The following is a 288,358-nucleotide window of genomic DNA, read 5'->3' on the forward strand; positions in this document are numbered from 1 at the left end:
TGAGAGATTACAGAGCTCTCTCAGGATGCAGCCAAATGTGAGATCTTTCATTGCAAAGATATTTGGCTTTTTGTGAACAGTAGAAGAAGACAAAAGAGTAAAAAGGACTTCTGTGCTTGACAACCACAGGATTGGATGATATGAAAGGCAATGTTATGTCTAAAGGAAAGAGTGCAGAAATGGCATGTTATTTTATGGCTTGAAGCTAGAATGAGACTCTTTTGCAGAAGACAGGTACGTATTTCCTCTATCAAGTAAAGCTGCTGTTGGGTACCACTGGCCAGTGGAACAGTTTTAGTGATGACAGCAAGCCATGACTGGGTGCGTCACAAAGAAAGAAATGAGAAATAGAAAATTGTGTTTTTCCACTAAGTGATTTAGTAGAAAGGTAGGTGGAGAAAGAAGTCGAAACACCTTTGTTCTAAGAACTGTAAGAAAATGGGCTGGCTTTGCTTTTATGTGTACTCTGAATTTTCTGTTTCTTTTATCCTAACTAGTGCTGTGTTTGAGAATTAAAGGTCTGTAACAATCAGTTTAGTTTGACACTCCAGCTTAGTGTTGTAGCATGAGAGAGTCATTTATTTAAATGCCCAGAGCAGGTGAGTTTTTTCCTCTTGGAGTTTTGGTATGTATTTAAACTAGTTTTATTTTGTAACTTTATTAAGGGCCCTTAGGGTTTCAATCCGTTCTTTGATCCTGCCAACAGCGCTCTCCGGAAAGACACACAGCTTGATCTGGAAGGAATCATTCTTAATTCTGAAGAGACACTTACTAATGCAACCATGTCCAGAAGACATGAGCACCTCAGCCTCTAAATCAGCCCAAAGGAGTTCCAGATGCTCTGGTTCAAACTGAAGACTAAAATACCTGAATCAATTTTCATGCCTGAAAAGATTTCCCTTCTGTGTGCCAGGGCAGACTATAGGATCAATTCAGAACTGTAGGGAACCTTTTCTCGCTCCCATTTTTCTCTCTGCTCAGTAGCTAGAACAGTAGGTTACACATCATTCAGGGCTAGCAGCATGGATGCTAATGATGGCATGTCATTTTAGAGGAAAAGAATGCTTTGTTGACAATATAACTTTTTGCTTTGTGATTTGCTTATGTTACATGCAGCAAGATGTATTTAGTGATGTCAGCTATGAAGGCATTATGAGAGCTTTACCTAGGTTTGTGACAGCTGCCAAAATTTGTTGTCAGACACATACCCACATTTTATTTTTCCTAAGAGTGGTTCAATCCAGTCTTTTAGAGGTCTTTATATGCATTTTAACACCATATTAATATTTCTCAGCTAGGAATTTTGGAAAATCAAAACGCTTTCCTGTGTTCACACATCTATACATTCAGCAGTTCTTTGTTCCATACAAATGAAGAATATTATGAGACTATTAAGTTTTTGATGGTTTTTTATTTTGGTTGTTAAAAAGACGAATCTGATTTTTCAGTTGATTCTTGGGATTGCTTGGACACCTGTACACCGAATTGCTGTTGGTAAAACAAATCTTATTGAAGATAAATTCTTTGCTGTGTCCTGCAACACCTGTTAGTCATACATAGCCTCACTGAAAAAAAAGCCTGCCAGTGTGAGTCTGATAAGCTTTAGCATCTTCTTTCTGCTTTTCCGGTTGACTACCAACATTAATTCCTCTTGATAGAAGCTGTTCCTCTTCTAATGAGCACAGTTGTTGCAGTCATTCCAGGATTTCCTTCTAGGGAGCTTAATGCCACTGTCTAAGAGTAACAGGGCACTGCAGCACCCATCTCCCATTTCAGAAGTAGCAAACATCATTCATTAAGAAAGAAAAAAGCATTTTACCTTTTCCTAAGGTCCTTCCTAATGACACACACAAATGAAACTCCATAGAGAGGATGGAGAGAATGCGTGTCTTAGCCATTGTATTGAACTTGACATTAATGTTGTCAGTGGAAAGAAGCTTTGAATCTGTAGAAATATTTCCCTTTTTTAGCTTGGCCTCATGGGTTTTTAATTTCCTTGTGTAGATGTTTCTTGACTCGTGGTAGAATATGTTAGGTTTTTTTAAGGTTTAGCGAACTGTTAGCAGCAGTTAACAAATGACTAGAAAGACTAAGCAATGGGGCTAAGCAATTGATCTTTACGGAATGTTACTTTTAATCCATGGTAATTCTGAATTAATAATTTAATTTGAAAATATTAGGTGTCTGTAAAAATTTAGTAACTAATTGGTAACTATTTCCGTCCAGCATTCCCAGATACATTTAAAAAAAATTATTTCTACCTACTAGTCACAGAATTTTGAATGCTTAACTTTCCCTTTCCCCTCATCTCATATGCTTCTGAACTAATAGTGACCTTGGCATTAATGTTAATGGGAAGAACCTTAAGATCTGTAGAAACATTTTCCTATTATGTTGGCCTGTGAAAACCTCTTTCTTGGATGGGTATTAGCAGGGAAAGTGAACCTAGTTGAGGCACTAATCACACATTCTCTTAAATCTCTTGTAAGGACAAAATCAGACCCAGAAATAATTCTGATTTCTTACTAAATGTAATTTCTCCTAAGCAGAACTACTGATTTGCCTGTGTTTTCATTTGTTTTCTGAGCTGCACATCTCCATCCATGATGGCTTTGCATGCTCAAAACATGAGATTTGCCTTGTCTGGTTTGCACTAGCAGTGCAAGATGCTTTAGGAAGACTTGTGTTTTTGAGTTCGTTACCAACTGACTAAGGAACCATCTGTTCCAATGGGGAGGGTTTCTCCCTGGATGACCAATTGTGTGAAAAGACATTGTGAGGTAGCTGGGAAGGAGCATCCTGCTCACTCAGCCGGAACTGAAACATCACCGATGACATCCTTGAAGAGTGCACCCATAGCTGCCATGTGAGCTCTACTCACACTTCTACTGCGTGCAGTGCTCTCGCTGAAACATGAAGTGGTGCTGCTTCTGGGAGGTCAGATTATCAGATCTTCAGTCTTTTTTCTTCCCAGGAACTCTGCCATCTGGTAGGTAAATGCTGGAGTACTGCTTGAAATCAGACAGCGTATAAATCTACATGTTAGAAAAACACTCAGATGTTGGTTAACATGTTACAAAGAAAAAAAGGAAAAGGATGTGTACTGAAGTTTTGTCATGGTGGTGTGTATAATTATATGCTCGCTTTTTAACTCCTACTCCCTTTTATGGGATCACAAACTCTATCCTTAATGAACCATGACTTCAGATAACCTATTGATACTGGTAGGTTTGGAAAGTCCCTGGCTTACAGGATTTGCATCATGTTGCATCCATAATATGGATACACATGTAGTCACTACACATCAAAGAAGAACAAGGGCAGGCAAACACCATATATTTTTAATAGATTTATAACTAGATAACTAGATTTATTCTAAAAGTGCAGAAACTGGAGTTTTCATTTTATAAGAAGTTTCATGTCTTTAAAGTCTGTCTTGTCTCAAAGCAAAAATAAGAATGAAGACTTTGGGGGGAAAGTCTGTGAAATGCCTTCCTAAAACAGTGTTATCATAGAGAAACTAGGCTTATTTTAACTCAAATGTAAATTAAATTTTGTTTTATTTTGAGTAATTGTTTTGAAAACAGAATTGTTTGCAGCATAATCTGCATATTTTTTCCAATTTGACTACTATGGTAAAAAGACGAAATACCTGTGAACAGGCATTATGTAGTGGGGAAAAAAAGAATAAACCCATACAAATCCACATTTGGGAATTTTTGAAAAGGCCTAGTTTTGTCCAAGAGACATTCTCCCTTGTAACTTGTTCTTGGGCTCCAAAAAAGGCTGATTGCAAAATGTCAGTGTGGTACATGAGAAGGCCTGGAATCCCTGGAGCAGCCAGTGGTAAGAACACACAAAATCACATGGCTCTCAGGCTGGAGGGGAAGAGAACTGGTATTCCAGGAATTACAAATGAGAAATATTAGCTAGGTTAAGTAAATGGCGTCCTAGTTTCCTCCTGTCGATATAATGGAGCAGTTGGACACAAAAAGAAAGGTTACTTACAGGAACTGGCCTGCAAGGGAGAATTTTCTAAAGATTTGCATTAATTCATTGCTGCATTCAAGACTCCCAGCTTGGACTTTTTTTTAAGAGACACCTTTTATCTTTTCAAGGTCCTTGAGTCTGTGCAATATTTTATTTTTAACATGAGTTGTTGGCCTTTAACCCTTGAGAGAAATCAGATGGATTTGGTGAGCTGATTAAGAACTTCTGTTCTTGGATGCTTCATTTGCTACCCAGAATTGTAGTCAGAAGCTTTTTTAAATTTTCCTGAACTCTACCTGTGTGTGTTCTAATGTCTCCTCTTACCTGCTTGAATGATTCTCTCTACTGCTGCTTTATGCAAGCCACAGCACAGCCAAAGTCTTCTCAGAGATTGAATGAGTGACAGCATGTATTTTCAAGGTACACTAAATGAGAAATGTGCAATTTAAGCAAAGCATTCACACATTTGAATGAAAGAATGAAACTGTTGGAACTGCAGCTGCTGGCAGGAAATTGATGTACCAGTTGCTATTTACCTAGCAGAAATTAGTTCTCTGTGATCAGTTTTATTAAACTGGATGGAAAAAGTAAGCATTCCCTCAAGAGGGTTAAAAAAATGTGCTCTTCAAAGTTGAGAGAGTTGAACGTGCTACTTCCCCGTGTCATTGCTGTTTTCTTGTCATGTCCCTCGTTGGTTTTTTTTTTTCCTGAAAAAATAGCACTACAAAATAGACTAATAAGCTTTCCTAGCTGGCATTGACTCCATCCAGAGTTTCCTCTTGCACTTTGGAATCAGTGAGTCAGTGACAGAAGCTCCACGAGAGGAGATTCTTCAGTCAGAATGTTCTCCCACGGAGCACAGGCAAATGCACCAGAGCTCCATGTTTCATTTCCTGAGCACACAAGCCAGACACCCTGCAGTATAGACTAAAGTTATGTCTGAACTAGAAGGTGGTTTTCTATTTCTAACAGGTAACTTTTTCATAAATCAGACAAGTCCCTTGGGAATCTTGCTGTCATGGAGAGGTTTGGTTGGTTTCACACTCAAATGCTTCAGGGTTGCTTGATCTATTGGAGCTTTGCCTACTGAAGGGCTGTAAATTATCATTGGTTATTAATATAGCACAGAAGTATGCAAGATGCACAATATTTGTTAACTTTGGCAAGTTAATCTGCATCTCCAAGCATTTGAAGCCTGTTTCTAAAACGGAGAAGGTCTGCATGTGTCAGATACTTAGAGCTAGAAAACATAAAAGAAGCACTTAAATCTAAGGCTGAAATAAAGTTTCTAGGAGAGGGTTTCCTATTGGCACAGATATGGTGTATAGTCCAAAGAGAGGGTAACCATTCCCCTTCCTATTAAGCAATCAAAGACAGGGGGCTGGACCCACAGTTCTGTTTAATGGGAATCCAGTGGTCACAGCTCTTTCTAATTCTGCCCAGGCTGTCATACACATGTGAGAGTAGCTGTGTGGTACTTAAATGATAAAAAGTGCTTCGTATTACTATGAAAGAGCAGAGTGGTTCTATGTTATTTAAAACCAAGATATCTGTTACCTGGGAGATGTTCCAGAGTCTGGTGGCTTTGCAGGGTGAAGGCTCTCCAGTAGTTCACTAAACCAGCCTTATCTTACCTGCCTACTTTTCTAGTAAAATGTAAAGCAGATGGATTGTGGGGTTTGTCTAGCTATAGTGAATCTATCTGGGAACTAACCCTGGAACTAATCACTTGTGTTTTTCAAGTGTGTGTGCCTAAAATTAAACACCTGCATCCACATCAGACACTTCAGGCACTGGAAAGAAAAAATAGGTCTTGTTTTTCAGAGCAGTTAATTCAATGACAGGGCTTGCAAGTACCAAGGTAAGGGTTACTGGCAGATGAAAGTACTCAGCACTTAGAAAATTCAGGATTCCAGGAAATTTTTTTAAACAGGCATGTTTAAATGTTTGGGCCACTGTGTTTCTTTATAATAAAGATTTTCTTTCTTTTCCTCTTTTTAATTCCTCCACACACTTATTTTAGGGATGTTCCCTTCATTTTGGTCTCTTTTTCAGTTTTTATGCATCTATCTTATTGTTAATAAATCACAGGAGAAAGAATAATGGAAATATGGCTGAACGAGATACTGAGAGATTGCCTAGCCCATCCATTCTTCCTGCTGAGGAACACCAACTAAAGCCAAGACAGGTAAGAGAGCAAAGTAAAAGGCTATTCCTGCCTTTCTAGCTTGGGCTGTGTACCCATGACTCTACTGTCAGAGAAAGGCAGTGCTACCAGGAGGTCACAAAGGGACACAGTCTGAAAGAAAACCAAGTTGAAGCAGCAGCGTATCTCCTCCACACCTCAAAGGTAGGAGACCTCAGCATCAACTCTTAACTTTTTTTTCTTGCCCCCACCTTCATAGTCCTATCCCAATTTTGAGGCACTGCTGAGAGAAGGTACCTTCAGGGCTTCAGGAGGACACATGGTCTGCAGGTTGGGCGTGAGGCTGAGGATGCATGAACACCAAAAGAAGGTACACATACTGGAGACACGTGGAGCAGGGGATAAGGAGTGATGAGGCAGGCAGAGTAAACTGGCAAGGAGCTGATGTTGGTTACACTGAAACTTTTCCCAGGAAAGGCTGGAGGTAGTCAGATTTTTTTTCTCTGCTCCATAACAGGTTCAGCTTTATCTGAGTATTCTTGAAAAACATTTGCCTATGGAAGTAGCATGGTAGGGTAGGCATTTGAGAACAGTTTAAGCAACTTATTCCTTACCTTACTATCCTTATTATTCATAGTGTTTTCTCAGATGTGCCTCTCCACAGCCTCTCCCCTGTTAGAGCCCTTGCCTTCTGAAAGAAGTGTTTTATTTCTGTAATGGTAGTCAGAGCACAGCATACTCTCTGTTTGCAATGTTTCGGCATTTCACTCAAGTCATTCTAGTCTTTGACAGTGTCTTTGATGTGTATGGGCATGATTTTAATGGGCCAAGTTGTTTCTGGCATTGTGACAAATGAACCTATGAACCTAATTTTTCAAACTAGTACATTTTCTAAAGCTAGATTACAGGTTTCCAAGAATATCTAGAATCTTGAAAAAAATATGAATATTAATTATTTAAAGCATTAAGCAACCAAAGTGTATTTTTTTATATATATACTTGCTATAAAGCATCACTAAATAGATACATACACAACTCATGGTTATGAGACTTTCAGCAGTGCTTGAAACCCTGTGAAATTAACATAAAAATTTAAGGCATCACTACCACCACAGTTAAGGTAGAAATTGAGAGTGCTGGTTACTTGTTAATGTTACCTCTTGGCCAGCAAAAGTGGCAGGCACTGTCATGAATGTTTTCATGGTGAGTAACATGCTGGTCAGGTAGCTGAATTACTTATGCTCAGCTGCACTGCTAAGCAATGGGTCAAGGTTGGTGGTGTGAATGAGCAAGCGCAAGCTTGTTTCTGAACAGATGTGTAAACAAGTAGTGTCTTGTCTGTTTCCTAAATGGCATTTTTTATTTCCCACCTAGACCAATTACTTCAAAACCTCTTCATTCCATCACTTCAGATAATGGTGAGCATGTTCTTTCTAAACAGCAAAACGTGGTCAAAGCAAATGTGGCAAACCCCGTTTTGGAAAACAGCCGTGAGGTCCACTGTGTGCGCGTATTACTGTTTGGCAAGTGCTGCTCTCTTACTTCTGTTATTGAAGAGAGAAACGGGTATTTTCTTTAAAAAGTAGTGAAATATGCCACGAAAATTTTGAGACGTACATTTTAGGAACATCTTAGTGTGTGATAGTCAGCTGCCTGCAAGTGAAACTGAGGATAGGGCCAATTAGATTAGGGGTGATAAAAAGCACTGCAGGCTTGCTTTCATTCATTCCAGGACACAAAGAATGTGAAACCAAGAATATCTTTTAGTGCACAGCAGCAGAACAAAGGCATCTAGAGAGTACATGAGGCAGACACCCTCCCTAACAGTTTCCTCTGCTTTTTAAAGGATCAGAGATTCAGCCTGAAGAAATCCCGCTTAAAGGTAGTATTCTCACCTATTTAATTTCCCCTGACTACTATTGTGGACAACTACCTTGACTAGGTCTATTGGCAAGGTGGGACTGTATGAAAACAAACAAACAAACAAAAGAAACCCAGCAGCTTTTGAACAGCAGCTACAACCTAACAGACTCCAGGCAAACATAGGCTAGGTGAAAAGCAACAGGTATTGGAGAACAGAGTTGAGCCAGCAGCATGCTTTTAGTTCTTTATGTCTGGGAGGAGTTGTCAGTTCGTATCTTTGATGGACTGCGGAGGAGAGCACTGAATGTAGTCTGGTACCTCAGGATGCTGAGTCCTCCCTCTATGGTTGATAAACAGACCTGAGGCTTAGTGCAGGATTAAAAGAGGAATTGGATGATATAGATATATATATGCCTGTCATGCAGGGTTTGAAAGCAAACCAGATGAATGTAATACTTGTAATTCAAAGGGTGGTAGGGAAGGTCTCAGAGCAGATAGCTGTTGAGAAGCTCCCAAGGACCAGGCAACAGTATTGAGCAGGAAACAGGATTCTCTAAAAAATGAAAACGAGTTGTCTCCCAGAGGGTAACACGCTGCATAAACTATTTCATGTGCATGAATAGGAGCATGGAGACACTTTAGCAAAGGGTGTTTGTAGGCTCCAGATACATAGCTGTTACTTTTGAGGTATTAGTTATGTTCTTTGTTTTGCTGCAAGAACTTTGGGAAGCTCGATTATTTCTGTGTTGGTTTCCCTATCCATAATCCAAAGATTAATAGTATTCTATGCTTTAGAGAAATTTGCAAATACTAGTGAATTAAATTGCTTAACTGTCTGTAGGTTTCATGTGATTTAAAAGTAGAACATTTTGTTCTACAAAGCTTGAGACATTTCTTTCTTGAGAACAAGCTTCTCATCCTGCTGTAATATGTATAGAGTATGAAAAAGGATGTAGTTTGCTTAATAGTACTTCTCTAAAATTTGTCAGTCAGGTGAGACTGTGGAGGAATTGGATTTGACCAATTTTTTAAAAAGTGTTTGAGTGATATGAATTAGATTTGGGAAATTATTAATTCTCATCTAAATTAAGTAAACTTCCTAGTAATGCCAGGAGCCAGGTCATATGTGGTACTCCTCCATCCAATCAGAAGCAGAAAAAATGCTTAAGTACCATTTTCATAAATAACAACAATGGAAGATTAAATTTTCTTGAGTTTTGTTCTTTTGGACTGTAGAGGATACATGTATATCTGTGTTGACTGTGTATCTGAATTGGCAGACAACACATTAGAGCCTGGTTTCCTTGCCAACCACTGCTTGAATGTAATGTTTCCTACAACAAAACAACAGTAAGACTTCATGTTAAAAAAAAAACAACAACAACAACAACAACAAAACAACACAAAAACCTTAAAAACCCTATTTGTACTGAAGGATTGGAGCTTCCCTTAGTATTCTTAATTCTTTGAAAACAAATCTGAAGTTAAGGGCAGAGCTCTTCCCTGCAACAAGGGCTCTTAGACCATTTCCCCAGTATTTTGCTTTGATGACTTTGCAAGACTGAAGTGGCAAAAGGTAGACTTGTAGACCACACATGAACTCACGTTCAGGCTGTTGAGGTTTTCAATTAAAGAGGAAGGGGGAGCATAAGAATAATCACATCCATGTTGTAAAACACTTCTCAAAAGCATTCAGATGACAGATGCTGTAGCAACCCATTGGAATAAGGATTTTTTTTCTGTCGTTTACCGTTTTAATAACTACTTACTTCGTTTTCTGTCTGCATTGGTCTGGTCACAGAAGAAAGCCAAACAAAATGTGTGCACTAACTCAGAGTGGTTGGTTCATGACTGCTGTTTGAGGTCAGGGTTCTTTCCTCATTCCTGTATTTCTGCTCTCTTGTCGAGCTCCTTCTTCCCCAACCGACATAACAAGATAGCTTGGTTCACTCAGCTTCCTTGTCATTTAGCATTTTCACTAAGCTGAGGCACAAATAACATTTTTGCTCCTGTGAGTAAATAAATGCTAAGGCAGTGTCTAGTGATTCCTCTGAAACCTCCAGATGTCTTGGAGCATAACTGATTGATTTGATTAAATGGCACCCATAAGACTGTTGTTGCAGAAGAATGATTAAGCCTAAATTATCTGAAAGACTCTGACTCAGGATATAAACAATGCAGGAGCAATTGAGAGACCCTGAATCATGAACTGTGACATGATATATCCTGGAGTTCAATAAGCTAATGGTGCTATTAATGACTAAGCTAAAGCAAGCAGAGGTTTTGTTTGCTTCTGATTTCGTGTCTTCCACCCTCAGTCTCTGCAGGTGGCTAAACATACAAAAGTACTTCTGAATTGGGGGGGAAAGGAAATAGAGAAGAGAATAAAGTAGGAAAAGAGAAGCAAAGGGATTTATGTCTTTGTTTACATCTGAAAAATTTCCTGATGTCCCTAGGGTAATGATATTCACAGTGAGGGAGAGAGGGAGGGAGGAAAGCCCCCAAGCTCTTGTGGAGGATGGGGACAAAGAATAAGGGGCAGATAAGAAAACAAAAAGCAGAATGTAAAATACAGCCAAGGGAAAGAGGACATGTTTTTTAGGCAAGAGAAGGCAAAAAGAGATGTGGGGTGGGGGGAGGAAAGATGTCCAAATGGTTGTCAGGATTCTTTATTATCTCTTCTAGAAATTCTCTGAGCAGCAATGGCAGTAGTGCACAGAGGTTCCTATAGGGGAAAAATAAGCCAGTCAGTAGGTTGTTTACAAATTTTTGTCCTGAAATTTTCACATTTATTGGCACAAAAGAATTTATTGATCAAAAGTAGGTAATCCTCCTTCCCTCTTAGTATATAATGATGACAGGAGATGCTGAATAGCATGCTCCCTTGGAAAAACAATGTTATTTCATAATAAATAAATGGAAATTTCAGTGACAGACCTGACAGGTTTTTTATCTTATTTTCATCCTATCTGAAATAGAGGGAAAAAAGTGGAGTTAAGTCTCTCTTATTGTTTTCCTTTAATTAAATAAAAGGAGTAGGAAGGGGATGGGAGAGAAGAGCCCACTACTGAATGACAAAGTTATCTTTCTAGTCATTTCTGTGGCAAATGAAAGTGCTTCTCAAGGATAAGTATCATAATGAAACCTTATGCAGTGGTCATAGGGAATTGCTGCCAGAACCAGAGAGAAGTGAGTACAAAGAACTCAATATTAATGAAAAGTGTCATTAGGTATTTCAGCATAACAAGCAGGTTTTTTTCCTGTAGTGACACAGTAGTGACAAAAGGTTCCTCTTAACTCAGTGTCCTTTAAATCATGACAAAACTTAATATTAAGGGGAGAAGGATGCTCGCTCAGCTCTCAATGAAAAATGTTAGTAGCCAGGTCCTTATGTTTGCCTTCAAGTTGGCTATGAATATATAAAAATGTTGGCTGTGCATGAAGAATGAGGAGATATTCATAATGTGTCGCTTTTTATTAGTGTTTAAGTAAAGATAAAACTACCCTGCAGGACCACATGCAGACAAAATGAACAATGAGAGAGAGCAACTTTTAAAATTTTTCCTCACATTGGATTTACCTGATTAGAAGCAGTCCAGGTATCAAAATCAGAAAGCATTCTCTAAAATGAAAATCCCTAATGGCTTCATTAATACTGTGAACTGACATGAAGCTTCAGGCGCAGGACTTTAGTGTACCTTGACATCTAAAGAGAGGCTCTCTGGAGAGCAGAGAAACAGTGAGAGCTGGCTTCAGAAGTGCTGTTGCCACTACAATATTTGGTATTGAGATAGAGCAGGATATTATTGTCTTTACACATTGGAAATATGGGAGTCTGTCCCCCTTGGGTGGTGGAAAGCAGGGCTTTACTTTGCACACCCATTTCAGAGCTGCTGCATGTAAGTGATAGTGACAGCCTAAGCTCATCAACTGCTTTTAGCAGGAGCTATTTGACTGCCATAGAGCTTGTTTGCAGAATCAGTGCTGGAAGCCACATCTTCAATAGAGCCGTCACTCCTGCAGTGAGTGGTGATCGTTTGCTTTTTTAGCTAAGATGTACAAAAACTGGGAGTCTTTTAATCTATCTGTACATGCAGTGGGCTGTGCCTTAATCCAAACTAGCTTGTGAGGAGCTATAACAAAAGCCAGATAAAGTCTGAGTGCTGATAGTGTTATCAGTTGCTGGTCAGAATCACCAACATGCAGGAGTGCTACTCTGGGCATCTCTGCAGGGGAGTATCAAAAGGAAGTTGAGTATTGGAGGTAGTTGGACTAAAATATAGGCATTAAAAAAAAAAAAAAGGCTGCTTTCAAAGTTCAGAGTGCTTCTTAGGAAATTATGTTTTTAATTATGATGTTGATGTTGTGATAGCTACTGGAAAATCAAATTAGTATGCAGGATATTAGCAAATGTTCATGGTTTTTAGAGAAGAGATACAAAATAAAGGAACTCTGCTGGGATGAATCTATGCTGGGTCAGCCAGACTCCAGCAGCCTTGAGGCCCAACCATATCACCTGCCCTGTGGTTTTCCTTTCAAGTGCTTTCAAGTTGGACATCCAGAACTTGATCTGGGGTACCAGCTGCGTCAAGACAGAGGGTGTCAACATGCTTCAAACACAGCACACATGCAGGGTAACAGAATTTGGAAAACAAGAAAAAGGCACACAATCCAAACTGGAATTTGTACTGGCGGATGCCCAAATCTGGTTTCATTTCCTCAGTGTGAGCTGCACTGATTGGACAGTAAGTTCATTGCATGCATTTACTATTAGCAGTGCCCCCTATGAATACCATGTTGCATTTATTAATAGCTAAGTATAACATCCTTTGGTGTCAGATGGGTTGTAGGCATACCTTTCTGTTCTCAGGTGAACAGTGCTCCTTTAGGCCAGTATCCTCATACTGGCCTAAAGGAGTCAGTCCCCTCATGTACTGTAAGCAAATTTAATTGCGTCTCTTGCTGTATTTAATTGTCTAGTATACTACCACTGACAAGTAGGCAGGTTTATATATATATAGTTGTCATTTGACTGAGCACTCTGCACATAGCTTCTGTTTGTGAGTGTGCATTTACAGCAGCTAAGTATGTATAGGCCTCCCAGATCTCTAGATTGCGCCTAGCAACAGAGATTTTTGTGAAAAGAGTTTCTATCCATGGTGGGGAAGGCCAAATTAAGGACTATGTTAAGTAAGGTGGATGTATAAAATCCATCAGATAAGACAGATTGCATCTAAGGATGCTGAAGAAGCCGGCATGTGTCATTATAAAGCTAAATTCTTATCTTGAGAGGTGGCAATCCAGGAGGTTTCTGTTGACTGGAAAGAATGAAATAGTGCACTCATTTAAAAAAAAAGACATTAGGAAGACTAACATCAAGCAAACTACAGGTTGGACAGTCTTATGTCCCCTAAGCCCTGAAAATTTTGACATAGACACTATTTCCAGGCATGTGGAGGATAAAAAGGGGGCTGGAAACAATACAGATTTTGAAGGACAAACTGAAAGTGATCAACATGAATGCCTTCTGTGTTGAAAAGACTGGCTCTGTTAATGAGGGAAGAACAGTGGATTTATTTTAGAAAGGCTTTTAGCACTGTCTTTTGTAGTATCCTCATAGTCAACTTTAGGAAATCTGAATTACAGAATTACAAAATGGGCAAAAAAAATGGCTGAAGTATCAAAATGGCTTAAAATTCCAGCAGTACTCTCATACTTTTGCTGCAGGCTCACTATACCTGGCATTCCTCATGAGTCACTTCTGGGGCTGCCACTGCCTCTCATCTGCAGCAGCAACCAGATCAACAGGACAAGAGGACCTCCCCTCAGGAGCTTCTCAGGTGACACCAACTCAGAGGGAGCTTATGGCTGCTGGAAGGCCCCAGCCCTACAGAGGGACTCCTGGCACTGGTCCCTCCCTGTCACTGCTGGCTGCAGGGGTGACCTGCCAGCATGCCCAGGAAGCTCAAGGCACAGGCTGGGGCTGCAGGCCAGGGGTAGCCCTGCAGGGATGGGGCTGGAGCTCAGCAGGTGAGAGGGACAGCACGAGTCAGGAGCGGATCCTTGTTGTGCTGGAGGCCAACCACATCCTGAGCACGAGTGTGGCTGCCAAGCACAGGGAAGGGGCTGTGCCCTCGGCTCAGTAGCTCGTGAGGCTTCATCTGGAACACCCTGTGTCCAAATTTGGGAGCTCCTGGGACAAGACCAGTCTTGACAGCCAGGAGAAAATCCAGAGCAGGGCCCAAGGGTGGTGCAGCATAGGAAAGAGCAGGCTGAGGGGAGGGAATTTTTCCCTTCAAATGCCTGCCAGGAGCCACAGAGAAGACAGACTCTTCTCAGAGGAAGAGGAAAAGGACAGGAGCCAACAAGTTGGAGCAAGGGCAGAGTTGGCTGGGAATTGGGAAAAAAAAGTTTCCCAGAGAAGATAAGCCTTGAGTCAGGCTGTTGCAACTGAGGCTGCAGAAAGTCCATCTCTGGAGACCCTCAAGACTTCATGGGAAAAGGTCCTGTGCCACTTGATTGAGCAGGGGGCTGAGCAGAGGCTTTCAGGGGTCCCTAGCAATCTGCATTCCTCCTTGACTCTGCACTGGGTTGGTTTGTTTGCCTTTAAGAGGGTGAGCAAATATGGGGGGTGGGGAGTTGACAGGGGAACCTGTGAACCTTTTTGCTCTGAATGAGAGGTGTCTGTGACAGGTGCAGGCACAGGCATGAGCAAATGGATCCACATGTCAGAGGAGGTCTGTGAGCTCTGCCAGCAGTGCACATATCTGTTATGTCCAAGAATCTGGACACCTCTCTTTATCTCTTGCCATTTTCTTAAGGAACTTCCTCCCAAGGCTTCATATGCCATTTGCATAAGGGACTAATTATAACCACAGCGAAGATGTGGGTAAGGGAAAACCTGTTTGATCATCAAAATTGCTCACTTTGGAGAGGAGGAGTTTAGATGATTACACATGCAGATGTGTATGCATATACACAGGGGTTATTTTATTTTGCCTTTTAATATTTACTGTTATCATAAGGTGTATCCACATGTCCTTCTCAAGCTTGTAGATTTGATAAAGTTATTTTTGGAATGGTCCTGTTTTCAAGCATTTGTTAACTTTAAAGCCTTTTCAGTGAAGCATACTTAGATGCAAAGATGTTGCAGTATTTTCTATCCTTTTAATTCCTTGGGCATGAGTCTTTCTGACCCTTTCATTGTGCTCACTCCCATTCTCCTGATTTGTTGTTGAAAAGTTTGCTAAAAGCACTGTTTATTTCTATAACTCATAAGGGAGTTTGCAATTTTGCTTGTGGTTTAGTGATAATAAAAAAACAAAAAAGAGGTTGTATAAATGTAACTCCATTTAAAAAAGAAAAGCAAATGCACCAACATGTTGTAATGAGAGCTATTAAAATAATTAGTCCCTATCCTAGGATGATTGCAAAAGGAAATAAGTAAAGAAAATGAAACATATAACAACTGGATTGTAAAATGAACAACCAGCATAAAAATTAAATGAGTCAAAAGTTTAAACCAGAATGTGACTGAGTTGCAGGGTAATGTAGGAGGAGAAAATGTAATTGTGCTTATTCCATGGCAGTTTACTTGAACTAAATGTCCCTGAAAAATGTCTGAGACATGTGGGTAGAGGTTGTACTTTTCAAAAATATACCACCGTATTTGATTTCAGGACAGTCAGTGGGTCAAACTTTGCCTAAGGCAATCACAGCAGCTTTAACAATCAAGTGCTTAGGGGAATGGAATAAAATGTCTGCATTCTTGCTTTGATTTGATCTCACTCCTTATTTTATTTTTGCCTGCTGGATGGGTCTGTGTTCATTCATTTGTGTCCAGTGCAGCCTCACTCTGAGAGAAGAAAGATGGTACTCCAGGCTCACCCTCAGTGCCAGCAGTTCCTTCAGCCTCATGGGTTCTGCCAACCACTGTCTCACTCTGGTCCTTGCAGTGAGCCTTCTTTTCATTGCATGCTTCTCCTTGTATAATTGTCATACTCTTGCCTTAAAACAGTATCAAACAAAAAAGATACTGTTCTGTTGATGCTGATGGCTCTGTATTACCAGTGTCAGAGATGTCAGGTCCTGGTAGTGTGTTGTCTGATAATTGTCATAGGCTTCAATATGAATATTGCAGTATGAAGCTCTAATCATGGTTTACTTGTGCTCAGAAAACATCCCTTGTATTGCTGTGTGAAGTTACAAAGTATATACTGATCAGATGGATCTCTTGTAATTTGGAACATTAGCTATTTAAATATAAATATTATTACTATTTATAATATCCTATAAAAAATTACTTATTAATAATCACAAGTCTTATTTCATCTGATGCCGCAGAAACCTCTGTTCAAAGGCCATCTTTGCACTGTCGGCCTGTAAAAGGGACTGAGGTGTGCCTGATCTGCATTAGCGGGTCAAAGCAAGCTAGACCAATCCATGGCCCAGATTGTCCATCTGTAACCACATCTCCCAAAAAACCCCTGTATTTTGGACAGTACTGTGTTCGGTATATATCAATAGAAATAAAACAGTCTATTTGGAAAACTCTTTATGTGTGTATTTCCCAGAAAAGATTCTAGGAAAAAGGATCAGGCTGAAAGATATTTCAGGAATGACAAATAAAAATTCCTAAAGAGCTGAGACCCAAACCTAAAAGGAGATTTGTACAGGCTCTTACTTAGTCCAGATTTTTAAAGGAAAAGAGCGCTCATGCTAATTTTAGGGAAGACATGCTATTAAGAACAAAGTTTTCTGTGATTTAAAACAATCTAGCACCACCATATACTATAAATAGTGGTTCTTATATATTTTATTCCTGAAGATAGAAAGATTATATCAATGCAATAATACTTACAGCTGTGTAAACTTGTCCTGCCTATTCAAGGTTGTCTTTGAAGTTTCAGAAAGCGCCAGTGAGGTGCTTCGATAAATTTTTTGTCTTGTTTAGGAAATCCAACCAGTTGTAGCAGATTTAATCAGAACTAAATCTTGTTTGAATTGAATGGGGGCTACAAAACCGAACATGCTGGACAAGTTACAGCAGAGTTAAGGCCTGTTCTTTCAGCTGTTCCAGGGTGTGGTGTCTGGGGAGGGGAAGAGTGTCTATGTACATGCTTACAGAGACTGGATTAAGTATCCCTAGAGTGTAGGAGGCTGGCAGTCATCCTGTTTCTACTTGTCTATGCTCCCAGTGAGATCTGCTTGTGGGGATGCTCTGTTTAGCAAGGTATACCACACACCAAAGGGACAGGCGATGAGAGCTCAGCAGTGGGCTCTTGTTGAGTTGGGTTGCAAATAGTGGGCTGCTAAATAGTACAAAGATTTTCAAGTGTCACAAAAGGCAAATACTCATTGGTCTTCAGGGCTTGTTTCCCAGAAAGCCAGTTAATCTTATTTGGATCATGATTTGTGAGATAAAATAAGTAGCCTTATTCCATTTAAATTGACACATTTCTTTCTAAGTGCTGTACTTTCCCTGTTATTTACATTCAACCTAATCCTGTGGCAAAATCAGCTCTAGGGGAGGTAGCTACAACCACACTGACATTTGCATTTCATTTGCTTATACTGGATCTGAGTTTATGTCTATGAATTTTACCAGTGGCTGCAGAAGATGAGAATAGCTTTAGGAAAGAGTCTGCATGCTGATGGAAGTGTGGGTTATGTGCTTTTCATAACTGTATTCCTGACTCATTATTCACAGCACAAGGAATTCTCTTGTGGCATTCCGCTTCTTATGTGGTTAGTGTACCACTCCCACCTTCCAAAAGTCTCAGCCACCCAAAGGCATAATTTTCTAAAATATAGGCTGTAAAATTAAAGGTTATGTTTCAGTTTCACAAGTGAACCAAGTTACCTGGCAGTTTTAGAAGAATGTACATGTGCGTAATAGTTCAGAAATTAGACACAGAAAAACCCACCTTAAAACCACCTAACAATGAAGTTCATTTTAACCCCACTTAATGGTAGAGCATTCAGAAGCTGATACTCTAATCTGTAATTCCACTTACTGTCCTTCAGCACGTGTTTTACTGTATATAAGATACTGTATGTATAGCCTCCTAAATGGGCTACCCAGCAAGGGGAGTAGAAGCCTGAAGTAAATATAATTAGGCCTATTAAAACTTTGGGTTTCTTGGCCTTGTATTTTACACTTTTTTCAGTGAATGTTTAATTTGTGAGTAGCCAGGGAATGCTAAATCAAAATCTTTTATTTGTCAGAATTTTTGTTTTCATGCAGTCCTCTATAGAATGTTTACTACCCCTGTTACCTTGTAAGTTGGATGCCTTGGAGTTTTGATTTTCACATTCCCATGAGTTAGGGAAACAGCTTTATCCTCATTTTGTGGCTGCAGGTTCTGAAGGTTCAAGATGCTAAGCACAGTCACCTTCTAGGGTAGCCAGCTTTCAGGCTTCAGTGAATTATACTGGAAAAAAAACCTGTAGGCTCAAGGATTCTCAGTTCCCCTGAGAGTTCTTTATTGCTGGTACAAGAAGAGCTCATATTACTCATTTTTCAGTGACATATGTACAGGGGATGTGTGAAAAGATCCTACATCAGGATGGCATCCTTAATTCAGGTCGGTCAAATGTTCTGGTGACACAGCTGTGGTGCCCACAGCACCTCTGCAGAGCGCCTCCCAAAGCACTCTGCTATGGTGGAGCTCTCGTTGAGAGCAGCGTGGCGGAGAGGGCAGCCCTGTCCACAGGGAAAGCTGCATGTCTTGGGAGCTACAAAAGGGAAAGAGCTGATCTGATGATCTGTAAGAAAGAGTTAATTTGGTCTGATCCCATGTGTGGTTTGTGGGATTTGTGAATGTCTGGACACTGTTAAGATTTTTCGAATGGTAGCCTAAGTGCAAAACTGATGGTGCACTATTGATAAAATGTTGGAGGTTATTCATAGACATTAAGATTGAATCTGATGTGTCATTTTAATGGAACTGCTGTAGGTTTTCTCTGGTGTTTTAATAGTTTATCTAAACACATAAATGAAATAATTCAGTAAATGCAACAGAAGTACTTTGAAGAAAAGCTTACGAAATGGAGGAGCTTTGAGATCTGAGTCCAACCAATAAATCAACATGACTACTTTAAAGGTCTCTTCAAAGTGGTGTTTCATGAATTCTGGAATTGGTTCTGTTTTGCTGCAGAGGTGGGGGGACCTTATCAGTGAGGAGTTTGATTGTCTGGAAAAGGGCAAGTACTGGTTTAAGTACTTTAAGGCCATTTGCACATCAAGATTCTTCAGGTGGCTTGTTAGCTGGACCATATTGGATATAAAGTAGAAGTATACAGGATCAAAAAAAAAAAAAAATTGTAGCCATGACCACCATTCTGTTTCCACTTCTATTACGAACTGAAAATGCCCATGAAGATTTTCTCTCACAGCTGTGTTGTGGGCCTTGCCCCTGTGAACACGCATTGTGGTGACTGGGAGAACATGGGCTCTTCTCCCTGGGAGAGGGTACCTGAACAAGGTGTTTGTGAGTAGAGCACAAGGTCAGGTCCAGATTTTAATGGCACCATAACAAGACAGTGGTGTCAGAACTGCTGTGCTGGCATCCCTTTGGAGTGAAGAGAAGAGAGCAGACCCTGCCCTAGGACAGGCACCAGTTCCATGTCAGACTGAAATGCTGTTAACAGCGGTGCAGGCACATGTGCATTGTAGACCATGCATGGTGCACTGGCTGTGAGCTGAATCTTAGGAGTCCCCCTGGCTGTTTGTGTGCTCTCAGAGAGTACTGTAAGCTAATGTTTGCTGGAAGTCTAAAGATGCCTGGACAAAGTAGGCTGCAGGGAAACTGCTAACAAGCACATTATTTAAATCAAATGGAGACATAGCCAACAGATGTTACTGGCAGTTCTTATGATTTCAGGAAGTCTGCTTCAAACTTATTAGAGCTGAGTTCCATGAAGACCATGTGGCCACAATTTAGCTCATAGTCTTTCCTTGTTTACCACTGATTCTCTGAGTGTCACTGCTGCAGCTGACAAGATTAAGTTTCAGTGGTTTCCTTTACTTTTGCTCATTTTTTGGTGAGGAAAAGTTGTTAAGTATCTTTTTGAAGGATAAAAATGCTGTATCAATGAAGAAATAATAAATGTATATACACATGGAAGTTATGTATATAAAAATCTTGATATATCTGTACATATATTTTTGCCTGTAGGCCTTTCTAAAATCCATTTATTTTAATATTAGGGTGAAGTAGGAAATAAGTGATGGTAGAAGCAAAATGTGAATCCACACATTTTTTAAGAGATTGATTTCTGGGCAGTGAATAAACATTTCCAATTTAAGGTGGATTAAATTAAATTATTAGTTATAATTTTCTTCAAAATTATATTCAAAATAGAAGCATCCGTTGATCTTTTATGCACAGAACATGATATGCATCTTATATATACACAATATAGTAAGTGTATTACATGTATCAAGTTGTAGGATGTTTAATCTCTGAAAACAGTTATATTTAACATTAATGGGTACTAGGACAGTTGCCCAGACTTATTTATAATATAGAAGGCAGATAAACTGTTATATATACACATAGTTCCATATTTTAAATGAACTTTATATTCTTGGAAGTGTGTATTGATTCTTACAATTTCATTGCCAATAACAAAAAACAGATTTAGAATGCTTATTTAACACACACATGCACACAAAAAAAGGATAACAAAACCCCAGAGCTCTCATGGTTCTGGGTCCTTGCATTTGGAAGAGTTTTATACAGACAAAAAAGGGAGCTGCTGTAATGTATATTTATGGTCTTCTCTAAGATATATAACCCGTATATGTTGCATTGTTTCCTGATGATGATAATGAACTGGTGCATTTCTGTGGGTAGCCTTCAGTATTAATCTGAGAAAAGGTGTGTATTATGTTCAAGTTGCACAAGAAGAGATGGTTCTGTGAAGGTCTCTAAATGAAGCTCACTGATTCAAGCATTCATTCATTCACCCACTTCCTCCCTTTGATTTCCCCTGATTATTTAGGAAAAAAACCCCTGTAATTTTGGACACTCTAGCCGGGTGTTACTCAGCTGCTTTGGCTTCTGCTTTGGAAGTCAGTTAACAGAAATTTTAGCTAGATTTCTAATTTGGCCATTATAATTTGGTTTGGATGAAGCTGTAAATATGGAACTACACAGGGTGTAGTATAGAGACTGTTGACTAATGTGAATAATCGTAGCTAAAGTCAACAGAACTACACCACCTTGCACTAGCTGAAGAACTGGCCCCTGAAGTAATATTGTAATATTAAAAAGTGCTTTACCTGGCCTTGTACTAATATCGTATAAAAACCTATCAAAATGTGGAAAATGTTGCAGGTTTCTACTCCCATTCCTTTCTATTCGTTTGTCCCTCATAGCCTTTGAGTATTAAATTGCAGAATGAATGTCACAGTGGCCCAATTTAACTTCAGAACAAGGAAATATTTTGAATTCTGGAACTGCTCTTGGTCATGTGAGACAGTTGCAACAAGGAGTATCTCTAACATTTCAGTCAATATCCTCTTCACAGCTGTTGCAAGGTACAGAATACATTGCATCTAGGCTCTGCCACCTGTTGTAGATAATTTGGAGTAGAATAAGTTAATGGAGGTTCAAGAACACATTTTGCCTTCTTTCAGTGATACTATCTGCATTTCATTTAGCAGCCGCTTAAACTTAAGCCACTGAAGTCTTTCCTTCATGTCCCTGTTTTGTGAGGTAAAACCTGTGTTTTTGTAGCAGTGGGACTAGGTTAGTAAATTGAAAAGCTGTAGGTGTTTTTTCTGCAGTCCTCTGTCCCCTTTTCTTTCTTAGTTGCATTAGGCCCAGCCCCAGATGAGCCTCTTTGTTTCTAAAGTAAAACTGAGCTTTGGCAGCATTCAAGCATGCCATCCCTAGTTTCACCTCCACAAGCACTCTCCTCTGAGAAATGGAGGGAAAAGGGCATGGATGATGACTGCTTTCTATTTGGCTCTGCTCAGATAGGTACAAGACAAATAGATCTGTGTCACACAGAGAGATCATGAGAGAATTGCTGACATGTGAGTAGTAATACTCACCTGAAAAAAAATTCTTTTCTTGATATTCTTCCCTTTCTTGAAGGTCTTCTAAGTTCTGGACAGTTTTCGGGGAGTCCAAAATGTCACAGAATCACAGAATATTCTGAGTTGGAAGGGGCCCACAAGGATTATCAAGTCCAACTCTTAAGTGAATGGCCTGTAGAGGGATTGAATCCACAGTCTGGCATTTTTATCACCAGGCTCTAACCAGCTGAGCTTCTGCCTTCTCTGTTGCACCTGTAAGTGTCAAACCCTTTGTAGTACACGCTTTCGTTTAAACCAATTTACATCTTTTTCTTACTTTTTCTGGAATGTTGTGGCTTCTGACTCTTCACAATGCTGCCAGGTGGTTGCTAGAGGTCAGTGACTAAAGCTGTGGCCTGTCGGAGTAAGGCCATTTCAGCTGATGGCTGAGCTTTGCCCTCTCCACCATGGTTAAGTTTTCCCCTGCAAAGTGGTTATAATTCATATTGGCTTGCTGAGTATCAAAGTACAAAAGATATTCAGAGCATTAAATAGAAGCTGTACATTGATGGGCAGATTAGTAGACTGTCCCAGTACCCCTAACCTTTTGTCACTGAAGCTTTTGTAGCCTGCAAATTGCCTCCAGCTCTTCCTTTTTCCTGTCCTTGCTGTCTAGATTGGTTCTGAATTTTAATGTGTCTCCAGACCATTACCATGAGAATCAGGCTTTTTTCATGTTGTTCAGAGAACTGCAACTTTTGTTCAAGTCCTCCTCTTTACTCACCTTGATTAATGAAATACTGTCTTCTCTGACCTCCTTGGCTTTTTTGTCACAGTTGTCTGTACTACAGAAAACACAGCTACTAAAATCATCCTTCCCTCACAGTTGGATGTGATGGCGATGGCAATTAGAAAAAGTTGCTGTTCTCTTACCTATCTGATAGAAATCTGTCTCGTATGTATTGTTCATCATCTCATCCCTTAAGTATTGCAGGAGATGGGGCAGGAAGATCAAGGACACTAAAATTTTTTCCCTCCTCACCCTCTCCAGCTCCCCTTTCATTCTCATTGTATGTTACTCACCTTTGAGTTACAGCTGTGACACTAAGTTCCAGCCTGTAAAAGTCAGTCTGGACTAATAAATTGCTTATAGTTCATGTCAGTGGGTTACTGTTGTGGATGAGGTGCTTGAGCAGGAGCTGGATTAACTGTGTGGTGGAGGCATGCTTACCAATTCCCAAAAAGGAACAGTCCTTCCTTCTTACTAACAGAAGTATTGTGGCCTTTCAGAATCTATGTGGGTTTTTTGTTGCCTGTACATCCTGTCATTTACTGCAAAGGATTGCATGAGTTTGAGGTGAGATTTACTGAACTAATTTAGGGTGACTCCAGATATCCATGAGATGACAACAATTTTAGTATCTACCCAGGTAGTCTGGATTTGAACTTGAAACCTACAAAGAAAAGCTCGCTTGGTTGTATTTTCTCTTTTAAGGACTAATATAATTTCAGGAGTGAGAGGCTTTTTTTTTATTTGAAAGATAAATTTACTCATTCAAAGTTTGACCTTTCTGCAGTTTGTACCATCAACGTCTTTTACATGATGAGCTTAAACAGATTCTAGTTGTTGGGTTTGGTGACTTTTTTCCTCAAAGTTATCATCAGTGTCCTAGCTGATTCTTAAGGGAACAACCTGAATAAAGCAAAATGCTACAACTCTACATGCTAAAAAGACTAAAAATCAATCATTAATTCCAAATCTAAGTCAAAGAATAAATAGCTCTACTTCATAAGAATGCTTCCATAATCATTCATCCTTTTCACACTTCTTTGCGCTCCAGTTGAAGTTGAGCTTCATTCAAATTTTTAATGAAAAATAATTGGTACAGAAAAAGTGACATGGACTTAAAAACCATCTCTCTACATTGGATTATGCGCCCTTTCTTTTTTCTCCCCTACAAAGAGAAAAATCCGTCTGTCCTCATGCTTTTATATCTACTATACAATAGTGTAACTGTTGACGTGTACGTAGCCATATCATTTATGGAGTGTATGTGTGGGAAGTTTTCCGGTAGGATCTGATTTATAAAGGTGGTTTGATATTAATTCCTGTACCTTGGACATCTCTGGCATAACAGGGAGTTTATATGAGCACACTGCACTCGATGTACGTATGCGTAGGTGAGTAGGAATGCAGGATCAGCAGGCAGCATCGGGGCAACTGAATCCTTCCTGTGTTGCTCTGGCAGACAACCATACCACAGATACTAGTTCAGAAACATCCATTAATCATCCTGTAACACTAGATATCATAATTCTCAACGCTTAAGAGAAACTGTAGTGAAAATCTAAAAGCTGCACCTGTACCGTGTCACATGCAGAAAGCAGGAGTGGAGGATATTTCTAGTCTTCCAGGTCTGTGCGCTAGCAAAATATTTATAAAATTAACTTCTGTGTGATCCCAAGAAGCTGATCATGCTCTAAATTACTGTTAGGACAAATAAAACCCCTCTGATCCCTGCTAATCTGACTTGGAGAACAGATGTCCTCCTGATCCTAAGTCGGAAGAATAGCTTAATCCTTTGTGTGTGAGCAGGACACCATTCATCTGAGAATTTTGCATCACTAGAAACACAGCTGTAGTCTGTTTACATCCTGGTTTTTGTGTCATCCAATTTCCAGAAGAAAATGATAGACTAAGGAAGGAAAAGAAAATTCCTCTCTGGTCCACACAAGTTAGAGTCTTGAACCATCTCTAGGTGTGGTGCACACACCCAGAAATCCTGTTGGCTCTCAAAACTCTTTGCATATGCTTGAGGACTGGATTCCCTAGAAACCACACTGCAGAATTAATTTTCTGGGTTTAGGAGTTCTCTTAATTTAATTTACAGTCCTTTCTGTGAGTTGGTCTTGCTCCCCACATTTCTTACTCCCATGATCACATTTACAAGGCTTTTCCAGAATTTATTCTTGAATAAATAAAACTTCCACTTTTTAGTCCAGATTTGTTTATGACCAATTTATTGCAACAGATGAATCTGCCAGAAAAAATGCTGAGAACTTTTGAGCTGAGATGCTAGGAGACCAAAATGGATCTTTTTCCATAAGTACTTCCATCCAACCAAAAATGATTCATTCAAATATGTAAAATTTTACAAATATTAAGGTCACTGTGATATCAAAACACCTGAAATTTTGAGTGGGAAGATTTGGACTGCAAAGCAAAAGAGAGGGCTTGTGGATCCAGCACATCTGTTCTTCCAGCTCCCTCCAAGTGCTGAGTTTCAGTAGTCCCTTTCACCTTGCGGTATTTTCCTCAGTGTCATGTCATGACTATTTTATAAGATGTCCTTAGACAGTATCTGCTGGTAAATGCACTTACATTCTCTTCAACTGTTTTTAACAATTTTTAATGTATTTATTAGTATTTCTCACTGTTGTAATAGCTCCTTTTGACCCTGAAATTGTCCACTCATTTTGATTAAACCCATGAGTCTAGAGAATTTGACAATTTAGTTCTTTTAAATGCAGCCTTATTGCCAAACAGGGTTTCCCTGCAGCCCTCACAGCTGTTGTTTTTAGAGGAAACAGTTTTGGGTCTTGTACTGTAAACTGCATTCAGGTACTTTTCTTTAATGGGCAAAGCATTTAACAGTAATTGAAACAAACTAATTTAAATGACCAGCAAGTGAAAAACAAACATGAACTAAACCAGGTCTAAATAAAAACACATTCTTTGTTGTAATTGGTCTTTCAAAAAAACCCTAATAATTGATCAAAGCCTGCTCTATGAAAAAATATAAACTGTACAGATCTGTACAATCTGTAATTGCCACACTTGAAAAGAGGGTCTTCATAATTTGGAATTTTATTTTCTTTTTCCAGGATAAATATTGTAACTCATGATCCAAATCCTTTATGTTTTCTGTATACTACTTGAAGTGAAACAATGCGTCTTTTACCACTAAAAACAGAATAAATGGGTCCCTGAAGGATTTATTTTAAGTCAGATGCATTTGTCATTCTATATTGATAATCTTTGCACTTCATTATCATATTCAACTCACCATTTATATGCAGATGACACAATCATTTATGGTAATAGATTATACTAGAAGAAAGCTTAATATTATCTTCAAGCTGATTTAAATGAGCTTTAAGATCATCTGGCACAATCTAAATTACTATTAAATATTAATGAAACAAAGATCATATTATTTGGCTCAAAACAGAAGTTGGGTAAACTGAACAACTGGCAATCAATGCGACCTTGGAGACAGTTAACAAATGTCAGTGGCGAGGAATGTGGATACATCATTTTTCATCATATAACTAAACTATTGATTAGAAGCTGTGAAGGTTTGAAAGAAAGCCAAGAACTTTATTTGGGCTCAGAAAATTTGTTGACTTAGGGGAAAATAAAAGATTTGTTTTCTTGCATTTTCAGTTTGTATTATGTACTTTGGGTTTTACTGATTGCTGCATAATGTTGTTAGGAAAGATAAAGCATTTTTAACTTGGTTATCTAGGCAATTTTGCTGTGAATTATACATTTCATAAAAATCACTGTCTGTCATTTTAGCAACAATTGGCAAAAAATAGAAAACTGTCAACATTTCATTGGTATGTTATCCTTCTACTTTCTCCTCCCTCCTGTCCTCTGTCTTCAGATAAGTTACAATCTTCAGTCTTCCACATTTTCTGAAGCAGAAATATTAATAAGAAAACTAGTATCTCTACTTCTTCATCTGGAACCATACAGCTGTGAATTTGATAAAGCAAGTCAGGAGGTTCAGGTAGATGCTTTATTTCTATTTGTTTATTTTTACATAGGTCTGATCTTGTGATGACTTGAGCGTGCTCTAGCAGATGCAGATGAATTCATTGGCAGTTTATGTCAATTCCCAAGATGACAGATAAGCTCTTCCTACTTTCCAGGAGATGTTGTCATTCTTAGAGATTCGAGTTGATAATCCCACAGTAAAAAGTGAAAAAACATGACCCCTGTATTGTTCCATGTATTAAAAATGCAGAGGATTGCCTGCATTTAAGTGCTGGCAATCCACCTCCTTTTTTGTGTAGCAAGATGTGTCGCACTGATACATCCATTGTCCCAGAAATGCCATCTCTTTTGGCATTATAATGAATCCCATGGTAAGAGATATTGTCAGTTGTTAACCTCTTTCTGTGTTGGACATAATCAAGATCAATGTGGGTATGTTTTTCTGTTCAGGGCATCAACTATTTTCCCTCAGTATTTTGCTGGGCTGTGCTGAATCAAGCAGGGCATGGTTTCCTTTGAGCATTTGCATTTAGGATAGGGGTCACACTTTTTTTTGACCCTCATCTGGATCTTCACTACTCTCTTGGTAAAGAGTTTTCACATAGTGTCAGGAGATGGAGACCTACTCTGACATCAATAAAATACCAAGGGAGAGAGGAGAATGCAGACATTTGGTTTATATAGTTGGGAATGAGGCAGCTTTAGAGAGGGGTAAAGCAGCTGGGGAGCTGTAGGCCGGGACATAAAGCTGAGTGGAAAAGGACAGCGAGGGCTAGGATTATTTGATGGGTCGGGGAAAGACATTGTGGGAAAATTGGTGTAAGTAGGAGGCAGAAGAGTCTAGATGACGGTCTAGATGACCCTCTGAAAGCACAGGAATAACGGGCAAAGAGGAAAAACAGAGAAAGAAAGCAGTGAAGTAGAAGATTAGTGTTGGAAAAAATGAGGCGTGCGTAAGATAAGGTTTCTTGATAAGATTACCAGAAATTCAGGTCTAAAGAAAGGATTTATTCAGTGATGGGCTGGGACAGTGAATGCCAAATAGGACAGTCTAATGTCCCGTGCATTATCTTACCTGGTCTGGGCAGGAGCTGCTGAAATTACAGATGAAAGAAAAAAGCAGGAGAGAGGGAAGAGTTTGTATCTTTTCTGCTGCAGACACTTGAGAAAAGTTGCTGGAATCTCTGTCAGAGCAATTGCAGGGAGGAGATTTGTGTTTTATTTATCTATTTAAAGATATTTTCTAATTCAAAGTTAGTATGTCACATGATTCAAGTACAGTATCTTCCCTAGAAGGTAATCAGGCAGACTTCTCTCCAAATAACCCATAAATTGCTTCTAGAATTAGTCTTACAACGAATTTCAAAACTAATTCATCAGGTTCATCATTTGAATTTCTTGATAGGCAACACCATTTTCCTAGTCCATCTAGGTGTGTCCTGGCAAGACACTTGAATCAATTTTCTTGTCCTTTTGTACTGCCAACTCTCTTTGAAACAATGGGAGAATCTCAAGAAGGAGTTATGCTCTGAAAGTCACTAAAAATCTTGTTCCACACTGTAATCACATCAGGAGAAGGCTCTTTTCAGCTCGTGTGTGTTACCTAGTGATAATATGAGGTTCCTAGTGAATACAGATATTCTTCAGTGTGATTAATGTTTCCATTATCCCCTTGCTCTGTAGGTAAGAACCAGCTCCATGTTGCAGTCATGGGTGCTTGGGAGTGCTGCTGTGAGTTTGGTAACAAATGAGCTCTGACTTCTGTTGCTTGGGTTTGCCATCACCATTGCTGCCAGATGGGTATGGTTCTTTCCACAGGAGAGTGATAGCACTGCATTGCAACCCTGGGCTTGTTCTGTATTCCCAGAGATGCCTTTTCCTTCGGCATGTGAACTAAAGGCTCTTCTGTGGGCAGGTTTTCTGTCGTGTCCCTGTCTGAGGACAGAAGAACATTTTTTTTTTCACTGAGGGGACTCTTCCCCTCCTGAGTCTCTGTTTTTAAAGAGATGTTCCCTCCACCTCCCAGTGAAGTTGAGGTCACTTTCAACCTACACTTTTTTCTAGTCTGAGGAACCTTCCTCCATTATAGTCCAGTTAGAAGTCCCTTGGTCTATTAGCCAGTCAGCTGTGCTGTCTTACACCACCTTTACTCCAGTTTCACCTGTACTGGCCTTTCCATTATCTGAACTTCCCTACATCCGTGTATTGCTATCTGTATTCCAAACTGTCCTGCTTTTAATAATATATATATATTTGACTTCCTACTTTCATAATTCTTCCCCAAGTATTGCACTTGATTTCCTCACTGGAAGTACTGCGTCCAAGGTTTATTAAAGCATCTACTTGCTATTTGCCTTGAGGGCTATTGCCTTAACCAGTCCTTGGACCAGAAGAAAGCACCCCTCCCTGCATAGCCCAGCTCCATAAAGAGCAAGGTCCTCCTTGCTGTGTAACTGAGAAGCCCCAGCTGCATCAGAAGGGGCAGCCCAAGTCTGACTAGAAAGAGAGCAAAACCAGCAGTCTGCACCTCGGAACTCAGCCTGGCTCACCACTGTGTACGAGAAGGACACAGTCCCTCCACTGCCAGCCTCCTGACCTTTCTGTTCTGGACTCTTACAGTAAATGTTGAATGATTCACATGAATCTAGAAATCAAAGGAACTTTTGAGGGAGAGGAGAAGATAGAAAAAGAGTGAGTGGGCATCTGGATAGAGTTTTAGTGAGGCTCACTAGTCTACTCAAGCTATAGATTTTGACAGTGCCCTAATGCTGCTTTCAGTCCTTTCTTATGGAGAAAATGGAAACCTTTTCAGACGGAGATGCTTAAAATAGGCTCCTAAATCGATGCTTAGGCATATAAATAGAAGCAGTTTGATATTCAGCAATGCTGAGCGCTCTGGTGATGCCAGTAAGGAAGAAAATACTTTGTGTACAGAAGTGCATTATTAGAAAATGTGGAGGTTGAAGAATTGCTATTTACAGACAATGAGTTACAATCAGAGTAATCTTTTTTTGGGTCAATTGGGCTTGACTCATCTCTGGCCTCCATCTTTCATGTTTTTTATTGATGATACGATTTAAAAGTAGTGTCTGTTGCTATTGGATATTTCTGTCTACTAATTGAATCTAATTTTATCATGGGATTGGAATGAGAAAGTGAAGATCTTTGCAGATTTCTTAGTATCACACTCTCTGTTCTGTGCTTTGTAGAGATGAAACATCTGCTGCTATACCACATGGATCCTGTGGCTGGCTCCAGCTCTCACAGAAGCTGGGATGCACAGGGTTCCTATTTTTTATAATAGAAGAACCTGCAATCCTTTCTAAGGGAATGCAAGAGTGCAACAGAAATATAGGTGAAGTTATTGCAACCTTAGCCTGTGCATACCAATATCTGCATCCAGAAGGACCTTTTGTTTGGTTGTTTTTACTTTTCTCATGTGGATTCTGAGCAAACTTCACAGTAGAGCAGTCTTCCCTGATTTTATTCTATCTCCTCCCTGTCATCTCTATGAAGGCTTTCTGTAGAAATTGCCCTGCTATGAAGTATGGATGCTGCTGTGAGGAACCCTGTATTTTTACAGGTACACTCCATGCAATAACATGGATGGTGAATGGACCAGGATGCCAGATCTAAGCACTGATGAATTCAATGAATGCACCCTCAGGTGTACCTGGTGTTATATGAGTTATTGACATATATGCCTAAGTACAGGTTTTGGCCCCAAAGTTTAATCACTGAAATGGATTTTTGAGGTGTCTGGGAATGCTATAAAATTATTTTTTTTCTTTTTTTTTTTAAGTCAGTGCCACTGGAATTGTATCTATGAAATGCAGTAGAAAAATCAAACCACTCAACAGAGGACTCCTTGGCCTGTCTGTGTGAAAGTCAATATAGTAAAATGGATATATTCCATAACAGCAATTAAAAATATGGTGGTTTTTTTCATTTCCTTTGGAAAATGAAAGCAACTCGAGGTTGGTACTGGCAAGAATAAATCCTAAGTTGTATCTCTCTGAAATTTGTGTTTGGCTCAGATTAATTTCTCTTTTAAGATCATGAAGACTATTTCCACTTGGTTTTAATTTCTTCTTAGAACTGATAATTTCATACTAAAGTCTTCATACTTATATGCAGTTCAATCCATGAGGTTATTTGTATTAGTATGGCCTGACGATTAGGATCTTAAACCAGAATAGAATCAAATTAATTATAGCTTAAAAAATTATGATTTTCATATGCTTAGCACATTCTTTAATAGAAAAAGATTTCATACTTTTCCTGTTAATACAAAACTTCAGTTCGATATTAATCGGGTGACATACTCAGGACCCGAGGTCATTCTCTAGGTAAAGATTCACATCAAATAAAATGTCACAAGAACTTAATTTCTTGATCATATATTTTAAGCTGTAAATATATTCAAATCCATGTAACATTAGAAATAACAGATAACAGTTCTCTCATATTTCCTTCATGGGTTTAAAAATGTTCTTACATGGTAGAATTCTGGCAGTATTTTGTGTTTGGAAGGGTATGGGTTGTTTGTTTCTTAAATGTTTAATGGTAGGTTGAAGATAACTTTTCAGTGTTATAAAATTTGAAAAAGTGACAGGGAAATAACCTTGAAAGTTCACAGGAGGCTATAAAGAAGATATAAAGAATGTAAAATGTTACATTAAGATTTATAGTCATTTGCTGAAAGCATTTAAATATATTGACCCATGTGTTAGTGCAGGCCTTTTATTATTAAGTGAATATGTTCTTAGTTTTAATTGCTTCTTTCCTGTCAGAGGGATTTTATAAACTTGGGCTAATAATTATTAACTTTGAAATCTTACATATCGTGGGCAGTTGTGATTAACTTAAATTTAGGTGAAAGAAAGGTAAAGCATCTGTGATTCAAACACGGACATAAAACAGATGATACTGATTATATCGGTGGGTATAGGACTAAGCCATTTTTTGTGATTGACACCACAGAGATTGCAGGGCAGGATCACGGGGAACCCAAACCAAATATTTACGTCACCGAGCTCAGCAGGAATTGGCCAGCAGACCAATGGCCTCTATAAACAGATTATTTGAAAAACATAAAGAGGACCATTGCAGGAGCAGTCAGATAGAGAAGTCTAGACCCCTGAACTCTGCTCTTGGCTCCTTACATATTATTGAATGTCTCAGTGTTTCTCATTTCCATTTATGAAATGAGACTACTATTTATTTACTTTTCCAAACACTTTGAGATCCAAAAATTGCTTGATATTAATAAATTGTTTGCAAGCCAAGCTCTGGCAAATCCCCTTTGTACTTCTGACACAGGAGTCCCTCTGGCAAGGACGTGAGGCTGGGGTGACCTGATGTATTCTTGCAGTACGGAGGGAGCTCAGGGCTGCTGTACAGCTCAAATGTGTCCACCAGCACAGAGCCTTTAGTGCAGAGCAGCCCTGAGACAACTGTGGGCAACTTCGAAGGCCCGTAACACCCCAGGGGCAGAGTCATCTGTGTGCCCTCACCACAGCTATGGGCACCTCCCCAGGCTAAGGGCTTGGAGAAGATGAAAGGTGAGAAATGGCCATTAAATGAAGGTGAAATGCCAGCGACTGCCCAGGCAGACTCTTTTGGAAAAGGCCATGCTGCATGCAGAGTTTGTTCGTAACAGACTGGGCTGCAGCCGCACTGTGGAAGTCAATGCCCGTCCCCCCACTAGAGCTTCCTGCTCCTTTTGAGAAGCTTTGCATAGCACCCGTGGCCAGAGATGCTGAATGGCTCCCCAAAGTTGGAATTTGCATTTTAAATCTCATGGCTCCTAGGTGATACGTTAAGCTCTTTCTTCTCTCATTGTTTCTTAACCTTTTTTGGGCCCTGTCTAGGCTTCTTCATGCATATCACCCCTTAAAACCCAGTGAGACTCTCGAGGGCCTTACATTTGCTTGTACCTTGAGAAAAAGTGTGCAGAGATCATGACAGCAGGTAGTATTTCTCTTCATGTGGTCCTCTCCCCACCCCCTACTATTTCACACTTCTGTGCTGCTTGGACTATGGCTGCTGTTGAGTTTGAGCTCTCCTTTCCATTTCAATGTTGTAGTGAAGGCAGAGCAACTCAAGGAGTCACGATTGCAGAACCTCTGATAAAAGGCATTATGGAAATGCAAGAGCTGCTACCATTAATGTACTTAGTACTGTTCAAAGTCTCACACTGATTAATTAGTTGATTTGAATTTTTTTTCCTCTTTGCCACAAAAATAGGACCTCTCTGTATAGTAGAAGTATTGATTAAATTGAAAGTTAAATTGCTTCTATTGGATAGCCCCATTTTCTAATACAAATCCTTAAATAGTGACATTAGGATCATTCTACAGTAACAGGCCAATATGATATCAAAGGGAACATTACTTTTCCTAGCTGTTGTTTAGTAGTGAAGAAAAACAGCAAGAACTTGTTTACATGCAAATGTCATCTGTATAAAATGCGGGGAAATGCTCTAAAGAGAAGATATTATTACAAAGGCATAATTTTCCGGAGGCAGAAAAAACAGGAAGCATTTCATAGTCATCAGGAGTCTCTCCATAAATCTGTACCATCAGGCATGCTGTGCGGTTGGCATGTATACTGGTCTAAAAAAAGCCTGAGACCCTCAGCCTGGAGACTAAGAAGAAGGGGAAATGCAAGCAATGTGTCAAAGAATTTGCCGTCTGTGCTGAGCAGAAACCAGATGTTTTTGTTAGTAATTATTATTATGATAATTCATTTAAGTAGGAATAAAATAGGGCATGATTGTTTACTGCAGCATGTTTTCCCCAGACAGTCTGGGAAATGAGAAAAAAAATCTCAGAGGTTTTACTCCTGGTTTAATGAATAATTTTTTCATTTAACCAGGAATAAATATGACAACAAAAATCGTTTTCATACATATTGCCCAGTAGCTGTGAATAGACATCAGACACTTTTTTATTTGACAAAGTCACTAGAGGCTGTTGAGGAATGTTAGGGAAGGTCACTTTGAAATTTTCTTTTTTTTTTTTTTTTTTTACACATTTTACCTCCTACTGAAATGGCAGCTGAACAGTGGAATAACTGAAATACTGGCAAAAGATTAGGTAAGTCTAGGTGGTTCTTTTAGATGAAAATCATCTATTGGGAAGGGATAGTGCAGTGTGAGCCAAGCTTCCGTAGATTTCTGCAGGATAGCCATTGGATTTCGCCCTGGCATCTCTTACAAAAGTTGATTTCATATGTGTACAAAAGCTTAAAATTATTAAGTCCTTCTCAGTTCCTGGTTTGATTAGGAACTCCTAGTAAGCAGGAAGTCATTTTTTTCTTACTGCTCGCTGCCACAGCAAATGAGTAGCTATCAGTAGTTTTTTTAATACAGATTAGAGAATAGTGTCAAACAAGTGCTCAGCAAATATAAATCGTGTTGATGTATTTAGTCTGAGAAGAGAGAGAATAGTTTTCAGCTGCTATCCTTTCTGTAAGCATTAAGTTGGAAGCTTTGAGTGAGTTAAATAAGTCCTATAGAAAAATTAAAATCTAAACAGAGTCTGGAGGAGTTTAATTGAGCAAGTGCATTATTGGGAGTCTCTCTGACGGTGAGGGTTAATTTATCACACCAAATCCAATCACTTGATAAAAAACCAGCGTGGGTTTCATTTACTTTGATGAGGTTTATTGCAAGATTCCAGAAAATCAATTTCACTGTGAGCCATATTAAACCCAGGGGAATAGAAACACTATATGTACTACACATAACTTCTTGTTATTGCTTACTGGATCACTGGGGAAATTATATGTTTACCATGAAGAAGGACTATGGCTACGTTCATTGTCTTGGGTGACTCCCAGCCTGCCCATCACAGTGAAATAAAACAAAATGGTAGAGTTTGGAATCAGCAAGACTTAACTTGTCTTCATGTAGCCTGAGGTATGGAAACACTCAGCAATGGTGATGTGATTTTCCAAAGGACTTCAAATAACTGTTATATTATTTGCTTTTGCAAACAGGTGCTAAATGCAGGCAGTGCAGAGGCTGCTGCTGCTTCACCAACCCCAACTAATTCCTGATCCCAGAACTTCTTGAGGTACAAAGGCAGCACTGACAAGCAGTTACTTGGAAATTGTCGAGTTTGATCTGCTGGTTAGGGACTATGAAGAAAATTTTAAGGAATTTCTATTGTGTATTTACTCTTTCTGTCTGTCATGGGTTAGCATAGCTATGGACGTGATTCTCTTGCAAAGACGTGCTTACAGCTTCCTCTATGACCTAACAGAACCTATCAACTGGCTAGTTTGAATATTGACAACTTTTTAAGCCACTTGAAGAGCTTGACACGCCTCTGTGGTCCACATTTAAGAATGGACAAACCCCGGGAAAGCTCTCTCTTGTTTCTGGCCTTTGGATAGGTAACTGTGGGGGGCCTCTGCGGCCCAGCAGGGCCAGGCCCTGCTTGGCCCAGGCCAGGCCGGGACACAGCCATCCTGGAGCCATGCGGCCCTGTTCCACCAGCGGCCCCCCCACCCCTCCAGCCCTGCTCTGTGCAGGCAGCCCCTGCTGAGGCTGGGGCTCGTCTGAGACCGCTGCCCCGCTGTCCAGCAAAGATCGTGTGACCAACATGACCAACATCATAAGCAAACTCCAGCTGCAAGGCCCGGGTGAGATTAACCCTTTTAGTGCCGTAAGTTTCCTCCAGAACAGATGAAACCTGCAGACATCAATTCTCTCCTGAGTCAATGCCATAAAGACACCAAAGTCAGTGAAGAAGGAAGAACTGAAACCCTGAGGAAGGAGAAAGAGGAGATGCTTCGAGCTTAGAAGTTGGAATTCTATTGTAAAGCTATGGTGGTGATGGACTATGATATATCAGAGTACCCATTGTATTTTCATGAAAGCATGAGAGGCAGAGCGTTCAAACTGTAATTGTGAGCAGAAGTACTTGTGCTGAAATAAGCAAATGACAGTAACTGTAATTTGATGAGGCCCCTTTGCCCCGAGGGGAGGAGGAGAGCCTCTATTCCTAGAGATGAAGATGCTCCCAGAGATGAAGAGAACCTTTGTTTCTGAACAGCTCAACCTTAAAATGGTACCCCAGTAGCTCAAGATTGGACCCTCAAAAGCAGTTGTGGGGAAAGCTGCAAGTTGGGGGAAGGGACTCTCATGCGAGCAGAGAACCAGCCCGGCCAGCTGTCCCACTGTGACATTGAAGCCATGAAGAGAGCTTCTTGTGGAGATGTCTCCATAGCATGAGCAAGAGAGACTCCTCTCCCTAAGTGAACTGAAGAAAGACTAGTATAGAGGTGGTAAACTGAAAATCTCAAGGGCTGTCTTTTTACGTTGTCAGTGGGAGAAGGGAGAAAGGTGGGGGGAGGAGAAGTGTTCTGAAGGTGTGGTCTGATTTTTTTTCCTTCCTTTTAGGTCTGTTAATAAACTTCTTTATATTCTTTTAAGTTTTGTGCCTGCTTTGCTTTCTCCTAATTCTTATCTCACAGAAGGTAAATAAGTAAGTAATGAGTATTTTGGACCAAACTGCTACACTGTCATCCCTTCCTATCTGATTTACATACTTGTTGAATTTTACATGAATTTAAAATGGTAGCAAAGTAATTTTGCATGAAAAGATTATGTTCCCTCTGGCAATAGCAGGTCAGAAGCTCGTTTGGGGTTGCACTCAATAGATGATTTCCTGTTTCACTTTTTTTTACACACCAGTAAAGTCAAAACATGTTTCAATTATTGGTATTTTTTTTTTTCTCCCCATCTGGCCTCACAGATTATGACATACTAGTTATGTTGAAACTGGCATAGTGGACAGAATAGTGTTTTTTACATAAGAAAACTTAGATTGCAAATAAATGTACTGAAGTAATTTCCCATACAAAAAGTCATCAGAATTCAACAAAGTGTCTTTCAAAATCAGATGCATGTTGCCTGTTTCATAAGGATTTTAATCCTTTCTTTTCTCCAGTGTTGGGCTCTGTTGTGCTGTGACAGGGAAGAGCAGCTCTCTGTGGCCTCCGTGGCTAATCAGTGGCTAAAGTGAAAGAGCAGAGCAATACCTCCATCAATCTATGTTTCTATCTGTATTTTTCCATGTGAGTTTCATGAGACCTAGGATGGGACAGCTGACATGGTCTACATGTAGTTAAATGTCCTGTTTGATCTATTTTTTTGGAGTAATGAAGAGCCTAGCTCCATTATTAACTTTTGAGACTTCTTCCTTAAGATGTAATTCATGTTATTGTTTGCAGTTTTATTTCCACATCATATTTGGTAGTGTCCTGATCCAAAGCTCTTGATTAGGCCCAACTCCCAGTGAAATGTGTTTGGAGTAAGAGAGGATAGAAGAGAAATGTAACTGTTATTTAAAAGTATAAAGTCTGTTATGATTTATAGATGGTTGTAAAAGCATTCTAACAATGGAAAATCAATCTCCCAAAATATTTATCGTTAAAGTCCTTCTAACAGTTTTCTATCTAGATATGTTTACTTACAGGTTTCCAAGGTAGTGCACATGTATATGTTGAAATAGCAATTAACAGACTGATTCACAACAATGTTGTCAGTAATCTTTTTGACTCTGTATACGGAAAAAAGTTACACTTTTTAATTAACTATTTCAAATAAGTAATTTTTTAAAAAGCAGAACACAAAAATTCAGTAAAGGAAAATTTAATATGGACTTTCATTAACTTGTTGCCGCTCTTTCCCTTCCCTGTCTGTTCTTTGTTGTATTTTCAAGTGTGAGCTCTGGAAGTGTAGGCCAGTCAGTTTTATTACATGACTGAGTAAAAGTGTGAAAACAAACAAGAGTGCTTAAAGAGGAAGGAGCACCAGCTCTTGTTTTGTGGTGTTCTTTTGAATCTAGTCACTGGGACTTTGGTGCAGAGTCACTGTCAAAAAGAGGGTGTAGATTTGTCATGGGCACTCCTGTATTTGCACTGGATTTTGCAAATCCAGGATAAAGTGTGTGGCTTTGTGTTCTGAATTGCAGAGTTCATTTTGCATTAGATTTATCTCAAAGGGAGATCAGGCTGAAATACCAATACCTTTGAATACCCTATCCACAACATCGCTTGGGTTCTTCATGGTTGTGTTTGTTCTTTGTATACAGAGCATTTGAGCAAGTAAGAAGTAGTCTAGAGCTGGTGAATACATAAGATCCTTTCTGAATCTGGAGTTTGTCTATTCTCAGCTCAGATATATTTCAGAGAGCACAGCCTGTGGCTGAGGGGAAGTCAGTGTCTTCAGTAAATGAACAAAAGCTTGAGAATCTAACACCAAACACATTAAAGGTGTTTTGGTATTGATATCCATACACACTTGTTTATTTGTAATATCTGGAGACTAGTTTGTGTACATGTGAATGTTTTCATACACCCCACACAAGAGAATACAAAAAAATCTTTAGTTTTTGTCAAATATTTTGTTCTTTCTTCCATTCTTTTCTTTGTATCTGTGCACCAAGGAACTAAATCATACTTCGGTAGCTAAACAAATTATGCAAAATTATACACCATGAATATTTTATACTCCAGAACCCTGAAGCAAGGACTTTGAATGGCTTTATGTCTGCAGCAACCTGGGTCATACCCAGATGAATTCCATAACTGATAAGTACCCTTCTTCCTAAAACTTTACTCAGGTCTTTATTTTATTATTTTTCTCTGCATTTGTCAGTAATTATTAATAGGACTGTCTCAAGGGTTTTATAGTATGTAAGAAAATAGAAGTTACTGCCATCAGCCTTCTTTCTGCTACTGCATGAGGCTGGAAAGTTATTCCCCTTATAATTCTGAATTTATTTAAAATTTCATATAGAGCAAGTAATGTGACAAAAACAAGACTAAGTATAAAAAACTAGCTAAACCATGCTTCATCTCATGCTGGACTGCACCTACTCTGATATATCTTTTTAAAAATTTTTTTTGGTACATGAAAGTATATTTCCTTAGAAATATATTTCCTCTTTTTCAGTAAAACTTTAATTACAAAACCATGTAGATGTTTTTTAGGGCAGGACGTAGCTATGGTGCACTGGAAAATTAGAGTGCTTTACAGAAAATATTTTAAATTTTTCATTATTTAACTAGTTTTAATTAGCAATCTTGTCCTGCTTCCATCTAATACTAAAGAGCTGGCATCTTGAGATCACATGTGTTTGCCCCTGAAGTGGATGGCAAAACAGAAATCATGTAATTATAACTTAACAAGGATTCTTTGGCACTGCTTGCTGGTTCCTGGGATGCAGAGCCTGTGAGTTAATGCCGTAATTTTGACTACAAGTGGCACTGAAACAGACAGGGTAGGTACATTTCAGTGTGCTCATTAATTTTCAGTGTGCTCCAATAACTAAATATCATGGGCAAATGATGAGTTGGTTTGTAATTTTGAGGGGTAAAGTGTGCTATTTACTATTCATATAGTACCACTAACTTTTCAGGAGCTATGACTCCTGTAAAGTCTCTACTAATTCATCCAAAGAATGTCCTCTCACTCTTGGAAATAGGTTTGGGGATAGTCTATCTGTTTTCTGTCCATTTCATCCATTCCATGCATTTTCTTTATGCCAACCTTGTTCAAGATAAAGGGAAATTTTTCAGTTAAAATAAAAACATTCACTACCACAGGTAATGCTAACATCATATTAAAACATATTTGGGTTTATGTCATGCCTTCTGCTGAAATATTTTAGTATTGATCTATTTGTCCTCTTACACTGTTTAAATTGAGTGTGCCAATACAGACAAGACAGTTGATGAGAAAGGTGCGTGTTTTGAAAGGTATTTGAGAATTTATTTGATTTAGGTATGTACCAGAACACTTTCTTGAACTGGAGCTGTAAAAAGAAGCTATGTGCTGCAATGTCTGTGACTTACACCTGTTTATGGGAAGTGTTCTCTAATTGACTGGCAGGGATGGTGCCAGTCAGTTAGAGAACACTTCATGGCTGCACTGCTCCTCGACTTGCTCTTCTTATTTTGGCAGAATTTGCAAGGATTTTTGCTCAAGTGAAATTGAGCAAAAGTTATTGTAACTGTCTGCTGGCCATGATGGATAGCACTATTCCAATATTAGTTAGCCAATGTTATTAGGTAAACAGTAAACAATGTATATAAGTGTACCTTACTGCCTGACAGATTGTGTATCTGTATCAGTATAGACTGTAGAAAGGAGGAAGAACATACTTTGTTTTCATCTTACAAAGCTGATCAAAGTTAGCAACAAAGTGTGTTGCTCAACGGTAGTCTCTAAAAATGGTCTTATTTTACATCTTTCTTTGTGCATTGTAGAGATGTTTTGGTTTAGGTTTGACTATTCCATGTTTCAGTGAAACATAAAAATTAGAATTTATATTGTTCATTATTTTTACAGCTCAGTGGAAAGTGCAAATAACTTTCATAAAATATTGATAGTCAGATAACATTGTAAAATATTATTGATGAATTAACCTGAGATCCAGATCAGATGAATGCAATGTTTCCATTTTACTACAGAATGTGAGTATAGGCTGAGAAAGCACCATGCTAATATTACAATTTCCTGATGATTTCATAGTGTTTTACCTTTTAAAAGGGTTTTTACACTGAAGTGCAGAATGGTCACTAATGTTGTAACTGACCCCATATACAGGATACAAGATTAGAGAAATACTACCTCTAGATTCATATAAAATAAAAGTCCTGATAAAGAAAAGTACTATTTAAACAATTGTAGAAATGGGACCTTTTTCAAGAGAGAAATGAAACACAGTGTTTTTAAGAGAGAACCTCCAACCTAGCCTGCATTAAAAAATGTGTAAGTATAGTCCATGTTTTTTATGTAACTGAAAAATATTGAATATTTATTTGCTTCCTTGGAAAGGAAAATTGCAATGCTCTGTCCACACATACTTCCAAATGCATTATTTCTTTTTTATATTAAATAAATCTTTCAGAGGAGGGAAAAATGTACACAACTTTATTCAGAAGTAGTTTACAATAGAAAAGCAAGATTTTAACAACTTTTTATAGAGTAGTGCATATATTGTTTGCTTTTTTTGGTGGACTTTTTTAGTAACATTTAAGTGTGAGCCACTTCATATAGCACACACAGCTGCAGGAAAATAATGCAAATTTTGACATTTGAGGTTCAATAAATTGAAGCTTTGTTAACTTTAAACCAAAACTCTAGTGTTTTGTTGTAAGCAAGCAGTGGAATTAAGACTATGCACTGAGTCCTAAAATGATTCAAGTCAGGAGGTGTTTGGTTTTGCTGAAGCCTGAGCATTTAAGTTAACTGACAACTATTTTAATCTTTAGAGGAGAACCAGTGCTCCTACATTTTTCAAACCCTTTTCTTCCTTCTGTCTTTCCCACACTATGTATTTGGTATATTAGACCTGAGGTATGCTGAGGCACATAAAACAAATGGAAGTCCAACTCCCATTGGAACCCAGTGGAAGTTCAGTATCTTCCTCCTTCAAAAACTCCAGCCTTACATGACCACAGTATCTTTTTTTTTCCCTTTTTTTTTTTTTTCCCCAAATCTTTGGCATTGTTATTGATTACAGCATAAAAACATTAAGAAATACACAATCAGGGAGTGTAACTGAGATGAGGAGGAGTTTGGATATTTGAAGGAGGATGATTAAATGATATGAATTAGGCTGGGAAATACATTCTGGCTGTGGGAGGACAAAATTTGGCAATAACAAGTTGGCAGAACAGAGTAGTCTGAAGCTTGATTCTGACTTCTGTGATTGAACTTCATACCAGTGGGGGGAAAAAACTTGAAAAATGCCTGTGAGGATGAGGGAGGAATGAATACCTGCTCAAGGAAGAGGATTTCAGTTTGTCACTGTCACTCACCTTTTTGACCTCACACGAGAACAGGTGGGAAGACAGAAAGAAAGATTATTATCTAGATGGATTTATTCACAGCTATAATACAGAGGTTCTTAAGAGAGAATCTTGCTAAGATATGCTTCTGCTACAATTCAGCTGTGTATTTTAAGGGACTTGAACATGGAATAAAGTCCTTGTGGATGTAGACCATTAGAACTTGGGTTCAGTAGTAAGTTACTAAGTTCAAACCAAAATCAATGTATTCACTGATATTTATGCATTCATGATAAGTTCTAGAGTACTCAAGTGCTCAAGCAGTTATTCCAAGCCTCTTTCTTATTGTTCTTGATATAGCAGGATGGGTTTATTTTTAGACTATATTCTTCTTATCAATTGAAATTTAAATGGCTTCAGACCATTCTTGCATCAAAATAAAAATTTGTGTATATGCATGTATGAAATGTTAGATCTTTTCTTGTCTTTTGAGGTGCTAATGTTTGGTTCTTGGAAATATTTTCTAGCTCTAGGGACAGCATTTGTGTAAGGAATTTGTTTAACTACTGGTACCACTTAACACTGATCCTGCATTTAAAACTGGCCACCTTCAACATCTCAAGTTTAATATTCTTTTCATATGAGGTTTTTATTTGTAATGAGAAACAAACAAACAAAAAAAATAGTTACAGATGTGGAATGCTGAGAAAGGTTTCCTGTTTTACCTTCTTCTTCAGAAGCTCTAATAAGAGATCATTGTAGAGAGTGAGGAAGCATAGCAGAACTGGAGGCTCCCCTTGGTCAGGCAGACCTCCTATTAGGAAGTTGCTAACCCATATGGTACACTTGGGATAGCTAAGTTCCAGCATCTAAATGTGTGGAATTGTAGGAAGTATCTGATTTCCAGTCTTTAAAGATGGGGCAACTCATAGAAGTCTCTAGAACTGTGACTCCCCTCAGGTCATCCATTCCTCATAGCAGCTTGCTATGGTAGGAAAGGTCTGAGCTAAAATTCCTAGTGAAGAGACCACAGGATAAGGTGCCTTCAGGTCATTTATAAAGCTTTCTGACTCTCCAGCATCCACAGGAATTCAGCTCTGCTACCAGGTTGAATACATAATGGTTTTCAGCGCAGGACAGTCGGCTGGATTGGGGATGGCTGATAAAGCATGTTTCAGAGGGATGAAGCAGTTGTACTCCGGGAATTCTTTTAAATTTGGTATCCAGTAATAAACTTACTATAGTGAGACTTTGCTGTCCCTTACAGGACATGTTGAAGGACAAGGTGTGTCCAGGAAGGTAGAAGCACTTAATTTCATTTCCAAATGTGTACATCTATTTGTAAATGGCAAAAGAATTTTGCCTTTGAGGCACAAAGCTTGTACAGAATGTAAATTAACTTCAAATTGAAATAATTCATGGTTCTGAGCAAAAGTGACATAATGGTTGTTATAACCGTGTTTATGAAATGCTAAACTTTAACACACAGCAATCAGCCAAAGCGATAAGGCGGTGTAAAAGACTGCACACTTAATAATTGTAAATGTTACATGAGTGCGAGTTGCTTGATTAAATTTATTAGAAATGTGTTACGAGCATTTTAAGAAATAAAGCGTTTATCACAAAATGATGATTTCTTCACTTAAGCTCATTAGAAAATCACACATCAATTCATGCATAATTACAGGGGAATTTCTGCCACTCACTACAAATCATTACCACATTAACTAAAGTTGACTTAATTTATCTGTGATTTGGAAAAGGTGGTATCTAAATAGGAAAATTAGCTTACGCAGGGGATAAAACTATCAACATCACTACAAAGGACCTAGCCTTCTCTTACTTGTTAGACAAAGATGCACCTTTTAAGTCTTTTATATGTAAGCCTCGTACTTTTGAATGAGCTCTAAAGCTTTTCTTTCCATGTCAGAATCCCATATTATGGATCCAGTGCCAGGTACTTAATGAATCGTTGATAGTCAAGGCACGTTTACTTGCGCCAGACGTACTCATTGTTTTTAATGATCATTGCAGTTTGAGATTGAATTGAAAGGGTTTGGGGGAGGCTGGGAGATGGGAAAGGAACAAGTTTTGCAGTGCTGGCAAGCTGGTCCCACAGCAGCAGAGCTGCTTTCTCCCAACACCCACAGCATTTATGCTGCACTGTGTTTACACTCCCGCAGTGTTTACAGTGGGCATAGCTCTCCTGTGGCCTGTTGTACCTTCTTTCTTTCCCAGACTTTGCATAACTTTGAGGATGGTTGCAAGTGACAGTGTCCGAGCTCGTCGTGTGGCTGGTCACCGGGTGATCCTTTTACACCTAGTTTGCGTGCTTTCTGTTTGTTAGCTCACGAGAGCACTTGTGAAGGACTGACTTAGGCTCAGAATAATTACGCTGCGTGCTCATCTGTTCAGGAGGCATTTCGAAACGTAGTCTTTGAAACTCAGGACTCTACATTTAGAGAGAAATCGCTCTCTAACTCTGCAGCCTTTCATTACATGATGCATGACTTAGTTTAAGCATTTCCCTATTCTGTATTCAAGTGTTGTATCATTCTTACTATTGAAAAGTATTTGTGTCACAGTTATTGAGTCTAATTAGAAGGGGGTTTTGTCTATTTTAATCTGGGACATTTCAGTCACAGTGGCACCTTGCAGGGAACAATGGGCTGTGTATGGAGAGGTGAAGGAAAGCAGATGAAGACCGGATCAGGGAAGTCAGATACTTTTGGTCTTGGTTTTGTTGTCAGAAATAACGTACCTGGAAATACACGCTCAGTTTTGTAGTGAAGTACTTTGTTTTCAGCAGCCCTCCTGAGGGGTTCTTGTGTGTCCTTTGTTTGGGGTCTTTTGTATAAGCTCGGGATCTGCAAATTGAAAGTTATGCCCCTCCTTCCACATTAGCACCTCACATTTATAGACTGAAGCATTGTTTCCTATTTCTTTCTAAATTTATCACCCTGGCAACATACAAGCCACTTGGGATTCTTTAGCTACTAACTTTTTACTTCTTTTGTGGTCTCAAAGAGAGTTCTAAGAGCTGAGCAAGTTGTAATGTTGAATTGTGCATTTTAAGTTCATTACGTTTAGTGGCTTTAGTGTATTTTCATGTCATTTTTCACAGCCTTTAGTAAGGTAGGATGTGAATGTTGCCTGAGTTGGCTGTGCCAATGAAATGGTTTGCAATTGCCAAAAAGGGTAGTCCTGCTCCCTCCTCCTTTCTGGTTCCTGTCTGACCCTATGTTAAGCTGACTTGGCATACTAAACTGACAGAGAAAGGTTCACTTTTTTCAAAAAAGAAAAAGATTTCTTACCAGTGTTGCTGATAAGAAATCAGGTAAGCTAAAAAGTGTCTTGAGAAGCCCGCTATATCAGTGCCTTTCAATTAATAGATTGGTTCAGGTGTCTTTAAAAACCCGATGTATATAGTCACAATGTCTCTTGAGTCTGTTTTAATTTTTTTTTACTGTTTTTCCTTTTTCTATTATTATAAATAATATTTTCATATAAGAATTATGATTGCCATTGAAATAGATGATTGTTAAAAAAATTAATTTGACAATCTGAGATAAATAATGCCATTTTCAGTTTTAAGAACTGGAAGGTATCCATTTATATCCTAAATTTATAGGGAAATAATATCTCAGTACCTTGTTAATACACACATTGTCTATCCATTTAAGAACAAAATTTAGAGAAGGTCTTAAGTTGTGCAGCTCTTACACTTTTAGAGAATTTTCATTAATCTTGGAATAGTCACTTGTAACCAAATTAGTAATTTGATTGAATGAATTGAGTTCTTAATCTTATTGCGCACAAAATTCATGCTATATACAGATTTCATGTTTTAAGCTTTCATTGCTTCTGAATTTCAAGTTGGTTTTGATGAATCTTGAAGTGGACATTGCGTTTTAGGTAGGAGGCAGTATATTCAGTAAAGAATGCCAATTTTACCAATGGTTGAAGACACTGTAATGATAAAAAAGAAAAGGAAGGGAGAAATCCAAAACAGTGATCTGAGCAGCCCTTCTACTGCGGTGACAGCAGCAGTTTAGTACATTGTATCAAAATGAATGAGCTTTGCATAATTGATTTCAACATACTAGTGGCCTGAGGTCTAAACTGCTCTAACCCAGAACTTATTAGCCATGCTACAAAGAAGGGAGAAAACTGCAGTCTGCTACAGGGGAGGTAGAGAATAGCATTGCTGTTAGAGTAAAAGCATTAAAAGTAGGACAGAGCTACTAGGAGCTACCCCTTTTGTATATGTATTGGGGTTATTCTGTTCATCTCATTCAAATATCGTAAAAAGCTATTTTAGAGTCTTTGTGCAATACCAAATACTGAGACATAGAATCTTACTACTTAGTAGGTTTTATTACCTAATTTGGATGGCATGCCTGCACAAAGTGTAAAAGCTGTGCTATGAGATCTCTTGTAACTGGGAAGCATTTTGAATAAGCTCAGCAAAACTAGAGATGCAAAAACAAGCAAGATGCTCTTTTGGGATCCACTTTACTTGTTTTTTGTTGTGCATTCACACACAAATACTGGGTTTATTTAATAATGTTCTGCTCTGGTGTGAATCAACAAGTGTGTTTCCTGGAGCTTCCTAAAGAGAAGAGGATTATGTGCATTACAGAAGCACATATAACTATACTACAGGATGGGAAAACACTAATAGTTGGATGTAAAATAACTGTTGAACAAATGAGAAAATGTAATTTTAATGTCCTGTTTCCTTACTGCATTGTAAGTATGGTACTGCATGTTGTCTGTTTTGCTTTGCCTCTTCTGGAAAGGTACTTGTGAGTATATGAATAGTCTGGATTCATGTGAGTATATGAACAGTCTGGATTCATGCAACAGACTCCTGAGAGTAGAATGAGTATATATTTGATAGAGGAAAAAAAAAAATTAACTTTTCTGACTAGAATCAAAGGTGGGTAGCTGAGGTGAAGGACTGGAAAACGAGATTTGAATGAACTAATGTGTTCAGTGTCAGGATTCCCAGGCTATTAGACTTCTCCTTTAGAAAACCGTGACAAAGCTCTTCATTAGTGTTCGTTATGCTTCAGCCAGCAATGTGGAATATTGACAGTGACTCCTTTAAACATGGGTATTCTGCATAGATCAGCATCAAGCACCTTAGTTATGCCCTGGCTCATATAAGGAGCTAAATGGTATTAAGAAGAATATTGCACATTTATCAGTAGTGTAGTGTTTATTCTGAGAGGATCCAGAGCTGTGATTGACTGAATGAGGTTCAGTACTCTATAATTAGGAGACTTTATAACCTATTTTTAAAAAGTTTGACTAAGGAAAGTTTGAGTAAAGAGAATTCCATGTTACTGGAAATGTTTTATTCATTTATTTTTTTATTTGCACTACTTTCACAGAATCTTCGTAACCTTCACAGAACTGTAGAGGTTGCTGAAATATCCTATATTGTTTGAACAGAAACTGCCTCAGAAAGATAATGAGGTAAATCTTTGGTAATTTTTGTTTGTTTTTAGGCTATTTAAACTCATGCGATCCTTTACAATAGAAAGTTATGATCAGGTTCTTGTGACCTAATGGATGTATTGATCTATATGACCCATTTTGAAGTACCTTTTCTGTTCTGGTAAAGACATCAACTGGTTTCAGAGGCTGAATCATGACTTTTGAGATTTATTCTGACATTATTGAAGGAGAAGAATACTGGGATGTAACAGCTTTAAAAATATTCCAGTGCTATTCTTGAGAATGTCTGGCACAGTTCATATGCAAAAAATTGTGTGGCAGTTCAGCTTTGCCTTACACCATAGGTTTGACTGATAGTCAGGGGAAATCACCCTTAATAATAATAACAATGATAATATGAAGGTCTTGGAGGACTGGTTGGAAGCACAAGCATGCCTGCTAACCTTTTTTTTGCTTGTTTGGAAAGTAACCTAAGATGGACCTTTTCACATTAAAATAAACACCAATGGGAACTTTGGATTACTGTAACATGCCTTTTCCATCAAAGAAACCTTGTTGGTGAATAACCTCACAATTCTAGTAACTCTTGATGAGAATTCTTGCTCTGTGGAGACCTGGATGACAAAGATATGCATGTGACATACACAGATGACTTCTTAAATTGTTTTTACATCTTTTCTCTGATGTTCATTCCTCAGAAGAGGAGACAGGCAAAATAATCAGGTCCAGTTTTGGAATGGAGAAACCATTTGTGCACTGTTTTAAGCACCATCAAATCATACTAATGTCAGTGGTGAGCCAAGAATCCTCAGAATGAATTGTCACGGGAATGTTGAACAAGAAGGAAACATACCCTTGTTTAGTTTCTTACTGTTTCAAGTTGTTTGCTACATTTGACCACATATAGTTATCTTTACATGCTTTATCTTCTGAATAACCCTTTCAATATTTTGAAGAAAGCTGAGAGAAGAAATACAGAGAATCTTTGATAGGAATCACAGTCTGTGCCTTCTTGAAAAGCTGGTCACTGAATCTGTTTAAATACCTAGTGGGCTGGCCTGTTCCCCCAGCAGGACAAAAGAGTGTTGACATAAACCAATGGCTGAGTTTTCAAGGGTGAGGTTTACAGTAGGTGTAACAGCAAGAAAGTGGAAAAAGCAATTAAAAAGATGAGTGTGTGTGTTCTAATTATGAGTGAAGATAGTGTAATCTGGTGCTTTCCTGTCATGGATTAACCCCAGCCACCAGCTAAGCCCCACACAGCTGCTTGGAGAAAATCAGGAGGGTAAAAGCTAGAAAACTCGTGGGTTGAGATAAAGACAGCTTAACAGGGAAAGCAAAAGCCACTGTGCTGCTCTTCAACTGGGGTGGAGTTAATTTTCTTCACAGTGGCTGCTAGTACAGGGCTTTGTTTTGGATTTGTGCTGAAAACAGAGTTGATAATACAGAGATGTTTTTGTTATTGCTGAACAGGGCTTACACAGAGCCAAGGCCTTCTCTGCTTTCTGTATGGAGACACTGGCAAGGAAGTTGGGGGTGCATAGGAGGCTAGGAGGGGACACAGCCAGGACAGGTGATCCAAACTGACCAAAGGGATATTCCAGCCCATGTCACATCATGCTCAGTATATAAGGTGGGGGAAGGAAGGAGGAAGTGGGGGATGCGTTTGGAGTGATGGCATTTGTCTGCCCAAGTCACCATTATGTGTGATGGGGCCCTGCTCACCTGGAGGTGGCTGAACACCTGCCTGCCCATGGGAAGTAGTGAATTGATTCCTTCTTTTGATTTGCTTGTGTGTGTGAGACCTCATTTTAAATTGTATACACATTTTCAAATTATAAGCATTTGGGATTAATTTCTTCAAGCCAAGCATCTGCCTCAGTTAGGTGGCATTGTGGGAGAGTTTCAAGTTTGTCCATTTCTGAGAACAAGGTTAAGGAGTAAGGATGTTTTGCCTATCTTGAAATTAATGCATACTTGTTTTGCTTTTGAAGCTCTAGCTAGTTTTCAAGCAGAGACTTGAAATTTGTCAGGGCATCCATCCAAGTCTGCATACAGCTATGTTAAGCTCTCCATTTTTGGTCAGTTTGCGAGCCTCTGAAAATCCAAGCTAGCCTGCACAGCAAAGCAGACTTGTCAAAACCTAATGGATGAGTACAAGATTCACAGAGGTGTTCAGTATTCTGACCAGCTTTAGGTTTGGGGGGCAGGGAAGTACATGTTTAAGTAGGAGCTGTAAGCCTCGGTACGTTTGTGCACTTTGCTCTGGGGCTGTAGAGGTTCTGTGTCCGTGCAGCAACCTCTGTTCCCTCAGGTGGTTTTGATGCCTGCTCAACTGAATACACTTAGGACTTTGGGGTCTGAGTTGTTTGCTCTCTGTTTATCATCTCTTCCCGTTCCAGCACTGTGCAGTGCCAGGACTGATTTTCCCTTTGTCTTCGCGGAGCTCGTGCCATTGCAGCCTGAAGGAAAGCTGACATGACTGCATGCAGGGTCGGGGTGGGGGGGATTGGGTGCAGGAACCCCAGGAGAGGCCTGGGGAACTGGGGAGAGCAAGGAAGGAGGGGTAGGAGCTGGAAAGCGTGGTGGAGGGAAAGTTGGTGGAAGAGAAAGTAGGGGAGGGTCTTTGCAGGCGGAAGGGGGACCAACGCTTGGTGCATGGGAGAAGAGTTAGCAGGCAGGATGGGGACAAGAAGTGCTGAGATTGAACCAAGGGTATTAGAGAGCAGGAACAAGCAAGATGGGCGGAATAAAAAAAGGGGCAGGAACTGATATGGGTGGGCATGAATGGAAGTAGAGGGGAACAACAGGAATTGTGCCCTGGGGTACATTTTTTTTCTCAGCAAGTAGAAATTCCAGAATGAAAGAAAACCAAAGCTTGCTTTGGTGACATTTCTCATGTGCAGGTTAAATATTTGGTTTAATGATATATTTGTTAATACATGGTTCTATTAGAATGCAGCATCTTCAGGGCTCTGATTCTGCTTGATTGTGATTGCTAAAATACTGTGTATGCTTTTGGCACACTAATGTTTTTATTCCATGAGAATAAGTACACTCTCATTACCATTTCCTAGTTACACCACAGTATTACTGAATTTCTCTCCTGTTCATTTCTGGTATTTAGGTGTGAGGCTCTTTGTGTAGACCTGCAACAGTGGGTTTTGATGGTTTTTCTTCTACTATCAAAGACATACATATATATGCAGATGAAATCTCTTTCTATTCCATGCTCAGCAACAAACCGTTCCATTAGTAATAAAGCATGCCTCTGCTATGGGGCAGAGCTGAACTCAGAGGCAGGCTCATCCTCCACGCCAGTGCCAGCATTGTTAATTAGATACCTGCCATGGAGGGTTGTTTGGGGAGGGGAGCTTGTGTGAGCAGGAGGAAAAGCCTTCCTGTTTGCTGAATACGAAAGTAGGCCGGGTACCCCCACCAGCTGGGTCTCCAGGATTTTATATATTTTGTTCTGTTATCAATATTTTCCTCTTATCCATAGCTATTTCCTGGTAAATTCACCTTACCTGCAGCTAATAAAGCAAGAGAGAACAAGTGTTGGGCTCTGAGAGTGATCTGATAAGGATTTGTTTAAAAGCTGCGCAACTGGCATTCCCGTCTTCCCTTCCTAGTTTTCCTGGGCTCACTCAGGATTTAATGACATTTCCTTAGGCAGCAAGTGGCCTGGGACATGGAATACTGAATTTACATCTACAGAGGCAAAAGGTGATGGTGCAAATACATCTTGTAGTCTGTATCCCCACTTGGGCAACTCTCCTTGGCTTTCTAATTAGTTTCTTATTGACTCGTCTCATTTCAGAAGGGAAAGAACCAGTCTACTTGAGGAATACCTGTGGCCTTCCGTTGTCTTTGGCATGATACAAATGGAATTATTTTCCCAGAAAATAAAATTACTTGCAACTGATATAAATTAATTTTGCTAAGAATATTGGAGCTGATGTTTCCCTGGATGTTGGATGACTTTATTCTTCAGGATTGTTGTGAATTAAAGAGAGAGATTCCTCATCATGGCCGCTCTCAGCATAACAATGAGTTTGTTAGATGCCATAGACAACTTTTAACTAGAAATTGTTGGTCTGTTTGTGTACGTCTACATATTAATATAAAATACAAAAATTAATGCTTTCAGTATACTGTTCCTTGAGCTGTCTTGCTTTGAGCCACATCTCAGCTTAAGGCATCTCAGATGTGAAGGCAAAGTTGTGATTCTCTGCTCTGAGGATGAAGGCCAGGACAGGAATGCCATTGCTGGTGTAGGGAGAGGAGAAGCACTGATGTAAGCAACCCTTCCTTCCCTCTCCAGGTAACTGCTGCCTACATACTCCAACTCTTTTCTTGCTCAGTGGGGCAGGAGTAGTTGCCAGCATAGCTGTTCTTGCCAGAGGTGAGGTGAAGCAGGAGCTGGACCCCTATCACTACTCCCAGCAATACGGTAACCTATACAGAACAGCTTGCTTTCCCATGGATTGAAACAGCCATCCATAACCAAAACTGCAGTTATTAAGAAAAAAAAAGGAATTTGTTGTAAGGCAGTAGCGAATCAGAATAAGCGACCTGTAATTTTTAGTGCAGTGTTTTGGCTTAGTTTTGCCTAACATCTCTAAAGAATCAATCGGATGGAGTCCTTTAAAGTCCTTGAAGTAATAGTTCAGATCAGCTAGTAATTGGTGAGTGGCAAATTTCTTTTTTCCACCCAAGTCTCCCTACTAAATGTTCGTTTCCACCTGTTGTCTAGATGCTGTTCTAACAAGTAGCAATTGTGGGCTGACTAAACAATCATAGTCTGTTAGGGAGGGTGGTTTCTTTAGAAGCTGAGAAAACCTCCACATGGCTGAACTGATACTTAAGCTTTGCTTCCAAATCTGTGTGCAGGATCCTGATTTTTCCAGGGTTCTGAGCAGATGTTAGTCCCTAACAGTTTTGATACCCAGACCAGCTGTATGCACTCCTAAGTAGGACCTTACTGAACTTTCCTAGTTAATGGTATTACTGGTTAATGGTTGTCTTCAGAGCATACCTTACCTGCATATGTTCTTAACTGTGCCTGTGTTGAGTTTGGGAACTGAAAAAGAAAGTGATTTTATAGTTGCCTCTGGATTATTCTCTTTAGGCATGGAGGTAGAAGAAGAGCATGCAGTCCTGCTTACTTTGCATTTGTTTTTGCCAATTTAAAAGAAGAAAATCTCTGAAGAAGCTGAAGTGAGGTAGGATGAGCCATTTTCTGCATTTTGCATATTCAATTACTGGTAGTTAATTCCTCTGAGAATTTCTTGAATATATACCTACTCGTGAATCTTAAACTCCAGATGCTGGTTGAGACGAGTACTAATTAAACAATGACTAGCCTTCCAAAGTGCCCCCCTTGAGAGATTTCAAACCCAAAACTCCACAAAGAAAGCACCAAGGTGTTAATTTCCTTAACAAAAACGTTGCACAAAGTTACCCTAAATCTCCAGTTCCAACTTCTTTATAAAATGTGGTTTATTTGAAAAAAAATTTTGGATAGGAGACGATACTGAGGATTACATAGTAGTCTGTTACTGATACTACAGAGTAATCTGTGTAAGTTCATAGAGGCTTGCCTTTCCCAGACAATGAGTTAACATCTTGAAATCAAGTTTATATGATCTAGTTTCCCCATATAATGGATGTGGTTTTGGAAAGAGCACTGATAAAAGCTATGCACTGATTGAAATGGAAATTCTAAACCACCTTCAACAGAAGTTTTGGTATAGAATGTAAAACCACCTGGTCCCTCTGGAACTCAGTAGAATTCAAGCCACCAATGCAAGCCACCCATTAAATATTTTAGTTCACCTGTCTCCTGCATGGATTTTGTGACTATTAAAAAAACTATCTTTAGGGCTAAGTGCTAAAGAGACTCCAAATGCTGTTCAATCCTGCATTTTGAATGAGGAGATTATAGGAGGGATAGAGACCATTTATGAAGTACCCTTCCCTTTGCCCTAAAAAATTCTGTACAAATCTTTCTCTAAGTAGGAAAATCATAAAAGAAGTGCTATGCTAAAGTACTAAATTTACGGACAGTGATAGCTATCACATATAAAGAAATTCTTTTATAAGAACAGATAATACTAAAGGGTTATAAATTATTAGCTGCAATTAGCTAGCAATTGACTAAACAAAAATATCTTCTGCTATGGTAGTTAGCTAACTCTGAATTCTCTAGCCTGTTGCTAAATCCTAGTACTTTGGAAGGACTTGCTCCTGACCTGTTCCTGTAGCTGATGGTCTGCATTCAGCAGGAGCTGCTGCTGTCCAGGAGCAAAGATTCCAGACTGCAGCTAAGAATTTCTTGGGGCAGTCGTAGGTAAAACTGAGAGGTTTCTGTTGTTGAAAACTGCAGCAGTGGCTTAAAAATATTGTAATAACTAATTGGAGCCTATAGAAATCATTGTCCTTTGTTTTCCTGAGGACATATGGAAAAAGGTGAATCAGGTAGATGCGTAGATGAATTAATTTCCCTTGCTCAGTAGGGATCCATGTTTCTGATGACCAGTTTTCTTTCTCACACCTGGATAAAAGCAGGTGTTGGGAGGAACAGCTGTATCATCTTCTTCCCTAACAAGATGAGCAGGCCAGCACAGAGAGCCCATGTTTTTGCCTTATTTACTCCTTTATTTTCCCTAGAGTAGAAAGGGAGGTGCCTCATCAAGAAATGCAGCTGAGGGAGTGGCATGCTCCCTCCTTTTCTTGTTCTAACAAGGGGTGGTGGCTGGGAAGGCATGAGGTAAGCTATGAGGAAGGGACTGTTGCTGAAAAGGGAAGTTACAGTGCAGCACCACCTATTCCCCTACCAGCAGTGGTAGCAGCATCTGAATCTCTGGGGTGGCAGCAGAAATCCTACCATTTCTTAGTGTGCTGAGCCAAGAGAAAACATTCTCACAGGCAACAGTGAACATGTCTGATCAGTCAGAAGTATTTCAGACATATTCACAGTGAGTATACCTGTGTTGTATCTGGTGGGATGGTCTTGTGAGCATTGGGCATTCCTGAGTTCTGTATTTGGCACCCACTTTGTCCCTTGAAAGGCAGCAGAAATTTTGGCTTAGTACAGGCAACCTACAAATCCCATCATACGTCAGGAATGTCAGAGAGTCCTTAAGAGAACCCTGAAGACTGTTAGTACCTGTCTGATGGTGTATACAGAATGAGTGGAGCAGTGCAGAGTGACAGTGCCATTTGCACAACATGTGGATGCTCCTATGAACTGGCCAAAGGACAGAATGCACCTGCCACTCTTGGGGGTACCAGAAGTGCTGTCCCAGATTTACCCCCTGAGGTGCTCCCACTGGCAAGATGTGTATAGCTGGGTAACTGTTCTGGCTGCAAGGAAGCCCTCCAGGCTTTTCTACAAGCCCTGCCTCCTTATCTGACTCAGCTGAATAAAAAATTATTTTTGAACCTGTGTGCTAACACTGGCTGCTGCTAAAATGGTCATAAAGGTGCTGAGCAGACAGTCTCATCACCAGCAGTACATTGGGAAAGGACTGGATATGCCTTTCGGTCAAACGTGCTTTTTTTGACATTTTAGCAATGAGTTTTATTAATAAGGCCCTGCAAAAATTCCAGATTAGTGCAGGTGTGTCCTATGTCAGTAACATGCAGAGAACTTTCTTCTGTCCAGAATAGGATGGTGAGGTATCTGCAAGGGTTTTTTCTGTATCAGTTTTCTTCTGGACTGACAAGAATGTAAGACATGAACTTTCATGCTAAGGGAAAACAATTTTATTGCGGTTCTGTATCAAGCTAGTTTAGGACTGGGCCAGTAATTGCAAGTTAGATTTTCCTTATCAATTAACAATTTTTGTGTACTGTGAACATTTTTTTATTAATTCCTATGGGAGATTTCTGGTGATAAATGTTGGTAAGAACTTACCAACTATGCATTGTAGCTATTTCAGGATTGGTTTTGATAACACATAGGCTTACTTAGTGCCAGCATTGTGTCTTATTTGGAAAGCGCTGTCTAGCAAGGGAGCCCGTGGGTAGTCTGGTAGATATTGTGGTAAAAGTAATGTTGCTAATGCAAAAACTGAGGATATTTTTTATGTAGTTGCTATGGACCTACTGAGTCACTACATACAGAGACTGAACTTTTGCTGTCTTGAATGTTTTTTATACCCTGTGAAGATGGTATTCTAACTGCTACCCAATCAGAGTGGAAGCATTTCACACTTGGGTTTGTTCAGGTGTGAAGCAATGCTGGAGGGAGGAGGCTCTGGAGGATACAGCCATCAAATTCAATCATTATCTCTGAGAAGAACAGACGCCGTAGTCTAGAGGCAGGCAGGAGTGTGAACTGATGTGGTGCACGTTCATCACAATATGCTGCTGATACTACTTAAAATCCTGACTTACAGACACGCTACTCCTCGATGCTCCTGAACAGTGCAGTGATGCTCAAACTGTGTGGTGGGGAAATGGCTTCAGGTGTAGGCAAGCATACTCGTACACTCAGGTCTCACACCTGCAGGTTTTTGAGTGTAGCCTCCTACAGAGAAAAAATTAGCCTGTTCACTAATTTCAGCACAAAGTACCAAACATTTCATAGCTATTAAAATCTTTGTAAAGTCTAGCTTTCTGGCTGTGTTCCAGCCTTTCCTGGCAAACACTTCCTTCAAATTAGTTGTCTTTTAATGCGCTTTTGCAAGAACTTGGTGATGCAAAATTTCAGTTTAAAGGAATATACGTTGTTGGATTTTACATTTCTTCACTATGTATATCAAAAATACGTGTAACAGCCTGATTTAACTAGAAAGAATTGGGGGAGTAATCAAACAAAATAAAATGTTTATTCTGATTGCTAAGTACTTTGGGCCAAAAAGGACTGAATTCTCTTAAGTATTTTGTACAAAGTTAGATGCTTGTGCTGTGTTACTGTGTAGGCAACCATTATGTACCCACAACAGCAGCTTCCACAAACAGCCTTGAGGATCGCCACCGTCTTCATTTAGAAGAGGAGAGTTGCAATGTGTTTCATGGTTTTGTCTATAAACCTTGCAGAGATACTCTTGCAAGGGTTTGAATGTCTTGTGAGCAGGGTGGCACTCGTGATAGTCATCAGAGCTTATCTGTAGTGCTGCTTATTTGGAGAAATTAAGCTGAAGATGTGGCGCAGGCTGCCTGTGGCACAACTGACTGCATCTTGATACTGTCTTTCTCACGGAGACCATAGAATCATATGGCACGTTCAAATTGAATCATTAGAGCTATAAAAAAATCATAGAATTTCCTAAGTTGGAATGAACTCACAAGCACCATCAAAGTCCAACTCTTGGCCCTGCACAGGACAATTCCAATAATCACACCATTTTCCTGAGAGCGTTGTCCAAATGTTTCTGGAACAGGTGCCATGACCACTTCCCTGGGGAGCCTGTTCCAGTGCCCAAACACCCTCTGGGTGAAAAACCTTTTCTTAATATCCAACCTAAACTTCCCTGGGCACAGCTTCAGGCCATTCCCTTGGATCCTGTCATTGGTCACAACGGAGAAGAGATCAGTGCCTGCCCTTCTGCTTCCCCTCACGAGGAAGTTGCAGACTGCCATGAGCTCTCCCCTCAAGCCTCCTCCAGGGGTTGATACAGAATATGAGCAAACTAATCATCATAGCAGAATGGGAACATGGGTTCAGCTTCCTGTTTTGCTGTGTTTTTCAAGAGCTTCATTAAATACAGGCTTACGTTTTCAGATGATGCGTATCACCCTTTCTGAAAAATCAAGGCCTTGCAAATTTACCTCAGGTTAGACATCCCAAATGAAGACTTTCAGATACCAATGTTCCTCTTACTTTTCAAGGCTGGGAGAGATTGGATATGGTCTTCCTTTACTTACAACGCTGTAGTCTCTTTGGACCTTTGGATTGGTCAGAGATTTCTCATATATATCAGTCTGTCCTGGACAGGTCACTTGCTTTCCCTAGTCTAAAGAGTCCTTTTTTCCTTCCTCTCACAAGACCCCTTCCTGCCCAGAAACTTCTTTTCAGGGTATAATTCTGGATCCTTTTGATTCTAGGTAAGCATATTGGGGGAAAAAAGTACTAAAGTAATACTGAATTATACAAGTTAGGCAGAAGGTTTTGATTTTGTTGGTCTGTTTTCCTGTTTGGCAGAAGCATGTTCTTGAAGTGAAGTGTATCTCACAACATGGAGTGGTTTGGGGATTGTTATTTGTACTTGGTATAACTAGACACATGTAAAACTGTGCAATGCTAGAACTCTTCTCTACTTAGCCGAGACTAATGTTATTAAAAGAAATGGTGGATAAAATAGGAAATGAACATCCTGTTGCCAGGTCAACCACATTCCTTGTTTGTAACTATCAATGTGTGTATGAGAAGGATAATATGCAGTGAGGACAGACAAGAGCTGAAAGCTCTTCATAGCACCGTGGGAGGGAAGTATTGTAGAAAATAATGCCTTTAGCGACAATGACCTAAACCCTTCATTCTCTTATCACTCTGTGTACATGTCAGTGAGAAAGAGGGAGAATTATTAGAAGGATCAAAAGGCAAAAATCTATTTCTTGATTAACTGTATTTCAGTTTCCTGAGGGGACATACAATGTGTTTCTGTGTGTTTACTCAGATCTCTATGGTGTTGAGAGACAGCGGATCAAAGATGTTGCCTCACTTAAATGGCCCTCAATTTCCTTGTGTTTACAGTAGATGATTTGTTGCCTTTCCAGGTTTTGACTTTAATCCTGTAAATGTTATTTTTAGGGTTTCATTACTAACCTTCTTGTGAAATCTACTTGCTATGCGATTAAAAAAAAAAAGAAAAAGAGATAAAAGAAAGTTCAGGGTTTTTTTCTATTTGTATCATCGAGCAAAAATGTTGTTATGATGAAAAAATGCAGTGATCAGAATCTTTCCTCTTTCTAGGCTGATTGTATGGAAGTCTAAAGAACAGTGGTTCACCTGTGTGAGAAACAGTGATGTTTGAAATAGAAGGTTTAATATAAGTCTGTGACACCACTAAACGTTTAAAGTGCATATTTGGGGAGTGTGCTCTGCATCTTATTGGTACTGATTGCCAGAAAATTAGGTATGATTCTAATTCTGGTCTCTTGTTCTCTGTGTCCACAAGAGCTAGGAATTCTGTGGTGGGGAAAATGTGCTCACACTTGAAACAGGCACTGCCTGTCTCTATTCAGCAGGTATTTTTGCAACCGATAGAAAGTTGTACAGACAGACTCCAAACAGATTCCCTTTCAGTTTAAGTGAAATTATATAAACCAAGATAACTTTTTTAAAAGAGAAGATTAAAAGTTAGTCTTCCAAATAAGTGCAATTTATATTTTTTTTTTTTTTTTATTCTCTCCCTGATGATTACCCAGCCGTTCTTGTTCTAATCTGTAGAGGACTACTAGATGCTCAGCATTTAAGAAAATCAGGGCACTTAAGTATCTGTACATCATGCAGATGTGAGTCGGACAGACACCCAGTTTTGAAAGTCTTGCCTACTGCGTACAGTGTGGGTGGCCAAGAAATTTTAGTTGGGTTCCTTGGGGCTGGGAGATGGAACTGTTGATACAAAACACTGTTTTCTAGCTGGAAATAACTTTATAAAAAATGGCTGTTAATTTTCTACTCTAGTGTGTTTCATTTTCCTTCCCTTGTTTCATAAGACATTCTTCATTTGACTGTGGGGAAATCAAGCCTAAAGTATTCTCATATCATGTGTTACAGCTGCTTCCATATCATTTTCTCTTCTATTTGCATAAGTCAGAACAGAGCTGAAGTACTCTTCTTTCCAGAGAAGATTTCTGTTTTGGTGAGGAGGAAAAGAAACCCAACAACTTGCCTGATAGGCTTAGAAACCTGTAGTTTCATCTTCACAAAAACATGTTACAAAACAAAGGAAAACAGTGGCCTTTGCAGAGATAGCTCAAGAGAGAGAACCTGGGGGAACCCAGGGTATTTTATTATTTCTGAAATGCAGATTGCAGAGAAGAAGGGACATTTTTCTGCACATGAAAGCTCTGTCTTTCTTCCTTTCAGCCAGCTCTGAACGTAGCAATGCAGTATTTGTCTTCGCTTTAGGATAAGCATGTGATTGGCATTAAATGTTTGAGTGTGCGTCTTTCTTTTATCTCATACAAGTACTGTTTCCCTCTTTCTGTTCAGCTAAGTCATGTTGTGTATTTTATGCAACCTAGAAGAGTCTCTGTTCTTAGTCTTGCTATCTGCTTTCTCAGCATTTATTCATTTTTCAATTGCCTATGGAAGTAGAAAGGTTAAGATACAGAAACTGGGCTCTGTGGTGGCAAAATCTTTCCTTGTAAAACTCCTGCTTACATTTTGTCCTCAATTTTGTTCTATACACTTCAGCTTTAGGTTAATCACATACTATGTTACATACACGTCTTCTGTCCTTCCACAGGTGCACACTACATGTTCATGGAAACAAAATTCTGATACATGTAGGCAAGCTACAGCAGATATGATAACCCATAAAATACATGACATAATGTTATTAATTGGAAAATATTACCTGGCATAACTTATTCAACACAGAAGGTGTCATGAAATTATCCATATCCTCTTTACTGCATTTGTTATAGTTGTGTGTGTATACAACAGCATGTTACTGATACATCAAATTCTTTGTTTTGATACCCAGAAGTGTTGTTTGGGCTTTGGTTTGCTTCCCTGTGTTCTGTCACACCCTATTAGAAAGCTTTGGGTAAAGAATGTTCTTGGTAAGGCAAATTAGGTCTGCATACTACATGCTTTTACTAATTATTTTCTGTATTCTCTTTTAGATGGATACTTTTCAGGTTGGTCTTACTCTTATGCAAAATTGTCTTGATAGATGAGTAGCTCAGAGCAGCTTCTGTAATTTATGGATATAGAAAATGCGTGCAGTCTCTCACTGTCTTTACAGATGTGCTTTAGGGCAAGTGAAATGTTCAGATAATGGAAAGGGGGAGTGTTAATAAATCTCAGTCAGGAAGACAATACTTACTTCTTTTCTTTAAAATAAATTCAAAGCTGAATTCCAAATTACTGTTTTAAACATCATTGGTGCTTTTTTTCTTCATACTATTGCTATTGTTAAATTGAATGCTAGATAATGTGCTTGATATGTAATTCAAAAATACAAGTAATTAGATTGGGATATTTGTTTTCCAAAACAGAACTGGTAAATCACTCAGACTCCATAAAAATGTAGACTAGTGCTTTTGATTAGTTGTTGGTGTCATTTAAGTTTCTATCGGTGTTTGTTTCAGAATCAGAGAGTCTATTACCATATATTGGAAAATGACTGCTGCAGCATTAATAACATTATTGCAATCTGTAAGGACTGCGAAGAAAATGAACGGTACAGAAATTGCTGCTGTGGAACAGACCAGTGATCCGTACAGCCTCGTATCTTGTCTCTGACAGTAACCAATATGTGATGATTCAGAGGAAGAAATACACGCAGCCAATTGTGTTATAGTGTACCACAGAGGGAAATTTCTTTCTGGCCCCAGATGGTGCTCAGTTTATGCCTTAAACCATGAGGATTGATAGCCATTGTAAATTTTACCTTAGCTAGTGTAACCAAATTGGATTGCTCCTTGTTGTCCGTAACCTGCCCTTCACCTGGCCTTCATAGAATTACAGTCTTCTCCCTTACTGCTGGATTCATAGCTTTTACATTTGCTGTTTTAAGCAGATGCAGTAATGCAAGTCAAAGACTTGTTCCACCATTTTACATGTCACACACATTGTATTTTTCATCAATAACAGTCTAGTTCAATGCTTTTAGTTAAACTGAAAGTGTTACTTTTCAGTGGGGCAGAACAGATACTACACTCACCCTGTGTTAGTTCTCTGCTATTCTGAACGTGTGAGCCTTGGTCTTGGAAGTAGTTGAAGGGTAGGCGTAGAACTGACGCTCTAACACTTTTGTGTCATGGCAGTGGCCTGAAAGGATCAAAATTGTGTTTGGAGCATTACCACACCCTGCAAATCTTGGCCTCAACAGTCTCTGAAGATTGTTCATAGTGTCCTTTCACTTCCTACATTCCTACACTGGAGTGCAAACTGCTATTAGAGAAATGAATATTGTTCTATTACAGTGCGTATGTGACATTTAGACCAAAACTTATGAAAGTACACTGGGTTCAGCTGTAACAGAAATAGAGACCAAGTTCTTTGTAATAAGCTTTGGTACACTTCATGTGTTGTGCACCCATCTAATAAAACCCCATAGTCTGAGAGGAACTGTCTGGGAGTCTGGTAAAATAGTTGTTGCAGACAAAAGCTGACCTCATTTTAGGCTGTCATTCATGATGCAAAACAGCAGAGGCTTTTGAAACTGCTTGCACTGATGCTGCTGCCCTTCAAGACCTTGGGTACAAGCTAGTTTGATGGATAACAGCACTCCATGTCTTACTGGTTTGTGCTTTGCCTTTTACTAAGTCCCTCCCTGTGTCCAGAGTAAGAAGAATCTGCAATAGTACTTACGCAATTACTGTCCTTCGTGTCTTTGCCTCTGCAGGTGCAGATCAGTCTCTGACATCACAGATAATATTAAAAAAGCAGCAAGCAGTTATCACAGGAAGCAGATTTTGCTCAGCAACTTGGAAACTTGTCATTAAGTCCTGCCTTTCTGCCTTCCAAATGCATGCTCCTCTGTCATTTTGTTCCTTCTTGAGAAATAATTAAACAACTCATGTCTCCTTGCCAAATGACCAAAGTCAGGGAGTCTGGGTATCCTGAATGACAGTGGAGCGCCATAACAATCTTGGGAGGACAAAATTTCCTTTCTCACTGAAGGGAGGAGGTTCAGATTTATTTTATACTCCTTCAGTATTACTGATGATGAATCTTCTGGAGGGATCATCTGGGTTTTAAATCAGCATGAAAAAATAACCCTTTTGTTGGTTGGTAAGTGGCAGTTTTCATGTGGCCAATCTCTGAACCTCAGCTGATGGAATCCAGAAGGAATTGTCCTTGATTTGTCAGGCTGTATGAGCTGGCACATTGCCTCCTCCTTTACAGCAGATTCTAATTGTACCAGCACTGCAGTAGTTGAATACTCACTCAAAGTGATAACATTTTGTATGTTAGTGAGAAAGTCCTTCTTTGTCCTATGAAGGAAGGGGCTTGTGGTGGTGATATGCTGCTGCCTAAACTTTGGAAAAGGCTTCTGTCATCCTGGACTTCCAGTGGCAGGGTTGGTCCTCATGGGCTTGCATGGTCCTGTCCTCTCACCCCATTCCCCATTCTGAGCTGAGAAACAGGATTGTAGCCACTCAAGTGAAATTCCTTCTGAAGAAACCTTTAGGTTTTCTTCTCTAATATGCATCCTTTCTTCCAGCCCATATTGGTTGCACAATGGGGCATCCCACTTGGAGCCATCTGGCTGTGCGTCTGCAAATCTGGATACAGCAGTCTCTGCGCTCAACAACTGCAGAGGAACAGTGTTCATTTGCAGCCATGCTATCTGACAATGGGAAATTAGTAGATTTTTTCAGAAGATAAATGAAGTTTTTTATGCCAGCAGATGAACTGGAAAATTCTGCTGGCCTAATCTCAAATCCCAGATTTCCTTACTCTTGATCTTCCATATAGGTCTACAAAACATTTTAAAATAGTGCATAGGTGGGATTCCAAGGCACTGCAGTCAGTGGACTGCATACTTTGGGGTAAAAAAAAAGTCAGTTTGGTGTGGTTTAAAGATGAGATGCAGAGACAAGGTTTAAAGACAAGAATTATGAGGAAACCAGTTCTGTGGTTATTGATGCAGTAGACTAACATTACATACAAAAAAGCAAAATGCCTTTAAGCCTTCAGTGTTCAAATTGTTCACTAAGTAAATCCAACATTTCTCCAAAGCTCTTGCTCTTCCACTTGCTCTGTGATACACTTTACCTTACTCTTAACTGCCTCACATTCTTCCTCATTTTAATTACCTTATGTTTGTTTACAAGTTGCAAAATTCAGAGATCCCCAGGCCACAGCTTTAAGAAGAAAGCATGTTTTTATATTGAATAATGTAGATAAGCCTGAGTAGGTTAATGGGAATCCAGGACTTTCTTCAAAGTCTCGCTGTTCAGGTTTGTAGTAAGCCTTGGTACACTCTGGCTGGGCTTTTGTAAAATGGCTGAACGACAAAAAGGGTATGTGGGATGGTTGAACTCTCAGGGGGGCATGTCCTGCAGTGGCACTTACACAGCTGGAATAAGACGTTTGCCCCTGCCACCCAGTTGTGCCACATTTCTTTCACTTTGAAGGAGTACCACCCTGGACTGTGGGAGCTTCCAGCAGTGTGTTCAAGGGACTAGGGAAAGTCTTTAAAACTGAGCTCCCCTCAGTAAATCCCGGCCAACTTCAGGCAAATGAAGATGAACAAAAATCTTCCTTGCTGATCCCATGCAGTCTTTTAGACCCTGTTGGCCCCAGCATGGTTGCTTTGACTCAATAGCCCCTCCTTGTGACGGAGGCAAATTCTTGTTTCTGGTGTCTGGAAGTCTCCCTGTTCCTGTTGATGTCAGGGTTCAGCTCTGCCATGGGAGTGAGATGCTGCAAGTCATCTGTGTGATTGCATCTTTCAGCTCCCTGAAACAGCAGCCTCTTGGCCCACCTGTTCAGCAGTGCTGCAGGAGTTCCTGGGCAACAGCAGCTCCCACTGCATTTCAGAAAGGTGTGACTAATGCCTCACATGGCTCTGCTAGCTTCAGAATAAAATGGTGCCACGGCATAATCACACTATTCAGGCAGGGCTTAGAAAGGGGGCCTAGTGCAGGGGTGCTGAATGAGTTAACAAATGCTCATGGAATGGTTTTACAGAATGAGGTGGGGAAATTTTCTGCTGGGTAGGGTAAGAAAGCAGTTGTTTTGCATCATGTGCCAGCCAAAGCTGTGAGAAAGAAAAGAATATTCTTTCTCTCACTGATGTGTTTTAACCTCCCTTTGCAGGGATGGAACTCATGCAGTGACAATGTCTGGATGCTGCAGATTACTCAGGAGAGCATGTATTGTGCAAGCATCAGGTTTCAGCAGTGCTGGATTTTGTTTGGGGTTTTTTTTATGCAGCATAACAGCCATGTTAAATTGATTTGTGTAAGCTGTGGAAGCTGTTCAATGAGAAGAAGGCTAATTGTTCCTTCAGTCTGTTCTTCTCCTGTCCCTGTGTGCATCCAGGGAATCTCAGACCTCCTGATAATCCCAAAAACACACTCACATGGTGTGGTATGATTTGTGTTTGATGCACAAAATAGTGTGCATTGTGATCTTCCCTATAGGTGTACTCAAGAGGCCAAACCTCATTTTTGTTTGGCTTGTCCCTGAGTGCTGTTGAATGGACTTATTGAGCAAAATAAGCATAAGTGCTGATCTCTGGTTTTTCACCTCAGAAATTAATAGTACTTTCTTGAGGCAGACTCCCTCAACTCTCAAGGCTGTAATACTGCTGAGTGTTAGGCCTGGAGTGGGTTTGGGGACCAAGCTGCTGTGCATAGGTGAGATCATGATGTCAGGCCCAGACAAGCTGAACTAAACACACCTTGGAATTTGCTGTCAACGTTGCACATCCTTCCTGGAAAACAGCTGACTTACTTTCTTTTCCTTCAATTTTTCTTCAACTTTTTCTAGTCCTATATGGCAAATTTACATCTGTGTGAGATGCCAGACTAGCATGTATCTGTACCAGCTGCCAGAAATTCCCCTCCAGGAGAAACAAAGCAAACCCACCCATCCCCAGCACAGTCACTGTGTGCTCTTAGAGTCAGCCTAGACTTGATGCCAGTTGATTGTAAGAGGTACTGTATGACTCCTAAGTGTTTCTTGTTAACACTGAGTAGAGGAGGGACAGACATGTTACTGCTAAGATTTAGTATTGAAATATGGACTGCATGAATCGACTTTCCTTAACAAAGTTAACTCATAAAAATATTTAATGTCAATGGCCAAATACACATTATGAATGCAATAATTTAGGATTTTTTTTGCTGTAAAGTTTATAAGCCAGGCATCCTATCTAGGCAGTGTTATGTGTGCTGTGCTGAGTTAGTTGTACTCATAGGGGAAGGTCTGTTACCTCTGTTCTCATTAGTGCCTTGGATTTTTTTAGGATTTAGCACACTTTGAAAAAAAACCAAAAACACTTCAGACATTATACACAGAAGTAATTTGCTTCATTACCCTGGAATTCTAGAGAAGATCTGCATGTCTTTTGATTCACTACTCTGTCTTTATTTATCAGTGTCGTTCCCTAAGACATGCTGTCAGTATTCCTGTGAAAATGTCCTCTAATGCAGTGGGAAGCAATAGCACCCGCTAATCTCTTCTAAATTGCTCTTTACTGCTTTTGATTGCTGAAATGTGATAAAGTAAATAAAATTGTAGGCTTTTCTTGCTTCTCTCGTATTTCATGGATATTGTTATTATTTACTTTATTTCTAAATAAATGCAGACCAGCACATTCACACACATACAATTGAAAGTCAGCTTGGGTCCCTTGCTGTTGCAAGTTATATCAAGCACCACCATTAATAATGTAGTGACTGTTTTCTAATGGATAAGACACTTTGAACACTTTCTTCTTTTGCTTTCTGTCACTGCAGCACTGATTGGCTCTTCTGCAACAAAATTGTCCTAATATCTGAGAAACCACTGCTAATGTTCAGCCCAATGGCCAGTTCATGCTGATTTTTACTGTTTTGTCAGCTTTTTTTCCTTGCAGATGACATCCCAGTTGTCTATCGGTCTAAACATCTCATCTTCTCTGTCCTTCTCTTTTAAGATGTACACTTCTGAATGGTTGTGCCCTGTTCTGGTTTGTGAATCTGTGTCTTAAATGTTGAAGACATTATCACATGCAGTTTTTGAAAGAAAGTCCTTGTACAATGTCATTAATACTTTTCTATCTGCAGAAAATACCATGATTGACGCTTCCTAGCATTACATTTGTCTCTTTCATAGCTGAATCTTACAGACCATTCATTCTCCACCTTAGTAATTTCTTATTGATGACCTCTCAGCTTCTGGCAGCAGTTTTTCCAGTTAGCTCCCAAGTGCAGAATCACAATATTTTTCTGTTCATGTGGGACTCATGTCAAATTTCTATTGTTCTTGTCACCAAAGAAATCCATTTCTTTTGGGGTAGGTATTGCAATCTTCCTCTTATGTTGGCAACAACACCCCACATCAATGACTCTCATTAGCCTGGTTGTTCATGCCATCGTTATTAAAGAAAGTACTAAACTAGATTTATCCTTGAAAAATTCCAGTAGCCAAGCTCCCTGCTGTCTGAAATTCTTCCCCTTAATACTTCTCATTGCTGTTTTTCCTTTGCATAGCTGCCTACCCACTAGCTTTCTAAACTGACATATGGTTTCCACTGGAAATACTTTACTGAAATCTACCTGTACAAGATGGACTGAATTTCTTTTGTCTTTGTCTAAAATATAGAGTCTCTTACCATGTCAATCTGGAGAACTCTTTAAATTTTAGCCCATTTTGCCTTTAGGTCCATGTCACTCATTAGCCATCCTTTCAAAATTTGTTCTAAATTCTCCCATACTCCTGAGGTCTGTATTAATGAGTATTATTTTCCTATTCTTAATGCAGGCATTACGTATACTGTTCTCCAGTCAAATGACATGACTTCTAACTGGATAGCCTATTACAAAAAATACTTGCTACAAGGCTATAGCAGACAATTATTTCTGATGTATCATTATAATGGAGCTGTGAAAATGAAAGGTGTAGTTCTGTCTAGCTTTATTTTCTGAAAGAAACTTCTAATCATGGCAAGGTGAGAGAGAGCTCAGTTTTGTGCAATATGGGTGAGAAATTCTTGTCTGTTTATTTTTACTTAGCCTTTAGTCTTTTTTAATGTATGCATGGGTTTTCATTTCAGTGGCTGTTTACAAAAACAGATCTTCTTGGAATAAGAATGGAAACAAAATGAATAATACAGTGGTTTCCATTAAAAAAAGAAAAAAGTCAAGCACTGTCATTTTATACAAGAAAGGAAAATGACTTTGGTATCTCTCTTCTCACCAGCTGAGTTGGTAATAGCAATTGAGAAGCACTGAAATAATGTTCTTAAAGGGCTGTTCTCATTTTGATAGGGCTGTCTTTTCCTTGCATTTTAACAGTTTTTGAGCATTCATCAACTATCTTGAATGTGACTTGACATGGCAGTGCATGTTATAATAATTTCATTGTATTTTATTAACATAGGGAGTATGATGATAAATTATGCCAGCTGTGTATTCATTCACAAGTTGTGGTCAGCAGAATGTAATCCCTATATCAATCTAATTTAATGACTTTGATGGGAATTTTTTTTTTTGCTCTCTACTTCTTTGCTTCATTATGAACTTAACCTTAGAAAGGCAGAATGCCATCTTCTGAATTGAGATTAGGGCCAGCATTTAGACAAGACCTGTTCTCTTTTTAAGAAAAAGCTGTGAATTCTCTAATAAACCCAATGTTGGGGACCACTGCATTGCATTCATTTTTTCATAGTGCTGGTGCCTTGGTGTCCCATGCTATTTGGTAGGAAATTGCTGTTCAGGAACCAACAAGGAACAGAGGAAGTATAGTTCTGAGTCACTGGGAGTCTATCTGTGAAGATGTCTAGTAATATGCTGACATCAGGGAAGTTACTGCCAGATGGTCCAACCATGGACCAAAGAATATTCTTTGATTTCACTCCATCTTCCATTTAAGTTTTCAGTTTGCTGCATATAGATTTCCTGGATGATGGGGTCTGTTTAAGAGGTAGTCAGACTTCAACTGAATGGTGCACGTGAATATAGTAAGCAAAATTTGGCCCATTTTGTTTCATCTTCTTGTGTCTTGCAGAAGTGTCCTTCAGCCAGAAAATTTCCACATTTAAAAAATGCCCAGAACAGCATTTTCATGTTTTTCCTTTTTCAGAGCTTTGAAAAAGGGTAGAAAAAGGAAACATAAGTATGGTTATCATCCAAATTGCATTGTGTGATTGACTCTGTAATAATAAACATTTCTAAGAGAAGCACATAGACTTCGTATAGAAGTTCAGTGAAAAAAATACGTTTTGTAATAACTTCTCAGACCCCAATTGTGCATTGATGGCAAATAAAAAAATAGTAGAAAAAAGTTGCTTGGCTTTGTTGCACTATGCAGAATTTGTGCACAAACCTTTTTAAATAGAAGGGACAGTTTGATAAATGTGTGGCCCAGTATTGCAATCACACACAGAATGGACAGCTGTACTATCAATTCCCCATCAGTAGTGCAGGGTTTACATTCATATCAGACACTAATGTAAATGTCTTTACATTTTCCCTTTGCTTAGGTATAAAATGATTTAGGTAATGGATTCTTCATTGCACTATGCCTTGTGGCTGTGCAGCTCATTTAATTTGGTACCTTACCTACTGTTTTCTATAGTAGGTAAGAAGATCATATAGTGTAGAAAGCTGTAATTTAATAAATATTTTGAAGGCTTGACAAGGTGTTTTGTCTTCCAGGGATCTCCATCTCAGTTTAAATATTTGCATGGGTTTGCAGCTGCATGTTGACATGGACATGTAGCTTCTCCTCTGTTGTGGTATTGCACCTGAGGAGGAAAAGAATTACAAAAGTATGTAAAATATGTTTTAAGTTCTTTTTGAAAGATTTCTAATCCTCTTAAAGTGGCCCCCAAATATTCATGCTTTTATTGCTCCTCAGAGGTGACCAGCCATTACATGTTTCTTGTCTGGATCTCATACTTCGTTTATGGATAGTCACAAGTTATCTAATAATAAGCAAAAGGGAGATGAATTGTCTGTAGACCTTGAAGCTTTTGTGTAAACCTTTGAAAAGATTTTAATGTACCAGGAAGGGTTACCACTGAGCACCCCAAAAATGTGCTGTACTGTTGCAGTCTGACAAGTACCTAACAGTCCAGATAAGCTTCATAATATGATGTTGGATGTTCCTTGCTTGTCTTGGGACCAAAAAGCTGTCAATAGGTTGCAATTCCTTTTGGTACTATAATAGATTGTTACAGAAATCTGTATATATACTGGTAAGTATAACTGAGCTTTGTTGAATGCAGAGATGAACTTACCCTCCTATACTAATCTTTCTTTGCAGGTGTTTTTTCGTATTAGTTACAGGACGGTCAGGTTTTCTAAATGATCTAAGTGGCATAAGATCATAGATTTCATTCAGAATAAATTTGCAGGTCTCCATTTTTCTTAAAAACAAAAAAACCAAACAAACAAAAAACCCCCCAACCAACCAAAAAAAACCCTCCAAACAAATTCCAGGTGTACTTCCAAAAAACTCAGGAGAGTTGGTTTCATGTCTGCTTAGCCCTTTAAAGGCAGTGCGGTAAGTTGTCATTTTCCCCAAATGTCAGCTTCTTTGGTTCTGCACCTGCTGGTTGGCAGCTGAAACTTTTGCTTTTCTGACTTGTGACACCTCATGAGCCTGAATTCCCAGCTTCTCAGGGCTGCAGTTCCCACACTTCTTAGCTATGGAGTAGTCTAGCAGCATTGATTTACTTGAAAGGAAATCCTGAAAATCCTGTTTGGTTGGAAACACAGATAATTTAAATTTTTATTCCTTTAGGGAACAAATGTTCCCTAGGTATGTTCTAAAGGTTGGTATTGTTTGTGTATGAGAAGCATGAGAATTCCTGCCCAGCTATGCTCTGAAGTCCTTTGGATGTCTCTTGGAAATCCCATGCTGAAATCTCAGTTTGTATAGGTAGATTTCTTTGGCTGCATTCAAAAAGGATCAGAAGCAGGGAGAAGTTATTGCCAAGTTTTCTGTGGCAAGGAGAAAATCATGTATTGATGAGCTAAATTTGAACTTTTGTTTCATTTTACCATTTGTGATCATTATTATTGCCTACACTAGAATAATTCTCAGTTTGTCCTATGCTGCAGCTATTACATCTCATCTGTTGGAGAGATGCAAATATAAACAGGCAGAAAAATACCATCCCAACTCAATCCATGTATTTTGACATCAAGGCAAAAATCACCACTTTTCAGTAAAAGAAACTACTTGGAAAAAATGTTCTCTCTCTCTGCTTATCTTGGGTGATTTCATATCTACTCATAACACATCCATTCAGTGCTTCAGAAGAAGCAGGAGTGGTGGGTGTTGCACTGCAGAGAAGGCCCTCGTGCCTGCTGGTGCATGAACTGTATCAGACAAGCCTCCACTGATTTTACTGATGCAGTGGTGCAAACATTAGAAACTGCCTAAGGCCCTTTCTGTGCCTTTGGAGTAATGGTAACATTTGGTGGAGTACCAGCAGCAGTGGTAATATTGATGCAAGAGCAGAGCAATAGGGGGAAAGTGATAGCCAGATAAGGTAGTAGCTGCTGCTTACTAAGTGAAATAGGGAAAGACAGTAAGTGCCTTGTGTTCTGTTTTTCCAGTTTGGTAACTGCAGTACTTCAAGTGTTGTGGCCATGTGAATAAAGTGGTAGCATCAATTTGAAGGATGGTTTAGATAATGCACCTTCAATGTTCAGCGTAAACGCTGAAGGGACAAGTTCCACATCACTTCACTTCTATGTGCCCCTCCTTTCACTGTCCTTGCTAACAATTTCTCTAATTCCCCTGCCCTCCCTCTTTGAGCAAGGTATCACGCTTTCATTGTTTCTTCTATGCCTTTCTGTGAAGGGTATTGTATTCTCTTCCTATGGCTGTTAGTGATGTGCCTTAAGTCTTCTTTACAATGTTGCTCTGCCTGTTGGAAAGCAAAACAGAGCATTGACTGTGGATATAATGCAGACTTGTTTGAAGTGGTAATTAAATAAGAAGCAGTATGTTGAAAGGCAGAGTTACTGAGTGCCTAAGAAGGGAGTGGAAATTTTAATACTTTCATGGTCTTCTCCAACCTTTCTCTTAGGAAGATAGAAGGCATGAGAAATCTACCGTTGGGAAAGAAGTTCTAAACAAAATGTTGGTTTACAGTGAAGCTCCTGTTTGCAGGCCCTTGCAAAAAGTGAAACCCTCAAAAGCTGCTCTGACTTCAGTTTCCAGTGAAACTCATATTTGATTATTTCTGGTTTCCAGTTTCTTTGACAGCTCATCATCAGTTCCTCCTCCACCTCTCACAATTTTAAGATCCTGTTCAATAAGTAGAACAAGTATAAACATGGTTCTGTGCTCCAGTTATCCTGGCCCAGGGTGGGGGAGGATGGGGAGAGAGGAGGGGAGAAAAAAACATGAAAAGGCAAACCAGCATGTTCAGTGGGGTGTTTTAACAGGACAGATCACTTTTTCCTTTAAGCTTGGAGTGTTGCCCTAACTTTGAAATTCTTTACTCTCTGGTCTCTTCTGGCTAGCCCTAGGTCCTTTTCATTTTTCTCTTCCCAGCCTACGTTCCCCTCCCTCCACAAGCACTGCTGACTCTGCTCCCTCCTGTTTCTCCCTTGCCTACGCTCTCAGAGTATCATTGGCTCCATGCCTCACTCAGCCAGGATAGTGTCATGAATACTGCATACTGTTCAAATGTGCATGTCTGATGTGCAAAGTTCTAAATTAAATGCTTCTGTAGATAGAAACTGTGGGGGGAATATCACAAATCAGAGTCAAGAAAATTGCTGTGTTTTCTAGAGAGAGAAAACACATTGAAAATAGTCATTTGTAAATGACACATATGCCTAGTGAGTGAATCATATGCAGTGTTCTAAAACCTAGGATTTATCATAAAAATCATGTAAAAATAGGGACCTCAAGTTTGTGTTTAATCCCTATCTCCAGGGCAGTTCAGCTGTACCTCAAACATTGCTACTAATGTTTATCTAACCTTTTCAGAGGGATTTCTGTTATGAAAATCAAGTAAGCATATTAAATTTGATGGTGGTTTCTTATATCCCTGAACAGAGAGGATATTTTACTTCTTCCTCTTTGCATCAGCACTTCATATTCATGTATATATATATTAGCTGATTTCTCAGTATCTCTCTTCCTCAGATGGAGCATCTCTCATTCTTTCAGCATTTGCTCAGAGTCTTCTATCCAGACATTGCTCATCCTTGTTTTCTCAACTCTAAATTCTAAGTGGTGTACAGTCAGTGGATTTTTTGAAATGTAGAATACTAAGCTGGACAAACTACTTCAGGGGAGGTTTGTTAGCTCTTAATGCTGTAATGTTTAGGAGGTTTAGTTTCTTCTCCTAACAGTGTGACAGTCTTGATTGATGTTTGATTTCAGAGCCATTCTAACCCCCCAGGTTGTCTTCTGTCTCCTGGCTGGTCATCCAGTATTTGGGCAGTTGATGGTTGTGACCTTCAGCTCACTGACAAGGGAAGTATAGCACTTAGTGTTTGTCTTTACTGAGGCACTCCTATTTATTTCAGACCACTTTCCATTTTCTTATGTTTGTTTCGTATTCTATACCTGATCTCCATCAGTTTTTTCCCTTTTCAACTTTCCTTGTCCGCACACACAGCAAGCGTATCGCATCACCCAAGGCATTAGCGAAATGACTGCTCACTATGAGTTTTAGTAAGACAATGAGCTAGTGATGATCCTTCAAATACAGTTTTTGAACTGGGAATGTGCATGCTTTATGTAACTGACATTCCCTTTGGTTCACAAGGGAAATGTTGCATGACATAGGTCAGGGCACCATTGATAAGTTCTAATAATGTCACAGGAGTTTGGATTGTCGTCATTTGTGTTGACTGCTACTGATCACCTTGCTATCTTCTCCATGCCAGTAGAACAACAAATCTTTTTTGTTCTCTATTCTTGCCAGCAATTACAGTTAGGTGCACTGAAATCTGAATCTCTGTGTTCTCCTTTTCCTACTCCGTGTATCTGCCTTTTCCCAGTCTTTAAGTATCTCTTTGTCTTCCACAATTTCTTGACGACTTTTCTTGGACACTTTTCTCATCTACGAGGTTGTTGTCATTGCTTATATCAGGCTGACACTTTTTACTTATGCTTTCTTGTAATTATTTGCTTGTAGGTGTCAGATATTGTACAAGAAAATGTCAGCTTTTCAATTAATAGATTCTTTTTAATTACTATTACTGCCCCCTCACATTTAGCAAACTCATTCTTTAATAGCTTTTTGAGAAGAGACTGTTGTTCTTTTCAGATATTTGTGATGTGCCTTTTCTATTTTATTCTGGAGATTTGGGGCCAGGTTCAGACCTAACCTCAATGTCTCAGTGTCTTTGGCTGTCAGGAGACGTGATCTTCAGTCCAAATAAGGCAAGGGCATTTAAACTCTCTTAAGGTAAATCATCCTAACTGTGCCCCAGGCCACATTTAGGAGGTGAAGCCATCTTTGCTTTTTGCCCTTCAAGGCAAGCTCAGCAGATATCTGGCTCATCTGGGAAATGAGCTCATTGAGTTTACATGAAATACTTCATTCACTTAACTTTTCTCCCCTTTGAATGTAGTACTTCTTTAAAGTGCCTTTACAAAGTTGTCTTTCTTCCCTTTTACCACACATCACGGGTGAAAACCTTGCCTGACTGAAATCAGTATAAGCTTCAGTTAGGTCAGAAATTTCACCCTTGAATTTAAAATACAATTATGTTGTGAAATCCTTAAGTAATGTGCTCATTTTTCTAAGCTCACTTGTTCTCTCTAATGACTCTTCAGTCAAAACTAAGTAGAGAATAAGGAAAGCAGTGCCTATAATCTTGATTTTTGTATAGAAAAAAACAATATTACAAGCTAATTTTTATGTTTTCAGAACAAGGCCAAGTTCTCTGCAACTATTTCATTGCATGTTAAATAAATCTGGATAAAGAATGGATCTGTGTCTCAGTGAACAATCTCAGGAAATCTGAGTTGAATTGATGATCTTGACATTGGCATTACCTTCTCATGTTTTCACTTTTCCATCTGTAAAATGAGGATAGTGATACTGGTATTTCTTTAAAGCCTCTGGAGATCTTTGGCTGAGAACTTTTGGCTATATTCTGTCAGTGGCACTTCTTTACTTTCCAGAAACCCTTTCAAGCTTCCATTAAAAAAAAAAAAAAAAAAAGAGTTCAGCTTTTTGTACTGGCACTTGCAGACTTCAGTGTTGCTAGACCTGTGAGATTTTTCCAAAAATGAGTCATGAGAAATGGGCTCTTTCTTTTGCAGCCCTTGGTCTTGCAGCTGAGCTAGAGAAGGTTGGTATTTTTGCTTTGCAGCAGAAACACCCACCAATTTTGATGCTTGCTGGGAACAAGCACGACAGTTCTCTTGCCGTTAGAAAGGGAAGCCTGTATTGGACTCTCCTCTTAGAGCGGTTCTTTTGGAGTCCCAGTAGAGAGCTAAGTGTCTTTTAGAATATATTTAAATTAATGAAGGCATTAAAGGATGTTGGTGCTTAAAAATAGCACAGAGCTGTTCTTAATGACATAGAATAGTGGTTCAAAAGGGAACAGCTCTGACTACACCATTACGTAAGAAATAAGGAGAAAAGAAATCAAGTTTGCTCGAAGACCAAAAGTCCTACATTTGTAGGAGAGGAAGATAAAGAAACTGAGAAGTCTTATTACATTGTGGCAGTTTCTGGTAGACCATGAAAGTGAAGACATTCTAATTATCAGGAGGGGAGGGTGTGTGGTTTTTTGTTTTGTTAAACAACTGAGGATTTCAAATGAGCGAAGTAGTTGTTACATAATATTTAGCACAGAAACATCCCAAGGTTTCTGTGCGATTCCCTTGGCATGGAGTCAAGCAGGGATAAAGTACTTATGTTTCTATGTTTCTTAAAATGACTTTTTCAACACGCTGAATGGTTCTGGTATCTCAGGGGAGCAGTCTAGGCCAGACTTGACAGTGGAGTTGCATCATAGGCCGCCGTCCCAATGGAAATGGGAATAAGCAGACAACTTCCATTAGAGCCTACTGTTGAGATTACAGCAGCTTGTTGGAAGTACTGTTTGCATTCCAAAGAGTAATTGCACATCACTAGAACATGTCCCTCTTTGTTGTGTGGTAGAAAAAGTCGATACTGGCTTGGCAAAGAAAGGAAAGAGAATTGTTTACTGCAAGTGGGAAAAGCTTTAGGCCCGTATTTCTATGCCATGGCATATTCTGTCTCCTTCCTTGCGGAAGACTTTAAGAGCTTGTACACTTCTATTCTCAATGATTTACAGCCTTATATGTTTTCCAAGTCTTGAATCTAAGTTGCAATTCTGTTTTTTTTCTTTAATGTACTTTCAAAGCCAAGGTTCTCCAAACTTCAGCTGCTAGCTTGGGCGAAACCGTTCCACTGCCTATTAAATTTTACTGTGAAGCAACTTTTCCCCAATAATCCGATTTTTCTTGATTTCTTCCTGTTAATGCTTAGATACTTCTCTTTATTTTAACCCACAGATTTCCTAGTTTCACATCTTAAAATATTTGTAGATTTTTTGTAAGCTGTTCTTATGTCCTCTTCATTTTAGGTCTGTTGGACTCTTTGGATGTCTGCCCTGTGAATCCTTTTATTTATTTTCCCACATTAAGGTGATTGGCACTGAATGCATAGTCCTAAAATGATCCTTTCCTATGTACATCTTCTGCTTACGCCTCTGCTTGTGCAGCCTAATCTTTCATTTGGTAATTTGTTGCCAAAGCACTTGGCAAATTTGTCTTTCACAAATACCTTTCACAGGTCATTGCTGAAAGTTTTCTGCCCTACTCTAATGCCAAAATGCAAGTTAGCTAATTTAAACTCTTGAAAGACATTAGCACTGAGAAATGATTGAAAAGTTTATTGGGTGGTGGAAAGCTTTCAGGTTAACAGTTTTGCATTCAAAGGTGATTGCAAGGAAAGGAAGGTGGGAAGAGAAGACTATCTGGGTAATCTCTGTACCTGAGGAAAACCTATGGTAGCCTGTGACTGCTGTAATGAGCCTTGGGGCCACTGGCGGCTGGCATCTTTCAGCTCCACTGCCTTGCCCTGGAAGGCTGGACCACCATGAAGCAGCTACAAGATGAGTAGTAGAGTGCAAAAGCTCATTTAAAACTGCAGCTGCCTTTTGCTCCCTGTCTTTGCCAAGTATTTTGTGGTGAGAGCTAATGATCAGCGTTGCTGCCTCCCTGCGTGCTCCCCCTGAGGAGGGCGCAGGCCGCAGCTCGCAGGCGTGCAGCTCACGCACCCTCTGTAGCTGTGTGAGCCCTGCTCGCCTTTACTGCAGCTGATGTTCACTTGGCTGGTTCTGTGCAAGGGTGAGCGATCCTGCACAATACAATATGTCCCTTTTCTTAATATCTATCTCATACATTTGCTGATGGTTTTCAAGTTGTATCCTCTTTGTATCTGTAGCTGAGACTGCTGCCTTCCTAAGTCCTGGTGTGGGATTTGCTTTACTCTAAGGCGTTTGGGTTATTTTACCAGTCTGCATTTCCTTAGCCTATTCCTCAAAGCATTTTTCAGTAAGAACAGTAGTCAGATAAAATATAAAGGGGACTTACAAGAAAGACTGAGAGAGATTTTTTACCAAGGCTTGTAGTGACAAGACAAGGAGTAATGGTTTTAAACTTAAAGAGAGTAGAATTGGATTTGACATAAAGAAGAAATTTTTTTATGATGAGAGTGGTCGGACACAGAAAAAGGTTGCCCGGTGAAGTTGTGGATGTAGCTTTGTTGGAAATGTTCAAAGTCAGGTTGGGCTTTGAGCAACCTGATCTAGTGAGTGATGTCCCTGCCTATCACGGGGGGATTGGACTAGATGAAATTTAAAGGTCCTCTCCAACCCAAACCATTTTATGATTCAGTCCTGAAAATAATTTGGCCTATTTGACAGGTATCTGGATGTTGAAAGTTGTGTCTGTTCTTTGTTCAGTGGTGTAGTTTTTAATGTCCTATCAAGTTATCTGTGTTCAGTTCTTCTTTTCTCAGCCCAACAAAGCCAGGGATAAAACTGTTTTCTTTCTGGGTACTAATGCTTGATTCAGCTGTACAGGTTCTCACTGCCTCTTTTGTCAGCCTAGGAGAATGCATATGGGAAGTGCTTGTTGCACCTTGGGTTTTTGTCATATGCTTCTGTTCAAATGAATGCTTTGTTCTGTGTTTGCTTAGCTAGAAGAAGAAAGCAATTCAATTTCAAGCCATTGTAAAGACCGTGTTCTGCAAACCAAACTTCTTTTTACCTTCCTGCTTTCTCTCCTTTATGGCATATTGATTTACCTTACTCAGTTAAGTTGGGCCAGGCCCAGCTTTCTGCCCAATTATGTGTCTCAGTGTCTTGCAATTTCACATCTTAAGCAGAGCTCAGGCTTGTTCCTCCATGCTGGGATCAAGCTCTGTAACTGCAGGTTCTTGCTGTGCATTTCCTTTGGGCTCATAATGGGCAGACAACGTGCAGCTACACCTGGAGGTGAAACAAGTGGGGTCCACTGCAGACATTGAACAACTTCCATGCAGAGCGTGGGGTTTCTGCTCCTCCTGCTTTCCCATGTGGCACCATCATGGAAATGAGCAGGACTGGGCACAGAGATGGATTTGAGAATTTACTTTATGGGTGTTTGAGTTATCTCTGCAGAAGGTGGTGTTGAGGGTGCACAGCCTATTGTGTCTTGAGCACAGGTGCATTTCCTCCAGAAGTGTTCTTTCTTTCCCTACCAGCAGCACATAGATTGGTGTTCAGTGTGGGCTAATTGCCTGGACATGGAAAACTAAATTGGGGCAAAACTTCTGATCACTTCTCTAAGGAAAGAAGCCTAGTCTGATCCTGTGTTATATCCCAGATGTTTGCTGGGATGGTTAAGCTGGCCAGAGGACGTGGCTCCTAAGCTGACCTGACTGATTACTGTTGCCAGAGGGGTTTAAGCATCTGAATGGAGTCTGGGTGTCAGGTGAGTATGGGGGTAAATGAGACAGGAGATGTGGGAATGGCAGGAGTTTAGATGAGTGCGGCACTTCTGCTTTCCCTGACACCTTTTGAGACATTCACCTAACTCGGTGTCTCCTGAGGTTTTAGCATCTCATCAGGATGCTGGGAGAGGCAGACCTGCTTTGCTGCTGGCCACTTGCTTCCCCTGTGCTGGCAGCTAACTGACCCCCTTGAGCCAGCTCAGCTCACTAAACCTCCAGAAAATTGACTGTTTCTAAAAATGTGAGTTCTCCAGCTGTCTCAGCAGATCAACTCACCACTAGAGCCAGTTCCACAGGGCAGCAGGGAATCTCTCTTAGGAGCAAGGCTCACACTGACCGCTGTTCTGTGAAACAACCACCTGTCCTAGCTCCTTCCCCTAGGCTGAGGGTTGGTGCTTCCCCAATGCCTTTAGACTGCCTCTAAACATAAGAAAACAGTAATTCACTGACTTAGCTGCACCTGGTGTAGAGAAAGATCCAGTGGAGTATTACAAAAGCTGCTTTGACATACCTGCTATGTTTTTGAAAGAATAGTACTGTATTTTTAAGAAGCGTCTTAGCATGCACATGGCTGTATAATTTACAAATTGCATATATCTAGCCCAGAACACTAAAGTTTTTTATTCAGACACTGTGATCCATTTTTGTACTACTTTGTTAGAGCATGAATTTTCAGTCTGAAAAATAATGTTGTTGTCTCAATTTCTGTTGCCGGAGGTTGGTCATACAGGACTGTCCTCAGCAGAAGACAGCACTGTAGTTCATACCAGCAATTCAGCTTTTATGCAGTAATAATTAAAAGAAAAAAAATTGTGTTTATTTACTGGCCAATTATCCAATTTTTTAAGATTGGTCTTCACTGAAAGTTAAAATGAAGAGAAATGCAAAAGGAAAATTAGGTCATTAATGTACTCTTTGCTTCTAGTTTTCACTTCATTTGATTGTAAATTGTTTGCAGTAAAATTGCAAATTAGTAGCTTGGATAAAGCACTATGAATTCCTTCAATATCAGATTTAAATGAGGAAGAACTGGGCCTCTAACCTTCATGGAGTAAACTGTAGCTGGATGCATTCCTAGGGGCTTATTATCCATTCCTCCATATTATTTGCTTGAACTCTCAATTGCTCACTGTTCAGTGCACATTGGGTGGATGCTGGAAAATGCCTAAGAAGAGGTGAGGTGGAAACTTAGGCAGTGGGATGCTCTTACTGCCAAACAGACGTCAGAGGATGTGCCACATCCCACAGCAGGCATCCGAATGGGAATGGCTCTCAGAAAACCCTGTTGCTTTCCAAGCCTAGTGCGAAATTTACATCCTGAGCTGGCGGAGAGACAAGGGTTACACTGAAAATAGCTTTTCCACATTTTGTAAGAAGAGCAGGTTGAAATAGCCATCCCTCCTGGAAAGGAAAAACACTGCATGAAGTGTCAGTTCATGAAGTCAGTTGTCTCCATACCTCTTACCAAGTACAGGAGAAGTGTCCTAAAATGTTGGCAAGGTAAAGTTTGGTTTAGCATGAGATATTGCTACTGCCACTTCATTTATTTTATGACTAGGATAATTTCTTCCTGTTTATCACACAGCTATTCATTGCCTGTGGAGCAGTGTCTTTTGTTTCACCTTTATTGCTTTTACCAAAAGCCAACCTGACAGGAAGAAGGCTCTTTATGGGCAATATCCTGAATTTTGAGAGAATAGCCATGGAGAGATCGAGATTGAGATCCTTTTATAGAGGGTCTGTTGGGTGTGGGGTGGCTGTGGCCAGCCTGGACGGAAGGGTTGGTGGCTGGAGGGACATCTGTGTATGCTCTTGCTAGACAGGTGTTTGGGAATAGGGTGCTCCTGTGATAGAGAAAATTTAAGCTCTGGTTTGTATGCATAAATAACTGGATCCAGGTACTAATTAGAGATAATTTGTCTGGAAAGTAGAAGATTAAAGGAACTCTTTTCTTCCTGTCAGAACAATTTTGTCTGCATTGTGCTGTCTGATAAATCAGATTGCTTAATAGGGGTGTTGTGTGGATTTTTTGGATTTTCCAAGAGCAAATCAGAATATGTCGATATTAGACCCAAGGCTTCTTTCTTCTCTGGTGCACTCCTTATGTCTATGGAAGAGCTTCTGCCCCCTTTCCTGTTGGGTTTAGCTCCCTTTGTCTGCTATGTGGTGGCTCCTGATAGCTGTGCAAGGTACTCGTCTGGTTGTCAGTGGGAAAGGCTTCTTCACCTCAGGCATTCAAGATACAGTGCTTGTCACATGTCCTGCTTTTTGAACTTTGAACCTCTGTCTAATTCTAACTTATTTTTTCTGATCCAGTGATCCTTCAGCCTGGAAAGGATGAGCAGGAACATTCATCTGTTGTCAGCCTTGTTCAAGCCGTGGGGAAGTACAGTAGTTGCTGTTCTGCTCTGGCTGTAAAACAGCAAATAAGAGCAAAACGTTTGGATAGGACAAGCAAAAAAAAAAAAGGTGTAGGAAATCCTATTTATCTTTCTCACTGAGTAAGCACAGCCATACACTCTGTGAGTATGGCATACACAGTTTGGGCTGTGTATTGATGGGAATACAGGGAGAGGAGGTTACCTGCAATTGTTAACAGTGCCATTAAGATGAAATGAAACAAGGAGATAAAAGATATGGGAATTTGGGTTTGAGTTTTATTGGTTTGGCGTGTTTTTCTGTGGGTTTTGGTTGGTTGGTTTGGCTGCTTTTTGTTCTGCAAAGACGAGGATGTCTTATCCGTGACTTTGTTGCTCTGGACACTGTGTCCTTCTTAATAGTTGCTTCTCCTTTTGAGTAATGTTGGTTTAACACAATGCAGAAGCCAAGGCTCAGATAAGTGCTGGATGTCTGGGGCTTTTTCCAGTGGCATATATTGTGTCACTAGAACAGTAAAATCTCAGCAGCACCAGGATAGTGTACCTGGTCCACAGTCACAGCCTACGCTGGCTCGGGAGCTTTTATTGCTTGCGCTGTCAGTGCACATTAAGAGTTAGTGAGCAACGTGCACTAGATTGTTTTAGACATGGGCTGTATATTATTCCTAACATCCCCTGACAGACCATGCTATCCCAGCTGTGCTGTGTTGGTAGCACCGGAAGGAATATCAGCCACCGTTATTGAGTTTGGAATATAGGTTCATTTACAGCCTCAAATTCTTATTTGTTATACAGAGCTTTATAAAATGGGCATCTGTGGTGATGACCAGTTTTTGTCCAGAAGTGAATCTTCTAAAAGTTTGTTAACAAAAGTAACTTCCAAATACTGCACAGATTTAGAAAATCATGTGTTACCTATGTTTCCTAATGAGGAATGTTTTCAAGATTGCCTTTACACACTAGATTTCCTTAGGAGTAATAAAACATAATTTTAAAATAAAATACTATATTTTGTCAGAAAGCAGAAGAGAGAATGCTTGATGAGTATTGAATTAGTATTAGCATTAGAGCAATGCTTCTTGCTCAGTTGTTTGTGAAATTTGTGGTAGACTAGTCTGTGCTTAAGAGGGCATGGTCCTATTGCTGTTGGACCATTTGAGTTATTTGTGGACCATGGATAGACAAACATTAGATGCAGACAAATAAATTAATTTTTCTGAGTGGTCTATATTTGCTTCTCATCTGGCTTATGTATCTGCTGTATATCTTGTATATACAGAGGGGTGTGAAAAAGACTCCAGCTTGCCAACTCAGATCTTGGAATGAGGGAAGAGAGGAGAGCTGGCTCTGACTGTTCAAAACAGAGATGTTCATGAACGGAGAATGATGAGGAAGATAAAAAATCTGGAAAATAGGGACATGAATGGTAAAACATGAAAAGAAAAACAGAGGGAACAGGACAAAGGAGGAAAGGAAACATAAGGAAATTGAAGTGAGATTGTCAAAGAAAAGGGAAAATAAGAGGAGTAAAATAGAGGAAAACAGAAAAATTATCTAGTTGTCAAGTCTTTTTTTAAATATGTAAAACTCTAAGTATTCCAAGAAGAGAATGCGTATGTATAGAAATGAATATGTAGTTTGAGCTTTTTTAAATTTAGGCTGTAGTCCTGAATTTTTCAAATCAAACTGGAGACCTGTGGGCTTAGTGGAGCCATATCCCATTTAATTGTAGTACAAGATGAACACATTAGTGGTATCTCACACAGGGCATTCCTCCTTCTTATTGCTCCTCTGCCCTGGGTTGTCCCTATTGTGCCATGTGGCCAACAGTGATAAATAGTGAGTTCTCAAGAGCTGATTCTGCTCAGAAATGGCTGCCTGTAAGCAGGTGAATCCACACATACCAGTTTCTGGGTTTGAAATCTGAAAGTGTGTGTGAGACTGAAGAGTGGACACAAGGAACATCATGTTACTGTGTTGTTTTGCATTACATTGGAGTATTTGAATTGTTGCAGTAGTCAGCAGAATGGTAAAGAGCATCCAGTGCATGCCTAAAGTGTGTGCTGAGTGGGCAGTAGAAACACAAAGAGAAAAATGTTTCTGTAAAACTTGTTTATTTGGGAAAATGTGTATGATTGTTAATTGAAACGCTCACTTCTGTCTACTACAGGAGGAACACCAAAGCAGACAAAGAGCAGCAAACAGGCACATTTTTGGAGCCCTATCTAGTCTACAGCTTTTGAATTCTTCCTTTTTCCAAAGTTTAATGTGAACATTTAAAATCGGCTCTGAAATGTATCAGGAAACTTCAAAGAAAAGGGCAGTTTGAAAAGAGAGGGGAATGTAGTACTCAGATCTGTATATCAGGGTAAAGGAAACATGATTTATGCTCTTTCTGTATCTGTAAAGCTGTGGTATTTCTAGAAATTCATTTCAAACTGAGGAGCTCAAAATAGAACTCCAGTTTAGGGAGAGCGGTACTGCTCAGTTTACTGCACTGATATTTACAGCCATAATCTGAATCTTTCTGTCCCTTAGAAACCATCAATCCTCTCGAAGGTGTGAGCATCTTCTCACTCTGTCAGATTTGAATATTTAATCTAGAGAATGAACTTGAGTTTAAATGCGACTCCTTTGGCAATGCAAACTGCCTTTGAAGTTTTTGGATCTTCTATATTCCACATTTCCTGTTTTAAATTAAAAGAACAAAGCACTCTCAAATAATGCACTGTAAGCACCCTGCATCTCAGACATGAGGAACCAGACAGAAGGAGGAAGTCTGGGGGCATTTCATTCATCTTCCCATCAAACAATCTGCCCCAGGTAAGAGCAGTTCAGGTGAGTCAGAGCTAGCAGGGTTGGTTGTATCCTCAATTACAGGGCAGCCCAACTAACGGCTCCATTAAAAATCTTACTCTTGTGCTGTGTTGTAGACAATGATGAAATACGCCACAGTAGCCATGGTAGGATGTAAAATTATGATCTCTTGGAAAGCCTCCCCTCCCCACCCCACCCTGCCCCCCAAAAGCCCCAAATTGTTGTCATCTGCCCTTCTCTGAATTCCATAGGTCACTTCTGATCCAGCTTACATAGACCTTCCAAGGTTTTTCACTGTCCTTAGACCATGACTTCTCCCAGCTTCCCGGAGACAACACTTAGGATCCTGCTTAAACTGTGGAACTTCTTAGGATGTGCCTATTTTTCAGGAGTTGAGATCAACTTGAAATTTACCTAATTGCACCAGGTCTAGAACATTTTTTTCAGTCTAGACTCAGGCTGGGGATGATTCATGAGGTTCATGATGGATCTCTCACTCTGGCATGAAGGATGTCTTCTCATCTTCATGTACTACACCCTGGAGCATTCGGTCTTAGACTCGAGGTTGTGCTGTCCCTGTGCATTAAGTGGCAAAATGTACAGGGTAGATTCCAGCAGCATAGAGGACAGAAAGCTCAGCTTATCTTTCACCAACACCATTGCTACCACGTTAAGGCTGGACAAGATCAGCTTGTCTGTAGGGATCAGGGAGTTGAAGCTGTATCTAAGCAAGGCAGAGGTGAGGACAAAGGAGAGCTGAAGGATGCCTTTGGCCAAGTCTCAGTTGTCTCGTACAGTCTGTAATTTAGAACCACTGCTGAATTGGCAACCACTGTGATTAATGATTTCTGCCATCTCTACTTCTTGGGGAGATTCTGTCCTAGCTTAGTTAAAGATTTTATAAGACTCTCCTGTCCCAGCTGGGCTAGAGCAGCGCACTGCACATGGGCATAAAGCCATTGGTTCTTAGGCAACTGCAGTCTCACAGAGTGCTGCAGCATTTCCCCTGGCAGCTCGTGCTCCTGGTAGCACAATGCACCACTTCTTTGCCCTGAAGTACCACTGCAGCTGCTGGGCCAGTGGGCAACTTGAACAGGAAGCAAGAGCTTGGACTGCTGACTTTTTGGTGATCTGGTTTGTAAGACTCTCTCTCAGAAGGAACCTGGAACAGCTTTTATGTTAAGACATCTGTTGTATTTATAAACCTGCACTGATGCTTGAAGAGTTGTTTGAAAAATTGTATATGCCATTTTTAGATGAAGTTTGAGAATCCTGGTGGACATCATATAGATCAGACACTTCATGTATAATCATAAACATCGTGTATCATCATAAAATGCTAAACATCATTCCACGGGTATGGGTATCTTTGCACAGTGACAGGAATCAAGGTTATAGACAGAATGGCAGGAAATGGAAAGAAAATAGTATTCCCACTGTTATTAAAGATTCAGTGGTCAGTACAGCTTGGATATTACCCTTTAAGTAATAAAGAGTTTGTCAGAATGACAGAAGTAATTACTGGCAAGTTTTTCTTTATTATTACTACTGTTATTATTATTTGGCTCTTCTGTTCAATTGCACAACTTCATTGTTTCTTTTTCTGAATGATCAGGTGTTCACTTACTGGTAGAAAATTTTGACCAGACTGATTGTAAGAGATTAGCATTTCTTTTTAACCGGATTCCACAAGCTGATCAGAAGGACCTCTCCATAGGAATGCTGGAAGAATTGAAGGCAGCTGAGCTTTTTGCTTTGGCAAAATCTTGTAAGTGGTATCAGGTGGATTCTGTTGGGATGGGAGCTGGTTGCTGATTACAAGTGAGGAGCCAGGGGTGCTGTGGGAGAGGATCTGTTGATGGTTATGTCCACATCACTAATTAGTGCTGTGCAGTAGGAGCAGAAATATAATGCTAATTACAAAATTCTGGTCCTGAAAACCTCATGTCCACATGAATGTATTTTTGAGGTGTTGGACTAGTTCTGGTTTGGTTCCACATGCTCCTCCAGTGGCTTGAGTGCCTGGAGTGTGCTCCTGGAGAGCTGCTCCAGATTTAGTTACACCCTGAAGGAATCCTGTTAGGGGTCTCCAAGGCAGCACTGTGTTCTATTGGGAAAGCTGCTGATCTGAACTACAAACTGGTGTAGACATAGCTGTTAAATGTCTGGTCCTATCTCCTGAGTAAGCAAATTGAGACCACAGGAACAGGCTCTTGGAAGAAGTGGCAATACTAGTTCTGAGTTACTGTTGGCTAAAATCAAGGTCCACTGAGAATTATTATGTTACAAAAAAAATCTTAATATTGTTGACTTGGTTTCATATACAGGAGAAAATAAGGAAGCTCTTTCTAGGGCTAAAACTAAAATGGGAATCAGCATGAAAAGAAGAGAGTAGAAGTGCCAGGAACACCACTGCAGTTATGTCTCTAGGATAGCTGCAGTATTTTGACATAGCCTACGATGACTAAGCCACTGGATTTAAAAAGAGCCTGTGTACTGAGAGCATAAAGATGTTATAGTCTTATACAAGTATTCTTAAATGTTTTTATTTAAAAAAAACCCCAAACACTCCACCCCCCTTAAAATCAAAGTCTAATTACACAGAATGAAGATGTCTCCTAAGCAGTCTCACTTGGAGCATGTGCTGCCAAATAAGAAGAATTCATATGAAGTGAGCTATATTACGGTAAGTCAGCAAAAGGGGGGGTGATAAGGGGGGTGTAAAGAGAAACTGCTCAGTTTCCTACATGTAACATGTTTACTAAAGGCCCATCTTTGAAATCCTGTCACTTTAATCACAAAATTTCTGCTTATTGAGCTGTGTTGTTCAGATGCCTCATAAGCAACTCCTACAAACCTGAACAGATTTCACAAAATTCGAAGTCTTTAAAGTCCTAACACAATTAACTTTGTAAAGTTTTTTTACTGAATGGGAAAGCTTTCTTAAAAGTATTTTTAAGTACTGTGTTGGTTTTTGTATTTAATGTGACAGTCAATCATATCTTGACTTTGCAGCCAATAGTTTATTTGAACCTAAATCTGTGATGAAGAAATCTGAAAATATGGTTTGCTTAACAAGTTCAAGTTAGTCTGCATTAATTTGAACGTTTTGATACTGCTGGAACTGCACCATCAACAGGAGAGCCTCTCAATTCTGGTTAAGCACATTTTCCTCCTGGTCTATTGGCTGCCTAAAATGTACTTGAACTGACTGTACACCTTGAACCGATTTGGATTTGTTAGTTTCCTTCTTCTGTCGTTTCCTTCTTCCATCCAGATTTATACTCCTGCCCTCCAGCACAACATTACTCAGATACCTCTCATCCTCCCGCACCATCAGGCCAGCGCCTTCGCTCTTTGAAAACATGTAGTTGCAATTTCTACAAGTCATGGAAGAAAATTACATAATCTTAAAAGCTATTGCTCTGCTCACTGCATTAAATATTCATATTTCTACCCTTCTATTTCCATCTCCTCTCACAAGTACTTCAGCCCACACGGGTGCACCTTCTGCAATTGGGGAGCTCAGTCCTGGCCTGCACTCTCAGCAGAACCCAGCAAAGTCCTGGCAATCTTTCACTGCCATTTTAGGAAAGGATTGACTTTTTAACTGTTTTTACATAAATAAGACACAATCATACCTTTTATATTGTCAGTGCTTGCTGCAAGCTTTTTTTCTTAAGCACCAACCCAAGGAACAGATTTTTACAATTTGGAGTTGCTCAGTCACTTCGGATGGCTTTTTAATCTCGAGAGGCCAGATGGAAGCATGATCCTTCACCATTGCATGTTTTGCATAATGCAGGGATTGGAATTAAATTTTGTTTGCACATAGTCATAGATGTGTAAGTATATAAATGTTTTTCTTCCATCTATGCATTTTCTCTTCTAGTGTTTTGGTTTGTTTTTTTTTTTTTTTAAAAGACAGCTTTCTACAGGGGAAAACTGTCACAAACAAGCAAATGCTATGCCCTGACAGAAAAGCTTACGCAGAAGAAAACAATGATTTTGGTCAAGGAGATTTGAGACAGAACCTGACACTCAAGTGCTAAGTTTCTGAGAGAGATGATGACTTACCTTGGTTTCAGGGCAATGATAAAACTGCTGTTGGACTGATGTGGAATGATGGGGGTTTTTAAACCATTTCTTCTGAAGCTTTATTTCAAGCTCTCCTACAATCCTAACTTTGATTTTAGTTGTATTTATGGATTTATTCTTTGCTGTCAACTGCAATCAACTGATTGAAATCCATAAATAATAAACATCAGGTTTCAATTTAAGATGCAGTAACGAGATGCTATTGGAAGAAGTTTTACGCACTTTAGCAGCTTTTTATAGCTGACTTCCCCCAGAGCAAGGTCCTGACACATTCCTCTTGAGAGGGAGCGAATGTCTTTCCTGCATGTTTGTCCAGACCCATGTGACAAATCCTACCTGGCAACTGAAAGAGAGGACACTCACGCACCTGCTTACATAAAATGTCCCAAGCCATATTTTAGCATCTTACCAGTAAGATGAGCAACTCAACCTGCTTTACCCCTCATAGGATACCTAATATTAAATTAACAGCTAGAAAATAAAAAATTAAAAAAGAAAGACATACTAACATGAAAAAACACATTTTATTGCACTTAAGTTATAAGAAAATAAAATTTCTAAGTGAATCAAACCATAGACACAATCCCTTTAAAGGTTGTTTTCCTCCATCATGTCAGGTTGTTACATAACTAAAATTAACCAACTGGAATCTGATTGTTTTAAATCAGACTATAAATAAAACAAAAACAAAAACAAAAAAAGGAGGAAAAAAGATCGCCTAGGATACAGTGTTAAACCACTTTCACAGTTCAGCTTGAGTTGTGGCTCTTGGAGAATGAGGCAAACCATTTGACTCTTTCGTTTCTCATTTTGTTTGCATGTGACATCTTTACAAAAACGTAAGTTTTTGCTCTGTCAGTTCCTCCCAGCAATAACTGTAACAGTTGTTTTTTTCTCAAATACTGTAAAACACTAAGACTGACCAGCAACTTTATTTTAATTTTTGTATTTTATAATATTTTTTAAAAATTTTGTCAGTTTTTTTTTTTTAATGTATGTTCATTCCATTCACCACAGCCCTCACAAAGAAAAATTTCCCCACAGAACAGGCTGCAATAGCTTTGTTCCAAGGAATGTGTTTTAATTTTTGCCCAGAAAAAAGAAAATAAGCTTTGCACACACACTCAATTCTTTATTTGCAGGCAAACTTCACTCTTAATTGTCTGAAACTCTTCCACTCTCAGCCTCTTAGAGGCACAGTTGGCTCAAGTTTCAGTGGCAAAAAGTCTTTTTCTGTAACCAAACTAGAGCAAATTTGGAATTCAGTCTGGGACTAAAACGTCACAGCAGAAAAAAAAATAAAAAAAAATAATTTGCTTTTCTTTCTTTCATTTAGCAGCATAAATAAGTTTGGCCACTGGGAATACAGTACAGGGGTGGGACAACAATCCCGTAATTGAAGACCTACTTCTAGCACCAGCATTGCGAATTAAATCCATCAGAGGACTCTCAAAACCCAGGACAACTTGCCACCTCAGAGCAACTTATGCATTGAAGAGTGTAGATGGAAGCAACAGTAAATAGATTAAACAGAGGCTAATACTGTGATTGACATTGGCAATGATTGGCAAAAAAAAAAAAAAGAGGAATAAAGAAAAAAAAGAAAAAGCTCTGATAAAACTGTACAAAACAATTCACAGTAATATTTTAGCTTTTCCACACCAGGAATGGACTCTTTGTTTTTGTTTTTGTTGTTTTTCTCATTGCAGATGCTCTCTAGTTTTTGAAAGTCAACCAGTGACTGCTCGTGGAGGTTGGAAGGGACCTTGGAGGGAGTCCGGTCCAACCGCCTGCTTGGAGCGGGGCTAAAGGACAGCGCGTTGCTCGGAGGGGCTGCCGGGACCCAGGGTGACCCAGGGGTGCACAAGCAGGCTCGCCTGTGCAGCTTATTTCAAGATCTTTGTGGTAAAATAACTTGTTAACAAGAACTGTAACATTTTTTTTTTCACTCCAAATTGCTCAAGGAGCTTTTAGAGGAAAGTAAAGAAATTAATTGCACCTGGTTTCATTTCAAAAGTTGGATTTTTGCAAAGCTGCCCCGGTCAAAAGTGTAGCCTTTTTATGTGACGAGACAGCAAAAGCCTCTCTTGTCAGTTATAGTTTGTCATCTTTGTCTTCTCCTTCGTAGTCTGTAGGTCTTTAGGATCTGTTGCCCCAAGGCAACATCCTGCACCACCAAGGACAAGGGATTTTTTTCCTTTTTCTTTTTTTTCTTTTTTCTTTTTTTTCAGGGGGGAGGGAAAGGAGAACATCGTCTACACGTTTGGACAAATTCATCTTTCTGCCCTTCACTTCATATCGACGTCAAAGTCCAACACCAGCAGCTTTGTTTCCTCAGTCCCGTTGCGGCTCCCAACTGCACACACCAGCTTTGTGTTAGAAGCTCTGATTCGCCACACAACGCCTCCACTTCCCCCACTCTCCAATGTGACTAGATTTCGGATTAAATATCACCCGTTTTCAAGTCCCAAAGTTTTACAGTCCCATCGTCTGAGCTGGTAATTACAAAGTTCTTGTTGAACTGTAAACAGGTCACAGCACTCTGATGCTTGTTGGGACCTGTAAGAGTAAACAAAAACATTTCTATTTGTAATTAATTAGAAAGCAATGTCAGACAGTGCTGCATCTACAATAAATACCTTGCTATTTGCATACAGTTCTTTCCATCTACTAGAACTATTAGAGAACTATCTGTTTTAACTCCTGGGTTTGTACATTAAAAGGTACAGAAGCCTTGCCATGCTTTCAAAAAGTGAAGGCAGGTATAAAAAAATTCCCCACTATTTTCTTTGTCTCAGTGATCTTGTTGTGCTGTGTATCAGCAGAAAGGCAAACATACACTTGGGCATCCATGAAAATTAATTTAACCATCCACAATGAGGCGACCGCTGTAAGAATTTGTCTCCAAGTCCCTTTGAAGTGTTATTATGAGATTACTCCATCAGTAAATATTGACAGTTATATGCTGACATATAAATATATATGTTAAAGCAGCAGTCTGCTTTACAGGCAAATTTAATTTTCTGCTCCAGCCAGCACTGCTGCATATGATATATGAGAATGATATAAGACCTTTTTTGTGGGGAGAAACACAACCATGTGTTTGTGTGCATGATGCCTGAGTGGCAGCTGTCAACATGAAGGAAAAAAAAAATTTTTTACCAAAATAAAGACAACATCTTCCACTTGCATCTCTTGATTTATTGCAACAGACAGTGTACTTTGCCTCCTGATCCAATTAATCTGTAGGCTTTGAAACATTCAGTGACCCTAAATAAATACATTGACTGTCTATTTTGAGATGTAATTTCCTACATATTTCTGTGGCTTATTAGGCTAATATACCCATAGCAAATTGCCATCAGTCCAGACCATCTGCCTTTCATAATAGGCAAGTGATTTGAATAGATTAGATTAAATACATTTTGTTCTTCTAGTTCAGAAAAAGATCATACAGCTGTTATCAGAAAAATATTTAAGTTGTAAGTGGTCGGCACTTGTTTCTTTGTATGTATTTATTTTTTTTAATGCAGAACCTGCAGCACAGATCACTGTAGGCTGCTTGATTTACATGAAGGTAGTTTAAGCTTACCTTGCAATGTCTGTAAACATTGTCCTGTTTTAATGTCCCAGATTTTGACTGTAGAATCAGCATTCCCAGACACAAGTATATTGTCCTTGAGTTCCATTCCACTTGTGAGTGACTGGTGGCCTGTTAGAGTGTGAATGCAGTTGCCTGTCTCCACATCCCAAACTCGGATGGAAGTGTCAAGAGATCCGCTCACCACATGGATACCATCAAACTACAAGAAAGGTACATCTATTACAAACAGTTATATTAGCATCTTACAAAGAAGGCTATTAAGCATTTAATTGACTAAATGCAAGGTTAGATACTATATATATTCAGAATCTGCAGTTCAAAGTAAGAACTCAGTAGAGATGGCCACGTTTGATACCAGAGCAGGTGATTCATGGTCAGTGCAATTCTCTGTTGTAGACACGGGCTCTTGAGGGACATGGTTTGAAAAGAGACTCTGAGCCCCTGGTCTTTGAAATGTAATACATCTCCTTTAAACACAGCAGATCCTGACTATCCTGCAGCATGCAACAATAAGATACTCTTCCTGAAAAAGATGTTAACAAGCCAACCTTGCTTTTTACAAGTCAGAGGGACTTTAAGCAGGAGAATGACAACAATGTTATTCCAGAATCATCTACACGAAGTCACAACATAGGGAAATGGAAGGAAATGTAATTGAAAAATGTGGGGTTTAGCTATTTTGTTACCCTAATTGTGTACAGTAAGGAAGTGTAACTTTCCAGTCATTTTAGGGAAAGCATACAGGCTAAGATATGAGATTCTTTTGACCATGTAGAGAACAGAAAGGTGGAAAATAACTTGAGCTATAGTGACAATGACATAAGAGTCCAGAATTCTCAAAAAAGGAAAAAAGCAGTGGAATAAAACCAGTGGGCTTCAAGAAGGAATACTTAAAAAACCCGAGACTTCCTTCCCATGAGGATTTTATGTATCTGTTCTCTGAGGGGAAGAAGAGTTCAGGACAGTTGGCACTTTCTTAAAGACACAAACTATCCTGTGTGAAAGAAAGATGGGAAGTATTGTAAATTACTGAGACCCACTTGGCTAAACCACAAGGAATTGTACAAAAAGTAGAAACTAGATCAATAGATGTGTATAAAAGAGCACACTGGGACAAAACCAGAAAGGCAGGGCAAAACACAAGATAAAACTAGCAAGAGCCATTTCACTATTGTGTAAAAAAGTCCCAACCAAAAACAAAACAAAAGAACCACACCAAGAGGAAGGCCAAAAAAACCTCATTTATCCTCGGTGGGAAGGAAACACTGACTGAGGCCAGCTATTTAACTTTTTTGTTTCAGTCCTCAGCCATCCAAGTGTAGGCTCACAGCACTAACGCCAATGACAAATGAGTACAAGCTTTTGCTAGAATGGGGGAACAAAATCACATAAGGCAAGTTGTTTTAAGACAATCTCAGAGACATCTGCTACTATCTTTGAGAACCCATGGAAGACAGACAAGTTTCAGATGGCAAATACAGTTCCTTCCTTTATTGAAGGTGATCAAGGCATCAAAGGAGATGACAGGATAGGGGAATTATGGATCAACCAGTCTAACTTCAGTTTCCACAAGGACCTTTTAAGCCCTGAGTAATGTGGTAAGTAGCAGCAAGCACAGATTTGTGGGAAAATTATCTTAACCAATATGATTTTTTTTTCCTGTAATGGAGTAAAAAGCCATGTGAAACACCAAATGTCTTGGTTGTATTTTTACAAAGAGGGAGACAAACTTGTGGTGGGGACACTATTAATATTCAGAACTTTGTTCACAGTACTATTAGAGATACCAGAAAGTTTCAAAGAGGTCTGGCATTCACTATTTTCATTAGGTTTTGAGTGACATTTGAAACAGTAGAACTGACCAAAGGCAAAGAGTGTAGAAGTGAAAAGTGTGGAGATCTGAACTTGGCAGGGAATGAATGAAGGTACAGCTGCAGCCTGGGAGAAGGAAGGCTGGGCAGGAATCTTGGTTATATTTAAGGCAATCTGACACTCCTTGTCCATGTGGACTAACTGGTACCTGATAAGGCAAGGAACAAACCCAGTTAAGGGAACTCCACTATCTGGAGCCGCTGCTTTTTATAAGACCCGCAGAAAATTAGTATCTGAGATCTCTGCAGTCAGACATGGTTGAGCATGGCACCTAGATTCAAAAGAATGGAGAGTGACTGGCACACAGACTGCTTATCTACTGCATGCACTGCATTCCTGGTGAAAATACACTAAAAAAAACCCTCTGGTATCTGAATGGAAGGCATAAAAAACAACTTTTCACTTCTAGCAAGCATTGATAAGACTTTGACTGGACCTGGTTTGGGTCCCCTGCTTTCAAAAGAGGATGGGAAATAATCTGTCTTCAGATAAACAGACAAGGAATGCCAAGTAGCCCAAAAGACTTGGGAACACTAGAGAATATTTTTCTATCCTAAAAAGAACTAAACCTGACTGATGTGACAAATTTTGAATTCCTTTCCCCCTTTCCCACAAACTAATCGTATTCCATGTTCATACAGTATTCAGAAAGAGAGCTTTAAGGCTGGGCATCAAGACAAATTGACGGTGCTGCAGTGAAACAGACAATGATTTGGATCAGTGAGTTATCCATGAACCTTGAGAATCTGTGGATTACTTCAAAGGCAGGTAAGAGAGTAAGAAAACGCAACAAGTTCAGTGGTCTTCAACTGCTGCACATAAGGATCTCTGGAAAATATTAGGTCTACACATGGGGAATCATTATGATATAACAGAACCTGCCATGGAGCAGGGATAGGGAGGACTGGCTTATTTCATCTCATTCTTCTATTTGTGGAAGTTCGGCTGTTTGGGGCTACTTCAGGCTGAAGGGCAGGAGACACCATGCAATTTTAAAGAATCTTTCTGTTCCAAACCTGTAAACACCTGTAGCCTCTAGCTTGCCCTCCCTGATCCCCTTCCCATTTGTTTCAGAACATATCAATGTGTAACATAACCCAATTCTTTGATCCATTATTACTACAGTATCAGAGCAAGACATAAATATTCGTACGCCAAAACAAGAGCCACTGGTGAAGATAAGGTAGAATAACTTAAACTGCCCCATGTGAAATACAATCCTCCGAATATTTTTGAGAGAGCAGTAGGTAGTACACCATTTTTAACTTACTTGCTGCTTGTCTAGAGAACACTCCTCAGCATATGAATGTAAGAGAAGGGCTGGAGTTTTTGATAAATTTTGCTACATATTTTTCGGAAAGGAAACCAATTAGAAACTTTGTTCATATTTAATATATTATGGTGACATATGAAATACTTTACGAAAAATGTCTCTAGCACTGAGCCACAAACCAGAGCAGTTACATGCTGAATGCCATTTCCCAATTTTGAACTGTCTTTGTTGATTTCTTTTTCCAAGTCCTGCCAGATTGTGGGTGTGAACAGGCACAAGCATGAAATTAATTTCTTTCGCTTTTCAATGCCTGGAAGTGATGCTTTGACTCTATGAATGAACAAGATGATGTTTTGGGTTAGTAAAGGTAAGAAGACCCAAGACATGAGGTCTGTGTGTATCTTCACCAGCTTTGTGGGTGACTGGTGGGCAATAGAGAGATGCCACACAGTAGCACCATAATAACCTGCACCTACATTAACATGTTGCTGTTGAAAAAGCCTCACAGTTGTATATCTGGCCTGTACTCAGAGAAGAGGAAGTAAAAAGCTAGAGATTTACATAGGAATCATTAAAATTTAGATTCAGCCTTACTGTGAATTATAGTTTGGAATTGGAAGATGGGACTAGAAAATGAGGATAAACAGATCTCCATAAATCAGAACATCAATCAATAGGGTTTTTGGCACATTGTCAATTGCTATATTCTCTGATTTATTTAAAACAGTAAGTTTGGAATTCTTGGGGAATGCAAAAACATAGCTCCAAAATACATGCAAGATTAAAAAAAAAAGAAAATTCTGAACCAAACAACCCATTAATCCACAAACAATGTAACTTGATAGTGTAGAGATTTTGGCTTTATTGTACTGGGTCCTTTATAAAAATGCTACTCAAAAAAAATTTCAGTTTCTAACTTAAGACAACATATACCTAGTGTAACAAAATGAAAAAGGGGTTTATCACAGATGCCTCTGTATTCCTGTGGTCTGTATAATTCTGTACTAGGTACCCACAACTTAATAAACAAGGTGAAATAAACTGACTTTAAATGTTACTTAAGGAAACTAAAGCAGCAGATAAAAATCACATACCTGTAACGAGTAGACTCTGTTAGTATGCCCTTGCAGTGTGTGCAGACAGGTCTCTGTCTCTGGATCCCACACTTTGACCATAAAATCATATGCACCACTTACAACCCTTCTGCCATCATATTGGAACGCACCGAACTGCAGCGACGTGGCCCATCAGAAACGTGTAAACACTGGCCCGTCTCTATGTCCCACACTCTCAGCGTAGCGTCTCGAGACCCACTGACCACTCTGCAGGAACGAGAAAACCCCTCTTGTACTTAGCAATGGACGTAAAAATACTACAACAATTTGGCTAAACTTGGCTACGAGTGGGTTCTGAGTTTTAATTTGGGACGTTAGATGGCATTGGTGTGCCAGCCGCCAAAGTGCTGGCTTGGTGTGATGTTTGATTAGGGTCTCAAATGACTGGGGTGCTCTTCTTCCTTGCTCTACTCACCTCCTCAGGATCTATTTGATACAATTAGCAATCAGTATTTTAAAAGCCACTTCATTCCTGACCAGCAAAACAATGCCATAAGAAATTCTGTGGACTGTTGTATCTACCTATGAAAGCTTAGGAACATGGTGAGCTCCAGCCAGTGCTATGGGCTTTCTGTTTTAATAACTGAGCTAACTAATTGTAACAAATAAACAAAGATCTTTAGAAATTTCACTTTTCGTAAAGTAACAGTTGTTCTGCTTGATTTTTTTTTTTTTCCAGTTTATACTTCTATAAGCTTTTTTGGGCAATAACAGAAATGAAATGGAGTGAACAATAATGGAATTTATATAGAAAAACCTCATCATTCTTCAAAAAAGAAGAAATGCAACCAACAGTCTCTGTCAACAGCTCCATACCACAGCCAAGTAACAGAGCTCTGCCAATGTTTGTTGAATCAAGACATGATTTACTGTTGCAAAAATTATGTTATAATCAGTTAAAATTTAAATAAAATACCGCAGTGACAATACTTAAAAGGTTATTTAGTAAAATGAGTAAAAGTTTGTAGCACTGACAAAAGAAGAAATTATTCAGTGTGGGAGACTGGATCACGATGTAACAAAGAATTAGCTTTGCAATAACGCAGACTGTGACTTTTTGAAGTACATGACTCAAGTTTCAGTTCTTCATTTAGTATTCTCATGCTTCTGCTTCTATTAATCATCTCCTCCCTTATGTTGGTTTATGTTTTGCCTGGTTTGTGTTTCACTCAGTGCTGGATGAGGTCCCCAGGTTTCAGGAGCACTTTCTGTGAGCACAAGAGTGTAAAAGAAGGCCAGGCTGTGGCTGTAGCTCTGTGCAAAGCCTCACCTTTTCTCATGGAGATGCATGCAGCGCACGGTGGAGGTGTGTCCATACAAGGTGTGGATGCATTCCCCGGTCTCAGCATTCCAGACTTTCAACGTTCTGTCTGTAGAGCCACTGATGATGATATTGTCCCTCATCTGTGATGACCACACTCCGCCTGTATGTCCAACCAGTGTTCTCAAACACTGAAAAGGAACATTTTCCTTAGTTACCCTTTTGACAGAGGGGAATGGAAACTTTAAGATAAAGCAGTCTTGGAGGTAACAGCCGGCTCTCATAGCAAGAGCCAGAGGACCCCTGGAGACTTCTTCCTGATTGAACAAAAAAACTCCCCTTTTTAAAAGATACTCATCAAATTTCTCTCAATTGTTGGTACTTCAACTATAAAGAATTTTTCTTGTAATCTTCCCCTTTACAAACTAAGCTGTCTTTCCAAATTTCTCAATACAAGGACATGTTTTGCAGCCTTGAGTCATTTCCCTGGCATTTCCCCGAGTCACTGCAGGATTTCCAATAGCTTTTTGAAGTGTACTAGAAGTGGAAAGAGCACACACTTGGTAGTTTTATCACCAATCTATAACCATATATTCTTGTTGTATTTTTCTGTTTGTTTATCCAAGAAACACTGCACTCTGTAAGCCACAGCTACAGCATCACTCCTGAAAAATCATGTTTCAGACCTTCTTCAGACTTTACTGTTGCCCAGGAGAGAATCCCACACTACGTAAGCACAGCCTCCCTTCTTTGATCCCAAACGTACAACATGATTTCTCACCATGTACAGACAGTGTTTGCTCACACCCTTCTTCTATAAAACCCCTGTCGGCACAGAAACAATGGCTTGTCTCTGTCTCTGAGCCTGTTTTCCTTACAAGTAATGACTATATATTCTTTCCCACCAGGCAGCAATAAATGCTAATTAGCACAGACAAGGAAAGATCCTTGCAAGACTCCTCTAGAAACATACTCCATGAAGATTCTGCATTTACTTTAACAACATGATCTCTATAATTACCCATTTTCTAACCCATTTAAATATGTGCCATGTTGATTTTTGCATTGTTCTATTTTCTTCAGTCCTGTCGTGGGGATACAGTCTTTCAGTGCACACAGCCATCTACTTCTGCACTATTATTTTTATCAGTCAAACCTGTAACTGCACGAGAAAAGAGGTCAAGGCAGTTTGAGGATGTCTTTTGCTGTAATCTAATGCTAAGTGGCATTAATTGCTGTGGCCTTCCTTTAACTGTTAGTTGACTCCTCTTGACGCAGTCCAATATTTTTTATCTGAGATAATGTATCCTAAATACCCAGTCTTTCATTGATGCATTTTAGCTAACTGTCCTGTCCTGGCTCTTCTCCTTGTGATCATACCTTTTGAAAATGCACTAATTTTAAGCCAAAGGTTACTTTAGAAAAAAAACTAAAAAACAAAAACCATCAAATACAGATTATCTGGATCAACTCTAATAAGAAAAACCATAACTTTGGTAGTTGTTAACATGTGAGTTTCTGCTGAAATGTTTTATTATCACTGCATGCTGTATTTTTATCACATGAATTTTCTTCCGAAGTATTTTTTCTGCATCAGTGACAGTATAGTAATTCCTGTTGTTAATATCCTGCTCTTCCTAGCATCCTTGAAAATGGCTTGCTTTTTTGTTGTACATAGATTTTCTGTTCTTTAACAATTTTTAAACCAATCTTCTGCAATTACTGGCTCCTAGCTTAATTCACTGCTATCAAATCCATCTTTTTCAGTTCAAGGCCAATGTTCACTTCTACAGTTCTCTTTTTTCTTATTTCATTCAATGTGCTCATATTTTAAGAAATCATCGTGTTAAAGCAGTAAGAACACAGAATCCTTATTTTGGGCTTTACATCTGTCAAGGGAATTACTTAATCATGTTCATTTGCACAAACCAACCTTTAGGGTTTCTTTATTTTATTAATTCTTCAGCATCAATAAGCATGAGGGCTGATACAGCATGCTTCCATCTTTCAGACACAATTTCTGGTTCTCTTAAAGGTTTGGGGTAAATGGTCACACTAGGTTTTGTAATTACTTCCAAAAAATTACTGAGCAGTAATTGTTAAGTCATGCCACTGTGCTCAATTTTATATATTTAAGGGAACGTTTGCTTTTGGGAGTGTGGTATGTACAAAGGAAGTATTTTTCATTTGTGTTTAGGTTGCCCTTTTCAATTAAAATAGATGTAAATTTCATTATGGGATCCTTCATTAGACAGTTTGTTGTAGAGAAGCCAACAGCAGCAGGGTGAGGGTGCCTATGGCTCTTAATTTTATTCTTACCCACAGTAGGATTAACAATCCCTTCAAGGATGTTCTGGGCATGCAGTGACAAATGCTGAATACATCCAGCTTCAACATTATGAAGCAGATACGTTTTACATCTTAAACATGCTATCCTCAGCAGCTGTCCTGTTGTTTTCTATACCATTAAAACCAAGCTAAGTGCACACAATACCAGTTTAAAAGGAAAAAGTACTGTTTCCTCAAGGCCTTTTCGACATCCTTGGTCAGCCAGTCATCTCAAAAAAAAACCTGTGGGCTGAGTAGCTGTGATGTTCTAACATGACTGAAATGTTCAGTACTGTCTTTTTGATTGCACATACTGTTTTGCTTCTCTAAGCCAGAATTAAATTATTGAAGCTTATTAAATTCCTGCCTGAGCTGGATCTAATTTAATAGGAAATATTTAAACCTAAAGCAACTTAATTTTTTTTTTTTTTTGTGGCTCAGCAATATAGTAGCTTGGAAAGAAAAACAAACTCTGTACTTGAAATCTGAGCCAGTAAAATGAACACTCCATTTCAAAAACTTGAAAACAATAGAAAGAATGCTAGAAGACAAGTGAGAAAGGGAGATCCAGAGGGGTAAAAGCAGCCTAAGTTAAGCTTTAAGGAAGATAAAGTAATGTTTCTGTCCAAAATCTTTAAAATCCATGTCACAAATGACTCCACAAGAATAGCAGAATTGCCAAGAGAACAAGGATATATGCCAGTGGTAACATGAGCAGCATTGCAATTTCACATCAAGGTGACTTTTTTGAACTGGAGGAATTTCTGTGTGGGAAAAGGCAACCCACATGTTTATCTGGTACATCTTCCAAGTCCTGCCCCAGAGGCCCTAAAGGGCACCCTGCAGCACGGTCTGATGGCACAGCAGCATTTTTGCTGTGCCAGTGCTCTCTGCCTGTGGCTCATTTCCCAAGGAATCAAGCGGAGCAGCCACCTCACCTTGCCTGTCACCGCTGACCACACTTTGAGCGTGTTGTCGTCGGAGCCGCTCACGATGCGGTTCCCACAGAACTGCAGGCACGTGATCACGTGGTCATCGTGGCCCTTGAGCACCTGGCAACCAAGAACACAAAGCAACAGTCACAATTTAATGCAGGAGATTAGAGAGAAGCAGGAGAAACAAAGTGCTCTTCTGATTCATAAATTACAAAGTGCTAGAGTTGCTTCAGTAATAATAAGGCCCCTTAATCCCTTGTGTCAAGTCCAATTTACCACCAGCTGGGACCAAAGAAGGTGTTTTCCTCCTTCCATGGAGTGATGCTGCATTGCTTAGCAGGCACACTACAGTTACTGCAAGCCTCCTAACAGCACCAGGAAAAATCACTAACAAAAGTGGGCTGAATTAGTAACTGGACGTTGCTCAATTCCTCTGCAGTTACTCCATCTCCTTATTTTTCAGTTGAGTTACTGCTACCTTTTGGTTCAATCTTGAATAAAAAGGATGGGCTGATTGTTTGCTGAGTATTTGTATTTCAGTGGTCAATGCTGACTACATCTATTTTTTTTCCCTTACCAGCCAAGCATTGTACTGTGTTAAATGCCAGGCAGCACCAAAGTCAAAAACTAGAAAACCATTAACTCAATTAAATACAAACAAAAGCACCAATTTCATGTGCTGGGAATGTGGACTGGAATGTTGCTTTATAGAGGTGGGATTGTCAATGCTTGATTTTGGAAAAACTGTAATTCTGTATACAGCAAAAAAAAAATCCTTAGCAGAATACATAGGATGAAGAATTTTTTATTTAGGATATCCGAACACTTTCCAAGATGTTCATTGAAATGAAATGGCATTTGGATAATGCCAGAGGCTGTAATTTTAATAATAATTCCAAGGTAACTTGATGTGGCATATCAAGGCAAGAAATACAGAACCATTGCCAGAGATGTACATAAGTCACGGCCAAATAAACAGCAGGATACAGCCATAGGTTTTCCATGGGTATTCTTTTGTTCTTATTTTATTTTGTTGTTTTTAATTAAGAAAGCAGGTAAATCGCCTTAAAACCTTAAAAAGCCATGAGTATGGGTTTTCTTCACATTTCTGGCTGCTTGTTCATTATCAGGTTTGATTAGAGAGTTGCTATTTTTATTTACAAAAGGTTTGAAATATTGCTTCATATCTTCATATTGGAAAGGATGTAGTGATAAATATAAACGTCATTAAAATAATTTTAACATTCAGAAAACCCCCCCAAAATCCTAACACAGAATGAAGTTATTGTCTTGTGCTGCTCAATTTAGAAGAATACATTTAAAAATAAAGCATGAATTGATCACAGAACAGTTGTGGAGTATTTTTATGTTGCAACATGACCCAGCTCTACCAATACATACATATACACTTATAGATATACAATATATGTGTCTGTATGTTTAAATATAAGCATTTCCAATCAAGTCTCTGCAATTATCTGTCTCAAAGAGACTGGCATATTTATAAGAATTCATTAAATTGTACAGAAATTATTAGAAGAGCAGTGAAAGAATTCTGCAGTATGGATCATAACACATTCCCAATATGGGGGTCAGATTATAATTTAAAGCGAAAATACAAATTATTTTTCTGGAGCAATTCACTGCTTTTTGTGCATGGATAGACTTGTTTGTCCAAAGGAAAGAACCCAAGCCACGAGCTGATCCTGCTTTGTTCACGGCCCCGTGCACAGAGCTCAGAACCTCACCTTGGGCGATTTCAGCTCTCCTCGCCGCCAGTTGGTATCAATCCTGTGCTGTCTGATGTAGGCGCTTTTCCACGGACTGTGTATAAAGCCTGGTTTTATTACTTTCCTCCTTTTGATATGTAATGGTTCATCAATCCCTAAAATGGAATTTTAAAAATGGGGGGGAGGGGAAGAGATGAGGCCACCCCACAAAAAACACTTTCCCTCCCAAACCTTTACTGTGACCCCTGACATTAAAATACGGCAGAAATGTAACAACCGCCTGCATGCCAACATTTGTGTGTCAGTGACAGCACCCTGCTCCTCCGAGATTTATACTCTGTCTGTCCTTGTCAGTTCAGCATAATCATTACCATAATCATGACTGAGAATGCTCTAGTTCATTTTGCCTTGCTGGCAACCTCCTAGCTTGAGTTTGGATCCCCCTTTCTGAGGCAATGCAGCAGAATATTGCCTTTTACAAATGGGTATTGTCCAAAAACCTCCTTAACCACTCCTATACTTATTCAGGAACAGTTCAGGAAGTCAACCTTTCTGTCAGTGGTTCTCCACTCTGGTCACCCATCTTTAAGTTCACTGTGACTCCTGGTATTAGTGAGCTTTTAGTTACCTTCTTGATCTGAAAGGCTCAGTGCTTTTGGTATTGTCCTCTCTTGGCTGGAATTTAAGTATAGCTATGCCCTTTCTGACTTGACACTTAAGCAGCAGTGCTTTGTTTTAGCCTTGCTACTACAGATACAGCTTTTTATACAATTCTCTCACCCTGCTCTCTTTTCTATGCAGCTCCTCTCTCCACTGCATTTCATTACTGGCAGGAGTCTTGTCTCTTACCAGTATGTGGATTTCACTCTTCTGACTTTAGCCCCATCTCTGCCTTCAAGTCTTGAATTAAGGGCTCCTTCATGTTACTGAGCAGCTCAATGAGGCTAAGCAGGCTGCAATACTGGTCTGCTTGCCTGTGCTCTCCTGCCTGGATGTATTTATTCTTACTTGTAAACTCACAAACGTAAGCTCATTCCCCTCTCAACCTTCTCCTTTTTTCTCACTCTGTCCTTTTAATGCATTTTCACTGAAATTTTTAAGAGGAGAATCTTTAGAGAAGATCCAGGAGGTTAGACACCTGCTTTCCATCACAAAAGAAAACAAATTAGTTTAGGTGCCCTTACAAATAGCCAGCTACAATTGACATTGTCATGTTTTTTGAAGCCTTTGCATCAACCTCTCACAAGTCTTTGTCTCCATACTCCAAGGCAGTCTGGACAGGGTCCTGTGTCCAAGACAATACTGCTCTGGGATCACATGTATGTGGTCTTACCCCCCCAAAGAGACTCCTTGTTCCTATAATTCTCCTTAAAAATAAAAGCTTACGCTCTTCATGTGCACAAATACTTTCATGGGAGCCTTTTTTTGCCTATTCATATCAGTGCTGGACCACCATATCTTCTTGAATTGGCATGAGCAGGATAATATCCATGTGGCTAACGGACTGTGTGTCCCTCTCCAAGCAATCCTTTTAGCTCCTTCTCCCACTACCGCATGCCATCTCTGTGTTAATTATCCTACAAGTGATGTGAAATTACAGCAGTCCTTCTACCAACCACTGAAACAGTTTTCCTCCATGTTACAAACTGCCAGACTATACTCCTATCATTTTTACATCTCAGCTGTTATTTCTTTTGGTTGCATTTTGAATAAACATAATCCTCAAAAAGCAAACCCAACTGTATTCTAAAACCATGCAACTGGTATACTTTATAAATAAGATACTCAAGCCTAAACTCTAGCACTCCATGGATTATTTCTATTTCCTGCTTTCAACAGAGATACATACCATGTAGCCCAAAGCATAACTAGCACTAAATCTAAAGTCACATGAATTGCCTTCGTAAAACTTTACGCTTATTATGTAAATGAACTGCACTTTTTATGACAGCAACACTTCGACCATTACATCCATCATTTTGCTCAGCCTTACCCTCCTCTTTGCATTTCTCTCTCCAGAGAAGATTATCTTCAGCCAGAATTCTCCAGTAACGGCATGTCTGGGCTGCCTGCAGAAGGTCCCTGGGTTCCAGGAATGACAGCACATACAGTGCCAGCTGTAAAAAATAAGAAGAAAGTGTATTTTCTGCACTGCTTTTGAAGAGAAAAGTGAAACAACTCCATTTACTATCACACATCAGGGGCTGAAATACAGAAAATTGGAACGATAAATTATTAAACAATCTCTGAAACTTAAGAGACTCCAGTTTATTCCTGTGGGCATGTGGAAATGTAACAATCATCTTAAGTAACTAAATCCTTACAGATCGTATCACAAAACGATTCTTGCATTTGCAAGAAAATAGATGTCAGCTGAAATACTTATTACATTTTTTAAAAATGTAATCCACATTACTTTGAATCATTAGAATTATTACCAAAGTAATTATGTCTATGTTCTTTTAGCTAACAATTACACCAAAAGTCATTTTGAGAGTTGAACTAAGAAGTACAGTGCTCGCCATGTGAGCAAATAGGGATGTGCATTGTGATGGGTAACATCACTCAGAAAGCCCAAATATAGAAAAGTAAATGCTACATTCACCAGGGCTCAGAAACACTCTGCAGCCGTAGGGAAGGCAGTACAGGTATCGCTCATTTTCTGTTCAGAATGCAAACACACTCCTGGGTGGAGTTACAAGGAGCTTTATAGATTGGGATGCAGTAGGATCAAGATATGTAACTTGAGTACAGTGTGCTATCAAAACCACATAGCAAATCCTAATGAGCCTCAGAAAGTAAATACGAGATGAGCTTTCCATGTGACAAACTAAAGTTGGGAAAATTCAGACCTTGTCTGACTGAGCTAAGCCATATAGCTTAGCCCCACAATAAAGCCCCCAAAATCTCCACCTATATCTTCAGATGTACTGAAGGCTTAAATAGAGACATGTAAAACACAATCCAAAACACAAGGACAGCTATCATTAAGGGCTTCTACTTGACAGCAACAATGCAACTCCCTAGGCATGGAAAATAAGTGCAAGATGCAGGGAAGTCACAGGAAATGCACAGAGTCCCAAAAAACTCTGCAGAAAGAACAGTATTGATAAACAGTGATGCAGAGAACTACTAACGTGCTCACACACTGGGGTCTTTGTCAGTAACTAACAGGATGCAGAAGCTGTCAAGGAAATCAGATCATCCACTTTTACTTCTGCTTGCCATGTATTTTGTTTAGGACTTTCAATTTAATTTTTAGCTGAAGTTATGAGATAGGTAGATAGATAGACATAAACAGAATCTGCCCTTCAAAGCAGCAAAGACTGAAATTTACTGAGGAAGTCATAACTGCAGGCTGTTGGCCTCAGGAGATTTTTGACCTTATTTTGTGAGAAATATTTACTTATTTATTGTTTTTTATTAATCTAGACAAGCCAGTGACTGAGCAGGAAATAAATAATCAGCATGTCACGACTGTTTGCATTTTGGTGGCACACACACCTTGTTTTCAAGTCATCACCTGCAGCTCACAGGGAGCACACAGGACTCCACATTTGAGGGACCTGTGCCTTAAATGATGTGTTAGATCCCGTAGGCACCCCAGGCCACAAATCTGAAGAATTTTCTTCTGTCCTCACTCAGGCAGTCAGCATTTGGGATCTGTTGTAAGGCTCTCTATTACAGGAGCAACAAGTCCTTTTAGACTTTCTGTCTTAATTCCTGGCACGTGAAATTACTGAAGAAGTGTTGTTTCCTAGCACACATCACATAGACCTGCATGTGGCAAAACTCAAACATGACACAGATTCTTTCCATTTTTGCTGAATGTTCCTCAGTTGATAGCAGTTTGTTTAAATATTACTTGTCCTATATATACAGACACAGACATTTGCTAAGCTGGTGTTAATTAAACCTATGAGCGAAATGATTCTAAACAGGTTAAATATGGATAACATTTATTTTAGATACATTTATCTAAATAGTCATCAATGGTCAACACAGCCTGCAGCTGACTTTAAGATTAGTATTGTATAAAAGATGGACATCCTTTGTCTCAGCTCATGGATCTAGTTATAAGAAAATTCCAGGTAGCAAAGATCTGACCTTTGCCTGAACTGGATTTAGGACTACTCTCTTGCAGTGTTAATAGCACCCAATAGTAAGTGGTCTCTTGCCTTTTTCTTCATTTACACACACAGAACCAACAAAATTTCTATGGCTGATTTCAGCAAAACTCTTCATCTATTGGTTTCTTGACCTCATTTTCATAAATAATTCAAATAATTATTTCTAAAGTCCCAGCAAGGAAACAGGAGTATTTATTTCATATTAATTGTTTGACTGCATGTTTTCTCGGGAGGAAAGCAAACATTTCTTTGGTTATTTGGCTATTAAATTACTATCTTTGCCTATCAGAAAATGGTTTTGAAGCAAAGCCCTCCTGTCCACATCATCTTCTTGTTCTGGTTTGGTAATAAAATCAGTGCACTGCATCCAACAGCACTGGAGATAAGTACAGATGTTAACGTGGAGTGACAACCCAAGGGAGCGTGTTTTCACAGGATGCTGGCTCCTCTAGGGAAGCCTCTTCACGGAATTACTGACCCCGACAACTCACTCGTGCCCCCACAGCTCAGTGCGTCACCCCCCGTGCAGCCAGCACTCAGCAGCTGGGGACAGCACTGCTGGGGACATCTGGGTGAGGGAAGAGCAGAGGAGATGGTGGAGTCAGCTCAGTGGCTTTTTTTAACTCGGGTAATTTTGGTGACAGTGACTCGGGGTTAGGAAGCAAAAATTATTCAAGCCAACTCCACTGGTGAAGTCAGCCTGTCATGAAGCTAAGCATTGCAATATTCTGGTTCAAGAGGCAGGAAACCCACTAGAAATAAACAAATTAAACATCAGTAGTTTACAATGGAGTCAAGAAATCTAAGTGAGGAAGTTTTACTGCTAAGTACTGTATCTTTTCTGAGAAGAAATTGTGAAAACTGAAATTATAGCATGATCTTTAGTTACAGTAAGTAACTAGATCACTGGTTGTACTTGAATGAGTATTGCCACAAAACCATGCAAAGAGAAATTGTCTTTGAGTTCCTGTTATCAATTCTCTATTAAATTTCCAGACTGAATAGATGCAGAAGTGGCAAAGTATCTTCTGTCTCTTCCAAATATAAAGTCTTTGTTGCCTTCCTCTGCCTCTGATGCTTTGGGCAGCTTCTCTAGAAACAGGGCAACCATGCAGAGGTGCTGCTGAACTCTTCTCCTCCCCCAGTGTCCTTTCCACTCCCTGAGAAGGTTGCTGCAGAAAGTGCTTCCCTAAATACTAATCTCATGTCTTGTGTACTAAGTTAATACTTGCTGCATAAATTGATTCCAACCCTTATAAATGCCAGCCAGCAAGGGAAGGCTGGGACACTTCCAGACTTGTGAAGATATGACAGTGTATTAAAGGAAAGAAGGGTTTTGTACAACTAAGTATTCGAAAATAGGATATATGCCAGAAAAGATGTCAAAGAACAGAGACATGAAACAGTCTTCAGGTAATAAAACCATGTCAAAGATAGCAACCAAATACAAACACCAGAATAACTTAAGAGAACTTGCTTTGCAAAGTGTTAGGAACTGAGACTTACCTCCCTAAAATCAATCAAGATGAGAACTACTATTTATAAGCCAACTAAAATACATTTATTCAATAACTGCAGCAAACTGGCTTTATAACCCTGGATATCCACCCTCACATTCAGGTTGTGATGACATCACAAATTACTCTTGTGTGGACCGAAATCTAAATCTCAGTTTCTCTTTAACTGGATACAACATGATCTGATTTTCAGTGAAGGATTTCCTGTAAGGTGTCTGCTTAATTACAGTTTGGGTTTATCCTTAATAAGAAGTGCTTTTCTGGGTTTACTTTTGGTTTATTTGGTGGAGATTTTAGGGTTTCGTTTGTCTAAAATAAATTCAAAAATAACATTAACAAAACACTCACCATGCAGAGCATTAAAAATAATGCTTACACTAACAGAATAATGTGCAGAGAGGTCTTACATCCAGAGGAAATTTTTGTGTGTGTGTGCCCTAACAGAATTAGCTCTCAAAAAAAAAAAGCACAATTGGCCAAATTAAGATACAGAGATATTTTTAGAGCTATTGGGATTTTGTTTAAAGGGGCCATCTGTATTTCCAAGTACCTCAATGCTATCAAGAGATAGAGGTATGTCAATCTGAAATTACAGTAGCCATGTTATGGCAGTGTTCCAAACGGTGAACCTCTAACACGAGCTTACATCACTACAAAATTAGCACAGAAGTTTTCTAAAGATGGCAGCCAATGCACTGCAGGATCCAGTATTATCCCATAATTCTCACCTCTTTTGGGAGCAAGGAAATGAAGTCTCTTTGAAACTGGGGCTCTATCACTTGCATCATGTGTTTTACTTGGGTTGGTTCACAACTATCGATGAGCTCATCTAAAGCAAGTAACTTCTCTGGTCCGCTCCAGCTCTGCAAGGGAAGAAGAAGAAAGAAACAGTGAGCTTAGTTTAACAAACTGGTTTGGTTTATATCAGTAAGTGCCATTGCTGTGCCAATAAGGCAAATGAAGTTTCCTCACTGAACTATATACAAGCATATAAAACGGCAGGAGATAAATGCTCATGCTAATGACACAAAAACGAGGAGTTAATCAACACAAAATATTCAAAATTACTACACTAATTCATAAGCTAAGAAAGGATTTGTTATACGCACACATTCAGATTGGCAATTAAATAGATAATAATATTTAGTAATAATAATTAAATTAATTAAGCTTCTTTTGAAGTTGATGAAATCTACACACATGTTACAGACAACGGAGGGGTTGCAATAGAATGAACTCCCTTTCCCTATTGTGCATTCAAGTGAGATGATAGCTTTTAACCTTCATGTTTCATCTGGTAGACCAAAATATTGAAATGAGAGGAAAGGAAAGTAAAAAACTTTCTCCAAAAGTACATTAGCTTACTGTCTGCTTATTACTACAGTATGTCCCTAAGTGACAATGTTGTAATTTCAGAATCCTGGCTATAAACCAATGCAGATTTTGTAAGTATCAATTTACACTTGAATAAACAGGGAATTTTGATTGGTAATTTTCTTACTCCACATTTTTACTAACGGGCACTATAAAATTTGAAGATTTTAATATGGCACTCAATTGGGAGCATAGCAGATTAGGAGCATCATTTGTAGAAAAAAAATAATAACTTAATATACTGCAGATCCAAAAATCATGTCTTAAACTCATCTGTGCTCATCAAAGAGCTTTGATTTGTTATGTGAAAACAATTTAAAAAAAAAATTACAGGAAAAAACAACAGCCACTGCTAGCTGATTTAGCAACAGAATTAGAGCACAAATAAAGCCTTAGAGAGAAAATGACACATCACAGTTTTTGAGAGCAGATTCACGTTCCTATTCTCAAATGTCTTCTAGAGTAACATTTACAAGTAAATTAGCATATACAAATGATATTACAGTTGCGGCAAGAGGCTAACTGAAATAAAAAAAAAAAGGCAAGATACATGGCAGATTAATATAGAAATCTTAATTGTAAGGTAGCTCAGGACCTTTACTAATGCTCTAAATTTCAGTTCCCTGGATTTGACTCTGACAATTCACTCCAGTCTCCACAATACTACAATGTTTGCGTACTGTGCAGTTTCTGCAGAACAATGAGGCAAGTGAAGAAGAAGGTGGAATTTCTGAAAGTGAATGCAAAGCCAGATAAACACCCAGCTTTACTCAAGGTAGAAAGATCACTGTGTTGCATCATTTCTCCCTAATTAAAACATTAAAATAACCAAATGTCAGTAGAAGTATCATTTACCCAAACAATGGCCCAGGAGACTTTCAGGTGACCCGAGTCCCTCAGGGCAGTGGAGGCAGCTCCGAGCTGAGTGAGCACCCTCCCATGGGACTGCTGTGGGAGCAGCCATGCACAGCAGCTGCCTCACCCCACTGCCACACTTTCACCCTGCAGCAAATGTGCACCAGGTACTGGACAGCCTGCCCTAATGGAGGAGGAAGTTCCTGACCTGAGCCTTTCCGCACACCGTGTGGTAAAATTGGTAAATGGTTTAAGCTGGCAAGAAAACATTCCCCATCCACCTGTGTGCACATAGAGTGTCACACAGGAGATGAGGGTTTCCATGTCTCATACCCAATACCTTAGAATATCAAAAAGAAACAAGAATGTCTCAGCCAAAGTTGCAGCAGTGCTGTTGTAAACGGCATTTATTATAAATTTCTTTCAATAGAAACATTTGCATCACAGAGCAGTTCTTCATAAATCATGCACTGAAGAACTGTTTATCTCACCAACTTTCCAACTGCTGTTTGTTTCATTAACCCACAGCTTAGCTGGTGTTAGGTACAAACGTGTGCAGTCTTTAATCTCATCTGTCAGCCGTGTTTGAATTTAGGAGAATTAAAAAGAGGGAAAGTAATACCTGTGCTACTTCCTCATAATATAAACTTCCAAGGTCAGTCTATTCTCAATTTATAAGCAGCTACATTTACTAGAACAACTCTACCTGATGAGCACGGTTTGCTGTTGTGGCAAATGTTGCTAGCAGTTACCAAAATGTTATTGATTAATAATGTCACTGTATGCTATCTTAATCTGTAACTCTCTTACACTTAGTTGGGCTTTAAAACTTAATACAGATCTGGACAGAAAAGGGAAAAGATTCAAGAATGGGAAAGAGTTGTTAATGACTAAAAGCAGCACCCTCTTTGATCTGTCCATCATCATTAGGGGATGGATACAGGCAGCTTCCTACGGATCTTTTTAAGCAATCAACTGCTACAAAATGTTGTCTCTAGGACATTGTCCCCTCAGTTTTTCACTTAAGCAAACAAACCTCCAGCTACAGTTGGTAAGAGGTCTCTGAGGGAAATGTCTGGCATGGAAAATTGGGAGGAAGCTTTGCCAGATGAACACAACTGTTTGCATTAACGAAGACAAGACTAGCAAATTCTGTTTCTGGGCCCTGTAGCTTGATCCATTTGCAAGAAAACTGCATGTAGCTCATTAGGCAGAAAGGATAAGGAGTAATTTGGTGGCTTTGATGAGAAACAACAGTGAGCAAATGTTGCAGAAGAGAAAGAGAAAGTAACCAGTTTGCAAAGTTTCAAACCTTGCAGATAACCAGAGACTTTTGAGACAGGTGGCATTGTGACCAGACACCTTGGATTTCTACCACCCAATTACCTTTCAAATTGAAGAACCTTGGAAATAAGATACTTTATCTTTAAAATGTTTTTGTTTAATTGTCTTCCTGTGCTCTCTTTGTCTTCAAAACTGAAATTTAATTTTAATGTAAAATTAAACGAAAGCTTTTATTATGGGCAGAGGTTCCCCTAGAAAAGGTAACTCCAGGATTCATTCGCATTGGGAAGCCAGCAGAGCTGACTGACACTGCTCTTTTAATGACTTCAGAATCCTAAAGAAACATACACACTCTTTCCTCCCATTCCTCAGGGAGGTGTTGATTTGTCAGTCAAGGTCTTTTGGCTTTTCATACCATTTCCTCATCCAGTAAAGCAGCTGCTGCAACGATGGCACTTCCTACCTGAGAACTATCCCTTCTTTTCCCCCTTCACTACTGTGTGCAAATGTCATTCCTTTCTTACAATCAATATAAACATCTTTGCTGCTTCTACAACTTCCACCTCATACCTTCTGTCTAACCTGCCACCTGTTTTTTTATCATCTGTTTCTGCACCTCTCCTCTTCCATGACCTGCACTTTTCTATTGCTCAGCTATCATCTGCTACCTTCAATTTGTACAATTACAGCTTGTAGCAATTATATCCTTTTGCGATAATAGCTATATTAAGGACAATCTATTTTAAAGGGTTTAACTTCAAGGTACTGTTCTCCATTACTAAGTTCTGTTAATGGAGGTCTGTCATTACTGAGACCTGCAGAAGGGCTCTTCTTGGAGCCTGCTTCTGTCCAGCCCTTGGATCAGTTATCAAAAATGCTGCCATCCCCCACCTCGAGGGTATCTCAGTCTGGACAAAAATAGCACATAAGCACTGAAAGAAACACCATCTACATCAGCAAGTAGCTTGTCACATCAGGAGGGATTCAGGAGCAGCTGGTGCTAAGTCCCCTCATTAACCCATATCAGAGTCCCAGTTCCCAGTGTGGTCCTCTGAACATTTGCAGCACATGTGATAGACCTTGTCTAGAGGAGCTGTGACTGGTTCAGACCCTACATCCCTGCTAGAGGTTGGATAACATAGCTTCTCCTGAAACCAGCTGAATTTGTATGTAACAAATCTGCCACGAGAGCCAAACCAGTGGGAAATAAGCAGGGAAGGGCAGGAGACCTGCTGCAAGTCTGCACTCCTCCTCTGAAACAAACCAGTAATGGTGACACAGCCAAGAGGGGGCATGAAGCTGGAGTGCAGATCTCTCCAAAGCTGCATGTAGTGGTTGCACAGAAACGCCAGCCCCTGACCTAGTCCCACCACAAGACACAGAGCAGAAAATGCTGCAATGCTGGTTATGATAAAATCTTTACTGCCTGCTTCACATAAGAGTTGGACTACCCAGTACATGTATTCATTCCTGAGCATCTCTGGAAAAATAAGAAATGGAGAATGGTAAGTAATTTGAATTTAGGTGGCTAAGCCAATTATTTATGTAAAAAAAAGGAACAGTGCTCTCGCCAGCCAGATATGGCAAAAGCATTTTGGACACTATCTAAACTGCTGTGAAAAAAATGCTTCCAATTTTAGGTAAAATGATAGCATTCACTAGTTATTCAAAGTGATTGCCTATATTAGTGTGTATGGAACAACTTTTCAAAATCAGTTTTCCATGAAAATTCCATTTCTTAACAAATTATTTAAATGAAAAAAACCAACACCCTACATATATGAAGTAGGAAGAATGGAGAGCTTAGTAATTTATAAAGCAAATACCAGCTCTGACTGAACTTAGCATCCAGCTGACTTTTTTTTTTCCTTACGGCAAGCAATTTGGTGACTTAAAACTTCTTGTAAAGGAAGAAATTTTGTAAAGATACACTGGGGCACTGGGTTTTAAAAACTCTAAGAGTGGAATTTAAAAAGACCTGAAGTCAAGAGCCACTGCAAAGCAGATAAAACAAACAGGCCTTTAAGAAATTAACTGGTTTGAATCTAATAAAATGCCTTTCTACTCTTTTTTCCAGACTTCACTGAAATCCATATACAACTTTATTTTTAAAGGGAAAGTGGAACTACACAACTGTTTCTCCCTCCTGCATTATTTTGTTACTTTCAAAATAATAGGCTTAGATCAACTATAAAACATAACAACAGGAAGTTCACATAAAAAGTAAAGTTAAAAAAACCCTTATAGATGTTCTTAAGTTTTCTTAATGTTTGCAGAGTGGTCTTGATTTTATCTGAAAAGATAACACAGGAGAAGGACTGAAGGCCAACATACAGGTGAGAGTCCTCTAAACAACTCAGTATCACTGGTCACTGCCAGCTTCTGTGCCAAAGAACGGTTTTACCTGAAACAGTACATATGTCCCCCTAACATGCCTTTAGAGATTTAGCTTTAAAATTAATTGGAAGTATATTTTTATATAAGATAAGAGTGCTATTAAGCTGGCCTAGCAAGTGCACAGTACAAGAAGAAAGCTCTCTCATTCCTATTTCTCTACAGGAAAAACTTTGTATTGCAAGAATGATGCTGCATGTGCCATTTAATCCTGCCCTTTGGGCAGAGCTACCTCCCCTATGAATGTGCTTTTATCATTTGGCTGTTTAGGACTTGCCCCTTTCATGAAACTCATGTGAAAAATAAGCACATAGAAAACGAGGAGGCAAGCAGATGTAACACTGGGATAGAACCACATGACTCTGAAAGCTTTTCATTCTAAAGTAAGGGACTCCCTTTTGTGAATACAATAAAAACTACTAGTGACAGATGTGATCAATAAGTGCTGCTCAATGATCTCCAGTTAGGAGAGAGAGGCCTCCCTCTCTCTCCCAATAGTATAGATCAACATTCAGGCATTTAGTGCTGCAACTAAGTATTTTGACAAGTTGAAAGTATCTAAACATATAAGTATTAAAACACGTTCTCTGCATTACACACTGCACACATTTGTCTACATAGGCAAAATTTTCATGGGCTTGCAGACTACTATCCTAACCAAACAGCTGATAGCATTGCTCTTCCTGTCATGTATGTCTGCACCACTGTCTCAAACACTTCAGACTTCCATAATCTTTTTAAAAAATATGTAACTATTGCTAACTATCAATCTTATGTAAAAATACGTTACACATTGTCAGTAACAAAATAGCTGTTGTTAGTAGAAATATTTTAACATTACAAAATGTTAAAATACAATGCAGTATTACATTGCCATATGTATATGTAGTACCATTCAAATATGATTCTTAGGGGTTAAAAAGACATATTTCTATGAACAGTCTCAAAAAAGATACACCACAGTAATTAAATGTGAATATTTTTAAGAAATTGAATGATGTGTACAAGAATCTTAATTTCAAGCTTCCACTGGTTTAAGCAGATCATAAATGTGTAAAAATAAGGAGGAAAGACGTTCTACATTATTATTTTAACGTTCAGAACTGACAGTGATTGAGATCAATGGTATTATGTGGCAGCATGAATCAAGCCACTTCTGCCTGCAAAATTGTATGCTAGCTACCTGTATCTACAACATTGCTCTTCTATCTTTGCCTGTTACAGTAACTGAAACAATGCCTGTATTTGTTAGTTGCTCCCTTTGAAAATGCTTTTAGAAGAAATGGTTTATTAATCAAGACAGGAAGACATAATATTTCCATTTTTCAAATCAATGACTAAGACTCATCTGCTTCTTAAATTACAGAACAAAATGTACAGTTAAGATCCCCATGGTACAGGTTGTGGACCAGAAGCAGAGGCCTGCCCCAAGCTGTGCTTGTATTAACATACACAAAATTGGCTCAGGTGCTCCCTGACTGGTGTCCAGGCAGATTTCAGTTTCAACCTGTGCAAGTGGTCCATAGCACTGTCCTTCACATCTTTTCTTTTGTCTACTTAAGTTATTTATAGGCGTTGCTGAAGGGATTTTAAAAGATACGAAAAGCCTCTTCTCTCCTTCCCTCCCTTCAACTCTGTACACATGTGCTGGCTGACATGTTCAGTACACAGAGATCAGTAAAAATACACATTGAGTTTCCTTTTAACCTATTTTTGATAAACTTTTCTTTCTATTCTTAGAAGACACCAGACTTGTGACAAATCTAGTGCGATAACTGCACTGAAGAAAACCATGCACCAGTTTACTAGTCTCAAGTGGAAACGGCTTGAGGCCATGGAGGAAGCCATTACACATTGGACAGACTTTGCAGAAAATGTGAAAGCATTAAACAGGAAGGGCTATATTATTAAGAAAAAAGTGAAAGCTGTTATTTTTTATCAGTCTCTGCAGTAACTTGCTGAAACAGGGAACAAGTATTCCTTAAAGTTGATGCCCATTTGTTATTGCAAGAGAGCAAAAACTCAATGGCAGAGACATTCTGGGATGTATAAGGAGGACCAACTCTCCTGAAGCACTCCCTTACATAAACCATGGAGGCAGAGCTGCTCCAGGTATTTATTTCTGCAAGTATGGTTACCTGGAACATTTTCAGCCATTCCTGAAGGCCCGATGGCGGCTGCACGGATGTGATGCGGCGCCGCTGCTGTCCCTGGCCATTGGCTGCCCGCAGGTCCCCAAACGTCGTAGGTGTGGCGGAACATGGCACCAGCCCCGTGGTACTGCCATACAAACAAAAAGTGACAGCCATAGGTAAAACATCAAGGAAAATTCACGAGTCTGTTGCAGAACAAAAAATCTAGTACATAATTTGCAACTGTTACCTTAACTCTTTAGCTTCATGTAAAAGCATTAATGTGAAGAATTTTTCTGCTGGTCACTCAAGAGATCGGTCCCTCACTTGGATAAACCTGCCTGCTTCTACCACTGCAGTGATAGCCCCCCAGCAAGGGGAGAAATAGGGATCACATTTCAAGGCTGAAAAATTATCACTCTGATAACTGGCCAGCAAGCTGCGTGTAAAGATGCAGGCTTACATATTCCCTTCCTTGTCAGAGTATTTCCTTTCCTTCTGGGCCACACTGGTGCCTTCTGACTGGGGATGTAGGAAGCCACATCTCAGAGTTCCACCTGTATGTGAAATGTGCTAGTACTGCTTCATCTCCAAACAGAAAGGAAAAAAGTATCTATTTTTAGGTTTTAATATATTTTGTTGACAAAGAGCTAGTAATATCAAGCAGTTCTGGTGGCTTAGTGGTCTGGAACTGGGCTTTGAAATACTCTATACAGTCTTTTAAAGTTTGTGTGTTGATGGAGCGACACAGGAATTAAGGGGGAGAGTGTGAAGTGAAAAGGGAAAAGGAGCCAAAGGTGCTCTCTGAATCACAGTTTGATTTTTTCACTCTGACATGTTAAAAACCAGCTCATTCATATGGAATGGAGCTTTTAAAAGAGCTGGGATTAAGCTACTATTGTGGGAGTCTAAAGAAATACAGCTGACTGTGTTTTCTGGTTTGGGTTTTTTTTGTTTGGTTGGTTGGTTGTTTTTTCGTTTTTGAGTTTTGCGGTTTTTTACATAATGTAAAGTACTTCGTTCACAGAATATCAAAGCCGTATTCCCTAGCAGGAAATATGGAACCCCAGTAGTATTTGCACAAGCATGAACACTTTAAATACAGTGTGAGACTCCAAAAAACCCTCTGCTCTTTTGTAGGATAAACCCAGCTTTTTAGTAGGCATGAGCTTAGTGGGTTTACTGATTTTTCAGTGGCTACAGGAATAGCTTTAAATGATGCAAGGCAAGTTCATTTTAATATTTACCTCATTATGCTCTACAAACATTTCACTCTACTCTTCCTTGTTCTGAAGGACAATCATAGCATGTCCTAACATTTACCCAAAGTGGTCAAGAAAAGTAAAGATTGGTTTGAGCACACCTACTTTTAACTGTTTATTTTGCTGAGTAATAACAGAAACTGGTATAAAAATACTGTTTCAGAGATGAAGGATCCTCTTAACGGCATTTGTTTACTGGCTTTACCTGTTCTATGCAAACAGGTCAGTCAGCTGGTCAATTTTAGAGTGCCTGATCCTAGGGAAAATGGAAACAGGCACAAGAACTGCATCATTTGCTTACATATTATTTAGATAAAACCAAATCAAAGAGTTTAAGAGAGGAGGATCAGATGTTTTTTTAAGGATTTTTTATGACAATAACTATTCAAAATCCAAGTAATGCCAGTTAAAGGTATTGTTAAAACAAAATGTGATTTTACAGCTTACTCATTCTAATCACCTGCACAGAGATCCAGCACAAGGCCTATCGTTCAAGGTCCAAAATAAGGCACTTGAAATTAGCTTTCATTGGTTCTGAGCAGCATGTAGCCTTGACCTTGCCCCAGTAGAACAGTTATACTTTACTTTCTTCAGCTGTAAACTGGCTCTCAGTCAAAAACAAGTTATTCAAAACAGGATCTAAAAGCTTCTTTCCTTTGACTTGAGATTAAACCACAAGATACTTGTTTGTGCTTCATTTTTCCTCTATGTTTTCACTCCCCTGAAACAATGAGTCAGGTCTCTGTGGAAGCTGGACAAGTCCACCAGTTCCTCTGAATCTGACAGTTACACTTGACAAAAAAAGTGTACTTTCTTTGTTGCTGAACCGCTTGCTCTTCTGGGAGTGCAGAGAACAGCGTGTCACCTGAAGAACTGGTGGCCAACAAGAGAGTCCTTCCATTAGAGTGACTCAGAAATCAGAAGATACCCCCTTGAGGCTTGGGGGGATGTGGAAGCTGCAACAAGTTCCTCTCAGCAACAACACATTGCCTCCTTTACTCTGCTGCAGCATTTACACATCTGAAAAGCAACCCTAAGACCTGTTGCCTAACTTTTCACTCATCACCTGATAACCTCTAAAGGAGGAGAAATAAAATATAAACTACTTTTGAAGAGCCATCAGTGACTGAACAGTACTGTAGCATGTTCAAAAGAAGCACCAGAGAGCCTGGGGAGGCAAATGCAGTGCTTATGGGAGGGACGATGCTTATAGTGGGGGAAAAAACGTAAAATAGTGTAAATTCAAACAGGATGGGAAGCAGTGTGACATCCAAGCACAATTGTTATGGCAACTACATAGTAAGAATGCAGTTGTAAGGTGTGCATCCACAGCCCTGCTCCACTACTGCTGCTCGTGGTTAGGAGTGCTTTACCCCCACACAGCACCTGACAGGAACAGCAGCAGATATTTGTGCTTCCTGGTACCATACAGGAGTAGCAAGGAAGGGGACCAGAACCCATAATACTTTCAGGTTGTAGATAGCAAGTACGTATGCGTTCCCGTTAAGATCAGATGGTCTGCTCTGCCTACATGAATTTCCATTCTCTCATTCCTGTTACCATAGCAAAGTGATACATTTGATCACAATTTTAATAGTCTTAGGGTTTATGGTTATGTCCCTTTTTAAAATCTGATTGATTTTATTCCCAAGAATGCTCCAGCCCTCAAAAAGTCTCTTAAGTAAATGGGCATGCTATATTTAGAATGAAACACAAACCTCAACCAAAGAAATGCAAGTCTGGCTACTTCATTAAAACACATCTACAGTTCACATAATTTAAATTAGCAAAGCAGTATACAAATGCTGATACCACCTCTTCTTTGCTTTACAGTGCTTTAACACTAAGAGGAGCTTAATTAATCAGGCTCGGCAATTGGAAAGACAGGATATACGCAGGAATCAGAATCCAGTGATCTGTCATTGCATTTAATTACCTTGTGTATTCTGAGACTTTGCAGGGTTTCTTTCCCAGAGAGAAAGAACGGACCTCGGAGCCATGGTCCAACTTTCTCTTCATCTGTAAGGTGAGGGAAAAAGAGTAATAACATGGATTTAGTTACACGACCAACCTTACTTATGTGTACTTCTATAAAATCAACACATTTTTACCTTCTACTTTTATACCAAATTTCAAAAAGCTGACACTCACAAAATGATTTAAAGCAACATTTTATTTTCTAAATTCGACAATATTTGATACATGTTTTATAGGGTGCATGTACATATTATTGCTCTTTTAGGGCCCAAAATCTATTGGAATTACATTCTTTTAATTCCCAGATTTCAAATGTGAAAAAGTGTGCAGAACTGTGTTAGTTTATTTACTAGTTTAGTTCCTTCCCTCCTGGGAGAGGAGGGAAGGAACTAAACCAAAGCCCTTGATTTTTTTGTGTTCAGGTTAATTGCTAAGTCTCTCATTGAAATGGTTAAATTTTAGGTAGCCTGTCTGCATTATAAACTATATTTATCTTAGGGCCTAAAAAAAAAAAAAAAAAAAAAAAAATCAACTGTATCTTTTCCTTTGTCTATACTTTTATTTTAAAATTGTACATTGAAAACATTTATAAAACTGCAATAAAACTGACTGACGGATTAACCAGTATTTTTTCAAGAACAGTAAGGATGAAAAATGCTACACCCCAGTCTTGAATGTCACCCCCAATTAGATATGATCAAAACCAAATAACAAGCAGGGCAGCTGCTAAAAGGGGAAGCCAGACTGCAAAAATTACCAAAGAGATGGAAACCAATGAAAGCCATATTTATCCAGGCAGACAAATAGAGATTACTTTCTACATATTTGGGTAATCTTTAACCACAGACTTTTGGGCTAAATGAGACATACATGTGCCAAATGCAACTTCTGAGTTTTTGTTGGTTTTCCTTTTTTTTTTGAGATGTGATACACCACAACAGTTTAGCCAGCTGAAGAATGTTTACTGCTGTTTACAACTGTGAGCTGCAAAATACATAAACTACTGGTATTACCCTTCAGACTTTAGTAGAGCCATTTGCTTCCTTTTTCCAAAATTTTGCATTTAAGACATAGTCTAAAAGTTGGCATCTTTCTTACACAACTGATTTGATCTTTTTTAATGTAATATTATAATATAGTTATTTAACCATTTATTGTATCAGCCTGCCTACCTACCTAAAACAAAACACCCCAAGCCCAACAGCATTCTCTAAAGCTTATAGTCCATATACTTGTGTTGTAATTGTGGTTTTTATACTTTTAAAATACCCTCATGGCTTTACCTAAAAACAGCCACTGAAGATCTTGTGTTCTGCTTCATCAGTGGTTACACATGAAAGCTAAGGCTCCTTTTTACGGGAACAGCTACAACACAATCAGAAGAGCTTGCCTTGTAGCTGTGTTTTCTTGCCCGTGCCTCACATGGGACACTCCACAGCATTTCACCAGACAAGCACTGAGCCAGAACCGCCCTGAATGCTGCCGAATCACCAGCCTCACCCTCGCAGCTTCCCCACGCCCCAGGAGGAGCAGCCCCCCGTGTTTCCCCCAAGAAAACCAGGTGCAAGGATCACTGAAAAATAATGGATACCATCTTTTATTGCTGTGCTACATGGGTGAGCCATTAAAATTACCGGAAGCATAAGTAAGATGTTTGAGAACACATTTCAGGATTTGATGATAGACTTTTCAGAAAGGATTTTTCTTGTTCAAGGAAAATTTTTATTTCCAGCTTGCCTTTCTGAGAGGTTATCATCATCATATTCCTCTTCTGCTTCTCATAAGAGGGAGATGCAGTTTTGCAAAAGCACACCTTAAAAATAAAAAGTAGGAAGCCTACAGTAGAATAACCAGCTCTGGTAATTTATTCTTTTGCCTTAGCGAAGAAACCAATATGCATTATGTTGCCCAAAAATTATTTCACCTGTTTCTTTTGGCTGGGGGTTTTTCAGGTATTTTAGGCAACTTTCACATGGGATCCACCACGCAGACTGACTTTCAGTATCTCAGAAGGTGCTAAGTAAATACACGGTCAAAAATGCCGTTTATCATATGAAGAAGATAAAACTTTCTCTAAAGCAGAGAGGTCTAGTGACAAGATTCAGACATCAGTAAGGTCCCTGTGTAACCAAAAAACAGAAACCGTCGAGCAAACATCCCTCTAAACATTTCATTTGTCGCTAGGAAAACACAACTCCTTCAGACAACGTTTATTTATCAAAATGACCGAAACTGCAGTAAATCAAAAAATTTTTTTAAAAAAATTTAAAAAATGAAAAGAAGGGGCAGCAAACTGCATTCCGCATCACCGCCCGCCACCAAGCGCTGGCAGCGCTCCCCGGCAGCGCACTGACTGCAGCTACGGCCGGGCGGCAGCCCCCCGCCGCCGGCACGTCTCCGCCCGCGGACCGCCGGCGCGGAGGACGCGCGGCCCCCGCCCGCCCCTCCCTGTCCCCCCGTCCTCCGCGGCCGCGTACCCGCGGGGGGGGTGTGGGGGGGGGCAGCCACTCACTTTGTAGAAGATCATCTTGAGGGTGCCGTAGAAGCCCATGGTGTCGGCGCGCTTCCCCTTGCGCGACGGCGGCGGCGCCCCGCGGGCCCGGCGGCCGGGCAGGCGCTGGCAGTACAGCCCCTTCTCCGGCAGGTAGGTCACCGCCTCCCGCGCCGACATGCTCGGGCACGGCAGGCGGCGGCGGCGGCGGCGCTGCTCGGCCCGGCTGGCCCGGCCCTGCCCTGCCCTGCCCTGCCTGCGCGGAGCGCGGCTCCCCCTGCCCGCCCTGCCCGCCGCCTGCCTCCGCCCGCCCCCCGCGCCCGCCCCGTCCCTCCCTCCCCGCCCGCCTCCGCAGCGGCGGCGCGGCACTGCGGGATGCGCGGCCGGGAGGGACCCGCGGGCCCCGCCGGCGGGAAACCGCCCCCACCCCGCGCAAAGGGGGAAAAATTAAAAAAATCACCAGCGCTGCGGGGCTTTGGGGCTATTTCCCCCTTTCACTCTTTCCCCCCTCTCCTTCTCCCGCACCGCCTCCGAGGCAGGGGCTGCCCCCAGCCCTCGCTCTGTTCCCTCAGTGCCACACTCTCCACGGTTTTCCAAGCGGGTGCAAAACAAGCTCATTTCCACAAATTATAATTATACGATCGCCCTCGGCGGGCCTGGCTGGACTCGTCCATGACTGCATTCCGTAGACAGACGCAAATTAGTCCTTCAAAAGTGCGGGTAATTTTAGAATAATTTGAAATGCACTACAGTTTTGCCAGGGAAAAAGATGCTGAAATACCCTCTATTGGCTAAACAATAGAATAAACGGTTTTTGAAGATTTAGGAAAGACCCGAATCCAGCAATTATGTAATATACATTAAAATACTAATCCAGCGCAGAGCCGCGGCGGAGCTGTCTGAGGCAGGAGCGGGGTTTCCCCAGCAGGGAGGCAGGCAGCCTTCCCCGCGCACCTGGAACCGCCTGGACGCACACACGCTCCCCTCTCCCGTACAAAGCAGCTCTTGGGCGGCACCAAGCCATCTTAGCTCGGGCTTCAAATCCTACGCAGGATTCTCACCTGTATTTAAGCGAAAGCACAAGGAAAGCCCTTGGTAATTACTTGATAAAGAACGCTCCTTTTTTGGTCATTGTTCACATCAACAAATCTGTCCAGTTCACCCTTACGGTTCGATTCAAGGGCACTGAAGTTCCTGACATATGGCTGGGCTCTCAGACAGACACCTGGAACCCACACAGCAGCTAGGCAGCTTGATTTTTTTAGTTTCTATAAAGACAACTCAAGAGACCTCAGAATTTTTTCTTTTCTCCCTCCTGCAAAGTTTTCTGCCCAAGTTCAGAACAGAGCATACCCTGAACATGACCTGAAGCTGCAACATTCCCCTGTAATTTTCCCCAGGTGCAGTGGAAACTGGAGATGCTCAGCAGCCCTCCGGACCGATGCAGAAGGAAACTGAAGGAAGCACAGTCCATTCCTGCTGACCTGAGGGGAAACCATCTTCTTCTTTATCGCCCTAAGCAGTACGAACAAGGTTCTACCTTTACAGAACATACATCTAAATGAATGGAAATACTTTCTGTAAAACCCATTACCTTCCTCATTAGTACTTTAAAAAAACTCCTATGTATTATTACTTAGCAATAGCTAAGTGTGGTGGGTGTTAGCACACCCAGATAAGGGGAAATCACTACCCCCACAGCACACAAGATTCTGCCTCTATGTGGTTTTATGTATCTCCCATCCAGCACTGAGTCCTCACAGTCTTTTTCATCTCCCAGTGAAAATGGTTCTGCCCATCACATCTTGGCATTTATGCCATTATCCATTAAACTGCAGTGCTGTATATTTTATGAGAACAAAATGGTCTTGAGTTGACTTCATACCTCAGATATGAACAGAGCTGTACATATCCCGGGAGACTATTACTGCTTTCCTTTGCTAGCGCATCACATGCAAAGGGGAAGGAAAAAAAGCCACAGGCTGCCTATACACACTAAATAATCACAGGAAGCAAATTAATACTCAAATCATCAGAGTAAGAATGAATTTGAACATTATCGCTGTGAGGACTTAGAAGTACTTTATACGTGTGCTTGCCTAATGCCCTGTGATGCTTGCAGCTACCTCTGCCCCTTCTCCCACCAGTGAATGCACTTGATGCAGAGGGGGGATGATGGCTACTCTTGCCCCAGCATAGCAGCAGAACAGGCAGGAAATCCCCAGGGATTAGCCTCTCCCCCAGCCCAAAGGCAAGTGTAATCTGACAGCATGGCTAGATTTATCTTTTGAACAAAATGTGCTTTGGAATTAAGCAGTCAATGAGTTGAATAATAATTAGAAATTACTATTTTCCTCTCTTTTGGAGTACTACTATTGCAGATTACTTCTCTTTTGATCATGATTGGCAGATATTCTCTCATGGTAAAAAAACCCACTGACTTAACTGCTAATCACTTTGCTACAGTCAGGACCCATGTAATAACCCCAACAATCCTTTGCTAACGGTAGAAAACTTGGTATGTCAGGTATTTAGTCTGCACAAAAGGTTTGGATTTTTTCCTAATTTTAGATACAGATATCACAGACAGATTTGACATTTGAACAGTGACCATCTTCCATCTTGCAGTCCGCCTTTCTCAGAGCAGAAAACAAATATTGCACATGGTTATGGCTCTGGCTCTGACTTTTTTAGTATTTTTCTCTATAGTGGTCCCACTTTTGATTATCCACAAATAAAGAAACACTACCTCTATATCAAATTACGTTTGAAAGTCTCTGGGAAGTTGCAAGATTACTCAAGTTGGGTGTCTGCTCTTCCCCCAAAACACCTGACCACAGCCTGGGTTCTCCCTAGTTACTGGAGAATAACATGCTCCACCAAAGGCTGAGGGCACCTACTGTCAGACTCCCACTCTAAATTCCTGTCTAGAAAGGACTTTCTACCTTGACTTTGAGAACTATCCTGTCCTCAGAAGAATTTAGTGTAATGAATGCACCACACTCTCCCTTGTAGGAAATTAATTAAGGTTTTGCAAAAGTAATGTGGAACTGCCTAACCTGGGAAGACTCAGGTCACACAGCTTCACTTTGTGCCTTGTGGGAAAATACAAGGGCGGAGGAATAAGACCCCAACCCTGCAGATGCTTTTAAGAACCTGACAGCAAGTAGCAAAGATGATGCATTAGTTTACATCTCTACCAACATTTGAAATAATATTTGCTACAGTAACTTAATGCCCCAAGAATACTTAATGGTATAAAGTAAACATTCATCACAAATTAAGGTACACTGAAGAAGACTACAGTTTAAAGCAATGTTAAGAGAAAAATCAGAAGTTGCCACGTTTCTTTCCCTATTTGGTATATATTTAATTTCAAAGGTTGGTCTTATTTTGTTTAAGCCGGAGATAATTTTTCAAGTTCTTAAAACCACAAACAACATACAATTCTTGACATTTAGAAAAATGTCTACACCAAAATTACATCGTTTTCAGTGGACACAAGTCCAATCTTATTTCCCGTCAGTACTGCCAACTCTTAATTAAAAAAAATTCACAGCATCCAATTCTTTTCCTGTTGGCAACATTTCTAGCACCTTTACCAGTTTGTCATGTGGCATGCTGTAATTAAGACCGTCTATTACTTCTAATGAAAGACTAGAACGAATTACAGAAATCACCCGCAGAGCTATATAATCCCCAGAAGAACGGAGATTACAGTGCAACAGACCAAAGAAACAACATTTTTTGTTGTTTTTCTTTTAGTTGGAGAAACATTTTTGAGTGAGGAGACCACAGGATGGTCTGGCTTGGTAATGACCAGTCAGCATTTTGAAAAAACACTGGTGCTTAAACCAGGGAATGCAAAAACCATAATTGGCATTTCACATACACACATATGTGTGTCGGGAGCATAATGTGTGCAGGAGGAACTGCAGAGCAATATGGTTTGGTATCTCCATTAATATTGGTAAATGCATCATTCAAGACAGTGCCAGAAGGGATTCTGTGTACTCTGCACATTTAGCAGACGCTTAGCAGACTGACTCCTTTAGAAACATTTCAGAGGGATTTTTGTGTGTTGTCTAATAGGATTGCGGGGTTTTTCTATCCAGGAAACCAAACATCCTAATTGGGAGGGGCCAAATCCTTAGCTGCGCAAGATTTACCCTGGACACAGTGAAGATGACCCGGGAAGAACGGTCATGCTTAGTTGATTTTCCCTTTCTCAAATTTGGATCCACTTAGGCTTTACACACTCCCCTTCTGCTTGGTAATCTAGTTTGGGCAGCTGCAGCAGCCAGCACTTTGTCTTCTATATTCGACCTATTCATCCAACTACATACTTCATTTAATTTGCCAAATGCTCCCATTCAGGCAAGAATCTGGCCCCACAGAGAGGTACTTCTGCCATCTGCTTTAGACATTTAACTACAGCTTAGTTCAGGACACCTACATTTAAAAGCCTAAGTTCCCATTCAGTCAATGAGAAAGGCACATGCTACAGTCCAACATGGATAAGGTCTCAGAAAAGGAGAAAAATATTTAATATGATAGCAAGTGTTTAACGTATTCCAAAGTAGTTCAGGGTGGGCCTTTCCACTACAAAAAGGCACTGCTATTATTGTCAGATCTTCTTCCTTTTGAACTATTATGAAATTAAACAAGTGACCCACGGGGATCATAGAAGTCCCATGTTCTCACGGTTTCTCCTAGTTCAGTTTCGGCTAGGCAGCAGCCTTACAGGCTATATAGATTTGAGATTTATTAGCGTCCTAGGTGCTGAGCTGGAATTATTTTATGGGTAAATTCCAGATCTATGGGGTGAGACAAAGGTTTAGCACACTCCCCAGTTAAGGAAAACTGGTATTTGGCTAACAAAGTTCAAGGGTACAGTGTATGATGCACCTATCACACAGGTGTAACTGTGTAGAATATATGATTAGTATCAATGCAGCAGAAAAGACTTGAAGAAATGAATTTAGTTGCACCAGTTTGTGACCAACAGCTGCTGCATTCCAACTATGAGGGAAGAACAAAGGCAACTTGGCTCCCTGGAAGCAGTTCAGACAGAGGAATTTCTGCTCAATTTATTTATAATGCCTGCAGCAAGCTTCGAAAGGTTCACTCCTGCATGTTTGCCTCAACACAGTTACAGGAATAAATTTAAACGTATGATCTTGTGCTGTTCAAGTGAAGTACAAGCAATTCTGGACACTGCAATGTGCACTGATCAGCAGCTTAATGATAAATGACATCTTTTTGTAGTATTGATGAACTTAAGGTTTGGGAGGAAGAAGTGAAGCAAGAGTAACTCTGTTATGGGAAGAAGGACACAGAGAGGCATTACATTAAGTTGCATGAAGCCTTCCAAAGCCTACTTAAGTGGAGTGGAGAATATGTATTATGAAGTATGATAGGTAATACCGAAACTGTTTTCACTAACTGTATAATGTTTCTTGGCAAAGCATTTTGAAGACTGCTTTCAAAATGAAATTCCCCACACACGATTATCTATGATTTCCATGCAAAGGTACTGTAGTCAAACAAAATTGTAAAGAGACTTTAAGCTATGTTTCTGCAGTGAAGGAAACGGCATCAGTAGCAACTGAAAAAATCAATTAATATTTATTTATAAATCCTGATCCTGTTAGAATAGTATGAACTTTGATTGCAAATACCATTTCAAAGGTATATATCTGTAGCAGAGATTTCCTATAAACCACTTTCTTCAAACACTTGCCTTTAAAAAAATAGAGTTCTAAATACATTGTGATAGAATTCAAAAGGTGTGCTAGTTAATGGCTGTAAAAAATTGCTTTGAAAAGGGTTTAAACATGAAGTGTATATAACAGACTTCAGCATTGGATACTTCTAATAAATTTCATATTATGTTTTAAGAGCAGGGAGATTTCACAGACAGGCTTAATGTAATACAGCATCACTGTGTCTCCAGCAGAGCAGAACTCCCCTCTGAAGGTCATACATCCTGTCCTCTTTGCTGGTTCCCTGTAGTTGGGCACAGAACTTGCAACATATGCTTCGATGCTTAGGTTATTTTAAAGGAGTACAGCCAAAGCTGTCATACGCCCGTTAATGAAGGGAACAGATCCATGCACTCTTTCTTGATGATAACACCAGCTTAAAGACGTCCCAATCTCACCTGCTCATTCCCGTCCCTGAATGGCTCTTGCCCTTATTTCTGCAGGAACAAATCTGTAGAAACACCCTGAGAACCAGATTCATTAACTGATGCAGGGTAAAGAGAGATGGATTAAAGTTTTTACCCTTGGGGTTTTCTTTTTTCTTTCTTTTAGAACTAGTCAACTAGTTTAAATTTCCACCATGCCCTCACAAACAACTGAGCCAGCAGAAGCAAATGAGCAATTCACAGGCAGGGCACAAACTCCTTGAGCCAGCTACACCACTGAGAAAAAGGTACGAGGAACTATGACTCGAGTGTCCCATGCAGAGAGGATAAGCCTATTATTTACACCTAGAGCCATCACTCCCTCAGCTATAGTTTCATGTGCATTTAAGCCAGCACAGCCACTGGGAATAAGAAAAAAACCAAACAGTTCCTGCACTTGTGGCTGCCCTTGGCCATTCATTTCTATGCTTGCATCGCCTTTTAAGGTGCCACCACAGCCTTCGTTGTATGGCTCTGTGGTCAACTATGGTGGCAACAGACCTTGGGTCATCTTTTTGCTAGGCTATTTTCCAGCCAGGTCAGATTCCTCATCTCCCTCACTGACCAGCCACACACACGTCTGTGCCTGCACAGCAGGACGTACAGCCCGCTCTCTCCTTTTTAACCTCCCCAAGCCCCCAGAAGAGCTACCTTACCTTGAACTCTCGCAGAACTACAAAGGCAAGGAACTGGGGGGTTTGGGCTTTGTCCTCCCAACCCAGAGGACTGTGTTATTACCAGAACAACTTATCCACATTGAAAAAAAAAATTCAGTCTGTGATAAATGGAAATGGACACTCAAAGATTTACCACAAAACAAGCACAACAAGGTGAACCAGAGGCAGGGGGTATAATGCCAACCTTCTTTAAACATGTCATGTTGTAACTCCAGAAAGCTTGTCTCATTAGAACTCTGTATTATTTCACTGAATAAAACCAATGAAAACAGAACATTTTTCTTCCCAAAGCATTTTTCTTCTTGTTAAAGAAAAAGATAAATTAAAACAAAATATCAGTGCAGCTAAGCTTCCTGTTGCTTTTAATTCCCTGTGACAATAACCACATGCAAGTTTCCTACACAGAAATATACAGTTTGTTTTAAAACTAGCAATATTATAATCTAATAAACATTTTTTTTCATAGTGCATATTCATAAGGAGCAGAGTTAATATTGATAATGCAACCTGCACTTTCACATCCTTCACTGCTTTCTGTGCAACAGGAACATTATGAGTTGCTTTTTTGAGTTTTGTTTTTACACAGTGTTGTAAGATTATTCATTTTTCAAAGGAAGAAGAAGGTATTGCACATAATACACCTTGCAAAACATTCACTAATGGCAGCAGACCTTCATAAGAACTGCGTCTCCATTCATTGTGCTCCTATTAAAGTTAACTGTAATCTATTTATTATATCATTAAACTTAATATATTGTAAGATGAATTCTATTTATAGATGCAGTAATAGCTGCACTAATCACTCAAGTTCACATTGAACCAGGCTGTGCTTCTGAGCCACAGGAGCGGTTGCTTCAGAGACCAAAGGACGTTCCTAAACTTCCTGAAGAGATGACCTTGCTTATTACACACTGGACAAGCCCGAGTGGCCCCGCAGAGCAGTCCCTACAAGCTGCTGGCTCCCACAATTGCACTGTGGAGGAAGCTAGCACCATGCATCCCATCCACTTTCCTGCCTTGGCCCACTCTTCTCCCAGATATCCTTACACACCACACCAGCAGCCAGAGACCACCTGGGCACAGGGTGTTCAGCTGGCACAATATGAACACAGCAGTACCTGCCTGGGCTCCTTGTTAAATAATTTTACCTTATATTCCTATTATAGTAATTTCACAGATTCTGCATGTGACAATAGTCCATCAAGTTAGAAAACTATGCACTAGAGACTGTTCTTAGGCACATAAAGCAGAAGCCCTTCTTGCTGATCAACAGATGACAAACACAATACAAAAAAAAATTAATAGGGATCAGTTCCTTTTTTCAATATTTCAACAAGAGAGCTGAGTTGTTTTGTTTATATTGACAAGAATGTTTCCAAATTGGAGAAGTGTGCATTTCTGCCTTTTGAACGCCAATGTTCAAACTGTTTTCACTCAAATATAAGCAGGTTGACAAATCACCTTTGTACAGAAAAAGAAACGTGTGTTTGGACTTGGAAGGCTTACCAAAAATGTCTGTCCTTTGCACTGAATACAAATAGAGGACTGGTATCTACTGATGTTTTCTGTTAAGTTTTCCTTTTGTTTTTTTAGAGATAGCTTAATTTTAATTGCCAAGAGAAGTGCTTGTTTATCTGGCATAATCTATACAAATTTATTTACAAAATAGTTTCTGTCATCATTTGTGGTACATGAGAATGATAAGGGGTTAGTGGTGAGTCTTTAGGCTACAGACAGAAGAATTCCTGGAATTACAGATTAAACCAGAAGGATTTAGGAAGAATGCAAAGAAAAAACTATTAAAAATGTCAAATCTTTTTTCCTACTTGTTTTACCTAAAGGGGGTATAAAGGTTACAAAGCCAAGCATTCAAAAGAATTTGAAACTACAGGAATAAGATGCTTCTACTCAAAAAAAGCTGCTTACCAAGACAGCCCTGTGCATGGTACATACCAAATAAGACACAGATTCTGTGGAAACAAACAACGTCTGAGGCTGTGATTTATTATACATTGTTATCCACCTGTACATGTGCATCAGGTTTGCACAGGCAAACATTCCGAAGTTTTAGGCATGGCATCCTGGCATCCCTTTTATAGCATGAAGGGAATTCACCCCATCATCTGGCAACGCATTGACTCCCTGTCCAGTGAGCCAGTGGTATGAACAGCCTGAGCCCCCAAGTGATGCCCCACCACTGTGGGTAGCCAGCAGTGAGGAATACAGCAGGATGCAAAAGCACTAGAGGAAGATGAAACACGATGTGCCAGGGCAGTTTGCTGGTAACAGAAGTGCAGGATCCTTGAGTCTCAGCTTTGGAGAGGAGATTGTTCTGTTGAATGTGCATGGATTTCCTGGGCTGTCTCCATCTTTTCCTCCTCCTTGTTTCTCCGTAAGCACCATCCTCAAGGTCCTCCATTCCCTTGCCCTGTGCTTTCCGTATCAATCTTCTGGCCCAGTAGTTTCCTCCTTCCTGCCCTCTCCACAGCATCACAGTCTAACCAGACTTATTGTCCCAACTTACAACTCCTTTCCTTACCCATCCTCGACCATGTTTTCTCCCTCCCTGGAATTCAGGACAAGCATTTTTCCATACAATGTTCAAGCATCTACAAGGCAGGGGACGTCTGGAATGCAGGACACAGAGTCACAGAATCGTATCAGCCTGGGTTGGAAGGGACCTTCAAGATCACTTCGTTCCAACCTCCCCCACCATGGGCTTCAATGCCACCCACTAGATCAGGTTGCTCAGGGCCTCATCCAACCTGGCCTTGAGTAATTCCAGGGATGGGGCATCCATAACCTCTCTGAGTAACCTACTCCGGTGCCTCCGTACCCCCTGGGTAAAGAACTTCTTCCAAACATCTAACCTAAAATCTCTCCTCTTTCAGTTTAAAACTGTTTCCCGTTGTCCTGTCACTATCTGCTCGTATAAAAAGTGACTCTCCCTCTATTTTATAAGCTTTCTTGAGGAATTGAAAGGCCACAGTGAAGTCTCCCTGGAGCCTTCTCATGTCCAGGCTGAACAACCCCAGCTCTCAAAGCCTGTCTTCACAGGAGAAGTGCTTCAGCCCCCTTCAGCAGTATGACCTGGTAGAACACACACTCCTTGCAGCTCAGAGTGTCTCTGGAAATGGTCATTTTTCCATGACACACACTCTGCACCCTACCATTAAGAGGCAGTGGTGGCTATAAAAGGGAAAATTGCACATTATACCTGCTTGATCCAGCTTCCTTTTCTCACCCAACCCATGCCTATGGTAGAGCACAGAGAAGGGGATTTATTCCTCTTCCATGAACCCTCATGATTTATTGCCATGACAACTCTCCCCTGTCCAGAGGCCTGGGAGAGCCATGTGAGCTGGTTTCTCCTGAGTACATTCTTCCTGCAGTGGAAGATGGATGCCAAACCTTTGCAGAGCAGAAAGGAATGCCAGGCATGCCGGGGTCACACCAGATGCTTTGAAGGCTTGCTAACCCATTGTCATTAACCTTATGCTGTGCAATTGCCTGTCAAAATGGGCTACAGGCAGAGGAAGCAGGCCAGCAAACCTGCCCCATCTAAAAACACTCTTCCCCAAACAGGTGCTTCCAGTCTAGAAACCATACAGTATGCTTGCCTGCCTCTACAAGAAACACAGCACTGCATAATTTAGGGTAACTAGTCCCTCATCCAGATGAGAGGTATGACAATTGCTAATAATTGGTTTTTTACACGGAATCTAGCTTTACCAGCACAGCTCTCTGTAATAGATGTTTCATAGAATGTGAGAAGTACGAAACAGGTGGCACATTTCACAGTGTTTCAGAGATATTTTCAAACAGTGCTACCTGTACAAAACCTAAGAACTACATAATAAAAAAAGAAAATGACCATACCTGTCCACTGTTATGTCTAAGCTTCTTTTGGGAAAGCATTTTGTTCAATAAAAGCTTATGGTCCCTTTATAAAGCTATAATATTTCTACTTGAATTAAAAAAAACTACTAGTCAAAACCCCTGGTTTCTACCCTCAAGGAAAACTGCATGTTGCAACCTTTACATAACCTCAGACATCACATATTTAAAAACTTCTGTCAACTTGCCAGATCAGTGTAATGGAACTGATGTACTCCCTAAACCAATCCATTCACTGTGGATTAAATAGCAAGACAGTTAGCTAAACTCCTGGGTTTTGAAGCTTACAATTTCTTTATTTATAGACAGGATGGAGTAAATTAAAGATTTCAAAGTTTTTTGGTTTGCTGTTCCATCCACTTGCAACCACAAAATTAGATGGCAACCGTGGTTTTAAAGTTTGTAACTTTTGGAGATTCAGTATTGCACAAATCCAATTATTTAAGGAAATGTAGTCCATCTAAAGTTACTGATTTACCAAAGAAATGCTACAAAGTAAAATGTCTAGGAATAGTCCAAGTCACTGATGTGGTTGGTTGTACAGGGAAGTATCTTAAAACTATTATAAAGTTAAGAGGGAAAAAATGCAAAATATTGAAAACTATTATTTGAAATAAGTGCACGAGAAGAAGGATTTAAGATTCTGTAATAAAGCCTGTGCAAATATATGTCTTAGTTCCTATTCCTTTTATTTTGCTGAAAGCAACTACTAAAGCTTGTTATTAGCTGTAACATTGCTTAAGCAATGCCAGCAATGTTCTGACAAATCTCTACGGATTTTTTTACCCACTTTCTTTTTATTATCATACTCCATCTCTAATATTCAATCAGTGCCAAACCGGTTTATGTATGCCAATCTTTCTCACAGAAATGGAAAAATACCCTGCTGTATGTCATAGGCCTGCTGATGTGACAGGGAGAGACTGAATGGAAGTGGGAAAGGGAAGCGGGAGGGAGGAGGATGAGAGCACCAGCCTGCAGTCTGGTATTTAGTGAAGTCTTCATTTTTTGATCAGAAAGTTGGCAGAAAAATCAAAGTGCAGACTAGAGTTAGTTAGGTCCCTTGTAATTTAACCTTCAACACAAGCTTCGCAGATTGTGTGGACTCCTCTCTTTAGTCTAATTTCATACGCAGAACAAACCTGTGCCTTGAAAACTGGCCAGATCTTATATCCCATTTTACTACCTACCTTCAACAAAACATGCCACGAGCCACTGACCAGATCATTCACTGATGAACCTAAACTTCAATTTCTATGCAGTTATTTAAACACAGCCCAGCTGTTAGCTGAATTTCCCCACTTAGACAAGATTGTAAAATGTTCACTTTGTCCCTGGTAAAATCATAGACAATGTTTAGGAATATTTGATTAAAAAGAAAATTCTGGGAAGAACTCATTTGCTGCTTGTGTAAATATAGTTTCCTCATTAAAATTTGATAACAACAGTCTTAATGGAATACTACAACCTCATTCATGCTTTTGAATAAAGTGATTTAAATTGGCATGAACACGTTTAAATACACTTTCTTCCCAGCTAACTGTTGGCAGCTTTTTAACGGCCTGCAGGGACAGGTATGACTCATGCCTGCTCTTCAAAAACTTTTTTAAAATGCAGATTTTTTTCCACTGGTCTATTGTGCTTTACAAGTAAACTGAAAGAGACTAAAATTAGAAGGCAGACCACTATCACCAGAGGGATTAGGAACTCCTAGGCTATGCTGATTCCAAATGCTGAATTGGTTGACCCATACTAGGGACTCTTTTATTCTGGTTCCTGCTAGATTTCTGGCAAACTTCATCCAAAGTCTCTCCTGGTTACAAATTATTTTAATTCCCTGTGTTTAGGAACAGTGGGTGGTCTCTGGATTCGCATGCAACATCGCTCCGAGCAACCATCATTCTCTGGTATGCAAGACTGAAAAAAATGAAGGTGTTCACCCTAAGTCAGTCAGCATGAGAACACTATGTGGTCACAAGTCATATGGCAAAGCTCTGGAGTTTTTAAAACAACCGCAGAAACAGCCTTTTCATGTGCCTTACATAAGGTATGCTAACACTTACTAATTCTGATTAATACAAAGACGGTTTGGTGGACAGCTAGTTTAGAAGGGAATCCAACAGGCCTCAAGTTAGCCTGAGCAATCAACCTGTCACGGAAAAGACGCAGAAGATACTAACCTTCCCTGTAATTCAGGCATTTTAGGTAGTGACGACTAAAAGCTAAAACAATAAGGTACATTTCAACTTAAGATAGGGATGTCAGCCTCCTTATCAGCACAGTCCTTCAAAGAGCCCTCCGAAATTCTCTTCCTTTGAGACAGACAAGCCTCATATCCATGGCAAGATGTGTGGGCTACTCAGTCCTGAAGAGCACAATAGGTGCTCTCAGGGTAGTATCCCTGAGAAAACCTGCATAAGCTTTGTGTTTCTGTATGCAAAATACCAAGGGAAAAAACGTTACGTACTTAATTTGCCATATGACATAGGAAAGTTAAATGTGACTCAGCAGGTGTACATACTGAGAAGCAAGAACATTAACACTAACTGGGATTTGTTCACTTTCCCGTTCATGATAGCTGGTTATGTTACCATATTATGTGCATCTAGTTTAGGAACGGTGGGTTTTTGCTTTTACAGCAGGTAGACAGCTGGCAGCTTTGTGTGGCTCTCTGAAAGCAGCTACAGAAACGTGACTAGTATGCTGGGTTCGCTGTTCAGCACTACAGGATAAACATGGAAAAGAAAAAAGAGGAAGACTCAGCCAGAGCCTGCATTGATCTAAAGCATGGGTCAACAGTTCCAAGACACAGAAAATCCAATTCATTTCCCATTTCCAATTTCCAGGGGACATCTATTACAATCTAAAAGGCAACTGTTTTGAAGAGCTGTGATACTAACACTATTTTCTAAGCAGAGGCAGTGTACACTGAGGTTAAAGAGACGGCTGTACCAAAAGAAATCTCATCTCAGAATTAAAAAAAAAGGTTTGAAAAACAATCATAATGCCCCCTTCACCTCCACAAAAACTATACTTTTTTTGTTGCAACAGAAAGTGGAACTCTTAACTTTGAAAGTTTAGCAGATGCCCAAGTACAAGAATGGGGATACCAGGCTAAGGAGCAGTCATAAAGGCTGTGAGAACAACCAGCATACCAAATCCAACCTTCTCAATCATCTGGAAGGGTATTTTCTATATCTGCAACTGGCAGTTAATATTTGTCTGGTTTTATAGCTACCTAAATATACAAATAAGCAATCGAAAGTGTCTTCAGCTTCTTGGGGAGAATTTGTGCTCAAGGGTATGTGACATCTAGAAAGATCCCAAGGAGTGGTTCATATACCCTGCATCTTTTCTCACTACTGAGGTACTGACTCAGCCCCTGAAACAGAATGTGTAACTGGTCTCCAAACAAGACTCCACCATGCAACCAGCCAGCTGACGGTGTCAAGAAGTGAGTCAAAGGCTGCTGCAGTTTCATCCAGCTGGGCCACTATCACTTACACTCTCCAGCTTACACTCTCTAACAGAAGTCTGAGCAATAACATCTACATCTGAATAAATCTGATCCTGCCCAACCAAAACCTCAGTCTAAAAGAAATTATCAACTAATTTCTTCCAGACAACACAAGAATTTCAGAATGCAAATGAATCATTTTATGTCCCTGACAGGTCTTTCTAAACCTTCTAGCAGTTCCTCCAACTTTCATTTCCCCGAAACAAAACCACAGTTTCTCAGAAATATTCTGGAAGAACTGACAACTAAGAAAAAATTCCCAGTGCTCGATGTTTAAGCCTCCCTCCCTGCAGCATTACTGTCTTTAAAATGTTTTTAAATGAAAAGGGAAAAGAGGAGTAGCTTGCATTAGTTTCCAAATAATGCAGTTATACTACCTTTTATCTGTATGGATGCCAGCATGGAATTGCACTATTCCTTTAGGGGCCTTTGGGAATGAGGTGAGAATATTATCTTGATCTGCATTAAACCAGTAACTGAATTGAGTATATTTGCTTCTTCATGCTAAGCTAATTTCAAGAAGCTCTTAATTTGTTAGCACTTTTCGGAGCGATCTTGCAGCTGGAAAGGAAGAGAACAGACAGCTCAATGTGTGTAACAAAGGTTTGTCAAATAACATCAATATTCCTCATAATATGATTGCCCTTTCAAAGTAAGAACTACTCAGAGTTATGGTAAAGACCCCAGCTCAAAGGGACCAAATGCAGCAAGGGGCTCACAAGCTGAGGGCTTAACCTAGAGGTGAAACAGGCTAAAAACTTGGCTAGAAATCAATAGTCCTTCTGTATGTTGCCATTCCCACCTTTTGGTTGTAAACAAACTCTGGGGCTATGGCTGGGAACACCAAGTCTGCAAGCCCACATTCTCCACACCAATGCATCTATACAGAGCAGAGAGGATGACTTTAGATAACATCAGTAGAAAACCACAGTTGACAAGGAAATAAATCTTTCAGAAGAGAGGGATACTGTGCCTTTACCAGTTCAAATCCCATCTTCAAATCTATGTGAAGAAGAGCACTGAGAACCAAACATGCTTTACATCAAGAACAATTCTAGATCAGAGGCCCATCTGCTCCAGAAGCAAATGCCCACACCTCTCCACAGACAGTCTTCACTGTAAGACAGCATACCCTTCATAAGCTTTTCTGAAACAAACTTGTCAAAATCAGCTCTTGAAATGGCAAGCCATGGGCATATTCTCTGCTGGATATAGCTATACCAGAAGAGATTACTCTCCCCCTCCTTAACAGATTTCAGTCAGTGAGCTAAATTGGCTTATACAACTATATATAGTAGTAGATCTTTGGCAATAAATGCACGTTTTTCCCCTTAAACAGGCTAAGAAGTGATGACATGAGCAGCTTAAGTGGCAGATTTGAAACAGCAGAAGTCTGCTGGCAGGATGCATGACAAATACCTGCAAGTAGCCCAAAGCATGGCAGCTTATCCAGCCAACTTAGCTGAGCTGGAAGATGACATGTTCACAGTACCAAATGGTCAGAATCACAGAAGCCAAATTACATCAGATTCCCTATCGGTAGGATAAGTGATCTGAATTCACTGGGGCCTCACGGTACTGCCTTGATTTGGCCCAACACTTCATAATCCCATATTACTGCTGCTTTAACCATTAAAACCTCCTAAATCCAATACCTGCGAGGAGTGGCATACCTGACTTCAAGAGCAGCTTTCTTTGAGAAATTCTAGAGGCAATTGACTTACTCCAACATCAAGATATCTGTCATGAAATTCAGTTGTGTTTGCTATCCACTGTTGCAGTTACGGGAGCTTCTCCTGTACAGGCAGTCCCAGCTCATTCACACATATACACACTAAAATCCCCTATTGTGAGATGGGACATGCCAAGTCATCTGTTCCATATGTGTTTTCAATAGACAGATACACAAACAGCATTGCTAAAACACATTTTCATTATTCAGTTCAAAAGACAAGTTAGTTGAATAAATAATCCTTAATTTATCTTTTTCTTTTTTTAAAAGGTATCATGAGTTCTGTTTCTAGTGTTGCTACATGTGACTTAGTGCAACATCTTAGCCCTGTGAAGGGAAAACTGTAGTAACCTAACTAGAGGATAGATATGCCGGAGGTCTAAGTACTGCTAAGAATTACATGTTAGTAAATATACATGGCGTCAGCTTGCACACAGCTAACAGCAGCTGGTCGAAGTGAAGGCTTGGATTCATGGCCCCTTGCTTTCTCAGTGTATGAGACAGGTTGGAGAAGCAGCGAGAAACGGCAGCAAGAGGTTTAATACTACTAGCAGATAAAGCATAAACTTTTCAGAAACCCTTGATTACATGCTCTGAAGCCCACTCCACAATGATTCTCTTACTATCAGTCAGGACAACTAAGTGAAACTGCACTTTTATTCTGCAGGCATAAAATGATAGACCAGAGAAACAAACTCCAGTAAATTTTATTGATGTATTTTGGAGGTGGTTTTGGTTTCACCAAATGGATAGTCTCCCAGTGAAATCATTCTGCTCAGACATTATTCATAACATGCATTTGTACTCACATAAGTTTCAACTTCAAAACCAACTGACTTTTATTAGTGAGGGTGTGTTCTCCAAACCCACTGATGAAATATCTACAATACATTCAAATCACACTTTTTTTTTCACTACTTTCCACAGACCTCACACTGCCACACCAATTCACAAGACAATTTTATAACAGAGCCCTTGCTCCTGCTGTACTGATGACAACAGAGCCTCCCTAGGACTGTGACTACCCTCCAGGCTGACACTTAGTTCTGCTGCACCAGTGCAAGCAGTGCCCACCGTGCCCCAGGGGGTAACAGGCTTTGCCTGTCGTCTGTCACTCTTCCTTTCCTCTGCAGCCCCCTGCACCCACCTGCAAATCACCTCTTATACAAACAGCCCAACCTAATCCACTCCAATCAAACAAGTCAGGCTGGCAGAGCCTTACTATTTAAAATATTTCATTTAGACAAACAACACTGCCATCAGATTTGAGAGGGCATTTCCCTTAAACAGAGGGGATGTTTACCTGAGCTTACCTAGGCAAACAATCTGTAAGAATTCAACACGTGTTTATCAGTGACTGCAGTGGTGTAAACTAAACTCCTGGATTTTGCAGCTATGTGGTTGTGGATCGCTAGCATATTCCTTCTACCAGTTGTGCCATGGGAGCAAAGTACCCAGAAACAGCAGGATAAAATAGTACCTTAAGTTGCTACAGCTTCTTGCTAAGACTGAACTCTTTGCCAACAAAAGTGCTCCTTGCCCACCTGAGCTGTAACCAAGTGAAGGGTTTGGTTAGCAGAGAGATAGCAGGTAAAATTAGAATTTTCCAAGCCATAGGACTTTATGGTTACATGTTGGGGTCCCTCCCCTGCCGTGTAGCCCTGGCAGAGGGGCCCTGAGGGCACAGACACGGGGCTTCCCTGTCCCTGCTCAGCCTCGTTCCCATTGGTTGGTTTGTGTTCCCTGCGCGGGCAGAAGGACCCTTGGTCCCGTGACTGGAACAGTTCCTCGGCAGAGCTCCGGCCATGCGGCTGGAGAAATAAACATCTCTGAAACATCTGTCAAGAATCTGTCTGTCCATATATATTTCCTTTCCACGGGACTCCTGGTTTGATATATGCGTGTTGCAGGATCCCCACTGCAACAAATGGTGGAGAATTGAGAGCAGAACGATCCCCGATCCCTAAGCGACTGATTTGTGTGAGTAAACTCTGGAAACTTTGGATTCCTCTTCTTGGTTTTGCTTTGCTATTCCATATCTAAACTATGGAGGAACCGTGGGAAGACTCTTGGCTCTCAGAGCCGCATATGGACATTTATCTTAAACTTAAAATGATTCTTGAACAACGATTTGTAAATTTTAGCTTGATTCAAGCTCAAAAGGAACTGAAACACTTCCTGGCATGGTTGTTTAAGAACTTTTTCTATGTTTCTTGGGATTTAATTCTTACCAAGGGCTTTTGGAAAACCGTTTGGACACAGTTAATACTGGAGTCAAAATATATGCCGATGGAAGAATATTTTCGTGAATATTATTTAGTTACCGAGACTGCTGAGCAATGTCAGCTGTGTCCTGGCGAAGGGAAGCCTGGCGCAGGGACAGTGCGGCCCAGGCCACGTGCACCGAGCGCTCTCCGAGCAGCAGCGAGGCAGTTCCCGCGCGCGGGCGGAGCCACGCGAGCCGCAGTGTCGGTGGTGGAGCGAGGCGCGGCGGGACCCGGCGGTGCCCGCCCGGTCCTGTGCAGCGTGTGGTGGAGCGAGCCCCGGGAATGCCCGACCGAGACGGAGCCGCGCCGAACCGAAACGCGCGCTGGAGCAGGGCGCGGGGGAGTCGTCGCCCGGGGGCCCGGCCGAGACGTGGGTGCAGCACCCGGCATCGGCAGCGAAGCTGCGACCAGAGGACGCGACGCACGGAGAACTGAGCGGCGCGGCCCGGCCCGGCCCGCGCAGCCCCGAACGCGACCCCGGGAAGAGTGCGCAGGCACCAGCAGCCCCGACAATTCCAACACGGGAGCGACCGAAGGAGAGAGCAAAGACGCAGCGAGACAAAAAACAGCAGCCACTCGGAAAAAGATCATAGTGACTAAGATCTTAGGGATAGTAAAATGGTATAATGTTAAGCAAAATTATGGTTTTATAACAAGGTGTGACAACCAGCAAGACATATTCGTGCATAGAACTGCTATTAAAAAGAATAACCCTGAAAAATGCATCCCAAGCTTGGGAGATGGAGAGGTGGTAGAATTCAAAATTATACGAGGTAGAAAAGGGTTACAAGCATCGCAGGTCACTGGGCCTGATGGTGTTTCTGTGAAAGGCAGTATATATGCAAAAAATCGTAGTCATGTTAGACAATATCTCCATTGTAAGCCCCCCCTACAGTTTCCCTTTCCTAATCCCACCTTTCCCTTTTACCCTATGTCCTATTACCCCCAGTGTATTCCCAATCCGTTTTTTCATCCATGGTTTCCCTCACAAAACCATGCTTTTGCCAATTGTTTCCCCAAAAATCCCTTTCCAATGCCGAGTGGGGGATGAAAAGGGGGAGGGAAGAAGTTAAACCCTCTCCTGCCTCAGTTTCCCCACAAAGCATGCTCAGAGTTCTGTCTCCCTTCTGTCAGCCCTAAGATGTTCCACAGAATCTGTTTGGACATTTAAAGACTCAGGAGGGTGGCTTGTTTTGTTTTGAAACTGTTCTTGTTATGTTTATCCAGTTGTTTTCATTCTCCTTTTATTAAAATAAAATGGGTGAGGTGTTGGGGTCCCTCCCCTGCCGTGTAGCCCTGGCAGAGGGGCCCTGAGGGCACAGACACGGGGCTTCCCTGTCCCTGCTCAGCCTCGTTCCCATGGGTTGGTTTGTGTTCCCTGCGCGGGCAGAAGGACCCTTGGTCCCGTGATTGAACAGTTGCTCGGCAGAGCTCCGGCCATGCGGCTGGAGAAATAAACATCTCTGAAACATCTAGCAAGAATCTGTCTGTCCATATATATTTCCTTTCCACGGGACTCCTGGTTTGATATATGCGTGTTGCAGGATCCCCACTGCAACAGTTACATCAGCAAAGTTACTACACAAGAGATCATCACTTCTGTGAAAAGTACTCCGGCAGAAGCAACCATGCTCGCTTTTTTGTCTAACCAGAAGACCTCTGTGTGCTATCATGAAAGCATAGTCACCATCCATGTACCTACCATGTGATTTGCCTGAAAGAGTACAAGCTGTCACAGAAGACAATACCCCCCCCCCCCCCCCCCAAAAAAAAAAGGCCCTCAAAAACCAAAAAAATTCAACAAAACCTAATCTGTTTACAGAAGTTGAGACCATCTGCTAACTGACCTGGAGGACACCTTTAAAGGCTGTATCTGCAAGGCGTTTAAGAAATCCAGTCATGCACAGAAACCTGCAATATGAAAAAATCCTGGAAGGGAAAGTTCAAATATGCAAAAAAGTACAAAGTCAAAGATGGTACAAAGAGTTTACAAGCTTCTCTCTTTCTCTGTGTCTCTTTTTTTAAACTTCAGTTTGAATACCTGTTTTCTTTTTCCTTTTTTCTGCTCACTGGTAAAGAAACAGACCAGGCAATTTCTTTCCCACCTATTTATTTTATCAGTCATAATACTAAACTATTTTTTTGTTTGTTGCAGCAGTTGCAAGAGGTGAAAAGTTATTACTTACCTGAACCTATTGGATTTATTTAATAATTCTTTTATCAGTAAAAACATGTTTTCCTTTAAACATGGTAGACTTCTCTTGAAAGTTTCTCTCTCCCCATAAACAATTTTCTTTCCATTTTAGCTCAGTTTCTCGTGCTAAGATGTTTGAAAAAGGCAACTTACACAAATATTAATATGCAAAATCCTCATGATAGTAATTACAAAAGTAAGTTTACAAAAGAAAGTGACTTTGTTTATAATCAGAGTCCAGAATTTGATGCTAATATTTAAAAAATATATAGGAACTTTACCACAGGAAAATACAACACAACATCTACCTCAACTGTCAGAGTTAACTTTTCTTGTATGTTTGGAAAAGAAATCAAAAGAAAACAGTAGGAAAATATATCAGCTTTGCTTTTGAGAGTTGAGAGTAAAGAACTTCCATATTTTTGTTAACCCATGTCATATTGGAATTCAGCCATTATAATTTATATCCTTTTAGAGTTCCAAAAATGAACAGGAACCTTACTCTCAGAACACCAGAAGCCATAAAGACAACACAACAAAGAACAGAGAATGTGATGGAACAAGTAATGAGAGCGTAAATCTGAAGTTCGGTGCTTCTCTCCATTATCAGTGCATGGTAATTTTATGCTATTTTCTGCTGAGGCTCCTTTGAACAGAACACTGAAGAGTGATTACATGTCCAAACTTTAATAAAATGTCAAAATCCACTGCTTCATCGTATCTGCAATTGTGATGGATTCCTCCTACACATGGGATAAGAAAGGATAGAATTTTGTATTCACGGTGCTCTAAGTACTATGTTTTAAGTTGGGGCTTGATGTAAATCAGTTATTTGCCAACCAGAAAGTCATTATTATAACCTCACTTTTTAATTAAAAAGGCATTTTTCTTTTAAAATACAGCTTCAGATCTTGAATACACTTCTAGAGAATGAAGATTTTTAAAAATTTAGTGGCTCTCATCACAAAACAAATCCGTGGCCAACATCATGCGTCACCACTACAAGAGGGACAGAAGACAGCAGACTGGGTTCTCCTGTGTAGTTGCAACTCTGCTTAAACTCAAACAGGGGAAAACAAGCTGCAAAATCTCTGTTTTGGTCTCAAAGCTTCTCCCCTTTACAGGCCAAAGCTCATGCCTCCAAACTCTGAGGTCTGTCCAATATCGATGTTAAAAACAGCAGAGCCGACTGGGGTGGTCCTGCTTCCACCTTCCTACCTAAGGGGGTGCTATCAATGCCAGATGGAAGATGGAAACTACAGGCAAACCAGAGCCAGCATCAAAGACGCATTTGTCCTGCTCTCTGGAACTCCCACCATGTGACCATTTCTGCAGTCAAGGTTAACTATATCCTAACCTGCAGGCTAAAATTCCCCCACTTATTTTTCATAGCACTGATAACATCTTCAGACAAAGCAGAACCAAACTTTTAATATTGATTTCTCAATGTATTTTGGATGGACCCTCTTTTTACAATAAGACCACATCTGGAAACTTGTTACTCAAATTCCTTTTTTTACTCATCCTACTGTCTACAGATGGTGACAATAGTAGTTCTTCCCACTTATTATAGAAAAAAAGAATCACTCTCTGAGCTTCAGTAACCAAAAGCATCATAAAGATTGTATACAAGCTATGCAGTTCCCCTTGTAGAGGGAACAGATCAAAGAGAAAAAGTCTGTCAAGAATGCACAGCTAAATGTTACAGCCAATCCAATGGTATTTAGTCAGCTTTTGCACACTGGCTGTTGCAGAGCTGAATAGCAAATCTTACCACAACTTTCTTGCCAGAAGATTTAGCTCTCCTATGAGCTGGGCTTTGATGCGTCAGAGAGGAAAGGATAATTCTTGTATTTTCTTTGGAAACAATGCAATAGTGATTGCAAGACATACTTGTCTGAATTAGATGTGTAATACCAAGTCTCATAAGAGATGCTCTGAACTTTTAAAGCTTGCCTGGCTGTGATAGGAGCTATTAAGGGGTCTGCTTTAATGGATAAGAAACAGGACAACTCCCACAGAGAATCAACTGGTGTTGTGCTGGAACAACTGAAAATGCAGTCCTACTGTTGCACTGGTCCTCACAGAGGGAGAAAGGAAAACAGGTCACGTTAAGATCTCCAAAAGTGTCCATCCTGATTTTTGCTGAGAAATACATGAGTGAAGAACTTTGACTTCTTACATCCCTTCTGAAAGAACTTACTGCAATTAAACTGAGCATTCTTTTGTGTTCCCCAAGTGTAGGCAAAAGAACATTGGCATGTCCAAATGTTAATCACCATTTTGAATCTGATGGCACTGAAAAGAACCTTGAAATAACAGATCTGACTGGTGAGGCAGAAAAATGAAGCTAGTTCACCACCATCTTCATCAGCCTGAATAGCAGTTGTCTGTGTTAGTCCTGCTCTGAAAAATGACATATTGCACCTAGATTATTGCCAGCTTTGTGAGACAGCTCTCATCATCATCATCATCATCATCTTATTGCTGCCCCTTGCCCATTCCCCAGATGTAAAAAGGTCAACCAACAGCCTATGGAGTGAATTACCAGGGAGGATGGGTACCCACAGCCCAGGTGTCACCCCAAAATTCAATTTCTGCCTGGTAAACCATGCTGTCTGATGCACATTTCTCATCTGATTTAGAGCACACTCTGCAATAGGAAATTTCTGTCACCAAGAGGAAGGTGACTATCCTCCTGCCTTGGAAATAGCTGAACCCATGACGGTTATTACTTACAAATCCCTCATCAGATGATGTTTTCAGCTGACCAGAATAAATCTATTAGCCATAGTTTCAAGACCTCAGTGTCTCCCTGCATTGTAGCCAATGGAGGCTGTACTCTCACTTGTCCTGGTACACACTGCCTAAACTCACATGGACCAGAATAAGTGCTTTCCATTATTCACAGCTGACATCTGTCATAATAATTTGTCTGTCTGTTTCACAAATGGGGGATATCTTTGTATTTCTCATATTGTCTTCAGATGGCATAGGGTATTTGTTTCTTTGCAATTCCTATCTTGAATTAAGGCCATTTTCAATTCTTTTATCAACATTATTCTCAGAGAATAACTCACTCCCTGTGGTTTTCTTTTTCAATGGAGGCCTCCAGGCTGACTTCTTTGACACTGTATATCCACCCCACTTACTGGAAACCATGATAGGCTGAAAAAATGCATCCATTTGATTCAGTTTTCCACTCATACATGTACAAAACTAATGTGAATTAGGACGTCCTTCCCTCCCAAAACCAAATGTAGGATGCAGCAATAGAAGTTACTTTAACGGTCACTAATCATACACACCATAAGAGAACAAGAGACGGGTTGGGATTACGCTAAAAGACTTCCTGAAGAGACTTTATAGCAACATGCTCTATAATTCCATTCTGAATTTTTACATAAGATCCTTTGTAACCTGAACATACTCCCAGGGATAACTCAAGACTGGAAGAAAATAAAAATATAGCACCTGTGACTTCTGCACTGCTTTAACATCCAAGAACTTTATTTAAACAAACTTATGGACAGCTGCTTGGTGACTCAATGAGTAAAATTGAAGAGTGGCACCAATGTAAAACTAGAGAAGGGCACATGTCAGCAAAGTGGATTACTGCAAGGTTGGTGAATAAAGCTATCAACCATCTTCCTGCAGGACTTTTACGCTGTTGCAGGTGTATCTTGCCTTATGGTATTTCCACCTGCCATACACCTCATTATGCTTGTGTTTCATCAACACACACAAAGGGCCAACACCACAATAATTTCCTAATTATTTTAATTTGCCCCATTTTTTGGAGAAGGTTTCCTAATTAATATTAAGCGTCAAAAACTATTCCTCTTGAAGTTTCACTGAGCTCTTGAGTTTAAAGTGCAGCTGTTAAAACAGGTTCCAGGGATACAGGAGTGATTTTTTTTAAACTGGATAACTTCACTGGTTTGGATCATTTGTCCAAATCCCTGATGAGCTTTGAAGGCTGATGAGCACTGAAGGCTAATCAGCAGAGCTCTCCAAGGCAGAAATACTCCCAACAGAAAAATTGAGCTAAAAGTCTGTCTTTTACTAGGGAAGCAGAAAATCTTTTCACAAAAGCAAAAAACTTCAAGAGGACATTCTCTGCTGTCAGCAACTGACAATTAGGTTTTGTCCACAGATTGCAAACACAATGAAGCAACCAGTACAGGAGATCCAGGACCTCATCATGATGAAGACAGAACCACAATGTCTCTAAACACTGCAAAGTTTCAGTAATTTTCACCCTTTCTCTGAAAACTGTCTTTGATGTGTTCTCATTGCCAGTCAGTTGCTTCAGATGTTGATTGCTCATTACATTGATTTCTCCACTGTTTTCAGTTCACTGAAGGTTTTATTATGAACTTTTTTGAAACAAATCAGTATAAAATATCTTTAGTGGGATGAGGTTTTGGATGAAGCTTAATTCTATTTCATCCACAGTGGTGTCCGCTCTCCGTTTGCTTAATAGGAAAATTTCTTGTAGCTTTTAAAGCATCTATTACCTTATGGGCACTTTAGATCCTGCCACAAATTTTATCACAAAACTCATGTGTAGACAGTGTAACAGGCAAAGATAGATAGCTGGAGATCTCTGAGTCCATTCAAACCTGTACATCTGTTCTGAGCACCAAATGCTTATTAGCCATTAGGTAAACATTAGTCGTTGCATGCTTTATTTTTTAAATAATGTGGAAAGTACAAACAATACACCTATAAAAATTACAATGCAAAGGAATTCTGTACATTTTTCAAAATATTTAAGGTAGGAACATACAAAAGGTTTTCAGAGGCAATTCTCAGACTTTAAAGATGTAACTTGCTTTTCACAAATCTCAGTCATTTGAGATTCCCTACTACAAATACAAAGATGACATCATAGATCTGGAAGATTCTAACTTGTACCACAAATTTAATAATTTTGTATTTAGTATGAAAAACTTACCTATGCACTGACTTCTTTTACAGCAAAAGCTTAAGTTATTTACCATCCAAACACTCCCACTGAATTAGTTTTACACAACTTAATTCAAATTAACATCGAAGTTACATGATGCTTAAAAACATCCAGACTTGGATGATAAGTTCCCCGTTACCACCTATCCACAGCCTGAAAAGTGTCTAGTACTTTCTGCTATGGAAGAACAAACTGGCACAATAATTCACAGTTGTCCTTAATTTAGCTAAAAGGACTTCTGAAATATACTCACAGAGCCTTTTGTTCATCTCTACTCATCAAGCCACCTCCTAGGAAACCTAAAAAGGTTGGGCACAGTGCTGAGTAGGGTCCTTACTCAAGGAGCTGCCAACTTGTCACATGTGGACACCACGCAGCCTTTGTACCATGGCTCCCCTATGTTTAACTGTGACAACAGAAGATGCTACTGTCCCCACTGCAGAACCAAAGGAACAATAAATCCACTTTATGTGAAATTAGCTGGGTTAGTGCAAATCACCCATTTAAATTGGCTAAGCTTTTCTGGCTGACTGCTACACAGCCAGTGTGGGAGCTCTGCTGGCTCCAGTGAGGCCATAATTACCACCAAAGGGGCAATAGGAACTTGCTTGGGGGAGATGAAGGTTTCCAGTGGCATGGATTTTAGCCAAGCGAACTTCTGTCTACAACCTCCAGCATGTGATTTTTAATCAAAGTAGTGATACTAGCACAGGCAGTTGCAGGAGGGCCTTTACAGTGACAGCAGCTCTTACATCTGCTCTTCATGCACCACAGACACATGTTCACCTGGCCAGTTAAAGATGTTTAACCCCTGGGTATTCTACCACCTTTCTGCAAGAGGTTACTGACCTTAGAGCTCTGCTGCTCTTTGATCTTCTTGATGCAAAACATTTTCCAGGTAGCTTAAATCACTTTTGACAGCCTTTTAAACTTAACTAACTTTGCCTAAAGCAAGTTAGATCATTTATAGGATCCATTTGCCAGCAAAGCTGAAGGAAGGAAGTAACTTCTGGCATACTAGGCAGTACTGTAAAAAGAGGGAGAAAGCAGGAAGGTGGGCTGGAGGCAGAGGTGTGCAAATAAAGCCTCCAGGCAGCACAGCTGGATTCAGAAGACAACAGCTGTTCATAACCTCTTCTTGTACTTTCGTGTAACTGCATTTGGAGGCAGATGTGTGAAAGCCAAGTGCTAGAGTTTATAAAGTCAGGGGGTGGAGGGGACCTATCCCTGCTGCAGCAGCTATCACAACAGGCTCTTACTTTGGCCATTACTTTTTTTGCTGTACTTCAGTGCACATCAAAAATTCTAATAAATTACATTTGATTTAAAGAGCTTGAAGAAGTTGCAGTTAGTGAATTCCCCACTTCACTCTTGACAAACACAGAGTGAACGTGCTTCAGATGTGGAAGCTAACCAGTGAACAGCATTTAACTTGCAACTCAAAACATATATAAAACTGTGCTTAAATCTTCGATGTTCTCAATGTAATTTAGAATGTGATCACTAACTCATTCAAAGCAGAACTCCTCACATCACATTTTCCAAGTGTTAGCTCACACTATAGATAAGTAATGGTATTTTGCAGCTGAACAGTGCTTTTCTTCAAAATCTCTTAATGTTTTGTAACTCTTCTTGAAATAAAACCCTGCTCAACAGTTAAGTAGGTAAAAAGGATCTCGATTTCTTCTCTCAAGAACACAAAAATCTGGCCTAAATTGTACATACATCTGGTAACTGGTCTGGAATAAGAGGTTGTCTTCTCACTGCCAGGCACTGGCTTTACACACTACAACCGTTTGCTGTGCTGCAGGACCAACATCTGCAAATGAACCACGCCTCCTTATTATCAGTAAAGGAAGGTTTACGGGTAGTGGCAGTATCTTTCACTACCCCAAATAATACAGCTGGGATGGGGGAAAGGGAGGAGACCAAAATGTTGAGCTGATAAGGTTCCAGGTATATGTGGAGTGGTATACATCTGAGACTTTCTGGTTCCCACCGAGCAGAAAGGGCCGTGTTAGTAATGAAGGAGGAGTTTGTCTCCAATGGGAAAGAAAGAGGTAACAAGGGGAAAGAACCCCAAGATTATAGCATCCAGTGAAATCAATAGCTCTATTGACTCTATGGTTTTATTGTCCCTGGCTCAATGCTTTGGAAAGCATTCCGTAGCTCTTCCTGGAGGATTAGGACTGAGAGGGTCAGAGACTGTGTGGGTACTCTGAGAAATGTTAACCCACCAGTGTTTCCATCCTTCATCAGCTGTCAGAGCACTCCATCTGTGCGAGGCGACTGCTTAGTCACCCCTGGGTGTCCCAAGGGGCTCAGAGCACTGCCGAAATGCACCAAATTCCAGAAGGAAGCCAGGAATTTGATGATCCTGTTACAAGGGCCGTGCACTAGACTCACATAGAGCTGTGCTAGCACATACCAATTACCTTGTATTTCAGACAGTGAATGATTAACTTATATGTCTAAATGCAGAACACCTGTTCTCAGCTTGCACTTAGCCTCATAATTTCCTGCTTCCATTGCAGGCCTGGAAGAGCAGTCCCAAAGCCTAAAGCTTGTTTCCCCTTCTCAGCTATGGCAATAGAGCCAGAAGATGTACTGGCTCTAGACACAAACTTTGTTCAATTATCTCTTCAGATCACCTCCACCAGTGCACTGCTACCCATTCTGCTAGCAAGAGAATGGATTTCCACGTATATGTAAAGGGTTGGCTTCTGGCAAAGGTTTATATAATTGTACATAATGCAGTTCTCAGTCACAACATCAAAGGGAAAATTATTTTTCCTTTCATGAGATCTGGGATTTTACTGTTTGTTCATTCGTTTTGGCAACAGCCCTGATCACGAACACAGTATATACAATCCTGTGGGTTTTTTTTAAAAAACCCACAAACCAAATCAGGAAGGAAATGAACCGTAAAGTAGGGGCAGCAGGATAGTATCTAACATTTTTGCAAACAATCCATTTGTCACTTTCATGGACCTGGGTTAATTAATATTCTATAAAGGTCCTCCAAAAGCTGAATACCTCTCAAGTTCTGAATTCACGGGGCTGACCTTAGACTTTCTCAGAATGATTTTTAATGCAGTCTGTTATCAGCAAAACCCGTTTAAACACATGCCCCATCTGCCAGTACCCCATTTGCAAAAGAGCTTCTTATACTTGCAGACAGTAAAGCTTCTGCCTGCTTCCCTCTCTCCTCTAAATACCAGCTGTATGGTAATGAGCACAAACAGCTGAAAAATACTGCACAGTAACAAAGCTGGTACGAAGCGGGCAGAACAACGCATCCACTCAATGAGGCAGTTGTAGCATGAATTTAGCAGATTAGCTATTGAACAGGGGTGGGGGGAGGTTTGGAAAAAATGTAAAGGGTCTACACAGATAGCAAGAAAATGAAAAGAGACCAAAGGGGTGCAGGCTACCAAAGAAAAGCCCAATTTCTAAAGTACTTTTGTTGGAACTGCATGAACCAATTCTTCAAATTTTCTAAGGCTTACTCGTCCTGTACTAATGATATGCCAAATGGTATTCTGATCATTTGCAAGTTCAGTTAGTTTTTGAAGGAGGCAACTTGTTAATGAAAGTTTTCCATTCATTAACAAATCCCTTCATTGGCCAGGGGTGGGGGAAGCCCTTAAGAACAGGAACACGCTCTCCCACTTCAGTCTCTGGTACTTTCAGCATGTGTGACCAACAAGCACCATATTATCTATTAACTTTTTGCAGAATAGCCCTCTCAGTCTATCCATTTCTTTGAGGACATTTTTTTAAATGCTGACAACATTCGCACTACCCTCCAGACGCTGACAAGCTTTTTACATAGTGAGCATAAAAGACACTTGCTTTTAAGAAAATTTGTGCGTAACAGCATTCAGCTGACACGCATACAAGGCATGCAGTTGAGTATTTGTTTATACAAGTAGCTAATTTGATAGACACTGTTTGCATAAAGTCTAAAAATGGCACATGCACTTTTGCACTTGAAATTGCACACATCTGTCTACTGGCAGATGTGAAAGATGCATGCAGTTTTGATACATAAAGCTGATGTGAAAATACAGGACTTCTTTCTTATTTGCAATATCCCAACAGCATCTAGAGTGTTACTGCTGCTTTTGAAGAACTGGAGTCTAACACTTTCGAAGAAAAACATGGGAAAAGACAGTGTATTGACACTGCCCAGTGCTCTGTCAAAAGTTTGATACATAGAGTTTGGGGGTTTTAAATTCTTAATTAAAAAGCCTTACTGTTACAATCCCTCAGCATCCTAACATTTGTCTTATGTGACAAGTAAATCTAGTTAAGATGTTTTGCAAAGATTCATCCACTAAGACATACTGCAATAAAAATACTATATTGTTTCTAAAAGTAATGAAGAATGAATACTTCTATCTGGGGGAAAAAAGTATATTTACTTCTAAGGTCATAACAATGAATCTCTTAAGAAAGCAAACAATCTTCTAACCTTTATACATTGCACTTAGAGAGTTAAACAGAACAAATCATCTATGTTACTGGCTTCTTTTCACTGGTGATCACAGAATAAACAAAAACAAAAAAGAGAAAGCCATTTTCTCAGGGCATGAAAGAACTTGTCATGCAGTTATACAATAGTATTCACAGATGATATTTTTATTGCTCATGTCTATCATAACCTGCTAATAAATAGAAGAAAAACCTCCACTATTGACATTCACTGGAAGTCTCTACCTAATTTCAAATTTTAATGTAAGTCAAATCTACTGAATTTAGGTTAAAGAACATGTACTTTGATCTTTCCCGGAGAATTCCAGCACACATTAAAAATATTTTTCATCTTTTAAGCACCTTAAAGAACTAATAAAAATTTTATCAAAAGAAAAAATGGGTAACAGACATATTCAACATAGATGCACAAAATATTAGTTAATGATTAATTAATCATAAATGACTTACTGGCTAAAAAAGTGTTAATATTCAGTCTATATTCTTATTATTAGTCATTATAATTATCAGTGATTCCCATAATTTTCTGTACTTAAAACTTAGCACAAATATCACTCAGTTCTTATTTTAATTCTGTTCTCTGAATTGTTTAATATGTACCAGGACGAAAGCTGTCAGCTTAAAAATGCTAAGCAAATTAAAGTGGTTTATTGTGAGAAAAGGTACAATACTTGAATCGATGCAAAACTTAACTGCCAGAATTACTTTTGTTCTTTCCAGAAACATGTATTTCTTCAGCTCATCAGCACTCCAGGAGGAAGGAATATGATACTACAGAGGGGCTGTTTGCTGTGCCACTAACCCAGGTATGCCTTGACATCTTCAAAAGAGCCTGAGCTGCTCAGTATCATTATTTAGCTTTTCAGACTATGGTCCTGGGGTGCTAAAGCAGCACCAATGAACAAGGAAAGCCCCACTTATTCTAGAAGATTTAAACTCGAATGGTGAAAGACTTTTTTGTATGTTCCGTATCAAATATTCTAAGACTCTGTATTTTATGACTTAGAAACAAAATTAAACATTCACAGAAACAAACCCAAAGTTGTCTATGAAAAAAACACAACATAAAATATTCAAAAATATGCAAGAAAATGTTTGTCACTGAAACTGGCAGAGCTACACTCAGTCATTTTTAAAGCTTAACCTCAAAATCTTCATTACACTAGCATTTGGACTGAACACCAACTACAGCAACCAAAAACATTGTTGTAAGAGAAGACTGGAGTGAATATTAGCTCTGTTGAGAAAACAGTGACATGAGAAATAATCACAGAATCATAGCATGGTTTGAGGTGGAAGGGACTTCACAGACCATCTAGCTCCAATATGCTTGCCATAGACAGGGATGCCACCCACTAAATCAGATTGCTCAAAGCCCCATCCAGATTGGCCAGGAACACTTCTCAGGATGGTGCATTCAAAACTCCTTTGGAAAACCTCCTCACCCTCACAGTGAAGAATTTCTTCTTTTTATCTTTTCTTCCTTACATCTGAGGATTATTCCTGTACTCATTGTTTCAGAGAATACATCCCAAGACGATGACCCTTCTGTTTGCAATGGTGGTTTCAGGAGACATTGACAGAATGCCCCCTTTGGATACCAACTTATGCTACTGGATAAAAATATATCAGGCATCCTCAATATTTCAGTTCTGCAGGATGTCAATTAATTCATATAGAATGGTTGCCATTCGCAAGGAGTAAGTACTTCAAATGTACTTTAATACTCAAAGTGAAAAAAACAACCAAAACCAACCAAAAACCGCGTCAAAGTTGCTTTGTTGATACCCTTTTATATTTCAAGTCTAGCTGTACTTTGCCAGCATCTGTCCATAATCTTCATGTGCTTTTAGCATGTGGAAGCCTTTAAACTAACAGTCTTAAAAAACCCACTGAATAATATCTATATTCATGAGTATAAACAGTATCAAGGAGAAAACAGTGACTCATTTTAAATAACAATCATCTTAACTATTGATATTTCTAGAATATTTTTTTAACTTTAAAGAACTATCATACTTTCTTACAAGTAATGCACATATACACAACTGATAAAATAATCACATTTTAAACATGACATTCCACAAAAGATTGAAAAGATGAACACAGAGGAAGATTTATCAACAGCACTACACTGCCCCTTCACGTCCACTAAAGAAACAACACCACAAGCTGCATAATGTAAAAAAAAAAATCACTGAATATTAACATAGCAACTACATTAAACTGCAAATTTCCTAAATTTTTCTATAGGACAGCTCCTTGCTCCCCCAATAAAACATACATACAATGGAGGAAAAGCAGAATAAAATCAAACCCTCACTTTAGTGGGAAAACCACCTCTTTTCCCCTTGATAGGCATGCTTAGACCTTTCCTTTTAAAAAAGGTATAAATTTTCCACCTTGATTACACAGTGGGTTAGAATTGATGAATAAAACCAATTCAGATAACATTTCTCTGGAAAGAAAAATAATTCTAAAATGGATATACTTAGCCATGACACAAAGTTTTATCTATAACAATAAAGCTTCTATGAGAATCAACTCTTAATGGCATGAGAAATTATTTATGAGTGTCTAAGCTATTTCATACCTCTTACAAATTTCCTCAACTTTTTAAATAATACAGTTTTTACCCCAAGCATCCTGTTTCTTCTAATTTAAAATTCAATTGCTATTTTGCTTGTCATTTAATGCTAAATGTGTTGTTCTGATAGATATATATGGGTTTTTATTTTTGGTAGCATTAAGTAGAATGTCAGTCAGGAACTTCTGATTGACTAAAAAAGGTGTCCCATATCTCCATGAGGCAAATCTCTTGGTGTATCATTAGCACACTGTAGTGGTTTGGTCCAAAATACTCATTGCTAACCCATGACACACACGCATTCTGAAACCTCTCTCAAGCCAAGACAAGAACTTGCAGTTCCTCCTACCCCTTCCTACAGTATGACAAATTACCATAACTGAAGTACAAGATGACAAGGACCTTCCTCAACACCATTGTGATCCAAAATTATACTTTTCACTATTAAAGAAAAAGGGTACACAATAAGACCATGAAAAAACCATTACATTTCAGAGGCCAAATACATTTTTTAAAAGAAGTAGAATGGTAAAATTGGCAATTTTTAAAAATTAGGCTCAAATTAGTTTTTGTGTGCTCCAAATATTCATATGGTGCATATGGTCAGCATAGTCTTAAGTAGAAAATGTGCCTTAGAAACCTCTTTTGCTTATAAAATATCCTAAATGTATTCTGTCCATTACGTTGGTATGATAACTCTAAATAAATGATACATCAGAGTTCTTACTTCTAGGTGCTCTTTATTAAATCCATGGGACATTTTAGACATGCTATAATTCACAAGAACATCACAAATATTTCTCTGGGTGAGGCTAAAAAACCCACCTAGATTGACAGAGTCTGATGACAATTTAATTTCCTCATGGACTAAACCCATGTCTACCAGGCTATTCAAGTCACCTGAATACAAGTACAACCTTTTCAAGGAGGAAGAGAAAAATTAGGTTGGCCTATCAACAGTTATGAAAAAGGGTGCAAAGCATCTCTCTGAATTATGTGTTTTGGAAATTTATGCAGAGAAACTTCAAACTTCAGTGCAATTTGCATGCTTCACAATAATGGTAAAAAGGATGCTTAAAGACTTTCCTGTTTTTTGAACTTACAGCATTCCTCATCAGATTTTACTACATTATTATTACTGTGTCTTTGTGAGTTTACACATACACTATGTATTTCAGAATGCAGCTTTACAAGGACTTCTTACACAGCTTCTTAACCAAGGTCAGGGCAGGGGATCCCCTTCCTAACAAACTGCTACAAGAAGCAGTTTCTAATAAAAAAAAGATGATAAATAATGGCATGCTAGGTATAGCAAAAAACCACATTTTCCCACAACCATAAAGATAATATCCCAAGAATTCTCTACTAACAACAGGAAGACAAAATTCAAGCTTTCTCTTCTGACTACATGCAAATAGAAACAGAGACTTAAAAGACAAGTTTGAAGTTGTTTCATAATAAATCTTGAAAAGTAGTTATTACAGTTAGTGACAGTATCTGAGCCATTTTATTTTCTCCTCTGGCTACAATTTTTTTTACACAAAGTGTCTATCAACCCACTACCTTTCCCTTAAAACACATTCTGAGCTATGAAGTAAAGCTGGAACTCAAAGGAACCACCATGACCTCTTCAGGGGTTTCTCCTCTATGAAAGAGGCTGTGACAAACAATTTCAGTACTGGGTTAATTGAAAGGTTTTTGATTAAGAATAGGAGTTGTATTTCTATCCTACTAAAGGCACCTAGAGGTCAGATCTCTACAACTGCAAATAATCCAGCTTTGACTCTGCAAGCAAGGCATAAAACAAGATTAAAAAAAGGCACTATGGCATAGTTTGCCTGTCCAACACTTGGTGTCATGTCTTCTTTTTAAGAAATTAATGGATTCTCAGGTCATGATATATTCTTTCTCAAGAATATATTCTTGTTTGAGAGATGTCACTGTATAATGTACAGTGTCACTTTTAAGAATGATGTAAAGCTCTTGTCAACTGGGACTATCACCCTGGGAGTACTAAAAAATACCTCAATACCTTCTACCACTATGAAGATATTCTATTTTGCTGACATGCATATACACAAACAGCCACATTTTCAGCAGTACAGCTCTGGGTGCTTGGGACTATAGCAACTCATTTTTCTGTTCCACCTTCTGTCAGTCTCACTTTCTGTATATCTCATGTCATTTGCAGCCAACAAAGCAATGCTGCATCTATGACACAAGCCTGACTAGTGTGGCACTGCATGGCTTCCTCTACCCTGTGATAACTATAATATTGCTAAACAGCCTCTGAAATCTACCAGAGAAGCAGAAAATGCCATTTCCTTCAAGCAACCAGTGTAAAGAAACTAAACCACTGCATTAAGACCACAGAAGTGCAGCTCAGGTTGCATCTGCAGAAGATGAATCTCCCCAGTTTTTATTTAGAGTAATCTATCAAATGCTCCTGATCACTTTCAATTTTACTTTCAGGTGAGAATCAGATTCAAAGATATTTGTATTTTTATGAAAATAAACATGGCTGTAAATTGGAGCACAAACATTCTCATTCATAAATGAAGAAAGAAAACACATTTTTCAATTCAAATGTAGTGGCGATTTCTCATCTGCTTTTGTCTTCATGCTAGATATATTCTGGACCAGGGACTAGTCTGAACATCCCACATGTCCAGCTCTTGAAACATTCTGTATTATCTCAGAGACCTCCAACTTCTAACTTGCTGCAATCAGACGTGCAGTCAGCATTCAACACAAGTATTTTTTTCCATTTCAGTTTAATGGAAAAAAACCACTCCTGTTTTCCAAGTCAAACAAGGAAAGACAAGGTTTCTTAGCAGCAGCTGTTTCCAAGTTTGGGGACTATGACAGCAGCCGTCCAAAAGGTGAAAGAAACAGAGAAAGGAAGGACATAAGGCAAGATTACCTTAGTTTTCAGATTTGTTTATAAAGCTACTGCTTACAACTATATCTTGGTTCTTGTCTCCCCTCTTGTGTGTACAGAACAGCAAATGCATATAGAAGATAAGCTGGGATTTTTTATTTCATTATTTTTTTTCCAAGATGTGAGGAGCAAAGGACTGAAGAAGGAAAATCAAGCTTCCTTATTTATAATACATTATAAGACAACATGCAAGGTTTTTCCCATTTCATATTTTTCCTATTAAAAATGGGCTCTTGTTTATACAGAAAAAATACCTGATTACTTTAAAGTCAGACTATAAGATAATATACATGGAAAGAAAAAACAATTTTAAAAAAATCTTAGGTTTTTTTCTGCTGGATGAAAGTAGCAAATTTACCAATTTGCCTATTTGTGAAAACCATTAATGAAGGCACACCTAAAAGAGGCCAGATAAAACCTTTGTGTTTGATACGGGTTTTGATATGTCTGTGATAGATACACACAATCTAGGACAAAGTCTTATGAAGCAGCACTGATGCTACCTATTGGCAAGAAGCTAGAAGGAAATCTTAAAACTCTCCCTGAAAGAAGAGCATCTGTATCTGTGTATGTATTCTGAGGACTATTATTAAGTAGTATTAGATAACGAGATACTACAACTCCCCAATTCTGAATGGAAGAAGAAAGGAAACAATTGCCTACCAGCTATAATATTGTGTAATACAGAATGAAAATTATATATTGTATTTTGTATTTTAAAAATAGACCATGAAGTTCACAAGCACTGTCAGAGGAATTCAGAAGTTCAGAAAGGTTTTTAGCATATTTCTTAGTATCAACTGACATTCTTTCAGAAATACAAAGATGGTTGCATATATTAGATTTTCAATAGGGCAACATCTTTGTGATCTATGTCATTACATGCTTTGGAATGCCATATCCCATATCTGGCACATTGATTCTTCAAAGACAACATACGTTTTATGTCATCTCTACTGGAATGCTCTCCTAGTAAGCTTAAAAAAAAAATATAGAAAAAAAAAAAGGCAATTCTTCAAGTTTTCAACAGTGTAGTCTCAAGACTCCAAATTCATCTCCCATACATTCACATACCACCAAAACATGAACTATTTCTCAAAATTCTGTACAGAATTTATAACTCCTAGTAAAGAGAGAAATCAAAAGATGGACCAAAAAAAAAAAAAAAGCATGTGTCCCACGTTGCCTCACAGCGAGGAATTTCTTGCATGAAAATGCACGAGTAGGTGTCCTGACTATACGGTTCTGAAGGATAAGCAAAAAAGAAGAAAAACTCTAATATACAGGCAATCTCAAAGTAAAATTGAAGTGGAAAATAGTTTAAATGACATTCAAAACTACTACATAATATACTTCTTTATTTTTCAGTAATTATCATATGTTTCACCCCAGTGAAGTTTAATTTGTGTCAATGTAAGTACCTTTGTAAAAAGGATTCTCTTTACCTTCTTCCAAATACATTAATATACAAATACTGTACATTATGCACACAGTTGTTACACTATGTAAAAAAAAAAAAAAAACCCAGACATTTTTGTATTTATATCATGAAGATTAGTTACTTCAGAGAGAAGACAGTTCAATTTAAAGGCTTTTTGCTCACTAACATTGTTCATGCTTAAGTAGTGCAAATTTGAATTACAAATCTTAAAATCACCGAGAAAACACAAGGCCTTAGGGCCAATTATTAAATAACATGTTTCAATTTTTCTACCAACATACATACACAAAAGACAGAATATGCTGAGAGCAAAGAAACACAGATGTCTCTTGAAAGATTAGTTTTATTAGACTTGCAGCACCTATTATGACTAGGTAGATATGTATAACCTCAGGGGGGCAAAAATTGTCTACTGAAGCCCAAAGAATAAGCTGAAAATTTTCAGCAATTATGAATTCATATGGTCTGTGTGTCCACTGCAAGGGGCTGCCAATGCTACTTGTTTCTATAAATTAGATCCCACAAGTCAGTAAGACTCTTTCAGAGGTGCAAATTATGGGTTTTAATACTTTTACGTTTCAATAACTAGTGAGAATTTTTACTGCAGGTTTCCCTTCGTATCAGGAAGAGAGAAAAACTGGGGCAGGGGGCATGAAGGTTTGCATACCCACCTCTCCTCATTGCCATGTTTTCAGGAATTAATTAATTCCCTGAGGATGCCTTGGATGTCTTGAAGCGTTTACTTTCTCCACACACCAGAAAGAACAGGTTACTTCTGATATGAGCTCTTCCTAAATCAAGAAAAGTAAGGCTGGACCTGCTACACATGGCCATAAACGGACAAATATGCAGTATTTCTGGAAATTTAAAACATTCACTTGTGTGCTCAAATTAAAATGGGCCAGTACTTCAGAACAGGAAACTATTTCCTCTTCACCCACTCAGAAGTTTGGATGCCTTCCCAGAAATCTCAAGACTGGTGAAGGGCTTAGTGCTGTGCCGGCAAGACAGCTGCATCTGGATACAACCCTTCATGGGAATGCACAAGACAAACCAAGGAAGACAGGTTGAACAGATGTAATTAACGGAGGTGGTGCCAGAAAGTGATCTGTGTTAACCAGATGCTCCAAAGAAATTCCTCTCAGTAAGGCAGCACAAGATGCGGGCCATTTGGAAAGCTACTTGAGCCGTGCCAACAGATCTCATGGACACCCACAATCACTCACACAGCTTGGAACCAAGCAGTTCAAGCTGCCTCCTCTTCTTCTTCTGGGAGGGAATGGCTACAACTCACTGAAGTTTTTTCCCCCACCATGACCAGGTCTTTATGCAACAAGAAAAGAGGAATGGACAAGAAGCTAAAGGAAATTTACATACAGCAAATTAATCTGACAATTAAATTGAATAATTCCAACAAAATTGTAACAAATGTTCTCTAACCCATGGGGGAGGGACATGGAGTGTCTTCAAAAAACATAAAGAAACACACCCCCAAAAAGAATCTACTTTTGCAATTTTAATCCATGTAATATTCATACTAATTAGGCACTGACCAAATTAGCTATTGCTATTCTAATCCATTTTCTTTCCAAAGTGAAGAAGCACTGCTATGTATGTGTCCTTAATAAATCTGGATATTAATTGCAATTAGTGTCAAATTTTCATAGTGCAAAGTGACCTCAACGCATAATGACATTTCAAACATGATGAGAAAACTAACCATTTCTATGAGAAGCAATTTGATACCATTAAAAAAATCCCAGTCAGAAATAGCACAGACACCATAGATCCTGCCATAGGTTAAATGGATGATGCAGTCTCGTTTCTATAATTTGTATTATTAGGGGTTTTTGTCTGTTAGATAACATTACCTATTTCTTGCATCACTGTGAATGGAAACTGCAAATAAGTAGCAAATATACATGTCTAATACTTTAAATGAACAGAAGCTTATTATTGTTTAAAACAAAAACATCCCTCCCAAAAGAGAAAGGTGCACAAGCATCTGTTCTGAATGCTGTTCAATAGAAGAGAATTAGTACCCACTATGAGAGTTTATCTTCTGCCTGGAGATAATAAAGCAAGGGTAGGAAGTGAAAATTGATTGACAGGTAGTATTTTAATACTGAATTTATTACACTTAAAGCTAAATACATGTATTTTGAAAATCAAGTGATACATGTTGTAGAAGTTGTAATTTTTGTTTAGCATGATAGCTTATCTGGTTCTCTTAGGAAATACAGCCAGTTACAGACAAATCTTTATTTCTTTAAAGGTGGTGTGTGGGCAGAAAGGATTTCCCAGAACTGTTTGCAGGATAAGCAGAGAGACAAAGGACAGGAACCCTGTGGGTGTAAAAAGACAGGAAAGAAAAGAGAGATGCTGTATAAAAACTGTGTGGACAGAATTGGCACTATACAGTAGAGGACCTGTTCAACAGCTCGGTATGTAGACAGGATTTGGAGAAGGGAAGTAAAAGAAGCGAAGACTGTGAGGCCATGAAGAAATTAATAGTAAGATTTCGGTCTGAAATTTCACTAACAACGTACCATAGGAGAAATGCAAGATGGAATGTAGCAGTGCTGTAAATATGTTAAAATTGCAAGCATTCTTGCCAGCTGCTGCTGTTATCATGAGAAGTAATCTTGTGTTAGGGTTTATTAATAGCAGCATGCTTTGGAAGAGACTGCCTTTTGTACTTACAGAACACTGCACCACGCAGATTGTCCTAGAGCAACAAAATCTTAACTGTTTAAATATAGTAGTGAGTACCCAAACACAGGACAAGCAGCAAAAAATATGGCACTAAAAGTATACCAAAAATACCTTTGTAGCACTTTCTCTGCTGTTCTTTTTCAATTTTCAAAAAGTTAAATGCTGTTGGGAGCATATCCTTAGAAAGAGACCAGTATGGTGTCACCTACAGGTTCCTGGCCAATGAGCCAAAGGAACAGTTTTCTGTTCGCAGCAGCTAACAACACATCATGTTTCTATTCCCATTTTGTCTTCTGTCTTTCCTCTCTCCAAGGAGTAAAGTCTCTGTGCAGGGACAATTTTGCATACAGCATATCAGACTTCTTATATTTTTATATATATATATATATATATAATACTAATAATAATGTTTGCAAATAAAACCGTGCTTTTTAAACCCATGCCTCCGTACATAATGGGGGCATCTAAATCATGGGGAAAGATCCCACATGATACCATCTAGGATCAGTACGCTGCAACTGCTTGCCTTCATTGTATGCTAGCTACATTATAAACTTAAAAATGCAATTTTAGAAATTCCACAGGAAGTTATGAATATTAAAATACCTGGTCTCAAATTTCCTTGTGCTTACTTATTACAGATTCCTAAAATAATTTTTTTACCTACCTGCATCTTCTACACACAAGTTGCCTCTTTTTCACAATTTACAAATAAAATTCTATTTACTACCTTGCATATGCAAAGCCTTACACCACATACAAACTTAATAAACTATCTAAAATAATGAGTCATCTGAAACAGACAGGAGAGAAAGAAGCACATTTCACCAAATACAACACAAAATTTTACTATCTTTGCTACATTATTATACTATTTCCTGAAAAAAAAAGAAGTTTCCCTAGCTCATAAAGAAGTTGAACACATTAGCATTTACCACGTCTTAGGAGTGCCTTTGATACTACATATAAACTAAGTTGGGTTAAGGAAGCACTGCTAAACATAGATAATTCATAAGGGAAGAACATATACAGAAGAATGTATTTAGACTTCTAGCATCATTTATGTATTTTAACTTATTCTTCTTCTCGCTTTATCCATTAGTTTAGGGTCAACAGAATTTTGGTTGTCCTTCAATATATTAGAATATGATCTACAAAACAAGTGAAAAACTACCACAAACAAATCTTACTTGCCTACTACTTCCAACTGTAGCAGCAGAATTATTAAAAACAATTTTACAGTATTCCCTTCTTGCACAGCATCAATGTTTTCATGACATATATAACCAGCACTTCCCTTTCACAAGCATTTATATTCGCAGTGTATCAAAAATGCAGTACAGCTTGTAACTATCATCTGATTTTTAAAGAAAAATCATTACCCTACTCCACAGACTGTATATTTTAGTATTAAAATCATGTCCATGTGAGGAGCAAGTAACTAGAGATGTTTTTCTGAAATGTAATCAAACTACACATGATCACACAAATGATCTGCAACCATCTCAAACCTCTTACCAAGAAACCTTGCAATCAAACTGGTTACTCAAAACATATGTTAAGGACCAGAACAAATTAGAAGTACAGGCTCCCTTGACTAAAAATATATAAAGACAGGGAAAAGTCATGTCAATCCCAGTGCTTTTTTCTTGCCTTTTCAGAAAAATGACAAACATTATAAAATACCTGAGCAGCATGAAAAGACGCTGCTGTTGTTCCTATGCAAAACTGTATTTTCAAACAGTATTATAATGAAACATGGTAAATAAGTTCTCCAGAAAAGCGGCCCACTTTTAATAGAAGATGAATATCACTGAGAAGGTGTAGGGAGAAAGCAGAATTACCAGTCCAAAACTAGGTGAAGGGAGAGTGAGATAGAGTAGACCAGAGCCTGAGACAGAGTTTGAAAGAAAAACACAGGCCAAGCAGTGAGTCTAGGAATGAGATGGGATTGCTGCTCTGAGGAGTGGAGCTATTCAAACTGGCAAAATCATCATTTGCTGACAGAAAGGGTTCATCACATAAGGAACAACAGGCAATCAAGGAACAACAACAGGTTGTGGTAAGCAGCAGAGATCCAAGAGCAAGATGCTAATGCTACGACCCTGTTTATGACTTGTCTGAGTGTCATTCTAGTTCAGTTTGACTTCCACTCAAAAGCTGGGGAACATCAGAACAAAAATCGTCAGTTAAAATTAATTTGCCCTCTTTCTGTTTCTGAACTAAGGATAGTCATGGCACAGCAGAGCAATATTTTCCTCACAAAGGATTCTTCCCCCATACCTGAAAAAGATCTGTTCAGGAAATTAAAGTGCCTTCATTTCTTGCAGAAGGACCAAAAGTGTTTACCTAGCGATAGAAGGGACTGCAAAAAGAGGAAAGGGAGACTCATAGTTCAAGCAATTGGGTTTCAAAGCAACACATTAAGTATTTAATTACACATTTCATGAGTTCCCCTCTGGCATGATCAATCAGCAAAGAGGCAGCTGGGTCAGTTTATGGCATCGTTGTTGTCTCCCATTCCCTCTTCTGCTGGATGCTATAACCTCCACAGTTTGAGACAACAAAACAGATGGACTTTAAGCAGGTAAAGACCTTTCACAAAGTCAGTCCAGCATGTTTGAATAGCTCAAAGTGCATGACAATAAAGGCTTCTAAAGACATCTAAACAACTGGGCACAAAGGAGTAAAATCGCCCAGGAAACCTTTATTCTGATACCTCCTGAAGGGAAGTGACTGACTGCATCATAACATGCTTTTAACATCTGCATTCCTGCAGTCCGTAACAGACAGCAGTGCTCATTGCAAGAGGAAATGGAAGTTTTAAATGCATCAAAACCACAAACACTTTAGCTAGTGTTAAATATAAATGAGTTTCTGATTGCTGCTTTTATCTCGGCCAGAAATAGGTAGAACAATTTAAATAACAGTGTTTCTCAAAGAGTCAGTATGGTGACAGAGGATCCCTGAATATTCCGAAAAAGCAGTCTTTGGGAGTACTATGATGGGTTGCAGTGCAGGTTTGAAAACAAACAAACACAAACATACACGCATCCCCCAAACAAACAACAACATAAAGTCAAGCAAGTTGTCCAACTATTTTTGATCCAGTACAGCAGGCTGGACTAGATATGCACAGTTTAGCTACCAATTTTATCTTTTCCAGGGGATACAGGGAACAGCTGTTTGAACAGCAAACTGAGTGCTTCCTCCTACAAATGGCTATCTTAAGCCCAGAGATTTTCTAACACCCCAGAGAAGGGGAGGGGTAGAGAGAAGCCTATTTCTGCCCGTATCTCACTCTACAAAGCCAAACACTGGCTACATCTGACTGTATCCACAGTTTAAAAGATGGATTTCAGTAAGGCTTGGCAGAATTCTTGTGAGCATTGCCTGGGAGACCATGGGACACTTCAGCTGAGCCAGGCTGAACCACCCCACCTTGAACTGACCAGAAAATTGAGGATCTGTACACTTCTTTCCACTTCTGTGAAACCTATATTATTTCCTCTCAAGTACAGTACAGAATAAGTTTGTTTGCAAGTAAAATGAAACAGAGAATTGCATAAAGAAAACAGGGTGTAGAAGATAATTTTTAGACTTTCTCTGTTCCATATTGAGAAAATAAGTAGCATCTTGCTTTTTCTTCAAGGCTACCACTTCACACAGGAAAAACATTTATTTCCCTTGTGCAAGTAGATGAAAGGCATGGGAAGAGCAAATTCAGAGTGGAGACACTACATATATGTAAAAAAGAAGACAAAAAAAGAAGACTAAGTTCATTATCCAAGACTATTTATCTTCTAAAGGCATGACCCTCTAGGCAGAATGTTACAGAAGACTTAGCCTTGCTCATTTCTGTAACTATTCACTATTCCTTTCCTTCCACTCAAAACCATCTGCCTTTGCAGTTAACTTCCTTCTGCTGAACTTTTGAAGTACTTCTGTTTCCTTCCAAAGATTTTCCAAAACTGAAACACTAAAAAAATAAACACAAGAAGAAAAACCCCACTATAAATTATGAATTCAACAATTAAAATAGCTAGACTATATTTATTGTGAATATTTGGAAATCCAGTGCAATGGACACACCCCTTTATGAAAAATAAACATAGGGCAAGAACAAACTTCCTTTCCTGTAAAGTATCAACTGATCAGTCTATGACCTGTACTTCTCTGACAAATTTTCTAACAGAATCAAGGGAAATTGAAGTAAAGGCTAAACCAATAGCTAAAGAAAGCTATTTCTGACAGCCACTCAAAGAGATATCTTAACACCAGTGGCCATAATGCAAGTTCCCGCCACAAAGCCCAGAAACAAAAATTCTCTTGTAGAAGACGCAAGCATTTGGGAGTGCTCTGAAGCATTTGGGAGACAGACTCTGAAGACTACCTTTAGTTTTACATTAGAAAACGGTACACATATACATATTTATACATATACACATGCACATTTTCCACATACTTTTTCCTCTTCTGTCTGTCTCTTCTAACCAAATGCTTAGAAATTCCAAGGGAAATTACTTATTTTTCGTTTAAGGGGCAAATAGATTAGTGCTTTTTTACATTATTCAGAACCTGATCCAAACTCAGCTGCAAAACAGGGAAGTGTAAAACAGGAAGATATATCATTTCAGAGAAAGCTAAATAGTTTTTTGTCCATTAACTAACTTCTTACTGTCATCCATGAAATAAAGTGCTGTACTCAAGCAAGAAATATGATTTATTACAGAAAAATTCAGGACTACATTTCCCTGAAAAACTGAATGGACAGACTACTTGGCTGAACTGCTGGTGCAAACATTTACATAGATTTGACTGACAATGAAAAGAGTGCTTTGGTTGTTTTAACACAGAAATTAAGGGATAAAGAAACAAGTCCAAGTAAGTGGAGCTGTTCATGTCACATCAGTATTTTAAATACTGGAGTCACGTCAGTATTTTAAATACACTATTAGCATACCTGTCAACCAGAGGAAGGAAAAGGAGCTGGGGTCTCATTCCAAGCGCTCTAGTTTAGTAACAAATGTGCAAGACCAATGGATGCTCTTATATATGACAAACGCAGGCTGGTTAAAAGTAATGCTTCAAATGCTTTATCTTGTGTTCACTTAACATACAAATACATCCTACAGATCGAAGAATTTCATTGATGAACCAAGCTGATGAATTGCCAAAATTTGGTTGGATGCATTTTAAGGGTGAAACATACACACATACAAAAAACTATTCTCAAAAAATGGAAGAGTGTAACAGAATCCTTGGTGTTTCTGAGATTACAAGCACTGGAAATGGATACATTTATTACCTTCATTTTTCCAGCTTGGAATACCACAGGGTGCACACTGAAACCCCTGCTTTGTAACAATTCAGTGCTACTTTAAATCACTTGAAATGAAGGAACACTGCAAGTGAACAAGTGACTCTCACAAATTCTCCAGCTTATTAGCACGTCTTAAAAAGTTATATTCAATGTGATAAAATAGCTATACAGCAAACTTCAAGAGGCTATTCCAAGAAAATTCAAGAGAAATTTAAAGGGGAAAATATCTTGTAAAACTAAAGAGGGAATAACTCTATTTGGTAAACATAGCTTTTCAAATAGTTGAGAATATAAGAGTTCAGAAGGAAGAATACTTCTGTTAGTGGTTTAAGAGCATTATAAAGGAAAAAACACATAGTTATTAAAGAGACCAATTTTTTGTCAATTGACAGTATTTACCATGGCAAACCAAATGCAGCCCTTCATTTTGGAACACGCGTGACATACGTGACCATCCTGTAAGTATGTTCAATGATCAGCTGCAGTTACATCGCACTGAAGAGCTAAATGATATCTGATATTTGAAGTGTGTACCAGCTAAAAGGTATTCATTGCTTCTTCACTTTATACTGCAAAATCGACTCCAGTGCCTATGAAAGATATTTCAAAGGCTAAAGAGGACCATGGCTTTGTCTACGTTTGATGATAGTGCATCAATGTTTTCCTTGACAGCTTTGAAGGAATACATACATTTACTGTGTAAGTAGAGTAGTTTTACAGCTATGCACTTAAGTATTCTCAAGTGCGACACAAAGAATGCTAAGTAATACTATTTTTAACTGGATTCAGATTAGTGGTATTGCAGACAAGTGTTTTAACTACTTGAGCAAACTGACAAAATGCATAAGGGCAAACTGCTAAGTCCTGTGACCATTTATAGTGCACTTCTTGCTAGAAGCCCAGTATAACCAATGCAGAGGATGCAGAAGCTATGAACTGTCAGCTCTCATAACGGAAGTATTTTTGCTCTCAAGGATCACAGTACACATTTTAAAGATGTTTTGTTAGGTCTAATGTACAATTAAGGAGGGGAAGAAATGAGTTCAAACAAGGAGAAGGTCAGTATTACAGTCAGGTCAATGTCTGAATGGCCCAATCATACACTCTTCTCAAAAAAAGTTGGCATTGATATATTGCCAAGTCAATAACCTGGAAGAAAATGGTAGGTCATGTTCCAAGGCACATCAAACTTAGCTCTGAACATAAAATACTAAATAATTCAATGCATTACTTACTAAATGAAAAGTAGAATTTTTTAAAACTAAAACTTGCATATTGGTGAAGACTTTGTGTCAAAAGTCCTATTTTGCATAAAAAGACTTTTTTGGCTGTTGTTATGTTTAACAAAAGAATAAATCTAGAAAACACAAGTATTGATTCTCTCATCTGTTGATATGAGAAATTAGGTTGGGTTCTACTATGGGATTTTTTTTACATGCAGATCTTGTATGCAACCTCTGTGCGTTAGCATGGAAGGAACCCAATATGGTAATCGCTGGGAGTTACATGCAGGCTTTGAGTGCTGCAAGGCATGGGACTAAAGGTGGAGCTCCCATATTTTCCATTATTAGCAGCCATCATACTGAGAATTGTTAGTTTCAGAATACAAGATAAATTGATGATAGCTTAGCTGGTAAAACATACATTTACAGCACTTCTAAATTTTCTCCTTAGTCCTAATGCTAAAAGAAAAGTAGATGCTGAACAGCTTTCCAAACCCTCCTAGAAATAAAACATTAAACTGACTGACTGAACGGGGTGTAGGACAGGACAAAATGAGATAATTCTGGTCATTTTGGAACAGTGCAAAATCTTAAGAAGACTGCTTTAGATTTTGGTGGGGTTTGGTTGTTCTGGTTTTTTTCGTATATGTGATAAGTTAATGTCTGATCATATTTCTCATTACAGAAAATACACACATAAGACATCAGCATCAAAGTTCCAACAGTACACCATGTTAATATAGCCATAAAAAGACTTGTGAAGTATATCTACTAAATTTATCTTCTACACTGTATTCTATGCTTTATCCAAGACAAAGGAACTAAAACTATCCAAACATATTCCAAATGTTTATTTTCAAGTAAACAGTTTCCAAATCACATTAAAAAAATTTAAATCACTCTATTAAAATACAGAAACTTACTTTATCACTTTCAATATTATGAAATGTTCCTATTCCATGTTCAGCAAACACATATGCATAATATCTAATTTCAGAAAAATATTTTTCTGAAATGCACATGATGAAATATTAAACAGTCACGTGTGTATATATATATATATATATTCTAAATTTTGCATTGTTGCAGACTGACATTATGTTCCTGGCTTTCACTGCATGCCATGTACCTTTTACATATAAGAAACATTCTAGTACGAAAAAATCAAACCTTACAAGGTGATCTTATCCAATTTAAATTTTGTCTGGAACGTAACTAAGTTTGCTAAAAAGTAGTAAGTTGACATTCAAAGAAAGCCAGCATATTTACAAAAAGTGAGCTAGATTTAAAAACTTGCATCAATAAACAGAAACAGCAGTTATTCAGCAGCAAGAGAAAACTCATAAAATGTATTTTAAGAGCCACTTAATTCATATGGTTCCTGAAGCTGTAGTATAAGACCCGTGATAGTTTGTCAGACTAGGATTGTCTATATATAAACTATATCGCAACCTCCACATAGTAACATGCTATTTTTATTTTATGTAACAGCGAAAAATGCTATCTCCCTTACTGAGTTACAAAAGTATTAAAATCATATTTCAAGAATTCGTACTAAAAATGTTTAAATATTAATTAGTTTAACATTTTAAAATTCTCTAATATCCAACAAGTTGCATATGCCAGTACAATTCAGAACTGAGTTCAATGAATTATACACCAAACTACCTTCATGACCTAAAAGACTGAATAGCAGCAAAATACACATTTATGAGTGCACCTATTTTGTACAGCATTTGTTTTCACCTACATGGTTACAGCTATAAAAGAATCCCTGGCGTGTTCCTTTAAATGAGTAATAGCTAAGACGACATGTACAGATTTTAATTAAATTAAAGCACAAGAATTAATGAATTACCAAAAAGCTCCTGTATGGCACTCTGAGTGAATAGATAATAACGGACATAAGTACTTCCTCATGGAATGAATGCACCATGACAAAGCACTGAGCTACAAGCCAAGTGATGAAAATCCAAGTTTTAAAGACTTTTACACTTACCCGCCTACGGCAGAAGGGCAAGCCCTGTGCAATGATGCTGATGCTAAATATCTTCATCACGGTTTGGTGTGGTAGAGGTTCTTTGGCACTTTTAAGATCAACAGGAACCAAGCCATGGCTGATGGCAGTTTTCCCAGGTTTGGACATTTTATCGTTCTTACTTTGTCGAGTCAGTTACTAACACTGCAAGAACATTGCTAAAAACTTTGCTTTAAAGTTGCATGTTTTGGGGTTTTTTTTAAAGTTTCAGACTGGTGAATCAGCTCCCCACAGCCTGCTGCCTCTGTCTCTCAACGTTCTCCTGCCAAGTGTCCTGACCTGTCTGCTGCTCAGTGAAGTGCAAGCTATCCTAGTATAGACAGGAATTAAACCACCAAGGGGCAGGCAGACTGCTCGTGTCAGTCAAACAGCTGGTGGACCTCCCCTGCAATGTCAGAAGAGCCCTTCTCCAAAAAGGGATCTGCAGATTGAAAAAGAAGAAAATAATGACTGCCTGGAGTTTTAATAGACACAGCCACTTATACCTGCACTTTAAAGGAAGAATTTTCTTTTAATTTTGTTTTGGTTTTTGTTGGTTTTTGGTTTTTTTTTTAACAAGTTGGTATTATGCTTTCAGAAGGGGAATCCAAGGAGATTGCAAGGAGATTCAGAGGGTAACAGTGTTGCTGCAGTATCAACTCTATCACTTCCCCAAGCAGATTTCTTCTGGACTGCCAATAAAATTAAATGAAAACCTGATCTGGACTTTGCTCTTCGTCAACCACAGTCTCTAAAAACACAATATATTGTCCAAAAGTTAAAAAAGAAAATAAAAATGGGTTTTTAAAACTTGAAAAAAAATTAAGAGTCTCCTAAAAATTGGTACAAAACTTGCTAGTGTAATAGAAGTAGATGCTATCACTGTATTTTCACCTACATTATGATTTTTAGTTCCTTCCTCCTGGCCTTCTTTACTCATGTGCAGGTACTCCAGTCTGCACCTCCTCCTCTCTCCCTGCCACCGTAGGGGGAGCAACATCCGGGCAGCTTTGGCTCTAAGGATGCAATGGTACAGTCGCTTTCCCTCTTCTGGCCAACTCATTTCCCACAAGTTTGGGTACCAGTTTGCTCAGGCCTATTCATCACACTAAAGGTAAAGGAAGAGGGCTCTTCCTCCAAGCATCTCTTGAAGGATGTGGGGAGAGGTCTGCCTGCCCTTAGCAACAAACCTGAGGGCCATTTTTCAGGAAAAATGTTCTTACTCCACTGAACAAAGCTAGAACAGCAATGTCTATTACTCAGATTTTCCACAATTAGTTTACTTCCATTTTGAATAACCTCTTGATTAAATTAGCTTTCCTACAATCTCTCTATGTTCCCAAAATCCCTTTCCGGCGCCTATACTTGGACATGTTTCTCAAAACCATATTCATATTTTGAAAACATTTTGAGCAAAACTAAGTAGCAAGAAACAGAAGGCTGTGAAGATGTCATATGAAACTGCTGAGAAGAGATGCAGAAAACCATCAAAGTCCTTGTACAAACTGAGTCATACAGTCCAAAACACAGTGAATAAATGACCATTAAGAAATCTTACAAGTCTCTTTCTGCACAAAACAGCAAAGATAATTAACCGTATAATTATGTGAGGGCAAAAGAGGGAGTGCAGAAATGCTTTAATGCTTGGAGCACAACAATGTAACTTGACAAAAGACAGCATTAAAATATGACTGTATTAGCATTTCCACTTAGCCCTTTGTTTCCCCTTCAAAAAGTCAAGCTGTAAGCATGTTTCATTTGCATATAGAGGGCCTCCCTGACCAAACATTTGCATGTGGAAAGCTTTTTATTAAAAAAAAAAAAAAAGAAAAAAAGAAAAAAAGAAAAAAATCCCTAACATTTCACTGAGAGTATATATACATTCCAGTAAGCACCTACTTATAACACAGTGTTTTTCTCAGACAAACAAGACAATCCTTATTTCTTTACAGATGTTGCATACAGAAAAGCTGGGTGGCACAGTATTTTCATGCACAGATGGCTGGTTTTCTTTTCTACCATCCCATTCAGATGTTATTCTAAAGCACATTTAGACATACATTTTCTTCTAAAAGACTCTTTACATTTCTTACTTTATACTTCCTCCTATAAACTCCAAGCAGCAGTTTACCATTAGCCTGTACACAACAGTAATGGCATTACATTAAAACTTCATTCTGAATTATTTCATATTTTATACAAATACTAGGCTTTCATTTGACTGAAAATGCTTCAGAATAACTGTCTCGGAATCTTGGTTTTATTCAAATACGAAAATTTCACTTTAATCCAAAGAGCGAAAAGAGCAGCCTTTTGTTTCTACTTTGAATCACTAAAGTGAAGAACAGAACCAACAGCTCAAAAGAGATCAACTCACATACCCTACTGATGTATCATTCAAAAAGAAGCAACAGATCAGTTTTCTATTTTTGATGAACTGGTCACCATCTCGATTGTTCCAACGAAGTGTGAAGTTTACCAAAGTGTAATATATAATACATAATGTAATTATATAAACATGATTACAGATCAGATCAGGATCAGATACAATATTCTGTACAAAGCAAGCCTTACTTTCTCCTTCAATAAATACTCAATATTTCATTTCATTGCATACAGAACTGTCTGTGTGCACTAAGAGAAACTGCTGGAATAAACTCAGTTTTAAGAGTCATTGCACAGGTGCTTCAAAGAATTTGAGAGTGTGGCAGATCACCAGCTGTTATTAGTTGATACAAGAACCTAGCATCTTACTACCTTAGAGGCTTCCTCCCCTCCTTTTTTAAAAAAATATTAGCTCATAACATACGTGCAAAACAGGAACATAACTTGGCCCATTTACAGATTTACATAAAACTGGGGAGTAAACAAGACTCAAGTATTGCATTCTCCAAGCACTGCTCACCACTCAACTTTCGAGTCACACGTTATTCTCACACCTCTGAAAACACAAAACTCAGTATTGTCAGCCCTTCTTCTTTGTGGTTTGAGATAAAGTCCCAGTGGTACATTGTTTTTTCGCCAGGAACTTCCAAACTATTCTAGAGTTATTCCACAGGGACGCACTTCTAGCTGAAAAAAAGGATCATGTTCACAAATAGAGTAGTCCCCTTTCTATGCACATAAAGCCATGGCAAAATAAGGCCCTTTCTTTTGTCCAGTGTGAAATTGCAAAGCTAAATTTCATAGTTTACCACAGCAATAAAGAAAACCTTTAGTTCTTACCTGTGTCTATTTTACCCTGCTTTTTTATCATTGTCTCCCAGGAAAAAGACTCACATTAGCAGATGAGATCCTGTCCCAATTTTACTTCCACGTACCATCACTCTAGTTATTAGTCTTGTATTTGCTACACATTACTGACTGTAGATATCACTGTCTTACAGTAATGTTTAAAGGTCACACGCTAATGCTGAACAGTTATAAACTTCTAATAAGTGAAAGTCCCTAGTCAGAAAATAAAAGACAGTCTAATTTAAGCAGTAAGAGAGAAGACAAAAATAGTGAAGGCTATCTCAGAAGTGTCAGAAATACATTGCATATAGCAGATATCACTTACTTTTGCATTTGTACAGTACATACATATTATAAATATAATTCTAATTTAAGCTTCAAATGTAAAGTTGAAGCAGCCACTCTGTTGCTTTTATCTTTAAAAGTGTGTATTTTTGCATTATATGGGGTGAGAACATGTAATAACATGACAAATGTGAAATTACAAAAATTTGAGCTTTAGTGCTTTGTAACACATTTTTGTAACATCCTGTTTCTAAATACATTTGGGTTGATTTCCAGTGGTGCTCTTTTTAAATGCCTGTCTGTCCTTTTAATCAGAAGATCACATTTGAAATGAGATGGCATAAAGTGCCTGAAAATATAGTATTTTTAAGCTCAAGTTAAGTCTGTCATGGACTTTCAACTGTAAACATAATAATCCAGAAGACTCCTGTTTCTTTTTGGCCAGTCCAGTGAAGAGAGGTGTCTGTAAAATGAAAGCATGTATAAAGCATCAATAATCTTTACACCTTCCAGTCCGAGTTAGTTCAAAGTCAGCTTTTTAGGAGCTGCTTACCAGGAAGCAAATGTTACAAAATTAACTAGCTCTCGGTATACTGAACTCAGGAAGGCCATAGTTTTAAGACGTGGATCTAAGAAATTATTCCAACACCAAAAACCAGTTCATGCAAACTTTACAGAGTTTTCTTCTAGAGTTGTTTTGCATATTAACATTACTGGAAAAAAACCCAAACAAAATCATGACATTTTAATATGGTGATGGAACAGTACAAGAACTAGAAAGACCTAAATGAAGTATTTGCAAGTACAGAAAAACTAAAATGCAGACAGCAAAACCCCACAGGTTCTCCACAGTCCTTAACATTGGTGAACAGCTGCCCTCAAATGGATAAAGCGGGGCACTGCAACATTTCAAAAGTCACCGTCTCAAATTAATCATAGTAACATAATACTCCTTTGAATATATTTGATAATTTATTTCCTAAAAAAATCTGTAGTAAGCTCTGCATAACCGTAGCATTGAGAATGTGCTTTAATTTACATTATACACAAGTGTTACTATTGACTTTATATTCATTTTGGTTCCTGACCATGCCTAGAAGGACTGAGAACCACTTTGTCAGCAAAGCACGGCAGCCTATACTACACCATTAACTACTTATCCAGTGACTGCGGTCCCAAGTTTATGTGAGGGATTTCTAATATCAATATATAACTAGTTTTCAAATTGCACATTGCACATTAGCCTGCTTTCTACAGGCAAATGAATAAGCTGTATAGATAAAAGGCACTGCTGTACAAGAGTTAACTGCAACTGTATTAGTGGTGCTGGAGAGATAAAACCCCATTGCTCTAAAATGCTTCTGTTGTATCCAAGTTTACCCAATACAAAAATCTGCACTTACAAGAAAACATAACAACCCAGACTTCTGAAGAAGGTATAAAAGAAATCAATGGAAAGGATAATTTTGATCTTATGAGATCCAAATGTCCTTAAAAGTGTACACTTGAATAGTATGCAAAAAGGGGCAAAACTACTAGCAGAACATGCAAACTGATGGCCTTTTCCATAGTCCATGAAAAAAACTCAAGTGTAAACCTGTTGTAACACAAGCCACAGAAAGAACGAAGCCTGGCTCCAGGTTAGATTATCATGCCATCTCAATTGCACTTGTGTTACACTACCATTTTTCCAAGGCCTGTGGTCCCATAGTGTCAGCAGACCTACATGGAAGCATCACTCTGAACAGTCCAGCCACAGCAAAGCTTTATTTCAGGCTTATGGGTAACTGTGAGTGTTGACTGATAAATGGCTTCTATGGTGCAAAGGAAGGGACAAATGTTGACTGAACCTGTCTACATGATCACAGCAAAACCCAATTCCACAAGGATTCAATGATGCCTAAAGAGGTGATAGTCACCTTGTACACCTCCTCCTCAGCAGTCTCACCCTTTCCCACCTACCCTCTATTCATCTTGCAAACTTGTGTAATCTTAATCTCTCTTTGCCAAATGGTGTGAAAATTAGCCAAGAGATATATACAGTCTGGAAAGGATGACAGACAACGACATATAAAAGTTTCAACTGCACAAGCCTTGTTTTCTTTGGCAACAAGGCTTAAGAACACAGTGAAGAATAATCCAGATTTTCTGAACTTGGATTAACTCAAATGATATTTCCTGGTTATAATTCAGGCTCTGAAATCATATCAAGGCATGGTCATTAAAAACTACTGTGATGAAAAAGGATTCTATCTAATACAAAAGAGCTACCTTACAGTTTTTGCCGTGGAAGAGCAAGAAGGAGCTACGCCTTTTGTAACTGCTGGTGGAAGACAGTACAACTTGTATAACACTCCTATATTGAAAAAAAATTCTAAATGTCCGAAAAAATATAGATAAGAACGATGGTAAAGCTGGTGTCTGGCAAAACACTTCACATTATGCAAGATAGCATTCTCCGAAGTCCACTTGTCAAGGCCAGGAAAGATGAAATATCAAGTATATCAGCAAAGGGAGATCATCAGATAAACACACCTATTACATATTTTTCATGCCTATATGCATGCTCATATATGTTTAAGCATCCTGGCATTTGAATGTGAGTGCACAGAGAAATAAAATGAGACTCAGATTTGACCTACTGGATTTAAATACTTGTGTATTTAATACCAGCAGCAAGTCACACTAACCAATAGCAAGGGTTCACTACTTTTAGTTTCTAATTGCAACCACCAATTCAAGTGAGTTTGAATGTCACTCTGTAACAAAACAAGAGCTCTACTAGATCTGTTCAATCCCACAGCTGATTGTCTTTACAGCTGAAAGGAAACAAAAATGTCCAATAGAGACTCTAGCAGCAAAAAGAAGAAAACTTCTCCCTTCTAGCTTTGGCCAGTTTTTCCAGCTCTTCCATAAACTGGCAGTAAAATTTGTCAGGCTTGTGAGGTCTGAAAGAACTCCAGTAAGTAGGATACCTGAAAATCCTCAAGTTTTGTTGTTGCTAAGTCACTTATCCACTAGATTAGCAACTGTATATACAGCTCACAAAGGGGCCAGATGCACGAAGAGACAGTTTAGAAATGGAGAGCAGTCAAAACCGCCACCTTTGGGCAAAACGAGCTATTAGATCACCTCTCTTTGTCCATGGATCCCTTAGCATGTAATGCTGGTCCCAAAAAGATGTCAGTGATGACAGCTTCCTAGGCTTCTCAACAAGTGCAGAATTCCATCTCAAAAGCAAGGGAGGGGAACTTGCAGGTACATGCAGCTATAAGCATACGATCTGCCCTCAGTCATGACAGTACTACCACAATAGAGCACATCTGCATTTGCACAAGATAATGGGTTGTAAGGTCTCATGAAGTGTTTATGAAAGCAACATAGACTGGCTAGTAAAGTACATATTGGCGAGACTATATAATACCACTACTAATGATGCTATCATAACATTAAAAAAATACTTAACCATGAGCATCTAAAAAAAGAGAATTCCTACCTTACGTAACCATTTGAAACCAGAGGCCTCTATCATCTGGCTTTTCTGTACAAGTCCCCTAACTTTACAAGTCCCCTAACTTTATTCCTGTATTTACTGAACTATGGGGTCTTGTTGTCATTGTCACTTTTTTTTAAACTATCTTTAAAGCACGTGTCTTCATTTCGCCGTTAAATATTTCAGAAAACATTCCAGGTATGCGACAGAAAACCAGCTGCATCATCTTGCATTTTACAAATATTCCAGAAATGTCTGCCCAGTTCTCATTGGCTATAACACGACTTGTTGGACAAGCAAGTTTAACTCCTTAGCCAGTGTTGCAACAGCTGTTAAAAAGAATTTCTACAGCTGCTCTGCAGGAATTTATTTGCTGACCACTTATTTATGCTGGTTTTGCACCTTTAAATAAAGCTGAGACAAGAATTAAGAACTACAACAGGTAGAGAAGTCATGCAATATTTAACACTGGATTAAAATGCAAGCCAAATTCCCAGCTGAGAATAAGCTGGGGGAAGGGGAAAGCAGGTGGTTTTCAGCAAGGAGGCCGCTGTTATGAAAAGGGAAGATAGGAAACTGAAAAATTAGTTTTCCATACTGCAAAATTCAGCTTTTCTTATCGCTATATCACCCTTCCATGTAAAATGCAAGACTTTTAATAAGAAATTCTCTACTTATATACCTACACACACAAAAATACACAAGGCAATACTAAAATACTTAAAACATGTTTATCAGTTTCTAAATAATGTACAAAAAGCACTGTCAAAAATGAGGTTTGGACTTAGACCTTTCTTTCTACATATTAAATGGAAACAAGAAAAAGCCCCAAAACATCAAAAAGGTATTAAAAATATTTCTGCCACCTTACACACCTAAACAATTTTTTTTCTTCCGTAGCGGAATTCTGTCCAGACAGTGTTTATTCAGCATCAAAAAAAAATTAAAACCCTGACAACACTCTTCAGATTAGCTACATTGACTACTACCAAGTTAAAAGGCCAAACAATGCAAAGTATTACCGTTTGTATGCTTGAAACAAAATGGTTTTCAAGGTTTTCTTTTGATATGAGACTATTTTTCTTACCAGCACTGTAAAATACATAAATACACATAAATCTAACAAATGCAACAACTGATTGTTACAATGGCATTCATTTGATAGTGCCAAATTAAGCTATATAATCCTTTTCAGCTGGTAAAAGCATACTGCAAAGGGGTGTGAGGCTATTTATAAACCTCAAGATATGTGAAGTAAAGAATGCTTAGAGCACAGAAAAAAGCAGGTAGGATGTGGAAGGGCTGGCATTCTTGACTGGTATGGTGATTGCCACCTGACCTTTGTTTTTCCTTTTTTCACCTTTTTCTTTGTTTTCCAGAGGAAAGGGCAGTGTGTTTTTATTTAACAAACACTGGTTTTCTCTGATTTGTTCAAATATCACTTTTATTATTTAAAATGCTCGTACATATTGAATAGAATTTACATTTAGTATATGGTCAACTAAATCCAGCTTTACATTTAGGGGCATTCTGATACTAAACCCTGCCAAGAAAGACATGCAGTGTACCAGCACCAAATTCTGCCTGGCACAGTGTGGGAAGAGTCAGAGTCTGTCAACAGCCTGTCCTCCAAAACAAATATACGGGAATACCTGAACACACAGTGCGCAGCACACTTGCTCTAGGGCATGGAATACTAGTGCTAATACTAGTGCTAATACTAATATACCAAAGCCAAAAATTGTGCAGAAGGGTAAATGCCTCTGAGTACCAACTGAAAGTGTCCTTCTTTTGGATGAAATCCAGCTTAAAAGTCAAGGGACAACATTATTACATTTGGCACGAATAAGTGATCCATACTGAATGATTTTTGGTCTGATTTCTTCTATTTAGCTGTGTCGCTTCGTCTTTCTTTATTTTATTTTTACGCATTCATTTTAATTAAGTCACTTATTTTCTGTGTATTTTAGAAAATCTGACCAAGGGATCACAACTGAAGGAATTATGACATTGGCAAAAAGTGTGTTTATTATTTGTTGTCTTTTAATTATTTTTAGTACTCAATATATTTGGATCAATAATGATCATGGTAGCTGCCATCCTTAAGGGACACTCCATAATTTAAATGAGAAGAACAAAGGGTCTCCTGCCCACTTTGAAACATCGACTGAGTAAGAATGTGATTTGCACTTACAGGAAATGTTGCTAATACTTTACTTGAAAGTAGTAATGACTTCTGGTGATGAATAAGGTGGAATTTATCCCTGCTGGCAATCTGTGGTGGCGATAAGTACATTTTCCACTTCACAGAGGCGCCAGGGATTGAAAAAATGTATTAAAATTTTATTAGCATTAACTGAGTAATATGTCATGACACAGCTGGAAAGTATAGCCATTGTCTTCCAAGACTGAATTACACTGAGTATTACTAAAATTCACAATTTGCTCCTTTCATACTATGCAATATGTGGTCTGGTAGTGAAGTCAGTAGAAAACATCACCTTTCAGTAAGAACAAGCATTAAAAGAAGCAAGGTTTTATGAAGAAATAGTTGGGACCATCTTGACTTGGGATAGAAATCTCTGCACTTCTTTAGTAATTGTGTCCTTCTCAGGTCCTCTCCCTCTTTCCAATTCCTCTTGTTACAAACTAAAGAAACAAAATTTAAAATTAGCAAGAGTAGAAAGGAGAAATAAGACAGAAGAACAAAAAAGATGCCCAACAGCAATGCTTTTTACTGGTTATTATCAAGATACCTATCTATGCACAAGAACTCGTGATTTTCTCCTTTAAAATCTCAGTAACACTTAACTATATGTAATATTACATCAAAAGTTATACCATACAGAGTCAAGGCACATAAAGTTTTGTTAACACAAAACACATTTTACAATGATTTGGTGAATTCCTGAACTTGTTTGGCCAGAAGAGAATGGGCAGAAGTCTCAAAAATTTTGCATGAAGTTTAGACAGCATCTTCATTAACCACACTATGGAAAAAAAGGGAGAAGATGCCTGTGACAAAAAGAATCATTTCTAGAAATACCTGTTCTAGGTTTTACAGGGATTTTTATAATAGAAATTTCACCAATAAACCAAACTGTAAAACATTCACATAAACAAAACATAACAGCTCATCAATAAGTCTACACAAAATGCACTATATCATTACTACACAAGCACAGCTGCATGCACAGATCAGACACCATGTACTCGCAAAGAACAATTCATGTGTCAAAAATCATCCTTTGATGATGAACATTAGATGCTGTCTGTTCAAACATGAGCTGAGACAGCTTGGAAATTTTGGTTTTAAACATTCTGCCCGTTCAGAAATTATTAAACTAGCAGAGAAATTGACATTGTCTAGTTTTTCTCCTTATACTCATGAATTTATAAAGGTATGAAAATACCTTCAGTGTGCACATTTTGCTGAATAGCCACATGTTCTGCAGATAATGAAAACTCTCCTACAGAAATAAAGGACATACTGTAATCTGCAAAATAGCTCTGAGTGAGAAACTTATCAGGAAAAAAATGTTAGTCCTGCAGCAGGTGTTAAACTTAGTTTTGGTCTTCAGATCAGTTTCTATTCCTCCAGCCCCCTAAGCTAATTTCAGATCTCATGATTTTATAAGCACAAACATCAGCAAACGCAAGAAATTTACTGTTCATAACTTGTATTTTTTAAGCATACACTTCAAATTCATAGCTACAAGAATATTTAACAACCGTTTGGGAAAGGAGGTGTCAACAAAACCAAAAACTAACTCCCCCGCAAAAGTTTTACTTGCTCTACACTTTGATTCATCATTTGCATTAAGTTTTATAACTAGTAATACCAACTTCAGTTAAGCTTCAAACGGAGAAGCAGCTTAATACCGACACTCGGAGCAATGGCATCCACTGATAAATGCTTGAGTAAATACAGCTGTATCACTACAGACTGGAAATATTTGGGCTAACGATCACATCAGGCAATAGCATGTGCCACATAGTCAAGAACAACAAAAGGAACAAATGGCATATTTAAGAGGGGCAGAGCTCTCAAATGTATTTGTTAGACAAGTCACATATCCCAACAGAGTAAGCATACTGAAAGGATTCTGAAGCATGTTTGCATGATTTCTACTTCATAATGTTGTTGTCACACAATCGGTGAGTTGAAATAGTACTACTGCACATTTTTTTCTTTCTTTTCTTTGAAAAAAAAAGCTCATTTTCATTTTGACAACAAAGATGCAGACCAAAAACCACGTGGGCGCTGAACCGACACTGACTTCTAAGTCTACAAAAAAATTCGCAACAACAAGACACTGCTTCTGGTAGTTATCCTGAAGGCATCAACTTAATTTATTCTACATAAAGTAAACTGATATGGAAGTTTGAGTAACATACATAAGTAACTCCCCAATAATTACCTTTAGGGAGCAATGCATAAGCCAAGCAACCAAAGGACAATTCAAGTACTTTACCCTGTTTCTGCACACCCCTGCCCAAGGTGGCTGGCAACTTTCCTACTTTAGGAAACTGAACAACCAACCAACATAGCTACAAAAGAATTACACATATGTTTAGGAGAACATACGAGACATGTCTGGTAAGAACCACCAGGAAATGGAAGGTGTATGCTCTGATGTAGGCTTCACTGCAAAGAAAGGGCAATTGTATATTGTCAGATGCCTCAACAGAGACGACTGGCATGATCCAAAGCTCTGTACATTTATTTTCCAGCATGGCTAGTTGAGGTAAATCCCTTGACTGGAGTTTAAAGACTGACCTCAATTATTGGCACAGAAGTAGAAAATTGCTTGTGTCTTACTCAGCTAGGACTTCAGTCTAGTAAGCAATCTCTGTAATGAGAAACTAAATCAGCACTACCTCTTTCTACATTTAAAAAAAAAAAAAAAAGGCAACTTTCTGCAAAGAAGGGAAAAGAGAAAATCAATTAAAATCTACTTATTAAATAGAACTTTGTAGTACAAACTATGACCTAAACTGTCAGAATCAATGTTTTCTCTTAAACTACCTGTCTTCCTTCCTAGGCACTAAGATTCTTGATTGTACTCTCTATACAGAATTACTTCACAAATTATATATTAGCACTGTCCTTTAATTGTTGTAGTATTTGTAAAAATCATACTGAAAAGTGGTAAGACACCCTACATAAAGAAAAAAACACAGAATTTATTATAAATTCCCTTAATTTGACTGTGACACTTTACAGTCAAACTTAATGACTAAGTATTTCAAGAACTTTGCATGAGAAAGCTGAACTAGATAGCAAAGTTCTTAGGTAAGCCACAAACTCTATCAATAATAACCACATTACTACACACATAGGCCACATAGCTATTGGCAAACTTCAAGATCCACTTACAGAGTAGGAAAAATTAGCAGAACGGCAATTATTTAACACATCAGTTTTATGTACAAGTGAAAGTGTAGGAACAATTCTATTTAGAAAATGCAGAAGCACAGCTGACAAATCATCATAATAATTAATTATAATTAATTTATGTTAATAATAAATTAATATAGCCAAGTAAAAGCACAGCAAGTAAGAAGCACTTTTCAAACAAAACACTGGTGTTTGTAGTAAAGCATGCTGCAGGTTAGTAAAATTGGGGAAGTACCTTGCAATCTACAGAGAAACAAAGAATCTGCATTCCTTCCATGGATGCTTTAATATTTAACAAACTACATCTAATGACAGTTGTGTAACCTTGCCAAGTGATCCTGCATGCTTGGAATGATTAGCACTAAACTGTGGGGTATATAAATGAGAAAGAAATCAAAGGTTAGAAGTGTTGATTTATATTAATCTCCAAGTATGAATATTTCTAAAGTTATTACTGCCCAATACAAAAACAAGGCTCTGTATCAGAAATGTAAAAAGAAAATGTATTTTAAAACAACAAAACTTGCTTGAAAATAACTAAACTGTCATGGTAATGCAAAACTAATTCCAACTGGCAGTTATGAATCACAGAATCGTTGGAAGGGACCTTTGGACATCCTCCAGTCCAGTTCTCTGCTACAGCAGGTTCACCTGGAGCAGGTTGCACAGGATCATGTGCAGGCAAGTTTTGAGTATTTCCATAGAAGGAGACTCCACAGGCTCTTTGAGCAGGCTGTTCCAGTGCTGTCACCCTCAAAGGAAAGTTTTTCTTCATATTCAGATGGAACTTCCTGTGTTTCAGTTTGTGCTCATCACCCCTTATCCTGTCCCTGGGCACCAATGAAGAGTCTGACCCCAATCTCTGAATACCTACCCTTAAAGTATTTGCATGCCTTGTTAAGATCCCCTCTTCAATTATCTCTTCTCAAGGATGAACAGGCTCAGCTCTCTCAGCCTTTCCTCATAAGAGACATGCTCCAGTGTCTTCATCATTTCATTAGCCTTCCACTGGACTCATTCCAGGAGCTCCGTGTACTCTTGTACTGAGGAGCCCAGAACCGGACACAGCACTCCAGATGTGCCTCACCAGGGCTGAGTAAAGGGGCAGGATCACCTCTCTTCCCCTGCTGGCAATGCTCTTCCTAATGCTCTCTGCGACACCATTAGCCTTCCTGGCCACAAGAGCACTGCTGGTTCAGGGACCCCAGGACCTTCTCTGCAGAGCTGCTTTCCAGCAGGTCAGCCCCCAACCTGCACTGGTGCCTGGGGTTATTCTTCCGCAGGGGCAGGACCTGCACTTCCTTTTGTTGAACTTTGTCAGATTCCTCTCCACCCAACTCTCCGGCCTGCCCAGGTCCTTCTGAATGGCAGCACAGCCTGCCGGTGTATCTGTCAAATCTAGTTTTGTACCATCAGCAAACTGCTGAGGGTGCACTCTCTCCCTTCATCCAGGTCACTGATGAATAAGTTGAACAAGACTAAATAAATGTAAAGACCATTTATTCACTTACTTGACTAATTGCACTTTAGTGGTGTAGTTCAGAATAACCAAGGGAGGAAAAATTTGCCAGTTCCTAAGCTTTTAAAGAGTGATGAGAAAGAAGTTTCAATTAGAAAGGAGAATCATAGGAAGGAATAAGAGAAAAAAAAATTGTCAATGCTTTTTTGTTGCCTTTTTTCAACAATCGGAGCAATTTTTATGTGTAGCTTTTCTGACACAGCTTTAAGCAATTACTTAGTTAAAAACCCTTTAAAGCATTAACTGAAAGGCATGAAGAATCTACATACCTTGCTTGTGATCCTTGCAAAAAAACAGGTAAAAATAACAATCTCTTTTTGTAGTGTGAAATTTTTTCTCTTTCTCCTGTGTACTCAGAGCAGAGAACTATACATTGCCTTCTCATCACGCAAGCCCTCTGAAAATAAGTTTAATACTGGTTCTTTAAAAGGAAATATTCCTACGTCATTTTCTATACTGGAAACATATTTCTTGACAAATAAAAAATACTGAGTCCTTCTGTTCCAGTTACATTTATTCCCTACACTTAAAAAACATGCTTCAGGCTTTTAGCTGCAGGAGCAAGGAAAACCTTTGCAAAGGAAATCCGCACAAGTCTGCATGGGGCTGCAGCAAAGCAATAGCAGCCCCCTCTGCTGCTCAGAGAAGGAGAAAAATATTAACACACACTTACAAACCACCCTCCACCTACACACACCTCAACTTTTGCCTAATGGCATGTACTGCCTGTACACAAAAAGTAAATCCGCTTCCAAGGATCAGCATTTCTGTAATCATCTTTGATTCCCCCTTATCCCCCTATCCTGCTTTTAGTGTATCAATAATTCTGACAATAAGTGCAGACTTTCACACAGGAGTCCTTTTCACTTCACATATGCACAAAGTACCCAGCGTAATCTGAGGTTTCCTCAGTTTAAAAAATTAATGCTATCTTTCCACACAAAGCCAAAACCCCCTGAAAAAATAAATCCTTCTCATCTCTGTGGCTCTATATACAAGCTTAGACCAGTCACCTTGCAGCAAAAAACTCTGTCCCAGCCTGCACTACTTAAGAATGAAAGCTCTGTATGTGAGCACGGCTTTAGATTTGTTTCAGAACTGAAAAGATGGGTATTTAAGCTCCAAGGGACAAGTTTTCCTGTGGTACAGCCTCTTCCAGCCCACCCAAAGTCAATCCAGCTAATCTCTTGTCTTCCCTCCCTCCACTCTCCCATGTCAATAAACAACAAAGAAAAGGCACTCTTGAACAGCACCATTACTTACACACACGCTCTTGTGACTTACAGCCAAATGGACAGTATGGTACATAGTATGGCAGAGGATGCTGCAGTCAAAGTACACTGGTTTTACATGAAAATTAAACTGCTTCTCAGCCTTTACCATTGTTGTCTGTAATATATGTTATGTATTAAATCTATCCATTAAAAAAATCATCTTATTACCTTTAGTAATGAAGCAAAGCTAAAATATGACAACTGATGAAAGGGTATAAAAGTGTTTTTTGTGGTTGTAGATGCAACTATACACGAATTTTTAATCTTCATTTTAGCTAATCTGTTTTCTGTTTCCTTGGAAGCTCTGGTAACCAACAAAACAAGCACAACTCACAATCCTGCAACAAGCAAACCTGCATCTGAAGAGGAGACTAATTAGTGAAGTAATTGGACGGTTCTGCACGCACGAATGCCTGACCCGTTATGAGAAGTCACCATCACAATCCAAACAGTTAACACAGAAGTAATGTTTCACATCCATATAACCTAATTTGCTAAGTTTTATGACAGCCTCAATAGAAGAAAAAGAAATAAATGCTAAAGTAATAGAGGGTTGTTGCAAAGACTCTTGTTGAACAGTGCCTGTTGTCCAGAAGGATACAGCATCTCACATAAATGGGCTCCACCACTCCTTCAGAAATCCCTCCAGTCAAGCAGAGCAGACAAAAGTGTCTTCTGAAACACCGAACAAGAAAAATGGCTACGCACCAGCTAACAATCTTCTTCCTCTACCTGCTCACTTGGATTTTAAAATTCAGGTCCTTACATTTCACTCCTGTTAGTCAGATATCAAGTAGCTATTTTCCCTAACCATAGAAATCTGTGACAATATTTGCTGGAAATAATGGAGCTAATGCTTTTCATGAATTCATGTGTTTAATTGTTTTTTTAAAGCGATTATTTCCTAACTGAGGTGGGACATTAGAGACATTTAATATTAAAAACATGTAATGTTGAATTTTAGATTAAGAACACCTAATTGAACAAAGTTAGATTTGTAGGAGCTTGCATACAAGTGATCATGACTTTTTTCCCCACAAAACACGTCAAACCCAAACCAGAGATGAATGAACCTGTAAATTACTGTAACAGTTCAGAAACAATTTCTAAGATAACCCAGAAGCCAATGCTCCTCTCAATATGAAAGGCTTGCAGCAGTTCAAGAAACACAACTCATCTTAATGGGAGCCAAAAATGTCAATTAAAACCAAAACATTTAAGTACACTGAAGTCATTAATATTTAAAAACTATGAAACTGGGAGTTACAGGAACAGTTATGCAAACAAAGACAAAAAAAACTGGAACAAGTTAAAGATTATATGTATTATGATCAAAAATATTTTTTAGGAATTAGAACAACCAAAATATTTCAGAAATATCAAATAAACCTAATGATTTACAGAAAAAACACTTGTAAAAGTAAACAAAGTACAACCTGGATAACCCTATGCTGAAACCCAGGTGTCAGTACAAGAGAAAATAATGCACTGGCTGACATAAAATAGGATTAACAGGATTGATGAAATTTTCTTCCACAAAATCATGCCAGTACCGCCTCTGCCATAAACACCACTTTTGATAAACACAAAATATTGCTGGCATGATATATCTGCTAGTACTACAATTTCAAGAGTATGAGCACAGGTAGGCAAACAATTTAAATCTCATGTAAGCAAGAATGTTAATTTACATGAGCTATTTCACAGTGGCAGCAACTACCAGTAATACATTCTTGTCCTTGCATTGCAACAGAATCCCACATGTACAGAGGGATAAAAGGATTTAAGTGCAGTTGCTAAGAAACATGGGATGTAAGTGCATTTGTTTGCTTATGTGGTGGTTAATTGTTACCCAGCAGAATTCAATTAATACAAAATCATCACGGAGCACTGGAAATGGAAATGCCACAAATACAATGCAATCAGTGAAGAATCAGCATCAATAACATGTTTTTGTCTGACTACTATACATATTTACTTAGCTCTCTTGTGCTATTTAGTATTTTTAAAACAGATATGACAACATTTGATAAGACACAGATCAACTGGAGTAAAAACTAACAAACAGTAAAGTATTTAACGTGAGAAATCTCTGGTCACTTTAATACAACTGAGCATCAATTCTCTAGGTACAAAGGACACAGGCCAACCTTATAGAACAGAAAGCTCTCTGAAAAAGGCTTGCATCATATTAGGCAAATCAGTCAAACATGAAATCCCAATGCATGGAATTATTTGGTATATAAATAGGTAAATACATTGCATAAGCAAATTTTAACTGTCCTTGGCACAGTTGCTACTGAGTTTTAATCGCAGTTCTGATATCATAGAATCATTTAGGTTGGAAAAGATCTGAGATCATTAAGTCCAACCATTAATCTAACACTACTACAAGTCAAACACTAAACCATGTCCCTAAGTGCTACATCTACATGTCTTTTAATACCTCCAAGGACAGTAACTCAACCACCTCCCTGGGGAGCCTGTTCCGGCATTTGACAAACCTTTCCCTGAAGGAATGTATCCTAATATCCAATCTAAACCTGGTGCAACTTCAGGCCAATTTCTCTTGTCCTATCACTTGTTACCTGGGAGAAGAGGCTGACCCTCACCTGGCTACGCCCTTCTTTCAGGTATTTGTAGAGAGTGATAAGGTCAATCCTGAGCCTCCTTTTCTCCAGGCTAAACAACTCCAGCTCTCTCAGCTGCTCCTCACAGGACTTGTGCTCCAGAACCTTCACCAACCTCACTGCCCTTCTCTGGACATGCTCCAGCCCCTCAATGTCTGTCTTGTAGTGAGGGGCCCAGAACTGAACACAGCACTTGAGGTGTGGCCTCACCAGTGCCGAGTACAGAGGGACAGTCACTGCCCTGGTGCTGCTGGCCACTCTAGTGCTGATACAAGCCAGGATGCCATTGGCCTTCTTGGCCACCTGGGCACACACTGGCTTATGTTCAGCTGCTCTTTACCAGCACTCCCAGGTCCTTTTCTGCTGGGCAGCTTTCCAGCCACTTTGCCTATGCCTGTAGCACTGAATGTGGCAGATGTGAGCCAAGAGCAGGATCCGGCACTTGGCCTTGTCGAACCTCACACAATTGGCCTTGGCCCATCTATCCAGCCTGTCCAGACCCCTCTGTGGAGCCTTCCTGCCCTCCAGCAGATCAACACTCCCACCCAACTTGATGTCACCTGCAAACTGACTGAGGGTGCACTTGATCCCCTCATTCAGATTGTTGATCAAGATACAAAGATATCTGCAATTCAGGACAAATGCTCCCATATCAAAGTGCTCAGGGAAGTTTTGTTCGCAACAAGAACAAAAAACAGAAAAGTATGCCCAATGGATATATTTGCCTTATTATTTACTTTTAAGAGATCTTCCAGGGAAGAACTTGATTTCTTAACATATGCGGATAAAAAACCAAATTTGTTAAACAGCTCTTCAATACAACATGAAAATAAAACGAAATTGTAATGGTCAAAAAAAGTCAGATGACAGGAAGAAGGCAGAGCAGAGTAAAGGTGAAGAAGTTTAAACACTGATGATAACTAACAAACTATTAAACTAGGCTTGAGGGACTTGCCTTGCTGCACAGTTTCCTGTTTGCAAACAGTGACATTTTTCTAAAAATAAGCTTTAGCTTGCACTGAAGTCAATACAGAGCAGCCTAATATTTTATGCAGGAAATCATGAAGGTAACCACAAGGATCTTTCTGGATTCCCTTGTGGTGTTGGTGAATGCAACGAAGTCTCTCCTGAACCACTGTCCTTCTCATTTCAAGTGCCCATGCCCATTAGTCATAACATTTTCACAATATTATGGCAGCAATTAAATCAGTTATTTGCACAGAACAGTAGTGTGAGGCAAGTATTTTACGTATTTTTATATATTTATGTATGTATTATATAAACATTATATAAAACGTAAGTATCTATAAAAATTCTTTTTATATAAATACAATGGGATTTATGCTTCTGATGAAATTTATCAGGTAGAACACAGCGAGCTTGCTGCTACTAAGGTGACAGGCAGCAAACCCAAGCAGGGTGCACTGTAGTGTTATGTGGGAAATATGATATTTCCTCCCTTAGCCACACACAAGTCTGCAGGTCAACAAGCAAAAACAAAGTCCAATTAAAGAGAAACTTTATTTAGTTTATGAGGAAAAGAAGACAAAGTAGAAGGACAAAGAACAGAGATATTAAAAAGCTAAGATGAGTTGCACAACAGCACCTGCAGAAGTAGCAGTTGGTATTTTGTCCAATCTCACTATTATCTCTTGGTATTTGATAGTGGTGAAAGTGTGCTGCCCATATGTAGAAGCAGAGCAAACTGTGTTGCATCAGGAATGCATGCCTTTGAGGAGACAGGTTTACATCTGACACACAAACATGAAGTAGGGCATTCAGCCATCACTCCCTATAATGGTGCCACAAAGCAAGTTTCACAGAGTACAGCACACAGCAAGGTAATTCAGCGAGAGTTATGAGAACTGTACTCGACTACTAATGCTGAGAAACACGTCTGAAAAGCTAAAAATAAGTTCACCAGGTTCAAGTTCCTAGGATGAGTCTATCTTCAACAGGTAGAAGCAGAAATTACATGTAAATACAGCTGACAAATGTGCTAACACTCCTTTTTTTATCAAAAGCAGCATATTAATTAGTCATGCTTATTTTTGCTCTGGTAATTCACTCATGCTCACACAGATGTATTTCCACAACACTTTGTAACATAGAATGTTCTCCTGTGGTTAAATGTTGGTTTATTAATGAATTGGTAACATTAATGTTGCATGTTGTCAGTTTTTATGTGTAGCCATTGTGCTGAGCAGTGCCAGCTCAAGCAGCTTTCTAACCTGTGCTGATACTTCAGGTACACAGTTGAAACTTACTAAAACAGACCTGCACTATGAAAAAATTCCCAGATATGGTTTGCTACCTGAGTCCCCAACAATTCTTGCAGAGGCACAGCCTGAGGACAGAGCACAGACAAAAATGGCCAGCCCTGCATTGAATATGCAGAGCAACTATCAGACCACACAGAAATTTTGCATCTGTACAAAGATATTTCAGACAGCTTCCTTCAGGCTAAAATGGCTTGTTTCAGTTCATGTCAAATACATCTCAACAAAAGAAAGAAAAAGCTACATTCATTATTGAAGTCAATAAAAAAAACTTCAGAACTGACCACTGAAAATTACGCTCCGCTCTGCCTCTACATAATTTGAGTATAGTTACTTACAAAGCACTTCAACAAGTTTCCAACTCAGAGACTTAAAAACACATTTTTGAGCATAAAAATTTCCTCCATTAAATATTGTCCATACTGGATGCAAGTTATTATATGATACTAAGTAAGTCACACTAATCCAGGAAAACTAATGCATTGAAATAAAACCAAGAATTTCAGTTGTAAAATCCAATTCAATTATATGAAATATGACAGTATTTCACTCCAAATTAGAAAGAACATACTTCAGTACCTTGAAGACTAGAACTATAAATATAAAATTATATAAAAAACTCATGTGAAAAATTACAACTTTTCAAAAAGCAAAGATTTTAGCTGAGATACTTTAAGCATGGGAGTGAATTGCATACTGTTGTTACTAACAAAAACATCATTGCAGATTCCAAAAGCAAATGTTCATCCTATATACCTGTTCAGGTGCATCTTCAAGACTGATTATCCATCTCTATAAATTTATGTTCATACTCAACCTGTTAACTTATGTTAAATGACTGGTTTTTGTGGTTTTGTTTTACATCAGGTTTTAATTACATTTTTAAGTAAAATTTAAAAGGTTTTGTTTTTTGAAAGGTGAGGGGAGGCTAGGTGTTCTATTAACAATTAATGAGTAAGAAAAAGAAATTAGTATATAGGCTTAGGAACAACATTCTTCCAGAAGAAGGCCTGCTTCTCTTTCTTACTAGTCAATAACACTGCTTTCATTGTTTTTCTGCTCCTAAGAGTTAACAGAATTCCTCCTTCCCAAAGAATTCGGAAAATACAGTGAAGTATGAATGCGCACTGCAGGCAATAACCCAATAACTTTCTTTAATCTAAAACATTAGGTGATATAAGTAGAAATAAAGATGAAGATTAATTTCCATATTCTTACTGCAAATCTGAAGCAATGACCAGCACACGGGTTCAAGGTCCTCACAAGCAGGATAACATAAGACATTATGTAACGATTTTCTAACTGAATGACTGGCTATCACACTTTCTTTAACCAGTATTTTGTCAAGGAACCCAGCAGGCCAGCAGGAAGACCTTCATGTTTCTATAATATTCCACCCTACTTTTTCATGACAATGTTTTAACCGAGATGAAATCAGATCTTGTCTAAGATCTTTTCAGATCTCGTCTGAGAACATAACACATGTACAATTGCTTACCTTTCCTTCTTGCCCACTTGGAGAAGGAAAATATCATAAATAATGCCAGGAAGGTCTTAAGTAAAAATATTTATAAAGAAACATCTTGGTATTTTGACTGTAGTCATCAGAACACTATTCCTTAAAATATACAGTAGTATTTGCTCATGTCAAATGCATGCAAATATTTTGAATATTAACAGCTAAAATAGCATAGTTTTTGTGGAGTGCATAAATTCTTCATCGTAAACTCTTTAGGAAATAAAATCTTTGCTTCATTGTAAAACTTTAGTTTATGCTAAATATGCCATTTTATTTCCAAAATCCGAAGTTAATGAGGATTAAGAGCACAAAAAAATGTAGCTTCTCACCTTTGTCTTCATGTAGAATGGTGATGACTGGTGAATGGGCAAGTCCATGAGGCTATTGGAATTTGTGACACTATTACTGTTAGCATGTTCATCTTCTCTACTGCTGTCATCAGACTGATCAAAATCATCACTGTCCTGGTCCATTTCCTCCTCCTCTTCCACCTCCTCCTCTTGATCACCAGCATGTTCATCATCATCTTCTTCTTGGTTACAAGTAGAATCTTCATCCACTGTAATAAGTCTATTATTATTTTCTTCTAACTGTTCCTGCTGAGACTCATGCCTGCCATCAAATCCAGGTTCTTCTCCTCCTATCTCCCCATTCCTCCCAATGTGCTGCTCCTCTTGTTGTCGTCTTTGCTGCTGCTCCTCCTCTTCTACGACCCGATTCATCTGCTCCTCATCTACTTGGCTTGAGGAAGCATTACCTCGAAGAGATCCACCAGTTCGCCGCCTCTTGCTGCCCACAGAGAGCAGTTCCTGATTCATTTCCAAAAGCCAGCTTGCTACTTCTTGGACCTTGGCTAGGCTATCTGAAGATGCAAATGCCTTCACATTCTAAGGAGATAAAGAAAAAGCAGAAAATTACAAAAGTTATATTTTTTTATTAGATAAAGCAGTAAGACCCTATTTCACTGTATTATTCCTAGCAACTAAAAACTTCCAGGAAACAAGGAATAATTTCTACTCGACACACAACTAGAAAAACCCAAATAAACTGCAGGCAACTTTCTAGCAAGAGCATTATTTGTTCTGTCAAACTGTCTGATCATGGTCTCTTTAAGCACCAGATTCTGCAAAATTCAGAAGAACTAGTTGCCCTCCTAGAGAATCCACAAGAACCATTAACATTCATGCTAACAGAAGATACAAGTATGCAATACTACTTGCAAAAAATTGGACATGGATCATTTCAAACAGCATTTATTTTCCCTCTCATTTGATTACAGACTTTGTATATTATTCACAAACTGCTATTGGTCTTATGCCTTAAGAGAAGCATATTATCAGATATAATTGAAAGCTTCATTTCTTGTTATTCTAATTTCCTTTTAGATTAATAAAGGAGAGAACACCCATTAAAGAATACAGCTTTATCACTGCCAAGTCTTAAGTTGGCCAGAGAGATGCCCAGTGGTCAAAAGCAGACATCACTAGGCAGCCTGTACGGCCCAGAAATGGCATATACCTCACCAGGAAAAAAAATCACTGTTAGCAGTAAAGTTCTCCAAAGTCTAAGAAGCTACAATAATTGTTAAATGAGTCTCTGAGATGTTAAAAAAGGCCAAAATTAGGTGCATAGTAATAAAAACTGAAAAATACTAACGTAATTTCCAAATTATTCATGCATTCAACTACCCACGTGCATCCAAGCAATATATAAGTACAGACGGCTAGAACACAGACTAATTCATTATTAAATTTGGTATCAGATTTCCAGCTATACAGCCTTTGAGGCTGGCACATCCAGACTCTGGTTTCCCTAGATTCCAGCAATGTTTTCAGTAGGTCAAGTCAGACACAACTCAGCAAGTAGTCAGATCCACAGGCTATGAAAGCAGTACATGAGAACATGTGCAGAGAGAAATTAGCTTAGAGCCACTGTCCTCGGGGGGCCCACAGCCCACACACACCACACACTCAGCAGGCTACACTGTGAGAGAGAGATTTGGAAAGCACAACACCACAAATGCTGGAAGGGAGCACAACTTCTGAGTATCCTTGGAGTAGGAGCAGTAAAGGACATTTCCATGAGCACAGGACAATAATCTCTGAACCTCGACCACCACCAGCATCACCCCCTCCTTTCTCTTAAGTCATCTATCTCTTACAGTTTAATTTTTTTTTTTTCAAAACACAAAACCTAGGGCCTCGGATGATGGAACAGATAAACCCCAACTTTTTTCCATTCACCTTATTGGTGACGAGGGAAAAAAGTACCAGAAACCATAGCTCTACTGTAATTTTCAGTGTGCTGTACTATAAAAGCCACAGAAACACATTTACAGATGTTTTTCAGCTCCTTCTCTGAGGAGGATTCGTAGCTGAGATTTTGCACTTCTCTGCACCCATCTTCCTCAGGGAAACACTACTTACATCCCAAAGACAGGGTTCTCAAGTTTCCACGTATCTACCCAGGTGAAGATTCCCCCAAATAAAACCTTATAAGATCAATCACTGAAATATGTGTTCAAAGAAAGTATCCATTAAGTTCCAGTCAGTGAATGAGAAGCTAACACTAAAAGACAGTTAAGCTCCACACATTCAATGGAAGGAAACAGACTCTGTGCTGACGCTTGATTTTTCCATGGATAAAAAGCTTTAGGACACTTGGGTGCACATGACCCAAAACAGAAGCTAACGTCTCTGTTTTTATATTCAAGTGGTATCAAAAACAAATGTGTGTATTTTTCTATGTACAGTAAGGAGCACTTGAGAAAGATGCCATGAAGAGTACGCTTTCAGAGAAATGTTTTCACTTAACAGTTTTCCCCAAAGCTCAGAAACCTTAGCATGTGGGAGTGATGTTTAATAACATTTCATCAAAAGACAAGTTTGGTTGCACACATAATCTGATGTTATTAGAACTTATGTATCAGGCTTGCTACACACATTGGGTGTTATGAACAAAACAATACTACATCTTATTTTCTCAACTTGGAAATTTGAAGCACTAAGTAATGTAAAAATCTGTAGTAAAAAAAAAGCAAAAAAAAAGCTGAAGATGTTTACGTCTTCACAATCTAGCAATTCCAGTTTCCACTACAAATGTTTCTCTAAGTAGCCATGAGTGCAGCTTAGAAGTTTAATTGCATTTTTTCAGTATCAGCAGCATTATATATGCAATTATTGGTTTAGTATGTACTTGATAAAACTGCAAATGCTGCATTTGTTTCAATAATTTAATACATACTTTCAATTTGTATCTGTAAGCAATGAACATAAAAGGTCAGCTTTGAAACATTAATCAAATGCGAGAATCCGCTAAATGTTTAAGTGACAAAAATATCAGTGTTGTTACTGTTATTATACCCAAATAAAATTCCAGCCAATTAAAAATGTACACTAGTAGTATCATATATTTTTAATTATTCCTACATTTTTGAGTGACCATCAGTTCATGAAATTAGCTTTAGTCATTAGTGGTTTCCATTTTACTCTGCATCTGCACGAATAAACTCAACTTGTTTTTTCAAGAAGCCTGTAAAATACATTATCAAAATTTAATTACAAGCAGTGCTACATCAGAAATCATCAGTATGCAGAGAGGTGATGCATTTGCTAAAGAACAGATGGATGTACATTATCTGAGAGATTTGAAACATTGAAGCTGCCTTCTGTCATGTAAGTGCTTTCAGAATTAACTACTGTCAGCTAATACACAAGACACAATAATTTCCATATATAAGGTAGATAAGGAATAAGAAAGGATTATTATTTTGCTGGACAAAGTGTATTTACAAATCAGCTTCCAGAGAACTGAAATGATGTGTTTTCAGCTGATACAGTGTCTCCTTCATTTATACAGTCAGAGACTAAAATGACTCAAACCAGCAAAAATTCAGAAGAACCCCTGAGGAAAACCACTGTTTTTCCTACCTGCCTCAGATCACATAGATTTTTTTTTCAGACAGACACCAAAACATTGCAGTGCAAGACTTTGCATAAACATGAAAAACTCATTAAACTTGGTCAATGAATCTAAGTTGGCAATTCCCAGGTAAGTTTCTTAACACTTGCATTGCATGGGAAAACAAAATGCAAGAGACCCCTATGGAAAATGGAAGTCTCCAGACTCACCCAACAGTAAACTCAGAGCTGATGAAGGCATCCCACACTTCTATTGAAGACTGCATGCAGCCCCCACCTCTATTGAATATTAAATGCTGTTTAAGCATAATTCTTCAGCTTCATCCATTATATTTTCACAGAAGGTAGATTATAAAAATAAATATGAACAACAGTTGCTCAAAACAAGAAATGTCAAGCAATACTAGAAGACTATAGGGAAAACTACTCAGGGTTATCTGCCACAACAGGTTGCATTCTGTACTGAGAGGATGACCACTTCACTTCCTGCTTTACTGCTGAAACATCTCTATCCTGCTAATACAGATACAAAAGTCGTTAAATATTTTTAACCTACAAACCCACTAACTATGGGAAAATGAAATTTCTATCAGTACTGCTTGTTTTTATTACTCCTTTTTTATCACTTGAAACTGCAAGGAATAAAGGAAATAAGGTGGATGTAGAGAGGTGGAGGTTGGGGAGTGGTGGGATTTGTTTTTTAACAAAATATAACAAATTGTGAAAAGGTTTTAAAGAATTAACTTGGAAATTAATATATCAGACTAACTTGGATATTAACCTAAGTATCATGACAGCATTTCGTGAAAAGACAGAATAGCTACAGACACAACATGGTTTATGCACAGTGAATGCTGCTAGAACAAATCTTTTGAGATTACAGATTTAGTGGACAAAGACAATTGCACTAACACATAAACTTCTGTAGATATTTGACTAAATCGTAGCACTGTAGTGTATCTGAGCTTTTTATTGTGTTATTTAACTGTGCAATACTGAATTGACGTAAAAGCAAAAAAGGAACATCCCACCCAAGCTAAGGATCTCCTCAGGTTTCATTTCAACATCCAAATCTACCTTCTGAAAAGAAGTATGAGACCCCTACAAGCACACTCTGCCCAAGACCGACACTGGTGCATTGGTCCTCACGAGCAATCAGCACAGTGCTGTAGGGGCAGATGTGCAAAGCTGAGACACAGCACCCACAGGATACCGGCTCTGGGAAGGGGAAATGACTTATTCCCAGAGCTGCTTGGACATCCCAAGCCTAAAATGACCCTCACAGTTGGAGCACACCTTCTGCTTTAGTTTCACCCAGAAGGTGCTTTGGGACAGCTGTGCTTCAACTCATTCTACTGGAGAGCAGGTGTGGACAATCAGGAACCAGACTTTAAAAAGTGCACTTGATCCAAACCCAAACTACCACACAAAGTGCAAATACATCTCACAAGCCAGGCTATCTAAGGCCTGCTAAGCCCGTTTGAAAAACCCCTTGCATACAAAGGGGATTTACATGCAGCATCAAGCAAGCACAAATAAGTAACACAGTTAATACTGAGACTGTGAACCGTGTTTTACTAAAGAAAAATATATATTTGAGTATGGCCATGCTAGCTAATGTTGCAAAACACTATGAGCAAGACACGTACATGATGTATTAAAGAAAACAGTTAATTTATTGGTCTGATTACTGGCTACACAGTTTTATATATGGGAAAGATTTTGAACAATAGCAAAGTAACAAACCTGTGTTGGATACATTGCACAGATGAAGAAAATAAAAAACCTTCTGTATTTCATCAGCACATACGTTGATTAGAGCAAGACTGAAACACTAATTTTCAGTAGCTTTTCTTCAAAATAAAATACATCATTAACAATGTATCTCATTCTACAAGCATGCATGCTTCTTCTAAGAATGATAAATTACTTCTTCCAAACATATACATACCTCAAATCTCTCAGTCAACTCCATTATTCACAGCTCCAAGCTCCAGAACAAAATAGCAGCTAAAATGATTCCCTGCTACTACCTTACTATTAACCTCCAAGCAAAGCTCTGCCAACACTTAATAGAATAGCATGTGCAATGTTTCTGTTGTATTAGAAATTATCCTGCTCCTTTTTCACTATCTCAATATACTTTAACAATCAATAGTTTATTCAGTGCAAAGTGGCCAATGCAACAAACACTAAATGAAAGTGCTCCTCTAATTACTTACTTATGTCAAACATAAATCTGACAGCACACAAAAGAATAGATTTAGTATTCATTAAATTTAAAAAATACCACAATTAACATTTCCTGCTTAAATTTAATTAAGTCCAGCTGTATTTAATCTTCTTTTGCAGCCAGTTTTAATTATCTCCCTCTCCACTGAAATTCAGGCCCAACTTTCCATATACCTGCTGAAGCTTTTCATCAAGTCCTGGCGTCCTGACCTCTCCTCCTGAATGTTTCTGAACAAAGACACTTCCAGGTTTCCCACCACATATGGTCTACTGTAAGATGTCTCTGCCTCCTGTTCACCTGCTTCTATTTAACCTCACAATCCTATTTCAACAGACTTTACCCCTTCTCTCCCTATTTCACCATCCAACTTAGTTTTTTCCTCCCAGGACTGCCTCTGAAAATGGCTCCCTCTCTAATCCCAGGCCTCAATTTCCCAATCCCCTTTAGCCTCCAGTGCTACTTTACAGTCTCAGACACTTTGCTTCATTCCGATCCGTTCCCCACAGAAAACAAAGAGATTTAAAAGAGAGACAATATCTGATAATACATTTGACAGAGCCACATCCCTGGCTATCAGAGGACAACTACACAGAAACCATTAAAAACAACATTTTGCTTTAACTCTGGGCATGAAAGACCTATCACGTAATCCTACCCTCTTCTGGCACAAATACATTAAGTATTTAACATGGGATAAAATATGAAATAGTACACAAAACCCACTAGAGAATAAGAATACAAAAAGCAGTTTAGAAAACAAGTAAATGCTACAAGAATTTACATATATTTAGCAGTATTTAGGCTAAGTGGCTCAGTAAGGAAATACCAGAGGTAGAAGAGAGATGAATAGACCTTTCTTGAGCAAGAGTTTAGAAGAAACAGTCTGAGCTACAAGCAGTCACATTCTTTAGATTATGATAGAGTGTGTATGATCATACAACCGCATACAAGGTTCAGGCACACACAAACACAGAACCTGGATGTGTTAGAGCTCATAAGGATTCCACAGATTCTCTTTGCAATAGCAAGAGAAGCATCAAATCTTAACGCTTTAAACCAAAGGCCTTTTCTTCCCTCTTTGTGCATTCTCAAAACAAGGGCTGCTCTGGCTAAAAGAGGGGATAATCTGAGTTGAAGTTGTAGCAGTTTTTAATGCTCTAGCACAAAGAACCACACTATAAAATGTACTAATAGAGGCTTGATGTCCAAATTAAAGCAATCAACATATAAGAGGAAGAGAGAAACTAGGGGATTTTTTTTTCTGCCAACACTTGTTTGTAAGTAACTCATGACCTTAATTCTTGTATTTGAAGTGTTTCCGAACCTCCTTGCATTTTCCTTGCTTCAAAAAGAAGAATACCATAGCAAATAATCAGTGAATAATGTCTTACAGAAGTTATGATTTTACCTTAAAATTTGACACATGAGAAAATGAGAATTACTGTGTAATGCTGTGGCAAGGATGGGGTGGAGGTAAGAGGGAAATGTGAAAGTGACCCATGAAGAAATTGTTGAAAGCCTCCATCACACAGTAATAAGAAAACTGCACTTAAAAAAACCCCAACAAAATTCTAAGTCCCTTTCCTCAAAGCCATATCCCAACTGAGAAGTTATTAATACACCAGTACAGTGTTATTGTAGAAGTCGGGAGCTCAAGTCACTCTATCAAGAACACTGTTCACACTTCTTAGCTCCCTGAAAGTCAAGACAAACAATAAAAGTCCAAAAGTTACTCTTTAATTTAAATTCTGTGTTGCTATGTTCTTATCAAGAACATTGAATGGATATAATCTAGAATAAAATCACTTGCATTCCTTAAAAGATATAATGGGAGGCAACAATCCACAGTAGGAGGAGACCTGTATTATGACTAATCTTACTGTGTTCATATAAACAATTATGTTATTTTCAGTATTTATATTAGTAATGACTGTTATGAAGAAGACGACTGGTTTGTCTTTTCACTAACAACTCTTAAAAGAAGAAGGATTAAGCTGCAAAATCTGACAAGTTAACTATCATGTGGAACTAATGAAAGGCTTCTCTCCCCTTTTCCTCAGAAAAGGAAAAGCTGAAAAAAAGCCTTGAATTATTTAAAGGGTGCCAAGTTTTCCAGCAACTACTAAAAACAAAACAGGCAAGTCCTCCATATAATCCTGCATGCTGCCACTCAATATCAAGCAGTGATTATTTTTCCATTGAAAGGACCTCTGAGGTATAAAAGCTAAGCACACAATTTTCAATTGTCTTAACCTTTCCACTTTGACAACTGTACCATTATTTGGGTTCTTATATTAAAATTTTTATCTCTCCAAATGAAAAATTCTTACCTCGAATACTAATGAATACCTGCTTATTGTTTTGCCCATGAATTAGATTACTACAAGAAGCCTGCACTACTACTGCTAAAGATCCAGCACAAGCATCCTTGTTTGCTCAATTTAGAACAGAAAGTTAATATTTCAGCCTCGTGTAAACTATGGTTTCTGTGCATACTAACAAGGCAGAGTTTCTTGCCAAAAGCAAACATTAGATCATACTTATAACAACATAAACAGAGTATCTTTAGCTACATTACTTGAGAAGCAAGTGGGCTGAAGAATTCTCAGTTTAGAAAACCAGGCAGGCAGTTTCTCATACGCCTTTCAAATTTGAAGATGCTGTTGTATAGCTACTTACCAAAGGCCAGAAGTGTACCAACAGAATCATCCCAACTCTTCATGATAGATACACATGTAACAAAGAATTTCTCTACAAAAAAGGATCACAAATCCTCTTACAGTACAAAAGGAGACTAAGTACTCCTTAAAACTTAACAGGTTTGGATAATTTTAGGTTTGAATTCAACCTTCTTTTCAAAAAGTAAGTAAACGAAGTTTGTGGCAGCTGTGAGGGCTTTCCAAGCTGGCCCAACATCTCCACAGTACTATGCATTCTGTTCTACTTTCATATGCCTTTCTGCCCCCAGACCAGACCACCTATATTCCCTGTGAGTCAGTTTTACAGCATCATCAACACCACTGCATACAAGGACCTTCCCAGCTGCCCACACCAACAACTGCTTATGATAGTTTTATACTGCTCACGGCCTTTCATCCATAGGAAATTAGTCTGAGGAGCAATGAGGATGACTCTGCTAGTATAGCTTTCTAGTAGAGAACTTCAGTTAAGCTGTGCTGGAGTGTTACTGTGTTGTGGAAAAGCTCTTCTGAATTAACACACATTAAGCCATAGGTACCAGCACATGGAACCAGAAACCTCAATGATGAAGTCCATTCTATGTGAACAGGTAATGTGATTACTATGCAGAAACAACTCCATTCTTCCCAACTGCCTAGGTGAACATGGATTTGATCCAATAGACAAGAAGCAAGATCCAATCACTAAGTGTTGAAATGAGAAAAATACAAATGGAATTAACTATGAGGATAATTACTCACTGTAATAGTTCACTAGGAAGACAGTAAATTCATCACCGCTTTAAGTCTTAAATTAGAAATATACTCCATCTTAGTTTAACACATACATTCAACAACTGCAGAACATGCAGCACAAGTGCAGCTACCAGAGCATGGTGAGCTGCCTGCCTCTCCCTGAGCATATACACAAATGAGAGCTGTTGTCACCTCCTCTCTGCTGCCACACTGACACAGAGGCAAAACGTATTACCAAACTGCTGATTAAACCCTGCCTGGTTTCAGTGCAGACTTATTTCCCAACTACTAGGCTTAACACAAAGGCTAGTGTCGTATGGCCAATACAGCCTTAACATAAATTTTTCTTCAGCATCCATAACATTGCTGAATGTGGCCCTAGGGCTGGGATGCATTTCCAGTGAGAAAACCTTAGCAGTACAGTATGCTGAACCACTTTACATATCCATTCACACAGACTATTACCCCTCCTGGTGCTTCTTTGCGAAGCTGCATCGTAAGAGCGATACATGAATAACTTCCAAGCAGAGCTGCTCATTATTAATGCAAACTATTCGGAAGGCAAAAGCAAAACAGCATTTGGCAGCAAGACCACTGCCATTAAGACATTTGCCTGCAAACCTCAAAGTGATTTCTGAAGTACCCAACTGACTTCTCTGTCTCGGTTTCTTTCCTGTCCACTAATCATAAAAGTAATTTTGGGTGCATTTCCTGAAATTATAGGTTTTGCTAATAGTGAGTTGCAATTTTACCAGATGGCTGGCGTCCACTTCTAGCAAAATGGTAGCATGATTTCTTGCACTAAAACTACAATTCAAATGCTGCTGAAATGCAGCACAAACAAGCAGACACACAGAAGAGCAGAGACATCAAAAAACCAAAAAAAGTCATTTAGAACACAGGGCACAAAAGATGGACCAAAAAAGGTCATCTTTAACTGAAGTGGGCTAACAGACCTTGAGAACAAATAGCAGCTAAATTTAGTTGAATTTAAAATTAATTTAGTTACATGGAAACAGGAGGAAGGGCAGGAAATTAACACCAAGTACCAAATTGTCCCCTACCTCAGAGCTGTTTGAGAAAAGAGTTCTCTAATGTGGAACAACATACAAACAGATGGGAACATATATACCCTTCAGACTGAAAAGCATTCCAGTGGTTAAAAAAGATGATGATAGCAGGATTAAAGCTGAGAAAAGTGAGAATCAAGAACTGTGACTACTATTAAAGAACGTTTTTCTTTGAGTGATTAAAACCAGTTGAAGTAAATATTCCTTCTTCAAGCAGCTCTTATACCACCTCTAATAAGCAAGAATAATCAACTCCCTTTACACCCAAGAAGCTTCAATGCACAGAACAGCATTTTCAAGCCTGTTATAGTAATGACTAACGAAGTAAAGGAGAAGCAATGCAGGTTATGCCATGAGAAGTCCAATCTCACTATTCTGTTCAGTTGCAGGCTTCTGCGTCAGACTAACTTCCTAAAAATTATTATAAGGTTATGGTAAAAATTAAGAATATTCTATCAAGACTAAATAGCCACCCCTCAATTTGAACTCTACAATTTTTTACATTATTCTAAGCATACAAGATGATGAGAAACAAGAGAAGAAGAATTAAACCCCCAAGTCTTTCCAAGTTATCAACAACAAATTTTACCTCAAGATCCACAATGGACAATGCTTATTCCAGGCTACTGCCCAATTTTTTTATTTTAATTTCCTGTTTTCAATTGCCCATTCTTTAAAAAAAGTCTGAAGGACAAGGCCAACAATATCCTGGGTGCATTAGGAAGAGCATTGCCAGCAGGGGAAGGGAGGTGATCCTGCCCCTCTACTCAGCCCTGGTGAGGCCACCTGCAGTGTTGTGTCCAGTTCTGGACAAGAGACATGGAGCTCCTGGAATGAATCCAGTGGAGGGGAACAAAGATGGTGAAGGGACTGGAGCATCTCTGAGGAAAGGCTGAGGGAGCTGGGCCTGATCAGCCTTGAGATGAGATGATTGAGATGTCTGTCAGTATCTGAAGGGAGCGTGTCAGAGGATGGAGCCAGGCTCTTCTCAGTGGTGCTGAGCAATATGACACAAGCCAATGGGCAGAACCTGATGCACAGGAAGTTCCACCTGACCATGAGGAAGAACTTCTTTACTGTGCAGGTGACCATGCACTGGAATGGATGGTCCAGAAAGGTTGTGGAGTCTCCCTCACCGGAGATATTCAAGAACCCTCTGGACACAATCCTGTGCCATGTGCTCTAGGATGACCCTGCTTGAGCAGGGAGGTTGGACCAGATGACCCATTGTGGTCCCTTCCAACCTGACCCATTCTCTGATTCAGCTTTCATGTAGTCCTATATGCTAGGAAAAAAAAAAAGTAGTTCTATCAGTATTGTTAAAGCAGATTGGAGCAAAAGGCTGTAATACAATATAGACAAAACCATTTCTTATTTGTGTTTTATTCACCAGTTATAAATCAAATCTCTGACATAAGAAAAGGTAGCTGGGGTCAGATTGGGGTAGAAAACATGCCTCATGCAAGCAACACAAGATACAAACACTGGTGTATTTTACCATTTTGGTGGGGAAAACTATGGCTCAGCCTTATTCCTGTGAAGTTGCTCTAAAAGAACAAGGAACAATATATATATATTTATGAAGAAAGTCCATCTGTTGGCAGTCCCAATTCATATCTTATAAAATACTCAGCCATGAACGCTAAATCAGATTTTTGCAGTATCTGCTGATCAATACTGTTTCCATCCTGAATGCCGTACTTTCAAAGATGAACTCCAAATTATGTACTTTCTTCCAGAAGGTCAATGAACGTGTTAAATGCCTTTGCATCAATATCTGATACAGAAGAGCTTGTGATCTGCACTTCTTTACTTTTAATAAAAGCAAGAAATACAAAGAGAAACATAAAGGCAGCATTTACCAGACTTGCTGAAATACACTGGTTTGTCTGCATTTTCAGCACCTTCATCAGTAGAAAGACATAAGTAAAACAAGGTCACATACTACCAGAACACAGCAGAACACATTCCTTTTTCTGGTGTCTAATTTAAAAGAAAAAGTTCCAAACCAATTACAGTCTCCACATGGTATTAAAAAAACAGTAAATGCCTTCTCATTAACCTCATATCTCCAGAACACTGCCTAGCATGCATTGGTTCCTAAGTGTTATGTTCTCTGTGTCACAGAGAATCTTTATGGCACTAGATTTAAAATCTGACCTTGCAGAACAAGGCACTTGCTGACAAACAGCATGAGTGAGTGCCAGGTTTGAAGGAAGATGATATCCCAGCCTAGCTAAAAGAATCTGGCCCTGGTCCAAACAGACTCTTAGCAGGCTCCACTGGAGAAATGGAAATGGTTGCAATTATTGTTATTGATTTAATGCCCTTAAAATGGCTCTCTGAGAATCTTATTTCAGTAACTGATTAAGCAGTATGATTCAGCAGCAGGGCATCTGCTAACAACCTACAGAAACATAGATTTCTTTGCTCAAGCTATTTCTGGGACCAGGAAAGTAAGTTTTTGTATTTGCATGTCCAGAGGTAGATAAGAATGTAAGGTGGCCTACAATATTTATGTCAGGCAGGCATTCAAACTTTCTTTCCAATTCTACAAAACCATCAACTCTATATCCCCTGTTTCTGCTCTGCAACACTTTCCTAGCAGGAAAGATGATGTGACTGCAAGCAGCAAAGAGAGCCATGCTCAGAGCAGAAAAGCACTGACCACATATACAGTTAACAAATAATTTACCTGAACTACCAAATAAAAGATACTGACGCAGACAAATATAAACAAATTTAAAATTAGAAACTGGGATCACAATTTGAATTGATGAAAAACATATAGAGATTCTTTTCAGTGACTAACGTCATTTAAGATGACATTAACATGTTACTGTTATCCTGTCACAGGATATTTCCAGTGGAGCTTCACCAAATCAATTGAATCTCCCATACCTATTCCAGAAAAAAATACTCAAATCAATTTAATCTCACCAGTTTCCTCTAACATATATTGTGTTGCTGGCACTGGGTTAAGAAGGACAGATATTAATTGTTTTAAGGACAGCAGATCTTACACCTTCCATCAGAGATGGGTAATGACTAGGGACCAATTAACATCTCACACCACAGCAAAATAAACACCTACTAATAAACTTGAAGCTGTACTCTTCAGTAAAAGCAAAGCATGCTCTACTGCTAGCATTATGGGTATAAACTTGACTACTGTCAGGAGTCTCACCAACCCACCAGTCTGCCACAGTTGGCATCATTTCTCATGCTTATGTGGAAAGAGGCATGCAGGGCTAGGAGAGTTTCTTCCCAACAATGGCAGCTGCTAAGAGGAACAGCCCCCCATGTCACCACCTTGGTCCACCTTTACTGTAGGCTAATCTACGTTCCTGACTTTTCAAGACCCCTGTAGGTGAAGAGCAGTCTCTATCTTTCCAAGACAGTGCTAGCAGAGTCAGCTGCTACATCAGGTGTATTGTGTTTCACAAAGGTCAGCTGCCGTGGCACACACCTGCCTTATGGATATTGGAGACCAGCATATTTTGGAAGCAAGCAGATGAAGCTGCTCAGGTCCTAGTGAAGTACTGATATTCAGAAGGAGAAATTTGCTAGATTGCTGGTAACAGGTGGAAATACAAAGCAGATGAGATCTACAATCTGTGAGACAAAATGGTTTGTCTCCTAAGTGCCACAAGAACCCACAACACAATAGGCAAGAGAAAAGTCAAACCTTGTTGACATGAAAGAACAGAGCTCTGGATGCACTGAACACACAAAGCACATTGTTGGGTTGGCTGTTAATTTTCTAACCTAGAAAAGCTGTTAAAAAACAGAATTAATAAAATAACTGATTTAATGCAAATTTTGAGGCCATTATCAAGCTAAGTCAGAATGTTGTTTTATCACTACTATGTAAGAGTGATGTGTGGAACAGTCCAGCTGCAAACAGTTGCATTTCACTCCAACTGTTTCTACTGATAGAATGCAAGATTGGATGACTTTCTGAATAATACATTGGTTGTTGATAGCAACAGCACCATCGAAAAGAGGGCATTTATATTTGTTCTTACTGGAAAACCTGGCTGATTAGGTTATGTCCTATGACATAGCTTGAAGCCTGCAAAATGGACCTTACACTAACTTTCTCACTGCAGCAGCCCAAAAAGGCTTTTAGCAACTGAAAGGCTCTCTCACTAAATAGCTCCATGTTTCAAAAGGTCCAATCCTCCACTGAGGAAAAGAGAATATAGTACAGGCAATATGAAGCTCAAGTCATCTCTCACAGCCTTCATGTCTGTGTCTATTTTAATTTTTCTTATAATCTACACATGGGCCTCCATGTTCTCAGACGCATGGATGATTAACAAATGGTACCAATCTGTCTGAAGTTTGAAGTCACTTTTTAGTCACCAAGATATAGGAGTCAGCTATTTGCTCAACTGAAGTAATGAAGTATAAAACGGTACAGAAAATATGTCTGAACTTTTTAAAGTATTTACATTTCCATTCTAATCATCTTGACACCTGGGAAATATATAGCACACCAATTTTCTTTCTTTCTTTCTTCAGTAAGAATCCTGGAAAGAAATTAGGCTCTAAGAAATCCTTTTATTTCCTGGTGACTTTTATCAAACCCAAGCAAGAACGTATTTTCTACTGGTAATAGTGCAGAGTTTATCTACTGAAATCCATTCTGACAGAGCTCATAGCCATTCTCAAAGACATTGCAGTTAACATGGGGTAACAGCACCAATGGGATGTACAGATCAGCAGTGAGTAGATCAAGTATGTGTTTCCAAGATATCTCATCTTCATGGGTGGGCACTGACCTGAAACCCCCAAGCTCTTTTAGGCACTTCTGGTACATTTTTTCAATATGTTAAACAACTACTTTGACGCTGAAGGTACCATCTGATACAGGAACATGGCTGTTCTCAGCAGCAGCTCCTGCACTCAGTGTTCACTTCTCTGCTAAAGAACTGACCATTTTAAAAACACTGATCAGTGTAAATTTACTGTGGTTCTTCTTGGAACTTCTGGCCCAAAGCCACTTCTCACAGACGGACCAATTAGTCTTGCATTCCTTGATTTTTGAGTCTCAGGAGTGCAGGGAGAGAGTGAAGAAAGCCTGCTGCACATCTGGCTTGGAGTTGAAACTGACACAGAGAGCAACATCTGCCACTCTCAGCTCTAAGGCTCACCAGAAAAAACAATCTGAACCATATCTGAACAGATATGGACCTGTTTTAAAGGACTTGTTACAAGTGGACAGGAGGTGGAAACCTAAAAGTCTGATCCAAAGTCTCTCCAGTCCCAGGTGATAAATTCACAAAACATTGAAACATTCCAGACACTTTTTCTGATGAGTCCTAACATCTGGAAAATGTCACAGTAGCAGGACAGCAGGCTGGGCATTACCAGGTCTTTCTGTCACTGGTGAAGGAATAGACACTGGATGATGAGTGCTCCGTCATCTATACCCCAGCATGGATCTATACCAAGCAACTCAGATGCAGGCACCATCCATCAGTGACAAATGGTTGACTTTGTAGAGATCACATTACCAACCTCAAAAAAGCATGAGATTTCTATGAGCTTGCACAGAAATTCTCTTAGTCATGCAACAGAGAAAAGCAGAAGAAATCTTCAGCAGATTTTCTAGCAGGACTTTTTTAAAATATAAAAAATCAACTTCAGAAGTGTGTCAGCAGTTTTTTAGCAGACGCTTTTGAAAAACCATTTAGTTGGTCTTTTTCCTTTGTAGTTGTGTGCATACAGTTCCAGTGGAAACTGAAATATTAGTTGAACTTTTTATACTTTTTATTTTATATAGAGATATACAAGAACTAAAACAAGCATCATAGGGAAACCCTAGATCATTGAATTAGATAAAATTGCAACAAAGCAGTCATATATTAAGTTTAAAATAGGTAAGGACTAGCAGCTAATAGAAAACAAGTGCTCAGCAAGCACCCCAGCATGCTTATTCTGCACAAGATTTATTTTGCTTTCAAAGCACACTTCCTGACACATTAAAATAAGCTATTTAAAGGTACTTCTGGAAAGAATAGGAGTGCAGACATACATGCATACATTCTTCCTGAGGCATAAGCTCAGCCTCCCACACCCAACCTGCTTATCCCTGCATCCAACCAGATCTCCTGGCGTATCTGCGCACATAAGCATCACTAATCCGCCTCAGTCAGAACGAGCCAGGTTAGCTTACAAGTTTAAAGGCTCAGCTAAGCAGATTTGTTTTGCCTGAAATAGATTAGGAAGCACTCACACAAGCAGTTCCACACACAAATTAGAGGTGAATAATCTCCCTCAGGGGCACAGGGCAGGCAGCATGCAGCCACAACATGCAGTTGGCAGAGAACTCAATGCCCACTATGGCCCAGTCACATTCACCTGGGAAAGCAGTAAGAGCTCACTTCAGATTCATGCTTTGTTCTGTTCCACAGTTTCCCCATGTTGATAAGACCCACCAAAAGTCAGCCAAGGATCTCAACCATTGTCTTAGGAAGTAGGTGGCATCTACAGCCTACAAAGTTTTATGCGTAACACACATCTCAGAAATGGTAAGTACCATAGAGGTGATATGTAGAAATGAACTGCTTCCACTTCCCTTATTTAATCAGAGAACAAGCTGTAAATGCAATTAAAATGCAAAATATTTTCCAAGTGATAAAATTTTTTTGTTGTTATTTTCTTTGTGATAAACATACGAGGAAAAGAGTACTGGTCAATTGGAATTGCCAGAAAGATCCTATCTCACTATTCTAATTCATGGGCTTCCTGCTTCTTTAGCAGTCACTTATAAAAGTGAATATCCTGAGAAAGCTCATGAGGAGAGATAATTTCAAGGGAGAAGAAAAAAAAAAGTTCATGCCTATATGCAGATGGCAAATTTACCACAGAATTTACTACTTGGACAGAGTGCTTTGCTCCCAACTTTACTCTCAATTCTAAAAAGGGGTTTTTTTTAAACTTCCTTAAGTTGTTCCAATAATCTCACAAATTTAACAAAATATAAGACAAGTCTGCAAATACACTGAAAGCATAAGCAAAGGTATCAACAATCCCATCATCAGTGGGTTCAAGGAGATGTGCTGTGCAAGGGCATATGTATTCCACAACCAGAACTATAAAAAAGGGTCTTTCTAAATGTAAATGTTTTAGTGGTTTTTCTACCACTATATTGCATTCACATGTACCTGCTTCTGTTCTGCTACCACTTCTTGTTACTCATGCCTCCAAGAAGGTCTGAGAGAAAAATTTTTGCTCTAGCATTTTTTTATTTACAAGAAGAAAGCAAAGCAATCAGGGAGAGCCTTGGATGCAGACATGTGGGCAGGACTCCTACACTGTTCAGGTTGATGACAGAACTTAGAGCACGCCTCAGGGAATGGAACATCATCAAGAACGTTCCTACCTTTTTCGTTTGTTTGGGTTTTTTGGTGTTTGACTTTTCATTTGTTTTCATGGAGTGGTTTGGGTTTTGTTCTTTTTTAGCAGATCATAGATGCATGGAAGAGATTAGAAGGTAGAAGAATTAGGAATTTTTATCTACAAAATGCAGTAATATTGTCCAGGAATACATGCTGCTCTTACCAAATCCCCATCAACAAGCAGCAAAAGATCACAGCTGAAACAGCTGAACGTAGAAACAGCTACAGACTTCTAATACTCACAGAAGTGGTAATAAAGTAGAAGAAATAAAATGCCAACTGAATCTTTTCTGTTCTGGTAGCAGCAGTGCCATACACTGTTTCAAGAGTGACCTGGAATCATCCAGCCATTAACACAAAACCCTCAAAAATCAACACTTGCAGACAATGTGTTAATTTTATAAAATACTTACTAAAGTTTAGAAGATGCAATGAGAGTCAAAAATACCTGGAGAGAAGTTTCTTTGTTTTGAAAAGCATCTGCAGCTGGATTTGAGCATTCAATTATTTGCTTCTGTAGTGACCACACACTCGGTGACCATATGCTTCAGTAGTAATGAACAACAGCAGGGATAGTGAAAGATGGTAACAAAGTAGTCTGTAAAAGTTCCACCTAAACTCTTAAAAGAAAATCCAAAGAAAGAAGGACATATCTTTCCAAGTGCTAACATATCCTAAAAAAGGCTGTAGGAAATGATTCTATTCCTGCTTGTTGACTTACTACCTCTATCCTCTTCACTATACTTTCCCCATGACTGAAATGCTCCGTGCTGCTCCTGCCTCAGTGCATTTCTGAAAGTCTACTGAAGTCTTTTGGATCTGCAGAAGTAAAACAACCCCAGATTTTGTTTTTCAATATGCACATTATCGCCTCCCAATTAGTTACCAGTAGCCTTCATGCCCAGTACATAAACATGAAATCCAAAAGCAGCTGCTTTTATTTGTCCTTCACAGGGAAAGTCCCTTCTCCAAGTACAGGTTTGACAAATATCAACCAGGATCTCTCACTATCAGTACATGCATTCCTTTCCAGAAGGAATAAGCCAAGTGGCTCTCATACAGTGGAGTCCATCATTTATACTGTCTAAAGAACAGAATTTGCTCAACAGAATTCACAAATCTCAGACCAAGGAGAGAAGATATACATTTAGCTGCTTGCAATGGGATTGATACGCTGCTTATGAGTTCACCCACTACTGTTCAAGAAAATTAGAAGCAGCAACACAGGAAAGAGGTGACTGAAAAATTGTGTTTTGAAAAGAAATCGCAAGGTGAAGTTAGAAGCTGCGTATCATAACAGATGTACATTCCAAGTACATGTGGCAGTGTAAAACTAGAAGTGAACTAAGCATAAGGGGATAGCAAGGGGAAAAAATGTGAAGTGCAGAATAAATTACACAGTCTTAGAGGAATTATAGATAATTCATTACTAGATACAGAGTAAACAGGATCAGATCTGTTCAGCGCCTGTAGGCAAGAAAGTGCATTATTGATTTACTGTATTATGCAAGGCTTGGAGAAAGACGACGACTCAGGAGTAAGTGTTCCAGCATATCAATTTTTATATTTAGTAACAGCTGAAACAAGCAGAAATGGACACTTCATAACATTAGTACTAGGTTGTTTATTTTATGCTTCAAGATAAATTGGCTTTGTGCACCAAGAAGAGGAAAACTGTCATAAAGGCCAAGAACTCAATTCCTTAATTTAATAATATTTAAAGCTTCTCTAACAATGGAGATGAGTCCAACCAGCATTGTCCTTGCAGCATACTATCAATATTATTAGGACAAGAATTACATAAAGGAAACTAACAAGTAAGATGTTAAACCAGTCAGCCAGTGAAATTCACTAACCAGACTAACTAATGTCTAAAGTAGCTGAAGTGCTTATAAGGAAGTATTTTCAAAGAGTGTTCATCTCTCTTAACTCCTTTTAACTGACATACCCAACACAGGCTGGTGTAAATCTGTATATGATCCTGAAATGTACAGGTTGCTAAAACCCAACTCAAGTTTCACATCATGTGAAAGTTGCAGAAGTCTATTTACCTTTGCATAGGACTCTTTGCCAAGTCCTTTGGTGCTGATACGACAGATCAACAACGGGATCCAAGGAGAGTTATTGATGAAATAAATGAGCAAAAGCAAATTCAAAGTAGAAGATTACAAACAACAGGCACTCTCATTGTGACTAGTAGAGACAAAAAACATTACCATGGGACAGCAATCAATTTTATAGAATTAAAACACAGAAAATACCAAAATAATGTCTTTTTTTTTATTCTAATGAGAAAATGCAAAGACTGTACTACAATCCTTGCACAAAAATTAAATAAAATGTCCTATTTGTGACAGTTTTTGCCTGATACCAGAAGCTGTTTGTCAGTCATCAATACAATTGCTAATATAAACCAAATAAAGAGACAAATGTCTTCCCATATTAACAGTACCTGCCTATATTTATAGCCATAGAAAGTTTTAAATGTGGAAAATAATGGACTCATAGTTGCAGGAATATCAATCCTGCCATTGTGATAGACAGCCTGTCAAGATACAATAACCACTGTATACTTACACATTTAAAAAGCAGTCTGAATTTATACAGCAGTGTACCTGCCTTCCTCAGCATCAAGGCTATCTTAACTGGCCTCTGAGAACTTGCTTTTTAAAACTAAAAGTGTAGTTGCATTCAAATGGCATGAGTAAATGCACAAAATCTGAGGGTTTGTGAATAGAGGTGGCTAAATAAAGTGCAAAAATAGCAGTGTGTCCTTACTGTTCCCTCCTCAAAAAACTATGCCAACTACAAGTGCAAGTGAAGTTTGACACCATCTGTCACCTAATTACACCTTATATAATATATGTCATCAGGACATTTGCCATAGCCATCCCACTGCAAGTGATGGCACAAGGTTTCAATTGTCAGCTACCTACATTTTCCTGCTCATGGAACCAGTCACAATCATGTGTAAAGGCTACATGTACCGACACAAGACCTTTTCAGACTATGGCTAAAATAAATTCGTAACAGACAGCCAAGGAATTGCCATCACTTCTTTATTTCTCAGCTCTTCCCATAAGCAGGTACTGCTACTGTGCATTATTTTCCGTAATTCCTACACTTAGAATTTTAATTCTGAGAATCAAACGTCAGCTACACACACTGGAATAGCATCGGTTTCACTGAGTAAGTGGAAATCTAGCACACATGAGAAATTTTGAAAGTGTGATTTTCTACATGAGCAGACAAGAGAGGACAATTAAGAGTTTGTTCCTTAAGTTACAAGAATCTGATGGATTCTTGACTGGGTTTTAGCATTTCTGCAACTCACTATTTCACAAACAGCCACTCTGTGCACTAGCTGTGATGCAACAACTAAGGTCCAAGATTTGTCTTCCTGTGCTTACAGCAATCAAACCTCCTGCCATAAAATGAGCTAATACCTCTAATATATTAATACACATTTTACATCTTTGCTCTCTCAGAACAGGGTTCACGGCTGGTTTTCCTTTGGTGGTAGTGAGGAAATTGTTTGGGGATTGTTTTAGATGCCATGGGATCATAAAGGATCTGAAACATTCCATAACGCAAGTGATTTTTGCTACCTTTGTGGGGTCATTGAGTCAATGTAACAGCTCAGAACAATTAACTACAGTTTCCAACAAAAATCACTATACTTCTTTGCCTACATTTTTTCACAGATGGAAGGCTGCTATTTTACTTTATTTACAAAATTAAAGGTCCACAAGAAACTTGAAAGTGGACTACTACTGGGAGGAAAAAATAATTAATGTAACCATACCAGCAATACAGAATAGTGATAAGATTAATGTTATGTGTTGCATAAAAAAGGTTTGAGGAAGACTTTGACACTGAAACACATAAAAATTCATTATGTTCTTCATAAAGAAGGATGCCTCTTCTGTAAGTTTGTCCCCAGTGGAAGGTACAGTCAACAAATGGCCAGACTCTTCTCAGTTTGGAAAAGATTACCTCTGCATTTCTAGTAAGAATCAACCTGGAAGGTAGTTTATTTTTTTCTCCTCAGGCTAACAAATATCCTTATGTGCAGCTTTATTATTTTCTCTTGGAATTCAATGCATTTAGAAACTCCACAAAGATAGAGTACAGCAAATACATGTTAACTACTCCTTCTTCTGAAGGAAAAAGTGCCAAATGTGCAAAATGTTAACCAAGATATACAAAGTACTTAAAAATCAACCTGTGTACAGGTTTCAGTGCACCCATTTGATCCTAAGAAATTTTTAATGAGAAATTTAAAAGGCAGTGTGTATGTACACATAAGCAAGATAAAAAAATCTTGGTTACAACAATGGAACAAAGAACTTCTCTGACCAATAAAACTTGCAAAATTTAATCAGTTTGTAACTGCCAGCTGTTGCTGCTTTCTTGAGCTCCCAAACAAAAATTGACACCAAATCAACTGCAAGTAAATATATAGACACATACAGATATTTAAAATAAATAAATAAATAAAATTGAGCCTCAAACATGCATAAGCAGCAGGTAGAATCTTTCCATACAGTTCACTTGATAGAGGCTAAGTGGTTTGCCAGTTCATGTTTTGTTTCAAATTCAGCTGGCTCATCACACTAACTGTGATGCTCTGCACTAACTTAGCAATGTGCATGATTTGCACATTTTAACATCTTGAATTGCCCATGATATGCAAGGGATCTTTCCAAGTAGAAAAAATAATTAGTGACCAATCTTCCATCAGTAAACTACCACTCAAAATTAGGGGTTGTTATACCTTTAAGATAAATAAATTACAGAATTCCTTTCCCAGCTCCTGCACTTATCCTTCAGTCCACGTTGTCTAGCTGTTTCCTTTCTTCTTCAATTTAAGCCACTTAACCAAAACCTGCTCAAGAAAAATATTTTGTTGTCACTACAGATACTGTGAGAAATAGCTGTAGCTGTGGGTGGAAAGCAGATGGAAAATGCTTTGGTATACATTAGTTATGACATGTTCAGGAAGTCTCTTCTACACTCCATCCTGAATTGTGAGTATGGGCATAAGCATTTAGAGGAAGGAAAGGTGTAATCTGCATCCTCTGGGGAGACTGGGGGCAGGGAGAGGCACAAACTGACTATTACTGACAACTATGCATCTGGGAGGCAGCACAGTAGGAAATGGAAAGCAAACAATGGAAGTGACCAGGCAAGCAGATGGAGCCAAAAAGCTTGGGGGAAAAAAAAATAATCAAGTGACAGCTGCATTAGTTGGCACACAGTTCCCAACCGTTGGCAAAGACACTGCACACGTACTTGTGAAGATGTGGCACAAAAGAAACTGAAGCAGTAAGGTCCAAGAGGCTACAGAGACCATTTTGTTAAATGTGTTAAAAAGGTAGGGAACGGTTCTGATTTTTATCCCAAGTCCAGATGAGAGAATTTCCGCAAGTCACTATCTTCCTTGTGCCTTATTTCTCCAGTTACATGACATGGGGATCACGTTTTTAAGGTACTTGGAATACCCCTACAAATGTTTTGCCATCTTGCAGTCACTTGAGACTTTTCTCTGTGCTTTTCTCACAAAGAAAATACTATGTGGAGAAAATGTGACCTAGTGGGAAAACTGCTGAATACACTCTGAGGAGATTTTGTTTCCATGCTCAGATTTGCCAGGGGCCTGAAGAAAAACCTTCATCCTTTTCACTTTCAGAGTCTGCTTCCCCATTTATAAAGTGATGTTTATTACATATACTTCCCTGAAAAAGAGCTTTGAAAAAGTGAAAGGTAAATAAAGAATCAAAAATGTCATTACTTTGTGAACCCAACTTCTTCCCGCATTACAAGTCTCACACTCCAATTTCTGCCCTCAGGGTCCATCAACATGCCCACAGAATGTAAACAAGGTGTATTTATACATGTTTTCTAGACTGCTCGATGCAATGGTATGCATGTACATTTCATAGTGAACTCCTTTATCTTAGCAACAAACAGGTGAAAGAGTGATTCTGTCAGAGGCCTGCCCAGCAAAGTCAGCTATGCTGAACTTAACTGTGATAGCAAGTTCCTGTGAAATCCAGACTTGTATCTGTAGCAATGTAGCGTAGCTGTGCTTTGAACTCTGACAACTCTGACTCTTTAAATTTAGGTTTTTTGAGCATTACATCTCTTCCTTCTTCTTTTCACTTTTTGTTCTCATTGACAGTTGAGTGTACTGGTTATATGTTTTTTTTTCCTCTAGCATTTTCCCATCCCAGGAGGACCTGATGACCAGGATGACACCTACCCACAAACCACAAACAAAGGAAAAAAAATCAAAACATCATAAGGTCTGTATGTCAGGATCAGTTAGAGGAGAAATGAAAAAAGACACATCTGCATTATCAGAGCAAAATCTGATGAGGGAGATTTAAAGCAGCATTTCTTTCTCCTCACTACAGCATTCTAAGACATCAGGACAGAACAACATAAGCGATGATGATTCTAGGATATCAGCTCCTAGGTGTAGTCCTGCTTTTTCCATATAGTTGTTAAATTTTTGGGAGAGACATGGAAATAATGCGGGGAGCAGACCCTGGTGCTCGGGCATCTCTTCCCCAAACTCAGGGGAAAGTATATTAAGCCTGCAAAATCATATTCCTTCTGCCTTTCTCTCCTTATCCTTAATCACACAGTGGCCTACACACCACAACAGAGATGGAAGATGCCCCCACTCGAACAATTTCTCAGCGCTCTTCTAGAAAAGGGAGAGATGAGCACTTACACCCTTGCAGGTACAAGCAGGAACTGAACCCAGCCCCGAGTGCTCAAGCCATTCCCTTTCCCACAAAGGGTAGGGACTCTCACTACCACCATTAGAGAAAAACCAAATCAATCCTGTTCATTTAGGCTCCCATGATTAGCTCTGTGCTCTGGGCTGTGAGCCAGCATACCACAGCTGGCTGTGTGTCTGTAGTATGAGACACATTCTTTTACAGTAGCTGCTTTACATTTCTAAAATAAGGAGAAAATACCCCTCTGCAAACACTTCTTTCTCACGTGGGATCAAACATTTGGTAAGTACAAAAACACAACACCAGTGAGACAGCCATCCTTCATTCCTGCTAGGTCCTTCAGTCAGAGTAACTGCAGGCTTGGGAGAAGGGGAAGAGGAGGCAGGGCGAAACCAAGACAAAGAGGCAGGCAGGTTCAAGAACTGCTGTAGGTCCCTTAGAGAGTCCCAGAGGAAGAGAGCATTGAAATCCGCTGCTTTTTAGATGCTGAACGGCAGTACCTCAAGTAAGGAAAAAAGCCTTAAAAAATAATTTTAAAACAGTAGTTGTAAGCACACATAGTGAGTCTGTGTGTAAAAGAGGTTATAACCTTTCATTAAGTCAGATTTATCTGAATAGTTTTTAATATAGTGAACTCTTACTGACTCACCCTGAAGGCTAAGATCTTGCTATGCTTTTCCTCAAAGCATTATTGTCAGCATTAAGTCGCTGATAAAAATGAGAGATTTCATATGTAAGTGCTGACACAACCCTAACTACAGAGTTCTGTGCAGCATACGGCACAGCTGTAATTAAAAAGACAGCCTACATCAAGTAAAAAGCTTTACCACAAATCTTTTTAGTGGATCAATACAATATCATCAGTGACATCTCAACAGGGATGATAAAGGAAAAAGAGGCTTCCTACGGAATTAAGAAAACTTATATGTATTTATTAAAAAAAAAAAACTCTTGAACTCTGTGGAGAAGAAGTTGTTAAATCGACACTCTAATTCTAATATTAAATACAAAGAGCATAACATGTCAATATGTGAGATGTTTGTTTCTCTGTCTTGCACTACAGTGCAACTGCAAAGGTATTTAAGGTAACACACAAAACAGCACGAAAACTGAAATAAAAACAGTACTGAGGAAACAATTGTTTAAAAGCTTCAGAACAGAAGTTTAACAAAATCTACAAGAAGCAAAGTCTTCACAATTACTTTACCAAAACAATGAGCAGACCATAGCATTTGGCTTACAAGGGTGCAAGATATTTTCAGAAAAGTGTTGCAAGAATGACCAGAACAGTTCACACCACGTGTTTTATTCTTTATGTGTCCCTGAACACCATCTCCCAAGGTTGAATGTCAACAAGTTCTAAGTCACAGCACAAAGTCACGACAAGTAAAGTCTACTACTTAGAAAAACAAATATTCATAGGAACTAGTAGGTAAGAAGTTTCTTGGAGGGCCTTTCAAACCAGCCAAGCCAAGCACACAAACTCAATTTTGCTCCAGTGATATTACTGCTCAAGAACCTGAAGCTCTCTGTTGCTGTGATGACATTTCCCTCTCCATGGCTCATTGCTGCCTTGTGAAATTCAATGAGTAAAATGCAACCTTGGAGAAGGAGGGAACAGGGGGGAGAGTTACTAAGATTTTATATGGAAAGTTGATCAAAATTGACAACACTTAATTTGAACCCCAGAATCTCATAGTCTTTAATACTATTAACAGGACTGTGTGTGGTGTAGCACTTGTAATAGCATTTCTAAGAAAGCAATTGTACTCAAATCAAAATTTGCAATGTCAGCCTGTTGGGATGAAGAAAAAGTGTACCATTCTGGTAAACCATCCCAATTATGACTTTTAGGAAATCTCATTTATTTCTGAAATTGATTTTTTCTAAATTCTGCTTTGAGCAGGAGGACAGTGCAATGGTTTTGCTGTCTCTTACACTGCTGTTCCTCTGATAATGACAATATTGATGCCAGTAATAACATTTTACCACAAAATGTTACTGTTTGCTAGGTTGTCATCATTTTTCCTGTTTTGCCAACAGGAAAAAAATTATGTACTGAAGGAAAAGACAGAAATTACTTTAGCTTGATAAAGACCCAGGAAAATCAAAATACTACTATAGGATCTTTAGAGTTAATAGATGACAATGCAACAAGTGCTAGATTAGGGCTTTGTGGGGAGAACAGTCTGAATCAAAAGAATGAGCAGTACGATTTAGCTCTGAATGCTGAATACTGTTACTGAACCTCCATCTTGGGGTTACAGCATGGGTACAACCCTGTGCTGTGCTATGCAGATGGTCGGAGTAGATAACCACAATATTTCCTCTAACCTTAAAAATCTGTATGTCCTTTTTCCCCTGGCTCAGTTCCTCGGCATAGTCTGTCATCTCCCACACACAGAAGGCTTCCTCCCTCTTGGTTTTATGTTCTTACCACCATCTCCACATTCAAATACCACCAAGAAATGTTCTTTGCCCAATTATTCAGAAGTCTGTTGCTATTTAAACTTATTCTTCGGAGTATTCACAGGCCATTTTACCATGTCTACCCTTCTGATTACAGTAGGACTCCTTTTCTGAACATGTAACACCATGCACCTCCAGTCTATCCCCGTTAGGCCTGCAAGACTCCTTCACTGTTAAGCTGCTGGCAGAGAGAACAGCCCACCTGTGCTGAGAAGGACCAGTTTAAAATGAACAAAAAACCACCCCATAAATCATCATTCATTCATAAAAATCATAGGCCATCATACTTCAAAATTTAGCAAAGTCTTCTCTCTCCAGTTGTAATTACACTAACCTCTTAACACACAAAGTGGCCGTAAGATGGCACAACCAAATAAGCTGCAAAAAACCATATCTGCTTGGCTAGCTGAAATACTTCATGACTTGTTCCTTGCTTTTGCTGTACCATACACAAAACAGGGAAAGTAGGTATCTCCATAAGAAACAGAAGTTTCAGTCTTCAGCATCTGTACAATACAGCATTTAAAGATGAAAATCTATTTACAAGAAGAATTAACTTTAAATTTACTAAAGGTTTTGACCTAAAAAGACCTAATTGTTCTCTTTTTTACATTGGGTATATCTAGATGGATATTTTCATTTCATTCTACGAAAAGAATACTTTAATTTTTATTTGGGGGGGGGGGCGGTTTAAACATTATTCTTAGCAGAACTAAATTTAGCCATGTGGGAGTTACCAGATTCCCTTTAGACACATCTGAACTCCTATCTAAAATGCAGAATTATGATCACAAATTTTATTTCTTAGAGGATGAAGCCTGACATTCAGATTCCATAATAAATTTCTAATGATACCAATTTGGAGGGCAGCATGAAACAAACAAGAAAACACAAATCCCAACTATAACACTTGTCCATGTGTATAAATGCATACACACTGCATGTTATCTGCAAAAGTAAAACAGAATCTGTGATTGGCAGCTGGGCAAGATTCATACATATATAGATAATAAAAAAGTGGCTTACAGCAACGTTTTCCACCTTCAAATAAAACACCTGCCTGTTTCTAGTTCCTTATAACTTACTGCTTCTCCCCTTAATATCCAATCTTTAGCGTTCTCAAGTCTTCGTTCAACTTCACATAGTACTCCTTTTTTTTCATATTCCTTCTCCACTATTGGTACTTTTCCAGTTTAAGATGAGGGCTTTAAATGCAAGAATACAGACAACTACACTCTTATAAAATAAGCATGTCTGACAAATTTTGAAGAGCAAGATATGTCATGCATCCATTTCCATGGTCCCATTATTTTATTCTGGACTTAAGTCAAGTTAGGTTTAGGTGAGACCCTAAAACAATCTGCAATTGCCAGCAACCTAGTATTTATCTGTTCCTACTGAAATCACCTGGAGTGGAAGGGGAAGCTATTAATCAATCTGGTCAATTCCTCATTAAGTAATCAGATGCAGAAACCCTCAACTGATCTGGAAGGTCAGGCAGAGCGAGAAAACCAGTTTAGAAGATCATTATCTTCTGTCTGTAGCTACACAGGCGTTCAAAAATAGCAATGCTTTTCCACTGTATTTTTGGAAGGAGATCAGTAAACAAAAGTATGGGGTTTCTCCTATTGTGAATGCTTGTTACCAATCAGTAACAGTTCTGGGTTCCACAGAAGCTGGTATGGTTATGCAAAACAGCACATACACACAAAAACCTAGTACTATGATATTTCAGGAAAATCAAATTAAACTTGACAGCTGAAAAAGCTTCCAGAAGACATCATTTTGTCAAGTATTTCTCTGCGAAACACTTCCACAGGTTCTGTTAAAACAGGTAAAAAGTAAGCAGAAGCACCAATTTTTATAAAATGGATATAATTATCTTGAACTTTTTTTTTTTTTTTTTTGGTTGGTTGGTTGGTTGGTTTTGTGTTTTTTTTTTAATAAAGGCATCAAATTTGTTAGAAGATTCCTTTTGCTGACACTTTGGGAGACACTTTAAACATACAATATTTTAAGTCTACAAAATTGTCTTACTAGATGGTGTGCACAATTAAACCAATTTTGCAAATGTTGAAGCCTAATGACCAAGGTTAATTTTCAACAGTGAATGTACCATTTAAGACAAAGCCAGTTTCTTTGTGATTTTAAGATACCATTTTACTATAATGTTTACCTCGATGATTCATATGCTCAAAGTCTCATTCTCATGACAATTTCTTTAGAAAACAAATCCTATTCAGGGCTATTGTAGTGATTACCACTACAAATATCTTCTGGCTGAACAGTAAGACAGAAACACTCGTTTTAAATCTGGCAAAGTGCAGGCTTTTGTTATTTAAGCACCAGAGCACCAGGAGGTGCCAGGACCTAAAATAAAAGTGCTGCTGCACATAAGGACCAGCTGTCCAATCCACCCGGATGTGACTGTGGGGCGGGAGCTGGGAGGTGACACAGGGGACACAGTGGGTGGCCATGGGCAGGGGCACCTTGGACTGTGTTACCCAAGGGTCACCAACACACGCCAGAGGCATTTTGGTGAGTCTCCAGTTGAACTTTTAGACTGCTAAATACAACTTCAACACTACTGATACTACTATTCAATTAGCTCTATTACTCCTTCTGCTCCCCTAATGCAACAGTACCTGCAGCACATATTTATTCAGTGCCATTTCAGAAACATTTCACTCTCCATAGAATAACTCTTTTCTCTTCCCTGCCCTAGTTACAGTTTCACACAGTTGTATGTTTTCAAGTGCAAGTTTGCACACAAAACACCATTTTACAAAAGAGCTTATTATCTGCCTTCTCTGGAAAATGTAATTCTTTTCAACTACTTTTGTCACTGACTTACACAGATTTTTCTCTTGAACTTCAGAACTTAATCCCCTAGCTCTTTATCATCATGTTTAGAATTCAAAACACAGCAGATCACATCAACTTTCTTGCAAATACTTTTATGATATACATTATGGTAGCAAAATTTCCATGTAGTAAAAACTAACCTTGAAAAAGATGTATAAAAATAAAAGCAAAGTAAAAGCAATCTATTTAAGCTTATTTTTCTCATCACGTTAACTTCTTTAAATGGAAGTGATTTTTAATTATTCTCTCTCTTAAGCTAATAGCTGTGTTTCCTACTGCCCGTTAAGGCAATTTAAAATAAATAGCTGAAACACTGTGAGATTGTTGGCTTCACATGCACCTTTTTAAAAGTCAAATCACTAAACTCAATAATCACTAAGTTAATCCTGCAACTGGAGCTCAGTGAAGTGCTATCCCCTAACACCATCAACACCTTTGAATACTACTCCACTTCAGGTTCAAAAAACACTCTTGGGCTCATTCTGCTACTCCAACACAATGACCAGTTCTTCCAGACTGAAAAAACATATTGTACACTGGAGAAATAGGAATCTGGGTGTGTAAGGATAGGAATTATATGTGAAAGCTGGTGAGATAGAAACCTATTTCTGCAAAGGGACTCATGCTCATTTCACAATGTCAAAAAAACCAAACCAAAACAAACACAAAAAAATGTAAATACAAACCCAAATCAAACAGCCAATAAGAATACGAATGTCAAGCCATACACAACAGGAGCAAGCGTGGCAATAGTATATTCTCTTTATAAATAAATAGATGTAATAAAATAAATGAGTGACAATTTTCTTTTAGTTACCTTCACTGAGGTATAAATGGAAAACAAAACTAAAATCAATTGGTTTAAATCATATGTTTCCTGCTCACTGTTTTTTATCAAGAATTGGCTGAAGGAGTTTTCCAGTTTAGTTTAATAATAATCAGGTTCAACCATTTTTAATCCAGCCACCTTGATTTACTTCAGGCCACTGAAATCACTGTACATACGATCAGTTGAGAAATTGTTACGTGTTTGATCCTAGCTATTAGTTATTCAATCTCCTACTGTACACTGCATACTGATGTCCTCCAGCCAAAGCAAGTGTCATCCTCTAAACTTCAGCCTAATGAAGTTATGTTTTGACTGTTTCTTACTTCAAGGTCCCTGTGAGACATTTCTACTTCCTGATGTAATATTTTCCCTATTAGTTTTCACTCCAAAATAGGCACAACAGCAATGAAAATCCATTTAATACCTCAATGGTGTTTTTTTGTATTTAAGTTTTCATTATTATATGATTATGGCACGTAATGGTGATCTCAAAAGGGCATGTTCATTCTTTCACAATAATGGATAAAGACTTATGACTTTTCTGAAAGTAAAAAGAACTAGATACAAGCTATTAATACTCACTGTAACACACTTTGTACTTATACTACTCTCCAGTTAAACTGCAGATGCATGGTGTACCATGTATCTTGAATGCTCTTGGAGTTTAACAACATGTTTCATCAGCCTAAAACAAATTGATTCAAAAAGTAGACCCAATTAAGCTCCCCAATTTAATTCACTGGATCACAGCTCCTAATGGCTTTTTCTACAGTAAAATCCATATTCTGATATGGAATGGTTTTTGTTTACTTCAGTTTGGTTTGTTTTCTAATTAGAGCCAGATTTCTACTTCCAAAGTATAACATATTAACAGAAAAAAATCCCCAGCATTTAATAGCAACCCATAAAGAACTGTTCTGTACTCTCCTCTAGGCACAAACTTGGACTATGTTTAGCATGGACCAAATTCTCGGGGAATGCATAAAGCATACGTGTTAACGTATTCTAAGTGGCCATCAGGAAAGGGAACAGGCTGGCAAACGAGATGTTACATCTTTGAGCATCTAGCAGTTTCAGAGCAACTCGAGGCTGCAATCAAAACATCCATTAGAGTGCTCCACGTTTCAGAACAAGCAAGCAAGTGGTTGTCAGTGCATCCAGTAAATCACCTGATCCTATTACAAAATCAATTACTGCAGCACACTTCTATTGCTACACAACCTGATAATGGCAAAATGATATTGGATAGCTACTCAAGGTCAAGAAAACTGCCAAAAATATCTGAAATTTTTCTTTTTATCATGTAAATCCAAATTATACAGCATCCTTTTAATGGTATAGTTAAAATTAAAAATATAATTACCTTCTTCGGCTGATTGAGACATTCAATGGATAGTCTCTGCAACTGCTCTGATGTATGACTGCAAGATAGAAGATTGGAGCAGCAGGTCGAACAGCCCAGCCTCTTCATTAAAGAAGAAATAATGCTGCAGCCACAGCCACACATTGACTTGCTCATCAGACGAGTTTATTCTTAAAGAAATTGGGACCAGTACTGTCCCATAAACACTCAAAATTGGCCAGCTGCCTCATTCTGCAGCTTCCTGGCTGAAATTAAGACTGCTAAACAGAGAGGGAAGAAAAAAAAAGAAAGAAAGAAAAAAAAAAGAATGTTTCTCAAAAAAAAGTCAGCCAGTCTCATCAGCAAGTAATACCTCGCATATAAAAAAGGGGTACATTTTTTCCTCTGCTCCTCTTTGCAAAGTAAGCTGCTTTGTAAAGACAGACAGCTGTCTAAGAGAGGAGCAAATTCAGGGATGGCAATCTCTCCAAACTGCTTGCTGACTACTCCTTCGCTGGCTCTTGTCACTTCCAGTCTGTTTTGCCCTCCCCAGCAGCGCAGCCTATCCAGCCTGGGCCGTGGCCAGAGGAGGCTGTGCCAGCCCAGAGCCGCCCGCCCCACCCCGCACAGCCCCACGCGCTCGCCCACGGACCCGCCACGCCACAGCGCAGAGCAGGTGCCTGCCTGCCTGCACACCTTGGGGGCTGCCAACCTGCTGAAACGCCTCTGCTGGAAAAGGACCTTCCAATTACACACGGGGGTGACAACGTCTGACTGCTACACTCCCAGACTGACTACTTGGAGCATCTGGGAAACGGGGGAGAAGTCTTCTTGGAAAGTCAGAATGCATGAGAAAAATGCTATCCAGGTCTACCAGATCCTGAAATAAGAATGGCTGCTACAAAGCTATGGGAGTGAGAACAACATCAGGAAGAGCCAACACAGATTTAAACCCAGGAAGAAAGAAGCATGAAAGTATTCGTAGTAGAATGTCCAAAGGTACTGCAACCAAATCTCAAAGCAAGTTAGAGGCAGATTGTGTAAGCAGCTTTAATAAAGTCTTCAAGGAGCTCTTTGCTCTGAGAAAAACAAAAATTGCAAAACTAATTCAAATGAGCAGTGAGACATAAACAGGTCTCCTAACCTTTAAAAAGAAGTATACTCAGCTCAAAATACAACACTTGATACCCCCCCAATTTAATACACAAAAAATAACTTACTGCTGGAAAAATTTTCTTGTTTGCAAGAGATAATGATGCAGTAACTGTATACTTTTTGCCTTTTCATGGGGAAAAAAATGCAAATAATATTGTAAAAAGCTCATTTTAATTGGTTTAAGATGGTATGGTATGCAATACTATTCTTGAAAGTAGAAGGTCTCACATTAACACAATTGCTTAACCTGATTACGAGATAATCTGACTTGAAATAATTGTCACTTGCATTTATAGAGCTATCAGTGCTTGTTCAATAGCATCCTTTTTAGCAAAAGGTTAAGAAAAATACAAGTGATGTGAAAGCAGCTGAAAAGAACTTCTTGCTTTCACAATGTATTGAAAGCTTAATTTCTCTCTTGCTCTCTCCCCTCCCCTTTATTCCCTCTCTCTTCCCCCCTCCCTTTCCTTGGTTTAAAGCTGAACTGAGCCTCTCCCTTCACCTTGCTCTGCCCTTTTTATATTTATGTTCCTATTAAATCGATTTCCAGTAGTACCTATATACAAGCATGCACAACAAATTGAACGGTAAAAAAAAAACCTTCCATAGATAAAGACTACAGATGCAAACAAGCAAAATAATGCAGTAACCTTTTACTCGCCTGCTGGAGGTACTGTCTGCTGCATAGAATTTTAAATCCTCATCTGCAGATGCAATTGAGCTGGCATTGCCAAGGACTTTGCTCTTCCCGTGCTGATTCTACATGGCTATTCATTGAAAGAGCACGTTATATTGAACATTTAAAATAATTGAAATTACTTAAATGTCTTGAAAGGAACCAACTTCCAAAAAAGCAGCTATAGCTCTGACCAGCCACATTTCAGAGATATCTCAGACACATTACTGAAGAAAGTCTTATTGCTGATGCATGCTTGCCAGCAATGTGCAGGATGTGGAAGCAGAGAGAGCTAATGAAAAAAATTAATACACAGATTTAAAGTGCAAGGATCATGCTCCAATGCTCAACACTTCACATATCCTGCACACCACAAAAATCTCTTTACAGAAGAATCTACTGTTTATAGAGCTAAGAAAATGCTGAAAGCAGCCCCAAAATCCCCTTGCTTCAAATCCTGGTCTCTCAGTAGACTACAGATGAGTTCTTACACAAGTGTTCTTACTGTACCTGTATTTCTAATATAGAGACTAGCCTTTTCCTCGGGAAGCATGTAGTTAAGGATTACACAGACATACTTCTTAACAAGAAATAGACTAAACGAAAGCATCAATATTTGGGATAATGGTTTCAAGCCTAATAGGGTTAGGAAGTACAAGGGTACTTCACTAGAATTTGTATTACTCTGGGTAGAGATGAAGTGCCAGCAGTGCAGCCTGCTATTTATTATTTATGAATCCTTCTCCTCCTCAAGTCAGCTTCCTTAATGTACTATTGATCCCCTGGTGCATGCAGATAGAGCCAGTGACTGACAGCCACAGTTTCATAGAAGAAGTACCTGCAACACAAATTAATATCTTTAAGAATATTAAAGTAATTTTACTGGGGGGGTTTCTATCTATGGACAGCAGAATTGAAGTCCTACTCATAGTGACACAGTTAAGAGAAGAACAAACTTTTTTCTCCTCACCAAAAGCATCCTATGGTGCCACCTAAAACATGAAGACAGATTTGCTTAAATTTTACACGAGTGGTACCACTATATTTTGTTTATTTTATTTTTCTTGTTTCTGATCAGTAAAACTTTAAATTAAACTTTATTCCCCATGTTTCACCTGAAATTAAAATTTCTTGCTATGAATCTTTTTCTTGTCTCTGTTTCTAACTAAAGTATTAAATGTATCATGTTCTCCGTAATACTCATTGACAGGACAGTCATGAACACAACATCCTCAGAACTGTGGTTACCTTTCAGAATACCAGCAATTTTGATCATTATCTTAGCTCTCATAACTTCCACAAACTTGGTCAAATCCAAACTTTAAAACAGAGCAGGGTTGTTTATGGTTTTAAAGAAATATTTATCATGCTAACAAAGCTTTCTTGCAATATTCTTCATCACAAGCCACAGACTGTTTCTTTTAAAAAAAAAATGTAAAGGAGACATGATTTTATGCTAAGGCCATGCTTTCCTGCATGCAAAATCTCAATAGGCAAGCAGCCAGACGCTCTTAAGCGCCGATGAAATATCACTTGGACACAGAGGGGAAAAGACAGTAGACTATGAAAAGTGTAAGTAAAAAGGTGCAGCTTAGATATACATACAGAAACAATATATAAATTATGAAATATAGTTACTGAACAAGTAATCAAATACAACTTTGAACCTGTGGAAAGTAGCCTGTGATTAGTAATGCACAATTAGGACAAAATCACTGTATTATATAAAAGACATTGTAAAGTTTAAATGTCTAAACTTATTGCAGAGTTCTAAACATACAACACAGCTGATACACAGTAAGATGCTAAAACTGAAAAAAGTCAACTGGTTTATTTGTTACATGTTTGGAAAAAAGCAAGAGAATGCAAGAGAAGCTATAACTTCAATGGGTTTAGAAGGATGGAAGATACCTCTCACAACAGTTAAATGAGTTTAAAGGCAACTCTCCCAAAAGACAGTTGGAAGCACCAGAGACCCTGGAGCTTGCCACAGGATATGGCCAACTCCCCTGCTCTGTCTGCAGCCACTTCCACTGCCTTAGAAAATAAATCCAATATGCACAGCAACCCCCTTCTCAATAACTGGCCAAGAAAAGAGTTGGCTGCATGCTTCCTTCAAATGAATGGATCTTCTCAAAGTTATGCTCAAATTGTTGCTTAAAAAAAAACCAAGCTGTTTTCAATACATACCTAACTTTATTACTAGAGTCAAAATATATTTGTTTGTGCAGAGCAAAAAATCACCACAAGATCAGAATGTAGGCTTCTTGAAAGGGAGATGACAGCAATCTGAATGAAGTTTCACAAACCTAATTAAGATAATAGAGGAACTTGTAGTGCTATAAACTCAACCTAAGCTATGTTTTTCTTCAAAATCCAAAAGCTGCTTCATATGGGTGCACATAAAAGAACTAGGACTCCTTTCATACGCGAGTACAATAGGTATACAGGTAACAGATAGCTTCTAATTGAAGATTTGCTACTGGTAATAAAAACTTTGAAATCCTACATTGGGAGAAGCAGCAAACTGCTTTAAAAATTGCATCATCTGCTGAGCTCTCAAGATTGCAACTTAAAGATCTGAAAATGGTCTTTGGGTATTTGAGTTCTCATGTCAGAGATAATAAAACAAAACAGAAATTTAAAAAACACCATCACAACAGATGAGTACACTGCCCCTCTACAGACAGATTTCAAAGCAGTTAAAAGAAGGATATATGAGGGCATATCCAATTTCACTCAAGACACAATGTAACAGAAGTGGTGGTTTTCAGCTTCATCAGCTTTTCTCAAGGCCCCCTCCATCTCTTTGGGGTGGGGAGAGATGAATGGGTAATCAACCTCAGGCTCATTCTTCCCCCGCTTGCACAAGAGGAATCACAAAAAAAAAAAAAGGCATTGAAAAAGAGAACTCGTTGTTCCAAAACCGCAATTTGTACAAGCTTGTGCAGGATAAACACTGGCTGCACCTCCTCAGGTCCCCATCTCGCACCTGACTCCCTTTGTTGAGGACAAGTTTTCTAACAAAGTCTTTCTCACTCCATGTGTTCAGTTGCCTTTATTGCAGGCGAGCAAGAAAACAAGCAAGAGAAAAACCCAAAACCAAAACAAACCCTGCAACATCACCAACATTTCTTTGACTGTGACTGAGTGATTCCTCCAGCCCCTGGTTCCGCCCCTCTAGCTAACTTCCCTCTACATTGCTCTCCAGAGGAATTATATTTATCTTCTCATCTGGTCTGACTACCTAAGTAAAAAAATCACACCTCTTTAACAATTCCCAGCACCTGCTAAAACAGGAGAACGTTCTTTCTACCATCTTCCAGCTATGTGAGACAATAAAAGGTTTAGTTCACACAGTGAGTACAGTCAAATGAGGGCAATCAGCGTGAGGCTTGTGAGGACGTCTCCTGAGAGAGCAGGAGATGATCCAGTGGCAGATTTCTGAATGCCTTTTCTAGTGGGCTTAAGAACAACAGAATTCATAATTTGGCTTGGGAGCTAAAATCACTTAGCTTGAGTGGTGCTGTTGATAGACATGTGGTTGCTGGCATTAGACAGGAAGCCTACACTTGAGTCATGAACACAGGCAGCAGCAACCACTCGCACCCAATTAGGTATGGAGCTGTTACAGCTAAATACAGGGACATCTGCACAGGAGCCCTTCCTCTCCTCCAGGAACGGACTTACAGCTTTAGTAGTCTCCACTTTTCCTTCTCTTCTTGCCGCTTCCATAAAAACTACATGTAAAAGACAGTTTTCTGCACAGCACCAGAAACAGCTGAAGATTATAAACTAACTGAATACAAAAACTCAGCAATCATTCAAGTAAAGAATAAATTCATACTACTATATATTACCAATGCATTTTCAGTATACTGAAAATATTACATCGAAAGTATTAAAAGTTGTTGAACATACGGACATGTGCCTTTTTTTAACTGATGGTGGTTTTCCTCCTTTAGAGTTTTGGGGAGGAGCTTAGGATAAGCATTTAGCTGACTCCCAGATTACAACCCAGTGTTGAAATAGTTAATATTTTCCTCAGAGGTAACTCTCAGGGCAAGCACCAAAATGTTTCTTTCCTTCAGAGCTCTTGTTTCAGGCTAGCTGCTTATTAAAGAAGGAAACACTATCAATTTATGCTTGGTACTTCTTTTTTAAGGTGACTTACTTATGAGAGGTACTCCTTTTCAAATAATGGCAGTGAAACAAAATCCCACAATACTGTGAAAGAAAACTGACATCTTATGGAAAGAGGGATGTTGCTACAACACCTTAGCCTGCAACAAATACCAAGAGGAAGCAAGTAGCTTGCCATCTACTGCAAATTTCAGAGCCACCCATTTCCATTACTACTGACGGAGACAAGAATGAGGACAACCAGCTTCTCACAACAGACACACCATCACCTCTGTCAGGATGGTGAGTTTTCCCCAAGCAGCACAGGATAACAACCAGGGAATTCCTGCTACACCCTTGGAAGAGAATGCTGCTGGCCTGGTAAGGCACAAATATGAGTCTTAAATGGTTGTTTTCAAACCCTTCATGTAGCATTGCCAGAAGTAACATTGCCAAGACTTTGTATGTGACCCCTGGTGCCTTTGTTTCCCTGGGGCATATGGGGAGGGATGAGAAGTAACAGGGACATAATCTTACATTTATGTGTCACGAAAGCCTAATGTTTACAGAATATCAGCAGACTGACACTACTGCCTCTTCACAGGTGGGTCCTGCTAAGTGACAAGGAAGGTGTGACTCCACTCCTTCCCTGTTACTGGAAAAAATACCACATCATCCAGCAAGGTGTATTTCTGGGAAGAATGGGCAAAACACAAGAAGTTATCAGTGGCAAAACAGTCAACCATTCGATAAAGAAAATATCATGTCAAATCACACCATAAAGCAAGACCTGCAATTCTTTTTGTTTGCTGTAATTTCAAGCAATATTCAGAATTAACACTCTTCTCACAATGCAACTTACTCTCATTCATAATCTAGGTGTTCACAGAGCTGCAGATAGAGGTTAGATTAATGAAACTCAGTTTTTCAGCAACATTTTTTGAAAATGCAAAAACAAGCAAAAAATAACACACCAAAAGCAAGAGAGACAGAAATTATCCATGTCTGAGTGTGAAAGACAGCAGACCTTCACTTTCTGGTTAAACCAGTAGGAATATTTCAAATAGGAAACCTTACAAGCCCATTTCAAAGTTCAGGACAGAAGGACAAGAGCCTTATAAAGATCAGTATTTCCACTATATCTCATGTTAAATCAAGAACCACAACAACAATGGAGCTATTCTAATCCTCTATGCTCTTCAGGCTGCGTGAAACTAGTGGATTGGCCTTTATTATGCTTGAGACATAAAAAACTCAGAGAACACTGGCTACTTCAAATAAAAGCTAACAACATTAACATAACCATTATCAAAAAACAGATATTCTTTCCCTGTTTCTCAACTCTAGCCCCACCTGCAGGCTTTCAGTAAGGCAAAATATTTACTATAAATATTACCTTTTGCAATACTCTGTCTGAAGTCCTTATTCACTGCCAAGTGCATTTTCATTAACCCTTTGGAAGCCACGGTCCAGATCTTTCTGCACAGCATTAGCCATAGCTACAGTTAATACAATCTGTATGAGTGAATCACATGGGAAAATGCTAGCTTAACACCAGTAGGTTATGAAAGTTTAAAAAACTATTTTTATTTTAGATTCAAGTTCATCACAACACAATTATGTTCTATGGTCCTGTTAGCTTTCTCAATAGGAGAAGCTGGCTGCATGTAACAGCAGAAAACATTAACAGATGTTGACGCAAGAGGGAAAAAAGCACTTTGCCTGTTCACTTTTTTCATATGAGATCATCAATCTGGTAATCCTAGAAGGGAAAATGTGTCCTCCAGCTAAAAAAAAAAGTTAAGGTAATCCAAAGCTGTAAGTCAGAGAAAGTGGGCATTTTGCAACCTGTACTTCCTAGAGGATACTCCACATTTCCTTAACAAAATGAACTTCATCTCTAAAAGTGAAATAGATAAAAATACAAAATACAATCTAAGTCAAGGTAAACAGAAATTACACTCTTTCATCAGCCTCCCCCGAACAAACAAATCTGCATATATTTAGATGCAGTGCAGAATTTTTTCACAAAAATACGTAGCATACCCATTCTTAAGCTGAGGTTGAGGGGCAAGGAACAACCTATGAGGACATTCCATTATTATGACTGCTGTATACAGAATCTCTTAATATACTTTCTACTACTTTCATCTATGCCAAAATCAGAGAGTGATACAAAAAAGATCTGAAGCAATGGTTAATCTTTCCTAAACTATCAAATGTATTTATCAATTTATTTGCAGGACAGAAGAAAAAGGGCAATTAGCTTCTCCCTACCTCTGCATGGCATGCCATCCATTTTCTACACAGAAAAATCAAGGTATTATCATGCATGAGCTATACCGAGACAAGCAACAACACAAGCAACAACAGCAGTACAGATGCTTTAGTACAAGCCTGAAGTGTGTGCCAGAACTCAAAACCAGAGGCAAGCTCCATCCCTAATGACAGTAGCTAAACACACACCAGCACAGGGCTATTAACTCCCACTACGGTCACATCTTGAATTTTACTGAACTAGAGCAGCCCAGTGTCAGTACTCAAAGCAGGGAAGTTCACCTGAGGCTGCTGCAGGCTGACAGGCAATGGCAGCAATACCACTTACACTGGCTTCAAAAACATACTTCATTCCCCTCTCAAGTGTTTCCACCCCCATGACACCCTTGGCCTTGTGCTGGCACAAGAACCTGTGTAGATTGCACAAGCATTTTAGATGTTATTGAGATAATTAGTTTTATCCTGCAACAATTCTGAGATCTAGATCACTGCACAGATGCTCCAAAATTTCTAGAACTCATGAGTCAGAAGCTGATCAGCAGAATTTATTTCAGTAACACTGCCTACTTTAAAGTGCTCAGAAACTGTAGCCTAACACTAGTTTCAATCATAGCAGTTTTGTTGCTTATGTCAGGTTACACAGCCAACGATTCCTTGTTTCAAACTACTCTCCCTCCCATACAGAGGGGAATACAGAGGTATAATTGTTCATTTAGTTGGACAGGGAAAAATAAGAATATTGATTTGGATAAAAAACACAGGAAAAACAAAAAAAGAAGGCCACGCTTCATAAGATGGCCAATCTAGACAACTCTGCTATGCTGCACATGACTTTATCACACAATACAGAGGGAGACGGTGACATGGAGGCTAGAATACAGCCAGGGAGGAGATTGGGGACATTGCTGTTTGAGACAGCAGGTTTACCATAGGAAATCAAGCACAACCAAATCCATGGATGTCATATAGCACACCGATGAAATAATTTGTTGCTATGTTCCTCACTTCCTTGTCAATAAAACTGGACTAATGCTTACTATGCTTAGGGCACTTGGGTAAAGTAAGAAAGTTAAAGACTAAGTTATTTACTTACTGTATTATTAATGAGCAGATAGAAAAGGAAGGATACAATTCTTCCTGAAGGCAGGACAAGAAGACGACAGCTAATGGGAGAAATAAGTAGCTTTTGTTTCTTTTCCTGGGACCAAAGTTTAGGAGAAATAGTTGTTAAGGGGTTTGACATGCTGCAGACAGCTTGCCAGGGAGAAGAAAACTCAAAAACTGTGAAGTCGTAGCAATAAACATTTCAAACCCTGCTCAGAGGAGGCTTGAGCTGGATGTGATCTGATGTGCTGCTTAAAGCACTCCAGGCATTTAATTGTCCACAGTTGCCATTGCATTAGTGCAGCAACTGGATCCACCATCACAGGGGAAGAAGAGAAGAGCTGACTGAGAACAAGCACCCTAGTGATACAGAATGATCAGCCATCAATGTAACATCCTAAATAGACTTCATTCTGTATTACCAAAACAAGGTTTTACTTCTGAATTACTACTGATTCTTCTGTTTTAAGGTTCGTTATTTTCTTGTATGTTAACAACATTTAATTAAGATGTGAAAGACCAATTAAGCAGTCAGGTCACCTGTGCACATACTGGGAGCCAGGTTTTACATATAGGCATCCCTGCAACCACTTCACAGTAAGCAGCTAGAGCAAGCCATACAAAGTCATGAAAGGTTTAATAACTTAAAATTATTAACTGAAAGTGGACATACAAGAATCTTGCAAAATTCGCATCTGATTACATGCCTTTTAACAGTTTGTATTTTTATAATTAAGACAAAGTATTCAATTTCTCTACAGTTCTGAAAGTCTTTGGTCCCAGAACATCCAATTTACAAGTCATCTTTAGAATATATGGCTTACTTGTTTTCAAACTTCAGGAACTACTTTCTCCCTAAAGCAAGATCAAGATATGGTGCATAGTACAGTGCATCCCAGGCAATCCATTCCCAGTTTAGTTTCCTAAAGGTGATACTGAAAAACATAAAACAGGATAGCACTGGATCTTGTTAGACCAGCTGATGTTTTATTGTTTGGCTTATTTTTCATTGTTTGGGGATTCATCTTTTTCCTCTTTCAGTTAGTTGGCAGTGGGTGAGAAGGCGACAATGACACCAAGACCTTTTAGAGCATAAAAAGGGTCAATCGTCATTCATTTGTGTAGTTGCCATTCAAAACAAACCTTATTTCATTTCATTTGTTGTAGCACTGTAAATAGAGTGCTTAGGGACACAGTCAAGGTGAAGTCACAGTTAGCTCATGCTTTTTTTTTGTCTGCCATAACCTAACTAAATCAACTTCAAGTAAATTAAATGCTTTAGTTAGTTAATCAGTGTAAGCAATTTAGCAATTTCCATTTACCCCTAAGAATTCACACACTAGAAAATTCCACTCCCTCCTTTTTTGTTAGCTGGTCTAATAAGGGATATTTCTCTTCTTTCCTCTCCTGCCCCTCACTGCACAACAAGCCTGGTTTTACTCACTCTTCTATCCCATCACAGCTGCAATGCTGTTACGATTTGCTGCATTCACTCCTCAGGATGGCTAGTACACCCTGTGTCTCATGCATTCCACAACAGAAAAATTTCCAGTAATTCCAAAACTCTTAGGCACTAAGGTTTTGAACTGGCATGAGAAAAATTAGATACAATCTGGACACAAATATTGAATTTCTCAGTGACTAAAACTGAAATCAACAAGACACGAGGGAAAGTTCTCTCACATGTTTTCTTGGAGATCTTAACTGATGTATCTCAGGCCTTCTAATTGATATATCTTCAGTGTTTCAGTTTTACATAAACAATAAACTTCTGTATTTCATTAGCTAGGAGTGACTTGTCAAAACATGCAAATACTATTGTCTGCCGATGTTTCATATGGACACCAGTGGTACAGCCAGAAGCATGTGAGGAGTACAAAGGATTATAGAGCCCTGAGAGTGACAATAAGGAACTCTGGAGCACAGGTAGATTTTTATTATCAATCCTTCCAGTCAAATGGATTTGAAAGGGCCAGTGGAATCTGGAAAATCACCAAATGGTTCCAGGACTGGCACCCCTGCCAGGGGCTACCTAGACCATGGGACTTGCTTTGAGAAACCTGGATCTCTCAGGGGCTGATGCACTCCATCTGTCAGAGAAGGGGAAGCCTATCTTCAGCCATAGCCTCACCAAGCCAGTGAAGAGGGCTTTACTAACAGTGTCGGGGGTGGGGAACTTCAATTCATCCCACTCATACCAGTTTGATGCCAGTGCCAGCAAGAGATGCCCAGAGCCTGGAGCAGGATCACAGGTCAGTCAGAGAGCATCACAAGGCAATTCCAGCCACTTCGGCCAGTAAGTTGGCTTCATCATGGGCCCAGATGAAATGCCTCTATGCAAGCACAGGCAGCATGGGGAATAAACAAAAAGAGTTAGCTGTGATCTTCTTGGCACCATGCAGATGTTGTGGAATGGCTCCTATGACTGGACTGTTGGAATGGAAGGATACAGGCTCTTTAGGAAGGACAGGCAGGGCAGACAAGGAGGGGTATTGCCCTCTACATTAGTGGCCAGCTGGAGTGCATGGAGTTCTGCCTGTGGATGGATGAGGAGCTGATCAGGAGCTTATGTGGGTCAGGATTAAAAGGAGGGCAGGGACAGGTGACATTATAGTGGGGGGCTTCTACAGGCTGCCTGGTCAGGAAGAGTGAGTGGATCAGGTCCTCTACAGACAGATAGGACATGATTCATGTTCACAGGCCCTAGTCCTCATGAGGGAATTCAACCACCCCACTATCTGCTGGAGGCACAACACAGCAGGACATAAGCAATCCAGGAGGTTTCTGGAATGTGTGGGTGATAACTTCCATCTCCAAGTGACAGAGAAGCTGTGCTGGACCTTGCTCTCAACCAACAAGGAGGGGCTGGTGAGGACTGTGAAGCTTAAGGGCAGCCTGGACTGCAGTGAAATGGTGGAGTTTGAGATCCTTACGGCAGCAAGTAGGGCGCACAGCAAGCTCACTGCCCTGAACTTCAGGAAAGCAGACTCCGGCCTCATCAGGGATCTGGTAGAATACCATAGCATAAAGCCTGAGGGAAGAAGGACCCAAGAAAGCTGGCTTATATTCAAGAACTGACTCCTCCAAACTCAGGAGAGATCCATCCTAAGGATGAGGAAATCAGGCAGAAACTGAAAGCCTGCATGGATAAACAATTATGTCCCAGACAAACTCAAACACAAAAAGGGAGGCTACAGAAGGTAGCAGCAAGGACAGCCTGGGAGAACAGCAAGGTAGCCTGGGAGGAATACAGAGAAGTTGTCTGAGCAGAAAGGCATAACCTTAAGAAAGCTAAAGCTCCTACAGAATTAAATCTGGCCAGAGGCAACTATGAAGACAGAAAAAGCTTCAGTAGATATATCAGTGATAAAAGGAAGACTAGGGAAAATGTGGACCCCCTCCAGAAGGAAATGGGAGACCTGGTTGTCCAGGACATGAAGAAGGCCGAGGTACTCAACAACATTTCTGCCTCAGTCTTCACCAGCACATTCTCTGTTGCACCACCTGAGTCACAGAAGGCAAAGGCAGGGACTGGGAAAATGAGGGACTACTTGCTGTAGGAAAAGATTAAGTTTCAGACCATCTAAGGAACATGAAGGTGTGTGTCCATGGGACATGATGAGATACATCTATGGGTCCAGAGGGAACTGGCAAATAAAGTGACTAAGCCTCTATCCATCATATTTGAGAAGTTGTGGCAGTCTAAAAAAGTACCCACTGACTGGGAATGGGGAAGCATAACCCCATTTTTAAAAAAGGGAAACAGGGAAGACCCAGAGAATTACAGGCATGTCAGTCTCACCTTCATGCTCAGGAAAATCATGGAGCAGATCCTCCTGGAAACTATGCTAAGGCACATGGAAAATAAAGAGGTCACTGGTGACAGCCAACATGGCTTCACTAAGACCAAATCATGCCTGACAATTATGGTGGCTTTCCACAGTGGAGTTACAACTGTGGTGGATGAGGGAATAGTGTCTGAAGTAATCTACCTAGACTCGTGCAAAGCACAACAACCTTGTCTCAAAACTGGAAAAACATTTATTTGACAGGTGGACTGCTCAGTGGATAAGGAATTGTCTGGATGGCGACACTCAAAGAGTTGTGGTCAACAGCTCAACGTCTAAGCGCAGACCAGTGATGAGTGGTGTACTTCAGGGGCTGGTATTGGGACCAGCGCTGTTTAACAGCTTTTTTGGTGACCTGGACAGTGGGACTGAGTGCTCCCTCATCAAGTTCACTGACAACACCAACCTGTGTGGTGTGTTCAACACACTGCCACTCCAAAGGGACCTGGACAGGCTTGAGAGGTGGGGCCATCTGAACCTTGTGAAGTTCAACAACGCCAAGTGCAAGGTCCTGCACCTGCCTGAAGGCAACCCCAAGCACCAATACAGGCTGGGCAGAGAATGGACTGAGAGCAACCCTGAGAAGAAAGACTTGGGGGTGTTGGTCAAGGAGAAGCTCAACATCACCTGTCAACAGGCACTTGGCAGCCCAGAAAACCAACTGTATTCTGGGCTGCATCAAAAGCAGCATGGGCTGCAGGGCAAGGGAGGGGATTCTGCACCTCTGCTCTTGTGAGAATCACCTGGAGTGCTGCATCCAGCTCTGGGGTCTCCAACTTAATAGGTCCATGATTCTTTTAGAACAGAATCAGAGGAGATCCAGAAAGATGATCAGGGGGCTGAAGCACCTCTCCTATCAGGACAGGCTGAGAGAGCTGAGGTTGTTCAGCCTGGAAAAAATGAGGGCTCTGAGGAGGCCTTAGTGCAGCCTTCCAGCACCTAAAGGGGGCCAACAAGAAAGCTGGGCAGGGATTTTTTAAAAGGGCATGTGGAGATAAGACAAAGAAGACTGGTTCTAAACTGAAAAAGAATACATTAAGATTAGATACTAGGAAGAATTCTTTACTGTGAGGATGATGAGGCACTGGAACAGGCTGCCCAGAGAAGTTGCAGCTGCCCCATCCCTGGAAGTGAAGGTGAGGCTGAATGGGGCTTTGAACAACCTGGCCTAGTGGAAGGTTCCCTGCCCATGGCAGGGGGAGTCAGAACTAGATGATTTTAAGGTCCCTTCCAACCCAAACTATTCCAGGATTCTGTGATGAAAGACACTGAGTATTAGTCTCCCCAGCTAAGCAGACGTATCTCTGGAGCATGTCAGATATGCTGAAGATTTTTAGGAACCTTCCATGTTACCTTCAGGAATCTGAAAGTCATACTTTCTCAGCTTTCCACTGAGTTTATATTCCTAGCCACTAGTTTTTCTACTCACATTTTTAATGCAAAGTTTTCAATTTGTGTGCAATGTAAATCAGTCACATATTGAACCCATTAGCCAAAATATTGTGGCACTGAGAAGCAGAAAAAATTGTATAATCAATTCTAGGTACAAATGATGCCTGTAACTACGTCAAACCATTCTCTTCACAGTTTTTAATTCCAAGATTTTATTTTTATTTTAGCATTTCATAAAGTTCAAAAGTTCGCACAAATTTAAAGAAGCATTTCCCTTAAATTTTTCCCATAAGAATCATTTTCTATTGAAGTTTATATTAAGCTAAATATTTCATCATCCTCCAGTAGCGGGCAAATCAGCATATACTTCACAACTTCAGTTAAAGAGACAACTGCAAGTATGTTATTAAATATTCATCTATTTTGTGCAACTGAATTACAGAAGTGGCTTCCTGACCCAAACTAAATTGGTGCTTGTTTACCTTAAAAATGCCTTGCTGTAAGCTGCAGCAGTTGAGGAACTGCTTCATAAGCAGCTCAGTCCACAACATAGACAGAGATGCTCCGTTTTATCATCAGCTCTCTCAATTAAGACCATTCCAGCAGGCAGTCTCAGGACGAGCTTAATCCATGAACTATGCTGCAAAAGCTCTCCTTTTGCCACCCTGCAAGCAGACAGCAGTGGCCACCATCAAAACAGCCAGGTTGTTGTGTGTTGGGGCAATGACAGATGCTCTTCAGCTTTATCTCACTGGAGGCAAGTCACTCTCCCAAAGGCCATTCAAGGAAAAAGACTACAAGCAGCAGCACTTTCTTCACAAGCATCAAAAATTAAGGGCTGGCTATCATATTAAATCACTAGCTGCAGTGTTCTCATACAAAAAGACTTTGACAGCTGAAGAATATTTTGCATTATGTTTAGCTCTGGAACAAAGTGGAGTAATATGCATGAAGAAGCCCCCTGGAAATGTACTTGTGGATTCCCAAAGAAAAAAGGAAAAAGGTACATGAAGTTACTAATTTGTGTTGTTTGAAGTGCCAAGTTAAAGAACAGAATTATAAACTCAATTTGCAATTGGTATCTAATTAAGTTGCTAGAAAACACTCAAGATCGTTCTCTGCATAATAGTTTATGAAAGTACAGTTTCATTTAATTATTCAAAATGCACCTAGCTTAAGTTTTTAACAACAGAAAACATTACACAAAAAGATAAAAAGATTTTTAAAATGAAGTTCCAAAGAGGATGAAAAAAGAAACAACAACAAACCCCAAACACAACACTGATTAATCAGCACTTACTACAACCACTTAATCATCAACACAAAAGCTGACTGTCCCAGAAAATTCTATTAAAAAAAAAAACCAAAACCAAAACCCATTACTTTTTCACTGAGAATACTGAGTGAAGAAAAAATTGGGGTGTTAAATTTGTAGAAGAAAGCCACTTGTCAAGTTAAACCAGAGACAACTGGCAACTTGCTGGGCAACTTTCCTTTTGCACCTTTTTAATTAAATATGTCAAATCATCAAAAATTGATTTTTATGAAAACTCTTTTGGAAATAATTAAAGCACTGTTTTAAGTTACCTTCCTTTTATTGCAAAGCATTATTGATGACAAAGTTAACAATGAACACAATTCACAAACCAAATAACACAAGCAACAAAAGGTCCTAACAAGGATCAGTCTTGATGGACAGATGAAAACATGGAGGCTGCAAGAAGGGGATGGTATTCCGAAAGTGAGTGTGACCCTTGGCCAAACCCATCAAGAGCACCTCCCTTTAAAAAGCTCATTCATTAACTTCCAAGGGCTAACAATTCCAGTGTCTTCCAGGAAGGCAGCTAAGAGCTTTGCCAGTCTAGTCACCGCTGGCTGGCAGTTGAAGGAAAGGATGGGAGGTGTCGGTGCTCCCTCCCACAGCTTAGATCTCCTGTGGGACCAAAATTCCAAGTTTTGGAGTTCAACCTGCTTCATATTAGCTAGCACAGACCAAATAAGAATCTTCCATAGATTCTAAAATATGAAGGATTAGTTTTAGCACTGGACAGAACAAAGAGTATTGACTCATAATTACACCCTACTCCACCCATGGCTTCACTGAAGGCAAACTTCTCTCCATATATCAAAAATTCTGACTAAGTTTACCTTTGAAAGCTATAACTCCTGTGAAGACAAGCATCTTCCTACACTTATTTATACCAGACAGAGCTGCTTATACTGTACCAGTGCTCAAATTTATATGCTTCTACAGAAGGCCAAATGTATTAATTTTCATGTCTTAAAATGAATAGACTAGAAATATTTTCAGGTACTTTCATACGTTATGGGCCTTTTACTGTCATAGAGAAGTAACAAAGATATTTTTACTGTGCATAACTGACAATGTACCCTGCAGAGAGCCTCTCTGGCAGACTCTTCTTGGAGACAGATAGTGATAGGACGAAGGCTACAGACACAAGTTGCAAGAACAAATATTCTGACTATATGTTCTGAAAAAAGTCTTACATCACAGCCAAATACTGAAACAGGTTTTCTAGAGAAGCTGTGGAATACCTGTCCTTGGAGATATTAAAAACTTACCCTGGATAGCAACGCTGAGCAACTTTATCTAAGCTGGTCCTGCTTTGAGGGGGGGTCTGGACTAGATGACCTCCAAAGTGCCTTCTAATCTAAATCATCTTACAGTACCATGAAAAAAAATCGCCTTATGACTCCATGAAACTGAAAGGAGGATTGGGGGGGGAGGGGTGATGGTGCTGGTGGTGTCAACTGTACTGCACTGTAGAGCTATACATTAACATACATATACCAGCATACAGAAAGCTGTCTGATTTTTGCCTGTAAAAAGAAAAGGGTTGCAGGAACCCTTCTTAATTTTTTTTTAGACAGTTCACTGTCTCCCCAGTGTTCTTCTGGTTTAGTTCCTTGTAATCAAAATTGAGCCTTTCCAATGACAATAGTCAATATCACCTAATTAGCAAAAATTTCAATCTCAACTTTTTTATAAGAAAGTCACCACTTGCTTTTACAACAGAAGACTGACAGGCCTTTTTAAAATCTTACCAAATGAATTGTACTCAATATTTTAATGATTTAGAGTTGATTGCCAAAAGAGGGAAAAGCCATAAAAATTCATAAAAAGTATAAGCAGTATTTTTTGGATGCAATGGAAGCGAAGATGGGCAACCATACAGACATGAGGCCAGTAGCTACACACTCAGGACCAGGAAGCTTTTCGTTCTGCCGCCATGCATGTGAACTGAAGCAGACCCCAGCACTCCACCCAAAGTAGAGAGACAGGGAAACACAGGATACTTCTGATATATTGGTTTGGTGCTCCATTACATTGATAGGAGTCAATAGAAGCTCATTTGCTGCTCTTTGACTCTCCATTGGGTTAGTCCTTCAGCACTGAAGCTCTGGCCCCTACTACTGACTAGGGAGCCAGATTTTCAATCTCCCCAGGAAAAGAAAAAAGATTAGACTAGTTTAGACTTAAGGGATTCTCAGGAGGTCTCTAATCCAACCTTCTATTTAAATGATGGTTCAATACTGAATTCAGATCAAGTTGCTGAGGGTTTTGACTAGTCAAGTCTTGAAAACCTCCAAGGACCTGGTGGAAAGTTTGCATGTTGCAGTGCAAGTCTGTCGATGTATATAAAAGCTTACCAATTAAGGATATAAGAGAAAGGAAATACTGTAAGCAGAACTGAAACAGAATTCAATAAATGTAAATGCCTGTGCAATTAGAAATGCAAAGGAGTCTAGTGAGCAACTGATTTTCAAAAATCCTGTCCAGTTTTTAACAATAAAGTGTTATATATTCACACTGTGTGAACACACGGAGGTTTTATATTTACAAAAACAGCACAGAAAAGATTTCAATATGGACTGGCATAGAGCCAAACACAGTTGGCACCAACAGTCATGGTATCTCCTCCGCCGCCTCCTGGAAGCATTGCCCAAACACTTTTGAAATGGCTTGTTGTACAAGAATAAAATTCAGCATGCAGCAGTAGTCTGAGATGATACAGCGAGAGCAAAACTGCATTTGTAAAGGCCTGATAAAAGGACACTGCAGCAATCACGATGCCAGATGATGAGAGTTTAACTATGTGCACAGAATATGAATCTCATGTTTTCTGCAGGAAAAATGAAGGTGATTTCATGTGTGAAACAACAGCAGCAGTTTTGTCCTTTGTGGAGGCACACTGTCTCTAAAACCTCTATTGAGACAGCATGAAGTGATGCTGCATGGGAGACCACATCTGTGTTTCTGGCGGTTTTTCTGTCCAGCAGGCTGCTATAAATACTCAGCCCATTGCTTATTACTGATCCTACCAGTCACACATAAAAGGACCCCTTCCCACTCCTGTAAAAATGCTGTGGGGTGGCGTTTCTCAGAACATCGCTTGGTCTGGCATAGCCACACCAGCAAGCAGAAGCAGAGAAGGAAGGACCTGCCACTGGGAGGAGCTGTAGCCATACACGATTTTAAATCCTTGCCCTCCACTCGGGACTGAGAACCTGCCAGGAGTTACCATTCCTGCAAGCCAGGTTCTGCCAGGAAACCAGAGGCTGCCTGCTGCAATACTCCAAACTGACTGAACAAGCACAGAGAAGTAATTCTGCGTTCTACAAAACAGAAGTCAGACTTCTGCACATTAAAACAGTCGATCGTTTGTGTTCTTCTCTAGGTTAGTCCACAGTTTTGTCTGAAGCTACACTGTCTGAACAAGTGTAGAGAAACAAGTAATCCAAATACAAAAAAGGTACCAGCTTCCCTGAATCCACAAGTGTGAAAATCAGTTTCTCCATAATGCTGCTTTCAACAATAGATGAAGTATTGCAAACTAAAAAAAAAAATTTAAATCCTATTGATGTTTCTCCCTTTGACCACACCTTCACTAATCAGACAACAGAAACACTTCAGTATTCACCACATTATCCATGAATATAGGGAACAACAATGGCCAGACCCTTGGAATGGCAGCTTACAACAAAAGACTGAAAAAGATGGAGCTTAGTTAGAAGGAGAGCTTTTTTTTTTTTTTTTTTTTTTTTTTTGGCGACTGCCATGTAGCACAGCATAGGAAAACCAGCAAGGTTCAGCAGGACTCCTTTCACAGCACCCTCTCAGGACACAGCCAACTGCCCCCCCTGCTGCTTTCACCTCCTCAGCCTTGATAGCAGGAGTGCTCCAAATCCCTACAGCATGGATAAGGACAGGCCTCAGCCATGCACAGCCCTGCTGGCATCATGGTCTCTCCTTGGCAAGATGCAAGTTACCCTCGGAGCATTGTATCGCCAGGCAGAGCCATTCACTGCCACTGGTAACGACTTTAGATGCAGCTGTCTCACCACTGGATGCTCGCATCCACCGCCACTGGCAATACTACAGAGCCACTCTGGCTCCAACGACAAGAGTGAGGAAAGGAAAACACCACTCTTTTAAAAGCAAAAAGCATGTGTGTATGGAGGAAAAAACCTAATTGCTATTTGTTCTGACTACAGTAAACACAGAGGAAAAAAATGAAACAGTTTAAAGAAAGGTGACACTGAGAAGGGGGCAAAAAGATAGGGCAGGTCTACAGATCACAAAGTGGCAGAAGAAACTGGCTATGAAAAACATGGACTTTCCTTCACTGGCAACTTAAAAAGAGTTCAAAACATTCCATTGGGTCACAACAGTCCCAAGCCACACTACCGGCTGGGTAAGAGTGGCTGGAAAGCTGCCCAGTGGAAAGGGACCTGGGTGTGCTGCATACCAGCAGCTGAACATGAGCCAGCTGTGCCCAGGTAGCCAAAAAGGCCAATGGCATCCTGGCTTGTACCAGAAACAGTGTGGCCAGCAGGACTAGGGCAGCAATTGTCCCCCTGTACTCAGCACTGGTGAGGCCACACCTCAAATCCTGTGTTCAGTTCTAGACCCCTTGCTAAAAGGGCATTCAAGTGCTGGAGCGTGTCCAGAGAAGAGCAATAAAGCCAGGGAAGAGTTTGGAGCACAAGTCCTCTGAGAAGTGGCTGAGGGAGCTGGGAGTGTTTAACCAGGAGAAAAGGAGGCTCAGTAGGGAACTCATTGCTTTCTACAAGTACCTGAAAGGAGGTTGTAGCAAAGTGGGGGTCAGTCTCTTCTGCCAAGTAACAAGCAATAGGACAAGAGAAATTGGCCTAAAGTTGCACCATGGGAGGTTTCAATTGAGTATTAGGAAAAACTTCCCTGAAAGGGTGGTCAGGCATTGGAATGGGCTACCCAGGGAAGTGGTGGAATCGCCATCTGTGGAAATGTTCAAAAGGTGCATGGATGTGGCACTTGGGGACATGGTTTAGTGGTGAATATGGCAGTGTTCAATTAATAGTTGGACTTGATCTTGGAGGTCTTTTCCAACCTTAGTGATTCTATGAGTCTAAGAGATGCTGGTCTATATACAGTAGAATTTTGTCTTGAAGAAGTCCAAAGTCCCTTCTGCCCCTAATTTCTCTTAATGAGCACATGTGGTAAGATAACAGGAAGTCAATACAATTTCTAGTGACATTTTATCCAGGACTGACTGCCACCTCACAATTAGCATTTCAGTAAATACATGAGAACTTAGCAGAACAGCTGGTAGTGCTCTCTAGTGGAGATAAAGGAGGAAATGCTGCAGACTTCATAGCCATTGCGGCTTCCTGAAACAGAAAATAAACTCATTTCACCGTATTTTAATCACAATTCTCTGTAAACATTAAAAATGCCATTCCAAGCTGAAGAGGCAAAAGCAGAGTGAGTCCCATCAGAACACAAATTTCCTAAATATCTACAAAAGATAAAGGTGGGTTTTCCCTTCATCAGTTCAGCACATTGCTTCTTATCAACTTACTTCACTACAGGCATATGACAGAAGAAAGACCAGAGAACATCATTATGCAGTATTTAAAGTGTGCTTTATTTTCCACATCCAAAAGCAATATATACTACAGGTAACTACTGCAAAGCTTAAGGTAGATGGATGATAAAACAGAACACGGATGAAGTGGAGCCCCTCTAGTGTACTCCTCTATAACTAACATCACAGTTGACACAGAAAATTTTGCAATAAAAAACTTGACTATCGGGAGTCAAGGAAGCTAAAAATCTTGCAAAGAACTCTGACCAAGACCCGCATTTTTGAGTGCAACACTTTGTGGACAAAACAAAAGAGTATCCTTACCACACTGACACAGGCACAGGATCTCAGCTGCATATTTCTGAGATCTTCTGGCTCCCAATCCATACACAATGCAAAATCTTCATGGTATGCCAAAATTACTTTCTCAACAGTACAGTTACACATCCAAAGCGGAAGCAAACACACTGTTTCTGTCAAGATGACCTTGGATTCAGAGCTAAATCTTTAAGTTTCTGGTGCTGCCTCTTCCTTTTTATTTTGAAGGAGGAAATGAGACTAGTGAATACCTCCTGTGTGATGAGTGAAATTTTGGATCAAAGTGGATGCTAATTGTCAGAGCTGGTAACACAGAACAGAGTAGGAATGTAGATACGATCTTTTCTGATTTTAAATACCGTAATAGAAATTCTAAATCCCAATTAAGTCCTCAGTTTTATCTGTGCAGCCTTTAAGCTTTCAAATCAAAACTTAAAAGGACATTTTCAGTGCAATCTGAATTTATTCTTCATGGTTATGTAAGTTCAGTTCCACTGAACAAAACTGAACAAAAGTCAGCAACTGCTGGACAAGGAGGAAATTATTTCAGCAATTTAGCAGTAACATGAAGAAAATAAATGGGTGCCACAGCATACATATGAAGCTACAGTGAGAAAAATTTCAAGTTTACAAAGGCACAAAAATTTAAGCTATGGTCACTGTGAAAGATTAAAAGTTATTTGTGCATTTTCATCACCATCTGTCTGCACAGGCAATCATAAAGTGGTAAGGTAATGAATTAAACTTGTCCTGTGTGAAAGATGGAGACGGTTTAACAGATCTATGAATGCCAGTGGATGTGATTAGGATGGCTTTGGTGGAAACACTAAGCAACAAAACAGCCTGCACACTAATTCATGTGTTCTCTCAGTTTTCTTTAAGAAAGCTTCAACAGCACCCCTGAGGTGCCTCTTTAATCAGTTAACTGAGGGAGAAGGAAGAAGAAATTTTATACAACCTCACACCAAGAAATACAAAACATTACTAGGCCATTAATGAAGTATTTAACGTTGATCTTTTGGTCCCATCAAGGGCTCATTCTCCCAGAATCTGTCTGAAACTACCCCAGTGATACCTTGTTTGTAAAGGATTTTTCTTTTAATTTTTTATAAACATTGGAATACCCAACTTTTCAGGACGCAACAGTTCCCATGAGTAATTCACAATAATCCCAAATGGTTCCAACACAATGACCCAAGCTACTCACACAATAATTCTGTTTTGCAATTGGAAGAGAGAGTAAACACAAACAGTGAGGCATTTTTTCAATGATGCTTTCAGAGACACAGGCTCACCTCTCTTGGTAGGGGTAATCAATGTAACATTATCTTCTCTCAGACTAAAGAAAAACTACTGCATAGGGAAATTATTACTTCTGACCTTGTATATCAGTCCTTTAATGGCTTACAAGCTATTAAATTAACATAAAGTTAGACAAACTTATCTCTGTTATTGTTCTATCTCTGTTATTGTACTCTCCATGCCTGTCTTCAGACCAGGATTTACAAAGAAAACTCACAGAGCAACACAGATGCCGATATATGCAGAAAGGCTGCTAAATTTACAGCAATGGGAATCTGCAAAACCAAAAGAGGTAAGGTGCCAAGTGTTCTATGAAACAGCTGAAGAACATAGCAATCAGTCTCTGATAGTAAGGAGGGTTTGCAATTTTATTTTCTGCTTAGTTTAGTTTGCATAAGATTAAAGAGCAGTGCGTCAAAGCAACTCCTAACAGTCCCGAAGGTCTTTCAAATTCTTTCAACAATCTAATTTTAGGGCCAGGTATGGAAAATTTGCAATTCTGTTTATTTACCTTGTACCAGCAGCCAGAATAAATTTTGACAGAATGATTTTCACTTTCTGGCAAGTATAACATCACTGAAGCAGACAAACATCAAGAAATTCCTCAATATGGTCTCAGATAGAGTTTCTACCAAAGGTATCTAACATTTTTTCTATATTCATATAGATGTGTGAGATGAAAAAATTATGAGAGACACAAGTAGAGTAACCACTCTGGTCTACAAGCACCATACTTGTCATTCTATTGTACACCCAGAATCCAGTGGACTCCTTTGAAGCAGTTGGTCCATTCATATATATATGAAAATATATATATATGGAATTTCTCACTTATGTAAATTCAGCTGATCCAGGCCTTACCACAGTGAATTACCACAAGGTACAGGATAGACAGGCAGCTGTTGAGACAATCTTGAAACTATTCTCAGTGAAAACATGTCTCAGGTTCTTGGTAACCTGCATACAGCCACCCAGCATTGCGTATCATACTCTAGTAAATGGAGCTACTCAGATTAACAGTTAAGTCTGTGTCTGTTTCCAGATTCATATGCAGTACTGTTAAGCCGTCCTCCAAGATCTTTCAGTTCTGTGGCTATCTAAATATTTTCATGATATTAGTATTTAAACAGGAAAATAAATATTGTATTTATTACATGTATCATCCTATCTTAACTGGTTGCAACTCGATTCTTTATAGTCCATGCCAACAACTAACAATAGTTCAAGGTGAGATATTATCAGTAAAATACTAAACTCCAATCTCACAAAAAACCTAAACCAATAATAACTTAAAAAAAAAAAAGAAAGCATTACTCTCAGTGTTAGCAAAGCCAGTAAGTCTAAACTTAAAAAAAGACAACTCTAAAGAAGACATCAGGCACCTTTTAAAATAAGAATTTTATCAGTAACTTTATCCATTTCCCACAACCAAGACCGTATTATCATTTCTAGCTTAGCTATCAACTCAAGTTTGGCCCATGACATAACATTCTAACTACTAAGAAAGAATAATGGAAGCATTTATGAGAAAAGGAAGGGCTGCTTGCTTTATACTTCCCACTTGTTTGCTAACAAAACATTCTGCCTGACTTTATAAAATAGCAGCAGTCAGAATGAACAAACAGAAAAGAATTAAAACTTAAATGGGATACAGTACTCTCCCCCAGTAAGCACCATTTCAATAACAAAGCATAAAAAGGGTAAAACTGAAACTGACTTTAAATTGACCAATCCTGTTAAAAAAAAAAAAAAAAAACAAAAAAAACAACAACAACAAGAAAACCACCAGAAGACTGTCTTTGCTAAAAGAATTCTATTTTAAAAATCTAAGGAATATTTCCTTCCAAAAATCTGGATGTGCTTCATACCAATTCCCAAAACCGAAATAAAGGAAAAAAGCCAATCCTGTCTAATGGCATACTGCATGCTAGACCCTCCTTCTGCCTGCTGTTTAAATTGCTCCAGACACCAGTGTCCACCAAGACAAGGTTCCTGCAGCTCTGCTTCTGCTCATGTTCAGGGACTGTAATTCTACCCACACAAAGCAGAAGGATCCCATTCCTTCATGCAGTGGTAACAGGAGCATCTGTAACATGTACTATTTTTAGAAGCAACTAGTCCACGGCCAGCTGAGAGGAACGAGGAGCTGGAGACCAGGACACTGATCTGCCGGCTGGCTGCTGCTGTATCTGACTCAGAGCGATGTGCCAAGCTCTCCCTGCCCTTCACTAACACCTACATCATGGACTCTACTGAGAAAAACTTGCTAGAGCCATTTTTTCACATCTCTTCAACTTGCTTCAAGATCTCCTGGACACTCCCGACAATTTTTGCACATTTCCAGTCCCAGGCAGACAATGCTTTGTGGGTTACACTCTGGTGATGTCTGCATGCTTCTCTTTGCAGCTCGCAGGCTTGAGTATTTTGTAGACAGCTCAAGGCTTTGGTTGCATCACATGATGGCAGGTGCCAAAACCAAAATTCAGCTCTCTAATTCATACACATACTCTTAATCCCGTTCAAAACGTCTAAACTTTCTTACAATTATTTTGACTCACAGGAAGATATGTGTATCTGAGCACCAAATGATTTCCAGGCTTTTATATCTTGTAAGAGCTCAAAATCATTATTCTTATCTAAACTGTACACTGGCAATTGGAGTAAAGCACTAGTTCAGTAAACGATAATTCTAGCACAAGAAATTTTCAAGCATTAAAAAATCAGAACATCTTCTTGGCTGTTCTGCGAAATTCATTTCAGACACAGGGATTGAGCACCATTTTAAAATAAAGCATGAATGGGCCATCCTACAGATCTAGATAAGGCACATCCCATATTCAAAAGAAGAGAGGAAAGTCTTAACATCTCCTCTCAGAAAATCAAGCATTTTGGTAAAGTTTTTACAGAGTACCATGAAACTTTAATGTGTATGTCTCAAACACTGAGAAAGTCAAACACAGAGCCATTCAAGAGCCCCATTTATTTTTAGCTTAACTGTTGCCCATAGGGCACTATAGAGACTTTTTTTTTCTTCTCTCTGCCTTCAACCCCTCAAATAAATCCCCTTTATTGGATTATGGATTAATGCAGCAACTATAGCAGTAAGCTGTTTCCATGAGCATGAGAAAACATAAGATGTGTACCATTAAGCAGAGTAACATCTCACTTGGAACTTGTGGGTCTGTCTTGAATATTACATTCATTACATGATGACAATATATATGTTTCATTAAATATATTTTGAACAACATCAATAGCATAGAAATTTAGCACCTGCTAAAACACTCCCACAAACACTTTATTCATATAACTACCTATTTCCTTAAAGCATCTAATGTCCAGTAAATCTACTAGCAATTCATTTTAAGTCACTGCTCCCATTAAACAATTAATAGCTATATGTATGTTGAAGAACACACTAATTTAAGATTATTATGTAAATTACAGGCTGCCCTTTTAATGCAGAATGGTGAACTACTGATGCTGCTTCATTATCACAAAGAAATTAAACTGTATTATTATATTGGCATCACAAACTTTGATCCCCTGAAACAAACACTCAGAACAGCACTTACCCAAAGACCTCAAAACATCTGACAGATGTGTACTCTCATTTTATAGAGTATCATGCATAAAATGGAACAGTATGCTCTTGAATAAGAGAATTTCAGACAAAGTCAGTGGCAGAAGCTAGGAATAGAAACCCCAGTTCTTCCAACTATCACACCACTGCTCTGTCTGCATTTCCACCTCCAAAAGACTGATGAAAAAGGCAGCTACATGAGTTAAAAATAACTTCTGATTAGCAAGGCAAAAGCTCTACGAAAACCAAACAAGCCAGAGCCTCACTCAAGGCTGAACTAGAACCAAAACTGGGGAAACAAAATGTTGTACATCCAGGTTAATGTTTTGCTCAAATTAAGTGAAACTGAGTTTTCTAAGACAACAATTTTTGTCCAGTAAAGCATTAGAAGCTCTCACCTATAAAGCTTCTTCTATTAGTCAAACTGATGTAGCTGAACAGACTAGGCACAGAAAACCTTCAGATTTTAAAAGGACAGAGAACAGCCTTCAGAACAACTTCAAGTTGAGAATATGAGTTCTGATTTCATCTGGGCTATGTAAATTAATATGAGGAGGCTGAAAACTTGTGAAACGGAGATTTTTCTAGGAAGATGGCAGAAGTTTAAAAAGCCTTTGTCTTTTGAGAAGGGCAGAATAGACAACTACTATTTACATTCTGCTATTCACTAATTACTGAAGATTTTAAGGAGTGGGAACATTTAAGCAGTTTCATGAAACCCCTTTTTTGAGGCCATGATAGTCTACACAATCCCATACTTAAAGACACAAATTTGTCTTCTGAATGTTCCTTTAGGCCCACCTTGGTTAAACTCCAGCTACCCATTTTCTCTTGATACCTTGCTTACCTAAAAGAATAGAGTGGTTAGGTCTCTTCCATTTGTAGATGTGTGCTCACTTGGGTGCTGAGCAGTTATTTACTTTTCCTCCCTTTACTCCCATAACAACATTTGGTGGCCTGTATTGAATATATTTCATTCTGGTGTGTGAACATATAAGACCCACAGATTTTGTTGATTTTAGTGGGGAGGAGAACAAGTATTTACCACAGGATGGTGAAGATTCATTGGCAAGCTTCGCATTTGCTGCTCTGCAAGGCCTGGTACTATTTGATGCAAATTCACCTAAAGAAGTTTGGCTCGGATCATGATCTTGATAGTAGGGGATTATTAGGAAGCTAGGGAAAAGTGTTGAAATTTCTTCCATACACCATTTCCCACTATAGCTGGTAATGTTCAATCATTTTCTGTATAGATTCCAAGCCACAATGCTAAGCCACCACAGGGATTTTTCTTGTTGTATTGCAGCCGATTCATGCTTGACAGTCAAAACTTTTACTGTTTCTCTTGAGGAATAGTGTTCTGAGGTACATGCTTTGAAAGATGAATATCAAATGCACTCTCCTTACTGCAGATGCAGTGATAACTAAGAGCTATACAGAACATATTTAACTGTATATTGCAGATGGCTGCTGGTTTTAAAACAAACAGATGTTCATAGTATCTTCTTTCTTCAATATATGCAGTTTGTGGGCTGCCAGTCAATATTGAGATTGATGTTTAGGAAGTTGATACTGATGAAGAAATGTATAATGAAAAAGCTAACTGCAGCACAGTTCTAGACAGCTAAAATTCTCCAATTTGTTTTATTACTTTACCTTTACTTAAGCTATCTTTCCAATGAAAACTGCATCAGAATTGCCAGTTTTCTCTTACATGTACAGTTGGCATCAATTGCTATCACGTACTCCAGTTACAGATGGGTGTGCAGTCATAACATCAACACAGCTTCAAAACCAGTTCCCCAACAGTGGGCTCTTAAAACACAAGTTTCCATATAGTAGTATGAAGGGTTAAAATGTTTCATTTGAAGCCCCACAACCTCTTCAATTCCAACACTCATAAGGATACTTTGAACATAAAGAATTTATATGAGTTGTGTTTAGTCAACTGCTGCCATGCTGACTATTCTTACAGTACTTTTATAGTAACTGCTATACTGTCAAAATCCTTGGGTACCTTAATTGAGTCTAAACAATATTGAGGACATAACCTTCAAAATTTGCACATTGGGAAACTGAGGTACAGACACATCAGCAAGTACAGAATTGCTGAGGAACATCTTTGAGTATCTGTCAGATAGGGGTGCTAACATGACCTGTGGAAGGGGCCATTCCTTTAAAAATCCAGGCTGACTCAACTAATTTTTAAGCTCACAAAGGAAAAAAAAATATTTTGGAGAGGTATAAAACTACAACAACATTAAAATGTAAAACAAGGGTGGGAGGGCAGAACTGGACAAGCAAAGGGGTAGAGGAAAAGAACTGCAGCCAAAACGAGACACAGAGGAACGACCAAGACTGTGATAGAGAGCAAAACAAACCTCTGAGCATATGCCGAAAGGCCAGAGAGAAAGAGGAAAAGCAGGGAAGGCAGTAACCAGAAGAGCCAGGCAAGAGGAAACAGCGTACTGTGCAATCAACTATCCTACCCAGCTCCTCAAAGGAAGGGGAAATGAAAAAATGTGCTTTTTTTCTGCTCTTAAGTTTCCTCCATGAAAATTCTACATTAATGACATTTTGATGCTATAGGATTAAGAAGAAAACTAAAGAAAGTTCAAAGCTACTTCCTCTTAATAGCACTGTTGAGCTATAGCTGTTAACCAGAGCATGATGGCAACTCAGGTCCACTCCGAACAGGATTAGCAATGCACAATCTGAACACATGCTCAGTGTGGCTGCTTCTCCTCAATATGTTCTTATGAAAGCTCACCCCATCTCATTCCTAATCTCAGAAACAAGTTTATAGCAACAGGTGTCTCAAAAATGAAATCTTGATGAATTTATGCATGGACAGTTTCACTGCTTGTCACAGTTTCTCCCAAACTGTTGCAGGGAAAACTTGCTTTTCCTGAGGAATTAGGAGCATATCAGGGTACAAAACTGCTCCATGACAAAAATAGTAATTCAAAGACTTTATTTGTATTACAAATAGAGTTACTACTATAAACTAGACCCAACAACCATAACCACCAAGCATACAACACAATACCTTGTAACAAAATTCAGAGTGTAACTAAAGTGCAAAGTATATTCCAGCAGCTGCTCCCACCAAATGACAAGTGCAAATCTGCAAATCAGAAATCAGCCAGCTACAGAACATCCATGCTGCACTGTATTGCCCCATCCTTAATATAGAAGTATTTGCAGAGAAGGATAAATTGGTTTCATACAGTGCTTTCATTAGGGAGAAAGTCTCTAATCCTTTTAATCATGATTATAACTTCATGTGTTATATAATGTAAATAGATCTGGCAAATCTATCTGAATCTGGCACTTCAACTGCAACACTATAATTCTAGTTACAGGAAGATGCTCATCTTTAACAAGCAATATGATAGGTTTTTAAAGCAAGCTGATAATTACAAAAATGACTGCTATGTCATCCCACCTGATTTAACAACCTTTCATTACAAAGACATCAACTTTGAGAGCTAATTATTATCGTTAACAAAAGTCTACAGCATCTAACAAATTTCTTCTGTGTCTTAAGCATACAGCCAGGAGAAAAAAAAGCCATTTGCTCATTTAAATAAACTATTAGGAAGTAATTCAAGAAATAAAATAAGGTCACTTAATTAAGCCACAGGCTATGGTTAAGTCATGTGTGTTAATCACTTAATAAAACAAGTCAGACAATCAACAGTAAAAAAAATTTTTTTTGAAGACTAATACTAATACACTTTCAATTCAGAACTAAATGAGTACCTACTTAATATGCTTCCTTACAGTTACAACATAAATACCTTCTTTCTTTACATACAGGTTCCATGAAAAACAGCCTTCAGAAAGTCAGTCCTGCCTTTTCTTGTTTCAGGTGGTTCACTATACTGAGCCACCTAGCAAGAAAAGCAACAGAGAGGTACATGGTCCCTTGATTTTTACGTTGCTGAACTCAAGACACAGCACTGCATTGCTCTTTTCCCTGCACACTTTCCTTCTTCACAAAAAACTTTTTATTGTGCTTTAACAGAAGGTCAATGGCTATCACTTCTCTACTCCAGCACAATGGTGAATTGAAACAAGAACCCATAGCTGTTTAGACCAACAAAGCAACCAGTATGTCTAAGCCAATAAAGCGATTTGTTCATTAAAGCTACTAATAAAGCAACCTTTTGTTAGTCTATGAAACATCAGAAACCTCATAGAATGCATTTAACTATGCTTTCTTAAAAATCACCAACTCAAAAGTTCTTAAATCTTTTAACTTCTCCACTTCCTTGAACTGATAGTAAAATACCTTTGTGTTGACTTTTCAAAACACAGCAAGTGCGATGTGAACTTTCCTGCCTATTCATCAACAAAAACGTTTAGGGCTTTTGGTGAAGAGATTCCCCCCTGACAAGAGCTCAAATTCATCATATTAATGGCTTATGTAAAGCTTCCTATGGAACACTGACAAGCTGTAATAGTGACCACCACAGTTATACAAAAGAACAAAATCATTCAAGGGGTGCACTTGGTTTGGATCGAAAGATTCACTTGGATTTGACAAACAAAAATGAGAAGAGCTGTAGTGAGCAAAGATCAAAAATGCTGTTAGCACTTGTACCCATTGCTTTCAATTAAACTGAAGCAAAGTCTGAATCTGAGTCCCCAGCACTCACTGTTGCTGTGAGGAGAGGGTTTGTAACTATTCTCAATAACCACCAGCACTAACACGACAGTGGCCACAAACTTCCTCCAAGCAACATCAGTATTTTTGCCTTGACTTTAGCTGCACAATACCAGTAATCCTTGAAAGCATTAAAATGAAGTCTCCTCCCTTACTCACAATTTCTAGACTTGCTTCATTAACAGGTAGCTCCATTATTATGTGATTAGAGACTGGGCCACCAAAAAGGGAGGGGAAAAAAAAAAAAGCAGTTTTCCATCTAATTACCATCAGCTAGACAAAAATGCCAGGCAGGTATTTCCTCTAAACCTCTATATTTAGAACCTGTGAAAGACAATTTTACCAGCAGCAATGTATAAGTATCGAAGCTGCACAATGTGTTAACACAGGAAATAAAGCGAAACAGTATGTGAGGGGAGAAAGTATAATGTACTCTTACTCATATTTAACAGTGAAACACCCCTCCTCCTAGAAACAATCTGAAGTCATTCTTCTGCTGCCATTTCTCATCTGCATCTTTTTGTCAAGCACAGCTCAACTACTGGATTTTTTTAATATGCCCAATAAACCCAAGCAAAAGAAGCAAGTTTCATCCTTATTACTGCAACTTCTCCAGAACAAGATTCCCATTTGTTACACTGGATATAGCATATGAATTTTCAGTTAAAGTTCCTGTAACAGAATGACAGTAAAATATTTGTTCCCACTCAGAGATATTTACAATCAGACAAAGTTCTATCCTTTGCTATTCAGAAAAAAATAATCTTTATTTATAAAATAAACAAGTCTACTATCGAGGACAGCGATAGCATCCCTCCCTCTACACTGTGACTCTCACTATCAAGGCATGAGATTATATTCTCCTTCTGGAATTAAGTGCTTATTCTAACAATAACACTTCAATAGCATGCGAAACTTTTCAATTAAACAGTTGTCAAGCAGCCTGATAAGGCACAGAAAAACAACTGATAGCTGAAACGAGTCATACAACAAGTTTTGCAGACTTCCTAGATCCTGCCAAGCAAACACTTCATCAGTGAGTAGCCAAGAGGCAAACAAATGACTATTAAAACTCACAGCAAAAAGAGACAGATAATTTTATTTAATTGTAAAGTTTTGACCATCTTCTAAGGTTTTCACTTAAAGTTTTTTTTGACTTTGGAGCCCTTTACCCACTATTGTACCACTGACATGCGCTGGCAAAGAGAACAGCAGGACAATAACTATTGCAAAGACATTAGTTCTAAAGAGAGTTACACAATGCTTTTTTTACATCCTCTTTGAGAGAGGATACACATGACTTTCAAACAGCAATTAAAAATAAATTTAAACACAAAACTTTCCTATTTAAGTTCTAAAGTCACACTTGGCTAATTCTCCCTGCCCATACCTGATCAGATCTTCCAACAATTCTACAGTCTAATATTCATTTAGGCAGAGAAGATTTATACAAGAATCAATCAAGAATGCTACACACTGCCTGGTATTTGTGCTCAATTGCACTTTTCAGTTTGCTTAACTTCCAAAATTAATCCTCTCCTTCAGTTCAATTCTACTCCTCACACAGTACAAAGTCAATGGATTTTATGTTCCTAAATGCCTTAAGCGTACTTGAAAAGTCCCACTCTTCAGAGATTAACTTCTTGCTCTTACAAGTAAATAAATAGAAGCTTAGACTAACAATTTTTTATCAAAGGAAAACTGACAATTAGTTCTTTTCTGAGGCAACAAAAGTACATGACTAAGAAGTTTGACAAATTTACATTTGTAGCTACTGATGCAACAAACATTATGCAAGCACATAGCTTTCTACAGGTATTGTTACAGCCAAATCTAAGTGTATATTCCAGTGACTGCAGGATCAGACCTGGATTTCATTTATCTTCACCTGTATTCCAGAAGAACTAATATGATAGCCCACCACTAGTGGCAACAGAAAATTAATCACTGAGTTAAAATGCTTCACAACTATCTTTAGATTTTTCCTCCATGATAGCAATCAATTTAACACTTAAAAAAAAAAGCTTTAAAAAAATTAAAGTTATTTAAATAACTTACATAAATAATAACTAGTATTTTAAATAAACACTGTAAGTTACATGCCTTTAACACCTTAAGACCTAGAGCTGTAGCTTGCAGAAACCTTCTGTATATTTCTATAAATAATACATTCTTTAAATGTATACACTTATAGGAGTGTTTAAGAAATAGACTCTAATCTATTCTTATAGATTCTTATTCCCAAACACAATCTATTCTTATAGGTCTCCTACAAATCACCCAGTTAAATAAAGGCTTTAGAGGCATACAGAAAACCAATAAGGATTAAATTTACTTTTCTTCACAAAAGTGCTCACATGGCATGATAATAAAACTGAAGTTCACAATGCACTCTTAAAACCACAGACCAAAAGAAAATTCCAATTACAAGAGCTGAATTTTTGTTTGCTCTGCCTGGTTGCAACAGTTGTAATGCTGACATGGGAAACTTGCTATTTATCATTTCAGATAGATCCTAGTGCTTCTTTATTTTTTCACGATCCATAACATCAGTAGACTGAAACTTCAGAGTTCCTAAGCTGATATTCTAACCACATTAAAAGATGACCACAGGAACAACTACACAGGAATTGCCATTTCCTAGAGACACAAATGAGAATTCCTCATCCTTACTTTAGGACCCATCATTTTCACAGGGTCAAGCAATTCTTCAGCAAAAATCCCCCCAGTATAGCATAAATTTCAGCTGCAGTTGCCACTCATAGAGTTGACTTCAAAGGTGAAACAGGAGTAAGCACTGGTACCCAAACAGCACCTCTACATTTCTACAAGAAAAATCATGTAGTGAAGAAGCATCTGTCATCTTACAGAGGTGAGCTCTTACAGCAAAAACTGCTTAAATATAGAAGAACTGGGACCTGAAGAAATGGTCTCTTTAGGAACAATGATCCCCATTTCAAAGGACTATGCCAGAGGCAAGTGACATGAAAGGCAAAGGATAGTAGTTGTTCATTGCCCCCTGCAACAGAAACACTAGGCAGCAGCTAAGGAAGCTAGGAGGAGCCACCTTCAAAACATGAGTGACTCTTCAGGCAACAGCCAGCAGATCTGTAGGATTAGTTGCAAAAGGATGCAATGGAGATGAAAAATTTACACGAGTTCAAGAAGAAATTATACAAGTTCTCAGAAGAGAAATCATTCAAGAATTTCTGAATAAACAGAAACAACCTCTGGCTCAGAGATCCATAAACTGAAAAAAAGCACAAAATGAAAAGCATCTAAAATTTATCTTGTTGTTCCCCATGCATCCACTTACACATTTTTTTTAAGATGGATCATGTGAAGAATTAGGGAACTTCTGGGTTCCTGGACAAGATTTTCTCTTTGATGGCTGTCAGACACAGGATACTAGACTAGAAAGAACACCAGTTCTGCCAGTGTGATCCAGTGGGCCAATTCTTCTAGAATACATTTAAAACTATTTAACACAATTTAAAACAGAACATTTTAATTAAAATATAGAAAAAGTATTTTAACTTTTGGACACCTCTCCCAAAACTGCCATCTTGATAAAATATGTAACACTCAAATGTTTTAATGAGCTTGACCTTTCAATCAAAATATTAGTTACAAAATTATATCTCTACTGGAATAACATTACTGATTATTCTCCACTAAAACATCTACAGCAGTTTCATGGCTTTGCCTCCTAGACACTGTGTCTGTGTAAATGCTTACTGGGCAACAGAATGGTTCTACTACTGAACAGTTCCGGCTGCATTTTGCTCCTGAGAAAAGCTAAACGACTTACTTTGGTTTTATTTGAAGGTTGTTTTCCTTTCTGAAAACTGATACAAAATAAAATAGATGGAAGAACATGTCACAGGCATCAGCCTGTTCACTAATTAGGGAGACCTCTATAGCCTGTTTTCTCCCTTTCCATTACACATCTCCCAGTGTTTCTGCCATCTGAATTCAACATCTCCTAGACACTGCATTCAAAGTCTAAGAAAGACTACTTGAGCACGTAAGTTTCTCAGCTGCCACCACTCCACTACACAATTTGAGGGAGGAGGACAGAGCTAACAAACCTAAACCATGAACACCTCAGCTGGAGAAAACATGGCACTTTTGCATTTTCTCTTTTTACTAGCAGAAATCAGAACTGAGTGATTCCATAGGAACAAGAAAAAAATATATTTATGAATAACAAAAAATTATATTCACATCCTGCTAAAAATATCTAGTATTAGAATATGAGAAAACAGAGCACTTACCTACATTTGAAAGAGCCAGTAAACATGATTTAACGTGTTACAAACAAATAAGCCTTTCATGCATAGCAAGCTAGCTGAAACAATTGTTTGGAGAATACGATTGTAAAACATATGCAGGTTGATATCAGAGAATTTACACAGAGTGGTTTCTGGAAAGGAAACTATGATTTTTTAGGCCAGTAGAGTTTTATAATAACAACAGTGAACTAAGGAGAAATTGCTTAAAAAAACTTTCAAAAGGCCTCCCTCAAAGTCTCAAGAGGCCATTAAGTAAAATTAATATTGGTGTTATGGGAAAATTTGCATTTAGATGCCAGCAATAAAGCATCAAAAGAAAAAGCAGTAAGTGTCTGTTAATTTGCAGAAAAAAAGGGTTAACAGCAGAAGGCCACAGTTCTGCACTAGAACTGCAACACATATTCCCTAATGGTCCAGAAAGCAAAAAGTGGCAAAAGTGATTCATATAAAAGCTATTAAGGTTAAGATAAGAGAAGGCACCTTGAGAATTCCATGTAGTCTAACCATGCTAGATAAAATAGGAAATACATGACAGACAAAATAATCAACAAGGTATTGTGTGTCCGGGTGAATATTTTACTCACCAACTTCCTGGATCTCAATTGCAGATTCAGAAAGAAACATGTTGACTCCTGATAGTCCATAGAAGAACAATACTCAGTTAAAAAAAAAAAAAATTAGGATGTGTATTAAATATTTTGAAGAATATTACAATTGGTACATTACAAACTGAATACAGCATTTTAAATAGGCACTTTGTATATATATAGCACTCCTGGGCAGGCATACTGTAAAAATGGTTTGAAATGTAGTTAACTAGAAGTTTAAAAAGGTGAAATTTGGTAACAGGAATCTTAAAGGGGAAGCCAAAAAATCATTAGAAAGTTTGGGTATGTTGATTGTAACAGAGATGCAGAATAATATAGAGGAAAAGGTACAGGAAAAAAAACCACCAAGAACTTTAACTGGATTTTTATAACAAAAAGAATATATTCAACTAAATTGGGGTTAAAGCATCACAAAGAACGTAAAGAAGAACTGTGAACTACTTGAAGCTTTATACGTGAAACTTTTCAGTGGCACAATCACCTTTCCAAAAAGTGATTCTGAAAGGAAATAAAAAATATGCATGCTTTATAATGAAATCCTACTGCTTTTCTGGAGATGGCAACTGATAGGCAGAGAGAATACTACAAAAGTTAAACTCTCAGCTCTACAATCAGTAGAATTCTTGAATGCAAATGTTTTTCTCTCTTTGGCAGCTGCCACTAAGCATACACATAGCTCTGCAACCATCACAGCACATGCTGCCTTTACTCCAGCTAGCAGGTAGGTTATATGGGGAGTAGTGTAATAGTCAGGCTGCAGGATCTGACATACTGTGATAAGGGAGGTCACAGGAGATAATAGGACAGTAATCAGGACTGTTACTGCAGTGATGGGATACAGCAGCAGGCAGAGGACACAAATCCACAGGAAACTAGGTTTTGTTACCTCCACTGCTCACAGAATAATTTGTTTCCCTTGTGTTTTACAGATTTGAATACTAATATTTCTGTACATTGCAGCTTTGATCACTGTGTTAAATGTAGCTCTACTGAATAAAGGATTCTTTTGGCCAGATTGGCATGCTTATGACTGTGATATGAAGAGAACTTGAGGCAAAAACCTTTGAAGATCAAGTACATGCTCTATTTTATAGGCTGAATTGGCAGTAGTAGCTGAAGGTGGTTTATATCACGCATATAGTTTACAGCATGATACATAATACTTCTGCAGTTTAGTATGAGGATTGTAAACATTTTTAGATTACTTCAATTTCTCTTGCTATTAAAAGGGGCAATACCACTCTCTCCTTACTGAAAAGGCTAAGAAGTCAGGCAGCAGCAGCACTCATGTTGCTTCACAAGCAGCTGGATTTGAGAAGCAGATGGCACAACCACAAAAATGAGGAAGGAACAGGGGGAACAAGATCAGCCCTTTTGGTTATAGCCCATACTCCACACTGGTTTCAGCAGATCATCAAACCACAACCATGAGGTTTCAGGGCACAGTTAAGCTGATCTAATGGCCAGCCAGTGCCCAAAGGATTCGCTGCCAGCTGTGCATCCCCCATGCCAGCTCTAACGCACATTCCATATCACACTGAGCCAACTCAATTTTATTTTTAGTTCTCTTCTCACTTAAATTCAGGAAACTAAAATGATAAAAAACCAAAATTAATTTGAATAGTCTTGACAAAAAATTCGATTAAACCAATAGCAAGTGCAGGAAGAGATATGGGTAGGAGAAGCTGTTTGGAGCCATTCCTCTCAGTAGCAACTAAGCAGCTCAAATACAATATGAAATGACAACCCCATAAAGGACAAGTGACTATAACATCTCAACCTCTGTGAGGTTTGAAATTATCATATGAAGAAAGGCTAAAATGTTTAATGGCAAGTTTCTCCTTTTTAATCTTTGCTAGGTCATGCCTAACCTACGCAATCAATTTTGTTCCCACCACACTGCAGTGTAAACAAACAACAGCAATGAGAAGGACCAAAACGTTAACATTTCTTTTGTGCCACTAAAGAAGCTTTTGTTTTTCCAGTCATTCCCAGCACCCTTTTGAAAGGTTCCCACAGCCCGTGTAAACAGCCACAAGCTGAGTGGGATGACTGTACGTACCTCCTACATAGGCAGGCAGCAACCACAGCATGCAGCTCCCCTCACTAGACAGCCACACATCCACCCCATGACAGGGGACAACACCCACCTCTACCCTTCAAACAAAACTCCTGCCTGTGCTCCTGAGTCACACTGAGTGCTATCTAGTGCTCCCACCAGGCCAAATGTCAGTAATGGTGGAGCTGAAGTTTGACCCTCAGTTATTTCACTATCAGCCCACCTATTTTCTGTAGCACATCAGGAATTTTTTTATTTCAAAATATTCAAGCATAACAGTGTTCAAAGCACAAATAACAACAGATTCACCATGGCAATAAGCTACAAAGCTGGGAATACAATACAACACCTGAAATCATAGAATCAAAGAATGGTTTGGGTTGGATCTTAAAAGTCGTATAACTCCAACCCTTTTGCCATGGGCAGGGACACCTTCCCCTATACCAGGTTGTTCAAAGCCCCATTCAGCCTGACCTTGAAGATAGGATGAAAACACAGGACATCCTGGAAACAAATTAAATGTAACTGTGCATGTCAAAGTTGTTTCGCTACAGCAAGCCATGTCCAAGAACTGCCCCAGTTGTAGTGCACTCAGGTATGCAAAACTTGCAAATTTAAGTTAAACATCTGGACAACCTAAGGAAGCAGCCATTATGGAGATAACCAAGGTTATTAACAAACACTTCTGCATTATAATATTGCAAAATGTAAAGTTCAGCCACCTGTGTATTAGAACCCCCCTAAGATATTATTAGTAGGGCCTCTTTCACACATAGAATCACTCCCCCAAAGACATAATGTGAAAACACAGAATGACTACCATGTTACTAAGGGGCTACCAAAGCCTGCATGCTACTCTTGAAATGGTTCATGAACATCAAGTGGCCCTTCAGGGCCATGTATCACACAGCTGGTAGTGTGGAGCAAGTGCAGGGCAACACAAAGTCCAGCAAGCTGGAAGTCAAGCAGTGACCAAGTCTAGCTCTTACTCAGACCACAGACAGCAAGGTCAGAAACCTCTGCTACCACAGATAACACAATGAACACACCATGAAAATGGAGGTATATAACTGCCCCCTTCCACCAGAGGTTTGTCATAAGGTTTGCGTCTGCCCCATCTTGGCTACACAGACAAGTTTAAATACAGGCCAGGTGGATGAAGTATAGCAGGTTGAATCATTGTCTCCCTCTTCCTCAAGTCTTGCAGTGAATAGCAAGTTAGGAGAGAAGCACGGTGCCCCAAACAAATTGATTATTTTAAATTGATTCCTGCTGAAAGAAAGAATAGGGCCTGCTATTTACGCATGTGGAGAAAGAAACAGTGTCAAGTTTCCTGGTTAAAAAAAAAAAAAAAAAAAAAAAACCACTGAAAACCACAGCAACTTTGCCTTAGCACGATTTAAAGGACGCTGAAGATACCCTCAAGATCTATAAAAACTGTCACTATTGTACTCTGTAGTAAAGAAAAAAAAGAGTAACCTGTCATTGCAGTGATCCACCCACTCAGAGAAATGCCACAGATCTGCAGACATACTCATCAGCTCTGGCAACAGCAGATGAAACTGCCACAGCAGAACTCAGAAAAAAACATTAAAAATAACTTAGACAAGGGTATCTCCAGGATCACAGTTTCAGGGCCCTTTTCTGTTGTGCTAGATCATCTCTTGCTTTGAGTATCATTGCATGAATTAAAACAAAATGACAAGACATAAACAGCAAGAGAAGTAGATACTCATAGCAAGCTGCAGGTTTACTGGCCCAAGCTCAGGGCCACAAGTAACACAGCTTAGCAAAGACATAGACAATGGTGAAGCAAAGGTGAAGACATCCTGTTTTCAACTGAGATTCAACACTATGCCAAGCTGTGTGGGGTCACATTTGCCACAAAAGATGAGTAACATTTCCTCAGAGAGGTCTGAATCCATAGCTGTAGTTTTGGTTATCGGTATTTAATGGTTATGGCCTTGAACACTAAAGAATTTAGAATATTCTAAAGCCTTATTAGGGAATGAAGAAGTCAATGAAAGCAATGTACCCACTACTGTCAGGTCTAGCAAAGAAATGCTAGATTTTGCAGCTACTGCAATCGCTAGCGAGCAACTTCTCAAGCATGAAGTATGCTACAATGCTGAAAAGGCTTGCACTTGCCAGGGAACACACTGAGCAGCTTACCCTCCTAATAAGGGAACTTGGGGAAAAGCTTGAAACCTTTTCTTCCCCATTGGCTTATGATGCTTCAGGCTTGTTAGTCATTTAGTAAGACAAGTAGCTTGTCCTGAAGTAGCCTGTTCAGTTCTGAAAACACTGTGACTATTTTCATTACTGCAGATATATAGACACACATTCTATCCCATAAAGCATATCACATATTTTACATAAAGACAGTAATAACCTTTCACAAGCAATTTTGCAATACAGCAAACTAACTCCTTATAAGCATAGGCAGATCCTGCATGCTAGAGCAGATCTAAATGTAAAGTTTCACCTTTAAGAAAACATGGTAGACTTTATACTGAAAAGCACATGCTCCAAAAGTATCCACCAGCATCTGTGGGAACGCAGAGCTAATGCGTGCAGTAAGGACATTATGACAGTCAAAGAGGGCAGAGTTTAAGTAGACACTGTCAACAACACACACCCAGGGTTTGCAGTTCCTGTCCTTCTGAAATTCACAGCAGTTGCCACAACCTACAAGAACATAAAGCCACAGCTGAGTAGCTCTGACTCTGCATGACCGAATTAAGGAGTTCTTCAATCTATCAAAAGGACCCACCAAAACTTCACGTGCAATTGCGTCGCCACTACCACCCTTAAGTTCTCTGATAAACCCACCACAGAAACACACAGGAGAAGTCTCTGGTAACCTGCATCATGTAAAGGTCAACTCCCACATTCCAAGCCATCCAGAGCAACATTTCTAAAGAGCGAAGTGCTGAAGAGGGAAAACAACAAGCTCTGACACTGGACCAAAAAGCTGAGTAATAGGAGAAGGGTACATAGGAACAACTACAATGATTATCTCAGAATCAGTTCAGATTTTTTATTTTCAAAGAGAGACTCGTGTAAAGAGGGAGAACTGGAAGGGAAAAGGTTTAATTTATTATTACAGCCCAGGATACTGGAGTGGCAAGACTCATTGATTGAGGTTTATGAAGAGTTTAAGAGGAAATCATTGCAACTTTACTGCAATCGTCCTCTAACCTCCCACTCACCACAGCTCCAGCTCCACAAGGCCAGGTCTCACCACAGCACATGCACACCTCTCAGCTCCACCCTAGGGCAGCCCTCCTGCCTCAGTAAGGAGCCAGATCTTGTGCTTAGAAAGTGTTCAGCAGTACACTCTACCCTCTGAGTGCACTTCATCTCAGCCTGCCCATGCTGAAGAGTTCCTAGACTTCCCAGTGCTACTTCTCCAGAGAAGTATCAGGCAGGTCACGCCATCCACACCACTGAAAGGTTTTCAAGCAAAAAAGCACTTCAAAACATTCACACTTTGGACAACTTTGAATAGTCAGCCCTTGAACAGGACACATTACTTAACTACCTCAGAGCTGTCCCTCTGCTGTAAGCAGCCACCCAGTCTCAGGTCACAAGACAAATTAGATTCACCTAGGCCAGCTTAGCCAGGCACCGCCTGTAACAGGCTTCCCCGATACTGGAGCTGCTAGAAAGCAGTCTTGTGTGATGGACCCATCAGAAACACAGACCATGTAATTTCAAGAAAACCCATTCCTTTCCCCTCCACATCCCAATGACCCCTGCCCACAAAACATCTAAGGTACATCAGTATCTTAATCAGTTTCATAACAATGTATTTGGGTTACAAAAATCCAAACAGCCCTCAACCTCTTAAGAGGTTTTCTTTTTTTAAATATAAGCTGTGGTGAATAGCATTGCAAAATGTATCCTACTGGTGTAACTCTAAATTACAGCCAAAACTGAAAACAGCATATAGTTTTTTGTTTAGTTGGGGTTTTTTGCTTGGTTGTTTTATATTTTAATTAAAACATCCCTCATTTCTCTATTTTATGGCCATATTTGTGGTTGGTCAGAAAACTAGACAAATTCTACTAGTTTATAGTGTAACAGCCACCACGGATCATGCTGAAGGGATTCAGGCTGGGGAAAAAAAGAGCTGTTTGAGAACAAGTCTTGCTGTTGCAGCTACCTGTGAGCACACAGCTACTAAAACCATCACAGCAGAAGTGTGCCACCAAAGCAGCACACACCAACACTCTTCATCCTCCAGCACAAAGCAAAGCCAACTGTCCCAGCTTAAGACTCAGGCAAAGCTCACCTGAACTAAGCAAGCTAGTTTTGGACAATATTTCACACACCTCCTCTTACCAACCACCGGTGGATGTTGTATTCTCTAGCTGATGGTAACATCTTCAATTGCCCCAGCAAATGGGAAAAGATGTCTGCTGGTAGGTTAAACATGACATTATAGAAAAAATTGCATTGTTTCACCCTTGTAAAAATAACTGCAATTATTTCAGAGGACACCGAGAAAACAAAATAGAGAAGAGCTACTGAATTACACAGATCTGTCTACTTAGCAAAAATGAGAGCAGTCTTGAGGAGATGAAAACATATTTTTTGCTATAGTGAGCATGAACAAGACTGAATGCAGTAGTTCCTTTGACATTCCTTACTTTTGAAGTACTTGACCTTACAGATATAAATCATGTTCACATTACTAACAAAAAAACCCATCAAGGATCTATTTGAAAGTACCTGACTGCAGTGTATGCACTGATACAGGACAAACACTGGAGTAGCTGGCAAGAACCACTGGTGGAAAGACCTAGGCAGGATTCACAACATTACAACAGTTTAATTGCTCCCATTCCCTCTTCCTGCCCAAGAAATGACCCCTCACAAGTGAGCCACAATGCCTCTCGCATTCGTTACAGCCAAAAAACATTTTGCTTATGCAAAGTTCTCAAAGAAGAAAAGCAAATGTGTACTCTAAGACTTAAGTAAGAGCCTAATCAAGCTGTTATATTTATTTATTGATGTTGGCTGAACAGAGAAGGGAGCCAAAAATTGATTACTTTATTATTTCACCAATAATCTTTATAAAGTGAAAGATGGAGAACCACATTTCATTTTCAATTAAACGCAAAACTGTGACAGGTGAGCAGTGGACAGGGATTTAATATTCTTCCTCCCTCCTAACATCGGAATAAGGTACCCGATATACCTGACATGTTTATTCAAAACCAGTCGCTTCAAAACAAGGACTTGTCCACTCCTCCCTCAAAGCCACCAAACACGTTCACCCAAGAGGAAGCCACTAAGGGTTGCCAAATGTACAGAAATGACACAGCCCTAAAGTACACACTGATAGCAACTGGAAGGGTGTTCTAGGACGGGGACCTGTAAGCACCTAGTGCTGCCTACAGTCTTTTGCAGACACCCACTGCTGACCACTAAGACACACAGGAGACTGGGCTAAACTGTCCTTGTCTGATTTAGCCAGAAGAGCCTGAGTAGTAACCACCACAAAGCAAGACCAGTAAGTTTGTCGACAATAAGTCAGCTTCCATGCCTCCATGGTTCTAGGTCTTCATCAGACAAATACCTGAAATCTTTTGTAGCCTTTGCTGTTACGAGAGACTATCTTGATGTCCATAGCAGTGATCCAGGTAAACAGATTTTGTCTATCCCGTGAATAGATACAGCATTTCAGTACTGAACCATCCATCAGTTTCCACAAATTCACTAAAGCACAATACCTTGCTGTGGAAGAGCATTTTCATGAGCAATTACCCACAATGTTTATCGTGTCTTTCCAGAATTACCTGACATACACAGTCCACATACAACAAGGCTGAAGCAGGTCTGCAGGCAAGGTCTTTCTGCTACTTCTATTTCAAATGTAATGTACATATAGTCAGTTAACAAGCATGTGCTCTTCACAAAAAGATTCAGAAGATTAAACATGTTCATTAAATACAGCCTGAATTTTAAAAACTCTGTTTACTTCAAAGAGACAGAAGAGTAGCATTCCTCTATTTAATAACATCGCCTAGCCTAAATCATCACGCACCATTCCTGTCTTTTATTGATTCAGAGACAACAAATTCCATTGAAGTAATTAACAGAACTTTTGCAAAATACCATGTGCGTACATAACAAAGGGAAGTAAAGTTAATTTGTCAGTCTCAGTCTAAAGATAAAAAGGAATTCTCTCCCTAAACTGAAAAGCTATTTATTGTAAAATCTTTCCTAACAGTTAATGGAAATGAAAATCATATACTTTCTGATAAACATTTGTTTCCAAACAGACACCGTTGTATTAGTAAACTATTCAGCTTGAACAAAGGACCTACACTGATTAGATATAAACTGCAATAGGAGGAAAAATCTAAACCTTGACAAAAATAATTTCAAAAACATGAAGTGATAGATCTTTTTGAGATATTTATGAACCTGGAACACCAACAAGAATGCATAATTGCCATCAAGTGACAGAACTGGGCTGCCATTAACAACTGGATAATGATGGAGAAGGGGAAGATTTAAGTTTGGGACTAGGAAGTGCCTTAAAACAAATGTAATCACCACATGAAAAAAGGACATCATGTCATTTAGCTCCTGTAGATATTAAATACAGCATAGAATTGACCATCTCCTTAACACTGTGTCCTGAAGAGAATGCACCTTCCTTTCCTAACCTTTGAGTTCTGCAATCAAGAAAAGCTAGGAGGGAACCAAATCGAGAGTTCAACTTCTTTTACACCCCTTTTTAAAACAGCAGTGATGAGAGAAAGCTTAAGATAGGGAGATACTTCAGACTAAAGAAAATGAATGTTCTTACCTTCAAACTTGGTCTCAAAATGAAACTGTGAAAGATCAGGTGCCCTGCCTACCTTTAAAATTCCTACCAATGTCTAGGTTTTCCCGAGTTTTCAGAGCTGTCTCCTTCTCAGTGGAATGTACAACTACACAACTGGGAAACAGGCAGTAACTGCTCTCAAAAGTGTAGCACAAACTGAAGGACAGAGCAAGCATCCATAGCTGGAATTCTGGAATATGGCCTTCTGTTCACACCCATGTATTTTAGAGCTTCACCAACTGTGTACATTTCTGCTACGTTTTATTTTCCTCTGCTTTCAATTGCATCTGTTAAAGAAAGCACAGGAGAGCAGGCGCCTAGCAACTGGCCCACAGGATGTTCACAAGCTGTACACTCTTCTTTTAATGAAAAACCAGACAAATCCTACAACCTTCCCCTTCAAAGTCTTTCTAGACTCCTTCCAGGAAAATGTGGAGAGGACTCATGCAAACAACAATTTCCACACAGAGTTACAGTTTCTGGATCTCTGTCTGAACACTGTCTCATCAAATAAACGACATTCAACCTACTCCCTTCATTTTTTAGTTCATCCTCCTCATATGTAACAAATTACTGTATAAATTTAACACCCGAATAGTACAATTTAACACTAGCAGACACAATTGTTTCCTCCCTGACAAACTACTGAGGTGTTTTTTTCAGTTAAGAGGAAGTTAAGATACTCTATTAAAACAATTTAAGTTTTGATACGGTTTTTGCTCAGCGGGAAATTATGCACGCGGCAGAAATGCTAAAAAGCAAAGCAAAACAGAACCCAAGCAAAGAGAGTCCCATTCCCAAACGAGACCCTTCGTTCCCCAGTCACGGAGTAAGGTCTGGAGTAAGAGCAAGAGCACTTGCTCGTGCCTCGTGAAGCAGCAGCTACTCCGATAAACAGGAAGAGCCAAAACTACTCCTGGCTTTTAAAACGCATTAAAAATACTTTACATGGAAACTAAGCAACTCTTTAATAACGTTTTTCCGCGACAAGAAGAGCTGCATTTTCCACCCAAGTGTTATGTAAATGAGCGGGCAGGAGGCAGCCGCGGGGTCTGTTAGGAGCCACTCAACCCTATAGAGAAAAGAAGGAAAACGGGGGAGCGGGGTGGGGGATGTTTGAAAGCCTCGGGGCTCACAGCACCGCGGCCGTGCGCTCCGCTCCCAGCCTTGCACAACTTTCTGCCGCGGCAGTTCCGCTCGGCTCCCCGGGCGGGGACGGGACGAAGGGGTCTGAGCCCTCCGGCCGCCCGCCCGCCGCCTTTGTTCGCGGGGGCCGCCGCTCCCGGCACAAAGCGGGCGGCAGAACTTGCGGAGGAGACCTTGGCCCTCCCCGGGGGCCGCGGCGGAGCCTCCCTCGCCCCGTCTCCACGGCGGGCGGGAGAGGCGCGTGGACCGCGGGGCACCAGACCGTGCGCGGCCGGCAACGTGAGCCGCATGGGAAGCGGCAGCGGCCAGCGCCTTGCCCCCCGCCCCGGCCCCCTGCCCGCTCCGCCGGCAGCCCCGGGGCACCCAGCCCCTTCCCAAGGCGGCTCCTCCCGCTCGCACTCACTTTTCGGGACGGGCTCCGCTGGGCTCTCCCTCCGCTCGCGGCGCGCGCGCCTTCCCGCCGGCAGGGCGATGCGGTCGGCGAGGCGGAGCCCCCCTCCCCCGGCGGGAGGGGGTCCGCTGTCCCCCCTGCCCCGGGGCTGCCGCCGGGGGCCGGGTGACTTCAACGGGGCAGGCGGGTCCAGCCCCCCCCCCCGCCCCGGGCGGGCTGCGGACTGGTGGCCCTCGAGGAATCCCCCTGGTTGCGGGTGTCCCGGCGGCGGATCAGGTGCGCCGCCGCGTCCTCTCACATGGAGCCACCGCCTCGCCGCCCCTCGGCGCCCCCCGGGCCGGTCCCCGCGCCGCCGCCGGCCGGGAGGCGAGTGGCTCGGGCCGCGGCCCCCGCCCCGCTCTCCCTCTCATGCACTGCGGGCGCCGCCGAGCCCCGGCTCCAGCGGCGGGGGGGCCGTCAGGGCCCCAGCCGGGCGGCGCGGCGGGGCAGCCGGGCGGCGGGGCTCGGCGCCGCGGCCGCTCCGCTCTGCGGCATGTGGGGGGAGCGGCGGCGCGGGGCGCTGGGCGGCAGGGCAGGGCCGGGCCGGGGGCGCCGGGCGCGGTGAGGGGAGCGGCGGCAGCAGCGCCCCGAGATCCGCTCGCTTCCTGCGGCGCCGGGAGGGGGCGGGGAGGGCGGGCGGGAGAGGGAGCGAGCGCGGCGGCGGCGCGGGCGGATGACAGCGGTAACCCGGCAACAGGGCCCGCCCCGCCCCGGTGGTGGCGCGGGGCGATGATGCCGAGGGCGGGCGAGGCGGAGCCGCGCAGGTCCCGCCGCGGCCGCGCGGTTCAGCCCGGGACAAGGGGGCGGCCCCACGCCCGTCCCGCCCGTTCCCGCCATGGGAACGGCCGGTGCTGCGGCGGTCCCGGTGTGCGCCGCTCCGTGCCTGGCCGCCGCTCGGTTTGTCCGGGGACCGGCGGTGGGAAGTGCTGGTCACCCTCGGTGCTTCCAGAAACCGCAGCTCACCTGTCCCCAGCAGCACTTTGTCAGTCGAGCACCGAGCGCCGCGATCCCAGTAACGGGAGTAATGGTTACCCCGTCCCTGCTCTCCGAAGGCTAAACCAAGTATTAATTACAGGAGCCTCTAACAGAATCACAGAATCGGTTCGGTTGGAAAAGATCCCTGAGCTCATCGAGTCTAACCTATGGCCGAACACCACCATGGTCAACTAGATCATAGCACTAAGTGCCACATCCAGTCATTCCTTAAACACCGTTAGGAACTCCACCACTTCCCTGGGCAGCCTCTTCCAATGTCTAATTACCCTTTCTGTGAAGAAATTCCTTCTAACGTCCAAGCTAAACCTCCCCTGGTAGAGCTTAAGACTGTCCTCTCATCCTGTCACTGGTTGCCTGGGAGAAGAGGCTAACCCCCACCTGGCTACAGCCTCCTTTCAGGCAGTTGTAGAGTGATGTGGTCATCCTGAGCCTACTTCAAGCTAAACAACTCCAGCTCCCTCAGCCACTCATCACAGGACTCTTGTTCCAGTTTATTGCGGAGTTGTGGCCATCACACAGAAGCCCCACTAGGCCTCCTTTGGTTCGAGATGCTGAATATGGAGCACTGTTCAACAAACGACAAGGTAAAAACGGAATGCTTAATTGTCAATCATTAAGTGTGTGGGAGGCCGAATGTAGCACCTAGCCTGGGTGCTGAGAAAAGCTTAGGCCTAAGGAAGAAAGGAAAAAAGTGGCATTTGACTGTGTTGCCATCATAAAACACATACAACAAGAGGAAAATTAAGGTTACTCGTGTACCTTAGGTCTGGCGTTTTGTTCCTTTTGAGTTGCCATGTCTGGGTATCCCCAGGCAGACATTGGCTGCCCTGCCCAGACCTCATGCCAGCTCTGGGCCGTGGGCTGTCTGACTGAACTAAAAGTCTTCCAATTGCTCACTAGCTTTTTCCTGTCTGCTATTCAGTTTTAATTCTGCCTCTTATTCTCCATCATCTTCTGCTTGGTGTTTCTTCACCCTTTCCTGTTTCCTTGTTTACCTGATTTTTCTTTTCTTGTGTATTGAAAACAGATGTTTGAGCTTACGTGAGTCTCCAAACCTCTCCCATGTCCCCACTGGGACAATGCAGCAGGGAAGCACTCTCACTCTTGAGAGCTGCAGGCAGGTGCCTTCCTCACCACCTGAAAGTCCACACAGCCATTCTTGCCTAGCTTATGCTTTTTGTAACAAATTGGCAAGGGGTGCTTTTACAGACGGCAGCCTCCTTCACTAGTGAGCCCTGCTTCCCCACAGAACATCACTCACATTTTCCACAGAACGACAAAGCAGCCCTGCAATGAGTATGTAAGTAAATATATAATCAGGTAATTGATTTTTTTATTCCTGGAGCAGGCAGGAATTAAGTCTGCATGGATAATATTTTCATTTTGGCAAGGTTTTTTCCCCCATAAGTTTACAAAAACGTGCATTTTTTGCCCTCTACAGAGGAAATAGCAATGCTAAAACTTTTATATCTACAGCGTGGATCTCTGCCCCTTGAGCTAAGAGTACACAAGTCTCTCTCCTGTGATCCTATCCATGTCAAGGGGTTACTGGTTCCTATTTCTTGGATCTATTGCTTATTCCACTGGCTTTCCATTAATTGTGGTGTTGTCTCTGCCAGTTGAATAATAAATTCACATATGGGTCAGATATAACTGGGATGCTAATACTGAGTACACATTACTTGGGGCTGAAGGAAAAAGTTGGCTGTCTAATCAGCATAGATCACGGACAATGGCAGATGCATCGCTCAAGAAATGGAAAATCACTGCTCTGCCAGCACTGATGATAGTGCTCAGACTGGCTGAGAAGTTAATGAAAATGTTACGATTTTTTTATTAGTCACAGATTAAAATGGTTCAGCGTGTAGTCTTTAATGGAAATGTGGTCATGACTGACTATACTTCAAACAGTAGGGACAAAAATAGGAACTGTACTGCAGATCAATGCATTGGCAGAACTAATCACACTGTCATAGGCCAGACTTGAATGCCACCATACAGACAGTTTCAATAAAACTTATTTTAAAAATAACACACAGAGCAATTTTAAGTGGAACTGTATTGTTTTCAACATACAATTCAGTGAGAATGCAAAAACCTTGCCAGAGGTTATTACTGTGCATGAAATCATGACAGAGGAAGGGAAACACTGGGGCTTTTAAGCATCCTGCCTAGAGGCTGAAGGGATACTTGCTGTCTGTTTGGATGAATTTTCTTCCCGGGGTGTTTTCAATCTTGATGAACTACCACCTGTACCAGAATTTGGTATCAAACTTAATGGCAAGACTGCAATCTATCAACAACCTTGGTAACGGAAAAGATTCCATGCTAAAAGGCATAGAAAATTAGGTGATGATTTGAAAATGAGAGTTAGCCAGGAGAGAGAGTGCACATGCATGAGTAACAAATCTGCTATAGAATTGTTATTATAGAGGAAAGCTGACCCATAGTATCATACTATGTCATCTTTAAAATGCCATAAATAATAAGGTGAAATAACCAAATGAAAGGAGCACATTCGAATACTAAACCGCCATTTAAAAAATCTGCTTAATTTCCCCATATTTCTGGTTTTATCAGGCATCTATGACAGATTTTCTAAGCTGTTTACAGATCAAGGGAAGAAGAAAGGATTTCTTTGTGTGGGAAAACATGGACCCAAATGATGGTAATGCTGAAGAAGGCCTTCTATACAAGGTTTAGTCCATTTTGACTAATGCAATTTAAATTTAAATCTTTATTTTCTATTATATTTTTTTAAATAATATTATTATATTTATTATTACATTATTTTCCCCACGTGTTTACAGGTAGATATATCCTAATGGCTGCCAGTGCCGTGCATCCCACTGCCTGCAGGAATGAGAATGGAAACTGAGCTCTGTCTTGGGCAGATGCTTCAGTTTCTCTAACCTGCCCATACCTGAGGCTGCATGTGTCAGGGTTTGGGATGGGAGAGGCAGGCAGCCCACATAATGGGGTCATCAGTGGTGTGCACATGTGTGGTCCTGGACTGGGGAGGTTTTTCTGGGGCATAGCTGGTGCTTGAGAAACAGACCCTTTAGCAAGACTCCTGTGAGCAGGGAGTTATGCCAGATGTGAAGTCCTGGCTTGCACCATAGTGCGTATCCATGTTCTGGATCCCCCCTGCCAAACACAGACCATAGCTATGGGGAAGCTGTGCTGTTGTGCTGCTGGTGTAGGAGGAGGCAGGCAATGGAGCAGGGGACACCAGATCAGCAGCTGTTTTAATCACGGCTTGTTCTGCTGGGTGAGAAAAAAATCTCAGGTAGCAAAAGGGGCAAAATAAGCAAACCTCAAGGGAGTGGAGCCACACTTTCTGTTGTTAGTGAAATGCAGATTGATTCACCGTCTCCAACTTCCCGCTTTGAGCTGCAGTGCTTAGGCTACGCATGAGCTGTCAAAACCTTACTTAAAACTAAATCTACCAATTCAGACTGCCTACTGCCACTTCCTAAATGGTATGAAACGTCCTCTCTATCTGCTTCATGTAAGGATATAACTGACTTGAGGTAAAGAAGCAAAGAGCTCCTTTTTTTTGATAGGCAATCTTCCCAGCAAAGACACGGTTTGTTCTACCTTTAATTCCCTACAAATGAAACTGCTCTCCTGGCTGACCTTGGGAAGGTCATTTTAAATACCCCCATGATGGGATTGAAACCGTCTCCTTCCCAGCAGACAGACATTTGGTTTGTCTCTCTTTTCTTGCTGTTCTTTTCAAGAATGTTTTTAGAGTCACTGGTAAGGCATCATTCACATTTCTCCGGTGGCATTACTGAGTATTGTAAAGTTGCGTGCAAGCACATTGCACCAGACTTAGACAATAAAATCATGGTTGTACATAGAGCCTATTGCATTCAAACAAAATAGAGGGGATACAGCAGAAGTAATAAAGAAAACAAGAATGAAAATCTTTTTCATCTTAATTCCTGTACGGAGCAGGTCATCATGGACATGCTGAGCTCAAGCAGGAGTTATAATGTATAATCTTCAATAATCTTCAATAAAATGACCAGATAAAGAAAAAAAGAGCTGTACAAGAGATGTAGTCTAACACTTCCCAGTTGCAGATAAAAAGCCTGGAAAAGAGACAAAATTTCCAAGATATGTAAGGCAAATTTTCATGGGTGCAGTCAAAGAACTGGACCCTATTTCCCAAGCCTCCTCCCCACTTGGGAGACAAAGGGAGTAAATTTACTGCAACAAACATTGATGAAAGTCTAGCCGGACATAACTACAGCAGTTCCAGGATCCGACTGCAAGTAATGATAAAGGACAATGCTGCGACAGCATCGGCTCAGAGAGCTGATAGCACAGATGATCTCATCAAGAGGAAATTTCAATCTCAAACCCTAGGTCTTGGTAGTAGCAAAGCATCCTTTACTTTGGACATCTACATATAAGTTTCATAGCAATAATACCATATCAGAGAGAGTTTGTGAATTCTTACCCTGACTCAGGAAAATGGCCTCATTTTTGATACTTACAGAGATGATACAGTGCAAGACCTTTGGGATTTTTCTTCCCTTATTCTATTGCTCCATTTCTGCTCATTCTGTTACAGGCAGTGTAATGGTTTTAGCAGAAGTAACTTATAAAAGAAGAGAAACAGTACAATCAGTGAGAAGGCTGGCAAAAGACCATCTATACAAATATACTAGTTTCAGTGATAGAGTTAATTACCTTCGTATGTCTGGCTGTAGCTTAAAGCAAATATAGCTAGAGTTAAAACAGCTCTGGCCTAAGTGTGCCACATACTGATATATTAATTTGCTTTTAATGCAAGGGTGTTGCTGATGTTTTTCTTTTTGCACTGAATGCAAAATTGTACTTTTAAAGGACACAGCTTTAAGCAAAAACATGGGGTTTGGTGAAATGTTTTTAACTGAACCCCAGTTTGACCTGACCTGTGCAGCATTGCAGGCTCAGATATCCAGTCTTAGAAACCTTACAGGTAGGTTTTTCAGTCCATTACTAACACCCATGATAACTCACTCAAGTGAACCAATTTCTGAATGTTCTCCAAATCCACACCAAACCACCAAAAAAAGTTTGTCAGGTCCACCAAGGCCATGATTACACCAGGACTAAGCCAGCACTAGAACTGGAATTAATTGTACCCTGGCAAAATCAGGGCAGACACAGCAAGGGTAGTGCAAATCAATGTATTGGCAAAACTGTATTGGGCAGCATGCCTGAAAGCTTGCTGCTCACAAGTCTCTTGCTGCTATTGGACTTGAAATTCATTGTAATAAAAAGAGAGCTCAGATATCTAAGGCCAGCTAATTGTCTCATAAAAGGAACAGAGGGAAAAAATTCACACAGGAAAGCATGCAGTCTGTGCCTCTGGCAAGTACTAATTTACAAAACATCAGCCTATTTATAGTATTTGTCTAAGTGTGTGCTTGAAGTTGAAAGTGTTAGCAACTTTCTTCTATAATCTATATTTAGCCATGGCAGCCTGACTGTCATGGTAAGCAAAGAAGGTTTGGTGGGAGCAAATCCTAATAAGGTATTCCCCGGTATTGAAAATAACTGAGTCACAACTGTAATATTTAAACTATTTATAATTCCATTAAACAACAGTTCATAGGAAACCACTGTGGAAACCTGGTGGTAACATCACTGTTTTCTGCTATGGCTTGATCTTAGTGCTGAATATCCCCATGCTGTAGCAGAGCCCAGTTTTTTTTCCCAGAAATTTCCTTAAATTCTTGTTCATGTCTTCAGTGATAGTTCTACAAAATTTAAGAATCATTTCTTGACATAAATCTGAATACCTGTATTTCATATTTATTTCAAATACGATCTGGCACTGTTCTGCTCTCCAATATAATTAATATTTTGTTCAGCCATTCTCCTTTGGCCATCAACAGCCTCCCCCCCCCACCCCCGAATGGCTGCAGTTTGTAAGAGAATTATTCAGGAAAACAGTTTCTGCAAAAAGGCTTGCTCAAATATAAAAAAGACAGGGATAAAAAGACATTGGACTCATGTATTCAGCTAAATTGCAGAATACCTACTGACTGGAACAGGTGACACAAAATTCTCATCAATTAAAGTTTTTGGAGCCATTTTTAGTTTTGATTGTAATATTTGTCTGTAAAATGGGACACTGACATTTTAGCCCCCTGCCACCTGGTCCCCCAAACTAATAAGGTCAGTGGAACAGGGTTAAAGGAACTTTCCCAAAGTCTACCTGAGACAGACAGCTCTCATTTTATCTGAATTAGGCTATTAGCACTGCCCTGGAGTGGCAACAGTATCTCATCAAATTCTAGGCTTTGAGTCTTTTTTGCTATTACATTTCACAACCAAAAATACTGGCAAATTAATATAGGCCTAGAACTTTATTTCCGGTACTTTTCATGCTCTCCAGTTAGTAACTTGTTTACTGTGTTGTTCTCTTTTCCTTGGGAGTTCATTGTTATTTCTCCCATATCTAAGCAAATCAAACTCTCCCATTACTGAAGAAAACACAGCCAGTTTCTGTAATTGTGTTGCTCCTGAATAAATCATCATTAACTACTTATATTTCAATCATGATATTTTAATTACATATGTACATACAGAAAGGGAGGAAAAGCATAAGAGCAACTTTTAAAGTACTTGGCTATGTACTAGAAAAATCAAGATATAGCTGTTACACAGAATTGTACAATAGAATCTGAAAACTGTACAAATTTGGCAAACTTTATGAAAAAGAATTATCTTCCTCTCTTCGTGGTGTATTCCAAAATAATAGTTTTAGTTAGCCAGTCATGCTGCTACCCTTTTGTATCTAGCTTCAGCTAGGACCCTAAGGAAAATGGAAAGACAGAAAGGTTTAACATTTTATACTTGCACAGTGCTCTTTGGGATATTTTTTCAGTAACTCAGCAACAATTTCAGAGAAAGTGATTAGATTTCGTAATGAAAAGGGGCTTCTGCATGGCAGGGTTAAAGCCCGATGCTACACTTGCTGGCTTCCTCTAGAGAATGCTTTTTCTCATCAGGTAAGCCCAGATCACATTAAGTCCAATAGCAACTAAATGTATCAGGAAATAGAGACATTAAGCACATAGGGAATGCTAAGCTTTGAAAGTATCTGCATCCAAGAGCCCAACTTCACAGAGAGAATTCCCAAACTTTCTTTTCAAAAGCACAACCAACAGACATTACGCGAGGAACCAAGCAGACAGCTGTGGGTTTGTTCTTCATAGCATAGCTTTACTGTAGGCAGGTGACACAAAATTTTCTAGAAGAGAGTAGTGTAGAGGGCTAAATAGACTCCTAGGGATGACCCTGGTTCAAGGGAGGGGAAAAAAATGATACCATGAATTTGTGTTGAATACTGTCTTTTTATGCTGAAATTTCCTTTCCTGCTGAAAAAGGAAACCCTGAAGAGAGAGGGTGTTATTGCCCTGACAATTGCTGTGATGAGTGATCCCTTCAGATTATGTTCCACCTATCTCACATATACAACTTAGCAGTGCAGTATAAATCCTCTTTCCAAAAGGGAAAAACTAGAGTTCTCCAAATGTCAGTGGGTAAGATGGTTTTAAAATACAAAAAAAAAAAAAAAAAAGAAAAAAGAGCGAGAGAGAAAACACATTTTTGATTCCCTAGTGCTTTTCAAGAGTTATTCTGAAGGTCATCAGCACATTCAGAGGTGATGGTTCTGTGAAGGCTACATTATGCAATGTAGAATGCTTTAAAAATTTTAATTAAAGAAACCAGACTGAAAGCAGTTTCTTATTAGAAGTAAATAGTAGTCTTGGGTGCCTGAGAGGGAAAGCTGAAGGCAATTCCAGGATGTTCAGAGGCATTTCATGTAAGTCTCCAAAAATGTAAAGGATTCTTATATAGTTGGACCCTCTTACTGACCCTGTTATTATAAATGCTGATTATTTTCTGTTTTTGAAATGTGTTTATGGGAATCAAACTATTAGTCTGAGTATCCTCAAATGTGGATCTCATTAACAAGCTGTTACCACAGCTCTCTTGACTAGTAGCTGGTATTCCTTTGGGTAATATTAACAGCTGCAATCAGAGACTGTTAACTATTACCCAGATTAAATAGCTTGTCATTCAGATTTATGTAATCAGGGGGGAGGAAATAAGGATGAATTCCCTTCTAGCAGTCACAGGTCAAATATTTATTGTCACTCAGCGAGTATAATGGGCTTGAACCACGTCATAAGCTTGAACAAAGGCAAGATAACATAATATCTCTTCTGTAGCTCTGCTCGTTTCAGGTTCTTCACTGTTTCTATTAAGCAAAGCAATGAGCCTATACGTGTTATTTTGCAGAATTACCCTTTAGCAGAAGCACTACTAGAAAACAACTGAACAAAAATTCCTCAGTCAGAACATCTTCTCAATTGTCATCTTCACTGATGCTCAGAAGGCTACTGCCATACAATAAAATTTCTCCTAAATCAGCAGGAAACCTCAAGACCCTTGTTATTTGTAGAAAAAAAAATGCCTAGAGTTGTTATACTCGATCCGTTACATGAATATTAATTGTGCTGAGAGCCTTAATCTAGACAGTTCTCAAACTTTGCAAGTGCTGTTCAGCATTGTGCTCATCAGGCCTCCCAGGAGCATGCCTCGGTGACACAGAACTGAAAACACTTGCTGCAGCTCAGGAAAAGCTCCTGCTGGTTCCTGACACTGCTTGCAGTACCTCTGTGCACACTTTAGCAGTAGAATTTGGAGTGGACAGGAGTAGGAAAAAGCACAAACTACCACATACAAGGCTGTGGAAGAAAAGCAGCATGCTAAAGCTCAACAGACAGCATTGCTGCTTTCCTGTGGGAGCCCAGGCTGCAGCAGGAGCCTTTCCTTCAGCCTCTGATTTGGTGTGTTAATGATGCTGTACACAAAGCATGATGATCCCTAGTAACTGCTGCTAGACAGGCGTGGCTTTCTGGATTCTTGTTAATGCTGCTACCAAAAAAACCCCATCATTTCACTGTCCAATCAGCTAGGCTAGCCAACCTGAAAAGGTGAAATCACTTTCAGGGGTTTGGCTTTTCACTCAAGGACAGAGGAGTAGTAAAAAACACTTTGGAATCTCAGACTCTGAGACTTCTTTAGAAAAGTCATGTCTGTATTAGTTTTGTCCCCTGACTTGGCAGCAGAAACACAGGCTGGCCTTCCCCCATGCAACTGCAGAGGACAGGGCACTGAGTGTCATGCTGCAGTTTTGGAGTGTGCCGGCCCTGGGGGCCCCTCTCACCTCCTGCTGCACAGCCCTGTCCCCAGCCTCACTGCGATAGCAGCTTTTTGTACAGCCTTAATAAAAAACAGATCAGAAATAACCCTTTCTTAGGAGGTTTATTTTGGAGCTCCGTCAGCTAACTGCTCCTTTTTCTTCTATGATGTGGTGATGCTGGGGGCTGGTGTGCTGAGCCCACCTGAGAGCAAGTGACCGAGGAAGCAGGAACTTGCCAAACCCAGCCCACAGCTGAACCTAACGTGGGGCAGGTTGTGTTTCATTCCCAAAGGCTCCACTTGGTTCTTTAAATGGTTGTTAAAGCAAACATAACACAGAGGTTCCTGAGCTGTTGGCAGAAGTCACTTTGACCTTGCTAGAGCTAGGACTTCACCCATTTAAATAAAAAGGCAATCCAATATGTCATGCAGTGTTGTCATCAACTTACCTGTCCCATGGCGGCCACAAAGCCTTCCAAGCTGTATGCATCCTGATCTTCTAATGCAGAAGCTGAAAGACCATACATATCTTAACTTTTACTTTCCCCCAAGAAGGAAAATGTGAAACTCCTATCAATCACTTGGATTTTAAGCACTTGATATTCAGGGCTGAGTCTCTGGCTGGAGCAGGGGGAAGCTTGTGCCGTGAAATTCGAGTCTGTTCCATGTCCTTCGGATCTGAGATTTAGTTTTGTCTCTACTTTTCTTTCAGTGTTCATATTCCATACACTTTTTTTGGTTATACCTCCAGGAAAGTCACTGAGTATCTTCTGATAAATGCTGAATTACATACTTACATCTGCATTTGTGCTTATTTCAGATATCTGTAGCTGTAGTTCCTAAAAGCTCAACTACATCAACAGAATTGCAGGTGTGGCTCTGATCCCTGAAGGTATTTACCAAGTCAGAAGGAGAGATTTATAACTCTGACTTCAATAGTGCTACACTGATTTACGTCAGCCAAGGAGCCTCTGTGTGCTGTTTAGAGTTATCTGCTTGACAACTTGTCCATCTTCTCACATGATTCAGCTGTTTTCTGTTCTTGGGCTCTAACCTTCTGCACATTAGTGGGTGTCATGGTAACTAAGGAGCAACCACACATAGTAGGCTAGCAAAAAACCAGAACTGCTGAAGGTTAAAAAGTAACTGGAAGAAATATTTCAGTAACGTAAAAAAAGAAAACAAACCTCCCCCCATCCCCAAACATGAAAGACACTCCAAACTGAACTTTGTGTGTTTTTTCGGTAAAGTAACCCAGTGGCAATAAATGAATAGCACAGCTGGAACATCTAACACCGGTGTGATGGTTCAGTTAGGCATGTTGGCAAGCAGCAGGGTATGGGTTCAAATTTGGGCAGTCCTTTTGCCTACATAGGAAGGAGGCTGAAGACAGCAAACTCTGAAATATTTAGGTTAATGTTTTGACAGGTGTCTGTGGCCAGAGAAGTAAAGATGAAACTTGCCTTTGCACAGCTAGGAAGTGGATAAAATCTTTTTACAGCACTTGTTCCCAGCAGGAATGTAGAAAGTGCACTGGGAGCTTGCTGTGGTGTGAGTTTGAAAAGAAGCTCTAGGGTGGGATGCGCTATAGGATGACCCACCAGGTGGCTGGGGTGGAAGTTGGGGATGGGGGGTGCCTGAACAAAGAGGCTCATTGTGAACTTTAATGCAGTGTGATATGTGCTGAGGGATTGCAAGTCTCAAAAACACTCATTCAAAAAAAGCCCTGGCTCCCAGTTCAACTACTCTTAATTTAGTGACTTCTAGATAGACTAAAGATAAATGGAAGTCAAGGCACGAGTCTGGCCTATAACTCCCAGATCCTGGACTTTCACCTGTGCTGAGATCTTCTGGCCATACCCATGTGTGTCTTTGAAAAAAAGACTTTTTCCAGGTGCAGAGAAGACAGTGCACAGGAGGCCTCTTCATAACTGCAGGATCTTAGGGATGTTAGAAACTCTTCTAACCATGTCTCAGCAAATAAATGTCTCTACTTTAGCCAGTATGATGGTAATTCAGAGTTCCTAGGTCATGGAGGGGAAGTGAGGTTTCATCAGAAGAAGCCTTAGAATAACAAATGTATCCTGATCCTATGTCACTTTCCCTTTTTTATTTGAAATGTTTCTTATTTCTGCTTTGCATTTGTCTAGCTCCAGCTTTCATCCATTGAATATTTTAATATTGACTACAGATTCAGTAGCGCTCTATGGTGAAAATCTCCCAGTGTTGAGACACAGAAAATGCTACAATTTCAACTGAATATGTCACATGACAAGGCAATATCTGAAAAATATAATTTTTTTTTATATATAAACATTCTTCACTAAGGCACATTTGTATCGGGAGAATTGCAGGCTTTGTCTAAGGCATCTGTCTGGAAATATCTTCTAATGGCATCCAATCAAGGCACTCTAGAGCTCTAGGCACATTCAATGCTGAAAGAACATTTACAGGGGTGAGGAGCCTGAAGAGCTTCTCGCAGGTGCTGTAATCAGAAGCCCTTTTCTCTTTCTGTGTTAGTCACTTTCATACTGAACAATTTGAAATCACTGTGTTGTTCTGAGGGTTTTTTTCACAATAAAATTAGCAACTGCTCTGCTTACTTTCTATCAGTCACTAGAAGCTACATGCCTATATATAAAGGAAGCTATCATGATGTGGGGATGTCATCTAATTTTGGTGCCTTTTTATGGAATAAGAATTTATTGAGGCAGCAGTTGGATTCTTTGGCTCTTGCTTTTCCCCTCCCTCTTCTCCTGGGCTGTTACACCAGTGTCTTTCTTGCACACTGCCTTTTGGATGTGAACTCAGCCAGCCTTGTCTTCCCACCTACCCCCATCCCAGTACTTCCCTTGGGTTAACTTCCAACTGCCTTCAACAGTACAGGTGGACACATTTGCGTCTACCTAAAACATATTGGTTTAGGCATGATCTTGGGTTTGAAAATGTGTAGCTTTAACTGGAAAGGAGTAACAACCCTGTTGGTTTTCTCTTAAAACTAATGATGAATACAGGCCTAACCATGCTTGTGCAATCTGTATATAAAGATCTTCTTCTCCCCCATCTGCTTGTAGACATCCTCTGACTCTGTCTTTCAAATGCTGCTGGTGCTGTGAATTTGAAATGTTCTCTCTGCCACTCTTAGCTGCTCTGCTCAGGCTGAATCCTGTCAGTAATTCCCAGCACTGATGGATCAGGTGCTGAAGCTGTTGGGTTGGGTGAGAGGAGGTGTGCGGCCCTACTCTGGAAGCTGTGTGACCACCCACCCTGGCTGCCCAGGAGGGAAGGGATGCAGCTGGAAAATCACCACACTGCAGCTACGGGAGGTGACCCTGCCTTGGGGAAGGGGGTGGTGTAATGCCTCAATTGCCTTTGTCTCAGAAAAAATGACAAATTGAATTCACAACTGGGTAGTGATTTCAGTATCCTTTGTAGGGGTGGAGTGACAGAGCTTTAAGCCATATTTCTGCTTCTCCCCAGTTTAAACCTAGGAGGAGTAAAACCCAGCCCCAGTATAACCTGGCACAGACTCCATCCTGCTCTGAATTATCCCCTGCTGCCAGAAGAGACAGCCAAAGCTCCCTGCTGCAGCCCAGTGCCACTCCCTATGGATAATCTCGTTGCAGAGTGAGGTGAAAGGGGAAGAAAAACAGAGCAGCAAATTATGCCAGGAGGAAAGCTTTGTTATATTTATAAGGCAGCTGGGTTAGGAGCCAGGGAGTGAGATGCTCATGCAGTAATGGAATAAATTCTATAAATGTAGTTTAGAATGGATGGGAGGATGCAAGCAATTAACTTGTTTTATTATTTTTAATTTCAGCTTTATATTCAAGTGTAAAATATTTTATATGCACAAATGCAAGAATATGCAGACTGAAAGTAAAAACAATATATGTGAATTTTCATATTACTCTGAAAGAGGTTAGAGGTTTATTGCTGGAAAATCACTAGGGGAAGTGATTTTTTTTAAAGCAAGAAAGATGCAGGCCATGTCTGTCTAGGATCAAGGACTGCGTTAAGACAGCAGGCAGAGAAACATCAGGAAAATAAATAAGGCTCAGAGTTGCATGCAAGAAAACAGCAAACAAAACTGTAAATTTGTGGTCCAAAGTAAGACAAGGGTAATGAGACTAGCAGCTAGTGGGAATAAAATGCTTATGTGTGTGGATGAGGTCAAAACGCTAAAAAGGATTTCTAGAAGAGAGAAAGAAATCATTAGGCATTTTTAATAGACTGGGAGGAGGGAAAAACACAGATATTGGGCAGGGCAAAGAGCTGAGGAGTGTAAAATTACAAACTACTGTGAATCAGCTCTCCAATGTAATGTGGAAAAGACCCTAATAATAAAACTGTAGATGTCCAACCAGTGTGTCTCCTGTGGGGACAAACTCCCCACAGCTCCCCACGACTCCATGCCTTTGTGAGATTTAATGAATGGGGGCAGGCAGAGATGGGATGCAGTGAGCCGGGCAGGGACTGTGCCAAGGCTTGCTTGTCAAGTCATATTTGCCACAGGGCTGCAGGGTTGGAGCTTGAGGGGCTCTGGGACTGACTGGGGTGTGGAGGCACTTGCCAAAGCCCCCCAGGCTGGTGAGCCCTTGGAACAGCCCTGCCTGGACAGGAGGAGGGGGCAAGGTGGCTGCTGCTGGGGCACCCCTGCTTGGGTCACAGGGGTTGCATCAGGGAACAAATTGGCTCCAGAGCTGGCATAACTGAGGTGTCAAGTGTCCCTGGTTTTAAACAACTTTTGGTTGATTTGTTTATTTTTGATTGCTTTTTTTGGTTTGGGGGTTTTTTTTGGCTTAGGTTTCCCAGAGCTACGTAAATGTAGTTGACTTTCCCAGTTGATACTTAATAACATGGGGATGGGAGGGAAATGAATCACCGAGGCTACAGGAAAATTTATTTTCAGGAGAACAATAATACCATATATCAACAAAATGTTTTGTTCTGTCACTTGATAGCTCATTGGCCATGAGGCACCATCCTGGAATCTCTGTAGACTGAGAGCGATGGCCTCTCTACACCTGAGTTAGCTGAAGATAAAAAAGGGCTTCATGATTCTTGCATGATAGTCATTAAAAGAGTCCTATAGAGATGAATGGTAGCTGGATTGCGGCCAAAGCCATCACATGCCTCTTTGTAGTAGTTGCATAAACAGAGGATGAGTAGATAATTTCCCGCTCTCTTCTGCTCTTGTCTAAGATCTGTCTTGTCATAGATAATTATAAATCAAAAATAATGAACTTGCCTTTTAATGCATTTGAAGCTTTGGCATGAAGTGGTGTAAACAAGTTCTGAAGTCTGGTATATGGGAGCATTAAACCTAATTATTAATAGATAAATAACTCTTCATCAAAAACTGGGGGAGGAGTTTGAGGTTGGTAGTATTCTTTGCTAACGTGCGTATCCATAAATAGCAATAACTTGAGGGTCCTGTGATTAATCTTGTGTTCACAGAATAGATGCACTCTGTGCAAAATAAATAAAACAGAGAGGAGCTAGTTTAGTGTGCTGCCTGCCTGAACCTACGAGTCCTCCCCCAGACCTCAGCTCTTCCCGTGCTCCTGGAATGCACAAGGATAATACTTTGATTCATGCCTCCTTCTGGTTTGTGCTTTCAGTTCAGTGATTTGGCTCAAATGAGGTAACACAAGGATCTGGCCTTTTTAGACTATGGTCTTTTATGAGTGGACAAGTTCTGCTCTTATATTTTCCAGTTTTCCTACAAAGCTGTTCACAACACTGAAAACTGGAAAGAATTATCTATGATTAAATTAAGTGTTAGCAGTACAGTTAACCTTAGTATTTTAATTTCGGCAAAGAGGCCTTTTATTGTTCATATGTTTTCTAAAAATAAATCTCTTCTGTGAATCCAAGTAATGCATGGCTGTACAAATCCTTATTTTTCCTCTAGGGTTATAAACTCCTTATTATATATCCACTTAATTATTTCTCCTTCATTACCCCTTTTATCTGCATACTCTGGCGGTCACAGCTCCCCGGGCAGTGAAGCTCATTGCACCTATACCATTGCTATTGTACCCCTGTAGCATTGTCATCCAAACCCTGGATGAGCCACTTCCAGAAAGATTTCCACTTTACTATTGCATGAGTCCTATTTTCCCTCTGAATAAAGACAGACCTCTTTGATAGGTCTGGCTGTATAGTGACTGGAAGAAACAAGGCTTCTTACATAAACCTGCTCCTGGAAGTTGCTCTGTGATTTCTTCTGCTTTAACTTCCTATATGAACACCATACAGCCTAGTGGATAAGAAGTATTTATTTTTTCCAAAGAAAATGCTTATACCAGGCAGCAAAAGATTTGTATCTTTTTGTTCTTTCTTAAACTGCTCCTATTTTGCTACAAAATATTATTAGGATTTATTTAAGTTAATGTATCGGGAAAGTAAATGCTGCAGTTAAAGAATCAGGTCCAGCTTTGCAATCTATACTGGAGAGAAGTCCTGCTTGAGGAAAATGGTCAAAATACAAACTGTATGTATAATTTTCAATGCTTTAACAAGAATATTCTTGTATAATTTGGACTGGTCTGCATGACTAGTCAGGCTGAAAAGGTCAGGCTGAAGATTATACTACTCTGGTGTGCTGTGGGAGTCAAAACCACATGCTCCCGTGTACGTCTGCTCTGTGGGTGACCCCCTCTTGGGAAGAGTTTTCCTCTGGCTGTGGCACTGAGCAGCCTCCTCCCCTGGGGTGATCACCCTCACAGCAGCCCCACAGCGGCAGCGAGCCCCAGAGTGAAGGGCAGCGCTGCTCCCCACAAAGTGTTGGGTACCCCTTGGCTTCACTCGGTTGGTACCGACCCTGGGCCAAACCCTAGGGAGCAGAGCGGGTAATCCAGTGTGTCCTGGGGAAAGAACATTCCCCCTCTCCTGTCCCTGTGCTGCAGGCACTGCTGCCTGGGCAAGCTGCCCCAGCCCCGGGCTCCTTCTCGCCGTCGTGCGAGTCCCGGTTCGATGTAGGAGACGCGCTCCTGCAGCTGCAGGTCAGGACTGCCTCCTGGGGGTGGCAGTCACAGTAGCGTTTCGGACCGGAGCTGGAGGCATCTGGCAGAGCAAAGTGGGTGCCCTGAGCCGAGGTACGCCTGGGAGCCACCCCAGCAAACCAAAAATGCTCCTTTACTGAGAGCTGGGCACCCAAAATTGCTCCTTTTCTGAGAGCTGGGCAAGATTCCAGCCACTGTCTGGAAAGACGCTGCTTTGGTGCATAATTCACCTGTTATAGTTTACTGGGCTTGTGAGATCCCACTCGAAATAAGGCCAGAGAACTGATCCAGTACAAAACCAGACCTGAAGCAACCTCGTTGGAAGGGCATGGGAGTCTGTAGCCGGTGCTGCCTTTTGCTGTGGTGTCACACCATGCTGGTGCTGTTTTCTTGTCACTGATATCCACGGAAAGTATAGCTTAAACCATTCTTAAAGCCAAAGCAGAGAGTTAGTGCTTGGGGTGTGTTTCCATGTATGTTGCTGATAATGTTGGTGCAGGATGTGTCCCTTGCTCACCTCTCAAACCCCCGCCAAACCAGTTCTCCCACAACTCCTTCCAGCCTTCTTTTAAGTGCACATTTGAGGAGCCCCTGCTCTGTGGCTCAGCATGATGATACTGGAAGGGGCAGAGTGGGGCAAGAACGAGTGCCTGGGGACAGGGGAGTGACTCTGTGGTACTCCCCAAGGTGTCACAACACTTCCTGGGACTTTGTATTCAAGTCCTCTTTTGCACCTCCCTTGAGAACTAGACAAGCATTGACCCAAAATGCAGATTTCTAAGTCTGTACCTTAGACAAGTGTCTTGCTGATGTGCTGTTTAGGAAAGAGAGAGAGAGAAAGAGGTGACTACTTTCTGTCTGGTCATTGCTAGGATGCTCTCGTACTGAGGTTGTTTGAACATGAAAAGCATTAAACAGAATAAACACTGTCTCGAACTTTCTGGATACCCCCAGGCCATTATACACCTCTCTAATGAAATTGTTGCAAAAATAGATGAAAGTAATGCTTTACTTTTTTAATCTTTTCTAAATCTCTATTTGGAAATACATCTCTCTTTTTCATCTTTTTTTCCCCTTCCTTTTCCCTTAAATTCACTGAAAATTACTTTAGCAGGTCTATCAGCTTGGAGACTCCCATTTGAGTGTTTTAACTGAAATAACCTGAGAAATGATTGATCGTTAAAGAAAGATGGCAACAGTCACCCAAGAACAAAGCATGGGAGTAATTCACTGGTTTCCCTGGAGTCAGAATTGGTCTATTAATATAAACAATCTGAAACATCCCAACAAAAATATAATGAAATATAAGGCAGCGTTTGTTTGTTGTTGGTGTTTTTTTGCTTTGCCTGCATTTTAGAGAGCTGACGAGAGTAAGATCGCTACATACCATATACAGCTGTGTACATCTTCTAAGGCTTTAGTAGTTGTGACATCAATAACAAGTAATTAGCATCCATAGACTTGAGTGGATTACCAGAACTATGGAAAAAACAGAACCTTTAGACACTAAAAACATTATTTGAACAAGTTGTTTAAAATCTCAAACTCTTATATACAATAAA

At 39.5% G+C, this 288,358-nt stretch overlaps 1 protein-coding gene and 3 long non-coding RNA genes across 5 annotated transcripts; 3 read left to right on the forward strand and 1 right to left on the reverse strand.

Annotated features, from left to right (window-relative positions):
* The first annotated feature begins 14,296 nt into the window (after nt 1–14,296).
* LOC116443897 lies at nt 14,297–87,253 on the forward strand. Of its 2 annotated transcripts, none has more exons than XR_004240090.1 (3): nt 14,297–14,502; nt 85,697–85,778; nt 86,370–87,253. It is a non-coding gene; the product is annotated as an uncharacterized LOC116443897 (long non-coding RNA). The 2 variants fall into 2 exon arrangements; XR_004240091.1 differs by lacking the exon at nt 14,297–14,502 and adding an exon at nt 53,956–54,071.
* Nucleotides 87,254–87,695: 442 nt separating this feature from the next.
* FBXW7 (F-box and WD repeat domain containing 7) lies at nt 87,696–191,435 on the reverse strand. The gene is given in 14 exon segments (XM_032108732.1): nt 87,696–89,637; nt 89,640–89,749; nt 90,783–90,993; nt 95,034–95,156; nt 95,158–95,190; nt 95,192–95,261; nt 96,325–96,506; nt 99,582–99,695; nt 101,327–101,463; nt 103,302–103,425; nt 107,684–107,818; nt 115,001–115,142; nt 118,193–118,275; nt 190,878–191,435. Coding segments are annotated over 14 exon segments (2,112 nt in total). The 5' UTR covers nt 191,367–191,435; the 3' UTR covers nt 87,696–89,478.
* On the forward strand, nt 93,329–95,974 carry LOC116443896. Its single transcript, XR_004240089.1, has 3 exons — nt 93,329–93,434; nt 94,186–94,306; nt 95,734–95,974. It is a non-coding gene; the product is annotated as an uncharacterized LOC116443896 (long non-coding RNA).
* Nucleotides 120,694–128,357, forward strand: LOC116443898. Its single transcript, XR_004240092.1, has 2 exons — nt 120,694–120,877; nt 122,125–128,357. It is a non-coding gene; the product is annotated as an uncharacterized LOC116443898 (long non-coding RNA).
* Nucleotides 191,436–288,358: the final 96,923 nt, after the last annotated feature.

This window comes from Corvus moneduloides, chromosome 5 (assembly GCF_009650955.1).
Source record: "Corvus moneduloides isolate bCorMon1 chromosome 5, bCorMon1.pri, whole genome shotgun sequence".
In the NCBI taxonomy this organism is placed as follows: Eukaryota; Metazoa; Chordata; class Aves; order Passeriformes; family Corvidae; genus Corvus; species Corvus moneduloides.